The sequence below is a fragment of the Rhinolophus hipposideros genome (genome assembly GCF_964194185.1).
Source record: "Rhinolophus hipposideros genome assembly, chromosome: 24".
NCBI classification, from domain to species: domain Eukaryota; kingdom Metazoa; phylum Chordata; class Mammalia; order Chiroptera; family Rhinolophidae; genus Rhinolophus; species Rhinolophus hipposideros.
In genome coordinates, this window is record NC_138070.1 from 993,000 (window position 1) to 1,277,300 (window position 284,301).

Genomic DNA, 284,301 nt, shown 5'->3' on the forward strand with positions numbered 1-284,301 from the left:
TCTTTCGGCGTGACCGAACTGCCAGGATCACATATCAAAGATGAACACTGCACATTCCCACCCATGCCACTTTTGAGTTCTATTCCTTAACTTTATGTCCCTTAAGGATTGTGTGCATGACTTTATCTCTACTTGATTCACACAAAACCCCGGTGTGGATCCTTAAGGGGAAGGCCTGTTCAGGGTATGGATACATACAAAGCTGCGCCCAGCGCATTTCCAAGGCTGGCTAAATTTGTCATCAAGTTTTCCACGAGATTTAAAAATATATACAATAAGTGTGGAAGCACAAACACAAAAACAAATCACGAAGGGACAAACAGCACGTGCCGCTGACCGGCCAAAGGGGCGTCCAGACGGCAATCCGCGGGGGGAGTCCCGCCCGGCCATCCCAAGGCCCCGCCCCTTCCCTATCAGCCCCGCCCACCCCTCGCCTTCTCGGCCCGGCCCCGCCCCTCCCCAGGCCCCGCCCCTCCCCAGGCCCCGCCCCTCCCCAGGCCCCGCCCCCTGGGTCGCGGTGTTCCCGCAGGAAGGCTCCCGCAGTCTGCGTGGGCCTGGGCGCGGCGCGGGCCGAGCATGCGCAGAGCGCGCGGGCGCGGTTGCCGTGGTAGCGCCGGCCCGAGGGGAGGCGGCGGGCGGGCGCGGCTCGGAGCTGGGCGTCGGGCGGGCTGAGGCAGCGGCGCCGGGCAGGCCTGAGCAGCGGGGCGCGGCGCCCGCCCGCGGGGATGCGGGACCGGCTGCCGGACCTGACGGCGGTGAGCGGCAGGCCGGCGGGTAGCGGTTCAGGCCGGGCGGGGCGGGGCGGGGGAGGGGGCGCGGGGCGCGGGGCAGGGGAGGGGAGGGGCGAGGTGGGCGGGGCCCCCGGGGGGGCGCGGGGGAAGGGGGGGCCCGACCCGCCTGGGGGCCGGGGCGCGGGGGTGGGCGGCGTGCGGCGCGGGGTGGGAGGTGGCGGGGGCTCCGGGCAGGGCCGCCCCCGCCCGCAGCGTGGGGCGCTGTGTCCACGTTTCCTGGACGCTCCGACCCCCGGCGGCCAGGACTGGCTCCAGCGGGGGGAGACTGCGTGTGTGCCGGGGTCGCGGCCAGGGCCCTCCGGGCCTGGACCCCTCCGGGCCTGGACCCCGCCGCCCCGCGCCGCGCCCCGCCCTGGCGTCGCTCCATCACGCGCCCTGCTCGCCGCGAGGGACAGGTGCCGCTGGGGTTGGTCCCACCCACTGGGTGTCCGCTCCCGGAGCAGGGCCAGGCGGCCTTGCTCGCTGTCTCGTCCCCGGGTCTGACCCAGGCCCTGCGCACGGTGGGAGCTCCGTGGACAGCTGTGGAATAATGCTCACGCTGCCGCGTCAAGGTGGCCACCTGCCCGCTGGGCGCTGGGGCTCCCGAGGGAGGCTGGTCCACAGCGGCGCCTCCTGTTTCCCCAGTAAATAGTGTGCTTCCCGAGAACCGGGCCTGCGAGTTTGTGTGCTCTTACCCATCAGCACTCCCCGCGAGTGGAATGTAGGTGCTCAGTGAATAATGCCCACAGGTGACCGTGCACTTCATTTAGTAAGAGAAAAGCGGTTCACTTAGGAGTGGAACAACTTTTGATGCCTTCTGTGTGTGTTAAAGGTGACAGTGCTGAGAATGACGCAGGGACCCTGAACCTATAGTGGATTCTTCTAAAACGTGGAAGAGTTGAAGCATCTTAGAAGGACGACTTTTTCCTTTACACATACAAGTACTAATGAATGCGGAGCGCTGACCTTTTGTTTCCAGCGCACAGATGAAGCCTCTGGTGCTGGGCCCACTGCCCTAAGGCGTCCTTGCATGTAATGAATTAACTTCTCTCCTGGAATGGAGCTGGTTCTGTGCCAGGCGTGGGAGAGTGGTGAGAAGGGTCACTGAAACCCTCATCTGTGTTCTGTGGGTCAGATGAGGAACCTGGCTCAGAAAGGCAATGAGCTCTTTATCCTTAGGTTCATGGAAATGACGCTTTACACTCATTCCGGGAAAAGTTTCTTCATAGTGATGTTTCTTTCCTTCCCTTTTTACTAATGGTCAAGTATGTGGAGCTCTGCACTTCGCACATGAACATCGTGTTACACGTAACCAATTACAGCTGCGTTATCTCACCCTAGAATGTCCGCGCCCCAAGGAGCTCAAAGTTTTGTTAAATGAAGAAATGCTGAATGTTTCTGAACACGAACTGTAACTGTTTCAGCAAAAGGCAGCCGCCTTTATGTGGTATTGGGGACAGTAAGAAAGATTTGTCAGTAGACTATACAAGCAACTCCTTAGTATGATGAGCAAAAACTAAATAAGGCAACTGTTTGTCACTCTGTAAGTTTACGTATATTCCTGCTTACTGCAACCGTGTCAGTAAGAACATGTAACCCTGTTTCGATCTAGAGTTTTAGACCTAGAGGTGACTTTCTCTAGTCCAGTACCATCTACCTCGATGAAGAGAATAAGCAATTGGAGAGCAAATTAGTGGAAGTTTCTACTTCTGGAGTTGTCTAATTTTAAAACTCTCAAAACGTCAATTTTTCTCTGTGTAAAACGGGGATAATAATATCTGTCTTGTCTACTCATAGAGGGAATTGTGAAACACAAAATTATCTCCTGTGTGTGATACTCTGGGAGAGGTAGGAGAGAGAAAATGCTATGTAATTATAAGTGCTATTAATATTTATTCTTTTTTTATGTTTTCAAGAAGTTATAAAAAGCAACCTTCTCTCTAGTATAAAATGTTAAGTTAAAAATTGAATTTGACATATTTGAAGTTTGATAACTTTTAATATTTGAAAACGATCTGAAAATTTTCAGATGTAAGAGTTAAACCCTTTCTTCCCCCCTGGAAATGTGTCCTTTCCAAGTAGCTCTTAGTTGAAATGTCTACTTACAACCATGTTTCTAAATGGCTGGTGGTGTTCTTAGATAAAGTTTAACATTTAATTTCAGTAGTTAAAATGCCTCATCAGCAGTGTCCATACTAACAAAATACTTGCGATGTCTCCCAAAAGTTTCCCTTATCAGCTGTTAATGCTTCCTCCTGAAAAAAAGATTATCACTGGTAACTGTTTGGAATGGACTTAAAAATTAGTTTGTCCAACACAAGTTTTCCCATGCAGATTGGGCCGCTTCTAACCACTGACCTCTCTCTGAGCCACCAGTTTGCGTGGGTGCAGAGACTTTAAGTGACTCTTCAGGCTCTCTGGCTCTGAATCCAGAATGATGTTTCTGGTTGACGGAGAGTCTTGCATGCGGGGTCTCTGCGAGGTGACGTGTGGGTGGAGACACACACCGATGCAGTGGGTGGACAGTCAGGTGGGGCGGGGGCAAAGGAGGCACGATGAGGGGCATGTAGGGTGCCAGCCAATCCAAACGGGATATCTGCGAGATAAGGGCTCCAAATACATCTTGATTACCTTTTTTTTTTTTTTAAAAAAAAGTGTGTGTGTGCAAATGGAGATATTTATTTTAGTGCAAAATAGGGAAACTACAGATTTTAACCGTGGGAACTGTTTGCGGGATAATACACACAGGTAGCTATGTGGTATTCATGAGCACATCTAGAGAAATGAGGTTATTAGTGTTTTGATCCCCGGGTTCAAGGTGATGAATTGCAAATACAGTTTCTTAAAGGGCAGGAGGAACTGCTCAGATATTTTTAAAGCTGCTTTTCAACAGCTCCAATCACGTGTGGAGCAGAGTGTCACGTAGTCAAGGTTCAGGTTCCGATTTATCACGTAAAACATGTTTTCTAAATACGTCGCTGAAACTTAAAATACTAAGAATTTTACAGTATATTTATAGTTTTATAGACACATATCCTTACAGTTTAGAATTCCGTGGTTGATTCATTCAGGCCAGCTTTTTATATTTTGTTTTTTCACCACAGAAACAATTCCAACAGCTGGAAGCTGTACTTTCTCTTAAACTCTAATCAATATAGCCATTTGCACACAAAAGTGTGTCCCCCCCTTTTTTTTTTAAGATAGCAGAGCATCTACATTTACACAGATTAGTACTTCTTGTTTTAGGCTTAAAGTCTGTTCTGAATTTAAGGAATAGAAAACCTGAACGAGAGCCAGTTCATTAAAAGCGTTTCCTCTTTAGCACATTCACTTCCCGACATCGCCTGGGTCTGGTCACACTGTTTGCTGGTCCTGACTGGCCCTCCCTCTCCCGGGCCTTTGCACACACTGCTCTCTGTGTCAAAAACCAGCAGCCATCTCTGTCCCCCTTCCTCTGCCTGCCTCACACCTTCTTTTGGTTTCAGTTCAGACACCGCTGCCAGGAAGTCTTCCTGCCCTTCCCTCCGATGTCCCCAGAAGTGGTCATCGGCCTGTGTCTGAGCACAGATGCCGTCCTGTTCTATCCCTGCACCCTCCCCACACCCTCCACCCTTTCCAGGGCAGCCTGTGCAACCCGTTTGGCTCTGAAGCCTTGGTATTCTGCACAGAGCACTTGCTGGGTGTGTATTGGTGCGTCTCCATTTGAAAATACCTATGGGAGAAAAAGGTGGGTGCCGGTGGAGTCTCTTGTGTTCAAGGCTTTGAGTTGCAAAGGGCAGAAATGAGGTAACACAGAAGAGGGAGCTTCACTGAGAGGCAGATGGGTGCCTCAGAGGGCTGCGTCACCCCCGCCTGTCGCTGCCCTGCGTCTCCTTCCTGTGTGCTCTCCTCTCCACCCTCATCTCTTCATTCATTCGTTCAGCCAATCTTTACTGAAGCTGGGGTCTGCCTGGCATAGTTTTTGGTATCATGCACGGGTTGTGAAAAAACAGACGAAGTCTGTGAGTGGACAGGAGACAGCTCAGCAGTGAGGGGTCCAGTGTCTCTGGAGGGACCTGCCCTGCGGGACGTAATCAGGTGGGAGGCGTGGTGTGGGCTCCCGTGCCACGGCAGCCAGGGCACCGTCTCGGAGCCAGCGTGCGCAGGCCTGAGAAGCGTGCTCTCGGCAGGACAGTCAGTGAAGGCTGGGGGCGCGGGGACGGTGCCACGCAGGACAGGAAGTGAGTGGCACAGGTCTTTAACCCTGTGCTTGAGAGAAAGCGCCCACCGAGCTCGGGGCATTCGGAGTGCAGTAGTGTGTCCGGAGTCTGAGTACCTAGGCCGGTTGGTTTACTGGGGATAACGGAGGCCCAGTAAGAACATGGGACAGTGTCACATTCCACCACCGGGCACGAGGCTACAACTGGTCATACAAAAACGGGAGGAAGGAATGTTACGGTGGGCACCGTAATCACAATCCAGCCAACGTCCGCTTTTACCGACATTTAATCACACGTATTCTTTCCTTTTACGCAAGTGATTTAATTTTGAAAAAGAAATGAGTGTATTCTAGCAGTAAAGGTCCTACGACCACTGCATATGAAGCTCATGTGTTTCCCCACAGTTATTTGCAAGCAAGGTCCTAGTGCATGTGTACGGGGAGGAAAAAGCAGTGTTTAATGGTGCAGCTTCGCAGCTACAATTTGGTGGTAAGGCAGCTTCTGCTGAAGTGTGACCAGTGAGCAGGCGTTCCGGTGACACGTGTCTCTTCTCTGTTCAGGAGTCTGTACACGTGGAAGCTGCCGGCCTTCTCTTCCTGACAATAGTTTTCACCTGGGGAGAGTTGTCTTTTTAGCATAATGCTACTTTTAAGGGGAATTCTGTTAAAATTGGACAGATCGCATGTGGACATGCGAATGTTTCTCTCACAGGCGGACACTTCGTGGCGGGGCCCCCCTGCTGGCAGGAGATGCTGTGCCCTGTGTTGCCGGGTACGGTGGAGTCTGCCACAGACAGCAGCGGCTGTGCAGGCAGGCGTGCCGGCTATGAGCCTCAGTGGCATAACATTGTTTCGCTGGTCATGGTTTTCCTGCTTTTATGAATGGGAAAGCTGAGGGAGTCACTGGGTCTGTTTCCTAACGTCCACTAGTTTTGAGACTTCAGGTAGAAATGAGAAATATAAAGGTTTAAAAATACGAATGAAAAAGAAGACAGTGGAGGAAATATCTTCCCAGTCATCGGCCCTTTGGTGGTGTGCAGGTGAGAAACAGATTCTTTCCAAGCGGGCGAGTGACTGCGGGGAAGGAGCCCGCATGACACGTGGGTCTCAGTGTCAGGAGCAGCCGGGTGTCTTCAGTAACAATTCACCGCCTGCTTCTCGGGTGGCTTCCCGTGTGGCTTGGCTTCCGAGGAGGCGCATGGACTGGCCGAAGTGCCCTGGCTGTGCCTCCCTGTGAAAGTGCCTGAGGAAACACTCAGAGGCTTGTCCCTCCCGCCCGTTTCATAGGCCAGGAGCTGGGGGCACAGAGAAGGCGGTGGGCGCAGGTGAGCTGGGCGCAGGTGAGGTGGGCGCAGGTGAGCTGGGCGCAGGTGAGCTGGGCGCAGGTGAGCTGGGCGCAGGTGAGGTGGGCGCAGGTTGGCTCCGCCCTGTGGAGAAGTGGGATTGATGGGCATGGTCCACTAGGTGTGCACCCATCCTCACTTGGTGTGTTTGTGTCCTAATACTCTGTCGTGTTGCAACAAAGGGCCACCAGCTGGGCGGCTTACCACTGCAGCATCGCATGCTCAGAGGTCTGAAACGGGGTGGGCGGGGCTCCCTGTGAAGCCTGTGGGGACAGACCTTCCTGCCTCCCCTGGCGTCACGTGCCGGCCGTCCGTGCATTCCGTGGCTTGCAGGGGCATCCGTGCTCACTGCCCCTCGGCTCGCACCATCTTGCCCTGTGTGTCCCTGTCTTTTCTTACAAGGGCACGAGCCATGTGGGGTCAGGGGCCCACCCTCCTCCATGACCTCGTCGTAACTAATTATGCTGCACAGACCCCTTTTCCAAATACTGTTCCCATCTGAGGCCTTCAGTGTCTGCTTTCTGGGGACACAAGCCAGCTTGTCCTCTACCAGAGCACAAATGAAACATTCTCAGCGGCAGGGCAGCTTAACTTCACTGCAGGCATCTCTCTTGGCAGAGCAGGGTGGGGCTCGGTGTGCTCAGGGCACGACTGGGAAACCGCACTGCGTGGAGCCCGGCACAGTGAATGGCAGTCTGTGTGAGTGGGTGCACAGCCCCGTGTCTGCCGTTCGCTAGTGACGTCTGATCACCCGAGTGGCACCTTCCTGCTGCTTCCTGGAAAGTGCTTGGCTGTTTGGGCGTGTTGGTTGAGCCTGGTCATACAGTTCTTTACACTCTTCTCATGGACCCTCAGATAAGTGAGCCCATCCTGCTCTTATCTTAGAGACACCCGTCTCTTTCCCTTCACCCTAACTGAGCCATCTTATCTGCGCCCCAAGAGGCCCCAGGCCGAGAGGTGACACGAAACACTTCCTTAGGGTGGTGACACATGGTGCTGGTTTTTAGGCCCAATGCTCTGCCTTGCTGAGGGCCCTGGGGGCTGCAGAGGGAGGGTTTACTGTGCTGTCTTAACACGTTTACTAAATCTGGCAGATTTTTCTTAGCTCAATTATGGTAGAGTTTCCTTCCAAAGTATTCCTGGGCTGCAGATCAGTAAGCTACACTTCAGTCTTTCAGTGGATGAAGGCTCGGTTTTCGTAGGGTTAGGGGAACGTGCAGTCACGAGGTTAGCACTTTGTCCTAAGCTGGTGTGTCCTTGGGCACAGTTGGCACCGGTTCCGACCACTGTACTTTCTGGCAGGGTTTCCTCTCTTCCTCTTGTGCAGTGCTATGGTCCCACTCATGGCCGCTGCAGCACACGTCCTGAACGCACTGCGCATTCAGAAGCCCGGTCCCGGGTGTGGTTGTCCCATCCCCGCCACTTTCGTCCCAACGGTCTTCTCGCTGTGCGGTTCTGTTGCCTGCCTGCAAGGGTGCTTCTTGGGCCAGCAGCCTGACCTGGAACTTGTTGGAGTCCAGCAACATTCTAGGATGTTCAGTAACGCATAGGACGCCCCAGCCAAGACCGGCAAGTCAGAGACCCAGCTTTCTGGGTCCTTCTCAGCTTTGAGAACCGCGGGCCTAGAATGTGTCCTAATTCTTTATTCTTCCACGTGGCTTTGAACTTAGAGTACGTCCGTGGTTTCTGAAATACAGTAACCACTCTGGCTCTTCCCAGTGGTCGTCACGGAAGCTTCCGTCCTGCGTTTCAGTCACTAAGGTCTCCTTGACTGGGTCCTGTGTGGTTAACGTGCTTATTGATGGTTAGCGTGGGCGTGACGGGGGGTCAGTCAGGGAAGAAGGATGAATGCCAGCTGCTAACATGTGAAAGTTCCTTGAAAATTGTTATGTACGCTAGCAAAGTGAACTAGTCGGGTCAGCGTTTCGAATCTTTCTAGAAAATGTGTATTACAGCAGTTTCACTTCTTGAAGGTAAAAGCAGCCTGTGTAACCATGACGTGTGAAAACGAGTGATGCCTCATGGCTGCTGCTGAGAAAGCCAGCTGTTGTCCCCTCCAGGGCGTCTCCCTCCCCTCCTGCCACGTGACCTGCCCTGCTGAGCTGTGGCAGAAGCTCTCACGGTGTGTTCCAGTTTGCTGCTCTAGGGAGCTAAGGTCTTATAGGAACAGAGTGGCCTTTGTCTTTTAATTCACTGTTTGTGCCTACATGAAAAATTTTAAAATCTGAGTTTTCCATTTTCTATTTTCTGTTGTAGTGCAGGAAAAATGATGACGTGGACGCGGCTGTTGCTGTTGAGAAGGACCATTTCATGGATGATTTCTTCCATCAGGTGGGTGAGAGTCGTCTAATGGAACCCAGGCAGACTTTTGTCTGTCAACATAGTTCTATTAGTGTCACTGTATTTGTCAGCCTTAGAATAATACACAAGCTAGTGTTTTTAAACGTAGATGTTTGAAGGATGTATGTTCTCCAGAATGTTTAGTGTCATTAAAAGCTTCGTTAATGTTGACCGTTCTTCGTGGTGGCCGATGTGGGGCGGGGCTGGGTGAGGAGGAAGGCCTGGATGTGGTGGGCAGGGCCCGGGCTGCGCCTAGTGAGGAGGTCTGTGCCCACTGTGGGTGCAGCTTGGCCAGGGTCTGCCCGGTGTGCAGGAGCTGGGTGCCAGCCGATAGCACTTCCTCCCGCAGCTCCCGTCACCGCTACCGGGTCAGCCACGCACGCCCTTTGGTAGCGTCTTAAGAAGGCCTTACCCCAAGACCCGTGGTGTTGTCCAGAGCAAGGGCCTCTGGTCTGTTTGAGGGGGTGTCCAGGGAGCATGCTGAATCGGGTGGCCTGGCACGCTTTTCTCCCACGGGTGGGATGAGTCCCTGAATGCTGACCGCGCGCGTTGGAAAGCTTGCGGTGTCTGTTTTCTGAATCTCAGATTGCATGTTGAATTCTACATCTCCGGCATCACGGAGGTCCTAGGACTCCCTCAGCTCTGACTGCGTGGTGACCTGGGGTCGCACCTCATACCCTGCTCCTTCCCTCGGGCTTCACTCTGGGGCTCTCCTCCCCCTTTGAGGCTGGTTTTAGGTTTATCCTGCGTTTAAATTCTTAAAGCTAAGTAATGGATCAAATTTTGCATAATTTCAGTTTTTGAAATTGAGTCTCAGAACAAGTATTTTGACTTTGTTAAACATGAAGAAAAGAAACGTGTTGAGGATAATTTTTTAGAGTGAAAACTTCATTTGCAGTATTTGTTTTGATTATGTCGAGTTGAGTCTACTAGTTTCGGTTGGCTTAAATCCATCGACAGTCTAAACTAGTCCATCAGTGCAGGAGCGAAAGTATGTAATATGTTAATAAGTCACTTTAAAAGTTATCAGTCTTCCAGATTCAGCCAGAATTCGTTGGCTACCTAGTGTAAACCCAGTCGTTGGGTGTCAAGTATTTATGTGGGTTCCTAATTTTATCTAGTGGAAGAACCGTGAGCTTACATTGTTAGAGACAGGAATGGACTTTCAGGTCCAAAGGAGTTAAGACATGGGATTTCCTGGTGTCACTTTGGGAGAGACTCTCTTTATTGCCTTCAGCTCACCTGCCGACTTCGTGAGTCATTGTTTTCAGATTTCAGCCCCTGTGCCTGGATGCGTAACTCTTCCGTAGCAGTTCTTCATGAAAACATGCCTTATTTTAAAGATTCTCCTAGCGTTAAACGTCACTGTCATATGTGACAGAAGAATTACAGGCAGCAGATCCCTGAACGTCAGTCACTAAGCTGTCCTCTTGGTCACCGAGTGCTAATCCACTGTGGCTGTGAGTGTTTCCGAGACGCGTACAAAAACAGGTGACTCACGTGAGGGCCTTTGAGAGCACCTGAGTCTAACGTTCAGGTTTTCATTTGTAAAACTGGTGCTCTATTTTACAGTTGTTTTTTGTGAAATGACTTCTTAGACAAATAGAGAAGCAAATGATGTTCGTTAGTATAAACTCAGTTTTAGGAAATGGCATTCAGATCTTAAATATCCCACAGGCGATGCAAAAGGCAGGAGTTGTGCACACGCCCTGCATTTGGTTGAAGAACTAAAACGGCGCTCTGAGGGTGGCGAGGGGTCCCCTTTCTGTGAGGGCGATTTGTGGTGGACAGAAGGACTGTGTGGCGTCACTCACAGACCCCACTGTGGTCTGGGTCCTGCCCTCCTGGCACTGGTCGGGAGCCGACCGTTTCCTTTCCTCAGGGGCTGCTCTGGGGCTCCTGCCCTAGAGATTTCAGTGGGGTACACTGCAGAGCTCCCTCAGAGTTCAGACAACGTCCCTTCTACGCCGTGACCGATGTGTAGCAGTGACGTTCCTTCAGAATCAGTACTTTTAAGGTGGCGGATTGAAATGTAGATCTGTGCACTAAAACCAAAATACCATCACTTGTGTTTAAGCCTTCCTGATAAAGTAGCAAAAAATTTAAAAATAATCAGTTTTTATTTTGTGGTGTTTGTACATGATTAACAAAATTAAAAGAGAAGTACGTGAAGTGTAGAAATTGTGTGTAAATGGAAGTAGCAACACCCAAGCCTGATGGAACGGCTGCTCGCTGTTCCATGAAGGCGGGATTCTGTGCTGGGCCGTTCTCGGAAGCTGCGATTTTCACACTCTGGCCTGGGGCTTGGACCAGGGTCCCTGGGGCCCATCCCTCAGGCCGTTCCAAGTTCAGCAAGTCAGAACTGTTTTCACAGAAACACTGAGCTGCGTGGCTTTCCCGCTCGGTCTCTCGTGAATGTGCTGTGGGGGGGCTTTGCAGGGGCTCCGTGAAGGGTGTCACATCACAACACACTGGTCACAGAAGCAGGTGCCGGAAGCGAGCTGCCTGCCATTGAGCCAGAAGTTAGAATTGCAGACAAAGTGTACATCACTGCTCTTATTTTCACTGATATTTTGGGAAAACCTTGGTTTTTTTCCTGTAAGAAAACATTATTTATGTTAACATGTGTTATTAATAGTTCCTGCTGCCGTGGTAACACATTACACAGACACGTTGATTGTGAGCAGTCCCAGAGGTCGGACGTCTGAGGGCCGTGCTGTCCCCTGGAGGCTCCCGGGCGGCATCTGTCCTTCCTTCCAGCTCCCAGAAGCCATGTATCCTTTGCTGGTGGCCACGCTCCCTCGGAAAGCACATGGCTCCAGCCTCTGCTCCAGTCCCACCCTCTTTTTTCTGAACTGGGTCCCTTTGCCTCCCTTCTATAAGGACTGTTGTAGGCACATTGGAGCAACCCAGACACTCCAGGGTAATTTCCCATCTCAAGACCCAGTCTCACCACATCTGCAAAATCCCGTTTGCTCTGGAACGTGACATTCAGAGGTCCCAGGGTCAGGGTGTGGACAGCTGGCACAATGTCCAAGGGGTCTGTAATTTCGATTTTAAGTGAATTAACAGATTTAAGCAATTTCTCCAATAAGGTAATTATAGCGAGCGATAGCCTGCACGAACCAAAGCTCTTTGGGGTCTTTAGTAACTTTTGAGAATTAAAGAGGTCCTGGAACCCCCAAATTGGCGAGCTCTGCTCTGGTCCATAGGGTTTGTAACACTTTAGTCTTATTTCTTGAGTAGGGCATACATTCACATTTAAAAAAAATCAAAATGATGTGAAAAGACACAGGTACGCCCCACCTGTTTCTATCTGCTCTACTTTCTCAGCTCCCACTCAGAGGTGACTGGTTTTCAGTGACTTGTTTAGACAGCCCAGTTTCTTAATGTAAATGTCGGTATCTGGTTATCTTGATCTCTTCTTACATCACTGCTAACGTGCTCTGGACATCCTGCACCCGTGGGGTTTCTCTTGTTTTGAGCTTTACCCTGGAGACCTTTTCATAGCTTACCGTGTTTCCCCAAAAATAAGACCTAGCTGGACCCTCAGCTCTAATGTGTCTTTTAGAGCAAAAATTAATATAAGACCCGGTATTATATTATACCAGGTCTTCTATTATATTAAAATAAGTCCGGGTCTTGTATTAATTTTTGCTCCAAAAGACACTTTAGAGCTGATGGTCTGGCTCTTATTTTCAGGGAAACATGGTATGTCACAGCTGCATTAGGTCCCCTCACGAGGCTGTTCTCTGACCGACCCCGTTCCCTGTTGATGAGCTCTGGGGTTTTCCTGGTCTTTTAAATACAGAGGTTGTGCTTGTTCCTAGGGCTGCGGCAGCCACTCCCCACAAGCTTGGTGGCTTTAGTGGCACAGCTGCCCTCTTCCAGTTCTGGAGGCCAGGAGTCCAGAATGGTTTCTGGGGATGAAACCAAGGTGAGGGCAGGCCATGCGCCCCAGGCCCCAGGAGCCGCTCGCCTGTCCTGCCGGCAGAGCCCTCGGAGGTCACACTGCCTGTTCTGCAGCCACACGTCTGTCTGCTGCTCTCTCATAAGTGACTTGTGATTGTGCGGAGGGTCCCTGCAGAATCGGGATAATCTCCCCACTCAGGAGCCATAGTTTAGTGGCATCTGCAGGGTTTCTTCTGCCGGCCAGGGTAACATGCAGTGTTCCAGAGACTGGGGACCTGGACATTTTGAGGGGCCATTACTCAGCCTGCCCCAGGGATTTATGAAGATAGTGTTATGAGCCCATCCAGACAGGTCTTGCCAGTGAGTACACTGCATTGTGAAGAGAGTACTGAACAGGTTAGAGCATTAGAGGGAAAAGAATGACTCTGAAGCCTTGGCCTTCCCAAGTGTGAATACCTCCCAGATGAGAATATGATTATCAGGATATCCTGCAGGGTGAGTTTACTTCCTCATATGGGAGTACTGCACGAGTACTGCAGGAGTACTGCACGAGTACTGCACGAGTACTGCAGGAGTACTGCACGAGTACTGCACGAGTGCTGCACGAGTACTGGCAGTACTAGGCATACCCTTCCAGTAGGTAACATATCAGTCTTGATTGTAAAAACTTTTACAACCTAATAGGTTTTGCTGGTGAATGCTGATGGTCACTGCTGTTCATAAAGGCAGATGACTTAATGTGGTGCTTTCTCTTTATTTTGTAAATTCAATGATTCCCAATGAGAGATGGGAAAAGGCTTTTGTTCCTTCCTGTGGTAATTATTCACCTATTTCCTTCCTTTATCCTTCCCTTCCTAGGAAATGAAAAGTGGTAGTCAGGTTGGATTTGCCACAACAGGTGACAACTTTTTCTCTTGTTCTCTCTCTCCTAGGTTGAGGAGATTAGAAACAGTGTAGCTAAAATAGCTCAGTATGTTGAAGAAGTAAAGAAAAACCACAGCATCATTCTTTCTGCACCAAACCCAGAAGGAAGTAAGTTGTGTCTGTCTGTCTGTCTGTCTGCCTGCGTGCCTCTCTCCTGCTCTGCTGGTTGCACAGGAGATGGAGCTGGGAGCCTGTCCGACATCCTGGAGCCTGGCATGCCACATGTCGGGGTCTGATGCTGCTGGTGGCATGAGCCAGGCACAGTGTGGTTTTCCCAGGTCCTGCATGAGTCTGGCCTTCAGCCTGGGGAGGACCAGGGATGGTCCTCCATTAGTTTATCCAGATACATACAGGTGAGACCCAATACCATGCACCAGAGCGGCTCTGCGGAATCCGGGCCTATAAGTGACTGGCCCTTAGGGCCATATTATGGCCAGTTGAACAGGAACAACAGGATTTTGTGTTCAGACGAGGGTTCAGAAGGGATCGATTTGGAAAGTGGTACTTGGCAGAGCAGGTTGGAGGTGATGTCTCTCCAGCAAAGGCTTCTGTGTGAGTATGTGTTCTCAGAGTCTGTTGAGGACAGCGCATAACAAGTGCTTTGAAATGAACTGGCATTGGGGTGTTGGTAGTGAGAAGGAGGTGTTTGCTTGATCAGGAGTGATGACGTCTGAAGATGTGAAATGGTTCTGGAGAGGCAGAGACCACAGTGGAGTCCGTACGCCGCGGGGCAGGACCGGTATCTTTGCAGTACCGAATCTCTGAGTCCATGAAATGCTCTGTCCGTCTCCGGTTCAGATTCATTTATAACCCCTCGGAGGCATACTCTCCTACATACTGACAGGATAACTACCTACTTCAGGAAATGTAATGTTGATAAAACACTGTGATCCAATCCATAGCCCTGTCCTTTATGTTTCCCCCTTTCCAGGATCCACTCCAGATACATACTCAAATAACACCTACAACATAAGCCTGACTGTCTCTGTGGTGACCTGAACCTTTTATTCACAGGCAGTGTCCCTCTTGTCACTAGGACTGTCTGGTGCCTTCATGTCACTGTGCCCCTGGGAACAGAGCTCTGCCAGCTTCCTGTGACCGGTGTGGCGTGGTATAGATTTCCCCACCGTTTTCCTTTTAATCTTCCTATGTCCTTATATTTTACATGCTTCTCTTACCTCTTGTAAACAAAATATAGTTGGATTTTGTCTTTTTATTCAGTTTTATCGTTTTTTTGTCTTTAATTAGTGCTTTTAGTCTATTTACTGGAATTATTGATATGTTGGGGCCAACATTCATACCTTGTTTGCTTTTCATTTTTCTTGCTTGTTCTATGTCACTTTTTCTCTTTTCGTGCTTTCTTTTGGATTGGTTTTAAAGAATTGTATCCCCTCTCCCATTGGCTGGCTCACACATGTCCTTTACTGTTGGTTAGTGGTTGGTCCTGTAGATGACAACATGCATTCCAGACCTGGTAGAATCTAATCTGAATGTGTAGTTCTACTTCTGAGTAACGTTAGGACCATGGCAAGCAAACTTGAATTCCATCTCTTCCTAACTTACTTGTTATTCTTATATACGTGTAATAGGTACAATCAATAGGCACCCACATGTTTACCCACAGCAGGGTTCTCCATTTTTCCCTGTGTTTCAGAACTTCCATCTTAGATCATGTTTTTCCTAAAATGCTCTCGTTGTTACTTCTTTTAATAGGGTCATCCTATTGTCTGAAATTGTCCTTATTTGCGTTCTTGAAAGTATAGGAGTATTGCGTTCTTGAGTATAGGAGTATAGTTTGGAAGTTAAAATCTTGGAAATTGAAGATTTTGAAGATGTCTTTCCATTTTTTTTTTTTAAGTCAGTTAATTGTAGCTTTTAAGACATTTGATTTTTGGTCTTTGGGTTTAGCAGTTTGACTTTGCTGTTTCCAGATGTAGTTTTCTTTTTTATTTATTCTGCTTTTTATAAAGCTTCTTGAATCTTTGGACTGATGTTTTTTGGCATTTTGGACAAATCTTGGTCATTTTCTCTTCAGAAATCATCTTTGCTCCATTTTCTGTCATTTCTCTTTGTGAGACTAGAATTACATGTATTTTAGACCTTTTCGTTGTATCTTTTATGTGTCTTGCCTTCTGTTCCCATTATTCTATCTCGTTATATTTTGTTGCAAAAGCTCCTTTCTGATTTATCTTTGGCCCTCTCCTCAGCTAGTGTCTTTCTGGTCGGAATCTCTCTTCACCCATTGAGTTATTTTTAGTTAGAATATTTTTCAGTCCTAGAATTTCATTTGGTTCCTTTTTATATTGTCCTGTTTTCCATCAAAATTCTTAACCTTGTACTTTACCCCTTTGAACGTTGTTTTATAGTCTGTGTGAGATAACTGTGTTAACTGGTGCTCTTCTGGATCTGGTTATGTCGTCTGTTGTGTTTCTTGGGTTTTATTCATTCTTTGTTTGCCTGGTTATTTATGACTGAGTACTGGGCTTTGTATATGAAAACTGGTGATACTAGTTTGAGTCCCAGGATAGTGTTTTCTTTTCTAAGAGGTGATGTTTTAGCATTCTCACAGGTGTCTGGGCGCCGGCAGTCGGGGTCCAGTTTTGGAGAGGAGCAGATCAGAACATGGCTGCCTGTGAGGGCATCACGGCCCTGGGGTCGGCCGTCCTCAGCTCCCCACACCCTCAGCTGCCTCGCTTGGCTCACCCATCCCAGTTTCCTTCTTCTGGATCTTCCTTCCTGCCTTTCTAGCATTATGATGCCTTTAAGCAGATTAAAAAAACAATTTTTGTCCAGCTTTTCTGATTGTTCAGCAAGAGTGTTGATCAGAATTACCTAGTCCACTGGAAAGGGAAGTTCTCAAGGTCCCATTCTTTCCTCAATGATCTGAAATACCACTTTTAGGGTCAAATATGGGAATGTCTTTTATTTCCCTAATGCTTCTGCCCTGCCCTGTGTGCCCACATTAGCAGGAAGTCCAGTGTCTCCGTCTGGAGTGTCCCCCACCCTATTGTGTGGCAGCAGAGGGGCTTTCTTACCCAGAGAGGTGAGTCGTGCTTTGGAATGGCAGCTGAAGAGTGGGACTCTGGTCCTCTAGCAGGCTGTCCTCAGTCGTCCTGGCCCCTCAGCTGCTCTGTGGCTCACGACTGTGCCCAGCGTCACATCCTCAGCTGCCCTCAGGCGCTGGCTTGGCACCGTTTCTCATTCTCACACTCCTGTGCTCGGCTCTTCCTCCAACCAGCAGGCCTCCGGGGACCTGCTTTGATTGTAGTGGAGAGCAGAAAGGAAATCAAACATGCGGGAGACTTTTCTTTTTCCAGAATATGGTTAAAGTGCTGCTTTCCTTTTTCAGGTCTGGGTGTTAGTGGTGGGTTCAGTGAACTGTTTCATCGATTACCTGGTAAAACCAGCTAGGCTCAGGTTTCGGGATCAGCAGAATCACCTGGAGAGCTTGTTGCGTCGGCCTGCGGGGCCCACCCAGCAGTTTCTGTGGAGAAGAGCCAGGTGGGGCCCAAGCACCCCCAACCCCCATGTTGAGGCTGCTGGTCCAGGAAACACCCTTTGCGAACCATTGGCATAACCGATACTTTTTCTTAAGAAACAGACCAAAAGCTGTTCCATTTCAATTTATTGGACATTATTAATGTTGGCTATTACAACTCAGGCGCCTTTTTCTATTTTAAAGAAATAAAAGAAGAACTTGAAGATCTGAACAAAGAAATCAAGAAAACTGCTAACAAAGTTCGCACCAAGTTAAAGTGTGAGTTTAAAGTTTTGGTTATGTTTAGTCACTGATGGTGGGACTATGGTAGTTGTTATTTTCTTTGTTAAGTTTTTATTTTATAGTTTTAAAGTTAGGATTGTGAGCACTTTAAAATAAATTATCTGTATCTATTTGGGATAGTAGGCCTTTGTGTAAGGTAGTTATCCTAGAATTTATAACCACTGGCTCTCAGGGTTGCAGTGAGGGGTAAGTTTTGTGGTTGGTCATCCTTAGTTGGGAGTGAAGCACTAATTCAGTCAGGAAGATTAGGAGCTTGCTCACAAATTGTTAACCCCTTGTAGTGAGGTATTTTTATGACACTTCTGGCTACGTTGCAGATAGGAGAAGGTGAGCAGCCTTTAACATGCACTGCCAGGGTCTTGAACTGCCCTCTCAGTTGGCAGGTCCCTTTGGACGTTACGTACAGTTCAGCTGGGCTTATGGGCTCCCGTTCCCTTCAGCAGCAGTGGCTTCTGAGAGGCTCAGAGCTTCCCTGTGGGACGTAAATGGAGGCTGTATTTTCTTGATGTTGTAGGAAGACACATTGTGTTTAATTTTTGCAAAATAGCATTCCAATCAGGACAGTCTGTGCAGGTCAAGAAGAACTTTACAGTATGGGAAATTTCAGAGCTATCTGGAAGTGGCGCCAGTACTGCCACAGGCCCCGTCCCTGCCCGTCAGCTCCGCGCCTCCCAGCAGCTCCCACCCACCCGGTGACCTCGAAGCCAATCCCAGACATCGATGACTTCGTCAGTGTATATAATACTTTAATGTGTATTTCTAACACGAGGGATTTCGAAATAAAGACCATGCACTGTGCTTGGTTGCTACGTCACTTAAGATTTTTAAAAATCAGATTCTCCTTCCATCTTTCTCCTCACAGCATGTTTTTCTTTTGGTGGAGAAACCAGGACATTTGTCCATTAGGGTTTGCCATACCTCAGGATTTCGCTGATCTCACTTCTATAATGGCATTTAACAGGTTCCATTGTCCTATTTTCTGTAGATTGACAGTTCTCCAAGCTAATCAGATTCAGGTGTTTATTTTTTATTTTAAATGTTAGTATGTAGCATCTGCTTTTATTTTGTGATATTATCAACAATTGACAATGATTACTAAGATCCATACATTGATTAGGAGTTGAAAAGATAGGCAGGAAAAGCATGTTGAGGTTTGGCTTGAAAAACGTCCATTGTTTTGGTGTAAAAGGTAACTCTCCTGTGTTTGTTTCTAGCAATTGAACAAAGCTTTGATCAGGATGAGGGTGGGCACCGAACTTCCGTGGATGTTCGGATACGAAGAACCCAGGTTTGATTATCAGCTTCACCTGGACTGTCGAAGACTAGGTCTCTTCACTTTCCTCTTCCAGCTGCAACATCATTCCATATTTACGGTCACATTAATCCTCACAACAGTTTTGCATAAAAAGAATGTTGTTCTTATAGACTACCTCTCTCTGTTACATGGAGAAAAACATCTTTTCAGCCCATCAACAGAATTCTGTTCTGAAAAGCAGAGAATTATTTGGATCACTGTAGTGTTGACGTGCAGCACTGTGGAATTCAGACTACATAACTGCGCTTGACAAATGGAGATTAGGCGCAGGCTCTGGGGACAGCCTGCGTGGTCACCATGCCTGACCCCGTGGGCTGTGACCTCCCTGATCAGGGCTGTCACGCCTGTAAAATGGGGGATAATGACAGTAGGTAGGGTTATTGTCGAATCAAATAGGATAATGCAGGTACAGCTCTTAGCAGAGATTCTGTTTCAGAGTAAGGTGCTATTATTCTTATCTTCCATTTGAAGGGGTAGCATAATAGTTTGAATTTCCATAATGTGATGTTTTTATATATTTGCTTTCAATAGAAGAAATGAGCATTATGCATTAATTTTTTTCCACGTTAACAGCATTCAGTACTATCTCGAAAGTTTGTGGAAGTTATGACAGAATATAATGAAGCACAGACTCTATTTCGGGAGCGAAGCAAAGGACGTATACAGCGTCAGTTAGAAATAAGTGAGTAAATGAAAATACCGTTTTTCTTAAAAAACATTTTTTTGTCTCAAGGTCTGACATCAAAGTACTGTAACTCAAAACAAGTACATCTCTGTTTTTGCCAATATTGTAAAACTTGAAGCCCTTTCATAGCTTCCTGTTCATTGAATCAACCGAACCTATTGTTTCTTTACACCTTTTAGAAAATTCTGGGTGAGTGGACTTTAAATTGCTTCCTAATTACCGTTACTTTTAGAGTGTTAATCCGATCTGGAAAACTGTGTCATTGTTTCTTCAAGTATGTTCCTGTGTCTCCCAAGCCTTGTGGCCCCACCTTAGGAGATGGTTCTCTGTGTTTCATGGTTCTGGTGAGCAGATACCAAGGACCCTTTTGCTTCTGTCTTTCGGGGCCGTCTGAGGAGCAGTCAGTGCTGCAGATGGAGCTCGCGTCTGCCTCTGGGTGGAAGGCAGTCTGCTTACTCCCCATTATCAAAATCGGGTCCCTCAGCTGTGACACGAACCCACTGCGGGGGCAGCATCTGCAGGCTTGGGGAGCATGGGAACAGCTATGAACGTGAACCCCACTCAGTGACTTGCTCACAACTTTGTGGGGATGTAACTACTGTGTTTCCCCCAAAATAAGACCTCGCCAGACCATCAGCTCTACTGTGTCTTTTGGAGCAAAAATTAATATTAAAAAATAATTTAAAAATTATATTAAATAATTAAAAAATTGTATTAAAATAAGACCAGGTCTTATATAAGACCAGGTTTTATATAATAGAATGTAATATAAGACCCGGTCTTATATAATAGAATATAATTTGGCTCCAGAAGATGCCTTAGAGCTGATGGTCCGGTGAGGTCTTATTTTCAGGGAGACAGGTAACGTACCACGTGGATCATCGTGCACAGTTTAGGGGTGTTTAGTCTGTTAGCACAATCAATTTTAGAACATTTTCATCACTTCGAAAAGAAATCCCTTCTTTACCCATTATCAGTCACTCCCTACTTCCCCGGCCCAAGCCCTAGATAACCACCAACCTACGTTTCACTGTAAACCTGCCCATTTTGGACATTTCATATAGACGGAATTATACCACGTACGGTGTTTTGTGGCTGGCCCTTTCCCCTGACAGCCTGTTGGAGGCCCCGCCTTGCTGTAGCTCCGTGGTGGCCCGCCCCTTTCTGGGGCTGACTGGCGTTCCAGTGTGTGGCTGGGCCACATCTGGGTCCATCATCAGGTGATGGGCCTCTGGGTTGTTTCCCTTTTTTTGGCGATTATGGATAATGCTGCTATGAACATTAACATTAAATATTTTAATTATTATGGCGTTTATTTAATTTTGTCTTTTGTGGCACAAATTGTAAAACATAGTATTATCCATTCAGTTTTTCCAAAAACCTGTTAATATGTTTCATAGAGAGCATTAATACACCTGAGGAAAAATATTAACAAACAAAACATAGAGTATTAAAGATCTGATTTCAATGAGGCCATCTTTATTTATGCCCATTTAACATATGCTGAACTCAGCTCATCCCCTTTTTCCATAAGCCAGAGTTAAACTTTTCGGAAAACTGATATACCAAAAGCATTGTATCGATTTCCTTTTTATAGTTACTTCTCATTCATAGTAGAATCAGATTTTATTATTCAATCCAGTTATAAGGTTTTTCACGAGTGTTTTTCAGTTGTTCCTCCTTCTCAGTCTTATGTTAGTTTTTCTCATCGTTAACACTTGCCTAAGAAAATACATTCGAAAGGTTAGAAAAACATTTTAAAATGTTAGCTTAATTAGATTTTAGTTGCTGACTTATGGTTGAAAGTCATTTTTAAATATTGCCGTCTTCTGAGGAGAGGCCAGATGGCTCAGTTGGTTAGAGCGCGAGCTCTCGACAACAGGGTTGGCGGTTCGATTCCCACGCGGGCCAGGGAGCTGCGCCTCCACAACTAGATTGAAGGACGGCTTGGAGATGGGCCCTGCAGGAACACACTGTTCCCCAACAAAATTAAAAATAAATAAGTAACGAAAAAAATACAGCCACATTCTGAATGGAGTTTTTGTTAACCTTTCAGCTGGAAAAACTACGACTGATGATGAGCTAGAAGCCATGCTGGAAAGTGGGAACCCGTCCATTTTCACTTCAGATGTGAGTGCCCCGCCGGCCCACGGTGGCTGCGTATATATGCACGTAGAGTTTTTCTTAGGCTCCAAGAGCAATCGTGAGTTCATCAGGATTTCTCTTTTGTTTTTGTTTTTCAAAGATTATATCCGATTCACAAATTACTAGACAAGCTCTCAATGAAATTGAGTCACGTCACAAAGACATCATAAAACTGGAGACCAGCATCCGAGAGCTGCATGAAATGTTTATGGACATGGCCATGTTTGTTGAGACTCAGGTGACTAACTGCGAAGAACAGGCATACGTCAAGTTCTGTGATTGAGCCCAGTATCCCTGGGGAAGCCATTATGTTGGACCCAGTCTCCCAGTTCAAAAGTTGGTTGTTATCGTAACGTAAGATTGAAATGCTGGCAACAGCTTAAATTTTCAACAGTAAAGGACGGGTTTAGTGAATTAAATTACGGTGTGTCCATAGGACAGCCTGTTAGGCAACCCGGGGCAGCATAAACTGTTGTTCATGGAGGATTTCTAATGAAATATACAAATGTTGTGCTGCAATTTTAAGACAAGAGGGAGATATAAAACCTTATGTGCACATAGATATATGTATAAATATAAGTATATAACTCGTGTGTATGTGTGTATATACATATGGCATGAACTTGGCTACATAAAACAGTATTCACAAAAGGAGGGAAATATACCAGAGTAATGACAGTGGGACTATGGAAATTCAAATTTTCTTATCTAAAATATATATATATTTTCAAGTTTTCTACAAGGGGCATGTATTATAGTAATAGTTGGAAGAAATGTTTAAAAGAATAGGCCCCAAAGGGGATACAGTCCCCAGCATAAGTACAAGCGTGTACTGATTACATGGTGTCCTCAGTTTGTCCAGTAACACAGCCAGGGAGTGAAGGGGATGTGAGGGGCCCCCCAGGAGAGGACTGAAGAAGTTAGTTTTTAAAAACTATATAAAATTTGGGGTAAAACCCAGGCCGGTGTGTGCCTGTCAGGTGTGTCCCCGTCACTTACTCACGATGCTGAGTAAGGTCCCCCATTGGTCACAGCCTCGCTCACGGGACGCTGAGAACTCAGCTGACCCCGGTGAACTGGGCGCGTTCACACGGGGCCATCGCAGGTGTGTCACGTCCTCACGCCTGTGGGGACTGGCGTCGGGTGTGTTTTGGCAGGACCAGCCCTCTGAAGGCTCAGGTCTGACAGGCTCATTTTCCCGGGTTGCCTGGGTTGTGTACGAAGGACAGGACACCATGGACAGAATTCATTCCCCCCAGCCTCACCGAGCTTTCGAAGAGCAGTTTATTTTGAGGAACTTTATCATAAAAATGTGGGAAAAACAGGTCCTATGCATTTGTTAGGTCCTATGCATTTGTTAGGTCCTATGCATTTGTTAGTGGCGTTTAGATGGGGAGCGGGGGTTTGGGGGGGAACCCACTGCCATTCACGATACAGGAAATGGAGAGTTGGGAGTCTGGTCTACCAGCTGCTGCTTTTCAGGAAGTATTCCAAAGAAAACCAGTGAAACCATAAGAACACTACATTGTTTTTGTAATTACTGAAGATTTTACAGTATTTTAGAGTTCAACGATAATTACTTTAGACCAAATGTATCGCCTTAAGCTCCGTTAGAAAACCTGCTGCGTTCTCAGCCTTGTTTCACTGCCCTCCTAGAAGTCTGTTAGTATTGCACTATGTGCTTCATCTGATCCACGTCTGTGTATCGTTGAAACTTACTAGTGAGGGACCCTGTGAGCGAGGGAGTTAATCATGCGTCCTTCTTCCCTGCTTCACTGTCACTGCTGCAGGCTATGTCTGCGGGGGGACACAAACCAGGTAATACGCTTTCTCCCCGACATTTCACTGGTCACCTCACTTTACATTTTTGCTCATTAATTTAGTCAACTTAGTGTCAAACATAAGCTACTCTTAGTTTACTGCTATTTTAAAGAAATCGCACCAATTTAGCACCCGTTAGAACAGATGCCATTCTTGTGCATTGTATGTCTGTGCGTGTAATAAAGCACTGGCTTCACTGCTGGAGCTGCCTCCCCTCCCCTGTGCTCGTCTTTAAGGAGTTCACGCATGAAAGCACATCTCACAGTCTCCTCCATATGCCTTCATCAGTCTTGTCCATCCCTTTCATTCTTTTTACAATATAAATTAAATTATGAATACTTTGTATTAGAGCATTTGTAATGGTGTCTTTTTGTAAATGTGAACAGCTCGGTATCCATTACGTACACGTTATGTTCATGGGAAAAACTTTCCTGATGCCACATGGCTGCCTTAACAGTCATTTGAAAATGTCTCCTCAGTTTGAAACTTTTGTTTTAAGGGTGAAATGATCAACAACATAGAAAAAAACGTTATGAACGCCGCAGACTACGTCGAACATGCTAAGGAAGAAACGAAGAAAGCTATTAAGTATCAGAGCAAAGCGAGAAGGGTGAGTTGAGTTTTCATGAAATAACGTGCGTTTTTCTGTTTGGTTTCAAGTTGTCCTACATTGATGTTAACCAACTTGAAAGGTATTCCAAGAGATAAAAATTTCTTACTGTTTCATTTTAAAACTGAAATATTCCTTTTGCTGAGAAATTTGAAGCTTGTTAGGTAAGTTGACCATGAGTCTGTCTGTGTCCTAAGTAGTTATAACCCTGTACAACCAAAGGTCAGGCCATTTTCCTTTTCGAGGGTAAGTGGTTCAAATTCTAGAGTTCGCTGTTTGTTGGGTCATTATTTGGAGGGAGATAAAAAAACTAATGGGATTGGAAATTCTCTTAAAATCCATTGATTACACATTTTACGCAATGAACACTGTATTCTCTAGTTAGGTTATTTGCTAATCCTTTGTCTCAGAGGAAAGGAGAATTATTTAAGACTGGACCTAAGGTTTTATGTAACACCCACATTTAAGCGTTGTCAATGGGTTTTAATATCTCTATCTGAATCTTAAGTGTGTCGTGCATGTGAGTGAAAGCTCTTCTAGGAAAACAATGAATTAGAAAATTAAGTTCTGCTCTGGGGCCTGGGGAATCATCGAGCTGTGGCTGCTGTCCCTGCCCATCACTCTGCGGCTTCTGCCTTGGACACGAAGCCCAAACTACTGCTCTCCGAGCTTCACCCTCCTGCCCCCGGAAGATGGCTGTTTGGATGTGCAGGCCTTTCTTACAGGCCGAGGGCTCAGCGCTAGGGAACGCAGGGTTCCATGCCACGCCCACGAGGCCGTGAAAGGAGAGTCTCTAAATGTTTGGGGAAAACGAGGAGTCAAACTGTGTGTAGATTCACCCGTCGTGACTGTCCACGCACATTCTGCGCTCCACTGGCGGCCTGCAGAGCACCTCACTCTGCTTGGTCGTGGGCTCATCTGCTGTGTGAATCGTCTATGAAATGAAAGGCATGGTTTCTCACATCATTCTGTGTCATCATCACGTGGTAATGAGGTAACGAGGTTCACAGGGTAAGTGCTTGTTTAGCCTAGTTCCAGGCACAGGCTGGACCTTCACTTGAGAAATCATGACCTACACAGCCTGCCAGTCCAACGAAAATGTCAATGAAGAGTTCATTGGTTTTCCTGGAATGAGAAAAGATGGTGGAGGATACCTCTTCCTTCTTAACCTGCTGAGGAAGCCTCGCTGTGGAAGATGCTAGGGTCTCTTTATCACCAAGACTGTCAGCTGCTCAGAAATGCGATGCCTATTTCATAAATGATCCCTACCTTTCCTGTCAAATGCCTGGCATCTGAGACCATGCAGCTTAGCGTGTCACTCTGCTTCTCAGGTGCTTGGCTGCTGGCTGGCCCCTCTCCTGGTGTCGTGTTTTTATTGCCAGGGCAGCTGTGTGTGGCTTGAGAGCCAGGTGGCATTCCTGGAGTGACTTATAGGCGATGGCAGGAGGAGTGAGGGCGTTCACTGCCGACAACAAACAAAGAAACAAAGGAGCGGAGGGGCTTTATTAAGAGATGACCACCTTCTTACTTGACCAGGCTGTTACAAAGCTCTACAGACATGAAAAAGGTGTATGTCTCAGTCCATCCGAAATTTATCAAAATAATGTGACCACGCAGCTCTCACACTGATGAAATCGGATATTCTATGAGTTCCATAACACTTCATCTCCAAATAGTCTGATCTTAAAATAAAAATCACTTTTTGAGAACTAAAAATTGTCAGACAGAACTAATCAGATGTCCTGTAACTTAGACTTTAAAATGAATTCTGAAGAATCGTTTATTTTCAATGAATGATGTCTCCCAATGTAGTGATATGAAATTAACCATGATATGATCCGCTTGCTTTTCTTTGACAGAAAAAGTGGATAATTGTTGCTGTGTCGGTGTTTCTGGTTGCTGTAATTGCTCTAATTATTGGTTTATCAGTTGGCAAATGACGACGCGGATAACGTCAGTGTGTGTGCCTGTCTGCCGGCGCGGCAGTAAGTAACTAATCAACTGATCTACTTATTAACACTCTCAATTAGCTAATAGTAGTGCTGCCCAATTCTAATATGCCTGAAAGTAGCAAAGCTTGCTGGGAGTGGTGCAGGCGTTGGCACGGAGCAGTGAGTTGCCCTGCTCGCGGGTTCTGGTCTCCAGCCGGATATGCGCTGAGAACACCCAGGCTGGGTGGTCTTCGTTTTTAAACCAAGGACTTGTTCCCATCAGCTGAAAAGCTTCTAGGTTCACCCAGTACTGGCATGTGAGTATGGCACTCAGCACCGAGCTGGCCTCTGCTTCTCCATCTAGGAAGCCCGTGTCTCTCCTGCTGGCGGCTCTTCATTAAGTGTACTAACCAGAGCACTGAAGATTAACTTGCAGTTAAAAACGAACATTTAATATTTCAATTTATCTCTTAAATTTTAACTTTTAGAAGAATTGCAACAACTGAAGGTTGCTTTGTGAAATATATATTTACTCATCGTTTTATAGTGGAATTAGAAGGAATGGAACTAAAGCGATGAAAAAGTCAGTGAAATTAAACTTTCTCCTGACTTCATTGTTTAAAAATATTCCCTTATTAAAATGAAAACTATTGAGTTAGCATGCCTGTTAATTTTAAACAATTCTGAATATAAAAGGTATTCAATTATTAAACTATCTTTATTTTTGTTCACTATTTGAGTATCACTGTTCTCCAAACCTCCGTAGATTTTGTGTTTTTCCTCTGGCTTTCTTATGCATTTGGAGTCATCCTTCTTATATTAACCCTTTAGTTAGAATGTTCTGGTAAATTTGGACATACCAATTATTTTTCCTAAAATGTTTGTTTGGCCTAATCATTGTGATTAAAACTGTGAAACGTCCCGGGATGTCGCGACTGTGACGAGTCGTCCTTGATGAATTCAATCTTTTATTATGAAGGTGACTTGTGCCTTGACAGACACTTGGCACTTTATGGGGAAAAAAGATACGGTGGAAAGGACCACTTGTGTGGTCGAGGTTCACTGCTGCTTTTCAGTCTAGAAGAGGTACTTCTTAATCTGAGCACCTGTGACACTCAGCGCTCTCAATTAATCGATGAGCAGCTAATGTTCTAACATTCATAAAGCCACAAAATTGCTCTTGAAATTGTTTCAGTAACAAGCCCTGGGATGTTGAGTTTGGTATCGGTCCATTCTTTGGAAGGCAGAAGGAACTCGCAGCACTCCACTTGTATTGGCAGGAAATTTATGCATCTTTCCTAGTGCTTTCTTATTAGTCTTGCCGAAAAGAACAGTATATGTGAGTTTTCTTTACTAATAGAATTGTATTTTAAAGACATTTTCATAATTCTTTCTAAAATATGAAGGTTCTTAACTTTTCTTAGTGGCCATAACATGGTTAGTTGAATGTGGTTACACTAAAGATAAAATCAATCTTTAGCTTGGCCTCAGTGAGATGAGCTGCTTTTTCACGGGTGCTGTTGTTGGTAGTTAATGCAGGCTCCTCTCAGGTGCCTGTCAAGAGAGCAGTGGGCTCTTTCTGGGCCCCAGGCCTGGCTGCTTAAATACGATGCACAAAACAATCCTCATTAATGAAAAAACACAGCGGAGGCACACCAACAATTATTTGTACAAATGCCGTGGTTCGTGTCTTTAATTTTACTTTTGAAAATTTATTCTTTTAGCAAATAGTTCAGCAGAGCCTTCCTATAGGCCGGGCTGCACCCAGGCTCTTTGGGAGGCGACCCCATGACCTTCAGCATGGCTAGGACACCCGGCTTCCTGTGGGCAGTCAGGGTGAGGAAGCTCCTTGCCCATGACTTCTGTATTGTAGGTGGGAGAGCCGGGAGCTGAATGGAAACAGGAGTGACTCCCAGGGTGCTCTAGCAGGGGGCCAGAGCCGTTAGCAGGAGTTTGGGCAAGATGGTTGTTAAGTGTACAGCATTTAGGGTGCACGGAAGCCAGATATGGGGGAGGCACACACGTGCCAAGTACCCTGACGTTGGCACACTCCATGGGGCACTGAGCGTCGGAGCACTCGTCCGTGTAGCTTTCTGGGAGCAGCTGAAGGGCGGGGGTGGGTGGGAAGGAAGTAGGACAGGCCAGTGGGAAAGCTGTCCTAGGAAGGTGCTGGGAAGCGTGTGAAGAGGCCACTGGCAAGGTTGGGACACATGTAACCCTGACAAGTCACGTGGAACTTGAGAGAGAGGTGACACCCAAAGGCAGGGCTCCTTGGGTCCAAGTAAGTGACTGGCAAGTTTGCTGAGGGGCCTGGCCATGCTGTCTTCCTAACCCCCAGTTAATCGAGCTCTTGGCATGTCACGTTAATTCACAGCCGTCCAGTTTCCGCTGCTCTGATGTCTTAGATGGAAGTGTGGCAGACTTTGGTGACTAATTTAAAATGATGAGTCTCTGCTTTTTACAAAGAGAACTGAAGTCTGACAGCGTGGCGTACCTTTCATTGTGTGACACCCTTCCCTCCTCCCACAGATGAGCTTCCTGGACGACACGAGGTTCTTAAGCCAAAGGTTGTTTAGTTTTCAGTGGTGCGAGGATGCTTGTTAATTAGGTAAAATGCTTGTCGCCCTGCTCTGGGCCATGGGCATGACGGAAGCTAGCCCATGGCTTGATGCCTTCTGACACACGTACGTCATAGCCCAGTGTAAAACAATGTGTAGATAAGAGCAAATGAGAAATAAACTCATTTAAAGTTTTAAAACGATACACGTTGCCTCTGAGAAATAGCAGTTTGGAATTTTATTGTGACCCAGAGACGGTGTTCGTGCGGAGACCACCTGGTACCAGCCGGACTTGTCTTTTCCCCCCAGGAGCATCTCAGCGTTGTCTTAGTAACGTTTTCGTTTAATGTACACGTGTCTGTGACTCTGTTTTGCCTTCAGAACTTCCCCTCCCCATCCCTCCCTTTTTTGTGACCGCTGGGGTTCTAGCTTGCTAGCGGACTTGTATTTTAAACTCACACTCCAGGAGAATTTTGTTGGAAAAGCACACTGGTGACTTCTTCCCTTTGACAGCTTGCAGTTAATTAGAGTTTTTCTTTATCTTGCAGAAAATGATGTTCGTTATTATTTGTGTGATTATTTTGCTTGTGGTCCTTGGAATTATCTTGGCAACAACACTGTCATAGCAACCGTAGCCCACGCCCCTGGGAGTGAGACCACATCTGCAGCAGGTCAGCACCCACGAGGGAATCCTCAACGTGTGACATGTGGCACAGAGTGCTGGCTTTTTCGTAGTGAATTCAAGGAGAAAACACAACAGAATGTATTGTTCAGTGAAAAAGCCATAAGCAAAATGGATGTGATGAGTTAACCCAAACATCCTTGGACTCTAAATAACACGTCTCAAAGCTTTAACAATGTGAAACTTGTTTCAATGGCCTTAAAATAAGGAATTTTTGAAAATTTCAATTTTTATATTTCAGTGTTAAAAATATCTATATGTAAAGTTTAATTAGGAATATTTTATGTTACAAAACTATTAGATTTCAGGTCTAGACTTTCTTCCCTGCCCTTTTCCCAGCTAACAAGCTAATTAAGAGACATTTTTGTACTATGTTTAAGTCGTGTTTATTGTTTGCAAAAATAATTTTTATTATCACAGAGCTGTTTTGTAAGATATCTATATTAATTTTAAATGTTTATAAATTAATTGTTTAATATATTAACATCTTAATTTACTGCATTTTTATATATTCAATACCGCCTTTTCAAAGAAATAGGGAGCTTCATGGTATTAGAGCCATCTTGGCACAGTTGTTTACAGAGTTTGCCATTGGCGTGGAAAACGTTAGTTGCAAAGCACCCCAAAAAGCCTTTAAAGTGCCTTCTGTTAGTATGGGTTTATAAGGTTTAAACGCACTTGCTGCCTCCAAAAAAATCTCAAGTTATTCTATGCAGCTCGATTTCTAGCTGTTCCTTTGCCCAGATAATAAATTAGTCACGGCGCTGTAAAGACCATGGTCTCTTCTTTGTTCATCACATAAGGTTTGTGTTTCCCTGTTTACTTTAATAAAGTCTGAATTGAAGATGGTGATAACCGAGATTTCAGATGGTAGTAAACCAAGATTTACTACTTTCTAAACTCAAGGAAATTATTCCCAGACATTAAGTAATTCTTTTAAATTTAAATTGTTGTACAGATCCCTTCAGTGTTCCTGTTAAGCACCTACTATTCTGCTGAACTTTAAAAGTTAATCCCAATGTTTATAGGAATCTATGATAATTAAACATTTTTATCGCTCATTAATGTTTTTTATTACAATAATGTGCTTTAGACTTGTAAAATGCATGAAATCTTGCTAGTGAATGGACATCTATAAGGTAACAACTAATCAAAACTTTAAACGAATGTGAAGGATACCCAAAATATAGTTAACTGTTGTTATTGTGTATGTGGTTGTAGAAGCATGTGACTGCGTTGTAACACGGTTGGGTTTGAAAACTCATGTAGATGTGCTTGATTCCAAACAAGTGTGCATTACAGCAGACAGTTTGGAAGCTGTGTTCCTCATTTAATACGATTATGAATTCCAGTCACTCATAATTCACACATTTAACCGCGGAGCTCCAAGTCTGTGTTTGTGTGTCTTACTTGCTGATCACTGTGCACTCAGTTCCTCTAGGAGATTGTAAAACCTCTCAGTGTCTGTCAGCGGCACATGCTCACGGATTCGTGCTTACGTTGAAGATGTAACTTGTCCTGCAGGATATCTAATTACTTAGAGATCATGCTTGTACCTTGTCCCTTTTCCACACCCACTTGTCTGAGTAATTATGTCACCTGGAGAGGAGCTTTGTGCTGATGGCCTGTCTCCATTGTCCCACTTTCTCTTCAAGTTCGGTCTGTTAATCCTCACCTTTCATGATAATTATTGTATTTCTTCAAGTCATTTTTTCTAGATTTGAAATACTTAGTGAATTTGTGTTTTTATAGGTGAAGTTATGGAAATACTTTTGGATTTCTATTTGGATACTTAAATCATTCCTTAGATAACACATTTATATTTCTAAGTCTCGTACTTATTTGAAATCAGATTTTTAAAAATATTTTACAGGTCCATTTGTTACCTTTTGTTATTTCTACAAATACTTCATGTTTACATTATAAAAAACTCCCCAAGAACCCAAAGAAAAAGTTAACTTTCTGCCTTGTCATTTCTGGAAAGGTATTTGGGGAGGTATTTTATTGCATATCCACTAATAAATTGTTCTACTAAGAAAATTACTTGTGGTCATTATTATGTATAATAATATAATGGAAGTTGATAATTTAAGTATTTTTGATAAATTTTTTGATTGTTTTATTATTATTGAAAGCTTCTGTTGTCCATGTCTCAAGTGTGAGCATTGCACAGACGTAAGGAACCCACCTGAATTCTTGCTGTTTACCACAAATGCGAATTCAAGGAATTTGGGCTGTATCTGTCACTGGCTCATGTCCATTTGACAGATTCTCATTAACACTTGCTAATGGGGAGAGCCCCACCCCATGCTCTTATTTTTTCACTGTGCTTTTCTTAACCTTCTTTCAGAGTTGTCCTTATTAAGTGGAATTTCCTTAATCCATAACCCTCTTACTGCATTTTAAGCATGTTGGAAACTGATGTTCAAAAACCAGAATTAAAAAAAAGAAAATTAAGGTAGTCAAGAGGGTTAGTTCATGGAGATAGAGCCCTGTACATTACTTTGACTTCCCTGTTCTTAGATTTCTTCCACAATGAACTTCCTTTCCAGTTGCAATCTTGAAACATTCAATTATTTAGTTCCTTTGTTTATACTTTTTAAAGAAAACAAAGTTTGTCACCTAAATGTATGTTGTTCCTTCCCCAGCTCAGAGCTTCCAGGGTGACGTGTGAACCGGCTGGCACTGGGCGAGCGCGGGCAGATGGAAGGAAGAGGCAGGTTAACAGGCAGGGGACCTTCCATCCAGGGCTTGTCGCCGCCCGCCCGCCCGCCTGCCAGGATCTTACTGTTTTCGGAGAGGCCTCCGCGGGCTCAGTCAGGCCATGTCCTTGAAAACAGCTCCCACGGGGACACTGAAAGCCCGGGAGGGTGAGGAGCCAGCTTCCGGGTCACCCTCCCTGTGACCTCCTCCCGCACAACATTACGTCCTTGCCCGAGTTTGAAGGTGGTTGAAGGGGAGGCGGAGTCCAGGCGGGAATGTGAGTGGCCGGAGGCTGGAAGGCCGGTGGGGTCCCTGTGGGTCAGGACCGGGCCTGTGGTTCCCGGGGGCCGGGGCCGGGCCTCACGGTTCCCAGGAGTCGGTGCCAGGCCTCACGGTGCCTGAGCCCATGAGTTGATGGGACTAGAGGGGCAGACCTGGGCCAGCCCGGCCGTTTCCTGTCCGCTGAGGCCACACTTGTCACCAGTCCAGACAGGTGTCCGGGAGCCCAGAGCAACCCTAAACCAGAGAGGACGGTGAAGGCCTGGGCTCGGGACGTGCCGCAGAGTGGGGGGTTGGCAGGTCACCAGGTCACCAGGCCGGGCCTGCTGCTCTGTGACCTCGGGCTCTGTCAGCGGGAAGTGCTCACTGATTGGTGCTTACCTTGCGGATATAACTTGTCCTGAATGATATTTAACTACCTAGAGGTGATGCTTGTGTTAATGTACCTTTCGTACATCTACCAGGGGATGCAGCCGTCAGCCGCCCAGGCCCAGCCCCAGCCCTGCAGGGCTTATGGTCTAGAGGAGACGGGCACCAAACAACATCCTCAAGTAAGACGGACGCTGTGCCACGTGTGATAGGGTTTTGGAGAAAAATAAGTCTCAGGCGGATAAGCATTTGTACATCGGGTGGTCAGGGAAGGTCTGACTGCAGGCGGTGACGTCTGAGTGCTGACACGACACAGGTGACAATGTGACCCATTTGGGTTTCTGGGGGAAGAGTCCAGGCTGGGGAAGCAGCGTGAGGTACGAGGACGCTGGTGGCAGGAAGTGGCAAGAAACGTGTGTTAGGACGGGGTGCACGGGCAACCTGGCCACTCAGTGTCTTGTGGGCTTAGATTTTCATGCTGACAAAATGGGAGCCGTGGCAGATGGTGGACAGGTAATCTGTGACTTTTAAGTCTTAGGGGCATCGCCCTGCCTCCTGTGTGGAGAGAGGTCTAAAGGAGGCTGAGGGTAGAAAGAGGAAGACGAGTGAGGAGCTGATTGCCTTGTATAGAATTCAGCAGAAATGTCTTTCAGATCCATGTGCTGTCTTATAGAAAACCCATGTCTAATACAAGCTGTGGTGGAGATCCGTGGATAAATAAAAAGCTTGCGCGGGCCCCAGGCACCGGGAGCGTTGTGGCTCAAGGGCAGCTTGCTTGGGCTTCTGTCTGCGTTTGGGAGGCCAGTGCCCACTGCAGATGGCGGAGTGCGGCCACAGCTGCCTTATTGAAGGGATGTGACTCATGCTTCGTGCACTCCCACTTGCCGCCTGTCAGAACTCTGCCTCGGCAATCGGATTGGGAAGCAGAGCTGTGAGCAGGATATTTTGGGCAGCATCTCAGCAGAGGTGACACCAACCATGCAGACATCCTCGACGCCTGGGAAGTGTCCCCTGCAGAATCTGACTTGACCGCACAAGTTCCCCCACTGGCCCTGGGACAGTGACAGCACGGCAGCCGCCTGAGCCATTTGGCCTGGGCGCAGTCAGTGAAGACGTGAGGGGTCACCAGCCTGCCTCTTGTCCCTCCCACGGAGCTGGGACTGCTTCCTCCACCTCAAAGGAGAATGTGCCTCCCCCTGGTTCCCATTTCATGATGTGGGATAGTCCGGCCATGGGTGGGAGCAGGAAGGAAACGGAGAGGAAGAGAGCCAGTTTCAGCACAGTCTGGGGGTGAAATGGGTGCAGAGCAAACTACAAAAGAGGCCGGGAGGCAATCTGTCTGATTTGAATGTTGAACAAGAGGTGCTAGAAGAGTGTTTTTGTGGGGGGTGGCTGGTGTGGGGAGTTACGGAGTGACAGGTCCCAAAGGACGAAGGGACTCGGGAGGCGAGGAAAGGCGTTCAAAGAAATCGCTTCAACTTCTCTGTAGCTGTAAAACTATTCCAAAGTAAAAAGTACATTAAAAAATGTCGGTATGGGTTATGGACTAGGTACCCTGAAAGCTTTTCTGAGAAGCACAACTAAAGATTGGCATTCGTGAGTGTGTGGTATTTTGTGTGGCTCCCTGTGCAGCCTGGTTCTATGGGGCCCTGGCTTTCACATGGGTTGCACTAAGGTCTTTTAATTCTCCGAACTTGCAGAACAATTATTGTGTCTCTTTTTCTTTACAAGCCTTACCGCATTCTACTTTACATTTGGATTTTGGAAGAAAGTATGAGCAACTCCTGGCTGAATTAGTATATAACCCAAACCACTGGTGACACAGGCAGGGTCCCTGGGGCTTACATCTCGGTCTGCTTTTTGGGCATGTTCCTTCATATTTTTACCTCTTGGAATACCTGGGAGTCCCCGAAAAGGAGCCTGAACCTCTGGGCAGAGTCACGTAATAATTTACGCATCTCTGAGCTACAAAGGAGATTGATAGCCACTGACCTTAAGCAAAGTTCTCCCGGAGCTTCCACGAGACAGGCTGCGTATGTGTTAAGAAGGGCCCCATGCAGTGCCCTCGGGTCCCTCAGCTGGCTGAAAGGCTCCTTCTTTAAAAATCCTGCTTGCCTGCTCGTTTGACATATTTTTGATTAAGGTTAGTGCATCTGTAGGAGAGAAAGAGAGAGAGAGAGAAAGAGAAGGGAGACGTAAGAAAAACAGCCAAATGCAGTGTGTGAATCCTGATTTGAATAAAATCAACTGTAGACATTGTTTTGGGGTAATCAGAAACACTTACATATGGGCGAGGTAAGGAACTAGTGTTCATTTTGTCGAATGTGATAATGGTGTGAGATTATGTTAAGAACAAGTCTGTGTCAGTTGAAGCAAAAAGCACTTAGACACCCCTCTGTCGTCACCTCTTGTAAGAACTGAGGGCTTGTGAACCGATACCTGGGTGGTGCTGTGCCCTACAGGGTGTCAGAGGGAGGGGGCTCTTTGAGGCCCCCTCTTTGAGGTAGGCTATAAGGTAGCCCACCTCTTGCTGTCTTATCATTTCTCTCCCGCTGTGTCCTTAAACATAGGGACTCACACGTGGTCTTCCTCAGCCGGGGAATCCCTGCCTTTGGCACATTGTGGACGTCACATGACATAGCAGTGTCAGGCAGGCAGAGAGGCCGTGGAAGTCAGGGAAAGCGTTCTCTCAGCAGCTTGGAACAGCACCTTTCCCTGCGGGCATTTCCTGTCACACCTGGCCCCGGGACGTGCAGAGCTGGCGTAGAAGGCAGAGACGGGAGCTGAGGCTGATGCGGCCTGGGTTTACTGTGTCTGGCCCATGTGCCCTTTTTTTTCTTTTTTTTTTTTTTAACAGGACTTTATTGGGGAACAGTGTGTCCTTCCAGGACTTTTTCCAAGTCAAGTTGTTGTCCTTTCAGTCTTAGTTGTGGAGGGCGCAGCTCAGCTCCAGGTCCAGTTGCCGTTACTAGTTGCAGGGGGCACAGCCCACCATCCCTTGCGGGAGTCGAGGAATTGAACTGGCAACCTGTGGTTGAGAGCCCACTGGCCCATGTGGGAATCGAATCAGCAGCCTTCGGAGTCAGGAGCACGGAGCTCCAACCGCCTGAGCCACCGGCCCCTCATGCCCTCTTTGAGTGGTTTGGAGCCTACTGTTGTCATGGAAATGAGTATGTGGCCTGAGAATGAAGCACCAGTCATTTGGAACAAGACTTTCCTGTATGACTTTTAAACTACCTTTGGCTGAAGCAAATTGTTAAAACCCGTGTCGTAAATAAACATGGTGAAGAGCAGAGTGTTGGGGTGGAATATCTTCCAGGCTGGCACTAGCTGAAGCTGTCTTGGGCCTCATGGTGGGTCAGGGACAATAGCAGAATGGACAGTTCAGCCGTACGATGGAATTTGGCTGCACTTTATGAGCCGCCGTGTGTGTTTGTTGTGCCAGACACTGGATTTTCGTAAACTTAGTACATGTCTGTTGGAAAAATAAAATAATCAAGGCTTGCATGCAGGCGTCACCAGGTCAGGTGCCTGCTGGTGTCACGGAGACCTACGTAAGTGAGCTGGGGCAGGTGGGCGAAGCAGAGACGGCCTTCGCTCTTAGAGGGAATTGTTATTCCCTTTTTTTGTTTTTTTCCAAATAATGGCTCTTTAGGACTGTTTGCTTCACAATTTTGAAAGACATTCAAGTGTAAGAAATGTTTTATTCCTACTGAATGGTCAGGAAAACAGCCGGCCAAATGACAGTTGCACGGACCCCAGTGGTGGAGAGGCAGCAGGGAGCCGCGTCGATCGTGGGGGCAGCAGAGCACAGCCCGGTCCAAGGAAAGAGCTGCTGCTCAGCTCAGCTGCCTGCTGCCAGCCGGGGTGTCGGCCACAGCTCCCAGCCCCTCCAGGTTTCAGGAGCTGCACCCCTGGGTCTCAGCGTGAGCCTCCCTTGCATTTCAGTGTTGCCACTGACTTAATAAAAACCCCCTCCCTTATGTGGGGACGCGTCCAGAGAACTTAGGGATCTGTCCCTAAGAGGTGGTGGGGGGCGCTGCCGCGGCCATGCAGGCGAGGACGCAGAGAAACGAGGCCACATGCATTGCTGGTGGTGACGTAAAGTGTGCAGCTATTTTGGAAAACAATTTGGCAGTTTCTTCAAAAGGTCAACATAGTTTCGTATGACCCAGCAATTCTATTCCTAGGTATTTACTCAAGAGAAATGAAAATAAACATTCACACACAGACGTGTAGACACATGTTTGTAGTAGCACTGTTGAGAATAGCCCAAAGCAGGAAACACCCAAATCTGCAGGTGAAAGGGTAAACAAAATGTGACACATCCACTCAGTGAAATCCTACCCGGCGGTGGGTCAAGCACCGTGGTTGGTGAACCTCAGAACACCCCATGAAGCAAAGGTAACCAGATACACGAGGTTACTTCTTGCAGGACTTCGTTTCTGTGCCATCTCTAGGGTAGGGACCCCCACAGGGACAGAACGCAGATCAGTGGTTGCCTGAGGCTGGGAACTTCCCGGGCGATGGAAGAAGAGTTTTATAACGGGACTGTGGTCATGGTGGGATAACCATGCCCGGGCGGAAGCCCATCCAACCCTGCCTTTGCAACGGGGGCATTTTGTGGGGTGTAAATTATACCTCAACCAAAGTGCGTTAACAAGTCACGTCCGTCCATGCCCCCCCCCAGTACTCCACGGCCCTGAGGACAGCTCGCCGGACCCCTCCCTCGCCCTGCCCGGGGGTGTCTCATCCTCTGCTCCAGAGCCTGCAGAGCCCGGGGTGCACAGCAGAGGGCGCTCCTTCACAGGCACTGAGCCCAGGCTCAGCCCCACTGCAACCCGCCTGCTTTTTCTCCTTGGCAACTGTTTGCTTAAAAACCTTGGGTGGATAGAATGTGTGTCAATCAAGCCCATTTTCTCACTGACCCGTGTAACCTGGGAAGAGCTGTTTATCATTGCGCCCGAAGGGGCCTCCACTTCAAGCCTCCAGGCCGGCAGTGCACACGGAATCCACACACAACGGCCACCTGTAGGACATCACTGCCTCCGGGACCCCTGCCGTGAGTGCTTTTGTGCAACAGAGACAGCTCAGGCCCCCAGAAGGATCCGAGCCAGCAGGGGACGCCGGTCAGTAGGTGGGATAAACCACGGGGCCTGAGTTTTAACACACCAGGCCTCCTGAGAAGGCCACTCCAGGGAGTTTCCCACAATGCTTAGTGGCTCCCAGTAATCCCCTTGGAAGTGGGGACAAGGGGCTCGGGGGAAGGGATCTGTAAGTGAGCTGAGCGGGAACAAAGGACTCTGTGGTCGGAAGCCCTGTGGGAGTCTGAATCACTTGGAATTCCGAAGATTAAACAAGTTCACCCCCAACCACGTAACTTGCTTCGTCCCCGACAGACAGTTGTCTTGTCCCATGGCACTCGCTCCAGGAACTGAGGTCGGCCAGGTGGTGAAAGTGGACACCGAATCCCTCAGCGGTGTCGTCAAACAGCGGGCTTGGTGCTAGGGGGGCTGAAGTTGGACCGGTTTTAAAAAATCTCATGTACCAAGGAGGAGGAGCGAGTCCAGGGCTGCAGACAGACGGGGCCGCGCTGGGCGTTCTGCTGGCAGGAGAGGGCTGGTGAGGGGCGAGACTGGGGGGAACTGGAGGTTCCTGACAACCGTGATGCCACCGGTTTTGACTGGATGAATTTAAGGTGTGCAGACGTGTCTCGGCGAGGGCTGTCGGTGGCTGTCAAAGACGGAGTGGCCTCACCGAAGGGAGGAGTGCTGAGGCCAGAGGACGGGGTGGGCAGGGCAGAAGTAACGGCTGAAGGGCTGGGACCACACAAAGTTTGGCTGGAGGACCCAAATTTATAAAGGGAAAGAGTGGGGGCAAGCCCCCGGGACACCAGCACTCAAGGAAGACAGATGTAGCCAAAGAGACAGAAATCCCCGTGGTCAGAGTGGAGAAATGAAATCACGTATGAAAAGCAGCCCCCCATCGACAACTTGTATGGCAATTTTCAAGCATAGAAAAATGTGAAAGATTTGTACCATGAACGCAGATATGCCCACCATCTAGGTTCCACAATTAGCCTTTTGCTATATTTGTTTTAGCATAAATTTATCCATCTATCCATCACACTATCCATCTATGAATTCATCTTATTTTTATATCAGAAACTGCTTTTCAAATTCTAAAACACCACACAATGGGGAGTTACCAAATCCATGCTGCCCCAGTGCCACACTGCACTGGGTGAGCTCGAACAGTCTTCCTAATGCCACCATCTCAAGGTCTTTACCCTTTGCTTATTCCCGGCACGGAGAATTTGGGAGGAAGGAGAAGGTACTCAGTAGCTGGCGCTCGACAGTGAGGGTCATGGATTTTCTCCTTGGGCGGAAAGCACAGTGTGAGCCACCTGGCCCCGGTGACGTCCGGGGTCCTTGAAGCAGCTGGTGTTTCTGCAGATTTTGCTTCTGTGTGGGGTTTGGCTTCCTGTGGCTGAACTGGGGAAACGCTGAGCTGGGCAACGACAAGTTACTACCATGGAATGCACCTAAGGCTTTATAAACACCTGCCCTTTCTCCTGCAAAAATCAGCTAATCTCAGGCACATGGGAAACAGTGAAAAAAGGGAGATGCAAGGCAGGCGCAGAAGCTGTGGGTACGAGGTCAGCAGTGGAAAGTTGTGCTAAGAATTTTGTGCAGCCTTATTTTCCGAGAGGAAAAAAGAGTAACCTGGGAGAACTAAAATCAGATGTTGGCCTAGATCCTTCTCTATAAACGTGAATAGTGATAATAGTAACAATAGTAGCAATGATAGGGTTAAGTATACCCCACACCGTATAGTCAGCCGAGCACACCTTGAGCTGAGGCTTGGAACCCAGAGACTCATGGGTTGGGTCTTTCGGAAGGAATGGAATAGATCCCCCCACCCCCCATAAATGAGAATAGATAAATAGAGTCCAGCTAAATTCCCAAAGTGTTCCTTAAATACCTTGGAAATGGTAACGATGATAACAGTAATTCTAATTACCACCTCACTTATCGAACCCTGAAGCACTTGTGCCTCAGGGCCAAGTGCTTGTGCTAAGTGCTTCCTGTTTCACTGCGTTTCAGTACCACAGTGGTCCTAGCAGGCAGATGTGGTATTGACACCTCGTATTACAGACGAGAAACTGAAGCGGTGGAACGACTTTTCGAAGGTTACCTAGAGCTCGCACTTAGTAGACACTTGATATGAGCACAGCATGAGTTAGGAGAAGTTAGCTTCTGCTGCGCTAACATTGAAAATCTCAATGGCTTAGAAATGCTTATTCCTCCATCATGCTGTGTGTCCGTTGCAAGTCTCCGGGGAGACTCGGGGAAATGGGAGCCCATCCCACCTACGCTTCCACGGTTGTGGAGACAAGGAAACGCAATCACGGCGAGCCTGTGGGCTCTTAGAGCCTTTAGCCCGGAGGACACACACACACACACACACACACACACACACACCTACTGGCTCACTGTGCACTGGCCACAGCAAGTCACATGGCTCCGCTGGAGTCAGCTGAGGGGACACAGACGTACACTCTTACCAGAGCCGGCCCGCTCTGTACTCCATTCCGCCACGGCCAGCTCTGTGCCGTGTCTGATACGCGCACTGGGGGCTGTCCGAGGGCTCTGGCCCCGTAACCTATCCAGAGAGATTTCCAGTTGTTTGGGCTTTTTGGAATCATAATATCTTATCCCAAAGGAACACCTTCCAGTGTAGAATTTCTGACCCACAGGAAATAAATTGTGCCAGAGTTTCATCCTGAGTCTGTCACTGGTGTCCCAACCGCACTTCACGGTTCTGCTCCAGAGTCTGCGGCTCCTCCTATTCCAGCCCTGTGTATTCTGGTTGCTATGGTTTCAGGTGGGGCACTGGGCCCTCAGGTCAGCAGGAGGCGCTGCTGGACCTCTCGGGGCGGCGCTGAGTCAGGCCGCAGAGTCTGTCTCTGAGCTGCCCCTCCCTTCTGCATCTGGATGAGTGCATGTCATGGTCACACACAGCTTCTTGGTGGGCATTCCCACTTGCTATTTCCCAGACTCCTGGGCTCATAACGTTCCCGAGCGTGTCCTTACTTCGATCCTGGCAGCTGGCGGGGCCAACAGACCAGGTGGATGAGCAGCCAGCACAGAGAGGAGCTTGTGCCAGGCCGCTCTGCAGCCCCGGCGAGGCGGCTGGGCCACTCATGCTTTATTTATCCAGGTAATGGAACCTGCTAGAGCTTTAGATATACTCGATGCTGGGGCTGTGTCTTAACTATATCTGCAGCACGTTAATAATTGAACGGAATGGGGAAATGTTTGGTTTGGGGGGGCAAGTAGGCGCCATCAGGTTTATGCAGGGGATGTGCCTGACTCAGGATTTAAGAAGTAAGTCCATAGTTTAACTGAAAATTGTCTTCTTGTGGGAGGGAGACCAGGAAGGAACCCTGAGACGAGGTAATGCACAATATTTCATCACAACTGTTCTCTGGAGCCTAAGATAGAAAAAAAAAAGGAGAGAAAAATTATTGTTTTATCAGTTAAAAGTGGGTTTGACAGAAACTATAGAATATACAGCTAACAGTGTCGTAAACACATAAGGCTTAGTTTTTTTCTCACAGAGAAGTTTGAATGTAGGCAGCTGCTGGCCATGGTTCAGTGGCTCAGGGGTGTCGGGGCTGTGATGCTGCTTCTCTTGGCCCTTCCCTCCTGAGTGCAGATGGCTGCCACAGCTCCGGCCATCACATCTGTATTCAGGACAGGAAATAAGAGCATGAGGGATAACACTGACCTCATCGGTTCCTGTTTATGAAGAAAGCAAACACGTTCCCAGAGCTCATCAGACTGGTGCTCACAGCTCACTGGCCAGAATACTGCTCCACGGTCATCTCTCGCTCCCACAGAGCCGGGGACACTGCCACTCTCAATCAATCAGCTCCTGTTTATGTAGAAAAAGGGATGGATGGCTATTGGGAAGGGTCAGCAGCGTGTGCCACACCAGCCAAACCAATCGTGCATGACATCCCGTTTCTCTCCTTCTCTGTCTTAGGAAGATGGCCCGTCCTGTACCTCCTCTGGGAGAAGGACAATGTACTCTGCAAGGCAACATTCCACCGAATTCAAGAGTGCTGAGTTAGATGGAGGAACCCAGCCCTGCAGCAGGTACCCAGGGCTGCCCGACTGGGAGGGCACCCAGAGATCTGTGCACAGGAGATGAAGAAGGGGGGCCTGAGAGCGGCTTGGGTGTCTCAGGATAAATCCTCTCTGTACTCCTGGCCTGTAAATAAATGAATCCCGGAGCGTGAATTACCAGGACTGATTCAAAGCTCTGTCCTTGGGGTGCTTTGCGGATTTTTTTCTAGATTTTTCTACTCTTCTATTTTAGCATTTTAAAAAACTTTTTATTTTGATGTAATTTAACACTTACAGAAAAGCAGCAAGAATAGCATAAAGAACTCTTTTATACCCAGATTCATCAAGTGTTATAGTTTACCCTAATTTATCATTTATCTATATGTTTATGTACCTGTATATCTATGTACCTATATCTATCTATCTATCTATCTATCTATCTATCTATCTATCTATCCCTCCATCTATCTCCTATCCATTCATCCATCCATACACAGAGTGAGGGAGAGAGATTTTCCTCCAGAAGCATCTATTTGAAAGTAAATTGCAGATATATTGTCCCTTTATCCCTAAATATTTCAGTGTGTTTTTCCTAAGAATAAGGACATTCTCTTACACAACCACAGTACAGTGATCAAATATGAAAGTTTAACACTATAAACTTTCATATATAAAACATAAATAAAACACTATAATCTGTTGTCCCCATTCAAATGTCATGGATTGCCCCAATAATGTCCTACATGGAGACTTCTCTCCTGGGCCAGTGTCCAATCCGAGACGCATGCTGCATGCTGTCGTCACGTGACATCTTTTTAGTCTCCTTTAATTCAGAAAGTCCTCCAGCCCCATCTTGTCTTCTGTGACCTTGACATGTGGAAGAGGACAGGCCAGTCACCGTTCAGACTGCCCCTGGGTTTGGGTTTGCCTGATGTTTCCTCGTGATTCAGTTTCGCTGTGAAATCTTGGCGTGACAACTGCCGGAGTGGTGCTGAGTCCTCCCAGGACCCACGTGATTTGGGCTTGTCCTGTTTCTGGGGGCATTACTTTGGCCGCCTTGTGGGGTCGAGTCTGTCAGACAGCAAGTAATTGGTTGGGTGATACTTCGAAGCTATGTAAATATCCTGTTTCTCGTCCATGTATTAGGGTGTATGCCCCATAACCTTTTTTCTCGGTGGGGATATCTAATCAAAACGTTTGGAAACCTTTGACCAGGGAATGGCAAGCTTTTCCTTTAAAGGGTCAGATAGTAAATCCTTTAGGCTCCGCGGCTCGTATGGTCTTTGTTGCAACTCCTCCACTCTGGAAACAGCTATGGGCATGGCAGTGTTCCAATAAATCTTTATTTACAAAGACGAGTGGTGGGCCAGAGGTAGCCCATGGCCCTGCACTTCATATCACGGTCAGCTGATCTACCCTTAACAACCAGGAATTTTCCCTTATGAATGATTTTCCCATTCTGTAGGGTCCCACCTAGAAGCTTTAGGATCTTAATTCTTGGTGCATAGATTTTCAAAAGATGAATCAAATTATGCAGCAGCCTGAGGCTCAATCTGAAAGGCGTTGTGACCTTACCTGTGGTTAGAAGGGCCAGGTCCCCGGGAAACTCAAGAAGAAGGATTAGGGACCATACAGGTGTTGCTTAGGTCTGCACAATTTGAAATTAATCTGTGTTATTTTTGGTGGGGCTTGAACTCTCCCACTTACCACAGGCCTCACTCCTCCCTTTCTTCACCCCCCCTTCCCACATCGATGGGTTCTATTTGACCCTGAAAACACGTTTATCTTCCACCCCTTTGTGAAGTCTTGACAATCAGGGAATCACTTTAGAATTCCTATCTCTTGTAGCCGTGGAATGCTAAATCCCACATGGAAAATTAACCAAATCAGGATGTTTACATTTAGTGCCCCAATTAGCCACAGTCCAGGAAGAGAGCGTCCGTTGTTGTGTCTTGTGGCTGCCCCTGGGGAATCTGAGAGCTTGGAGGGTTGTAGTTATGAACTTAATTGCTTTAGCTCCGTGTGCTTCTGCAGCTCGGTGACATGACCTGAAACAGGTCGGCCAGTTGTGGTCACAGTATTGTACTGGTCATGATTCTGGGGGGTCAGGAGCCCCAGGCTTCTGGGCCCCAGCTACTTGGGGGTGCCACCAGAAAGTCGGCGGCAAGGGGCGTGAGCGTGAGCCATGTCTTGGGAATGGTAGACTTGCGTGTTGGTTGGAGACAATCTGTTGGTTTATTTCTCAGGGAGGAAGGTCTGGAAGATTCCTAGTGTGGGGCTGGCCTGACATGATCCTCGATGGTGAAACCACCGGTTCTGCCGAGAGTGGTGTTTTACTCCTGGTTCTGTCAGTCGGTGAAATCATGTTCAGTGAGAGGCTTGGGCCTGTCCTGGAAGACGTAGTGGGACTCGCTTTGAACCTGTTTACACAGAGGGAAAGTGGAGACCTGCGCGGTCAGCCCCCTCTTGGCTGAAACTGACTTCTAAAAGTTGAAATGGATGCTTTCTGCTCACATTCTGTGGCTCTGAGTTTTGAGTTATTGGAATAATCTAGAAAAAGCTGAGTTGGTTCCATTAAAACACCCAGCCACAGACTCTCTCATGCCAAGGGAATGTTCCTTTTGCAAGGGAGCCGAGAGCCCCAAAAGCGAAGAGAACTTTCCTACGAGGAAGGGTCAGGATGGAATCGGTGTGGTAGAGGCAGGTGGAGCCCATGGTTCACCCATGAGGGAGCGCTCTCCTGGGCGTCCTGGTCCTGCCGTGGCGTCTTCCCTGAGGAAGGGCTTGCTTGGCCTCTCTCCCCGGGACACATCTGGTCTCCTGTCTCTGTTGTGTAATGTGCTGCAGCGATGGTCCGCTTACGTGTTCGGCAGGTAGCACTGAGCTTAGGTCATGTGACTCACACCCTCACGTGCTCGGGGCTCGGCAGGTAAACTGAGTGAGTTAAGCCAGGCAGGTGGGTCTGAGGCAGGTGGGACTCAGGCCAGTGGCCTGAGGAAGGGGACATTCACCCTCAGACTGTAGCCACCTGCGTGAGGTGTGAGGGCCCCTGCCAGGTCACCTCGCTTTACAACAGCGAACACCAACATGTACATGTGCAATCTCCAGGCTTTTAAGTCTCATCTTCAAATTCAATTTAAAAACTGTGGACCGTACACACCTAACTTAGACGTCTGCCCAGTTACAGAGACCATGGCGGATTCTGCCATCATGTCCCCACTAAAAGGTTGGCCAGTGCCCTCCCCACGGGCTGGACACTGGACCCCGTCTCCTGTCATCTACGTTGTCCAAGACTGTTGTCACGTGTCACGTCATCTCGTCCCGTCACGGGCCTGGGAGGCAGCTGGGTGAGCTCAGAATCCTTGTTACAATTTGCAGCATGTCCTGTTTGGGGAACTTCGGGAATTCACCCTGCTATGTATTTGTCTGAATAAACCTCTGTCGTCATCTTTGTCACTTGAAACCAAACAATGCGCACTGGAGACCTACACAGAGTTAAAACAATTGGCAGATGTCAGATAAAACTCCAGATCCGCAGTCTGTCCTGAAGAATCAGAAGACGGCTTTCCCGCTGGCTGACCCTGGGCTGGAGCCCCTCGCAGTGGCCTGTCTGTGTGGCCCATCCCCTCCTGCCCTGCTCCACCCCTGCAGTTACATGCCCGGGGTCCTTGCACAGTGGCTCCAGGGGGCTCGGCCAAGGGAAGGCCTGGCTCAAAGCCTGGAGAGCCGGGGCAGGCAGAAGCCAGCGTGTCCTCCCACTGTCCCGCTGAAAGAAGCCCTGAGGCTGTGGCACCCACTCCTGTGTGGTCGCCCCCTGGGCAGCAGCTCTGTCCCAGGGCCTGCCAAGGCCGCCTCCCCTCTTTGCACCCATCCTTAGTGTGGCAGTGACTTCCTGCCCCCCGCCCGCCCCAGATTCATATATTACGTCCTAACCCCAGTCTCTCAGAACCCTGACCCAGTCTGATGGGGGCCTTATAAGAGGAGAGCAGGACGCAGACAGGCACAGAGGGATGACCACAAGAGGACACGGGAGCTGATGGCCGTCCCCACACCGAGGAGCGAGGCCCCACGAGAAGCAGCCCTGCCTACAGCCTGACCTCGCTCGGACTTCGTGTCTCCAGAACAGTGAGAAATAAATTCTAGTGTCGAAGCCCTCCGGGCTGGGGTACTATGTTATGGCAGCCCAAGCAGGCTAACCCCTCAGCATACCCTGCTTAGCAATGGGTACTAAGCTCCTTTTATTAACTTAGCACCTAACTGTTAACACTACACCTCATGTTTTCTTACCATTTTTGTTACAGTCGAATTAAGTGGAACATGAAATGTTTTTAATACCATGTAAAAGTCAGAAGCTAAGATGTTCCCAGAGGGACACAGGCCCCCGCCTGTGGGTTTGTCTCCTTTGTCACCTGCTTAGGCCCCGCAGGCCTCTGGCTCTGCGAAACCCACTTTAGACTTGGAGCTGTCCTGAGACCATGTGAAAGTCCAGTGCCTTTGCTCGTAGCTGGTTGGGTTTTCTGAGTTGCTGAGTGAACTTACGTTGGTCTTATTGCTGGAACCATCTCTGTACTTGGCAAGACGCATGCCGTTTTAAACTTCCTGTTGGGAGTTCCCGACCAACTAAAGAAAACTCTCACAAAGTCTCTCTCCTACTCCTTGCCCGGGAGCTGTGGGTGAACTAGTCTCAGGTAGTGTGTGTGTGCACACGTGTGTGCAAACAGGAGGCGGGGAGGAGATTCATGGCTGCCCCAGATCGCCTGACGGCCTCTTCCAGGGTCACCAGTACACGGTTTTCTTGGGCTGCAAGCCAGTCTTTCTACAAACGTCTGGAGAACATCCAAATGCTGTAAACAGCTCTCGACTTTTCTTAGACTCAGGAACAACATGCTCTGAGCAGGAGGAAGATCAAACGACAGGCCTTGTCCCTGGGACGGTGGCTTTGAAGTCGTGTCAGCCCGAGTGAAGGCATGCTGGACCCAGGGAGGTGCCAGCACGAGGGCTCCCAGCGTTTCTTTGCTTCTGGTGGAGTTTGACGGCGGTGTCCTGGAAGTGCTCGCCCGCCAGGCCGTGCTGCCTGCCGCCACCCAGGTCACTCTGACGTGGGAGCCCGAGCAGCCGTTCCGGTGGCTTCTACAGACTCCTGCCAGGACAGCTTCTCTCCTGTTGGCTGTTACAGAGCCATGTGAGCTCACTCAGTGGAGACGGAGGATGTGGCCATCCTGTGTGTGTGTGTGTGGGGGGGGCTTCCTGCCAGTCAGGGGGCCCTGTGCACACAGAAGACTCCAGGTGCCCTGCTGGGTACCTCTTGTCACTCAGAGAAAAGAGGAGAGTTCTTGGCCCCTAATAGAAGCCCAGGCCGTGGGCTCCAGCTCCATCGCCCTCTCTGGGAACCTGTACGACTCCTCCCACTGCCAGGGACTTGTCACCCAGGCCTTCCTATCTGTCCCTGCTCCCCTATCACCTTCCCACAGTGGACTTCTGACCACTACAGCCCGCTCACCCCTCTCCATCCCCTTCCTACTGCATCTCCATGGCACCAATGCCCCTTGGTCTCGAGCACTGAGCACAGAAAGTGGGGCCTGGCGCCCAGTGTGCACAGACTGGGTGCTGGTACAGTTGTAGAGCCAGCTGTGCCTTAAACAGAGAGGCCAGGGCTCCGCAGATAAATCCTGAGGGCAAGGCCATAAGGCCTCTGGCTGGGTATTCACTCTGCAGCCCCCACAGCCTGCGCCTGCTCTGCGAATGGCCACCAAGGGGCAGAGTTTCAGCAGCTGAACTCTCTGCAGCTAGGACCTCCTTCTCTCCCTTTCTCTATTCCTCTGTCTCTGTCTTCTTTACTTTCTCTCTGTCTGTCTGTCTGTCTCTCTCCCTCTGTCTGTCTCTCCCTCCCTCACTCTCTGTATCTCTCTGTGTGTCTCTCTCTCCCCTCCCCCGCCATCCTATCTCCTGCTGAGGGTGGAGGAAAGCTCGCCTGTTTCTCCAGGCAGAAGCCACCCAGGTGGGCCTTGTGTGAAGGGCAGGCCTCTCCCCTTAGCTTTTGTGCAGACACACGCATGCCCAAGCTGCCTGAGTTGCCGACGTGAGCCCTGAAGGACGGTTTTTCCACCCCCGGAAGAGCTGCTGGGCCCGAGCCGGTGAGTGGAGCAGCTGCTGTGGCTACAGACAGAACTGGCGGCCGTCTGGGCAAGAGCCCCACCTATGGGGTCACACTCCCATGTGAGTGCCCCGCTTCTGGACAGGGGGGCTCTTCAGTGTCCCAGGCGTGGGGAGTGCCGGGGGCGGGGTTCAGCTCCGAGGTCATTCTCAGCCTTCCTTTAGTTACATAGGAAGCATCATTTTGCTGGATTATCAAGGCTGCTTTTCTGCTTCTCTTTCCATTGCATGGTCTGATGTGTTTATGCGGGATGGGGGTAAATGTGATGCGAACAGTAACAGTGACACACATAAAATCCGGTAAATGTTTTAGACTTTATGCTACTCTGCGTTTCCTCTATCCCTATTCAGTCCAGTAGCCAAAGGAAAACGAGTCTTAATAAAAGTATCTTTTTCAGTATGCCCCATGAGGGTATGTGTGTGTGTATGGTCTTAATATAATATGTATTATATTTATCACATAACATATATTTAATAATAGTGTTTTAAAATATTGATATTTTTTATTTTAAACACAGTAAAACTTACCCTCTTTAGTTTACAGTTCAATGACTTTTGTAAATAGTAGTGGTTTGAGTTAAAAAGTAGTAATATTTCTCCACATGGTAAATTCACACTGTGCCAGAGTAAAAGGGGTGTTTTACTCCCGAACTCTTAGTCCCCAATCCTTCTCAGAAGAGACAACCACTCTTCCATTGTGGGGAGCTGCCGAGCCAGTCTACACGTACTGTAAGTGTTCCTTTTCCGTGTGCGAACAAAAGGTACATCCACACTGTTTCCTTTTTTCACTTAATATGGTTTGGAGATTGCAGTATAGCAACACCTCATTTTCTTTTTTTTTAATTGGACAGTGCTGAGCTGCATATTTACACCCTTTGCCATGTTTTCTGTTGCGTTGTTGGTCTTCTTGATTTGCAAGAGCTCTTTATATATTAAGCAGTTGAGTCTTTAACTTGTCAAGAGGCAGATTTCTCATGAATCCAATGAAGTTTGCGGTTCAGAGACTCTCACTTGTACAAACCATCACAAGACCCTGGAAAGGAGCCCGGCAACGAGTTCACAAAACTCACGTTATTTTAACTACAGTCATTTAAGATGGCTGAATCTTTCTGGTGAGATTTCCCCTCATGCTGGTGTCGTACAGGCCGTGCGCCTTTCTGAGACCTAGCTCAGAGGCAGTTTAGTTAGCATTCCATTTTATCTGGATTTCGCGGGATATGTTAAACGGTTTTCTGTCACTGCGGGGTATAAACGGTCACTCGCCATCATGGTTTGGCATGCTTCCTGTAATACTTCTGCTGTCGTTTATACTGAATTATCTTTTGAGTCTGGGAGGCCAAAACCATGTCACGAGATGAATACCTCTTCTGGTATTTCGCCCTGGAAGCGTGTGGGTCGTGGGTGAGACCCACGTGTGGGGACGAGCGCTGGTCCGTGGACAGTTCTCCCAGTCCTCCAACGTCAGTCCTGAGCACAGATGCTGTTCTCACCAACGCAGGGACGCCGGGAACCTCTCCTGCCTGGATGTCCTCAGCCGTCCCGCAGAAATAACCCACCACAGACTTCCTTTTCCATTTGATGGTGATCAAATCAAATATGTTTATCAGAATGCGATGGCTTGTCAGACACACCTTGGAACCATAGTTCAAACAGCAAAAGTCCATTTGTTGTCATTTTACGTGAAATAGGACTGTTACAGAAAACTTCTCAACTACCAATAATAACTTCAAAAACCAAAATTTGGTCAGTCATGCTAAGGGAAAGAATTTGTCTTTCTAATCTGTCAAAAGCGAATAATGTTACAAAGTCATTGTCATGTAGGGAAGTAGTCAAAGATTATTATTGAGGTGTGCCAGGACGTTAATTAAAGAAATAGAACGCTATTTTTCTGGATTTTGTGATACTTGTGGGGTTTGTCAGCTTTTCAGAGTCTGGAATTTGTTGTGATTTATTTTCTAATTCTTTATAAGTAACCCTACTTGCACCATTTTGTATGAGAGGGTTTGTTTTGTTTTTACTTTTCTTCAACAGGGCTGCCCAGATTGGAGAAGCTCCAGGCCCCACAAGACCTGGACACACACCTGAGTCTGAACCTTGGGTTGTGAGTATTTTATCCCGGTGTGTAAGTCACTTTTCGATTTTATTTATGGCGTTTTTTATTTATGGCACTGTGCAGAAGTTTTAAATGTCCATGTATTCTCCTTTAATCAGCCTCTCCTTTCATCAGCTCTGGTTTTCCTGTCTTGCTCAGAAGGCCCTTCGTGATACCTTCTAGGATGTCTAATTTTCCTTTCTGTGTTTAATACTTGATTCATCTGGAATTGATTTTTGTATCTGAGTATTTTAAAAATTATCCAGTTTGCTGAATGTCCTTTACTGAATAGTGAATCTCTTCTCATTGGTTAAAGTGCCACGTTCTCACATCTCACACGTATCCACGTCCATTCTGTGGATCTCTCTGTTCACACAGCGAGAACAACCAGTTCTATTTATGTGTTTATGATATATTTTAATGTCTGATAAGGCTAGTATCTTTTTCTTACTCTTTTTTAACCCTAAGAAACGTTCAGATTATACTTTTGTGCTAAAATTTAGAATCGGCCTCCATAGATGTAAAATATCCTGCCTTTACATTTATTGCAATCATATTAAATATTAAGGGAATTATAGGGAGAATTTTATAAAGTAAGCATTCCATCCAAGTATAGGGCTTGCTTCTCTCTTTAGTCAATTTTCCTGTTCTGTTCCTCAGTTTTCTTCATGTGTATCTTACACGTTTCTGATTCAAATCATCTGTACGGACGTTTTTCTTTTCGTATGCTGTTAGAAATGGGATGTTTTCCTTTCCATATATTTCCTGACTGCCTGTTCTTCCTGTACAGGAAAGCTATTGATTTTTACATATTATTACATGCAACAATGCACAGGTTATTTTTGCTGGGAACAAAATTAATGTGCTATTCTATTCTATCCCAGAATATATGTAGAATTCTTGTATTCTTATTCCTTTTCCCCGTGTCCAGTCTTACTTGTGGCACTTTCATGGTTCACTAGGGCTTGTCCGGTATCCTGCCCAGATGCCGCCGGCCTTTCAAACCTCCCGCCTCGACTCGCCCACTCCCGGGACAGGGCAGTGCCTGCATTTGTCCCAGTGCTGAGCCTGCAGTGAACCCCAGGCCTCTCATGGCCTCTGAGAAGGCTCAGGCGAGCACACTTGGCCACTGGCCTTGAAACTGGCCTCACGGAGCAGGCTGGGCCCAGGGCCTGCGGGTTCTGAGGCTGTTCTCATGGCCTTTTCTTCTCCTTCTCCTTTTTGTGTGTGGTGAGGTTCACATAACACAATGAACCATTTTAAAGGAACAGTTCCGTGGCATTTGGTGCCTTCACAATCTTGAGGAACATTTATTTATGTTGTGTACCTTTATCTAGTTTCAAAACATGCCCCCAGCCCAAAAGGAGACCCTGTCTGAATTAGTGGTCACTTCCCACCCCGCCCCCAGACCCAGAATCTGTAGCACGAACCCACCTTCCTTTGTGGGTCTGCCTGCTCTGCACGCTTCACGCAAATGGAATCCTGTGTCCTGCAGCCTTCGGCGGCTGTCACTCGGAGTCATGTCTTCAGCGAGTGTCAGTCTCTTTCCTTTGCATGGCTGAGTAGTAGTCCACGCGTGGTGGGTTTCTTTGTCCGTCCGGCATCCGTCTGTGGACCTTGGGCCTGTCCGGCCGTGTCCGCCCGTGGCCATGGTCACTGGTGCTGCTGTGAACATAGTGTGTTTTCTGAGGGCCATTCTCTCCACGGTCTTGTGCCAGCTCCTCTCTCTCCCTCGTCCATCCTCGTGAAGGGGCTGATAGCTCTGTCTGCAGAATGAAAATGGGAGCCATGGGGTGGTGGGCTGCCTACCTCTAACCGAGCACAGACTCTGGCTGGTGAAAGTGTGCTGACTCGTGACTGTGGGGGTGGGGGACTGAGGAGCCCCACCCTGCAGGCTCATTCCAGGCTCTCCATGGTCACAGCGACAGGGCCAGTTCGAGTAGGAAAACCTTTGCTCCACCCCAGAGACCCCTGTGCTGCAGCCGGAGAAGCTGCCCCGGGAAGGAGCTGCCCACTGGGCCCTGAGTTTTAGGCCACTGCGGTCCCCAGTGCGTGCAGACTTTCCGCCCCTGCGGGTCCCTGGACAGCGGTCAGTGGGAGTCGGTGTGTGGGGCTGGGCACAGCGCTTCCCCTTGGAAGGGCTAGATTGCTCTGCATCTTTACACGATGCACTTTCCATCCTGGGGAAGAAAGTATGTGTGAGTGAAGTGCAGGCCCGGAACCTGGCTCTGTCCCCTCCATCTCCTCCCACGTTGCTAGGTACCGGTGGGTCTGTGCCACAGCCTGAACTTCTGGGGGGGGGACGCAACGTTCTATTTCCTCTTCCTTCTGGAACCTTGGGGGACCGGGGAGCTGCCCAGAGGTAAAGACCCCGCGGCTGGCGTCTTTCCACGATCACGTAATTCCTGGCAGTGGTGGGCAGATAGCTCCGGGGCAGGGGCGAGCAGAGGGCGGGTTTTACCTCCTGGGCTGCAAGACCGGCTGCCGGCAGGGGAGATGGCGCGCAGTTACCCACCGAGGGAGCCAGCCACGTGAGCCCTGCTGGGCTGAGGCTGCTCCTCCTCCATTTCGGTCCCAGCTTCAGGCCACAGCTCAAAGAACCTGGCAGTGAGGGGAAAGCCATCTTGTGTGTGTGTGTGTGTGTGTGTGTGTGTGTGTGTGTGTGTGTGTGTTCAAACACTGACGTTTCAGAGGCTCTGCGAACCGCTGCTGGAGGATGACTCCCCCTCCCCCCTCCGGCTCCCGCCCTCCCCACAGCCCCCAGTTTGTAATCTGACACAGTAGACTGCAGTTGTCTCCGCGGGCAGCGTCCCCGAGCCTTGGCTCTGCTGCATCCAAGGTAGGCTGAGATTGTTTTTTTCTCCTAAAAATAGCCTTGCGCGCCCTCACCTTTCCGCACCCCGGCTGCAGCGGCGTTGATCGCAGGGCCATGGCCGGAAACTGCCCTGACAAAGTTTATTTCCAGCGGTTTGAGGGTGCCCTTCAGCAGGGATCCAGGTAACGGGCGGCGGGCCGCAGCTGCGGGTCCTCGTGCAGGCGAGCCGGCCGCGGGGTCCCCAGGCCCTTGGTCCCGCTGATGCTGGACCGCGCTGCTGGGTCCCGTGGACCCCATGGGCCCGTTTCCGAAGGGCAAGGCTGACTGTGAGGCTCTACGGTGGGGTTTCCTCTCCCCTCCCTCCCCAGCTTTGCAGAAATGCCCCTCTGGGCGAAGTTTGGCCGCACCCCAATGCCTTCCCGAGCCCATGATGTGATGTCTGATTGTCTCAGTCTAAGCCTCTCGGGCTCTGGAAGGGGTCTTCCTGTGGGGTGGGGCTGGAGTGGGGGAGGGAATGTGCCCCCCAATCCAAGAGTTGGCTGTTCGTCCACAGCTCCCTGGGCTCAGATGCTCGATGCACTGAGCGCAGAGCCAGCACGTAAAGAATTTGTCAATTCATGTCCCCTAGGCTGACTTGAATAATTTGTTTGTCAAAACAGATGTTCCCGGCAGAATGTGTGTGCGTGCGTGTGCGTGCGTGTGTGCGTGTGTGCCTGTGTACACGCAGCAGGCTATTTGCCCGGCAGACTCTCCCCTGCAAGCTGTATTTGCACCTGGACAAGAGGTGCTTACAGGACCACCTGCCCCCAGGGAAGTTGGCTTTGGGGGAGGCAGGGTGGGGCGAGGGTGTGGCTGGTTCTCCTGAAGCTGAGGCCTCTGTGGAGCAGGTTGTTCCTACCCCAGGGAGCCCACGCTGGCTTTCCCCACCAGTTTCAGGCTGAGGGCTGGGCGGTCGCAGGGTCTACGGATGTTGGGTGAGTTCAGAGGGTGGGGGTTTGGGGGAAGGAGAGGGAGAGTACCAGGTCTAAGCTGGCATTTCCCTGCATGGTCTCCTTTCACTTGAGAGACCCCACCTCATCAAGGGAAGATAAATGGCCCAGATGGGAGCGTGAGCTCACTCTGAAAATGGAAGGTTAGGTGGGAAGAGGGAGGCTGTGGAGGCCTGTGAGACTGTGTCTGGTGGGGGGCGTGGGGCACCCCTCCTCTGTGTCCAGTTTCTGAACTAGGAGTGACCGGGCACCAACAGAGGGGAAGCTCTTCAGGCTCCCGTCTTCTGCACGGGGAGCAGCCTGGGGTCCTCTGGGAAATACCCGCCCCCCTCCCTAGACAGCGGCCCCTCTGCTTTCTCTTGGCTCTGCTGGAATCTCCTGGAATTGGTTTCTGTCCTGGTCCTGGCACCTGGTATTTGGGGTTTCGTATCTCAGAGTGTTGTGTGGGCTCCTGGGACGTGAGTTCCGAGCCTCCAGGTGGGATGGTTGTTACGATCCTGGCTCAGTCTGGGCTCATGGCTTCAGTGTGGGGCTCGTGTGGGAGGAAGGTGGGCGGGGGCCCATCTGCGGTGTGGGGTGACCGGGCTGTGCCCCGGGCCCAAGGCTGCACAGACGGCCATATGGCACTGTACCCAGGGCAGAGAGCAGCGCGTTTTGAGGTTATTTGGAGAAGTGGCTGGCAGCTGATATTACCACCCTCCCCTTCTGAGAAGATGGCAAACTGGGTCAGGGAATGGAAGGCTGGCATTGTCATCAACCCAGGAGGTGTTTGAACTTGAGGGGCTGGCCCCTCCCGCAGCGACAGGCGTCTGTGTTCGGCTCACCCCAGAGCGTGTCTGTGAAGACCTTTGGGGGTGGGCGTGGAAAACCTTCCCCAAGTGAGGCCGTGTGCATACTGGGCTGAGAACTAGCAATTCAGAAACAAGGACAGCGAGCGACCCAAGCCAGTGGCTCCTGCACGGTGGTTTCCAGTGTCACTTGCTGTGCTACATGCGTGGCTGGCAGCTGGGAGAGGACAGCCTGTGGCAATGGGTACGAGCAGAGCCAGAGCCCAGAGGCTCTGTTCACTCCCATTCCCTCCTCTGAATGTTTGGAATAAAGGTTGAAGTTTCCATTGGAGCAGGGTTCTCAAATGTTAGCGGGCACCCGAGTCCCTGGCGGGAAACACGGTCTCTGACGGAGCAGGTCTGTCTGGGGCGCCCAGAGCTCGCATTTCGCAGCTCCCAGAGGTGCTGATGCTGCTACCCAGGGACCCACTGTGAGAACCTCTGGGCGAGCGCAGGACCACAAGGCTCTGAAGTGTCTCTGGGAGGCGCCCTCTGTCCCCTCAGTCGCTGGTTGAGGGTCATACGTGAAGTGTGATGAAAACAGCGCTGGCCTCTCAGCTGGGTCAGTCTCCTGAACGCTCACCCCTCCCTGTGCCAGGAGCCACCTCCAGCATGTTCCCCAGGAGGCCGGCATTTCCCACGTCTGCTGGAGGGTTGGGGTCTGTGTGGGTCTGAGAGCCCCGTGAGGGACTGGCCTGGCTGTCCTGGTCTGTTACAGATGAAACGGAGTGGCCGATACCGACTTCTAGAAAGTTCTGTCTTTGATTTCTCTGGTTCCTTTTGGATTAGATTGTTTTATTCCGTGACCCGTGCTCCCCCAGCTCTGTTTTCAGCTTCCATCCATTTGAAAAGCTATCTGCTCCAGGGCTTGTCTGGGCTGCCTGCTGGGAGCTGCTGCCACTCTTGTTCCTGGTGCCGGGGTGGCTGGGGGGCGGTATTGAGCACATTCCTGTCCCTGCCTGCTGTCATGACTGGTCCCACCTTTCCTTTCTCTCCCCTTCCCTTCCCTCTCTTCCTTTCTCTCTCCCTTTCCTGTGGCCTCTCTTTCTGTACCTCCCCTTCTGTCCCGCCCCCCACGCCCTGTCCTTTCTCCATCATGGGCAACCCCTTCAACATGTTTGCTGTGGAACCTTGAAGTTCAGTGTAGGTAAGATGTTAGTGCTGTTATGTAGGTCGGTGTTCTGATGACCACGAACCCCATTCTTCTCTAGACCTTGTTCTGATGCCGTCTTTTCTCACACGGCCCGTGCTTTACAACCCGTCTTGCCCCCGCGTGCACTTCTGGTTCGTTACTTCTAACTGCGGTATAATATTCCGCCATGTTCATGGACCACGGGGCGCCTGCCCGTTCCCCAGTGAGGGCCCGAGGCTGGCGACACAAACGGTGCTGCGACAGACGTCTTTGCGCGAGTCGCTTGTGGTCCTCTGTGAGACTCGCTCCGGGTGCACCTCAGAAGTGGATCGCTGGGTCTAGGGGCGCGTGTGCGGCAGCTGAGCAAGGTCTTCCAGGGGCACCCCTTTCCCCACGCCCTCACCACCACGGAGCACATCCGACTTTCTAATGTTTGTGAGATCCTCCTGTCCCTGGAGAGCCACACTCCCTTTCTCCCTGAAGACGGTTGAGAGACGGGGTTGCCGGAGCCTGCGGTTCCAAACCAGCAGCTGAGCGGAGGCAGTGTGGAGAAGGGCGGGTCTCCAGCTCCAGGGGACGGGGTTGCGTGTCTTCAGAGGTGGCGAGAGGGAGGCATGTGAGACCTCCCTGCCTGTGTGTCAGGGCCCTGGGTAATGGGCCATCTTGTGAATCAGGGGGGGGCTGCGTTTGGCCCAGTCTCACATCAGCAAAGAGTTTCAAATTAACCCCTGGATTTCGGAAGCTGTGTTCTCAGTCACCAAGACCCACTGAGATGCCTTGAAGAAGGAAACATTTCTCACACAATTATCTGTTACTGTGTCAGTCCTCCCAGGATTCAGCTCCTGGGAGGCAGCGGTTGTGACTTATTTATTTCTGTGTACTCAGCGATGAAGGCAGTGTGTTCACTTATTCATTCAACAAGCATCTGAACACTCACGAAATACTAAGTAGCATTTTAGGTGCTAGGCAGAGAACTGCAATCAAGATAGATGAGGTCCCTGCTTTCCTGGGATTGTGTGTGTGTGTGTGTGTGTGTGTGTGTGTGTTAGACAGCAAGCAGGTGACTACATAACACAAGAGGCGAGCAAACGGAGGGAGTGCCATGCAGAGGATCACGACAGCCTGATGTGAGAGACTGTGAGTAGGTGACCCTGAAGGCTGCATGGAGGAGGCGGCATTGAAGCTGAGCCATGAATGATGAGTAAGGGCCGGCTGTGCAGCCATGAGTGCGAAGGCCCTGAGTGTTTGAAGGAAAGAAGTCGCTCTTATGTTTCAATTCTCGTCGACTGCTGTGCAGGAGGTGCTGATGGGATGTGTGGGTGACGAGGAGCTGGAGTCCCCAACCCTTCACCCGTGCACCCTCAGCGTCAGGCGTGAGCTCCGAGGGGCGTCTGGACAGCAGTGCGTGGGTGCCATTTGTCAGCTCCATCCTAGGCAGTTGGGTGTGGGGGTCCCTCTGTCTGACGTGCACAGGCCCCCATTTCCCTTCTCCCTGCCCCACCGTCCTCCCTACGCCCAGGCAGTGCCACCTGGAGAAAACCTCATTGTCCTGCTTTTGGAATAGAGGCCTTCTGAGTGGGACCTGGACGTGTGCCCACCTAGCAGAGCTGGCCTGGGACTTTGCTAAGATGCCCTCCGAGGGGCTTGCTTGGTGTCAAACCCAGCACGCACTCCGTGATGACAATATTTAGAAGTGGCCCCTGCAGCCGGTCTGAGGAGAGGGTTTCTGCCAGGGTATCGTTCATGGTTACCATTGACCCACTGCTTCTCAGCCCGAGAAACTCTCCCCACCACTCAGATCCAGTTGTGCAGAGGAAATGTGGCAACAGGTCTGCTTGCCCTTGTGTCCCCAGGGAAGCCACCAGCGTCAGGATATGAAGTTCCGACTCGGCTCTTTGAGGAGCTCGTTCCTCTGCAGAGCTGTTTCTGGGGCCCAAGGCTCTCGCTGGGCTGGCTGCCTGGGCGGTGGGGCTGCTGTGCGCATTGGGACGCTGAGGAGCTTGGAGCTGAGCCCCTGGCCTCCGTCCCTGGGCTTGGGGAACATGAGGGGGCTCCTTGGCTGACACCCCAGCTCACAGACAGCCCCGCCCAGCCCCAGCGTGCCTTCTGCGTCTCTAATCTGTTGTTTTTTATTAGATGGCAGCTTTTAGTGTTTATTATCAAAGTAATGACTGTTCATGGTGGGAAAGTTAGATCGAGTATCACAAAAACGGAAAGAAGAAAATACATTATTACTCCTAATCCCATCACCCAGACACAACCATTGTTAATATGGGCATTTTTTTCTCAGATTTTTCTCCATGAGGAATTGTTATGTAGTGAACGCTTTTGAATTGTGTGTTTTTAAAAACAACTTTACATGATAACATTGGCATTTTTCCATGGCATGGGAAATGGCAAAGACGTCCTCTGGAGTGGCTACATGATATTTAAACAAGGCTGACCCCCGGTTTACTGATCCCACATGGCCATTTCATCTGTTTGCATTTTTCCCGTTCCTACACGTAATGGAGGGCTACCCGCTCCAACCTATTGTTTTTCTGGGTAACACACGGGGTTGGCTGTTGGAGGGACGCAGGCTGGGTTTTACAGCAGGTTTCCCACGGCACCGAGTCTCAGTTAGCCATAGAGTTAGGTTACGACACGGTGACGGCCGACTCATTTTCCCTGTAAAACCTCCCCCTGCTCTGAGCATGAGCAGGGCCACCCTCATCCCCCTGGACTTCTCCTGGCCCACCCCTATCCAAACAGCCCCCCAGATCTGTTGGAACTACTTGAATTTGTTCGTGGGCAGGTCCCCAGTGCCCAGTAAGTGGCTGACGTGACACACTCCAGGATGGGCTGGGGGCATCTGTGGCCCCCAGGCTCTGGGCAGTGCCCCAGCCGCCAGCCGTGGGTGCTGTTCCTTCTGTCCAGTTTGGGACCACGTTTGAGGCTGAGAATTAAATAAGGGAACCTGCGTAAACAGCTCTTGAAGCCGCAGAGGCCGCAGTGCGGTCTGCTGGTGGCTGGGCATCACCGGTGCTGTCCCTCTGACCTGCACACCCCTGAGGCTGCGAGACAAGCACTGCTGCTCCTGGGACCCATTTGACAGACGAGGCAGTTGGCGCCAAGAGGTGGAGTGCACCTTCCAAGAACGCACAGCTGGGGAGCGATGGGCCAGATCCCAGCTGGTCGGCCCAGCTCAGACCCGGAGCACCCACTGTGGGTGACAAAGGTGGAGGCGGCCGAGCAGAGCCTGCAGTGCCCAGTGGGACTCACATCTGTTCTGGGTGACAATAAAAGCAAACAAGGTGCCAAGGGGAGCAGCCTGACCTGCCAGGCCGGAGAGGAGACCCTCGGGCAGTGTTCCCAGGGGGCCGGAGGGGCTGAGCTGGGGGGGGTCTCAGCTCAGGCCAAGGGCGCGGCCGTGGCCACAGCGAGAAGAGGTCAGATTGGGATGTGACGGGAACAAGAGGGAACAAATATAGGGTGCAGCTCGACTGCGTCTGGGAAGAAGAAATGCTGGGGGTCGGGGGAGGAGAGACCACATGCAGGGGTACATGTCTGTTTCCAGTGCTGGTTCTCAGGTCTTTTAAAAGAACTGATGCCTATGGAGAAGCAAAGTGTGGTCCATCCGCACGACGGAGTGCCACTCAGCCCTGAAAAGGAACGGCCTTCCGGTACATCCAATGCTGGGGCTGGACCCGGAGACACGGTGTCAGCGAGAGAAGCAACACAGCGGCCGTGCAGTGTGTGGTTTCCCTTATAGGAAATGACCGGAGTGGGCGAGTCCACGGAGAGAGACGGCAGAACACTGGGCGGGCGGGGGGGGCTCGCGGCCCCCTGGCCAGAGGGTGCAGGGTTCTTTCTGAGCGAAGAGTGTTTTGAAGTTGATGTGCTGGGAACATACAAAAACCATTCACTGGATGAACGGAAGATACATGAATCGCATCTCAATACATGTGTTTTAGAAACACTGCTGCCCGCGCCACATCCCAGAGCACCTGCTGTAAGAGCCTGCATGTGCCCTGAAAGCAGGTGCTTTTCAAGGGCTCCCAGGGACGGTGGCCGCTCTGGGCTCCCGGGGACGGTGGCCGCGCTGGGCTCCCGGGGACGGTGGCCGCGCTGGGCTCCAGGATCTGTTCTGTTCCCTCGTTCTCTGTGCAGTGTGTCCCCACTTGCAGGAAACCTGTCCTTCCTCTGTCCCAGATGGTAGGGGCCGACTCCCTTTGTCCCCCTGTGCTTACGGCTTTCCTTGAGGAGCTCACGATTTGCAGGGCGCATGAATCCTTCAGGCCTAGGTGTCTATCTGCTTCCCCAATGCTCCCCTGGAGGACCAGGCTCTGCTAGGTGTGCGGACGGGGCAGGAGGTGTGAGCCAGGCGAGTGCATGTGTGTGGGTGGCGTGTGACCCCACCGGGTCTGTGGCCCCGAGACTGCCTTACTGTCGCCAGCGCAACTTGTTGTAGCCTCTGCTTTCCGCAAGAGCAGACAAGTTAACCTTGTCACTTGAGAATAAATTTGGTTGCTTGGCATTTTCTTGGTTGCTCCGGGTTTCACACAGTGAATTTCTGTTCCGCGGGGGAGAAGGAATGTGAGCGGGGGCAGCTGGGGGGGGGGCAGCTCAGGCAGCACAGGCCAAGTCGAGCCTGAGCAGGACTGACCCACAGGTGCCCTCCCCTGGGTGTCTGAGGTGTGGAAGTTCTGCGTGAGCGTGTCGGCACCGTCCTGCCTCACTGGGGCCTTTGCTGCGTTCTGGATAATTCCTCGGTAATTGTGGTGGTTACTCTGCCTGGAGCCCATCATAATAGCAGTTCTCACCACAGCGAATGATTATCGAGCCGTCCCTACATCCAGGTGTCATATCGGTCACCTCATTTCATCGTCAGAACGGTCCTCTAAGGCGGGCACAGTCATTCTCCATGTCTTGCAGGGGAGGGGACTGAGACCCAGGGAGGGAAGTCACCTGCCCAAGGTCATGGTCCAGTGAACGCTGCAGCCAGGATGCACTGAGCCTCTTTGGACAGAGCTCACGCCCCTGCCGTCACGCCACACAGCCAGAGGAGTACGCTAGCCTGTCCATGTACTTCTCCCCTCCAGGAGCCGTGAGAGAAGTTTGTTCCGTGAGCCGCTTTGTCTGGAATGGCCTCCCAGGTGGCGTTGGCTGTGGTTACAGAGCACAGTCTTGAGCTAAACTGGCTGGTTCTGATCTTGGCTCTGTAATCTCCTAGCTGTGTAACCGCAGTTGCATTTTCTAACCTCTCTGGGCCTCTGTTTCCTCATCTGTAAAATGGGAGAACTGGTCTCTCTCCTCAAAGGATTGTTATGGAATGAGTGAATATATGAAAAGCGCCCAGTGTGTAGTAAGCACTCAGATAATATTAACTCCCTGTTACGGTCACTCAGATGGGAAAGCTGCAGATGGGACATTGTGACAAGTACAGGACAGGAACCATCCCGAGCAGGCCCTGGCAGATCCTGAGGGCTCAGTGCATGCTAACGATTGTTACGACCGCTGTTATCCTTGGACTCCAAACAGACCAGTCATTGAGATGGCAATGCAGCTAGTAGGGTGGTAGCAGTCCCCAGCGGGACACGATCCCATGGACTGTGTGAGTGGAGACCTTCCGTGTCCCTGAGCTGCTGGGGCTGTTCTCTGCACGCTCTGCTTCTGCTCCACCGGCTGACCCCACTGCTCACTCCGCCATCAGCATCAGTGCCCTCATGCTCACAGCAGTAAAATGTCACCTTCTCCCTGCTCCCAGTGACTGGAATATTCAAGCAGCCGGGTTACGTCCTGTGGCAGGTCATTTGCAGAAACAGCCTCGTGGAGCTGTGGCTTGGCTCACGAGTGGCTTCTTTATTACATGCTGGCCACTGCGTTGACCTGGGTGGTGGCTCCTTCAAAGCCCCGGGCTTAGCTCAGGTTAGAGTCAGGCTTAGCGTCCGACTGTCCCCAGCCGTTAGCGAAGGCGCCCATGGCACTGGTCCTGCGGTTTGCTCTGACTCTCATCTCCTGGGCACTGCAGCCCAGAGGTTTTATAGGCACCTCTGCAGTGGTGGTTCTTGTCTGTGAGCAGAGCTGCCTAAAATGTGTGGGAGGGAGACGTGTGCACGAGTGGCAGTGCGAGTCATGTGACCCTGCGCTGGTTGAGAAGCTCCAATGAGACTGGCTCAGGCCTCCCTTTGTCTCAGCTTAGACCACGCGGCCTCCTGCAGCGCGTGTGGCCAGCAGCCGTGCCCTGCTGTCTGGGAGGACAGGGCTTCTGCAGGCTGGTGACCCTGGGCCTCTGGCTCCTCCCGGGCTGCACGGCGAGCTCCAGGCAGAGTGGGGAGGAGAAGCACGGCCGGTACCCGGCACAGACACAGCAGCCAGCACAGTTAAGGCCACCGTGGATTTGTCGTCAGCCAGGGGTGCCCCAGTGACGGGGGGATAGTGACACGGTGGGTGCAGGGCCGGCTATTCCAGGCCCCACCCCAGCTTGATTCTGTGGCCACAATCACGGAAATCACACATGGGGGCACGGAGCCCCCTGCTCCCCAGAAGTAACCGGCTCTGGAGAGCACAGGGTGGCTGCCCCAGAAGCCGGGCGTTCTGGTCTCCATTTTGTATTGATGGGCCACGGGGCTCAGGCGGGGAACTTCATGTCTCTAGACTTGGTCTCCACGCCTCCAAAGTGGGGGTGCTAATGTCACAGCAGCGTTTCCCAAACTTGGGTTCCGCGGGCACCATCTCCTCCTGTGTTCCCGTGTGTGTGTGTGTGTGTGTGTGTGTGTGTGTGTAGTGTGTGGAGTGTGCTCCGGCATTCACCTCACTTGCTCATCTCTTGAGCTGGTTGGATGGTCTCTCCCTTTCCTCTGTAATGCCAGTGTCGTCATTTCTTTTTGCCCTTGTCGTCGGCAACCGTGCTATTACTGACTTAATATCTTTTTCTCAATGAGCTCATTTTCCTTTTTAAAGACATTTATGTAGGCTAAAAATAAACAAATGAAATGTTATGTGATTACCATAAAGGAAATCTTTGTATGCTCTCAGATGAAGTCAGCCTAAAAATGCAGACGATGACGATAAGAGGAGTCTAACCATTCCCAGCGCCCACTGCGCCTGCCTGGGCTGGGGTGAGGTCCGCCCCTTCTGATAGGGGTGGTCAGTGGGCACTGGGACGTGTGAGGACACTCCAGCACCCGTTAAGCCTCCTCCTGGAGGACTCGTGGAAGAGGGCGGAAAGCAGTAATTTCTCACTCGGCGTTAATGTTATTTAATGGCACCCGAATACCAACAATAACAACACACTGTACCAGCCAACGCCAGTGTCAGCTCGGCTCTGGTCCTGCCCCGGGTGAACACTTTGCAGACAGTAGGCCATTGACTCTTCCCAGCAGCCCCTCAGGAGGCTGTAGTGGGCTGTGTGTGGCCCCCACCCCTGGCACTGTGACTGTTAACCTCGTGTGACAAAAGCATGACTATGACCTGGATGGTGAAAGGTAGGGTTAAGGGACGGGTCTTACGAGGTGGCCTTGTCTGACCGAGATGGTGCTGGTGGGCCGCTAATGCAGTCCCAGGTGTACAAGAGCGAGCCAGAGGGCCTGTGACACAGACCCACCGGGGAGGAGGAGGCCACATGGCCATGAGGCGGAGGCTGCAGTGATGGTCCACGAGCCGGGGACCTCCTGGCTCCCCCAGAAGCTGGAAGAAGAGGAAGGGTTCCCCCCTAGGGCCCTGGACATATCAGTTTCAGGTTTGGCAGCCAGATCTGTGAAACAGTGAGTTTCTGTTGTTCTGAGCCACTCAGTTTTGCTGGAAGTTGTTACAGCAGCTACAGGAAACCCCTACTGTCACTGATGTGTAGGCACAGGCCCTGAGACACAGAGAGGTGAAGGAATTAGCCTGAGAGCACACAGCAGGGGGTGGCAAACCAGGGATTTGAACCAGGCGGCCCTCCCTGGAGGCTGGGAGTCTTAGCCGTCCCCCAGCTGCACACACAGGAGCGGCTTGTAATGTAAACACTCTGGAAGGGCAGTGGCTCTCAGGGAAAGTTGGTCCACAGAGCCCAGGGTGGGAGGCAGAATCCCCTGGAGCTCTTTTAGAAGGCTCCTCAGGAAATGGACGCTCCACAGGACAGACGCTGATGGCTGGGTTTAAAAGCTGCCATTTGTGGTACATTTGTTTATTTTTCAAACGAGAGGCTGGGAGCTCCTGTTTCTGAAAGCCTGGGTAGAGGGGGCTTGGCAGTGACCAGGAGTCAGCAGCAGCTTTCTTTTGGCCAAAGCAGCGGTTTCCCTCCCCTCTGCCTCCTCCCTCCCAGCCCGGGTCCTGGTGCAGGGTACCTCCAGGAGGGAGCAGTGGGCATTTCGGGCTCATTGGAGAGGGCGGTATTGAGGAGGACTTCCCACTGTTCCTGCAAACCCCACAAAGGTGATGGGTTGCTTCTCCATCTGTGCACCGAGGGACGCCTGCCTGCTCATCAGCTGTGGGGTCTGGGCCACGATTTCCCTCCTTGCTCCTATGTCGTACCCTCCCTCCCTCTCTGCATTTCCCAGGCTGTTCAATCATGGTTGATATTTTTCTTTCTTCTCTCCTAGGAACCTCCATTTCAAAACAACCACACACAAATCCCCCAAATACTCCACATGTTAAAGTTGCCAAATCTTACTCAAAATGTGAAATAACAATGCCCCTCCCCACCCCTGGCAGAGCCAGCTTGCTTGTAGAAAGCTAATCAGGGGCACGTGAGCGCTAATGCTTCACAATCTCCTGGGGCCTGACCCAGCACCAGGCCCAGCGCCAGGCTGGCCGGCCACAGGGGACAGTCCTGCTCCCAAGCCACAGGGACCAACGGGGGTGGGGTGGCTGGGGAAGAGGATGGTGGGTGGCAAAAGGAATGTTTGCTCCCTGCTTTAAAAAGACATGGATCATTGAAAAACACCGTTCCTGCCTGAATCCTAAGTGTATGTTTCAAACACAGATGTTGGGTGATAATTTTCTTATTAGATACCTGGGCAGCCTGTGTGTAAGTGAAGGGGACCTGGGACACCCTGAGCGGTGAGGGGCCCTGCATGACCAGTAGTGGTGGCTGCAAAGGGCAGACAACGAGGGGGAACAAGTGGCGAGCGCCTGTTCCCGGTTAGCGGGCCACCCCTGCAGCCGTTCTACTCGGCTTCTAGGCAGGCGGTGACCAGCGACCTGCCAGCCTTGCTGGGAAGATCCTGTCGTAATGAGCGTCTCCGGGCGTCTCATGTACATGCTCCTGAAATGAGTGAGTGACGGACTCACAGTCGCATTGACCGGCTAGGACAAAAGGAGAAGTAGACAATCAGGGGGCCAGGTCCACACGTGGCCGGGTCCTCTCCCAGGCTCTGCATTCTTTATTCCACTGAACTTCCACACAACCACGTCAACTCTGGATTTTTGTGGGAGAAAATAGAGTCACCAAGAAATTAACTTGTCCAAAGGCCCATGGTTGGTAGCGGGAAGACCGAGTTCCGTTCCAGATTGTCTGAGTCCAGAGCCTTCTCTCTCTTAACCGATACGCAGGGTTCTCCCTGGAGAGGCCGACAGCCCAAGAGAGGCTCTTGGACTTCCAGGAGGGACAGGAAGGGCACACATTCCCCGCCACCCCCCATTCCTACCTATTTTCTCTCCAACTCCCTGACCACGTACGCAAGTATTTCATTGCTGGTTGTGGTGGCGGCGATTTTGGAATTTACCCAAAACCATTGCGACGGGTTCAGCTGTAGATGGGAGTTTCCTTTCCACTGTACTGCCCACAGTCAACCATCTCAGTCTTACGAGGAGCGGTTGTTCTGTGAACTGGGAGCCATGGGAATTTCTTGTACTGGATGATTGGCTGAAATCAGCTGGGACCCGGGACGGTGTTGTCACGGGACCTCTTCTGTGCTATGTTATTGGGGGGCCTTTGCTTGCGATGCTCCTGACCCCCTTCCAGTACATGTGAAGGTCGTATGCGCGCTTAGCAGGGCCGAGGGCTGTGTGCGGGGCAGAGGTGCCTCAGGTTGGAGAGGTCATGGGCGGGGCAGGGGCGTGGTGCAGCAATCTGTCCCCCCACTTCTTTGATTTTAGGTCAGTTGTCACTAGTTCTGCCCACTGAGCTCAAGGATCCATTATTAAAAGACATACCACGATTTGGAAGAAAAAAATCAGGAAGAAAAACAAATTCTGTCGCTGCCCATCAAATACGAACGCTTTGGGTTTCGGTGCCTGAAGGGATTAGAATAAGCTGACCTGGCACCGCTTCAGAAACCCCGGAACTGTGATGAGCGGCTCACTGAGCCGAGCGCCAGCGCACGACGGCAGGCAGGGCCCGTCCTAGCAGCAGCCCGATGTGAAGTGCGCCCTTCAGTGACCCCTGGGACTCTTCTCCACCCCCCACAGTGAGCTAACGACTTCTTAGCTAGTCTTCCCCTTCTTTGTTCCTTTAAGGGGTGTGTGATGGCCTGAGTTGTGTCCCCAGAATTCCTATGTTGAATTCCTCACTCCTAAGACCTCAGGATGTGACTGTATTTGGAGATGGGTCTTTGAAGAGGTGGTGGAGGTTCGGTGATGTCACTAGGGTGGGCCCTGATCCCATACGCCTGGTGTCCTTATAAGAGGAGATCTGGGCACAGAGACCAGCGATGTGGGAGCCCAGGCACGAGGACACGGGGAGAAGACGGTGCCTGCAAGCCCAGGGCAGAGGCCTAGGAGACACCCCCCTGCTGCCACCTTTGTCTGGACTTCCGGCTTCAGAATGTGGGAAACCCATCTCTGCCATTTCAGCTGCGGGCCTGGGGGGCTTTGTAGTGGCAGCTGAACCAACTACGATGGCTGAAAGTAACACGAGCAGTTAGATGTGTGACGCGTGAAGGGGAAGGTCCCACGCGTTTATTCTTCAAACCACAATGCCTGCCTGGTTGTCCTGTGTCTTTGAAACGCCACGCAGCATCCCCAAGTGGCCCAATGAAAGAGTGTGTCGGGCTCAGGGCTGGAGACGCCTCTCCACCTGCTCGAGTGACTGTTCTGGCGCCTTCTTCTCTGCCTGGGTCCAGCTCGGTTGTTCCTCTGGCAGCTGGACCGTGGTTTCCAGCAGCCATTGTCTCCTTCCCCTTCTTTTGAAATCCCACAGAAGGTTGAATCTGTGTTTTAGGGCTGTCCGATGTTTATTTGTATTCTGGTGACACCCCCGCTCTTGTAGGTCCCTGAAAACTCTTTCCTGGGAGGTGAGGCCACGCCTCACGTTGTTCGCTCCCCACACACAGGTGGGCGCCCACCTGCTGGCTACGCCCTCAGGGTCCTTCAGACCCAGCCTTCCCACGGTCACACTGGTGTCACTGTCTGCACCCTCCTTTCGCTGTCGGCCCGGTGCTGCTTCACCCACCGGCTCGCTCCTGCTCCTCTGCCCAGGAGCGGCTCCCCACCCTCTCCCCCCGAGTCTCTCTCCAGGCCAGTGACGATGACCTTCACCTGAGGAAAATAACTCTCACGGCTGCTCAGAATTTCCCTCAACACTCAGCTCACAGCCCTTTTCAGTGTCCCTTTGTTCTATTTGTAAACCAAGGAGAAAGGCTCAGCATGGTGTTGTGGGCTTTGCGTCATCAATTCTCGGAATCTGTCCTTGTTCTCTAAGTGACGTCGTGCCCCAGGGCCTTTGCACTTGCTCCCCAGCCGGGAAGCTCTTCCCGTAGGCCTGCCACGGCCAGTCCCGTCCTCGTTGGATGTAGTGCATTCGCCACTTCTCCAGAGGGCCTCTGCGACCCCTGGGCACCCCTCCCTCATCACTTGCCCCTGGGTGACTTCCTGTAGAAGAAGCGTCACTCTCTGGAGTCGTGTTCATTAGTTGTCTGGCTTCTTTGCCTCGCCAGTGACAATGTGGGCAGGGCTTTGTCTCACCACACCCCCTGCCTGGCACGCGGTGGGCAGTCGGTACATACTGGGGGAGCAAATGAGTGCAGCTTCCCAGTAAGAGCTGTTTATCCACCGGTGACCACGGAGGAAGCACCTGCTGCCCTCGGGATATGTAACAACCCCCGGGAGCCCAGAACGGCCCTCAGGCAGCAGCAGGGGGTCCTCTGGTCCAGCCCTGGCTCCCCTCAAACCAGCTCAGCCACGGGAACTTGCCTGTTGCTTCCAGGAAGCGAGCTCTCACCCAGGAACCAGAGTAGGAACAGAGCGCATGGAGGCTGTAACTAGAAAGTCAGAATTCAAGCTCGCTCCTGCTGCTCCTGGATGCATGGAGTAGCCTCTCCCTGCTTTTCTACGTTATCGAGTCCACGGTGGCCCCCAGCCCCATCCCTGCTCCTGACTCAGCACAAGTACCTGCTGGGGAGTGACAGCAGCTTCCGTTGTAGCTGACACTCGTGAAGCAGACCTGAGTGGTTTGCTCCTGGTTCCATCAGCTGCGGCTCTGTTCTCCGGTGCATTCTAAGCGTGCACGTAACAAGGCGGAGGGCGGGCCCCGTCGTTCAGCGTGGTCTGTGAGCTGACGCGATGCATGGCTATTCTGACATGAAGGGGACGTCAGCACTGACCCTGTGTATGGGGGGCGAGGCCGTACGGTCCTCTTAGCCTGAGCTGGGCCCTGCCGGGCAGAGTGTCAACCAAGGATGAGTGTCCGAGGCAGGTCAGGGAGGCCTGGCGAGGGCACGGCGACCGGTTAGATCGGCAGCAGCTGCGTCACCAGTGAGGACCCAGGATAATGACTGGACACAGAGCTGCCCCCACTTCTGTGCCAAGAGGGTCCCAGGCCTCACGGAAAGGCCGCCGTTGTGCCCACGACATCGGATGCTGCATTCGTGCCGGGAGTGCCACGCGCCAGACACTGATCGGTGCTGACACCGCTGGGTCCTCGCGCTGGCCCGGGCAGCATTCCCAACCCGGGCACCGAGCTCTCTTTTCATCCATCTGGTCAGAGCTCATTGAGCATGTGCTCCACGCCAGGACCCGCACCAAGAGCGAGCACGAGACGAGACGTGGTCACGTGGCTGCTTCCTTTTCTCTGCACTCTGCACGTCACACGTCAGCAGCTCACCCCACCATCCTGATTGTCACTTGGTGTCTCCTATGTGACAAGCAATGACAATTGCATAGTGTTAGGATGGCAGGGCCTGTCCCAGACCAGGGAATCATAAGTGATTCCACGATGAGGAAAGCGTGTCGAAGCAGCGACACGCTGAGTGGCGTTCGGTATGGAGAGAAGGTTGGAAAGAGAGTTCCAGGCAGGGGGACCAGCATGGGGGGCCGTAAGGGGGCCAGTACGGCCGGAAGGGAAGGGTGACACGGTGAGGCTGCGGATGAGGTCGGGGACAGATGGCAAGCGACAGCGAGGGCTCTGGGTTCTGTGCTCAAGGCAGTGAGAAGCCTTTCAGGAGAACGACACGTTCAGATGTCCGTTTTCCAGGGGACACTGCCTTCTAGGAGCATGAACTTGGGGGCGTGTGTTTGGAGGAGAAAGACTGAGCGGGCCAGCCGTGTAACCCGGGGGAGGCTGTGGGCAGCCACACGGGCATCGGGGCGGAAGGACGCGTGTGGGTTGGAGGGCTGCTGGAAGGTGGACCCGGCTGGACGTGGGAACTGCTTGAATGAAGGGGACAGAGCTGAGTCAGCGTCTGGTCAAGGTTTCGGCTTGGGTGTGGCGCTGTTCCCTCTCCTGGAGGGGCCCTTGCCCTGGGGAGACGGTCTGAGCAGCGGTTGTCAGGGGCGGCCTGCGCACAGTGGGCCTTCTCGCCTCCTGTGGCCCGGGGGTACGAGGCTGCGTGTCAGTCAGGGTTATGCTCAGCTGCAGGTCAGAGAGCGCTACACCAAGGGAAAGGCTTCTAATTTTGGGGCGTAAACAATTTGGCTGGAGGAGATCCAGAGCGTCCCAGCTGTGGTGGCTTCACGGAATCGTTGAGACTCAGGCTCCTGGCTTGAGGCTCTGTCATCTGATGACAATCATCTTTGTCTTCGTGCTCTTACGATGGCGGCTGGAGCGCCGGCCAGTGTGCCTGCATTCCAGGCAGGAAGGAGGGGGAATGGAGGAAGGGCAAGAAAAAGAGAGTGACGCAAATCCCCCCTGTAACAAGCTGCCTTGGGAAGGCCGTTCGCTGACTTCAGCTCCCACCTCATTGGTCAGACCTGCCAGGTGCCCACCCAGCTGCACTAGAGCTGGGAGAGGTGGCTTTTCAGCCGGGCCGTTTCCACCTCCAAGAAGACGAAAGTCGTGTGAGAAAGAAGAGGGTAAAATACGTGCTGGGTTCGCCACAGTGAGCTTCAGGATGCCTGCTCTGCTCACCCCTGGACCTTTATTTCCGGTCCTGCGTCTCTCTTGTGGGGCCAGAAGCGGGTTCTCCATACAATCCTGAGTTTCACTGGCAGTGAGCCTCACGACTTCTACAGGGGCGCATACAGGACAAATAAACACCGCTTTTTGTGGTTGACCTAGTTTCACTGGGGTGACTCTCTCTCACAGGTTGTCATTGTGCTAAAAGTGTGTGTGTGTGTGTGTGTGTGTGTGTGTGTGTGTGTGTGCTCAGACTTTTCCCAATCATCTTTAAAAGGGAAGTACCAGGAAAAGTGCTTCTCAGGAGTGTCATTCTCGTGCCACCTCATCTATTAGCCGCCCTGTTGGCTGGGGGTAAACACGTCGTTACGTGAGCCCCTTAGTGCCCACGCTTCTGTGATTGTGGATTGTTTTAGGAATGGAGTTGCAAGAAGTGGAAAGATGATTTCAGAGATAACCCTCTGCATTTTTCTTCTTTTATTCACTCACTCACTCTCTCAGTGAATCAGAGTCATATGACCACTGCGTGCTGGAAGATACGGTCACAGCACATGAAGCCGACAGGCGAGAGGGGACAGACACGTGTTCTGAGAAGTGCTGCTGCGAGCATGTGGGTCAGCGTGAGGCTTCCGGGAGCAGGTTCCATGTTCAAATCATGTCTTTGCTGCTTGCTCCTGGAGTGACCTTCACTCTCAGCTTCCTTGTCTAAAATGCAGACGACAACAGCTCCTAACTATTAACAGTATATTATTAACAGTATATATTCATAGTGGTTCCTAATTACTAATCGTTCCTAACCGAAGTATGTGCTATCAATCATGAATATCAATATCATATTCCATCTCTTCCCATCCAACCCTTCCCAACCCATCCCATCCCATCCCATTTTAATGGAAAAATGGTGTAAGACCTACTAACTTGACTCCGCTGTCCGTCCTGTCAGGACTGGACGTTCGGACAGTGCTTTCCTAGACTCTCACTCAGCAGTGCTGGGCGAGGTTGGAAATGGGTGGGGTTGGGCATCATGAGAGAGGAAGGAGGCTGCCCGGTCAGGAAGAGGAAAAAGGCTCGCCTGGAAGGAGGCCTCCAGGGTCTTGGTGAGATTTATCTCTGTGCCTTTAATGGTTTTTAATTAAGGCTTAATAAATAAAACAGAGAACAGAGAGCTCATGCAATCATTCTTCATTCTCCATTGCTCAACGGCAGGCAGTTAGAGGCTTGGTGGTAAACAGGCAGTGGGAGGGGCAGGCTGGGGGGAGGGAGGCCTGGCAGCCCGACCAGGGGAGAGCTGGGCGTGTGCGGCAGCCCCGACTGCGCCTGCGGGAACCGTGGGGCCCAAACTCTTCGGGTCCAGATGACGGTCTGTTTCAAGTCCCATTTTATTGGGGACGCCCCTTCTCCCTTCCCGCCTGCCCCACGAGGCTGCAACGTGATAGCTTCCAGCTGTGAACTCTAGTCATGGTCTTGTGGCTCTCAGGTAGTCGCTCCTTCCTTCTGCTTACGTGTCAGGTGTGACGAGAGGGGTGGGTCCCCTCTGCACCCCTGCCCTGCGCGCCCCGCACTGCTCGGCCCTGTATGCCCGCCCAGTCACTTGCTCCTCACAGAAACCCCTGTGTGTGGTTTGTGGGGGACATGGGCCCCAGGGATCTGCCCAGAGCAGTGTGTTGTAGTGGTTTTTCCAAAAATGAAATCTATTGGGGTGACATCGGTTAATGCCGTTACGTAAGTCACAGGTGTAAACAATCTGATACAACGTCCGTGAGCCCAGCACCCGAGGTCGTGGCTCCTTTCGTTGTCACCTGGTGTTTGTGCAGTGCTCAGAGTCCGTCACAATTGTGAGCTTGGTCTGTGGGTTGTCACTGGTGTACTTCAGAGAGTGGAGGGGAAGGGACACGCCAGCACACTGCCTGCGGTTCCAGGTCAGGAAAACTGTTTCGGGTGCTCGGGCCGCCTGCCGCGGGGGTTGCCTGCCTCAGTTCAGGAAGTTTCCACGGTCTAGTTGAGCCACTGGAATTGGACGTGGGGGGAGGCTGGTGCGTGGGGGCCTCCCAGTGGCTCTGACGCCTGTGAGCCCTGAGGGAGGCATCTGGTCCCCATTTTGGGGTCTGTCCTTAGAATGTGGGGTCCCAATGCCCTGGCCTTTGCAGGCCACCTGCCCCTTGGCACCAGTTCCAGGCACGAAGGAAGGCCTTCCCATCCCCCCGCGAGCCCCTCTAACTCAGGGTCCTTGAGGCCAGCCTGCCTGGCATCCTTGGAGGATTCTAAGGGTCACCTGCGGTGAAGGAGGCATGCCTGGAAGCCAGCCCTCCGAGTCACGGACGGGGCCGCTGTCGAGGGAAACACGTTTGTCCCTAAGTATGTCCTGGGCTCCTACTGTGGCCAGGCCCTTCACCACACGCCGGCGACCACAGCCACCAGACAGGTGAGCTTGCATTCTTGAGGACGAGACGGATAGAAGCACTGACCTCGATCCTTCAGACAGGGACACATGCTGTGAAGACCGAGACGTGGGCGTGACCGGCACGGGCTGCAGTGGGGCCTTCAGAGAGTGAGGTCTGGACAGAAAGCAGGGCAGTGGGAGGGCGCCACAGGCACAGATAAGGGGAAGAGTGCTCCAGGTGTTCTAGAATGTTCCATGCGTTCCCTGACATCAGGAGTGAGCTGGATGTGTGAAGACCATGACCCAGTCAGTGACTGGAAGGCAGTCGGGCGGGGAGAGGGGTGTGAGAGGAGGCTGGTGGGTCAGGCCTTTTGGGTCCATGGTACCGAGCATGCGTTCTCTCAAATGGGCAACAGCAGGTGGGGGGACGCCATGAGTGCCCGTTCCCAGTAAGGGCCTGCGTGGTTGCTGGGCATGGACGGTTAGGAGTCTGCCGCAGGAGAACAGGCAGGAGCGCTGGCCAGCCAGGCTGGGAGGGGAGGGACGCTGCTGAGAGGCTGCAAAGCTGGGGGCACTCTCACAGCCTCACAGCTGCCTGACGACTTCCTCAGCATGAATCACGTCACACGCCTGGTCGGAGAGGGAGGGCTTGGACCCTTGGGCTCAGGCCATCGGGTCTCGTGGCAGTGACTTCCTAAAATCCCATTTCACTGTGAGCGCTCTTTTAATTCATTTGTGGACCCGTGTCGGGGCCTGACGCAGGCATTTGTCATGCCTGTGGGGTCTCGTCTCTGCAGCTCGGGCCTGAGGCGTGCCCCATGCTCCGTCACGGAACCCACGCCAGGCAGCTCATGAGCTTGCTTAGTGACGGTGTGTGTTTGTTTCCACATGTGGACATGGGTGCAACATGTCTCTGCACGATGGGCGTTCCTTGATTTGTACCCTTTTTCCTTCTTACCTTCCCATGTTGCCTAAATTATCTTACGGGTAGAAAGCATTGCTTTTAGTTTCTATTTATCTGTTTTGTTCAATGTCCGGTCAGCTGGGAACTTTAGTAGAAGAAACAGACATCAAGTAAAAGGAACACCATAGAGCCTCAGGAACAAGGACCCGCCCCCCATCCCCCCGAACACACATGTTCCTTATGAAAAAAATTACAGACGGAAATGTGCAGTGTGTGTGACCCGAGGAAGGCTGTCGTGATAGTTTCATTTGACGCAGGTGAGAACATTCAAGGATTAGCTGGAAGGAAGGAAGACACGCGGTGTCGTGCTCGGTGGTGGCTTCCCCGGGAAGCTGGTGTCTACCCAGCACACGTGCAGGGCACAGGCGAGTCCTCGCACCTGCTGTGTGTGTGTCATTTATCTGCAAACAGGTTCATAGCCGCTGCCCTCTCTGCTTCTCGCTGCTCTTTCTCCCCCACATCCTGTTCCCCCTCCGGGCCCCAGGCTCCCCACTCCCTCCCGAGCACCCTCCCTTCTCCTCCCCACCGTCTCCAACCATCTGGTTCCCAGCCCCTGGCTGCGAAGCCCCTCGGGTGGCATCCCGCCAGCTGGCAGGTGACACTCTGGCTTGTCGAGTGCTATTGGAAGATGGGGCCCTGGCTCCCGACAGCCCCGAAGTGCCTGGTGATGGGCAAGCTGGCATGCTGAATGCCGGGCTACGGGAGCCCTGGGCTGGGCCAGTGCTGTGCCAGCCATTTGTCCCTCCTCAGAGGCTCCCCTTGGCAGACGCAGCCCGTCTCCTGGCCCAGCGATGGCCTCAGGCTCAGCAGGGACTTAATGTGCAGCCACACCCGGCCTCCTTCCCGCAGCAGGTCTGGCGCCAGGACTGGACGCTCAGTCCCTCGTTCGTTCGCGTTTCCTTCTCAAGTGGGGTGAATGTGCTGCTGGGCTCAGGGTCCTGTGGGTACAGCATTTGTAGTGCCCTGCGCCCTAAAACAGCCCGTGACAGGTATGGGGTGTGTGTGCTGCTCACGCCGACAGGACCATGAGATGCAGGGTGCTGCTTAGCCACTGTGTTGATCTGAGAGACACGAAGAATTTGTGATGGGTGTCAAACGGGAAACAACCTGGGCTTTGGAAGGAGGGACTGGGTTCGGAAGGATTCTTTCCAGGGGCAGCAGCGCGGCCTCGGTAACAGGCAGGCGGGCGGTCTGAGTGCGGGGTCTGCAGGCGTCTCAGGTCGGGCAGCCAGGTTTTCCTTTTATAGGGAGGAGTAAACGAGGCTCGAAAGGGCCGGGCGCGGCCTGTGTGGTGCAGGACAGGGAGCAGCTGAGAGAATGTTGTCCCGAGGCCACCTGTGCCCAGGAGGGCTGTCTGTCTGCTGGCCAGGCTGAGTAGGGCCGCGTCAGGGCCTGGGAGGAGCCGAAGCACTGGCAGTTAGTGGGACGTAGTTAGAGCAATGACACCTCTCCTCACTGCACCCTCAGGTCCAGCTTGAAGTTGGATGTGGGGTACTGATGCCTATTTAGGGTTCACCAAATGGGCTCTCGGCCTCCTCATGCCTCAGATGGAGAGAGGATGGCTGGCCGCTCCTGGGGAACTCGACAGCCAGCCCGGACACGGCTTCTCCAGGTTGGGTCCCCCGCTCCCCTGCCCACAGCACTTCCTGTAGTGGGAACCCGAGCAGGGAACAGTTCTGTGGTTATCCTAACGAATGGCATTCCCCTAGAGAGATGGAGCAGGCACTCTGATTCTTCGATTCCCACGCAGGAGCCGTTCCTTTGAGGGAGCTCACGCTCCTTTTCTGATACAGAAGGTCCTAATTCGAGGGACCTAAGTGAGAAGAAGGAAGTGCCTGGAAACGGCCTCGTAAGGAAGGAAGGCGTGCGGGAAGGGAAAGGGTGGGTGGAGGGAACACAGCCTTGATGTAAGTGCCCTGATAAGGCCTGCAGATAGGTTGTGTTTTCAGTTTTGAATTCGTTGCCAATGCTAAAAACCAGAGCACAAGAAGTTCCCATAGAATTCCAGATTTCTGACGGTGTTCCTGGTAAAACACAGAGGCTCTGGCAACACCGCTGTTTCTGTGCGGCCACAGTCAGCTCTTGGCTTCCCACAGTGCCTCCTGCTCCTTCATCTTCGTTCCGGGCCAACCAGCCACTCCGGCCTCCGTGTCTTTGACCCCAAGCATTGGGTTTGCCGTTAAGCCTCTGGGCTTGGGTTCTTGCTCAGCTGGCGATGCAGCGAAGCCGGGAGCCCTGCGTGTTTCCGTTTCCATTTGCATCTGCACGAGCCTCAGGAGATGCAGAGACGTGGTGCTGCTGGGAAAGGCTGCAGGTGCTTCCTGAGGTGTGAGGTTTGGGCCCTTCGCACTCGCCCCGCCAGGGCGGCCCCTGTGTTTGGCCACCTTCAAACTTGCAGAAGGAAAACGGCTCTTATGTCCATACGCCGTCCTGCCCAGCGAGTGGTCTAGTTGATTTAGTGCGTCTTCGTACTGAGAGAACAGACCTGGCCAGGCGCTCGTGTGTGTCTCTGTCCCCACCTGGGGACAGCGCAGCTCAGCAGAAGTTTGATGCTGTGACTAGCATGACCTTCGCACGCTCGGAGCGTGGATGGATGGACACAGTCTGAACCCTCACTCACCTGTGGAGCTGTAAGTTTCCGTTGGGGGTGGGAGACTGTCATGTGACCCTGAGATCACGTCACATCGCATCTCACATTGTGTCCAAGGACAGAAGCAAAGATACTGGTCCCTTGGCTGGTCTAGCATTTGGTGCATTTGACAATAAGTGGTTGTCCTCTAAGTGGCCGTTTCCCTGGGGACCCGCTCATCTGCCCGCATCTTTATGGTGTCGTCTGTGTGCGGTTAGAGAAGGCCCATCATTCCTTCACGCCCTCATTCATTAAACCAGTGGTTCTCAGCGCGGTGGTTTAGCCCCAGGGGACAGTCGGAATGTCTGGAGCAGTTTTTGGTGGTCACACCTGTGGGGACGGGAGGGCGTGCTCCTGGCACGTAGTGGAAAGAGGCCAGGGATCCCGCTGGACATCCCACAGAGCCCAGGACGGCCCTGGCGATGGACCGTTCCCCAGCCCCTGTGTCAGTAGTACGGAGGCTGACTGTTAAACGAGTCTTCCCCAGTGTGTTGTGCTGTTCTGGGCACTGGGGGCCAGGAGGCGAGTACGATGGACAAGGGCCTGGTGCGCATGGAACTTACGTTCTAGTGGCAGAGGAGGCCGGAGAGCCAGTGTCTTAACCAGGTAACTACAGCTCATGTGACAGGACACGGATCAGGGTACCGAGCTGGGGGCACACTGTGGGTGAGAGCCATTCAGGAACTCCTCCCTGGGAGGAAATCTATCAGTTAGGAACGATGGCACACCAACGAAGAAAATGTGAGGTACCACGGCTTAAACAAAGGGGGTTAACTGCTCACTTAATAAGGAGGCTGGAAGTGGGTAGCTGCTGAGGCTGATTTGGGGCCTCGGTCTCTGCATTTTTCCTCAAGTCACAATATGCCTGTAGATCCAAGCACACATCTCTGCTTGTGGTGGCAGAACGGGAATTGCATTTATGTGTTTATCAGAGATGCAAAAACTTGCGTCTTCTGTCGTCTGCATTTGGACCCGGAGCTTTCCTTAGCTCTTTCACTGTACAGACGAGGAGTCTGCACCTTGGGAGGGAGGGCCGCAGGGCAGGCATGAGGAAATGCTGATGCTTCTGGGCCCTTTCCTACACTGGGGGCCTTAGCGGACATGCAGGATGTGGACCGATGAAGAGGGGAGAGCATCCTGCCTGGGGAACAGCCCGACCAAGGCCTGCGGGAGAGAAGTGGGTGACGAGCCGTGTCGGACAGGTGGAGACGGGGGACGACTGGGAGGCCGCAGGGGGCAGACGTGTCACAGGCGAGAGCTGAAGCATGTTTGCGCGTGTGTGCCTGCCGCTTCCCTTTTACCTCTGAGCAGCTCTCGTTTTTTCAGGGCCCAGGACTGAGCAACAAGCATTCCGTGGCCCCCGGCCCTCCGGCGGGACCCTCCCTAGTCGCCATGCTGACCTCTCCCTGCACAGACGCTCCCTGGGAAGGAGCCGTGGTTACTCCTCATGAAATGGTCCCAGCTTGGCTCCCACGTGGACTCGGAGCGACCATAAGAGGCCATTGAGGCCCTTGCCTATAAATATTTAAACAGCGGTTCAGCTTTCAGACCAAGCGCGTCAGTGGCAAAGACCAAGCTTTCTGACCTTTTGTCAATTTACTTAGTGAAATGTGATTCTCCTGCTCTCCCTTTTTTCTCCCCAAACCGTTGTTGTTTCCTGGTGTTTTCAGAGTTGAAACGGCTGTGTGTTCTCCCAGTGCAGAATGGAGAAGATGCAGTGTCTGTGTCTCTTGTGGAAATGTAAATGCGAGTAGCAGGCTGCCTGTTCTTGCCTGCAGAGCTGGCCTTGTCACTCAGAGCTGCTGTTCCAGAACCAGAGGCACAGGGTCAGCCCGAGGCAGTGGGCAGGGCAGCGTTGTTGAATTTGATGGAGCAGGATTCAGGGACCCTCGAAGTCAGTGTGAGCCCTGTGGTCATGCTGGTTCTCCCTGCGCCCGGGCTGACCTCCCCAGGCTGCCTGCCGCAGGCTCCCGGGTGCTCTGGCCTGCTTCCTGTTCCAAAGCCGCTCTCCTGAGCTGGCGGCTATTAGTGCAGGAGAGGGCGGGGGATGCAGTCAGGTGCCTTGGGGTTCAGCATCACATGGCAAATACTCTGTGCTCCTTAACACATATGTGTTTGAAGTATGGCTCGGCTCAAGCCAGCTAGCTATTCATTCTCTGATTTGGAATATTGTCAGCATAGGCATGTTTACAGCAAGATAAAATATATACCAAAGGGAGATTTACAGAGCAACACACTGGGGACGTCCGATGGGGAAATCATGTGCTCTGTGAGACAGTTAAAGCTATTAGGTGGGACAAGAGGGACTCGTGGACATATTGAAACACTATTTGCACCTGCTGCCCTGCCAAACCCTCTCCACAAGGCTAGTGTGCCCCTGTCCCCTCGGACGAAATCGCACATCTGCCTTTGGACTTTTCTCATCAGTGAACAATCCCTCTTTGTTCCCCGAGCAGCGTCATTTTGATTGTCAGACTATCCAGCCCCACGTCCAGCCTCACTTAACCTTGACCTTTCCCTGTGTCCTGTCCGGGCCTGGTTTGGTTGAGCACCTACAATGTGTGTATAGGGGGTTGCTGCTTCTCTGTTTTCCTGGCTGGCATTTGTCATTATTTGTGTGAATGCTGCTGCTGACTGCATGCTCCTGGAGGGCAGGGCCGTGCGGGCTGGCTGCCGCGACGCCTCGGTGCCTAGCAAAGCAGGCCCTGGTGCCAATACAGGACAGAATACCGGGGCCAATGCCATGCATTCAGCAGCTGAGAATAGAGATGCTCTCCTTCCCAAATTTGATCACTGGCTGTCATAGAAACACGTGAGTGTTATGTATTTAAAAATTGCGGCGGTGGGCTGGGAGGTCAAAGAGAAAAACAAAACTGCAAGACTCTTTAGAAATTAAGGACGACAAGACCCTGTATGCTAAGATCAGCAAGCTTTTTCTGGAAAGGGCCAGGTAGTAAATATGTATGTTCACTTTGAATGCTATCCAGTTGCAATTACTTAACTTTGCGGCAAGACACGAAAGCAGCCACAGATCACATGTCAATAGGTGGGTGTGGCCACGTGCCAACAAAACTTGATTTACAAAAGCTGCTGGAGGATAGTTTCCTGACTCTTGCTACATAGCAATACCCAAGATTATTGCAAAGCTATACTCAGGAGAACAGACTTTTAGATCCTCTTATTTTAAAACCAGTATTACAAATATAAAACAAATTAACCAAAGCATTGAACAGTAGAAACTAGAAGACGACCAACAAAGCAGAAGCAGAAGGAAAGAGTGAATAAAGGGAAAAGGAGAGAATAATGAATTAGGAAACAACAGTAGAACTGGCCAACAACCTTAAGTGTTCATTCTTTCCAAAAATGTTAGAAAATAAAATGTTTTTGCTTTCTAAACATTGTGCGTGTAACAGCAACCTTTCAGAAAGTTGTAACTGCTCAGACACAGGACTGTGTTCAGCCTCTCCCTGGGGAGTACAGCTGGCACTGCTGCTCCTCTTTGAAAGTGCAATCATCCTACAAATGTTTAATTCCAATTTACAGACACGAGACATCAGAAATCCTTTACTTAAGTTTGTCAGAAAGGGCTGGTTCTTTGAAGGGATGAATAAAAAGAAAAAGACTCAGCGAAAGGCTATTTCCAGGTTCCATCCAGGTGAACTTGGGTGTCCTTACCTGGGTCCCCCTCTGAGCTGTTCTGTGGCCTGGGGAGGGCCGTGCCGTGGCTGGGAGAATGCCCAGCCCCAGGCCTGACGGTGGACCATCTGGGTCTGAACTCTGCCTCCTCTTCTTTCTCATGTGACAGTGAATAAGTAACTCAACCACAGTGTCGTTCCCAGTTCCCTCATGTGTAACATGGGACTGACGGTGTTACCTGCTGCATAGGGGCCGGTGAGAACGAAAAGACTGAACGCATTTAATAGGCTCAGAAGTCTGCCTGGTGCCTCCGGGAGACCTCGGTGAAGGCCGCCAGGTTCCTTGTAGCCGTCACCACACTGCCTGTCTTGTCAGGCACACATGTCACTCTGCCACTTCCTGCTTTTACACCTGTCCTTCTGAGCACACGGAGGCCGAGGGCCCCTCAGGCACCCAGCATGGGTGCTTCTCTCACCCTGCCTCCCGGGGAGGTTGGGGGAGGCCCACAGGTGTCAGCGTGGGGCCGTTTGCCTGCAGAGTGAGGCTGAAAAGTGCTGATGTCTACGGGACACAGTCTTTTCTGGAAGCCCCACTGCACGGTGTCACTGTGGGGCTGAGACCTCCTGAGACCTCAGAGGCCAGAACCTCCACCCTCTTCCAGGTGGTGGCTCATCTATACCCTCACAGAAGTTAGCGAGTGCCGGCCTCCTTTCAGTGACGTTTCCAAAACAGGGGTTCTTTTTTCCTTTTTAAAACAAGGGTGTGTAAATTTTTGTTCAAGAAAACGCTGCTTGAAATCTCTTTGATATTTTCCTCCAAGGTCAGGAGGCTTGCACTTATTCCCGGCAATTTCCTTTTAGGGCATAAGCCTACATTGTAAAATATAAATTATGGAAGCAATTGTTTGCTTTGAAGGGAAATAGCTCTTTCCATCGCTTCTTGTTACCTCCTCTTCCCCCCAGAAAATAATGGTGGTTTAAGTAAACAACCCGAAGCTTCCTCACGCAATGAATTGATGAAAGGGGTCTTCTGACGATTAGATTAACTTTGGGCAAAAGATTGAGGTCAGCGTTCGTAGTTGAAAGCGTGGTCTTCAGAATGCTTCCATGTGGGTTTCAGATGCCAAGACAGGCCCACTCTTTGGTCAGCCTGTGTGGCTTCCAGCGGGGACACAGGGACTCGCAGAAAGGGAAGCCCCCTGCCTGCGAGCTGCTGTGAGAGTCTCACCTCAACAGAGGGCCACGTCAGTCAGGTGGAAACAGCACTGACGTCCTGTCAAAAGTGCTTCTATTTGGAGCCCAGACAGGGAACTGAGAGCACTCTGCTGCGGGACACTCCAACCTGCCCCTGGACGTTTTTAAGAATGGAAGTGGCAGCTGCTGTTGGGGGCGTGGGGTTGCAAGTTGCCCAGGCAAACGTATCCCACCCAACTCATCTTGGATATTTGTCGTGTAGAGCTTGAGTCTTATTTTGCTAGGATATTGAGAAAATGTAGTGTAAAGAGGTTTATTGGATTTGGGGGGAATGTTAGATGGTTTTTATTTTCTTCTTCCGGCTTATCTACTTTCTTTTTGTAAACAATGACTACGTGATGTGTGTCATGCTAAAAGATAAGATGATTCCATCACACCCATTCTTATATTTTAAGACAAACGTATTATAAAAGGGGGATTTTGGGGTCAAAAGGTCGACATGTTTTAAGGCATTTGGTGGACAGTGCCAGGCTGCCTTTCCCATTAGCAGTGAACAAAATGTGCTTTTTCTCTTACCTTGAAAGCCTTGAGGAAATTTTTTTCACTTGTTGTTATTTATTATAGAAAAGTTAACAATGAAAATGTGTAAAAACTAAGGAAATAATAATTAGCGATGTATGCTATACGCTCAGTGATACTCGAAGCCGGGATTTTGGTGATGGCTGTTAGTGTGTGTGTCCCCCGAGAAGCACATCGGCTAATGCTGCCCCTTAGGCCAGCAGGTGGGCAGTGTGTGCTCCTGGGAAGCCCTGGATTTCAGTGGATGTTGGCATGTCCTGGCTGGGGTGCCCGGTCCTGCTTGTGACCGAAGAGTGAGGAGAGTGAGTGACCATCAATAGGTCATTTCACCTCGGCGCCTGTTTTTTCATGTTCTTGCATAGATGACCTATAAGGCTCTTCACAGCCGTAGCGTGGTATGATTTTGTGTTTTAAATAAGGTGCCCCCTTTCGTGACAATGTCATGACAATGCTCGTTTCCAGCTCAGACTTGTAACTTCCTCATGGCCATTGCTGTGTGAGTTGCTTCAGCCTTCTCAGATTTCAACTCGGGAGAAACGTGAAGTGTTGCTCGCTGATCGTGGTGGTTTCTTTTTTGCGTGAAAAGCTTGGGAGTACACACAACACTATTCAGGAATGTGAAAGAACTCTGATGGTAGGGCAAGGAGGACCAACATGGGCAGGCTTCGGTTCAGATTTCTGTTGTTTGGGAATCTTTGCGTTAAAAGAAAATGCATCTCAAAGGGGCTTGTGTTAAAAGGGGGTGTGCAGACACAAGGAACTTGAAAGCCAGGCATCAGGAAAGCATCAGGCCCGGGTGGGCCCAGAGACCGTAACGTGCTGAGGTAGGACTGCATTCTCTTCCCGCTCTGTGCTGCCTGTGGGCTAACGCTGGCCCCTCTGGCAGTCGTGAAGGCCTCCTAACATCTCCCCAGGCTCCGTGCTTCTCATCCAGTTCCCAGGAAGAGCATGACTTTCCCAAACTTACAGTTCCCTTTGGACCGGCTTAGGTCACAGGTTCACGGCTGTAGGTAAGAACATGGAATGTGCTGATGGGTTTTCTTAGCCTGTTTGAGCTGCTCTCACAAAATACCACACAGACGGAGTGGCACATAATCAACAGACATGCATTCTCACCGCTCTGGAGGCTGGAATTCCACAATCACGGGGAGTACGTCCACGGGGAAGTAAGTATTCCAGCCTGGCTGATTTCAGGCTCCTGCTGATTTAACGACGGCTCCCCACGTTCCTGAAGGTCTGACCCCTGGGGTGGTGGCCGCTGGCTCAAGCACACTGCTGGGTGTTGCTGTAACTTTGGCTGTGACTGGTTCACTGGCCGTGTGACGGTACCGATGGCCCACAGCGCTCAGAAACCTGAACTAAGTGGGACCTAAAGGTGCTTCGCCTTGGGCCTCCTGTGGCCTTTTCTTCCTAGAGGAGGATGTCAGGGGTGTTTGGGTCTGTCCCCTGGCTTTGCTGGTGTCATTAGCTGGCCATGCCAGCTCTGAAGCATGACTGTTTAGGGCCATCTGCTTTGAAATCTCTTCCCCAATTCCTGTGCTTCGTGCTCAGTTGTTAGGTTTAGACGCAGATGTAGTGCCTTGTGCAAACCCATTTGCGTTTTGTTAACGGCTCCTTACGCTGTTTTAATCCACTCGGTGCACACAGATTCTTTTCAGTGGTTAATCTTCCTAGACTGGATAATGACCAAGGCCACCAGTAGAGCCCGAATCGATGGCAGTTACATCTTAAATGCAGCATGCATCTCAGGGCTGGGTTTTACTACCCTCTTGACCAAGGTTACACACGTGTTTTAATAGATTAAAAGCTAAGAGTGCTGAGAAAGCTAATTTATCCAAGACCCTCGTGAGGAAATGGTGTGTTTCCTCACACCACCTTCTAGGTCTGCTAGTCTCGTAGCAAGGAGGTTTTTGAGCAAATATGAGGCCCTCAACATGTAGACTGCCCTCCGCTTCCTTTCCTTTGTCTTAAAGCAGGAGGTAACACACCCCTCGACCCCACAGTCCAGCTTTTCTAGCAGGGAGAGGTGGAATCTGTAGTCAGGAGGACAGTGTTTTGGGAGAGTGGTTGTGGGCTCTGGTTCCTACCTCAGGGCCTTTGCACATGCTGTGCCCTCTGCCTGGGACTCTCTCCTTCTCCACGTCTCAGCAAGGCCAGCTCCTTCTCAACACTGCAGCTTTCCTTGCAGGACACCTCCTCAGAGAGGCCCACCCTGACCGTACTGGCTGCAACCGCTCCCCGTCAGCCATCCCACTCCTGCTTTCACGCTTTCTGATTCTATTTTCTTCTGAGTGCTTATCGTGAGCTGTAATTGTCTCGTTTGTTGTCTCTTCGTTACTGGAAGGGGCTCCCTTGTGGGGGCCATTGTCTTTATTTCTCTCTTGTTCGTTGGTGTATCTGTGCAGGAGGCTTTCAGTACATTCGAATGGATGAGTGAATGAATGAATGGAGAGCAGAAGTGCCCCACTTCCATCCAGGGTGTCCTGGCGAGCTTTCTTCCCCCATTTGTGGGGTTCAGATTTCTCCTCTGTAAGATGCGGGCCTGCCCTTGACCTAGTGATTCCTGTAGAAACCTGTTTTCTTCCTCCTGCTTTGATAATCCTGGTCTCCCAGAAGGCTTTCTCATTCTGTTGCATTTGCTGCAGATTCTGGGACCATTCCCACTGGGCGCCGTCTCCGGCCTCCAGTCTGCTCCCGTGGCCGCCTGTGCGGCTGGCCTCTTCCTGAAGTCAAGTGCGTGGCCTGTGTGATGGGCCAGGGGAGTGTGAGCACCCCCAGGTCCATGGTGAGCACTGTCCATGTGCTTCGTGTGCTGGAGAGCTCAGGTGGGAGCTTCACTCTAGTGACCCGCGGGTGGCCATTTGGGGGAGGACCTCCTTCTAAGGACTGTTGGCCAGCCCATAGCCCGGACCCTGCAGGTGTTGTCAGAGGCGGAGAATCAGAGGCTCGGAGAATTGGGGATTGTAAGGTGGACCTAGTCCAAGACTCGAACCCAAAGCCAGGGTCAGCTGAGGCATGTAGATGTGGGCAGGCAGGTGACTCATTCTCCAGTGCTCGCCCAGCAGGCTCAGCCCCTTCCCTCCCCAGGAGTCCAGGACCAACACCTTTACAGTTTGTTTTTGTGTCATGCTCCAGTTAGTTCCCAGGCGCTAATGAGGCCTCTTAGCACGCGGCTGATTAGAAGTGTTGATTACCACGTGGGAGAGGGGCAGGGGCTGGAGCCCTCATCCTCCCACAGGCTGGGGTGACGTTAGGCTGCACGTCAGCGAAGTCATCTGTCAAATGGAATCGTCCTCCAGCCCCCGAGTGCGGGTCAGGTGGCGTGATCGGGCTAATTACTTAGCTGCTGTCTCCGAAATGCCAAACAACAGAGTAGGAGTCAGGACTGTTGGAGCCTGCTGTAATCTTGTAATTATGATGTCGTATCCGAGAGTGGCTCAGAAAAAGCCACTGCTGCAGCATGACAGGGACTGGTTATAATTGGTTCAGACGGTGGCAAGACGGAGGCTGTCGCCCCCTCCCCACCGCCTGCCCCCTGCCCCCATGGACAGAAACAGTTCTGAGCACTGGGAGGGCTGCCTGTTGACGTAACTTAGCTCGTCGTCCCATCTGTGCTTTGTAACATTCCTGGCAGTTTTTCTAGTTTGAAAGGTTCCAGTTCAATATTCCCAAAGGTCCACTTAGTAGAGGTTGGTGTTTCTCACATCAAAGAAGAGAATGATTTTAACTTGCAAACCCTGGCATCAGGAGTGGTGACCCTTTCCCCCTTGGTCTGTACCCGTTGTCTGACGAGGGGCTGCTCACTTTTGGGGGGAGGGCCAGCCAGCCCAAGTTCAAGTCCCACCCGGTCATCTCCCGAGCTGTGTGACCGCAAGGTGACGCCTTCCAATGCCTTGGTGTCTTAACCTGTAACACACAGGTCATCACAGAACCTCCCTCAGGGTCTTTCGAGGCTTCGGTGAGACGCTGTACGTGAGAGGCTTGGGCTCCACGAGACCTCGCAATGTTCGCAGCCACTGTTAACACCGGTAATTAACGTGAAAGCAGAACTCCGAGTTCCTGAAATAACCTTATTGTAGAAGAAAACACTACACTGAACTTCGGTTTGAAAACAAAGATGTGATTGGGCTGAAGAGCAGCTCCTCTGTGATAGAGGGTTCCACACACAGCTGTTCCGGGGCTCCCAGCCAGAGCAGAGTTAGTTTTCATGTAAGATGATTAGCTGGTGAAGTTGGTAACCGCGTTTAATGAAATGCATGGTGTTGCGGTGCACGCCGTCCCGGAGGTGGCCCCTTCCTGTCATTCCCGGAGCCTTTTTTCTTGTGCAACAGTGGTCCCTTTGGGTGGCGGTTCCTCCCCATCTTTCTTCGTGGCTGGATTGGCCGAGGTGGAGAGTAACGTAGTGTGGAATCCACTGTGTGCCTGGTGCAGTGTGTGGAAGGTAGACTTAATCATTCAAGGCTTTGGGGACCGTCACAAGGGTGCCCTCAGGGCCATGGGTCCCGGGACAGAGACGGGGTGCTGAGGGTGCCTTGCTCACCGGGCGTTCCACAGTGACCCGGTGTCTTCCGGGCTCACTCATCCCTGGAGAGGCAGCCTGAGCACTCCTGTGGGAGGGCTTATCTCGGCGTTCAGTTTTCCCTTGCTCGTGTTCCGCCTGTCACCTGCGGGCAGGTGTCACTGGGGATAGTTTGGAGCACTTGTGAGCCAGGCCTCATCTGAGGACGGGGTACGGCAGTGAGGTCGTCCCAAGTCTTGCCCTCGGAGAGTGTGCGTCCTGCCTGGGCACGTGGGCAAGAGGGGGAAACACACCCACCCCAGTGGTGCAGCAGCTCGTCATGTGCCAAAGGGCAGCAGTGAACGGGGGGCGGTGCTTTTGGGGTTGCTTTACAAAAGTAATGGGCTTTTAAGAAAAGAGTGCCTTTAGGTTTACGGCCAAGTGGATGCAAATGTGCGGTTGCCCCATTCTCCGTGCCCCTGACCCCCCAGCTCCCGTAACTCACGCCGTGAGTCAGTGTGGCGCACTTGTGACATCAATGCAGTAGGAAGTGCGGGCCGGAGTCTCCGTGGCGGTTCACTGTGGGTGTGGTGCGTTCTCTGGGTTGGACAGGTGTACAAAGATGAGGATCCACCTTTATGGTGTCACCCAGACTGGTTTCACTGCCCTAAACGCCCTCGGAGCTCCACTTCCTCCTCCCACACTCCCCCAGCTCCTGACAACCACTGACCTTTCACTGTCCCCATAGTCCTGCCTTTTCCAGAATGTCATAGAGTTGGAATCACAGTGTGCGGCCTTCTCAGATTGGCTTCTCTCTCTTAGTAACGTGCATTCCAGTTTTCCCCATGTCTCTTCATGACTTGGTAGCTTGTTTTAGCTTAGTGCTGAATGGTATTAATATTCCGTTGTCTGGCCAGCCCACAGTTTGTTTATCCATCACCCATCAGAGGACGCTGTGGCTGCCGGTGAGGGTGCTGTTAGCCGATGCCAGCCCGTGGAGAGTCCCAACAGGCAGCTTCAATGTGTGGGTCCGGGGAGGCCCTGGGGACATCAGGAGGGTGAGGCACTGGGCGTGTCTCTGCGTTTGCACATGACTAACTCACAGGTTGTCACCAAGTATCATCTGTAGCAAATAGATACTGGGTACATCTGTCCCAAGGCAGTGGGGTGGGGCTCGGGGCATAATAACCTGTGTCATTAATTTTGGTTACTACCAAAGCTGATTTTCTCTACTATCCATCCAGGGCCAAAATATTGACCAAATCGACCAACTGACTTTAAGGAAATCTTAATTAAAGTTAATAGAGCTGATATGAGCCAGGTTGTGGCAACTCGCAGTCTTTCTTCCCTTTCTCACGAGCTGTACACTAAGTGATCCCAGGTAGGTCGGAAGGTGGCCGGGCAGACAGCAACAGGACCGTGAACACGGCTTACTCAGGGACATTCCCACTGAGCTGCTGGGGGCCAGACCTTTGCCACCCTGCCATTCGTCAGGACTGGTTCTGCTCAAGTCCTGTGACGCCTCCTCTCCTAGCAGCCAGTGCGGGATGACAATGACAGACCTCCATCTTCATTAATTTCAGGGTTCTTCACATGGGGCCTGAAGCTTCTACTCTGATTATGTCACTCTCATTGCGTTACCCCACAGAACAATTGTGTTGTACTACTTTCGCTTTAGTGGGACCGCTTCTTGAACTCTCTAATTTTATAACGTATTACGCCAAAATATTGTGGTTTCTCCAGTGTAATGTGCCGTTTTAGTCATTCATTCTTTTATTCAACAAGTGCTTTTTGAGCATTTACTATGTTCCAGATACTGGTGGGGAGTAAGATGAACAAGGGCTGTTCTCAGAGGCCGTACTTCTAATGGCACAGCTAAAAATGTTTGTTGGGGGTGGTGGGGAGTAGACGCTGTGTGCTTTAGGTGGTTGGAGACGGCCTCTAACCAGACGGCGAGGTGATGAGGACAGGAAGGCGAGGGCTGGGTGAAGAGGGGAAGAGTCGCTTCAGCAGGACATCTCAGTGAGCCATCCAATGTCTGCATGGAATGGAATTGTTTATTTAAGCCACTGTGGCCGCTTTCCCACTTCTGCTCCCTCAGCCTGGTCGTGGAGTGAGGACACTGTGACCAGAGTTACAGCTGGCACTCCACAGACACAGAGCATGAGTGGGACAGAGACCTGTCATTGTCAGCTGCTGACCCTTGAGGGCTCTTTGTTACTGCGGCGTAACCTGGCCCATCCTGACGGATACGTATTTCAGGGCCACACTGAAGTTGAAGAGGTCACTCCTTTGGTATTTCAACAGCTCTTTGAATAGTTACTGTGGCCGGGCGTTCTGTGGGGGGCTCAGAATGCTGCACAGAGCAGGGTCGGCATGGTCTGGATGCTCATGGAGCTTTCGGTCTTGGGGGACAGGGGTAAGGGGGGCACGGGCCCGCCTGGGAGTGGGTTTCCACAGCCGTCACCAGCATCCTGTGTGGTACGAGCAGAGAACATGGTCTGTGGGCTGCCTTTGGGGTGGGTTGTGCCAAGTGGAGAACAACAGGAAAATCAGGTCAGGATTCACTGGAAATGGCAGTTCTGAGGGCTGAGTCCCAGCTCCGTGGGGAAGGAGGGGCGTAGAGAAGGGGCTCGTAGAGGGCGTGGGAGGGAGGAGGGCTTCATGTGGCTGAAACAGAGAAATCCGGTTTTGAATCCTCAAGGACAAGTGACCAGGAGGCCCGAGCATGGCAGGAACGGAGTGGAGATGGACCTCTTCTAGTATGTTCTCTGGGGACCAGAGGGCTTTGGCTTCACCACCTGATTTGGTTCCTTTCAGCCCTAAGTGTCAGGCCATTCTCTGGATCCTGTGACTTCTTAATTAATGCCATCAGCTGGGGGTGCTGGAGACCCCGCCGCTGACAAGCACGATCCACGTACACCGGTGATGCTGGCTACTTTGTCCTGCAGTTTCCTTGCCGATTCTCAAGAATTTCCATCTTCTCTGTCGCTGGTGCTCACACTTTCTTCAACAAATCAGGGAGCACTTCCTGCCTCCCTGCTTCTTCTCCCAAGGGTATGGTCCTGGCCGTAATTCCCACGAGAATGTGAGTGGGGTGGCGAGATTCAGAGGGCGAGAGCGTGGCTGAGGAAGAGAAGGCCGTGCCTTGTCACGCTGCGCATTGTCCAAACACAGGTTTCGCCAGTGGCTCTGGAGCCGTGTCCCTTATCTGCGTGACTCATGATGACAGCTGTGCCTTGTGCCGAGCAGTTCCCGTTTGGGGATTGAATTACCATCCTATTCAGCTGACACAAAGCAGTTCCTGGCCAGCTGGGGCCGTCCATGAATAAGTAAATAGTCTTCCCGAAGCTCTGCATGGGCCTCGGTGGGGATAGAAGGCTGGTGCTGTGTGAGTGGCCCGGGCTGGCCCGTCTGATCCAGCAGAATGCCCATCCCAGCAGCTTGTAAGTACCCGCCGTGGAGCTGGGGACAGTCTGCCGGGTCAGGGAGGTGTGGCCCAGGCACACAGGCTGGGGAGCCGACCTCTGGGTGCCACTGGCTCGAGGGGGGACCGGGAGACAGCACGCTTTGTTGGGCAGCCGTGGAGTTTGCGAGCGGTCCTGGCGTCACAGCCTTTGGATCTTGGTTGTGCTGCTGTCACTGTGGCTGCCCAGACCAGTGAGCTCAGGAAGGGTCCTTGGCACCGAGGGCCGTTCACGGGTAGGCTGTGCGGAGGGCACTCCCAGTACGAAATTGCTCGGGACGAAAGGCCACAGGTTAACCTGCACGCAGGCAGGGGGTCCAGCCCCGCATTTGTCCTCTGCATTGTACCCCTCGGAAGGCTCTGTCCCAAGTGAAACAATTTGGCCGCGCTCAGTTGGCATCCCAGAAAGAACTGCTGTTAAAAGCAGCACGGCTTCAGAGTCGTGATGTCTCCAGTGGGAGGTTTTACTCTGCGCTTCGTGTTCGATTTGGGGCAGCATTTGCCAATTCTGTAAGCCTGGTCAGTGAGGCCACGTTTAACGTCATAAAGGTTTTCAATGAATAGAAGTAGATGCTGACGATAATTGTAGCATTTTTGTTTCCTCCAAGGCCGATATTGGTGGAGATAATACACGTGACGATGTCAGGAGACTCATGCTGGCTCTAAGACCAGTGGGTTCTTTCTCATTTTGCCTGTGTGGGGAGAATCTCGTAGGAAGTAGTTAGGTGGAGTCTGGTCCTGCCTGATACTGAGTAGCAAGGATTGGCTCTCCCCTCAGGCAGAACAATTAATTTTGTGCGCGGCGATGAACCTGTTTGCAGGGCAGAGCAGGTGGGGAGTGTTATGTGGCTCGGCATTGGATGGCTGCATATAAAATGGACATCAATACATCATTGCTGCCAGATCTGCCCGAACAGCTCCGTGAATTAACCCTTTGTCTGAAGTGATAGCTGAGCCCCACGGTCAGATCTACTGTGGCGTCGTGAGAGTTGGTTAAGCACGTCCCCACAAAGGCCTCGTCTCTCTGGACCCCTTTGGAAGTAGTAATAGTCACCCCGCATGTATAACACCGCATATAGAGTATATAGTATATAACACCCCGCATAGGGAGTAGTTTTCCATGCCTTGTAATCATTAACTAGCTCCCCGGGCAGCCTGGTGGGGTGGAAAGCTCTGAGGTCCGTTTAGCCCCGTCGGTGAGTGGCCAGGGACGGGGCCCAGAGCCCAGGGTGGAAGATGCTTGAAGAAGGACAGACTCAGAGCCAGAAAGACGAGGGGAACACAAGGTGAATTGACTCGTTCTGTGCAGCCAGCAGCGAAATCACTGAATGCATTGAGAGGCTGGGAAGTATGTCCCACCTAAAATGTGTTTCACAGAATAGGGAAATATTTGCATAACTAGTAAGTTATCATGGTTTTCTGTTTTCTTATTTTTACGGCATCCTTAACTGTTTGTCTGAGAGGACAGGATTCCTTAGAAGGACAATGTCAACACACAGGCAGTGCTTCTGCTGGGCTGGCTTCTTCTGGAAGTCTCTTTGCTTCAGTTCACTTTCCATTCGGCCCGCCTGTTGTGTGGAGAGACCTCTCCATGCCTTTCATTGCTTCCAGCAGGCATTCCCACCTGGCTAGCTGGACTGATGGGGTAACGTCAGGATTTTAGGAGGTGTATAGATTAAAAAAATGATGTTATTTGATAGCTGTTTGTTTCATGTAATTTAGAGGAAAGAAGCATATTGAGTAAGTTAGTGTGACCGGATAAGGTTCCCTTTGAAACTTCGGGGAGTTTCCAAAGTACACATAAGCTTGCCTTTTGAGCGCCAACTCTGTTCTTAAGTTTAAAGTACATACACATAATGAAAAACATCAACAGTATGATAAAACCCACCATCTCTTGTCTTCTTTCCATTGTCCCTTGAACCTACCTGTAAGCCTTCTAGTGGTTTCTTCTTTAAGTTACCTCAGTAATCCTAAGCGATATGCCCGCACTGCTCTTTCTGACTTATCAGTGTCCTAAGTCGAGAACAGCCCTTCCTGTTACGTAGATGGGGCTGTCAGGCGGGGCCGTCTGGTACGGGGAGTGCCCACCGGCCTGCGTGTGCATGGCGCCTGGGCAGGGGTCTCTGCTGACCGACTCCTCTGTGTCAGTGGGAGCTTCACTGCGGCGAGCTCCCCCTGCTTCCTTGGGGTCCTGAGCTCTGTCATGAACTGTCTCAGGAAATGAACCCCCATCTCCTGTCTAGACATCTTCCCCTCACATCACCTTTGCACATCGTTCTAAATCTTATTAAAGTCTAGCTTGAATTAAAATTGTGTGCGGAGGCTCTGGCCTCCTGTCAGACTGTGTGTCCTGGAAGGACTCGCTCTCATTTCTGTTTGGCTTCAGCCACTGCCAGGAGCTTCGCAGGACTCAGCAAATGTTTGCTGTATTGAAATAAGTTGGATTTTGGTCCTGCAGACTGTTCCTGAACTCCACGTTTCACGCTGACTCCTGATGTGCTGTTTGCTCTCCCACTAGCCCCTGCTGCCTCCGTGGACACTGGCACTCCGGTGAAACCTCTAGCAGTTCCTCTCACCATCTGATTCTGTGATTCCAGGAGGTTTAACAACATTTCATTAACAATAAGAGAGGAATAAAAGAACTTCTGATATCTTCATTGCTTATGTCAACTTGAAGTTCTCCTGAAATCTGGGAGTTTCTGTCTGTAAATATTTGCTGGCAAGATGGGAATTCCCTGAGAGTTGGCCCCTGCAGCACGCTGCTCCGGGTGATTTCACCTGTAGTAACATGTCTCCGGTGCCCTGGCTGGCAGCCATGTTTATGCCGCTAAGGTTGTGTACAGAGCAAGCTGGGTGTTGACTAGTGGCTGCCGTTCTGTCCCTCGTTCTCATCAGCCAGGCCATTTGCAGACAGACAAAGAGAGATCATTAGCCCTCCAGGCAGTTTCTCCTGGGACATTAAGGGACATGGAATTCTACTCACAGAGTCAGGAGAGCTTTGTGTTGGGTGTGTGTGTGTGTCTGCTTTGTTCTACACCAGGAAGTTTGGTTGAAGGGAAAGAGCCGTCAGGCTGGGACCATGACGTGAGTGACAGCTCTGTCACTCAGCCCCCAGTACTGTGAGCTGGAACATGGTAGCATATTGCCTGATTTTCCCTGTGTCTTAGGTGTGGAGGAAGGTGAGAGGGGCAGAAAAGCCAACTTTACAGGCTGTTCTTTTGTGACCAAAGATCGTATGCTTCCTCCTACAGTTTAGAAACCACCCATCACACCTGAAGCCTGTGGGTCCAGAAGACACATTTGGCAGATCCAACATTTGGCAGACCCACCTGGGAGTTTCCCCTTCCTGTCCTGAGACCAGGAACCCAGCTGTGGAACTTAGGTAAGTTGTTCTTTCTTCCTTCCGTCCATTCCGTCACTGTTTAATGGTCTATTCAAGACGTGTTGCTCAAGTGCCAACTGTATGTCAGTTAGCTGGGGGGACAGCCCGGTGGCCAAAGCAGGTGCTGTCTGTACCCTCCGGGAGACAGCAGTGCTGTGGGGCAAAGCAGAGCAAAGGCCCCGAGGCAGGACGGAGTGTGATGCATGAGAAGTGGTTGTCTGGCCACAGGCGTGGGGCGGGGGGTGGGCTGCTCATGCAGGACCTCACAGGCAGTACTAGCGTCTCGATTTTAAATCTTAAGAGCCAAGGCCAGCCAGTAGTGACAGGTTTTCAGTATGAGAGTGACATGATCAAATTTGCCTTCTGAAATGATCACACCGAATTCTGAGTGGATGGCAGTGAGGAGAACGGGGAGCCACTGTGTCCAGATGAGTGGCAGAGGTGGCTAGGGCAGGGTGTCAGTGACGGAAGAGGGGGCATCGGAGAGATTCCAGAGGAACTGGGGCCGTTGGACCTGTCAGTCATCGTGGGAACTGGGGTGGGAGATGGTGACGAGAGATGACAAGCGTGGCTTTCAGGTTCGGGCGAGGACGATATAGTGCAGGGGGGCGCCAGTACCTGTGACAGGAAAGGTTGAACGAGAATCTGATTTGGGGGAAGATTCTGATTCAGTTTTGCACAGAAACTCTGTTTTGAGAAAAGTGTGTAGGTACAGAGTCCAGGAGAGAAATCCAGGCAGGGCGCTCGCTCATCCCTTTCCGTGGCGTTTGGTCTGAGGCTCCTGTGTGGACGCTGACCCGGTGGGGCGTTCGTTCTCTCAGCCCATGTGATCATGACATGATGGTAGGTAGTAAGGACCATAGCCGCTTCTTTCTGCCTGGCAGGGGGCTGGCCAGGCACTGGTTGCCAGTGAGACATTTAGAGCATGAAGCAGAATGAGAACCAGCTAGACCTTTGGTGCTTCTGTCTGGCCTTGGCATTGGGGGTTGCTCCTGATAGAAAACAAATGGGACTAAGTCTCATACTCCAGTAAGCATACTGGTGGGGTGGTGATCATGGACGTGGTGATGATGGTGCTGCTGATGGTGGTGGTGGTGGTGGTGGTGATGGTGATGATGGTGATGATGGTGATGATGGTGATGGTGGTGGTGATGGTGATGGTGGTGATGGTGATGGTGATGGTGATGATGGTGGTGATGGTGGTGATGGTGATGGTGGTGATGGTGATGGTGATGATGGTGGTGATGGTGATGGTGGTGGGGGTGATGGTGATGGTGATGGTGATGGTGGTGGTGATGGTGGTGATGGTGGTGGTGATGGTGATGGTGATGGTGGTGATGATAGTGATGGTGATGGTGGTGGTGGTGGTGATTATGATGGTGGTGATGGTGGTGATGGTGGTGATGGTGATGGTGATGGTGATGATGGTGGTGATGGTGGTGGTGGTGGTGGTGGTGATGGTGATGATGATGGTGGTGATGATGGTGGTGATGGTGATGGTGATGATGGTGATGATGGTGGTGATGGTGATGGTGGTGGTGGTGATGGTGCTGATGGTGCTGATGGTGATGATGGTGATGGTGGTGATGGTGATGATGGTGATGATGGTGATGGTGATGGTGATGATGGTGGTGATGGTGGTGATGGTGATGGTGGTGGTGGTGATGGTGATGGTGGTGGTGGTGATGGTGATGGTGATGATGGTGGTGATGGTGGTGATGGTGATGATGGTGGTGATGGTGAAGGTGGTGGTGGGTATGGTGATGATGGTGATGGTGGTGATGGTGATGGTGGTGGTGGTGATGGTGATGGTGATGATGGTGGTGATGGTGATGGTGATGATGGTGATGGTGATGGTGGTGGTGGTGATGGTGATGGTGGTGGTGGTGATGGTGATGATGGTGCTGATGGTGATGATGGTGATGATGGTGGTGATGGTGATGATGATGGTGGTGATGGTGGTGGTGATGATGGTGATGGTGATGGTGGTGGTGGTGGTGATTATGGTGGTGGTGATGGTGGTGGTGGTGGTGGTGGTGGTGGTGATGGTGGTGGTGGTGGTGATTATGATGGTGGTGATGGTGATGATGGTGATGGTGGTGGTGATGATGATGGTGGTGATGGTGATGATGATGGGGTTGCTGAGGGTGATGGGAGGAGTGGCCCCAGCGAGTATGTGTTCAGCAGACTGAAATTTACACTCAGTCTTGTGATTTCTGTTTTATGGGTTCATCTTCTTCTATGTGTGAAACTCAGCTCTTTCCAATATAGGATATACATTTGGTAACCATTCGTTTCCCATCATTATAGAGTAAAAAAAAAAAATCATCATTTAATTAGTAAAGGCAGGCTCCTTGCAGGGGGACACGCCTCAAAAATATTCCCAAACCTTTATTTTTGATCATTTTCAACATCACAGTAGCAGTTTCTCCAATGGATGTCATTTATAAGCAGATGTTTATTTGCATGCCCTTATCACGTGTCATGAGGAACGCTTGTGAACTGGATGGATCTCACTGATGATGCTGGTAGTTATTTGCATGTAAGTTTTCCCGGTTCATTCATTCTACACGGCCTGGGGAGACAGAAGGCAACATTCTCTGGTGCTAACAGGCAGGTTATTTCGAGAGCGGGTTATGGATGCTTCTTATTTCCCTTGTTCGGGGGTTGAAAGCTGCTGAGACAAGGGCTAGGCCTGTGTGCGAATCTTTCCTATCTGGAACGCGCTGATCTTTTTTTTTTTTTTTTTGATAGCTTGTTGGCTGCTTGCAATTGCAGATGCTTCTTTAAGTTACTGCATTTGAATTTAGCTCTTGCTCTCACTTTGGAAGGGAGTGGTGGTGTTTGGGTTATTTCACCATGAAGGGAAAGCAATTAGAAAACAGATCCTCACGACCTACAGAAGCGGATCCCATCCAGTGAGTCTCAGACTCAGAGGTGGCTCTCTGAGAGGCCCTTCAGCCTGAAGAAGCTAAAACTGCCTCCAACACAGCCCCACTCATGGTCGCGGAGGTCTGAGCTCGCGGAGGGCAACATTTTACCCCCAGATCTGTAATGACCACTGTTCTCAGTATGGTCGTCTCCATCCAAGCAGTCTCTGGAGCCCTCTGTGCACATACGACAGTGAGCTGTTTATTCACAGAGCTGAGCCAGAGGTGTGTCACGGGCAGCACTTGCTCAGAGGTCGTGGGAACATCTGTAAAGTATTTTGCTCGTCAGACCTCGAGGGCAGCCGACGCTCAGTGACGTCGCGTGTCACAGAGGTGTGTCAGGTTAGCGTGCCCTGGTGGCTTTCCCCTTCCTGACCCCACTGGCTGCTAACCCCACTCACTGTTCACATTTTGGTGTTTCTTCTCAGAATTTCTAGACCTTTCCCGCGTGTGTGCAAACACACGTGCAGCACAGTTTTGCTGTGTTAGGAAACAGAGGCCCCTCCAGAAATGGGGTGTGTGCATGTGTGCGCGTGCACGTGCTCTCTGTGTCCAGGCACATGCAGACCCTGTGCAAGAGCGTTTCAAATTCTTTTTTCATTACTCGGACAGTAAATTGATTTTAGGTTGGTGCAAAAGTAATTGCAGTTTAACATGTTAAAAATAATTGCAATTACTTTTGCACCCACTTAACATATTTGATTTGTAAAACCTCAAGTGTCTTTGAATCTCTTCCCTCCACCAGCTGAGCAGTGCCATGAGTTTGGTCCTTCTGGACCTTTGTCTGCATATTTATGTGGGTGCGTGCACATGCGTGTAGGTAGTCTGACATCCTGACTTAATCCATCATGGGTGCTCAGTCAATATTTGCTGGTGCCAGGAATCATTGGACTGGAAGCAAGGGGACCTCCCAGTATCCGGGTACGTGGGCCACACCATCTGCTCTTTCGGTGCCCTCTTCGATAAGTCGTGTGCCCCCGCCCTGGGGTTGGCAGGCAGGAAGTGTTCACTCAGTGCCCTGAGCTCCTGGCGCTGAGATGCTTACATCCAAGCCGTGAGCAGGCTCGCAGAGGGAGAGAGTTTGTCTTCTCAGTCTCTGTGGGCAATTTTCTGTCAGCCTGCTGAAGGCTTTGCCTTAATCCACCAACCAATCCAGTATTTCCAGAGTGTTCTACAGGTAACAAAAGAGACAGACACAGTCAACAAAACCCAGATATGGTCACGTTTGCTGGAGAAAATTAGAACTATTTGTTAGAAACAGTTATAACGAGCGCTCTAACCAATGGTGTCAGGCTAGTGATATGAGTTTCCTTTCTCAGTTTCTTTATATCCATGGAACACATACACTTATCTAGGAAAAGGGGGAGGTTAGTAGTTGGTACCCAGACGTGACAGAACTGTGATGTCTGGGGAACCCCAGCCCCAGTGACCTCAGGGCTGTGCCCGGTGAGCTGCAGGCGGTGCTGTGGTCTGGGGCCAAACCCTAGACGGTGGTCAGGCCCCTCCCGGGCTCCAGGCTCCCTTCTGGTCAGGGCCTCAGGACACACTGTCCCGGCCGAACGATGTTTGTGCAGAAATGTCTAGTGACAGTGGTCCTTAATGTCATTACCTTTCACGACTAACGTGATTATGTATTTTAAGTTGCCTTTTTTAAAGCAGACAAATCAGGCTGGAACAGGCTCTGTGGGTGCCGACTGCAGGCACGCAGCTGTCAGTGCTGTCCTGGGCTTGTCGGGAAACACACGGGAGCTGGGCAGTTGTCTCTGCTTCAGGCTGGTGCTCAGTGACTCTCGTGTGCGGCCGGCCAGCGTGGAGGCAGGGAGAGGGCCGGTGAGTTTGGCTGCAGCTGCGGAGTGCCGTGAAGCTCCGACCTCAGCACTGCCACGAGGGTCGCGAGAACACCTGCTTCACGTTGGTCTCTGGGCAGAGCCGTTGGCTTTTGCTCCTTTTGTTCTGTGGGGTAGATGCCCGAGGCTGCTGGTACGGCTGTATTCTAGAAAGGTCTTTGGGCTTGGTGCCCTGTGCCAGCATTGTGTCAGGGCTCTCTAGCTTGCCCATAACAGAAAACCAGCTCAAACCGGCTCATGCAGAACTGAGAGGGAGTTCACTGACTGGTGTCGTTGCAGAGTCACTAGCTTCAGGAAGGGCTTGATCCAGGAGCTCAGCCCAGTCACGTTCCTCTGTGTTGGCTTCCGTTTTTGCTGGAGAGCCTTAATCATGCAATTAGAGTTCATGGGCCTGGTGCTGTTTCCCCATTGTCTCGACACACCTACAGTTAGGCTCAACTAAGGCAGGCAGAGCTCTGCACTCTCGCTGCGTGGGCTCCACACCTTTCCCTCATGGAAAGGCGCCACTCGGAGTCTGCACCTCACACTCACCTTTCAGAAGCCCCTCTTCCTGAAGCCTTGTGGTCAGGATCAGGAGTTCTTAGTGTCATCTAAGGTTGTAGCTTCCCAGGAGGCTGGTGTGAAGGGCACACTGAGGGTGCCCCACTGCGAGAGCATTGGCCCCCCTAGAGCACTGTGCGCACCCCCCGCCCCCCATGCGCTGGGCGCTCGCAGGCCTCTCTCCAGCGGACCTCAGGCTGCTGCTCGCAGGGGCCCCGCCTCACTGCACAGCCCCCACTCGCAGGTGTCTCTGTGCTCACTGGCTGCACAGGGTGGCCCACCTGGGTCACTTCGAGGTCTGCTCGGGACTGAATTGTGTCCCCACAAGGGGCTGGAGTCCTAACCCCAGGACCTCAGAAGGTGACTGTATTTGGAGGGAGGGGCTATCTAGAAGCAGTCAAGTTAAACCGAGATCGTTAGGGTGGGTCCTTGTCCAATATGACTGGTGTCCCTACGAAAACGAGGAAATGTGGGTCCAGAGCTGGCCAGGCACCAGGGAGAACGCATGTGCAGCTGGAGGCAGAGATGGGGGGTCGAGGGGGTGACCCACGAGTGGAGGGACGCCAGGGATGGGGCTGCGAGCCGCAGAAGCCGGGGAGGGGCCTGGAATGGCTCCTCTCACGTCCCTTCACAACTGCTGCTGCCGGATCCAGGAGCCCTCCCTCTCCCTTTTCCTGATGAGTCACTGAGTCGTGGGCACACCCCAGTGAGTCGCTGCCGTGAGTGGGGTCATCAGCGCCTGCAGGAGCCTGCTGGGGTGACAGTGCCGGCCCGTGGGGCCCGTGTTCACTCATGGGCACAGAGGCCAATGACAGGGGGCTTTGTGCAGGGCCAGCTCTTTCCCTACGCTGTCCAGTCTGTCACCGTGTCCAGCCAGGGCTTGTCCGTGTCCCCAGTTAGTAACCAGGCAACAGAGCTGGTGCCGCTGGCAGATGCTGTCGTCCAGTTGCCTGTACAGGAGGAAGGCTTTGAATGTGGAGAGATTGATAAGGAACGTCACCACAGGTGGAGCTTAATTTTTAACCTGTGGCCTTGGACTGTGTCTGGTTCCCATGACGACGTGGCTTTGTTAGATTAGGGATGCATGCCATTCAGTCACCAAGGAAAGAAGTGCTCATGCGTTTCCTGGTTCACAGTTAGATGTCCCAGAACCGTGGCGTTCTAAACTCTGCTTGAGTCATTTTCCTCGATTTACTGTAGGCAACTGAGATGCGTGAGCACTGCTCTGTAATCTGGGGGCGTTAGGTTCCTTTGCCTTGGAGGGTCTGTTTCCCCAGGAACTCGGATGCCAATAACGACGCGGTCCCTGCGGGCAGCTTTGCTTCAGCCAGGACGAGATGGGGGAACTGACACTCCTGGTCGTGACCACTGGTTCTGTGACGCGGTTTCCCCGGTGATGGCACTCCACGCCACCCGCAGCCTCGCTTGTCCGTCTGCTGGGGTCTGCATGCGCCCTGGGACCTACCTTCATGAGGGCCCACACGTGGCCTTGTTTGTTCAGCTTCCCAGAGACCTAGGACGTCTCTCTGACAGGAGTAAGCGCTGTGTGGGCTGAATGAAAGACTGCATGAATACATGAGTGAATGAATACTAATCTGCTGGAAAAATACCTTTTTCCCCCCAGTTTTGCCAATTTGGTGCCATAATTTGAAGGTAACTTCCCACAAAGTAATTAAAAAACAAAACAAACAGAAAACATAGAAACTTCATTAACAAGAAGCTGTTAACTTCTGACTTTTAGACAAAGACCTGTCATCTCTGATGAAAGTCTGGGGTGGAGGTTTAACTGCGTGTGAGCGCTCTCTCTCTCTCTTTCTCTCAGGCTCTCTCTCTCTCTCTCTCTCTCTCTCTCTCTCTGTCTCACACACACACACACACACACACACACACACACGCACACACGCACACACGCACACGCCCTCCCTCCCTCTGTTTCCCAAAGGGCCGTGTCTTGCTTTATTAGCAAGATCACTAAACAACTGGATGTGATTGAAACATCGCTTCTCCATCCTTTCGCGAGCAGTCTTCCATTGCTATATGCTGCTGGAGTTTTCAAGGTCATTTACATTACAAAGCTAGAAACCCAGTTGTCATCTCAGCGCTTTGGAAGGAAGCATTTTGCCTGAACTTCTTTCTGCAGTTCCGTCAGCCTCTGGGAAGTTTGTTCAGATGTGGCCACACTTTATGCAAAGCTGCAAAGCCCCCGGAGACAGGAAGTACCAGGTACAAGGGGCTCAAGGGTGTTGAGGTGGTAGAGGGGCGCCTTCCCCGCCGCTGAGCAGATCCCAGCAGGACATTGTAGGGGAGGGGGCGACCTAGGAATGAGGCCCACCGGCTCTGTGTCTTTGCGGAGAGGAGACCATAGGTGGCTCGAGCTGCTGGTCACTGTGCCTGGAAACCTGCCCTGCTCTGGGGAGACCATCGTACCCTCATGAGATCTGTAACTTGGGAAGCCCCTTACCCATCTTAGTTCTGATGCCTTTGTTAGAAGTGATAGAAAGCCCATTCAAATTGGCTTAAATAAGAAAGACTATTTTGGAGGGGCTGAAGGGAGGGAGGCTGAGATGTAATGCATCCGTGAGATCACCGACACATCCAGCTGGTTTCTCTTTCCTTCTGTCTTCTGAAGTGTGGGCTTTGCTCTCAGACTTACTTTCTCAGTATGAGAGTTGCGAGGTGGTAGCTAAAATGGGTTTTTTGTCCCCTCGGAACGTACATTCCAATCCTAACCCCGCGTACCTGTGAGTACACCCGTATTCAAACGGAGTCCTTGCTGACGTAGAGACGTAGAGACGTAGGTTAAGACGGGGTCCTCCTGGGTGGGGGTGGGTCCTAAATGCAGTGCCTGACACCCTGAGGAGAAGCGTGTGAGGACAGACACAGTACCTTTCTCTGTTTGAACGGGTGGTATGGAGAAGGGGGACTTGGGGTTCAGAGGATGGTGTCTTGTTACTGAGCAGGAGACTCTGTCTGACTTAAATAAAGCAGGGTGATTACTGCGGGCAGGGCTTCAGGCATGGCTGGGTCTAGAGGGTGAGGTGAGGTCATCAGGACTTAGTCTCTTTCCGTTTGTCCACCCGCCTTTCTCCTGGGCCAGCTTTATGTCAGAGGCTCTTTCCATGTGGTGGCCAGCAGCTCATGGCGAGCCTTCTCTTCCTAGTAACTTGGGGGGCGGGCAGTGGGGAGAAGAAAGGCTGTTGCTTCTTCCTGGGAGTTGAGCAGACGTCCCCAGATTGTCTCTGATGGGACCAACTCGGCAATCAACCCGAGACATTGTTCCTTGAACAACTATTTGGCTGAGGACAGATGGCACTTTGGTCGGGGATGGGTCATGTGCCCTCTCTGGATTGAACAGGAGAGCAGCCGTTTCCCAGATGGAAGTTGGGGTGCTAGAACGGGAAGGGTGGGGGATGGACGCAGAGCAAAGCACACGCTCGGAGCTGGCTGCCTCGGACAGCCCCCCAGGCCTGCGCCTGCGCCCTCAGAGCGTGTCCGCACAGTAGGCGCCTGTCCTCTGCTCTCAGACACAGCGCCTGGCGTGGGTTCTTGCACAGTTCACAGTGTTTGCGAGTGGACATCCGACTACTTCACTCTCGGCAGCAGAAAGTTTCAATCTGTCTTCTATCTGTCTGTCACCTCCCTCCCTCCCTCCCTCCCTCCCTCCCTCCCTCCCTCCCTCCTTAGATCTATCACTTGGTCTATCATCTACTTTTTACTGGACTGTTTCAAAGTTCCAAATATTGCCCTTCTTCATTACTTCAGCATACATCATCTAAAAATAAAGTGATTTCTTACATAACCGCCGTATCATGAGCAGACCTAAAAATTCATAGTAATTCCACAATATCATCCAATTTGCAGCCCATATTTGACAATCTTCAGTGGTCCCGAGATATTTTTAATACTTTGTTATTTTTATTGAGCCAGGATTCAGCCAAGCTTCACGTGTACATTTACTGCCATGTGTTTTTAGTGTCCTTTAGTTGCAAACACCTTTTCCCCACGTCATTGATTTATTGGCGAGACCAGCTCAAGTGTACATACTGCCCTTTAAAAGCAAGTCAAGCATTACAGAGAAAGCTAAATTCCTCTTTAATTTGTAGAATCTACCTTAATGTCCACCTTTAAACCCATTATATCCTTAGGATATCATGTAGCCTTCCAAGTTTTTAAATATGCTTTGCTTGTGACTCTCTCTCCACCTGTCTCTCTCCTTGGAGAACCCACGGCGTTTTTAATGTAGATTTTTTTTCATAAATATCCACACTGGGCTCACGACCCCATAGCTTGCATTCTGTTTTGGAGGTGTATTTGGGCTGATGGGTTTCCCTTAATTGTTTCCCTGTTGGGTTTTGTCCGTTTTCTGTGATGGACATTGTACTGTCTGCCTCCTTGAGCACGTGAGTGAATCCTGTGAGGTTAGTGGAGAACACGCCCACGGTCAGCGTGTCGCCGCTCTCACTGCCCCCAGCTGGGCGGACCAGCCTGTGCGAGGGGCACGCTGCCCACCTGGCAGTCCTGGGCAGCTTCGGCCTGTCACCTTTGCCCATCTGATAGGAGCTCATGGTTTGGATTTGCAAGTTGTTGACTACTAGAGCAGTCGAACACATTTTCATGCGTTTGTTAGTAATTTAAATTTAACTTTTGCCCATTTATTTCTTTTTAATACGTAAGATTTCCTGGTATATTTGGAATATGAACTGTGGTGTCAATTTTGTTTTTAAAAGTACGAAGTAGCCAAGCGGAGCTGTATTGCTTTGCTGAATAATGCCACCGTGGAAAACCTCACCTTTTTGTTTGCTCCTGCCATCCCTGTGTAAGGTGAATTCTCAAATTCTCATGAGCAGAAAAATATAATTGCAAATAATTCCATTTTTGAGCTGCCAAAGTAATGCTTCTCCATGTGGTAAGAGAACAGCGAATCCTAGAGAAACAGACACAAGCCTTCACATTGTTTATTAAAACATGGTGCGAGGCAGCCTTCCCTTCCCTGACTCTCTATGGCGGTTCCATCTTCACGCACGTCTTTAGGGGCAGTCACCGCACACACTGAAGACGAGGCTCAAAAGTACACGTTCGCCCCAAAAGGCGAAGCAGCACAGGTCAGCGGCAGCCTTTCCGGTGCTGCCTGAGAAGGGGGCGCACGCGGCCCTGGGAGGGGCCCATGAGGCACAGTCCTGTACAAGGCCAGGGTGACCCTGTTGGGGACACGTGCAACCCTCCGCCCCAGCCCTTGGAAGTGCAAGGAAACTCCTCAGCATGGGAGGGTCTCTCAGGGACACAGTCTCATGAGTCCGGAGGGTGTGTGTGGGGTATGAAACCCGAGCCCTGATGCTGGATGTACCTTTGGACCATCCAGGCTGAAATGTTCAGGTCGACCAGGTGGACCTGCTTTCCTCACGTGCAAAGTGGGGACGGTGTGGGGCCTGTGTGAGGCCCGTGTGAGGAGCTGTGGCCATGGGCCGGTGCATGGTCAGCCCTGTACAAATAGTCCTGAAGTCAGGAAAGGGCTCTCTGCAAACTTTCCTCAGCCTGAGGCTGGGGTGGGGGTGGGGGCGGAGTAAACTCACACTTCCTTTAGCTCAGAAGACCGCTGTAAGCCTCTGTGGGGGTCACGTCACAGTCGTTTGCATACGGGAATGTATAGTAGCTGCTCAATTAAATGTCTAACGTGATTAATTAATATGCCTCTCCAGAGAGTGGCTTCCCCGTGGTGGGATCCTGTGCTTCCGTCTTCCTTGTGAGACTCAGTCTGTTGAGCACATCTCTGGAGAAGCAGATCAAGAATGCGCTATAGTTGTGTACGTGTGACGAACCCGGGCTGAATTCGGAGTGAGTGTGGAGATAAGCAGCCTCCTGTGCTGGGGGACAACTGCGTTACAGGGCTCATAAACCTCTCCCCAGACACCGAGGCCTCTGGCCGGGCTGACTCATGCCCGGAGCTCAGCACACTGTCACAACAAAACTCAATCAAGGCCCCAAGCTGGCAGCCAGGCTGGACAGTAAATTAATTTTTAATCCATGGACATGGCTTGCTTTTCAACATGATGGATGTGCCACAAGCCAGCGGCTGCCAATCCAAGAAGCACTAAGAGAAGTAACCACATTTGCGAGCGAGTCTGCTTTCTTCCCTTTGCCGGGTCCTCCCCTGACCCCAGCGCGGGTGGGTGGCCTCGGGGCACTGGGCAGCGGATAGGCTTGTGCATTTCCACTGGAGGGCCAGGCTTCTGGTGACTCGGACTCGCTCTGTGCAGCTGGAGACCTGAATGGCGGCTGGGGTTCTCCTCGCTGCTTCGGTCGCATAGTGAATTGGCCTTGACGTCACGAGTCTGACAGATCCTGATTCCCACACACGCTCGCCCACCAGCAGGTGTGCAGGGCACCTGCCTGGACTGGAGACGGCCTGGCGGAAGCTGTCCGGCTCAGCCCCGCAGGAGTGCTGGGCCTCTCAGCGGGGATTTTGCAGAGACAGTAAGGGACTGTGGGCGCGTGGGCATGGTCAGGAGAACCAGTGAGAGGGGGTGACGCAGCCAGGGCCCAACCTGACGGGAGGAAGCAACTCCTGACCGCTTGGTGGATTCCCGCAGCTGAGGAGACGGCTGGTCCCACAGACACGGTGGCCACACGGGGGGTGGAGGGGTGGGCGGGACCACTGCCAGGACTGCTGAGGCAGTGCGGGCTCAGGGGTGAACTGTTTTCACTGTTTTGCTACTAAAATGGAGGGTGGAGACTGCGATTCTAGCCTTTCTGCATGATTTCTAACATGGCCTTGCTGAAAAGGTGTCAGACAAACCAGAGGTGAAACTCGGGCTCTTCCCAGCAGGAGGTGATCGTCTCCACCAGGAACACAGACCCGTTTCGGTTCCGGAGAAATGCAAGGACCTCGCTTGCAGACTTTGGGCAGATGTGAGCCTTATATTTTTGTAGCCTCAGCTGTTCTCGTCTTTAGCGGCAAGATTTTTGACTTTGTCGGGAGCCCCTATTGTGTGCTTTGTGAGATAGGAGTGTTGGTGGCACTTCCCTGGAATTCTTGTCCTGGCAGGATGAGTGTGCACTCACTGCTGTGGGGCTCTCTGGCCTCTGCCTCCTCACCAGGGACTCTGTCACCAGGCCTCCGGGGAAGGTGGTGGCCAACTGGGCCAATTATGTGAGTTGTCGGGGGCAGGTGGACTTCAGCTTCCGCCACCTTGCAGGGATAATGTCCTTGAAGGTGGGGCTCTATGTCCTGGGTGCTCAGTGACAGGCTGAGGACACATATGGACAGAGCTTTCCACTGGGTCATTCACCGGGCAACCTCCCTTTGCCCACCGACTGGGGTGGGGCCTGCCGAGCTGCTGGAGAAGCTTCTACGTGAACAAGCGCTTCCCGAGTTCCCTGGGAAGACGGGAGGGGAGCTCCCTGGCTTGTGTCGCGTGTCTGCACGCCAGCCCTTCCCAGAAGTTGCGTTGTCAGTCGTGGTTCCCAAACACGTGGGCACCTGCACAAGCGACGCCTGCGTCCCTCCCCTAAGGAGTGTGAGTCAGTTGGTGTGGGGTGCGGCCTGGCCTCTGCAGGTTGGAAACCCCCCGCACTTCCAGGTGCAGGTAAGCCTGGGAGCCACGGCCTGAAGGTGCCTGGGGGTTTCACAGAGCCCTGGCCGGGGAAGGGGCAGCACGGGGCTCTCGGAACAGCCTCGTCCTCCCTCCGAGGAGCAGGGGCCAGCTGGGTATCAGTGCGTGATGCAGGCTGCTTGTTGGAACACGCACGCTTCTGTGTCCTCCCGGAAAACGGGACCAATAATTGGACCTGCCTAGTAGGGTTCTTGTGAGAGGAAGTAGGGAAATATGGACACTGTGGTGCACACGTGACTGTCAGCTATTTCTATGATTTTATAACTATTCCATGTTGTTATTGTCACAATCATCCTCTCAGATCTGCTGCCGTTCGGCAGAGGACATATGTCTAGAAGGACTTGCCATGAGCTGGAGGGTTGGCCCCTGGGGTGCGTGGAGGTTTTCCAGCGTCGGGTCTGGGAAACGCAGCGGGCAGACACTCTGCTCAGAAACCCGGGGATGAGCGTGCAGCTGTGGGGAGGCATGTGCGTGGCCGTGACGCATGGAACTGCTGGAGTGTGGCCCTGGGATCAGTGCCAGCCTGCGACCGGCTGTGCCACTTGGCCAGTCCTCAAGCAGTGGCTCTCCCACCGGAGGGCACGTCACCGCCTGCAGGCCCCGTAGGCTCTGACTCGGGCTTGGGCGTCTGAGTACTTGCCCTTGTACCAGGTCCAGACCACGCCGGCGCCGTGTCCGGGGAACCCCACGTTGAGAAGGGAGGGTTTGGCCTGCTCGTCGAGTCCTTGTTAACAGCCGGGGTCAGCGAGAAAAGCAGCCTGTGCTCACTGCTCAGCACGCTGCCCGGCCTTTGTCCCAGTGCGCGGATGGTTTATCATTATTATAATTACACCGAGGAGTTTGAGACGGCTTCATCTCAAGTCCGTGGTGAAAGCAAGGCTGACGTGCACATGGAAGTGGGCTTGAGCACTGCTAGCTGAGTGCAGTGGCCTGGCAGTTAGGGTCCCTCTCCAGACTTCACACCGAAGTAAGTTCCGCCGGGAGTAAGGGTCTAAAATGGCACTAAAACCTCAACCTGCGAAAAGGCTGGCGGGGTCACTTCTTTTCCTCAGAGGGAAATGGGTGCTGCAGCTTTGTAATGCTGGGCTCAGCGCCATCACCTGGCCCTCTGCAGAGGGAGGGCAGGGGGTGCACAGCGTCCAGCTTCCGGAAGCTTCTGGAGAGGTGAGCGGTAGTCCAGGAGAAGGGCTGCAGCCTGGACAGGTCGCGGAGGGCCGTCGAGGAGTCCTGTGGAGGCGAGCTCAGGGATGGAGGAATCTAAGGAGGCCCGCGGGTTGGTGAGTTTCGGGTAAGTGCAGGGGCGATGGTATTTCAGGTGGGAGCTGCCCCTGCACACGTGGGAAGGCCGGGGGTTGTTCACAGGGGTGTCTGACCCGTCCTGGCTTGCCCGCAACTTTACCAGCCTCAGCACTGAAAGTGTCACACGCAGGGACCGCCTTTGTGAGTCCCGGGCAAAGCAGGATGGTGGGTCACCCTGGTTCACGGGTGGGGGCTCGGCTTGGCTGGAGTGCCTGGTGTTGTCAGGGTGCTGGGTGGTACCGCACCCCCTGTCAGTTGGGTGCTGAGGTCACCAGGAATTCCTGCCTGTGTCGGGGAGCAGGGAGGCACAGGCTCCCGCTGGACAGAGGAGGAGCTTCGTGTGCGGGAGAGAACTCCCTTCGTGCCCAAGTGAGTGGTTTCCATGGGGGGCTGTTTCTTTTCCGAAAGATGAGTCTGTCCGCCTATTGCAGCAGAAAGCAACAGAGAACAGGACAAAGAAGGACGTGCTAGAGAATGGTTGGTGAAGGAGATCACGTGACAGCGCTGGCGTCGGGGCCGTTGCCCTGCCAGCCCTGTCCTGCGAGGGCCTGCGTGTGTCACTGCTGGCTGCCGAGCTGGGGTCTCAGTTACTGGGTAGCAAGTCCGATCTCTGCACAGTCTCCACCTTCTCAGACAGGGCCGAGGACACAAGGCCCGTCTCCCGAGCACTGAAGCCAGGAGCTTGGTACAGCAGCCCGAGGGGATGAATTTCAGATCCCCCCGGGACATGTGGAGGCCAGAGAAGACTTGTAGTCGTGTTTGGGACACCAGCTTAACTGGAGCGTGTACGGACATGTCCTGTGAGCTCCAGCCACTGTGTCGTCACTTTGTTGAGACAGGTGACAGAGCAGTATGGTTATGTCAGGTGACAAAACGAACATGCTTTGGAGTATGTGTCCCGAGTGCTTCAGGTAAATCCCATCCCGTCGTGTTTGGAAGGCTGCCTTCCAGTCTCCTGCAGGCCTTCTGGTCCTGAAAACAAGGTCTCAGGTTGGTGATGACACCTTCGTCCCCTCGCCAACCAGAGCCAGTCCCCTGTAGCTCGCCTGTGACCCATAGGTCTTGGGCGCAGTGACGGGGGCAGACAGTGCGTTTAGCTAAGGTCTGATGATGGCCATTATTTCTTGTGTTTATTTTTACGGTTACAACTGAGAGTAAACCATCCTGTTCTCCATTTCAGTGTAATGATACCAAGTCTCCTTGAAAGTAAGTTTATTTGAGAAAGACTTAAAGTGGATTGATTTAAATTAAAAAATCTTTTCAGATGAACAGTAGACAGCGAGTGGATAAGGCACAGATAGTGGAGGAGAACCCGCCCCCCTGACGGTTGGGAAGCATCGGCGTGGAGCTCAGAGCGTGAGATGGGACCAGAGGCTGGAGGGGGTGTGGAAGGAAGGCTTCCTGGAGGAGGTGGACGTGCCGATTGGACAGGGGTTGTAATGGTGGGCTAGAAAGGACGAGAGACATTGCAGACTGGGGATGGGCGTCAGGGGTTGCAAAGGCTTGGGAACAGAAATGTGCTGGGACGTTCTGAGGACGAGCTCAGGCTGCTGGGAGGAGGGCGGAGGGACGAGCAGGCATGTGTGGGGGGGGGGGAGTGGGCAGCTGCCACCGTCAGGCTTGTGACTACGTGGGGGACATCACTGCCCGACTCTTGTCCATCTTAACTTACAAGTTTCCCTCGGGGCCAAAGCGAGGAATTGTGTAAGGACTTGCAAGTTTGCGTGTTTCCTGGTTGATCATGAAAGTGCTTGTGGTCTTTTAATCCCTACCGTCAGAAGTACTTTTAAGCCACTAAAACACACTTGGGAAGATTGAGCTAATCGATAACAGAAGAACAATTAGCCGCGCTGACACTCTCTACCCGGCCATTTCCTCTTGGTTTCATTGACGCGTGTTTTACGGTCTCAGGGGTTGGAAACTCAGACGCCTACGGGTGGGTCGAGTGATGCACCGAGTGAATCAGGCCAAATGTGAGAACTGGTACAAATGCAGGGCTGCAGGGCGTGGTGGGCAGCCCTCCCTACACCTCTGCGGGCCTGGTGTTGCTACACCCAAAACTGGGGAGCACGTCCAGACGACAGGCACAGTGCGAGACAGTGTGGGCGGGCGGGTGTCCCAGCACAGGAAGGAGAAGCAGAGCTCAGCCCGTCCTGACCAGGGGGACCCAGACGGAGAGGCCAGCTTGGGGCGGAGCCTGCAGTGTCCTCTCCTTCAGCTTTGCATGAGACCTTGCGACAGGGCCTGGCCGCCCTTTACTGCTTTCTGTCCTCACCTCTGCCCCGAGACTCCTGCCTGCCCACTCACCCCCCGCCGCATTGTTAGGCTTTTTGCGACATCTTTGCAGGCACTGCACCTGCCCGAGTGCAGTAGAGACACGCCAGTTTGCAGTCTCTTTCCTGGTGGGATTCATTTAGGACACGCGCGGTTTCCGTTTATGGCCTGCGGTGCCTGCGTCTGCCTCTTGGCTCCGGGCTGCTCCTTGTGCTGCTGGCAGCCTGCCGCTCCTGCTAAAGACCTGCGCGTCCCTCCTGCCCGCGGCTCCCGCCGCCGGCTGTGACTTAACCCCAGGTCGCCTGCTCGGCTTCCAAACAGTGGGCTGCAGGCTCACCCACCACTTGGCCCGGAGACAAGAACGGTTTGGTGGGTTCTCTGCTTCGGGTGGTTGCTTTGGTCCTGGGTATGAGCAGGGTGCACACGGGGACCCTGCTCCCTCTGGAGGACGCAGCTCCCCTGCTCCCACGGCTCAGGACAGGGGTGGCCAGAGCCACATGGTGGGCGGGCTGCTCGGGCTCTGAGGGTCGTGCCATTTGCCAGGACCTCAGACGGGCATGGGAGCCACAGTTCAGAGCAGTTCTCAAACTGTGTGGAGCTGCTGCTTTTATAGGTGACACTGTGTGCTGAACGCGAACCTGCACTTCCTCCTCCCTTCCCTTCTGTTTCCCTGCCTCCCTCCCTTCCTTCCCTTGTTTGTCTTTGCTTTGGTCCTGTGGTTTCAAACTATGCATTAGAAGATGCAGGAGGGCCAAAGAGATGTCCCCTCACCTCCAGGATAAAATGTACAGGTCCCCATTGCCTGCAGGCCCCGTGGACTGTTCCTCCTGGACCTGGCCTGCCCCCCGCCTGCTGTCCCCCCGCCACACGCCCAGGCTGTGCTCCAGCAGGTCAGGCTCTTCTCCACGTCAGTGTCTTTGCAGGTGGGTTTCTTCTGTCTGAAATGCTCTCCCTCCGCACAGCCATGGGGCTTACTCCCCCATTCCCACTCGGTCCTGACTCAGACTCCGGGGGTTCTGGGAAATCATGTCTGGGGAGAAAACCCCTCACAACTCTGCTTGGTAGTGTTTGCCCATTTCCTGCTGTGATACATCCACTGGGATTGTTTCCAAGTTACTGGTGACCCCACCGAGCACAGATCTGGCCAGGGGTGCAGCGCGGCCCCCGGCCTGTGTGGGCTTGGCTCCGGCTCACCACTGCTCGTCCCAGCCTCCCCAGTCCCTTTGCGTCCTCTTCACACTGTTTCCAGCGCCCAGCATGACCTGCACATCACACCGCTTTGCTGTGGGTCTCCCGCCGAGAGAACGGACTCTGTCCACCTTGCTCATTGCTGCCCCCGCTGCCTAGAGCAGCCCTGACTGTCGCAGGCGCCCAACGGCAGGCGTCCCCGGGGCGGCGGATAGCTGTTAGGTGTGCGTGCACACAGTGTGGCATCGTCTGTGGCAGCAGAAGTAACCCTGGGACGTCTGGTACTTCCAGTGACGGGGGCCTTGGCTTTCCCCTGATTGGCATGTCGTGTGCTGGGTAGGGTTTATGCAGCTGAGATCCATTCCTGTGTCGTCTCACGTTGCAGTGAGGGGCATCCCCACTTCAGGGGCTTGCTTCTTGCTCAAGCTGCATATCCCTCCCAGGTTGGCAGGACTCTGGGCTCCCTGTTGTTCCTCAGGGACCCAGGCTGCTTTGGCCACCACCGCTGGCACCAGCCATTAAGTCTTCCTGCCTAGAAAGTGGCACCTGCTGCTTCTGCTCTCAGCTCATTGGTCAGAACTGGTCACATGATCCCGCCCACCCCAGGAGGGCAGGTTGTTCTCGGGAGGAAAATGTGATGGTGCAGGCGGTGTCCTGGGAATAGCGCTGGAGGCCCCGCTGTGGCGGGGCTGCCGTGGCTCCCAGGTGCCTTCTGTGCTGCCCAGGAGGGTCGCACACACCGCCCCGCTGACCCCGTGTGCTTCGGCACAGGCTCGTGCCGCTTATGGAGCCCCTTTCTCTCCTGAACCAGATGCCACCTGCCTGTGTAGCCGAGACCCTCAGTGTGAACTGAGAGGGCCACACGCAGAAAAGCACACTCCCTGTGGAACAGCGCGTGCTGTGTGTCATGCACACACACTTGGAATGTTATTTATGTAAAGACTAAAATGACAGCATAACAGTTTCTTTGAAAGGAAATAGTTTGGTCCCGAATCCCCCCATCTCTCTGGAAGCAGAACAGGACGTGACAGCCACCTGTGTCCCCGTGGTGCCTCTTCCTCTGCCGTGGGCCTGGCTGTTGAGGGGGCTCTGTGAGCTGGCCGTTTATGGTGACGGCTCAAAACGAGCCAGACGGTCACGACGTTTTGCCAGACGTGAAGTGTTATTTGTGGGGCTCAGCCAGCCCCTCGCCTCTGGGTTATGGCCCTGGCCTCTGGGTGAGCAGCCTTGTGTCTTTGCTGGTTTATATACAAATCCGTCCAAGGTCAGGGTCATAAAAACACCACAAAAACGCCTCCCGTACATCAGAGGTGAGGCTGCTGATCGAATAGCTTCTCCTCCCCTCCTGCCCCCTACCCCGAGATAGGTCCTTTATTAAATTGTAAGACATTTAAACATTTTTCTAGGAAATAGATATACTTACCCTTTTGTCAGTTGCCCCTTCATGTCTTTTGCCATCATGTAACCGCACCTCTGCCCTCAGATGCCGCGCAGCGGTGAGTGCTCAGCTGCACGTACGACCCAGGTCAGGGAGCCGTGTGTCAGTGAAACCCTATTGGCCCTTAGTTTGTCCAACAGCTGCCATGGCCAGAGGCTGAAAGGGGCTCATGGAGGTGTTTTCTTGCTCACCTTTCATACGGAATCGGAGTGGTCAGCAGACGCGGTTTCCTCATTTGTCCTCACTGAGGCAGGAGTTCGCAGGGGGAGCCAGTGCAAGGCAGCGGGTAGAAGCCACCTGTCTGGGTTCACGTCCCAGCCTGTGACCTTGGGCAAGCCATTCAACACACGTCACCTCAGTTTTCTTTACACAAAGTGGAGGCAATGGTGGCACCGACGTTATATTCATGGTGAGCCTTGAATGAATTAATATTTATAAAGTGTTCAGAACAGCGCATGGTAAATGAATGTAAACACTCCCATGAATAAAATAAATCTTTAGGAATTCTGTCCAGCAGTGCCCTCGCCGGTGTCTCTCATGTTCAGTTTTACTCTTAAGCCTCAGTAACCCCCTGAATCCTGAGAGCGAGGGTAACCTGGTCACGTAGGGGGCCTGGGTGTTATGTCTGTTTCCACAACCAGAAACATGAGGTTTCTCATTCGCTTACAGTCTTCCCCTCCCAGGGGTTTTTGATCTCAGGAGACTCACTGAAGACACTTGAATGAGGGGACAGAATGGTGGCATTTCTCTGAGCACTTGCCATGGGCCAGGCATCGTGCCAGCATTTAATCTGAAGTGTGTCATTTACGCCCAAGAGCCCTCTGAGGTGCTGAGAACTGAGGAAACCAGGGCTCGCGGGACAGTGACTGACCTGAGACCACACAGGTAGCGAGTGGTGGAACGGGGTTTGGAAGCGGGGTCTGTATCTGCTCCCGGAGTCCCTGTCCTTGGTGATCACATGTATTTCCCCTTTTTGTCTCCATTAAACTCTGCTTCCCAAGGTCAGGGGGTTAACAGACTGTCCCCTGTTCCCAACTGAACTTGGGACACAGCTGGCCCGCAGTAACTGTTTGCTGGGTGTGTCCCTCCCTGGCACGTTCGCTGTGACCTCAGAAGTCTAGAGTCCCTTGGTCCCACACGTTGCCAGTACCCTCAGGTTCCCCCACTGACGGAGGGAACCGAAGTACAGTTTCCTCACAGCTTCCTAACCCTGGGGAGACGTTGGGAAGGACAGATTTCAGCTCAGGTCCCAAAACTACTACTTGGTAACTCTGTGACCCTGGTCAAGTTATCAAACCCCTAACATGCAAATTCCATATATTGAACTTGGGATAATAATAAGATTACTGTAAATGTTAAAGAGAAAATGTGACTGTCACACAGCAGCCAGCACGCAGGCGTTCAGTGAGCATTAAGTGTTATAATACTAGTGTTACTTACAGGCTGTCAGTGACTCTTTGGTGTGGAGAGAGCCAAACATGTGTTGTCCTTTGTTTCTCTGTGTTTCCCCCAAAGCGGAGTTGCTTTGTACCATTGACTGAGCCGTCACTGCTGCTGCAGGATGGAGTGGGGTTGGCCATCTTCTAATCAGCACCTAGGACAGGGCACAGAGGTTCCGCTGAGCTGGGGTCACCGTCACGTTTCTGATCAGTGTCAGCCATCAGGGCCGACGCGCTGATTTGTCTACTGATTTTTATATTAAACTGGCAGAATCAACAAGGTGGTTCGTTATGAAAATGTGACCTTGCTGTATTAATTCCTTGTGTCAGGATAAATGGTGTCGGTTTCCTTATCAGCTCCCCAGCAGCTTTTAAGATGTCGTATTTCAGTAGTGTGGTATTTTGGAAAAGAATGCTTAGTGTACTATTTTTTGAAAATAATGCTCTAATGGCTTAGCCATTACCTTCACTGCTGTTATTATTTCCCATTACATTTTGGACACAAATCTTGTCCTAACTTTGGAAAGAAGAGATAATTTGTGTCAGCAGTAGCTTTGCTTATGTGAACGCCACAAAGAATGTATTTTTAACTGAGCCTGTGTGCACTACCCGCTCCTCGCCCCCCAGCCAGCCGAGTGTTTCAGATGCGTGAGTTCTCCACTGAAGCACACAGGTCGGTTGGTGGTGTTTCATTTATTATGCGAGAAGCGCTCTTACTGATTTCATGCCACTGCCACGCATAGCAGCGTGCCATGGACACGCCGTGTAGGTATAGAAGCCGCGGTCAGCACAGCAGCCCTTGTCCCGTTCAACCTGTGTCTCGGAAACGCCTTTCACGGCGGTTTAAGGGTTCACGCAGTTCATGTGGTATCGAAATGACTGGGTGCACTTCTGTCAGTTGGAACCTTTTCTTTTAAGCTTGTAATTTATAGTTTGCTGCTAACATTAAGTGAAACTGCTAGTGCCTTTGGTATGTGGAAGTTTTAATGGATGAATAAAATCCTATCAGATAAGTGGATTTTGTGGGGAAGAATTGCCTGTAAGTGGGAATCTTACTTGAAGCGTGTCCCAGGTCTTTGCAACCCTGGTGACCCATTGCAGTGCTCACATGTGCAGTCCCTGCTCGGTTTTCTCTGGTTCCCATCTTCCCGTACCATATTGATGAACTCCCTTTTGTCAGGAATACATATTTCTGTGAATTGGACATGGACAGCTGATCACTGAGCCTGCCTTCTGTTGTTCACTGTTGGACGGACTAGCAGCCCTTGCCAAAGCAATAAAAGAAGAAAAAACAAACACCAAAACAAAATTATCGTTGTTCGCATTGTATCAGTTTTTAAATGACAAACGAAGAAAAACTTGTTTATTTTTGTATTTAACACGTCTCGTGTAATAACTGAGTGCCTGTGGACATGTTACACGCATGAACACGGGCAGGAGAGACGAAGTGGGAAATGTATGAATTAAATCCTGGGAAACAACTTGTACAGTTCCTGGGAGATGACACAGTTACATGAATTTTCTTCCTGGCGCTCACGTCCCTCCCTGGTCTGATCGCAGCCCATTGGCACTCGTCGCTACACGGGCATTGTGTGAGGTGGCAGCTGAGGCAGCAGACTCAGCCCTTTCTCTTCCTTTGCTCTAAGTGTAGTCATGGCGACACTTTTTCTAAGGAGTGTTGGGATTACTTTGCCAGTGTGTGCTGTCTTGTCTCGTCATTGTAGTTCCCACGCTACTTTAGCAACTATTGTCATGTCGGCCGCCAGGGTGGGCATTGGGCCAGCTGTCTGTGTGCTGGAGGGCATTTTTATTTGGGCTTCAAGATGCTCACTGTTGGTTCAGCTCCACAGAAAAAGACAAAATATCCACCAGCCTAGGTCACACATTTGAATTGGCCTGTCCTCCCCCAGGGGAGATCATCTGAATAAAATGCACTCTGTCGGCATTTCTTACGTGTTTCCTATAACTGACTAATTAGGGGGAAGTGAAATTATTAGCACAAGGTGTGGACCTTTTCTCAGAGATGCTTTTGCAGAATCATTGGCACCCAGTCAGTTTTGCAAAAGTCCTCTGAGAAATACCTCACCACACGGCTGCCCACCACGAGCGACACCTCGAGGGGTCTCACCTGATTGAACGAAGCCCAAGTGGCAAGATGGATGTGAGCCTTCCCAGGAGAGATCAGACCGAGATGGACTCTTAGGGCGTGTTCACGGAAATAACAGGAGGGTCATTGAAAACGCTCTGTATCTAATGGACAGGGAGACACCAATCTTAGCCTCGGCTATGGACTTGCGATGAAAGGCATTGAAATAAGATCCATAACAAACCAGCCACTGCATTTTGTGTACAGAGATAGGACTTGGAGATGACACCAGAAGGTGGAAGACCAGAAATTATAGCGACGGGAAGGTCGCTGCAGCTCACTCTGTCATTCGCATCCTTCGTGTTCCAGAATCATGTCTATGACTCATATCCAAGTTTTTATTTTTGTAACACAAGTGAAACATGGCTTCCTCGTCTTCTGTTATTTCTGTTCACGCTTTCAGTGAGGGTGGTTTTTGGATAGTGGCCCATGAGCAGCGCAAGTTGCTCTGCTAAAGCAGCTGCTACACCGGGAGGGAGGTCTGGGCATCATAACAGCAGGATAAAGGCGGAGGAAGGAGACCTAAGACAGGGATTAGGTCCTGGCGGAAACTTCCTTCTTAGAAATGTAAATGGGGATTTCTTAAACATGGTGAGTTTCTCTACTCCATCCTTGCTGCGGAGGAAAACAGAGGAATGCTTGGGAGCAGGAGGCAGCTTCCTGTGCTCACGCTGTCCCCGCAGATGCCCGGCATCAGGAGAGTGACTGAGGGCCAGCTGGGAACAGCTAAGGGTGCGGCCGTGTCCTGCATCCTCCCCGTTTGGGGATGACGCGAGAGTCATCAGGCCGTCATCCCGCCCCTGTCCCCGGGAGCTCTGTCCTCTCCCAGACCCCATTGCTAGGCCACAGTTTCTTCTGCTGGATTTATTTATTATGTCCTTGGCCCCCAAGTGGGAGCTGTTGGAAATCCCTTTCTGCAGCCACTATTAGCGTGTAGACCTTCGATGAACACTTCATAAGTCTGCTGACAGTTACGAAATATCATGATGAGAAAACAGTCTGCCTGTGGTCTCTGTTACACCTGAAGTTTATATTAATAAGTCAAGGGTGGGGCTTTCCGAACAGTCCACACAACTGTGGTCAAGGGATGGTTTCCCCGTTATTTGGCTAGAAAACCAACTGTAATAAGTGATACTAAAGAAAGTCAAGGCTTGGAGATTTCTTTACATAAGCACATACACATGCTTAAGAATGTCTTTTTATTGTCTCCTAAAGAGGCTTAGCTGTCCTGAGGTTTGCTGTACAAGAGGAAAACAGACAGAATCATCTCCATGCACAGAATGGAGTACGGAAGACACAAAAAGAACACGATAGAAAATAACGCAGGCACGAGAAACAGATTCCATTCTCCCAGTGTCTCGTGGTCACAACACGAGGACTAGAACAGCACCTGTGATGACAAGTAACAGCTGCCCTTCTCGTCACCCTCGGGGCCGGGGAGCCACAGGGGGTGGGTGGGCCGTGGCGAATCCCAGTGTGGTCCCCATCTTACGGGGCGGCCTCCTTAGCCGCAGGGCGGTCACTCCGCAGCCACAGCACTTGCAATTTTCAGGACTTCAGATGTTTTTGCATGAATTGTTTTGATTTTGAAGCATTGGAAAATAATTCAAATGAGAAAAACAAATTTAAAAAACGCTGCGTGGACTCGGATCTCCACAGGCTGTATTCAGCGGATGGACGGTTCATTACCAGCCTTCCTGTCGACACAGTAAGTTAGTTGTGCCCCAGAGGAGGTTGCCAGGGCCAGAATAATGAGGTGACCCTGGTTCCTCAGTGTTCAGCTGAAGAAAGCAAGTCGACAGGAAGGAAGGAGGAGTGCTCAGTGGTGTCCTCCAAGGGGACATGGGTCTGTCCCAGGAGGAGGGTGTGTCAGTGAAGGCCCATTGCTTGTGTGATTCTAATGTATCTCTTTACGTAAACTTGGTTACGTTTTTTCCTACCGAGATGCTGCTGAGAACGGAACTAAGTCCTTTTGGATAAACCCCAAATCCTGTGGGTTTTGTGTTTTCACAATATCCTAGACTAGGGAAGAAGGATGAAGGCACAGAATATGGTACTTTTAACACCTGTAAAAAAGTTGATGTGGACATTCTCGCACGCATGCACTGGTGACAAGGTGACATCACGAAGGTTGCGGAAACAGAGACGGGCCATGGGCGCCTTAGGTTAAAGGAAGACACTTTCCTAGGGGGCTGCAGAATGGTCTTCGTTTCCTCCCACCGATGTGATGTTTTATGGGTGTTCCTCGGAGGGGGTGTGGTCTGTGACACCTTGTCCTTGGCCTTCTGGCCTCCAGAACTGTCAGAGGATAAACTTCTGTTGTTTTAAGCTCCTGGTTTGTGGTCCTTGTTCTGGCCGCTGGATTAATGTAGTGGGGTGCCGCTCTCCAGCCTCTTGGGCTTCCCGGGGCTGGGCCGGCTTCCCCTCCTGGGGCCTGCAGGTCCCCCTGGGTATCAGGCGCAGGGGGTTTCTCTCAGGACACCGATGACATGCTGTTGCAAAGCTAGGAGAACACAAAGGGGAGTTGACGTAGCACATGGATTAGTGACAGTAGGAAGCGGCCGCCAGTCCTGGGACTAGCGGAAATAAGGGAGGAGGTGGGGTCCCTGGAACGCAGGAGTGTGGGTGGAGGAGGGGCCGCCTTATCATTTGTCCCTAGAAAATGGGGTGCTGTCATGCTGGGACTGCCAGAGTGGCACAGTGGAGCCAGAGCTCAGCTTTGTAGGGAATGTTGTCTGTACAGCTGGGAGCGCCCAAGGACACTGGACGTGGGTGGCGCTGCCCTTTGCCGCTGCTGTAGCCAGGGGGACGTGGAGGCCAGAAGCAGAAGGAGACCCCGGCCTTGCTCCCACCTCCTGCCAGGGCCTCCACCAGCCAGGAGTCTGAGAAACGCATGTCCACCTTCAGCCAGAGCCTCAGCCTCACACACAAGAGACCTGAAGAGCACACGTGGGTGCAGAGGCCGTGCGAGGCCAGTCAGCACGTGTTCTCATCGGTCTCCCAGCCCGAGAGGTTGTGTGGGCGGTTTCACGTGGGCAGGAGCCCAGCCCCCACTAGTCGGGCGCTGTCCCGCCGGCCTGGGAGGGGTCCGCAGATTCATGAGCAACAACAGCCGTGCAGACCGTGCTTTGCTGGGTTCCGGGCACCCTTATAATCAGTTTTACTCCATTACAACAGAAAGGCGATCTTTCCCATTTGCAATTTACAAACACCTGTTGGAAACCTGGGGTGTCCTTGGATGAAATTCCTTGTCTCTGAGATCCAATAGCGTTAGCCACGTTGGGTTATGTCCTGGAGTCGCAGGGAAGCTCCTGGGAGCTCCCCCGGCGCTGGGCTCTGGCTCTGCTCGGTCCTGCGTCTGCCTGCCTGCGGGGACTGGCCCTTCCTTCCGTCACACAGGCTCCTCCGGATAAGAATGGAATTGTTCTTTTATAATTCTTTGCAGCTCTGGAGGCCGGGAACTCTCCCCCATCCTTCACCCTCTTTTCTCAAAATCAATTTGCTGCTTTTTCGTCTGCAACAGGATTATGTGTATTTGCAAAAGCTTGGATTAAACTGATAGATACTCTGTGATAAAAGTTCCTCTGAGGGTCTGAGTGTGGAGAGTTGACGGCGTTGGTTTGAAGTGGAGCGTGCCTATCTTGGACTTGAGAAGCTGCTTCACAGAGAAGGCACGTGAGCTGGTGTCCCCCTGCCTGTCCTCTCACCGTCACCCCGCTCTCCTCCGCCCGCCCGCTGCCCAGCCCCTCCCTGTCCTGCCACAGCCAGTGTCCCCGGCCGGCCTCATCATCACGGTGACCCTGTAAGCCGTGTGCTGGATCCTGCCCCTCTCATGCTCTCACCCTTCACTGCTGTCCGTCAGCCTTGGAGTAAAACCCAGTCCCCGCCGTAGCCCACGTCTGGCTGCCTCTCCCACCGTCCTATCTGTCCCACTGTGCTCCATTCCAGCTGTCCCCTCCACCCGGAGTGTCCTTCCACGACATGTCCACGTGGTTTGCTGTCTCCCTTCATTCAGTTCTCTGCTTAGACATCACCTTGTCAGAGACACCCCCCCACCTCGTTTTCTAGAAAGTTCTATATCCGTTTCCTGCTTTGCTTCTCTGCATAACATCCACTGAAACTATTTCGTATGAAACGGCATCATATGAGGCAGTGTCAGTGAGTGCTATTAGAGAAATGAAGAAGGAAACAAATAATATGCAAGTCATATATAATACGTGTAGTAGAATATACTCGCATATCTGGGTATAGTAGGATATGTCTATATGTCCTCCCAGAGCTCTATAATGATCGGGAACTTTGTAAATGAATCAGCAGGTCTGTATTCCGATGAAACTTTAGTTACAAGAACAGGAGGCAGGCTGGATTTGGCTCGTGGGCCGTGGTTTGCAGACACCTGCTCTAGAAAGCTGCAGAAGCACAGGCCTGGCCTGCAGTGTTGTTGTCACCCTGCCCAGCTCCCTAGCGCCTCCCTGGGGACCGCAGCTACTCAGTGGCAGCCCCCACACCAGCCTATGGCAGCAGGAGGTGGGAAGAGTGGGAGGGAGCAGCAGCAGGTTTGTTACGCCCACGTGGAGCGCGAGCCAGGAGAGCACGTGCAGTCAGTTGGGAAGCAGACTCCTGGGTCCCCTGCCCGGCCCGGCCCAGGTGTGGCAGGTGCGTGATGCATGTGGCTCACTGTTGATGGGAATCCTGGGACTCCCCCGGGCTCCGTTCGGAAGCGCGCTTGCTTTCCGTAGCTCAGAGGTTCAAACGCTGCAGGGTGTAGACCCTGCCTGGCGGGTGGGCGACCCCGAGCGGGAGCCTTCACACAGTAGGTGCTCAGGCCTGTCTTCTGCATGGGGGGGTGGGAGCAGGGCATGGCCTGCACGGATGAAGTCCTGGGCCTGGAGGGCCCCTGACGTGAGGAAGGGCAGTTAGGACCCGCGACAGAAGGCAGGGGTGCTTACGGGTAACTGCCCAATGTACACGTAGACCCCAGGCTACCACACTTCTGGAGTTTTCACCAGAAAGTGCAGACCCTCTTTTTCATATTAAATTTCCCATTTTTAAAAGTCAGTAACTACTTATGTACCTTGGGGCCACATGGCACATCCAGTGACGTGCGCTGTTGTGAATTGTCTCCCTCATGCGCGACTGCAAAATACACAAAGCCTTTGTTTCTACGGGGAAGGATTCCACAGCTGCGTGTTTTACTGTAGACGGCTTTGGAGTCCGTGAGCCTGTGTGAATGAAAATGGAAGCAGATCATGTGTTGGCAGTTCCACCTGGAGGAACAGACGAGAGGGAGCCCACTAGTGACCAGCGAGGCTCCTGCCTGAGCAAGAGGGTGTGAAACGGCTGGCTTAGTTCTGAGCACCGCACTGGCCCCGGCTCAGTCCTGCCTGGACAGAGGGGCACGCTCGCTTCCTGCCACCAGAAGTGATGGTGTGCGCTGCGTCCCGGGGACAGGACAGCGTTTCCCTTTGTCATTGAGGTGTCCGTGGGTCCAGCCCGGGGAGGAGAGAAACTTCCATTGATTTCCTTTCTGATGTGTACGGGTCTTTGGCAGACGCTGGTTGTTCCATCTTCCTGATGACCCGCGGCATGTGTGTCGTGATGCCTGTTTCTTCAGGTAGAGGAAGTGGGATGTAGAGAGGTTAAAGCATCTGCTGAGAGTCACACAGCTAGCCGGTGGGAGCTGGGGGCCCCCAAGGTCAGGTGGCACCCGCGTTCTCTGAATCGTCATCAGCCTCGTACTTTGGACGTGAGACGACCGTGTCTACACCCTGCAGTGCCCGTGGATTCATGACAAGTACGATCCACTCACATGACGGAGCTTCGGAGGCAGAAGGTGACCCTGGGGGGCGCAGCTGTAAGGGAAGTCATGGCCTTACATCTGCGCAGAGAGGATCCCGCTGGACTGGCCCCGGCGTTTGCAAACGCACGGCCCCCTTGCCACGTGTCTAACCAGAGCTGGGAATTTTTGCCTGAGTGGCGTTGTTGTCCTGTTTCAGGACACCACATGGCCTCTAGTCACCCGCCTCCGTCTGCCCGGCCTGCGGGGCGCCTCGGTCTCTCCGAGTGTGTTGTAACCTGACCATTTGGAAGAGGCCTGCTGTGTGCGTGACGGCTCCCAGCCTGGCCTTGTCCCATGTCTCTCACGCCTAGACTGAGGTTGCAGCTTTGGGGGAAGAAGACCACAGAGATGGAGCAGCCTTCTTGTCGCGTCCTGGCCAGGGGCACGTGACGCCACCATGGTTTGTCTCTGCTGACGTTGATCATGACCAGGGGGGTGGCCAGGCATCTCCACTGCAACGTCACTGTCCTCTGTCAGACTCTCGTCTCCGGAGCAAGTCGCTCACTCCAGCCCAGCCGCCCTCAGGCGGGGAATGGAGCTCTCTCATTTACATGAACTTAAGTTTAGAATTTCACGGCCGATGTGGCTGGTGGCGAATGCACTGCACAGCGCAGACCGGGAAGAATTTTCACGTTAGGGCTCCGGTCTCAGGGGTGGGCAGTGGGACTGGTCACTGCCGCAGCCAGCCAACCGTGAGCACCCCAAACAAACGAAGGTGCAGATGCTGTCCTGTCATCGGAGGGGGAGTTTTTGCAGCCTGACTCTGCCTCGTCGGGCCAGTTTGTAGAAGCCCCGTTTTCATTTGCTCGTGTAATTCATAGTTTCCAGGATCAAGAATTTGAAATGTGGCGCAGGAGAGCCCCTGGGTTGGAAGGAGAGAGCAGGAGTCTGCAGCGCTGAACGAGGCCGCGGCGTTTTCTAACAAGATGATAAATCATCTCGTGAACGCGCACGTGTGTTGACAGACACTTAAGTTGTTGTTGTTGCTGCTGTTTGTAGAAGGGTCCCGGGCGGCTCACTCTTCACGCTGACAGTTGTACCTGAGAACTTTCCCTTCGCACGTTCACAGCTGGCAAGCTCGGAGCTTCTGCGGGGTGCCCTGTCAGGGGTGACAAAACTCTAGGTGACTTCCTGCTATGAGTTTTCCTGCGTAGTGTTCCCTCGTCCCACCATTATTCTTGACGCCTTATTGCACAGATATTCTCACTGCAGGCATCCCTGGTGCTTTGGGGCGGAGGTGGGCTGTAGCTTACAAGTTGTCATTCACTGCACGTGGTACACAGCCTGTGGCAGGCTCACGTGATGCAGAAATTCAGTTCTAAAGTCAGCAGTTGTGCCGAAATCACAGATAGGAGAGGGGGACCCTGGCAGTCCCTTGGCAGGAGCCACACTGGACATACACCTCACAAGTGTCAGCGTTTCCCTCTGGCTCTGGGGAAGGTTGCCACCACCGATTGACGGACGTGCTGTGGTCGTTTGCATCTGGGGGACCAGTTGTCCCAAGTGGCACTCAGTGAGGGGCGGGGCTTTCCACAGGACAGGTTCATGGAGACAGGCCTGGGGCATTGTGTCTCTCTTCCCTGACAGCACTTCCGGCTCCGTTGCTGGAGGGCTGGGCAGCATCTTTAGTTTCTTTTTAGTTGAGGCGAAATTCATATAATGTGAAATGAGCCTTTTCACAGAGCACCATTCAGTGTAACCGCCACCGCTGTCTAGTTCCCAGACACTCTCATCCCCCAAGGGGAACCCTGTCCCCGGCAGCGGGCACTCCCCAGCCCCCTGCAGCAGGCACTCCCCTGTCCCCGGCAGCAGGCACTCCCCAGCCCCCGGCAGCAGGCACTCCCCTGTCCCTGGCAGCAGGCACTCCCCAGCCCCCGGCAGCAGGCACTCCCCTGTCCCCTGCAGCGGGCACTCCCCAACCCCCTGCAGCAGGCACTCCCCTGTCCCCTGCAGCGGGCACTCCCCAACCCCCGGCAGCAGACACTCCCCTGTCCCCCGCAGCAGGCACTCCCCAACCCCCTGCAGCAGGCACTCCCCTGTCCCTGGCAGCAGGCACTCCCCAGCCCCCGGCAGCAGGCACTCCCCTGTCCCTGGCAGCAGGCACTCCCCAGCCTCCGGCAGCAGGCACTCCCCTGTCCCCTGCAGCAGGCACTCCCCTGTCCCTGGCAGCGGGCACCCCCCTGTCCCCGGCAGCGGGCACCCCCCTGTCCCCGGCAGCGGGCACTCCCCTGTCCCCAGCACTGCCCGCTGCTTCCTGCCGTGGATGTGCCTATTTTCGATGCTTTGTGTCCTGTCTGTAGTCTGTGGCCTTTGTGCCTGGCCTCTGTGACTCAAAATCCTCCACGTTGCAGCGAGTGTCAGCGCTCCACTCCTGTCTGTGGCTCAGCGATGCCCCACTGTGTGCGAGGACCACACCGCGTGTTTGTCTGTCATCAGATGACAGACACCTGGGCTGCTTGCCGCGTTAGCTGTCGTGAACGTGCTGCTGCGGGCCGTCAGGTACCAGTATCTGTTGGCACACCTGGTTTCAGTCCTTTCGGGGTGCAGCTCGGAGTGGGGTTGCTGCGTCACATGGTGACTGGTGACCTTTGCTGAGGAGCCTCCCACTTGTCCTCAGGGGCTGCACCAGCAGGGTCCAGGGTGCCAATTTGCCTCCCCCTCAGCCCGGGCGTCATGGCTGTTCTCTCCTCCCCCTCCGGGCCGCCCCTCGTCACGCCTGTTCTCCTGGGATCAGCTCCACTGGCTCTGGGGCGCAGCCTGTGTTCTGTGACGGGTGGGGGGGCCCGGCATAAAGTTCACTGCTTATTTCCCTGCAGTAGGACGGAGCTTACGTTGCAGGCACATGTGAGCTGGTGAAATTCATTTAGTGAGAGGAGCGTTGTGTACGGTGCACACGTTTCTCTGGGTCATGAGTTTGCAGAACCTGCTTGGTGTGGTACATTTCCCCCCTGGAGCTTGTCTCTCACCTGTGCTACAAGAGAGGCTTTTACACAGCACAGTGTGCACCCCTGGAATTGCCTTGTTGGCGTGTACGTTGCCTGAGTATCCAGCAGACCGGGAGGAGCACGAATGCATCGGCGTTAAGTGAAATGCAAGCGCACAGCGTTTCCCGACCAGGAGAGGGCGTAGAGGGCGGGTTATGTCTCACTGCCAGAAACCTAGAGCGACACGGGCAAGCACAGCAGGCCCTCGATTTGCGTGACAGCTGCTCAGAGCCACACTGCCCTTCACAGTATGCAAAGTGCGGTTGTGGAATTACCTCGTTTAGACTGCTGAGGGTGCTCAGGAGGCTGGATAATGTGCCCCAGATCCCACTGCGTAAATGGCAGGCGCAGGCCGCAGACCCAGGCTCTCCGGTCGCAGTGATTTCTCCATACGTACCCTAGGACTTTGCCTGTGGTCCTGGGCCTGCACCACAGGGGAGGAGCAGGGCTTCACACGTGTCAGGACCCTGCACAGGGCACAGGCGTCAGGCCTTTCCTGGGGCTCCCCCCGAGGCTCCCCATTCCTTCCTCCCCTCACTCCCCCACCCTCCCTGCCCATACCTTTACCCGAGGACCACTTAGGAAGCCTTTTCAGAAAGAACAATGTTATCAAACACATAGCAGTGCTGACAAATTATTTTTATTGTGTTGTTATCATTGATAATAATTACATGATTCCTAAATAATGTGACCACACTGGACTTGCATATTACAGCCACATAGTCTACATTATGTTTGTACATAGTATGATTACGTATTTATAATTCACAGTGTAATTACAAGGGCCCAGTGATAAAACTGGTCTACAACATTTTTACGTCTTTTCTAAACCATAAAGCCAAAATGAGTGAACAGATTAGAGAGGGAACATGTGTGAGGCCAATAAAGTTCAAAACTCAAACTTAACGGTAATTTACAGTCCGATGATATTATTTTAAAGCAAGTTTTCCTTTGTAATACCGACTGTGCCCCTGGCAGCTGGCAAGGTGCCTCGCGTTCCTACACTGATGTCATGAGGTGCCTGCAAACCCTTCGCTCCATGAGCACGCGGAGCCCGGCTCCCGGTTCCCACATGCACCGTGTCTGTTGGCCTTTGTTAGTTTTCATTCACACAGGGCGGTCAGGACGGCCATTCTCCTTCCTCCCAGGACAGCCCCATTGCTGTGGCTGGAGCACCAGCACCTGCCCCTCGGGGGCCCGTGCCGTCTGCCACGCCGTGAGGCGTGGGAGTGGGCACTCTTACCACCATTTACAGGGTGTCCAGTGAGCCCAGCACCCACCACAGACACACTCGGAGGGTTTTTACTGAAATGACGAGAAGTGAAGTCAGGAGAGAGTGTTTTCCTCCTCTGAGGCCCCAGTGTCCTCTAGGGAAGTGGCGTCTTAGCCGCGAGTGTTCCTGATGCGGGGACGGGTGGCCCTCCTTGACTAGGCTGGGAGCTCCCTGGGGAACGTTGGGGGGCCCTCCGGCCTCATCTCGCTGTTCTAGGCGCAGCAGTGTCTTAGCTCCTGCTGCCGTAACAGGAGGCCACAGCCTGGGCGCTTACGCAAGGAAACCTGTTTCCCCACTTCTGGAAGCCGGAGTTCAAGGTGCCGTCAGGCTGGTGTCTGGTGAGGCCTCCCTCCCCGGCTTGCAGACGGCCACCTTCTCACTGTGTCCTCACGTGGCCTGTTCTCTGTGCGCGGACTGGGCTCTGCTGCCTCTTCTCATGAGGACACCAGCCCTGCTGGGTTGGGACACCACCTCTATGACCTCATTTGACCCTAATCACCTCCCTAATGGCCCCGTCTCCAAGTGTAGTCCTGGTGGGGGGTCAGGGCTTTAACAGACAAGCTTTGGGGGGAGATGGCTAAGGCCGTAGCAGGCAGGTGGCCACAGCGGAGTTAGGTCCAAGTGGACACATTGATCTCTGGAAAGCCCTCCTCGCCCCTCTCTCTCCCTGCACAGGGCCCCACGGTTTCCTGTGCCCCCACATGGCCTGGACTGCGGCCCTTTTATGAGGTGCCCCAGTTTTAAGCCAGTTCATCTTGTGGACGTGTTTGCTATGGGAGGCAGTACATGCCATGGGTCTATTTCAGGTAAAAACCCCGCGTTCAGGTTCCTGAGGGCCTAGCCCAGCTGGGGTACTGGGCTCCCTTCCTACTCGGCACCACTCGGCCGGACGGGCTGCAGCTGCCCATCGTGGGGCGCTTGGCAGGTTCCCGTCGCGCTAGCGCATTCTGTCTGGACGAGCTCGCCTTAGTCACCTGCTGTTCCCTGAGGCGTTTGAATTTCCAGCTCCTGCCCCAGCCCCTGTCCTCTTCCCTTGCTCTGATCAGAATGTACTTCTTGCCCATAAGTCTGCTGATCAGGAGATGGAACCGCAGAGGAGGCCGTCTTGCTCGACTGTCTTCGTGCAGATGAGTGGAGTCTCCCTGTACTTGCTGGAGCTGCCCCTGGGGGGTGGGTGGGGTCCGGGATGCAGGTGCCGGCTGGTCGGCTGCGGGGCTGGTCCTCACCTCCGGAGGCTGCTCTCTAGGTGGTCGTTGTGGGTGGCCGTGTTTGCAGACAGTTACGTCAGGGAACTGGGTTCTCACAGGGAGCTGCCAGCTCGGGACGCGTCCACTGGGAAAACCCTAAACCCTTTTTGTGTGGCTTTAAAAGTAAAGCCTCAAAACTTTAAATGTAAAGACTCAAACATGAGACTCAAAGCTGTTTCCTCTGAAACGCCCCAGGAGCCCACGGACAGCGCAGCTGCTCCTGTCGTCGTTGTTATTTCAGGCCCGGAGGACTCAGCTAGCGGGTGTTTCCACGCAGCGTCCTGTGAGGTGTGAGTCACTGGCTCCCCCGCTCCCGGCCGTGGGCGTGTGTCGTCAGACCTGATTCCTGGGCACTATGTGGTCAGTGTCAGCAGGGACGCCAGAGGTGTCAGCACCACTGCAGCACGGAGCCGTGTGTGCTCCTGCGAGCCAAGGCACGTGCGGCCGGCCGCCCGCACCCCCAGCCCTGCTATAACAGGCCTGTCAGATTGTATCAAAGCCTCCGTCCTCCTCCTCCTCCTGTGAACTGTCACGGTGGTGCCGCCCGCGCCTGTTGGGAGATTCTCATTTTGTCGTGTTGCAACTGCCAGCCCACGTCTTTGGGGGCCTGTGGTCTCCAGCATGCGGTCGGTCCATGAGGTGGCCTGTGTTTGGCTTGGCGACGTTCCTTTAGTGCTGCTGATGAATCCAGGAAGGCTCGATTCAGCTGGAGCGGGGACAGCGCCCCTGGGTGGGCTGCTCCGGCCCATGTGGCGGCAGCGATGCGTGCGTCCAGGGTAAGTCCCCCCGCTCGTCTGCGGCTCGTTAGCGCAGCAGCACGAGTGAGCAGAGGCATCCTCGGAAGTTTCCTGAAGGACACGCACGTCAGAGTGGCCTCCATGCCTGTTACCAAAGGGACGGGGGCCACAGTCCGTCACTGCGGCTGCACCACGGCTGGGCTTTTTCAGGGGTAACACCACGTGTGGACAAAGGGAGCTGCTCATGTCTGCATGGGCTGGGGGGGCGCACATGGGCATGGTCACTCCTCTCAGGCGTTTCTGGGCGTCCGTGCTGATGAGTGGGTTCGTTTCTGTATCAGCCTGGGCGCCCGCTCAGGTGTGTTGTGGCTCTTGGAGCATTGGGGGGAGGGTCTGGGGGTGGTTTTGGCTTCCAGCTAGCTCTTAGTGTGACTGGCCTCTCGCAGTGGGGAGACCGTGTAGCTAGGAGACCTTGGGCTGAGTGGGGGGAACTGCGCTGGGGAGACGTGCGGGTGTTGCTCTTTCTGCGGTGACGTCATGGGTCAGTTTCCGGACTGGGTTTGGATCCTGAGCTTTTTCCTTGAAACTGTTGATTCCATCAGGTTAAGCAGCTGACCTCGGGTCGGTGAGATGGAATGTCACTAAAACAGATAAAGCTGAGGTTTCTGCCACCACTACACAGTTGGATGAGGGAGCCAACCCCGTTTCTCTTCCCAATGTCCCTTTCTTACAAGCCACTCTTCTAAGTGAGGTGCAAGGAGCGCTGATGGCATGAGCCGCGTGGTCGTTGGTGGCAGAAGTTGGGAGCTGTGGGCAGTGCGAGTGGTGGCTTCAGTAGGCGAGGGCCCAGCGTTGGTTTCGTGGCCGTGTGTGGAAATGTGCCGTGCACCACTTGTGCCCCAGCATTCAGTCCTCCTAGGCTTTCATTTCATTTTGGAGCTGGATAGACCTTTACAGATACTCCCTGTGTGTGTGTGTTTGTGGGGAAGGGGGTGGGTCCAAGCTTGACTTACCTTCAACTGGTGAACAGTTCTGTTGTCTCTATAGGGTACAGACACGTGATACAGGTAAGGTTGCCATGTAGCAGATGTGGTTATCTGCGGGGCTCCTCAATGCGTGCTTATTATGTATCTTATAATACCTTAGACCGTCACTGTAAAGGACCGTTACTCCCATTTTGTTATACCCTTAGGTCATCACTGTAAAGTACCGTTACTCCCGTTTTATGATACCCTTAGACCATCACTGTAAAGTACCGTTACTCCCATTTATGATGTCCTTAGATCATCATTGTACAGTATCATTACTACCACTGTATAAAATAAAACTACAGCTCTGAAAGGAGAAGGAAAGCGATCCCACAGCACAGGGCTTGTGAATTGCAGTCACGCCCCACCAGGTCTTATTTCAGCTCAGACTCTTAACCGCCATGCTTGACTGGGACTCGGAGAGCTGGGGTCATCTCACAACGCCCTTTCCTCTGTCCTAGGAGGATGGACAGGAGTGTGCCACCCAGGGAACACATCGCCTGACACCCCAGTATGCAGCTCTTCCCACAAGGGCCCAGCAACTGGACAAGGTAACTTAGAACCATTGACCAGCCACTGGGGGCAGGGAGGGCGGGGAGGGGCCATGTGAGCAGCAGCTGTGCTCCTGGGGGATGGCAAGCAGGCTTCTGGGGAGACATCGGCACCCCACGTTCACAGCAGTTTTGCAGTAAGCAAAAGGTGGGGGCTACCAGTGTCCCCCAGTGACGAGCAGATAACCACAATGTGGTCAGTCCCTGCGAGGGAGCTGTGGTCAGCCTAGGAAAGCAGGAAATGCTGACATGTGCTGCACCGTGGATGAACCCTGAGAACGTCACGCGAGTGAAGCAAACCAGTCACCATAGAACAAATACCGTGTGGTTCCGCTTCCATCAGGGACCAGAACTGTCAGATTCATGGAGTAGACGAGACAGGAGACGGAGGTGCCAGGGGCTGCGGAGGGCAGGGGGAGCGAGTAGCCAATGGGGCAGAGGGTCAGCTGGGGAAGGTGACAGTTCTAGGGATGGTGCTGGGGATGGTCACGCAGCACGTGAGTGCCTGGTGCCACTGGACTGGACACTTAAAATGGTTAAGAGGGGAAGTTTCATGTTATGTATATTTCAGCACATTTTTAAAAAAGATGTGTTTTTGGTACATCCCCAATCTGCATTCAGTGCCCTTTCCCCTATGTTCCCGTCAGCCCCCATGCTCTCCTGCCGTTTCTTTGCAGACCTGCTGTCAGAAAAGGCTCTGGCACTCATTCACACTGAGGAGGGAGCACGGGATGAAGCCAGGAGCATTTTTATTTGAACAGAAACGAAAATGGAGAATGAAGGTGGTGTTCCAGGCGTGAGATGTGGGAGCTGGAAGCAGGGGGTGTCGAGCGGGTGGCCTCTTCTCCCATCACTCCTGTTGCTCCTGAGCGGGGCTCCCATCCCTGACAGGTGGCTCCAGCTTCGCGAGGGCAGAGAGGGCACAGAGCCAGCCCCCGCGTGGCAGGGTTGGTCAGTCCAGGGCGTCACGGCCCTCAGGCCTCACCGGGCGCCTGGCCCCTTTCCCGGACCTGGGAGCTGGCTGTGCTGATGGGAGCACAAAAATCCTAGGGTTGTCACAAAATCCCACGTGAATGTTTCCCTTCACATGGGGAGCTCTCCTGCCATCTCCTCACCTGGCCTTTCAAACCGTCTACAGGCCCAGTAACGGAGCCGCCTCCCCGTAGCTCTGTGGGTAGGTGAGGGCGTGGGTGACTCACCAGCAGACCAGAGTAGAGCAGTTTTCAGAGAGGCTGGAGACGGGCAGGGCCACGCAGCTCTGTCCTGCTCCTCTGCTGTCTTTGTCACTTTGTGGGACAGTCACTGTGGGAAACACAGAAAGACCACCTTGGGGCTGGGCTCCCTGTGTCCCAAGGTAACGAGGGGCTCTAGAAGGGGCAGGAGGGTTTGTGAGTGCTGCCAATGAGAGCATTTGATTAAATTCAGCACAGCCCCAGCTTCCTGGGGCCTGTCCATGGGACCTATGGAAACACAGGGGACCCTTGCGGTTCCCAGGAGACGGCTGGGAATTCCCTGATGCTAGCTTCGCAGAATTAATGATCAGCACTGTTAATTACGGATATAGGAGAGGTGTTGCCGGGCTCCGTCCCAAAGCCTGCCCAGAATCCACTGCCTCCTAGCTGCGAAGTCAGAGATGGGGCCGTCTGGTATTGGGTGGGACCCGGGTGGCTGGCAGCCTGCGGAAGGAAACAGGTGCTGGGATGCAGGACACGTGCACAGGGTTCCCAGTGCCCGTCTAGCCCACACACCCAACTTTTTATGGATTTCAGAAAAATAATTCGAATTTCTTACTCGCCTGGTTCAAAAGGGCCTATTCCACCCCCCAAAACAGGGCTCCTCTAACAGGTCAGAGTTTGAGGAATTTCTCACTGAGCTAACAGTTGACAAGTGTTAGAAGCTGCTTTCCCACCTGGCGCCACTGTTGCTGCTGCCAAAACCTGTATTTTGACACAGAAATGAGTCGAGTGGCTGGTGCCCCCGCTTGTTAATACACTGCTGTGTCTGTGCGGTGACAAAATCTTGGGCAGCATGCAGTACCTGGTGGCACCCTGAGTTCCGGAGCCAGGTCCTGGTTGCTCGTGAAACCTGTGCCCTGTGAGCCTGTGACCTATGAGCTCTCACTTGCTGGCCAGAACTCGGCGTCCAGTGACTAACAACCGCTGTGAACAGCGGTCACGCAACTCACTAGCTGTTCATCTCTCTTCTCTATCTTATTAATGAGAAAACTGTGGGTGTCTGCAAGAGTGACACACGGGGACACGTGGGATTTGTGGGGCTAAGTATCGTTGGCTGGAAGGCAGGGCCCACACCCAGGGGCCACACCTGAAAATCGTTGTCTAGTTCTCCTTAGTCACCAACCAAAATCTTGTAAGAATGAACCATTCTTAATGCTCCACCACATCACGACAAAGGTGGAGCTTTCTGGTTCATTTTTCCTTTCTGGAGGGGGTCGTTTATCTGTCTTAGTGAAAATCCCTCACATCTTTCTGCTATTCTGAGGCCTTTTCTCCTTTATAGCACAATGATCTGGCTTGTTCCCAGGAGAATTTTCTAGTGCATGTGCCTCTGTGACAGGGACGTGGGTTGCTCTCTGGGAGCGTTCTCTGTTCGTGAAACTGACCAGTGTGGAGCTCCGACAGCGGGCAGCAGGGGGACCAGGGGACTTGTAAGCCAGTGGGTCGTCCCCCTAGGCTCCTGGCACCATCAAGGCTGGCAAGGCCAGGGGGGCAGTGGAGCGAAGGCCCGAGACGCCAGCCCCACTTCAGCCCATGTGACGGGTACTGAGAGTTTTACCTGGTGGCATCAGTCCTGTTTCTCGTCGGATCAGCTGCTACCAGATCAGAGAGGGCGCCTTCCTCTGGGTCTGTCAGCTGCGCAGAGCAGGGACGTGAGCTCGGTGATGTAAACACCAGCGGCGTTATTGTTCTCATGTGACAAGACGTCCGATGCTCAGGGCAGAGGCACCTGCTGGAGCCACACTCACAAGATCGGGGGTGGAGGTGGGTGGGCACGTGCCGGCACTGGGAACAGTGCGAGCAAAGGCCCTGGGGTGGCAATGAGCTTGGTTTGTTTAAGGGACAAGAGGAAGACCACGGTGGCCCAAGCATGGGGACTGGTGACAGCGTAGCAGGCCACCTCGGACAGTTTGTGGGGCCAGATGCTGCAGACCCTTGCAGGCTAAGGCAGGAGTGCAGTGTACTCTCATTTCCGTGGACGCCACAGGAGGTTTCAGTCAGGGAGCAGCACGATCTGACTTCCATCTCAGAAAGCTGCTGCTGGCTGCTTTGTGCCCAGTATGTGGGGCTTTCGGACTCTGCTCCCGAGCTGCCTTTTCTTGACTAGATAGAACGTGAGCAGTGACGGCTCCCAGCAAACTGCTACCCTTGGTGTGGAAGTTCAAGTGTGAGTGCAGTTTCGTTCAAATAGGTCACGTCATTTTCACCTGGAGCATTTGATTTGTGTCCAGGATCACATCACGCTGGAGCACAGTGGCATTAAGGTATTTCTGCAGATCAGGCCTCTGTGACCTTACCAGCAGCCTCCCCATGACCCTGTCCTGCTTAGAAGGCCAGGTGGGTGCCTTCCCTCCTTTCGGTGCCACAGAAATTGTCAGGTTCAACTAACACTCTGGACGTAAAGTGTCTCACACAGAAAGGACTTCTGTAGCTGAAAAACATGACTTTGGGACCATCTGTTATGGAAGCATAAGTCATGTAACTTGGAGAGGAGGCAAAGAAATGAGACGTCTGTGGTTGGGCCAACGTGTGCTGCACAATGGAAAGGAACGGGGAACAGACCCCAGTACCTTCTCTCCATGGCGTGCCCTTCTCTGTCCCAAAGATGCCACAGGAGAGACTGAGAGTGGCAAGTGCTAAACGTGGTCCTGGGGCCTGCAGTCTGGGAATGGACGTGCTTTTCGAGGTGACTGGAGCAGCCATCATGCTAGACCATGTGGAGCCTTGTCACCACTTTTATCCAGTTTTAAGACAGGTGCAATTTTTAGCCAAAAGAATTAGAATTAGTGTAAGCCATCAAAGGGAATCTGCTGGCCCCACTGAATGGATGGCAAATGTCAGCTTCAGGCACAGCTTGATCTGGGTGCTCAAATGAGGTCCTCAGGGTCTTGCTTCTCCCTTTGCGTCTCGCGGCTGTTTTCAGACAGGTCATTCCCTCATGGTGGCAAGTGGCGCTGCACCTCCCGCCTTCTGTCCTCAGCTTTCCAAGTCCAGTGGGCAAAAGAGAGAGTCTGCCCAGGCGCCTCCACAAGTTGTTCCAATACCTCATTCTTTGTGGATGCGATCAAGTCACGTGGCCCTCCCCAGCCAATCTCTATCAGGGGATGGGGTTACACCGACTGGCCAGGCTGGGCCACACTCCCAGTCCTGAGCCAATCACTGTGGCTGTGGGCGGGATGAAGAGGGAGCCCGTGTGCTGATTGCCAGCCCTTGGTCACATGCTAGCTGGGGACACGTGCCCACGGCTGCGCTCCCGCGTGGTGTGAACAGTCCTCTCATCCTTCCTACTTGTAGGTGAAAGCAGAGTGTGCTCGGCTCAGCCACGCGATCACCACAGTGACCAGAGAACGCGATTCGGCCGTGAAGGATAGACACCAGCTCCAAGCCAAGCTGGAGAGCCTGGAAGAGGTCCTCAAGGTAGGGGGGCAGCCAGTCCCGCTCCCCGGGGTCCACCAGAGGGAGGGGCTGTGGGTGCAGGAGCAGGAAGGGGGTCGCAACTGTTTTCCAAGCCGCCATCCAAATTCAGGACTTTGGGGGCTGTTTCTATCCTCTTTATGGTTTAAAAAGCCATAAATAACAAAATTCGAATGTTTCTGGAAGCGGTCCGAAAAGCCAGTTACTCATTTGCATTTCTTAGGACGTTAAACACAGCAGTGCTCTGGAGGGAGGCAGAGCTTTGGAAGTCTGCGACCAGAGGCGTTTTCCAAACCGCAGGCCTCTGTTCCTCACATATTCGATGAGCTTTGTTACGAAGAGACGAGCTAAGTCAGAAAACCACTGTCTCAGGGAGCAGGAATGGGGTGCTGCTCATGCAGTTCTGATGGGCCGGGGTGGCCTTCAGTATTTAATGGGGCTCATTTGCTGCTGGTCTCACTGAGGTAAGCTGAATGGATTCTCTGACGTTCCCCTCCTTTTCTTCCGCCCTCCCCCTCCACCCCCACTCCAGTTCAAGCCGTTGTCTCTCAGTCTAGTTGTGGAGGACACAGCTCCCTGGCCCACGCTGGTGTGATGAGCCTTGTGCTCCCCCGGCTGAGGCAGTGGTTGCGCTCTTGCTGGCTGCTGCTGCTCACGGTGGCCACCAGCCGCTCCTGGCAGCTCCCGGCAGCCCAGCTCCAGGGAGAGCCGCTGTTCACAATCTCAGCTGTAGAGGGTGCAGCTCACTGGCCCGTGTGGGAATCGAACCAGCAACCGCGGCCTTAGGGGCCCGGCGCTCCAACCACCCAAGCCACTAGGCCGGCCCTTTTTTTTTTTTTTTTAATGTTTCGGGTTGTCAGAGTGGGGAAACGTTTTAAAACGTGACGCAGTAAAGTAGTAACACCTGCAGTGCCACCGTCTGTACCTACACCACTGGGTCGTTGCGTTTAGGCATGGAGCAGGGAGCCCTGCTGCCCACGGGCCCTCCTTCATCACAGGTGACTGTGGCTCTGTCCGTGACATGTGGGGGCACTGCGGGGGCTCTGAAGGGAAGCACTTCCGTGGGGGGGGGCACTGGTTGAGCGGGAAATGGGGGACTGCTGCAGGGACGGGGCTTCTTTGGGGCGTGCGGAACGTGTGATGGTCGCACAGCCTGTGAGGAGGCCCAAAGCACCGGGCTGTACACGGGAAGAGAGTGAGTTTCATGGAGTGGGAATTGTGTCTCAAGTTAAAAACAAAGACGCCCTGTTCTCATGCTGGCCCCACGTGGGCGCCACGTGTGTCGTGTGGGTCGCCCCTCAGGGGTCTGTGTTCCTGCCTCGTGCGTGATCAGAGCAGTCTCCCTGCCGCCGCGGTGGGTGAAGGGCCCTGTGTTCTGACGGGCACTGGGGGCCCTGCCTCCCTCCTGTGGGAGCTCGGGGCCTTGCGCATGGAGACGTGCAGGCTCACGTCCAGGCCCGGCCCATGATGCCCTGCAAACAGTCCTCGCCTCAGCTGCCCCGCCGTCCAGGGTGGACGCACCAGGGGTGTCAGGTGCCCTGAGGGGGACACACAGGGGAGGACGCCTCTGCCGGACCCGGTGAGCTTGGGGACTTTGGGACAGGGGCTCCCAGGGCCTGGCAGCTGCACTGTGGTCTGGGAGGGGAGAGCTGTGATCTGGGTGGGCACAGCCCTTGTGCCCGTGGAACGGTGGTCCTGGTGGCAGGACCTTCGCTGAGTGGGCGTGTCTGTCAGCAGGAGGGCAGCAGGGACAGGTGGAGTTGGCAGCGAGGGCCCCGTGGGGACAAGTGACAGTGTTATGGGGCCAGGGTGCTGGCAGGTGCCGCCCCTTGGTCTCCAGCTGGCACCACACTCTTTTGTCCTGTTGGTCACCTGGCACCCAGAGCTGTGCTGTTGAGCTCGCACTCAGACCCCCCCCCCGCCCTCCCCCGTGCTCCACAGGCCCCCGTTCACTGCCCGCGGGGCAGCCTGAGTCCTCAGCTGGCCGTGGGGGCTGCACTGCCTGGTCTGCCAGGACCTCACTGCCTGGCACCCGGGCCTGCTGGGAAGCCTGGAGCTGCGCCCAAGGGAATTTTGCTCTATGGAAAGGGAGGCAAGAAAGAAGTGGAGACACGATGAGATTTGGCCTTTCCACGGGTCGCTGTGCTGCAGTGGAAGGAAAGCGAATGTCCTGCAAATCTGCAAAAGCCTGTGAGAGCTGCCTGTTTCCACACAGGGTTCCAAGAGCAGGGCTGACAGTGGGGTGATGAGCCTCCCACGGCAGTGAGGTGGGGGTCCCCGCGCTCTTGGATGGAACCTGCCAAACTTTGTTGTGTCAAAGCAGCGCCCTCAGCGTGGTGGTTGTGTGTTTAATAAGCGTTGCCGGACTGGAAAGCACACTGATTTTCATGCTCTCCTTCTGGTAGTTCTGTCGCAGTAACAAAAGGGCCATTTCAAAATTAGCCTTTTTTTTTTTTTCCCCTGAGCCAGTGGTGACGAGAAGGGAGGAGGTGGGTGCTGGGCCGGGCTGAGATGCAGCTGCTTGATTCGAAAACCCCGTCCTTTCCGTAAACTTGAGTAAAACCATGGCATCTGCAGAAGTTGCCTGGCCTGCACTGAGTGTGACGTGCCGTGTCTTGTGATCGGTGTGATCTGAACTGGAACCCGAACCAGTTTCTATCACCCCCGTTTGCTGAGAACCAAGGAGAAGTCCCCCAGGCTCGAGGGCCGTCCAGGAGCATGCCGGGTGGTGGAGGTGGTGCAGGGCTCCTGTCTCAGCACACCTGACGCCAGACCTGGGCGGTGGCCCCGCGCCCGACCCCAGCCTTCATCTGGGGGAAGCAGAGGCTGCCCTGGTTTGGGGCGGGGCCTGTGATGAGGTCACAGAACCGCACAGAACCGCACCGGCACTGGGTTTACTGAACTGCGAATGGAAGCTATTTTTTCCTTCAGAATATGGAAGCATTTAGTGAAACAGACAAGACTGAAATTGGGGCTGTTTTCTAAGACAATCCAGCTAGAATCGTACTGAAACTGGTGAGAACCCCCGCCCCCTGAACCAAACCAATAATATTTAACCTGATTTGACTCCCTCCTGATTTTTATACTTTGAAAACGAATAATTGATGAATTCATCATGTATGTGTATGTTTCTATTTCTTTCCAGGGACATGGTCAAATTATCAAAATCGTTACATCTAATAACATGCTCAAATAATGTGAATGGAAATAGAAAATTTAGATATAGAGAAAAGAGCACTCAGGTGCCAGCTGGGAGTTTAGACAGTTACTCTAAGCTTCTAATTTGGCCCGTACTTCCTGGCAGCCTGGATATAAAAGGAAATGTGAGCTGTTACATAACTGTCACTCCCGCGGCGGGAGACCAAGTTCCCCAGGAGAACAAAGCAGACACACTGAACCTGGTTTTCACTTGGAAAGTTACGTCCGAGGCTGCAGATTCATCCAGGGGAGGTTACCTTCAGGAACAGCTTCTTAGCCATCGAGGGGCCGTTTTCCCCAGCTCTCTTGCTTCGGGGGCCAGCTTTGGGAGGAACTGCTAAAGCCAGATTGCACCACACACACGAGCAACCCTAGAGGGCTTCTTTTCCGTGCGAGTTGAAGGATACAAAGAGGACTGTTCCTGGGCCTTTGGAATTTAAAATTCCAAGCGATGAAGAGCCCTGGGGTCTGAAGACAGTGAGATGGCTGAGGGGCTCCCCGGCGCATGCCCACCTTGTCCGGTGGGAGCCAGCGTCCTCACCAAGGCAAACGGGCGCATCGTGCCTGTCAGCGGGGTGCACAGTTAGGAGGCTCACGAGATGCGTATCGCCTGATGTTCATTCACTCACTCACTCATTCACCAGTGCTGGCTGAGCACCGACTGTGAGCCAGGCCCCGTTCTAGGCGCCAGGGATACAGCAGTCAGCAAAATAGAGCCGGTCATCCCCGTGGGAGAGAGTCAGTGAGAAGGACGTAACATCAGGCAGTGCTAGTGCTTGGAGAAAATATTAGGATGAAGCAGGAAGAAGGGATATAGTGACACTTCGGAAGAGTCATGACTCAGACATACCCACTTGAGCAGAGACAGGGCTTCTGAGAGAAGTGGAAGGGGGCCCTGCCAGGATTTGGGGAGGAGCGCTCCAGGGGGTGGAAAGGGCAGGGGGCCCAGTGGGTGGCTGGGCAACGGCGGGGAAGGGGAGGGAGGTGGAAAATGAAACCTAGATTGGGGCCAGGTCAGGCAGGGTCTCACAGGCTGTAGTAGAATTCCAGACGTTGTAAGAGTCGGCAGACACTCTTCCTCAGTTACCAATTGTCACGAAGCAGCTGCATAACAAACGAGCCAGAACCCTTCTCATCGCTCACGAGCATGGTTGGCTAACTGGTGCTCGTCGTGTTGGCTGGACTTGGCCGAACTTCTGGGCTGGCACGATGGGCTGGCTCCTGGCTGGTGTCGCGTGGTGTGGGCCCAGGTGACTGGCTTTGCTCCTTGCTGTTCCGCCCTCCCGCAGGCTAACCACAGCTCTAGCCATGGCGTGACAGGCCAGGAGAGAGCAGACGCATGTGACACCTCATAAGGAGTAGGCCGGGGGCCACAAGTCCCATCCATCACATGCCGTCGGCTCAGGGGATGGAGAGTGGGGGCCACCCAGCTCTCTGCACAGGCACGTGGACACGGGCGCTGCTGAGGGTTGGGCTGTAGCGTGCGGCCAGGGTCCCCCAGGCACTGCTGGGCGGGTGAGCTGACGAATCGCACCTGCGTTTTGTGGCTGGAGAGCCACTGCTGTGGCCACACAGAGAAGAAAGGTGAGAGCGGAGCAGACACACGGGGGGGCCAGGAGTGATGGCTGCAGCCCATCTGGCTGTGGGCGGGGGCCGCGGTGGGAGCAGAGGGGAGAGAGGGGCAGGTGCGGGCGCGTTTTCAGAGTAGAATCCCTAGGATTTGCTGATGGAGTGGGCGTGGGTGTGACAGACAGGACGAGTCAGGGGTGACGCCGAGAGTTGGGGTGGAAATTTGGGTGAGTGATGGGGCTGTTTGCTGGGATGGGGTCATTCGGGACGGGCAGTTGGGCTCAGGGAGTCACCTGTGACCACAGAGTCCTCGGTCCTCACTCTGGGGACCTCCCTGCAGTCATCAGGAAGGTGGCCTCGGTCCTCAGACGACACATAAGGTAGACGTGATTCATGTGGTTAAAGTGTGACCGGTGCTCAGCTGTGGTCACGGCATCTGGTCATTTGGACGTCTGGTGGTCACAGGTGGCTGAGTTGTGTTACCTCATACCTGACGCTGTCCTTGGAGTCATAAAGCAACTGGGGGCAGCGGGCTGTGACGTGGTGTGAACAAAGCATGCGTGTCCCTGGTGACATGGTGTCCTTACAGCCGGGAGCTGTGCCAGCGGGCGTCCGTGTCTGTCCGAACTAGTAGTCAGTCCAGTGGTCCTGTTCACACGTGGGCATTTTTGTTTCCAAATGTCACGGATGTGCCACCTGCCTTCAGACTGATGGTTCAGTTTAGCTAATGACAGTGTGCTTTTCTCTAATGGTCTGTCAGTGGTTCCGTGAAGCACAAGCCCACGACACATGGTTCTTTCCAGAGGCCTTCTTCACTGTATTGGGGGGTTGCTACATAACTTTGTACTGGAACACCCAGAAAAGTAAGACCATCTGTGCTGATTTTGGAGGAGATGGGCTTCCACTGGCCTTGGACCCTGGCTTCCTGACACCTTCCGAGGCCTAGGTAATGGCCCAGATGAAAACCCCTGTGAACTCACACCCAAGGACACTTTCATTCATTCAGCAGATACTTACTGAGCTCCTGACGTGTGCCAACACTCTCTGGTGCTGCTGACCTGAATTCCTGTCCCTGATTCTGGCAGTGAAACCAATTGATGAATGTGCCAGGCGGTGACCAGTGCAGGGCAATGAGGTGGTGGCGTAAAACCGCTCTTACATTCAGTGGGTGGGGACGGCCTCCTTGGCGGGGAGCCATTTCAGAGGCAGCAATGTGTGTTGGGGGAGGGAGGCAGGGAGGGAGCCGTACAGAAATCGGCTCCAGCAGAGGGAACAGCGAGTTCAGAGGCCTGAGGCAGAGGGCTGTGCGGGCACATTGGGAGCGGTGGGTGGCCAGAGCCGCAGGACAGACGGAAGACGAGGTCGGGGAGACACAGAGGAGCCAGGGGCCCGAGGTCGCCAGGCCAAGTCTCCTGCTCGCCTGCCGCCCTGGCCTCCCGTCAGCCTTCCGTGGGCCTTTGTACGGCTCTGTCGGGGTTGCTTTGTCCTGGTCACCCTCCAGGAGACGGAGCGCAGTGTAGGCAGGTGCTGTGTCCTGCCTACTGTGACCTGCTTGCCAGTATGTCCCCAGTGCCCAGCTGGTATAGAGAAACCACACAGTAAATGTGTGTGGGCTGAAAAGGTGAGTGACAGACATGGGGTAGTGAGTCTGCTCAGTGAACCTGTCACTTCTACGTTCCATCCTTCCAATAGCCAAGCGCGTGAGGCCACCAGCGAGGGCTACGTAAGGCTGTCCCCTAGAGCCCAGTTGGCACTCAGCGGCCTCAGTCACCTTCGTAAAACAGAAGTGGAGTCACGGCCCTATGCTGCCTACACCCACCAGCGGCCTTTGCTCGCAGACATTGACTGATGTCCTCTCTACAGGACGCTGCACCCCCCCCCGCCTCCCCGTCCTTTAGCCCTGACCCCTGCCACGCCCCTGGCACCCCTGGCCCAGCTGCACGGGCCTTCCCTGTGTCTCCAGAACACACCGCACTTGTTGCCACCCCAGGGCCTTTGCACCTGTCAGGCGGTCTCCCTCAGTCTGTATTTCTGGCTCCTGGTCAGTTAAGGTTTGGTGTCATGTCACTTCCTTTCCTGACCTTTTTATCAGAAGGAGCCACCTTCCTGCCAGTTGCTATCATATCGCTTCTTCTAATTTCTTCAAAGAAAACTTACCCTGCTTGTTTTACCTCAGTTGTTTGCTCGTGTATTATTTTCCCCTTCCAAGATGTCATGTCCGCAAGAGCGACTGTGTGTTTTAGTGCCGAGGACAGTCTGGCACGTGGCAGGCCCCGAGGAACAGTGATGGCTTCACTGCCTGGGTGAGCTAACAAGTGAGGGCTCAGCAACCACAGCCTGCATGAGGCGCGACTGAGGCACGAACAAGTGAGTGAGAGGCTGCATGATTGCTGCGTGGCCTGTCCCTGCAGACACACTCTGCCATCTGCAGAATGAGCCACAAGCAGTGGAAAGCCTGTGGACCCGGGGGCTTGTCTGGAAGGATGGCTTCTGGGGCTGGCAGAAATTCCGCAGACGTGCAGCCACACATCAAGTGTCTTGACTTTCTGGCAAAGACTGAGTCTCCAAGGGGACAGACTGCTGGAGGGGACGTGCTTTCCAGCATGTACGGGGTCCCGGCTGGCGACTGTGGGACGAGCACGTCCCGCACCGAGCCCCGCTCCGCCCAGCCCCCCAGTCCTGCCGTCTTGGCACAGGGTCTGACCTGCTGACCCAACGGAGCGAAACGTTTTCCTTCCAGCTTCTCCACTTGAGCATCTTGCAGAAAAGCTGGGAGTGCTCTTCTTACGACCTGAGTTTCCCCTTGCTGGTGTTCAGGGCCCTCTGGGTCTCAGCACCTTGCAGCTCCCGTGGACAGGAAACGGCCCTTGGGGTGAGCAGCCCGCCTGCCCCGTGTGTCTTCTTGCTCAGTGATCCTGTCTGTCAGACGGAACAGACAACTGTCTTTCTCTGAGGGCAGGACGGGAGCCTGGAGGGGAGACGGCTCAGCCCCCGTGTTGGGTTTCTCTGCCCAGCAGTCAGGGGCCAAGTGGGAGACACATCCTCCCCCGTAAGGGTGACATGATTCCGTTTGCTCTGTGTCACACCTGAGCTTTCCCAGGAAGCGGCATTGTGACGTTTATGGGCTACTTACGCGCTTGACTTAATGTCAACATCCCGCTATAAATAGTGCTGTTTGAAGTATAAATGCTGCCCCGGGCAGAGCCTTTTAGCGGGTGTGTTCGCTGTGCGGTGTAATCGTCAGTGTTGTTCAGATGTGAAGTGTCCCCGTGGAACATGGCCTGTGTTCCCGGGCCAGGGAAGACGTTTGTAAAAGGAAGTGGGGTCCCATATTAGAATGTGGGGCCAGGCGGTGTTGGGGCGCCAGGCAGGCCTCTACTCTCAGACCCCTGGCCCCTCGTGCGACCAGGGAGCACCAGAATCATGGTGGCTCGTGGAGGCTGTGAGGGCCAAGGCCTCCCAGGGGCAGGCCGGGCAGGAGCGGGCAGAGGTCACGGAGCAGGGACCCTTGTGTCACGTGCCTCTGAGAGACTGGCCCTTGACGTGGACAGAGGGGCCTGCTTGGTCATCTTGGCAGGAGGATTTTGGCTGCTGGGGCGGGGGAGTCACTGAAAACGGCCACGTAGACGGAATGGGAGTGGGACGTGATGGGGAGTGCAGACCCCCTGTGAGCCCTGTGTGGAGGGAGGAAGCCGCGGCGGGGGCAGCTGAGGTCTAGTCCCCTCGGCATTAGCCCCGGACACTCTCCCTTGAGGGCATGTATTTTCGCACATTTATGCTTTGCTGGCAACTACTTCATGTGGACTCGGTTCATTAAGCTGAGAGATGTAAACGCCGTTTCCGTTTGTCTCCGTCCGTCTGCTCCATGAGCCGACCTGTCCTTTCATCTCTAAGGAACAAGCTCACAGACGTGTCACCGTGTGTCCTCAGGGACCCCACAGCCGGCAGCTGCAAGCCTGGAGTGACTGCGTGTTCACTCGGTGTTTCTAATGGGCTCCTGGAAGGAAGAGGGTCTCCTCCTGCCACTGCTGACTTCCTTCCGGAGCCAAATAAGGACCATGAGGCCGCAGCTGGCATTGCCCCTTCCACAGTGAGCAGAGACACGAGAACGAGCTGCCACAAAGCACTCAGACAGCTGTGCAATTGTTCGCCCAGACCAGGAGGGCTGCCCGCCTCTCCCTGGTCGTGTTTTATGGTGGGTGCAGTGGCTAAGGGGCCGCAGCCAGGAGGGCTCAGTGGGTAGGCGTGCACTGGCTCGCTCGTGTGCCATGCTGGGATGGCTTCCAGGCTCTGCTGCATGGCACGGTGTGGCCGGAAGCCAGTCGCTCAGCTCCCGTCTGCTAGGAACAGTGAGCGCGCATCGGCTCATCGTGAGACGAGGAGTGCCCACCACGTGGCACATGCTCCCCTTCTTCTGTGCTGCCATCACCTTACCAGTGCCATCGTCCTAGTCACTCACTGTCAGGCTGGCAGAGTCCCTGGTCACCACATACGTTCTGTGCCCTGGGTTTAGTACTAGAGCAGCATTACATGAGACTGGATTACAGGGCATGGTGCTCCATGGTCCCATGTCACATGACACTGTATTATGTAAAACTATTACATGACACTATTATGTGACACGTGGCACTGTATTACGTGACACTCTTACGTGATACTTACGTGTCACTCTTATGTGACACTATTACGTGACACTGCATTATTATGTGACACGGTATTGCGTGACACTGCACAAGGTCAACGGGAAGGGGTTTTCTTATATTCAGAGTAACGGGTAAGACGGCATTCAGTAGATGCCAGGCACTATTCTGACTCATGTGATATTGAAAACATTTTTATGAAGCAGGTGTCAATTAACAATTAACATTGGTTATTTGTTAATTAAACTCAGGGTTGACCTCTACCCTGGCACGGAAGACAGACAGCTGTCCTGAGGAGAGCACAGCCGGGGGTGCCCCCAGCTGCCCAGCAAACGGGCCTGGCTGACAGGCCCTGGGGGGTCTGTGTGGAGGGAGAGCGACGGCAGGCGCTGGGCGCCCTGGTCGCCAGCGTGACACGAGAACGCAGCGCCGAGCCTACATTCGGCCGCTCCATCAGGAGCCTCAGATCTGAATTTGCGCGGCCACGTACCAGCTGTGTGCCGAGCGAGGCCACCTCCTCTGTGCTTCAGTCCCCTTCTCTGTAGAATGGGGCTTGTTAGAGTACCTGCGTCCTATGACTATGTAAGGATTATAGTAATTGAATAGCACTCAGAAGTTTGGGACAACCCACTACAGAGGGAAAGATCAATAAACCTTGGCTGTTGTTTGCATGGGACCAGGGACAAAACGGAGAGAAGAGAGACAGAAGTTTTTAAAATGAGGAAAAAGAGCAGTTCACCCTTGCATGGGAACCTCTGGTTCTGCTCAAATGCTCACTGCGTTTAAAACATAACAAGAGCAGGAGGTGGGAGCCTTGTTACTGCCAGGGTTTTCCCGGTTTGCCCCACCGCCCTCAGGAAGAGCCCGGGGAAGCAGAGCGGGCAGCGTGCACGGCACAGACAGAGCCCCCTGCACGGCCGCCTGATCCCACCCTGTTCCCCCACAGCACATGCGAGAGGCTGCTGACCGGCGGCAGCAGCTGGAATTGGAGCATGAGCAAGCCCTGGCTGTTCTCCACGCAAAGCAGCAGGAGATCGACCTTCTGCAGAAGGTAAGGGGCAGCACCGCCTGGGTAGCGCGGGGCAGAGGGAGGAGGCGGGCGCTCGGCTGTGGGTGCGGGCTGGCTGCGCCCCCACCTTGTCACAGGCCCCGGAGTGTGTCCCTCCTCCCTGGCCTGCAAAGACTCGGGTGCTCTGTTTCCCCGTGCTCTCTAGTTTCTCCCAAGCTGCCTCGTGTTCATGTTTATGCTACAAAAGCAAATGGAGGCTGTAACAGTCACTGCTGGCGAGACTGCAGGGCAAAGGCACCCCTGGGGACTGCCGCTGGGCGCGAACTGCTTCAGCTTTGGGGCCAGCCACCTCACAGGGGCAGCTGAAATTAAAAACACGCGTATAGTCGGACCCTGCAACTTTCCTCCCTGGAAATATGCCTGCAAGAAACACAGTTCAAAAGGATTTTGGCTTTTTTGCAGTACTGTTGTGTGGGTGGGAGACGGGGAACTGGATTACATGCGGTGCCCATCCAAGGGCACGGTTGTGTCGGCCGTGGTCTATGTACAGTGCAGACCAGTCTGACATCAGTAAAAGGAATAATTTTGGTTTATATCTGTTACCTCGGCAAATTACGTGATGTTATTAAGGGTAATATTTATAGCATCTCATTAACGGGGGGAGGGAACAAAAAGGAGAAAGAAAAAAGTAAGAGAGAGGAGAGGACGCGGGCAGAAGAGAAAGCAGAGGGAGGGGGAGTGGAGGAGGCAGAGGCCCTGAGCAGTGGGACCCTGTCCCCAGAGCACCTGTGCTGATGGGACGGGGCTGACAGTAGCGCCCCCGTTGCCCCATCTTTAGAAGCCGTGGTCCTCCTGTGTCTCAGGTGTGTAAGAGGTTTTGGAGCCGGGGGACTTGGGGCCCTTGTGTGTCAGTCTCATCTCGCTTTCTTTCAGTAGCCTGGTGCCCACCCCGCCCTGAGGGCAGCGGCCCTTGCAGCCAGAGCGCGTCATGGTGGGGCAGGCGTAGGGCAGAGGGATGGAAGCAGACGCCCTGGGGGTTCCTAGCTGCTGGGGCGTGGGGCAGCCGGCCACTCCTCCACCCAGCAGCCTGTCCAGGCCTCTGGTCTCAGAATGAAGGGTGTAGGCTGACTCTGCCAACCCTGCTGGCGAGCGGCCTGGCGGGGCCTTTGGTCGCCAGCGTTTATTAGCAGAGCTGGTGCCTCAGGTGGGTGCTTCAGATGCCGTTTCTCTACTCATTGATCGAGATCTCTTATTAAGTGGAGATTTCATTACGCCAGTGCTGATAGGGACTGTCACAGCCTTATTACCTGTCATAACAAGGTGGCCCGCGCACGGAGAGGCAGTATTTCATTAGATGCTATCAGCAAGGGCGCTCCAGACAGCATTGTTGCTCTGCCCCCTCCCGCGGGGCTCGGGACCTTCCGGAGACTGGGACGTGGCGGTGTGCTCCTGCGCCCATTCCCGGCAGCCCTGGCAGCCGTGTCCCCAGGCTGTGTGCCTGCGACGGTGATAAGCCTGAGGAACAGCGCCCGTCCAGCAAGGCAATGGGCGGTTTTTCTCCGCAGAGCCTGTGGCACCGGGGAAGCTCACGGGAGCCACCCCACTCTTTAGCTCCCATGTTCTCGTCTGCACACCGTCCAGTCGCCGTTGCTCCTTTTCCCTCTGCTTTCGTCATTGTCTCTCTTTTGGACACACAGATGCTTCATCAGTGGGGAGCAGAGGAAGAGAAACTGACGAAATACACGTGTCAATTTTGTAATTTCTCAGAGCTCTGAGTTTTAAAACAAGTGTTAGGAGAGAAAGGTGGGACCTTGAGCGAAGCCAGGGCGGTGAATTCTTTCCAGAGTTCCTGTTTCCATTTGATTCACAGCGGGGAAGGGAATTGTGCCACACTGGCTGACTGCATCCTTCCTTCCTTCCTTCCTTCCTTCCTTCCTTCCTTCCTTCCTTCCTTCCTTCCTTCCTTCCTTCCTTCCTTCCTTCCTTCCTTCCTTCTGTAAATGTTGGCCGTCACTGCTCAGCCGTCGTTCTGGAAACTGGGAACACAGGGCGGGTAGGATGGGGCTCCTGCCCCCACAGAGTGCGTGTGAATAGGGAGGTGACGAATGAAAATGCTCAGAAGGCAGCAAACAGAAGAGAGTGGCAGATGGAAGGGGCCACGCGTTCAGACGGGCTGCGGGGTACATGTGAGAGAGATGGCCCTGCCCACTCATGTCCACACAGGAAGCGGCTCGAGTGCCTAGGAAGAGGAGGCCGTGGCCAGGACGCGGGCGGGGTGCGTCCACAGGCTGGTGGGGCCACACCCCGGACGCTGGATTGGCTGTAGGAAGGAGCTTGATTTTGTTCCAAGGGAAACGGGACCATTAGACGGTCAAGCAGGGGATACGGGTCTGAGTCACATCCTTTAAAAACCATGATGGGTGTTGTTTTGTAGAAGGGCAGGGAGGCTGGTTGGCACCACGACCAGGAAGCCTGGTACCTTGACTGGGCTGGTGACAGATGGAAGGAGGCGGACACTTTTCAGTAAGAGTCAGGAGGAAGAGTGAATCAGGTTTGCTCCTGGGTGGGTCGGAGGGCCGTGGGGCGGGCACGCAAGCGAAAGAGAAACCAAGGGTGACAGGCTCCCAGTTTGGTGCAGACCTGTCGGGAAGGGCAGTGGCCGCACAGCGGACTTCCTTCTGCGTCGACCGAAAGCCAGTCACAGATGGATTGAGACGGACACCTGTGAAACGGACATTGTTCTGTTCTGGAACTTGAAAGGGAAGTTTAAAAAATCATTGACAGCCATGACTATAAGCAAGTTATTCCCACAGGGGTCGGTCAGGTCCCACTGCTTTGTTTCTACACAACAAAAACCCAAACTGAGTATTCAGATCTGGAGAGTTTTGCAAGACCCGAAACACACGGCTTCTTTCAAATCTGCTGCTCAGTGGAGTCTGATTATTGGCGAAATTTTCAGAAGCGGAAGGAAAGGCTCCAGGTTATAAATGAAGGAGAGACACTGTCCTACTTCTAGGTCTTTGAGCATCCCAGTGTTTTCATTGGATGAGAAAAACGGTGGGTGGGGCGTTTTCTTTTCCATGAACATCGCAGGGCAGGGCGGACGCTGTTGACAACCTACAGGGAGTGGGACGGGACATGAAGATGTATTTTTCCTGCCCTGGGCTGTCCCTGCCCCGGAACACGGCAGCACCTACAGACTGGTCCCCTCGGGTGTCAGCTTCACCCCGACCCGGACGCCCTGCATGAGTGTGAGGGACCCGGCACCCAGCCCGGGCCCAGCGTTTCCATCCCTGCAGGCTCAGCGCCCGCGGCTCCATTCAGTGGTGGGAGAAGGCGTGCAGTAACGTGCCAGTGGAGACAGCTGTGAGCAAATGAATGAATGATCAGAGCGCCACAGGCAGGTCTCGGGGAATCAAGGTGCAGTAAGGCCATCCGGCCAACCCTGAGCTCCGTGAAGGCGAGCTACATAGGTAAATAAGAGGCACCCAAGCGGAGCCCAGTCCCACCTGCTGGGCCACGCCACCTGGCTTGGCCCGGGGGACACGTGCTTGCTTCATGGAGCTCAGGGAGCCACGCGCTCAGTCCTCACTTTCATTCATTCAGCAAACACTTGTTGAGCAGCACAGGTCAGCAGCATTTCAGGGCCTCGTGACGCAGCAGTGGGGAATGACAAGGCTAAAGCCACATTGGATGTTCATTCCAAGTGTCGTGATCGGGGCCCAGGACCTGGAATGCGTCTGTCGCCTCCTATCAGCCCCCACCTCTGCCTCCTCCTGTCTCCAGTTGTCCCCCCCATATGTGCTGCAGCTACACCCATACCTCTCCCTGTGGGGTCTTCGCCCAGAATACCTGGTCCCCAGGGAGGGGCAGAGCCTTGCCTGGCCTCCCTGCCATTCATCTCCTCACTGAGTGATGTCCCTGCCCGTTGATTGCTTTGTCTGTCTCCAGAGTGAGTGTCCCCGCTCCTAGAACAGTGCCTGGCAGACGGTGAGGGAAGGACTGGGTGGGCGCGTGCCCGGAGCCCAGGGAGCGTCACCCACTGCTGCAGTTGACGGCATGACTGGTGAGAGATTTGGAGCAGGGCTCAGTCACTCTCTGTTCAGTGCACGAGTGGACGGACGGGCCAGCCCTCTGCTTGACCTTCGGGTGCTGGTGCAATTCCAGGGGAGGCAGCTGAGCTTCCCTCCCTGCTGTAGCGCCCCGGCCTGACTCCCACAGCCCGGTGCCCAGGGCCCAGCGGCTCTGGGTGCTGCAGAGTGTCACTGTCTGGTGCAGGCGATGTCCTTGCCTCACGATAATCCAGGGCTGTGGGCAGGGGTTTTCCCTAGTTAAAATGCACACACAGACCTGCCCGATGTCGTCATTGAACATTCCTCCCGCGTGTGAGGATGGCTTTCTGTGTGAAGGTCGTTACTGAACTCGCTGCCACCATGATCAGCACTCGGCCTCACCTCAGGTGCTCGCCTTGAGTTGTTGGGCGTAGATGGCAGGGGCACCGCGGGGCACCCGCTGCCCGTTCAGTCTTAGATGGCGGTACGTGTTCACTGGCTTCCTTGCTTACTGGAACGCAGGGCCCCAGGCCTGAGGGTCCTGACGGCCCTCCGCCTGCCCCCACGCAGCCTTCTGACTTCTCCGTGGAGCTTAGCTACAGCCCAGGAATGGCGCCCTCTGCGCCCCACCAGCCTCTGCCTTCCCAGCCCAAGCTCCCGGCGCTGGGTGGCTGCTTTGTACCCGCCTGTCAGGCAGGGGCGACAGGACACCCACTGTCACTCCTGTGCACGTCTGCTCCCCCAAACACTGTGCGTGGGCTCCCCAGCCCTGGCCGTCTGCTCCCCTGGATGCCGGCCTCTTCTGAGCCTGCCTGAGGGTCACATCCCTCTCGTTCACTGTGTGGAGGGAAACCGTGCCTGGATGAAGGCCGCAGCTTCCCCACGAGCGGGGAGCGGGCAGGGGCCCCGAAACGAGCCTCGCTGAAGCTGCTGCTGAGACTTCGCAAGAATTCAGTGCTGCCAGTTTTCACTGTTAATTTTAACCATCTATTCTGGTCGCCCAAATGGCCCAGCTTGCGAGGAGCTACGAACATGCACTCCTGACTGTTGCTGGAAGCCGGAAGCTAAGTTGTCACTGCCAACTTGGCGGAGTTTTAACAGCCACTATGAAGCTTTTCGTTGTGTTTTTTCCATCCTGCCATTTTAAAACTCTCTTTGACTCAACTGGCTCAGTGGTGATGGTATTTATAAAACCCGAATGTGTTCTTTGGTGGTTTGCCATTTCCCCCTGTTTTGTCATGTATTGTCGTTCCTGTTTTTGGTTTGAAAGGAACAGTTTTCAGCGGTCGAAGATTGAGCTGAATTCCAGCACGGTGTAATTAATTGGTTGTGCTCTCGTCACTTCCCAGCTCTTAAAATCCTCATTCTCACATCCCCATGTGAGACTGGGAGGCAGACGAGTGAATGCGGCAGCAGTCTTGGGCCACTTTCCACTTTTCTGCGCTGGGGAAGCCAAGCTTTCCCACCCACGGAAGTTTGCGACTGAGAAATGGACGCTGTTAGGATGGCGCCCACGGGCTGTTCTCCAGGCGCCTCCAGAACTGATGATTCTTTTTTAAAAATTAAATTTATTGGGGTGACATTGGTTAATAGTCATGTAAGTTTCAAGTGTACGTTTCTGTAATAGTCAGCAGCTGTTACTGCACTGTGTGCTCACCACCCAAAGTCTCGTCTCCTTCCGTCACCTCGTAGTTGCCCCCTTTCACCCTCTTCACGCTCCCTCCACCCCCTTCCCCTCTGGTGACCACCATTCTGTGTCTGGGAGTTTGTTCTGCTTGTTTATTCATCTGTTGCCTCCTGTTTTATGTCCCACATATGAGTGAAATCCTATGGTTCTTGTCCTTTTCCCTGTGACTTATTTCACTGAGCACCATACTCTCATGGTCCAGCCACGTTGCCCCAAAAGGCAGCACTCCATCCTTTGTGTGGCTGAGTCCTGTCCCGTGGGAGGTACCACGTCTTCTTTATCCCACCGTCCCTCTAAGGACACTGAGCTTGTCTCCACGTCTTGGCCACCGTGAGTAAAGCTGCAGTGAACGTAGGGCTGCATGTGTCGTTACGAGTGTTTGCGAACGCTTCGGGTACAGACCCAGAAGCGGGGCCGCTGGGGCACGTGGTTGGTCTGCAGAGCAGAATTCGGACCGAGAATCGGCCTGACAGGGGCTTCCTGTGGGTGCTCCTATGGGTATCTAAGGGGCAGCGGCCCCATCGAGTCAGGGCACAGCCCTCGGTAGAAACTGGTGTCTCTGCTCCACTCCACTGGGAATGTCTGTGAGGCCACGGGAGCAGTGTGACAGACGCGTCAGCGTGGTGACCTGCTGCGGGCTTTCTGCCCCAGCCCGGGACACAGCCTCAGAGTCATGTTGAAGTGCAGCGTGCCCAACCTTAAATGGGAAGCGTCACGTTCTTAAACAGTTGCTGATTGTGTTCGCTAGGACTCTTGCTTCCAACTGACAGAAAACCCTCGACAGTCCTTGTTTTCATTCAGCAAACACTTTCAGTTTTACACGTGACTGGAAACTGGCTTCAGATTCGGCTAGATCCAGGACCCAAGCCGTCTGGCTTCAGGCACAGCCCCATCTAGTGCCCCTCAGGGACCGTCACACCTTAGTTACTCTCCCACCTCTGCTCTGCTCTGCACTGGCTTCGTTTTTGGTTTCCACGCCAAGGACCCCAGCTGCTCCAGCCCTGCCCCTCATGGTGGCAAGATAGCTGCAGCTGCTCCAAAGTCTCATCCACTCAGGCTGACACCCGCTAGGCAAGGCGCCTTCCTCTATTCTAGAATTCCCAGGCAGTCCCTTCGGTCTCCTTCGGCTGTCCACCCACTCGTGAGCCAGTCACTAGAGGACCCAGTATAGGGAGGGCTGGATCCCAGCAAATTCAGGGCCTCCTCCCAGGAGAAGAGGACACAGGTGGGCAAACGCAGCAGACCTTCGCTGCGGTCCCAGTGCTGGAACCTCGGGGTCTGCGGGCCGAGAGTAATAATGCTACATGTCAGCGATGTAGGAATTCTGCATTTGGCCCAGGCAGTAACCATCGGACACATTTCTTTAATGAAACTTGTAAAATTTCTTATTCGCTGGAGCAGATGGTTTTGCTTCAAGTAATTTGAAGAGGGCGGCCCCCTGCTGCCGGCTGAGCTACTGAGAGCCAGTGAGCGGCTCAGGACCCCCGTCACAGCCTCTCCTTCAGGCCTGACCTTCAGCTCTTTGGGAGTCACGTCCACGTGACTGTGTTGTTTCCTGAGCAGTTAAGGACATTTGGGGGAATGGGGGTGCTTCCTGAGGCTTCAGGAAGGGCTATCCTGCTGTTCTGGGTTCAGCCACCTTGTGTGTGTGACCAGAGCTCAGGAAAAGAATCAGGGCCTCCCCGCTGACCCCAAGCGGCATCCTGGCAGCCTGCCCTTGCTCTGCAGGTCAGGGTGCATGCCCCCATTTCTACACAGCCAAACCCAACCGAAATCCACTCCATCTTGCCCAAAGGGCAGAAAATGAGAACTGACTTAGACTCTTAGAATTTGGGCCATTTTAGCGGGATAAAAGTCAACATCCCATTCCTGATAATTTAGACATTAATCCCATTTTCCCCTTTAAATGCTCACTTTTCTCTTTTTATCATCAAAAAGGCTCAGGTTGAAGCTAAGAAGGAACATGAAGGTGCCGTGCAGCTGCTAGAGGTAAGTCCATGAGGCCTGTGGGCACTCTGTGGGGCGTCTGAGGGCGGAGGTGGCGGCCTTAGGCCGAGTGGAGCAACAGCGAATGTTCCCGAGTGCCTGTGGGGTACTGGCCACTAGTGCTGTTCACCCTCCTATGTCGTCAGCCCATCAGCCTGCAACAGGCGCTGGTATGGTTCCCATTCTACACGCCAGGAAATGAGGCACAGAGAGGACAAGCTGTTTTCCCTTGGCCACACAGCCAGCGTCAGGGCCGTGGGTTTCAGTCGAGTCTTCTGGCCTCTGCTGCGCCTCTCTCATGGCAAACAAGGAGGATGGGCCTCGCATGGGAATGCCTCTGCCCCCTGAAAACAGAGGTCACGCCGTTGCTGAGCCCTTAGTTACCGTAGTTACAGGCACAGCTGCAGGTGTGGCTGCAGGAGCCTGGCTGGCCCTCCTCCCCTGGTTTGTCTCATCAAGAAAGGGCAACAGGGCTTTTCCTGGGCCTGCCATCTCCTGATGGGGGACGTCTGCCTGTCCCCAGATGGGGGACCTCTTCCTGTCCCCAGGGAGCTAGCTACCACTTAAGACAGAATATATGCGTCTCTTAACATCGCCTTTTAAAATCGATTCCTCCCCCAGGAAGAGGTTCCATGTAGATTCAAATTGATTTTTTGGAACCGTCCATTAGCTAATGAATATCTGTAGGGGTGAGTGAGATAAATAGCAGTTGGAAAACATAACCTGGGAAGGCGGCAGCAGACCTCCGATTGGCCACACGTCCCTGATGAAGGACTGGTCCCCTGGCCCAGGGCGCCCGCTGCGCTTTGATTTGCATCGTCTCCTGGGGGCAAATACAGCTTCTTTTTGCCATTTGCTGGGAGCCCATTGATGTGATGGTCTGTGTTGTTTTAATTCGCCTTCTGAGCTGCTGCTGTGACAGTCCTGCTGAGGCCCAGTCACCCTGGCTGGTGGCAGTGCATGCCTGACATGTGGTAACGGCCGCAGCACGCTCTGGTGTGAAAAGGGGCAGGCAGTGCGGTGTCTGAGAACGGTGTCCTCTTTTATTCGCACGTCTTTCTGCGGCTGTGTCTGTGGCTTCGCCCAGAGCACCTTGGACAGCATGCAGGTATTTGAAGGCAGTGCTCTGCCCGTGTGCCCGGGGGGCTTTTCCGTGTGTCCTGTAAATGGAGCAGCCTTGCTCCCTGGGCCTGCTCAACCCCCTCTTCCAACACTGGGGTGGAGGGGGGCTGAGTAGCTTCTTGGGGAGCCCCTCGAGGGGACAGGCTTTCGTCTGGACTGTGGGACACTGGCCTCTGGTCTCTGAAGTGTTGAGCAGGCCCAGTGCACCTGGTTTCCCATTTCCTGCTACGGCTGTAACTTTCAGGCTGGGAGAAGAGCCCCGTGAACTCGGATGACCGTGGGGAGAGGCTGGGGGCACTGGGCCAGTCACGTGATTGACAGCCCTCCTGAGAGCCCAGAAGGGGGTCGGTCATCAGACTTCAGACCTGACGCCTGAACGTTGCAGGTGTGAATCTGTGTCTGTGTACAAGAGAGGTGTCATGGGGGACCCGTGTCTGCTCTTCTGTGTCTGGGCTACAGAAGCAGCACGTGTCACCTTTGCTTACGGGCCATTGGCCAGAGCTGGGGACACAGCCCGACTTCAGTGGGGGAGAAGCAGGGAAGGACAGGCTCCCTGGGCGCAGGAGGAGAAGCCACTGGGGTGGCCCCATGGCACTGTGTCTGCCACACTGAGTTCTGGGACGCTCAAGTGTGGCAATGTTAGCCACGATGGGAATCTGGGCAGTGAACAGATGAGGATTATCCCTCATGTTTTGAATCCTGTGTCACTTAGTGTTGTCCTTCAGGGACTGTGGTGGGCTCAGCGTCTCTGCCCCCACCCCTGTGAGAAGCCTTAGCTTCCCGAACCCACGAGTCCCCGCGGGGACAGGAGGGGGGTGGCTGGGGACAAGGAAACATGCGTGCTCCCACGTTTGGGAGTTCAGCTGTCCCAGGACAAACTGACTCCTTCTTTGTCCCCACTGCCTCCCCTTGTCTATCTCAGTTGCACCGGAGGGCAGCAGATAGCCAGCAGGCAGCTCAGGGGTCCTGAGGTCCCATCGTGGCTGTGCACACTGTACCCGTATGACAAACACACATCTGTGCCGAGACGGGAACGCGCTAATGACTCAGACCCATCAGCTTCTAATTCACAGGGGTTCAGTTGGATGCTTAATGAACGCGTTCATCATATGAACCAAAGCAAACATTTAAGACTCTTGTGTTTTAATAGTGCTGAAGCTGTTCAGATCACAGAATGCAAAATATTCATTAGCTGGAAATCTCCATTTCCCGCATTCTCCCCTTGGTCACTACGTGTTACATTTCAGTGTCCAGATTGCATGTCCTGCAAAGGTCCTAACTCGGAGCCTGTTCCGATGAGCTGGTGCGGCTTTTCTGTGGACAGTGTTATAATTGCAGGCATAGCTGGAGCAGGGACGAGTGTGACCCAGGCAGTGAAACATGCTCCTTCATTGGGGATCATCCTGAAAAATGTTGAGGGAGCCTCTCTGTCTCTGAAGATAAAAGCAGGGTGTTCTGGTGGACTCAAAGGTACTGTCCCACTTTGCTGAAAACGGAAGCCCCGTCAACCATGTGTGGCAGCAGGGGGTGACTGAGGGACAGGGCCCGTACTTCGGCAGTTTCCCTGCGGGCATTCTGCCCACAGAGGGCAGGAGGTCTCAGCTTCCACTGATGGAGCCGCTCCCACGCCTGGGGTCTGGAAGGCACACTGTACCCATTGCACAGACGAGAGGACCGAGGCTCACTGAGCTGATGCGAGTTGCCTTCAGGCTCCTGAGTGAGTGAGGGGGCCTCAGCTCAAGCCTGGAGTCAGAGACCTGGGTCTGTCCTGCCCCCAGGGGGTGTGTGACCTTGGCCTTCAGTCTGTCTTGGCCTCATGTCTCTCGTAGTACACCGAGCTCATGCCAGCTTAGCCCCACGGAGCCTCTGACCATCGGTGACCATGCACAGGAAGCCCCCGGCAGGGCTCAGCGCGTAGTAGGGGCTCAGCAAATGATAGACAGCACCACAGCCCTGGCTTGCACGTAAAGGCAGCTTGCTGCTGTGCAGGGGGAGACTGGGTTTGCCGTTCTGCTGTGATTATTCACAGTGTTCCTTCCCGCACGCTGTCCTGGCTGGGACACTGGTCTCAGCGCATGGCACTCACTCGCCGGCCGCCCTTCGTGAAGCCGGAAGTCTGAGGAACCCGGGCGTGCTGCCCGGCACGTGTCTGGATACATTCGCTTCCGTTTTTATAAAGACCCGCGTCCAAATCGGCAGGTCTCTGCTGTTTGTCCAAGTTGTAGGTCACTTGCCTGATGACTGCGCCGTCGGCCCCCGAGCGGTCAGAACGCAGTACTTCTGCCTTCACGCGGGGACAAGAGGGGCAACGGCTGGAGGCCTGAAGGCGCTGGGCCAGCTCACACGGGCCTGGTTCCGCCTGCCTGCCTGGCCACCCAGCCGGGAGGGCCGGGACACTGAGGTCCAAACCTTCGGCTGCTGCATTCTTTATGCACTACTTAGTGGCACTTCCTTCTGCTCGTGACTCAGGGGCCATTAGACACCCCAGCTGCCGGGCTGGGCATCACGGTGCAGCCTGCACCAATGTCAGCCAGGCCGAGAGGCTGTGCCCAGACGCCCTGGAGAGGAAACGCACAGGAGTCCCAGGAGCTCCCCAAGGGGGGTGCTCACCTGTGCCAGGGCCTGTGGGGCTCTGGGTCCCCGGGCCCCACCCAGCTCCTTGCTGCTCTGACCATTTCCCCCCTGAAACGAGTGTGAAGAGCATTTGGAAGCTGCCTTAAAGCCGCCTCCTCTGATACGTGGAGACGCACCTGACTGGAGACAGGTGCAAACAAGTAGGTGTGAAGGCCGACTCGGATTGTTTTTGGCAGAAATTTGAGGTGGGAGAGGCTTGGCCTCTCCCCTATGACAAGATAATAACGGAATTGCCCCACACGTGTGGACAGGTGTGCAGCCAACAGCGGTGGACACACGGCAGAGAACAACGTGTGTGTCTGCGCTGTGGGGAGTGCCCACCCCCAGCTCCCATGGAAGGCTTTCCCGACGGGGAATGTCAGCTTGCAGGGCCTGGCTGTGGTGGCCTCGGGCACCAGGAACCGTGGAGTCAGTGTCGGGACACAGGGCCTTTCAGGGACCCAGTGTGCTGCTGTCCAAGAGCAGCTGGGGGCAGCGCTGAGGTGTCTGAGACAGTCGCTGCGTCTTGAATTCCTGCAGTTTCTCCAGTGAATGCCTGTTTCTCCCACTCATCACGCCGAGGGAAAAGCCGGTAATTTCACCAGTTGTTTCCTCGTGCCGGCCCTACTGATGAGCAAGCTGGGGCACCAACGAGACGCAGGCGGCAGATGTCTGTGGGGCGGCTGCGGGGGAGCGAAGCCGCCCTGACGTCTGCACTGCCCATCCTGGGGTCAGGCCCTCGGTCACGGCACCTCAGTGCCCCCCCACTGAGTCCACTCCTTGGGACACGCACTCTTCAGCCAGAAAGATCGTAAATTGTCGCTCCCAGCGCCCTGAGCTCAGGCGCTCTGGGCGTCATCCCGTGTGCCAGGACTTGTGGGTACCGCTGGAGGCCACTGCCAGCGCCAGGAGGCCTGGTGCCCGGGTACCAGCCACGTGTCCACCTAGAGCAGAGTCAGCACGGCGGCCACTGGCCGTGTCCATGTCTTTATAGCCCTTGTCAGCCGCGCTGTGGACAAGCCTTTGAAACACCAGCGATGAAAGACGGGGAGATTGTACATTGAAGTGAAGATTCAGTGCTTCTCTTGGAAGACGGGACGTTTGGCTCATGGTGGGTCTGGACGCCGGGATCACCGTGACCCAGTTCCTCTGGGTTTGCCCTGCTCCCTTCTCTCGTTGGCACTCTCCACCAGCCCCCGTGGATGTCCAGTTTACACCGATGGTCTGATGTCAGTCACCTCAGAACCAACAGTCCCTTGTACGGGCATATCCTGGCCCAGCTGCCGGGGAGTGTGTCACCGGTGCCATCAGAAGGGGACCCCTGAACAGAGACGCCCCGGGAAGGAGTGCCCAAGAGAGCGCTCAGGGAGCTCGGGGCCTGGGCCCTGCCAGCAGTGGGTGCCCAGGAGACAGCGTGCGTGGTGGCTCATGATAGGTCCTGCGTCCTGCCACCCTGCATGACCTCTGGCTCCCTGGTTATGGCTGAGGTCCCACAGGGCTGGCCAGGAGCACGCAGTCTGCCCGCATCCCCCCATAGGTCACGTCCTGGGCCCATCCCGTGGGCCTCTGTCGTACATGTGCGTAGGAGCTCAGGAAGACCCTTCATCTGGCGTGATGTCTCCACACACCCGCCGTTCATGCCCTGTCTCCATGCTTCTCACCACATCTGCATGCCACCAACATTATTTTCTCACGTTTTCTTTAAAACTGTTCCTTTTTGCAAACTTTCCATTGAAGCAATTTTAGGCTCACAAGAAGCTTCCAAATAGCAGCTTTCTCCATGCTGTCCTTCCTCAGCCCCCAAGGACGCGGCTCGTCTGACTCCCCAGGGCACTGTCCAAACCAGGGTGTTGGCGTTGGCACCGTGCCGCTGGCCCAACTGCAGCCCTTGCTTGGATCTCCTGGTTCTCGCACTTCCTCGTTTTCCCTGTGTGACCTGCTTACACGTATAGAGTCACGTAACACGGGTGGGTCGTCACCCCAGAGACACTCCCCCTGGGCCCCCCGGCGTCAGCACACCCCCCAGCAGCCCAGAACCCTGACAGCCTGTGAGCTGTTCCCCGTCACGGTACTTGTGTCGCTTTGAGAATGTTACGTAAGTGAGGAGTCTTTCGTGCACATGGCATCCAGTCTCTGATGTGCCAGCTACGTCTTCCTAACGCAGGTGGAATGAAGCCAGACCACGTGACTGGTGCTGCTGACCACGCACACACCACCTGGGCAACCGGCTGAGCTCAGGGCTCCTCTGATGCCGGGCCGTTGGTGACTGTCCCATCTGAGGACCTTGCCTGCCCTCCAAGGGCCCACAACGCTGGCCAGGACCACACAGTAAGGGCTGGGTGGGGACACCCTGCTCTGGGGTCAGAGCTGCTTCCCGGACCCTGCACGTCCCCGATGGGGCATGGAAGTGGGAGGCGCCCTGACGCTGTCCCTACTTGCGTCTCCCTCGTGGAGACAGCCATCGCAGCCAAGCTCATTCAGCTTTTTTAAAAGAAGAATCCTGCTGAGTTTTTAATGAATCGAAGAACTTAATCGTAGGTTTGGGATTTGTTAGGTTTATTTTTAGAAACCTGTGATCTCAGACATAAATAGCACTTGCTTCTGGATGAAGGAGCTGGGAAGCTTACTGCCGATGCTGGGACAGGATGGGGACGAGTGACACTGCTGGCCCTTCAATCAGGCTGAGGGTCAGTCTGTCACCATCCTCGTGGCCCCTGCTTTCCCACGCAAACCCTGTGAAACCAGACGTGCTGAGCGCCAGCTGGTACCAAGCTCTCTTCCAAGCGCTGGGGACACAGCAGGAAGGAGGTGACAAAAGTCCCTGCCCTCTCGTAGCTGCCATTTCAGTGGGAGGAGCCAGACAACGCCCAGCATCAGCAGCACAGTGGATGGCGTTCTCCGTGCAGCAGGGTGTAAGGAGCCTGGGCCACGCAGGGACGTCCATGCACATGTAACAGGCGCTGCCACAGGGAAGTTGATGCCTGCAAATCGGGGTCCCTGTTTCCACTGGTCCAGCAAGCATTTACCGAGCACCTACTCTGTGCCAATTCTGTGCAGAGCCCCGAGGACATCTCAGGGAGCCAGCAAGCAAAGGCTGGGTGCTTACTATGTGGTCATGGAGACAGACGAGAAGCAGTTGGGGAGCTAGTGAAACGTGGGGGGTGGTGGGCGCCATGAAGAGAACACTGTAGGGTGAGGGGTTGGAGCAGACGCTCCATGGGCCCGTCCGTGATGTGGGCACCCAGCGGGGCACACAGCCTGTTTCTGCACCGACAGGACGTGTGGGCCATGAGTGTCAGGGACAGGCAGTGACTGGCTCAGGCCATCTCGGGGAGACTGGGTGCAGGCAGCCTGGGCCCAGGCTGGGCAGGACCCACAGGACGCAGGCGGGAGCTGCGGGCGGCCCTTGCCTGACTGATGTGTGCCCCCGAGACATCGCCAGGTGTCTGCAGGGTCACCGGCGGCTGCCAACCCTGCAGGGAGAATTGCCCTTCATTGCTAAAGCTGTGTTCTCTGAGGTTTGGCAGCACCCTGGGCGGGCGTCCCCAGGAGAACAGCATATCGGTGGGTTAGCAGCTGGGCTGTCCCCAAGTCTGGGCTGTGTCACCGCCTCACACGCCAGATTTCAAACAGCCATGGTGAGGCATGCCAACCACAAAGTGCCCAGGCAGCACAGCCCGCACCGTGTGGCTTGGCTGGGGTCGGAGTGTTCGCAGGATTTCTTGGCACCTGTGGCCCCCACGTTCGCCCTGGAAGGGAACTTGGCCAGAGGCCAGGCTGCGTGGGACGCTTGGTTTCATGAGACTGTTCCCACGTGCAGGGAGGAGGCAGCCCAGCACACGCATGCACACGCCTGCACACCCACACACCGCACACACACCACACACACCACACTGACATGCACGCAGACGCCGCATGGTCACCTACAGGTGTGCCCACCTCCCGGCACCCGCTGACCAGCCATGTGTGCCCCTCTGCAGTGCAAGGTGCGGGAGCTGGAGGAGAAGTGCCGGGCGCAGAGCGAACAGTTCCGCCTGCTGTCGCGGGACCTGCACAAGTTCCGGCAGCACGCGGCTCAGGTCGACCTGCTGGGTGGCAGCCCCGGGGCCTCCACGGACGTCCCCTCAACCCCCAGCAAGCCTTTGCCACAGCTCGTGAACGGAATAGCGCCCTCCATCGGCACAGGTGAGTGCCTGGGCCCTTCCAGCCTGGGCCGGGTGGAGAGGGGTTGGCCGGCGACCCCTGCCCTCACCAGGCGTGCACATCTGGCGTCTGGGAAGCCGCCAGGGCGCCATCGAGCGCACCAGGCGTGTCGCTCCGTTCTGAGCCCTGCACAGGTGTCAGCAGGTGTGATCCTGGCGGCATATGTGCCTGACAGCTCAGTGCCGTCGTGAGCCCCATTCCACAGACGGGCAAGGCCGAGGCCCTGGTGGGGGCCACAGCCACTGCTGTGCTGGGGCCCGCCAGCCGCATCTGTGCTCCAGCTGCTCCCCCTGCTGCACCCCAGCAGCCTCCTGATGGCATGGGGACGTGCCCGGAGCTGTGTGTCCAGCAAGGCGGGGAAGAGTAACACCCGTCCGTCACGTCCGTACTTGGACGGCAGAGTGGGGAATATTTAACTTTGTGCATCGTCGGGGCTGGTTTGTCTTCGCTCGGGCAAAATGGTGACAGCGGCATTTAATGAACCCTCCTTGACGGTGTCCAGGGTAGACACAGGAAAAGCCCTGATCGGTCAGGGACCTCTCTCTACTGACAGTTCACCCTGCAGCACAGGCTGAACAGGTCACGGTTACGTCCACCTGTCCAAAGCATTGGCAGTGTCGGGGCGAAGAGCGTCAGCACCCCCTTGGGAATTCCATGAGCGACAGAACTTGCAGGTTTCTCCCTGTTCTTATCATTCCTGCTCACGCATGAGATAGAATGCAAGGGGCTGTAAAAACAGGACAGAGGGAAGGGGGTCTGAACGTCCCCCAACCCATGTTCTGAGCATGTGTGGCTGACGTTAACCCGAGGGCCAGGCCGTGTGCAGCCCCCTCAGTGGGTGAAGGAACAAGTGTTCAGATGGATGACTGGGTAGCCCCCCTCAGACAGATGTGACAAGGGGGGGACAGGGTGACAAGGCAGAAAGTGACCCGGGGCCACTTAGTGGGGTGGTCAGGGGAGGCCACTTCCCAGGAAGGGACGTTTGAGGCCCGGACGCTGTAGGATAAGAAGGGGTGAGGCAATCGCAGTTCTTACCAGGTGGAAAAAGATTTTTTGGTTGAGGGGTCATGTAAGGATGGCCAGCACGTGATTTTCAGGGTCCTCAAGCCCTCGAGCCTGTTCAGTGATTCTCAGGACCCAGTCCGTGCTCGTGGCTGAGATCTGTGACAGCGGCAGGGCACTGGGCCACGGTCGGGTCAGTAGGGAAAGAGACGGGGCATCTGCGGGACCCCCATGCAGGTGTCCTGTGGGCGTGCCCTCCCAGGAGGCCCCACAGAGCGCCCCCCATGCGGCAGACGGCTGCTGCCCAGGGAGCCCCTTAGACACCAGTGCCCAGGCTTTCACTGGGGCTGCTCACATGGGCGCCTCTGCCTGGCAGACACCAGCATCCCCGATGCCGAAGGCAGGCGGCTGCCGGACTTACAGCACGTGGCCCACGCACGTGGTTACAGGAAGCAGCTCGTTGCTTAGGGAGCCCTTCACTTCAGTGCACGGAGCCATGTGGAAGCTGACACCAGGCCCTTCTAAGAACAGCAGGCCAGGCCTGGTGTGGGGAGTCTTCTGCACAGCACGCATGTGCGTTATCCCGGCAAAAGCTCATGCGTCTGTGGGAGGGAATCGGTATCAAGACAGATCCAGGAGGGCCGGCGGGTGGCTCAGGCGGTTAGAGCTCCGTGCTCCTAACTCCGAAGGCTGCCGGTTCATTCCCACATGGGCCAGTGGGCTCTCAACCACAAGGTTGCCAGTTCAATTCCTCGACTCCCGCAAGGGATGGTGGGCTGTGCCCCCTGCAACTAGAAAATGGCAACTGGACCTGGAGCTGAGCTGCACCCTCCACAACTAAGACTGAAAGGACAACAACTTGACTTGGAAAAAGTCCTGGAAGTACACACTGTTCCCCAATAAAGTCCTGTTTCCCTTCCCCAATAAAATCTTTTTTTAAAAAAAAAAGACATCCGGGAAAAGGGATCTGAGTCACGACGATGGGAAATGGACCCCAAGAACAAAACACGCAAAAACCAGAGCAACACCACGTTTCCACCAAGCTCCCCGTGCAGAACCCCCATCAGAGATGCTGGCCTTTTGGAGGAGCCCCACCCCAGCCGGCCCAGCTCGTTTAATAAACTTTTACCCAAGTGGCCCCATTGGCAGGCCTGTGCACTCTGGGTATCAGCCTCGCCCCATCCTTGCTGTGCCAGTGTCTCGAGTCAGGGCAGAGGAAGAAGCGTGCTGGTGCCAGACCCCCTTGAAACCCCAAACCCTCCCCGAGGTCCCTCCTTGGCCACGGAAGGCAGAGCCCCTGGAAGGGCAAGCAGCGTGGGAACTCAGCTGCTGAGCAGGCTCCCCTCTTTGCTCAGAGGGTCTGAGCAGGAAGGTGGAGGTGGAGAGGACGGCAGCGCCAGCATGGGAGCCTAGAAGGACCTGGGCTGGAGGGACCTGGTCCCTCAGACTCCGCCTGCCTGGGCCGGCTGCACCCAGAGGTAGGGGAGCACCAGGAAGGGCCGAGGTGAGCCCCCGAGGGACTCCCGTCTGACAACAGGCCCGGGACCCTAGTGAGGGAGGTGTTGGGAAGGGGCGTGCCACCCTGGCCGCCCTGCCAAGCACTGGAGCAGGCAGAGTCATTGACGGCTGTGCGGCCATATTTCCCGGAAAATGCATACCTTGAGGCGATGGAATCACAGAGGAGAGCCATGGCCACACGTGGGCCAGCGCCAGTCTGACAGGCTCTCCCAGGACACAGTGGTGGGCAGAATCCCTCATACTTTCAAAGTTGTCTTTCCCTAGAGACTGGAGTTTTTTAAGAGAAATGTGACCGAGGCATGTCACATTTCCTATGTCATGTCACGCTGTTGGTGAGGTCACCCCAGCTGTTGGCTATGCCACATGTCAGTCAGCATGGCCCAGGTTCTGCCACAGTGACCCACGTCCCCAAACATCAGGGGCTGGAAACCGTGCGTCTTAACTTTGCTCCATGAACTTCTCAGGCTGCTCAGGGAGCTGGCTCCATGTTGCCTTCTGCCCGGGAATGCTAGAACACAGCCTCCTCTGTCTAGAACATTCCATCGCAGGGAAAGGAAACAGCACATTACACACCGGCTCAAAGAAGGCACCTGCCCTAAGCAGGACATGCCACTTCCACTCATGGGTCGTTGGCCTGGAGAAGCCGTGGGTCGCGGTGACGGCCTGTCTTGCCTGGAGCAGCAATGCTGGTCTGTGGCCAGACCCTGCACGCAGCGGTTCTCTGAGGCCTCAGGATGGCTCGTTCAGGGTATTTCCTGTGTTCCCGCTGGAATCTGCAGCTGGAGCTGTGAGCACTGGGGGCACCGGGCCATGAAGAGCACGGCCCCTGCTCTCCAGCACCTGACTTCCGAGCAGGGGCCCATGTCGTGTCACCAGCAATCCTCTGTTACAGTGATGCTTCTAGCGGGTCTCTTAGGCGGGCAGGCGCCTGGGGGTCTGTGGGGCAACTGCTGTGGCAGCCTTTGCCGGGACACTTGTCACATCATTTTGAGTCACTTTGCTGATTTGGGCTCAGCAGGTCACATGACGGGGCAGCTGTACTGAGAGACCCGGGCAGAGCGTTCAGTCTGCTGGGCAGCCGAGAAGTCGGGGAACGAGGAAGCACCTGCTTCTGTATTTCCTATCGGGATCCTTAGAAACAAATGCTGGACTTGAACCTGACCGTCCAGGCCGGCACTGGCCTCAGTGCTCCGTTCTCCGCCCGTGTGACCAGGACACGGCTTGGCAGCCATCTGGAGCCCCGTGAAGACAGCACGGGCAGAGCGACTTTGGTCCTTGCAAGTCTCTCGTCAAAAACACCCTTAGCCATAAATCTGGCCCCTTGGACACGTTGTGTATCAGTTAGGACCTTTTGGGCCACCCTCAGCTGGTGTGAGCATCAGGGCTTGTCGTTGGCGTAGACGAAGAGCCAGGAGGTCTAGCTTCGGGGCAGCTGGCTTCAGGGGCTCCAGTCTCGTCAGCAGGACCCCGTCCTCTGTGTCCGTGTCAGGGTGCCTTGTTCCACGAGCGGGCTCCCTTCTCGGGCACACTCCCCCTGGGGACAGCAGGGCTGCAGCCGCGCCGAGCCTCATGTCCTCAGTGTGAAGCCAGGGGCCCAGGCTCTGTGCCTGACTCCCACTGAATTCTCTCTGATTGACCTTCCCACATCGTGGGCAGCACTGCCATCAGCACCAAGCCACTGTCACGCCCAGGAGTAGACTCGGCCAGACGGCTGGCGGGGTGGGTGTGTGCCCTGAGCGTGGGCGCTGGGTGGGTCCCCAAAAGAACATCTGAGGCTGGTGCCAAAAATGGGGAGAGGCACCAGGAAGGCAGGTGATTGGTGTGCTGTCATTTCATCTGCCGCCTTTTCCTATGGTCGCAATGTCGTGGCCAGGTCAGGAGAGCTCCGTAGGAAGCCGCACTGCAATTGGTGAATACATCCGGTCCCTGCCACTCCCTGGTGACAAGCCAGAGCCTCTGTCCCTCAAACCCACCTATCTGTCGAGATCCGGAAGCGTAAGATGCAGATTTGAGCTGGAGGTGAGTGCTGCCTGCAGGCCCAGCTGGCCCGCCTGGGCCGTCTGCCCTCCCCCAGCCCTCCGCCCCCGCCCCCTCCTGTGAGGCCCTCTGCCAGTCTTCACTGACCACCTACTGTGTGCCAGGATGTGAGGGTCATGTGGACAGAGGGGTTCCTTGCTCTCCTGGAGATGGCATTCTCCTGGGGGAGACAGCCGTAAACCAGCCAACATTTTAAAAAATCAGGTAACACGAGTGTGTGAATACAGTGTAGCAAGCCCACGACCCCGAGTGCTGAGATAGGTGGTAGGGGGCCATCCTCAGATGGCTGTGCTGAAGGAGCCTGGAAGAGGCCCCCTGGCTGTCGTGAGCTGGCCGTGGGGAGACGAGTCGGGCGCTAGGCCATGGCAGCTCTGTGTTTGTTGTCCTGTGTCCCGTGGGGACCCCTGAAGGGTCTACGAGGGGGTGACCTGGCCTAACTCCAGTTTGTGAAGACACTCTGTGAAGTGCACAGAGTGGAACGAGGAGGGATGGGCATGGATGGGCTCACTGTACCCCTCTCGGGCGAGCAGGCTTCACCCCTCCAGCCCCAGTGGCCAGCGTGGGACCGCGCCCTCCCCTCCGCCCTAAGATGGCTGCCCCATCCTCGCGCTCTGCACTCAGACAGCAGAGGAGGAGGCTGAGGTGTCGGGAGGAAAGAACAGTCTCCCCGCATGTCTGTCCCGGAGCCCGGGCACCACTGGACGCGGGAGCTCTGTGGGCATGTCTGTCCCCCCACCCCTGACGGAGCCCGTGAGGACAGACGGCTCAAACCGGGGTCGGCCTGTGTCGTCCAGGACCCTTGCAGATCCTGGTTCTCAGTCTCCCAGGCCTGGGTCCTCACCCCGAGTCCAGTTTATAAAAACATCCACACGAGGGCCACTTTAGCCCTGGGCATCTCACAGGAGCTCTGCCGTCTGAGGCCACCTGTGTGTTTCCCGCACAAAACGTCTGGCCTCCAGCTTCATACCTGAATGTCATTTGTGTCTTTACTAGATGGACAATGAACGGGACTCCAACACCTCCAAGCAGAGGTGCTCGGGGAAGGTGCACCTGTGTGTCGCCCGCTACAGGTGAGAGCCATGCTGTGTGCACCGCTGAGAGCCGTGAGCGCGGGGACCCTGGGGCAGACGAGGTGATGGGTCTGGGACATCTGTAAGCTGCAGACTTCCCTTCCCAGGCACGAGGAGAAGGTGGTTCAGCCACGCTTTGGGGGATGACACGGTTTGTCCGTGTTGATAGAAAGAGTTTGGAGAGTGTTTGTTTCCTAGAATTATCACAGACTTGGTGGCTGAAAACAACAGGAATTTATTCTCCTGGCTCTGGAGGCCGAAAGGCGGAAATGGAGGTGTCAGCAGGGCAACACCCCCTGAGGCCTGTGGGGGCCCCTTCCTGCCTCCCCCAGCTTCTCGGGGCCCCAGGGGTCCCTGGCTTGTAGGCAGATCACTCCAACCTCTGCCTGCGTCATCACGTGCTCATCTGGCGCCAAGATGCCAAATGCGCAGCGCGGTTTCGGAATGCTCGTTTGGTGTTAATCCTTGAGGCTGCCTGAATTTTCCGCGTACAGAGGGCTGACTCAGCGCTGAGCCCTCATGCAGGACTGCAATTTCTCAGTAACAGCGGCAAGCGGCGCGTGACAGCCCGGCACCTGGGAGGGACGGGCGAGGGTCGGCCTGTGTCCTGTGCGACCACTGAGCGAGTTTTCTTTCTCCCTCCAGTTACAACCCTTTCGACGGGCCGAATGAGAACCCAGAGGCCGAGCTGCCCCTCACGGCGGGGAAATACCTCTACGTGTATGGAGACATGGATGACGATGGTTTCTATGAAGGTCTGTTAGGACGTGGCGGCGGTCGGCACCCAGGCTGGTCCACCCCCAGACGGGCCAGGTCCCCACATACTCCTGGCTGCCCCGGCCTCTGCTCTGACTTCATGCTGTCCAGTTACCAGCTTTCCCCTTTTGATGACTGAGGGGTGTTTCCTAGCGTGACACTCAGTGGAGATGCTCTATTTGTGTTCATCTTCAGAGCTCCCCAGGCAGCTGCTGCAGACACAGGGGCCAAAGGACCCTCTCGTCTCCACAGGGTCTCTCCCTCCTGCCTCTTACTGCCCAACACTTGGGGGGGCTCCCCTTGGTATTCTCTAATGAAATGTCGGCAAGCCCGCTCCTGGGCCTGTTACAGGGGCTGTACTGGGAGCAGTTCCCGGCCTCCTGGGTCCCCCCAAGCAAGCCCTCTGTGCAGGCTCCTCCACGAGTGGGAGATGGCCCATTCCCGCTGGTGCTGGCAGGTGACCCACGCTGTGGAGGCCTTGAAGCCCCTGCAGATACTTGTCAGTTCTCCGGGCCTCCGCCTGGAGCAGGCTTGTGAGCCCCTTGAATAGAGAGAACACATAGAAGTTAGACCATTTCCCGAAACACCAAGAAGTCCGCTGTGACCACCTTTAGCCACAAGAGCTACTGGGTGGTGCATTTTTCCTCCCAACTTACAGGTGGTTGTGGCACCAAGTTAATAGTCACTGTTCCACCCCAAATGGACACATTGGGGATTTCATGAAGATGAGACAGCGCTTTGCGGGGGGCAGGGGGGTCAAGTCCCCTTTATTTCTTCTGTGTGATCCCTCAATCAAAAATAAGAGTAACGTGTTTGTTTTCAGCCTCCCAAATCCTGTTTTATGCATTTGTTCGTCCTCGTACCGACTGTGCCAGGCGTCACTCTGTGACTGCTCAGTAGTGAGCAGCAAAGGTCCTGTCCTCACCGAGTGTTGTCCCCATTGGAGCTGGGAGTCAGCATATGGACGAAGGGAAATGAGCTGGGTGGGTTCAGGTTGTCACAGGCACTATGGAGGAACCAGGCTGACGGATGGGGGCGTTAAGCAGGTGGCGGGACGGGGGAGAGGGGTATCAGTGGCCCGGGCTTTCAAGGAGGTGACGTTGAGCAGATTCCTGTGCAGAGATGAGGAATCCACTGCCTTCGTGTCACTTGCCCTGTGGCCCTGTGGGGGGAGGTGCCAAGTACCCTGCAGGACCTCGGGGCCCTATGTGATGACAACTCTGTCCTGGTGCCCAACAGGCGAGCTGCTGGATGGGCAGAGGGGTCTGGTGCCCTCCAACTTTGTGGATTTTGTTCAAGACAATGAGGCTCGCTTCAGCACGCTGGGGCCTGAACAGGATCGGAGCTTCATCAACCGTCCCAGCATCGGCCTGGAGGGGGAGAACATTCTGGACCTGCAATCCCCGCCTCGCCTGGATGCCGGCGTCACTGACAACGGTGTGGGGACGCTGGACGTGAACATGGATGACATTGGAGAAGATGTCGTGCCTTATCCTAGGAAAATCACCCTCATCAAACAACTTGCCAAAAGTGTCATTGTGGGCTGGGAACCGCCGGTGGTGCCGCCGGGCTGGGGGGCTGTGAGCAGCTACACCGTGCTCGTGGACCAGGAGCCACGCCGCAGCCTCACGCCGGCTGGCAGGACCAAGGCGCTCGTGGAGAAGCTCAACATGGCGGCCCGCACCTACCGCGTGTCCGTGCAGTGCGTCACGAGCAGGGGCAGCTCAGACCAGCTGCAGTGCACGCTGCTGGTGGGCAAGGATGTGGTGGTGGCCCCTTCGCACCTGAGGGTGGACAGCATCACACAGACCTCCGCCCAGCTGTCCTGGATGCCCAGCAACAGTAATTACAGCCACGTGGTCTTCCTGGACGAGCAGGAGCTGGATGTGGTGCAGGCCGCCAGCTACAAGTACCAGCTGTGGGACCTCAGGCCCAACACGGCCCACAAGGTGAAGGTCCTGGCCAGGCCCCACCAGGTGCCGTGGCAGCTTCCCCTGGAGCAGAGGGAGAAGAAGGAGGCCGTCGTAGAGTTCTCTACACTGCCTGCAGGTGAGCCCGTCCCTCTGCGGTCCCCGGGGGATACCAGCTGTCACCCCCTACATGACATGGAGACGGGTGGTGGGAAGGAGCCGAAGGGCAGAGCTGTTCAGCCAACATTCTCCTGGAAAATCCCTTAAATTGCTCTTGAAGCATGGAATATAGGTGTGTGTGTGTGTGTGTGTGTGTGCACATGTATGCATGTATGCGTGTGTATATGCACATATGTGCACGTGCATGCATGTTTGTATTTGTGTGTGCTTTGTGTTTTGTGTATGTGTGTACATGTGTGTATGCACACATGTGGTGGGTGTAGTTTTATGTATATGCACGTGTGTGCACATAAGTGTATGCATGTATGTGTATGTGTGGTGTAAATATACATGTGTGCGTGTATGTGTACATGTACGTGTGTGCATGTGTGGTTGTGTGCAGTGTGTGTATATGCATGAGTGTATATGAATGTGTACATGTGTGTGTGTATGAGACAGAGGGAAGACTGTGTGTAGGGGCCATGGTGTTGGAGATACTTCTTTTAACACCTGCATGAGCAAGAGGTTGGTCCCCCAAAAGATGGGAGGAATGAGACCGTCCTCAGGGCCGGGAGAGTCACATCGTCCCGGTGACACTGCCTCCCAGACATGCGGAGTGGACAGTGAACCAGGCACCCACATCCTCCCGCTTTCCCTTGTGGTGGAAATGGCACCCGGGAGGGACGTGGGCAGATGCTGTGCTGGGTCCTGGGCCCTCTCCTGTGCAGCCCGGCCCTCGCGTCCCCAGCTGTTCCAGGAGAGGGGTGGGCTCCCCTGCCCTTCCCACACACCCACCCCTGGGAGTTGCGAACACGTGGGTGACATGGCCAAGCCAGCGGGTCTGCTCGTTCTCCGACTTATCCAGACCCTGGTGCTGCTGAGTTAACGGGCAGCGGCCATCTCGGCCTCCAGGTCCGTGCTGCTGTTTGGGGTGTGGACAGGCTGCCTCCCGCGTGCCAGGCTGGGAGCCCGAGCTCCTGGGAGGGACAGCCGGCTGGGCGTTGTGCAGAAGCATCTGTGGGCACCATCTGCTGGCCCCGGCCCTTCTCAGTGCTGTGTTGGTCACAGCGGCCTGGCACTGTCCTCGGTCAGCCCCGCCCAAGCAGTTTTACTGACAGCCCAGTTGCCGTCCAGCACGACTCTGCCCAAAGCCCTCCATTGAACGCGTTGGTTTTCCGGGGCTCCACAGACTTGCTTTCCATCTTGCCGTGTGCCTGGTGCCTGCGGGGTACACACTCGCCTGCAGGCTGACGCACGAAGCAGCAGCGTCACGAGCGGGGCCCAGACCCAGCCCTACAAGGGAGTGTGCCTGCGTGGGGACTGGTTTATGAAGGGTCAGTTCAGTCCCCTCGTATGATGGCCTGATGTCCTCCTGCCTGTCGATGGGATAACCTGAACATGGGGTAACGGGCCCCTCTTTTCATGGATGCCTACTCTGGGGTCCTGTGATCAGAAACACCAGCATGGGGAGCCTTGGGGACCAGAGGAGAGGTGAGGGGCACGTGCGTTGGACAGCTGGGCAAGGCTCCCACTGACACCTCTGGGAGGACAGGAATGGGCACCCAGGACCAGCTGCTGAACACGTGGCGTGTCCCCATGGGAGATTCCCCGTTATGGGGTGTCCTAGCCCATCCAGGCTGCTAGGACAGATGACCACGGCCTGAGCGGCTTTCAGGGCAAATGTTGATTTCTCACCGTCTGGAGGCTGGAAGGCCAAGGTCCAGGCGCTGGCAGACGGGGTGTCTGGTGAGGACCTTCCGAGTCCACTGTTGGCCGACCCTTTTCTCGCTGTGTCCTCACTGGTGGAAGGGGCAAGAGAGCTCTCTGGGGTCCCTTTAGAAGGGCACTGACCCCACTCCTGGGGCTCCCCCTATGACCACATCACCTCCCAAAGGCCCCACCTCCTAGTACCATAACTTCAGGGGTAGGATTTCAGCATATGAATTTGGGAGACACAGACATTCAGACCACAGCAGACCATTTTTATCTCCTGTCCAGAAGGGGAGGGTTTTGACCAGGATGTGAGATGACGGGAGTGGGAGGTGTGGGGAAGCGTCCCCTTTGGGAGGACCCCTGCCCCCGCCGTGTGATGGGCCGCCTCCTGGAGCAATGTCAGGTGTGGCCTCTGCTCAGTGCCCCGCGTGGCCAATGTCAGAGCGCTCCCGTTGCCCTGTTGCTGTCTCAGGGCCCATGTGGCCAGAGAGGCTGGAGGTGACAGGCCTGCAGCCACTCGAGTCTCTCTTCACCCACAGACCCTGGTGGGTCTCTACTGTGGTTTCACTTTATGTAGAAAGAGGTGGCGAGAAACCTGAGGCTGGGCGGTCCTGCCCTTTGTCCTTGAGAACAGTGAGGCGACGTGTCACACGTGTCACGGGTTGAGGGCCCAGCCGTCTGGCGTCTGTGTGGTTTCTCTCCTGAGCCAGGCCGACAGATTTTCAGCTGAGGTGTAACTGGCACACACTGCAGTCTTCGTGTTCGGGGAGGCCTTGTCACAGCATGTGACTGTCCTGTCTTTGCAAACGGGTCACAGGCAAGTGCTGGTGTGGGTCCTGCCGGCGCTGGTGGACGCTAGTGGCTGAGTGACGTCCTTGGAGCCTTGATGTCCTCATGTGCAGTCAGGATGTTGAAGTCATAGGACAGGGTGTTGGTGTGAGCAGGAGCGTGGGTGGAGCATGGGGACTCCCACGTGGCTGTCCCCTCCTGCCTCAGGGGCCATGGCTTGGGGACTTGGACAGTCTGAGGGTGTGACATCACGGCCTGCCTCCTTTCCAGAGTGCTGTGGGCTCACACACAGGAGGAGGTGGGGCTTGTGTCCCAGGCCTAGAGGACGGGACCCCCCCCCGGGCACAGTGCAGGACAGGAAGCCCTGCCACCTCCAGGAGTCACCTGGGTCACGGCCACAGGCCTGACACCAGTTGCTGGAATAGCCGCTCCAGGCAGTTCCGACTCAGCCAGCAAAGGACACGTGCCAGCAGGTGCTGACGGGAGGTCTGGTGTGGAGCTGGACTGCCAGGTTCAGGTGGCCCCAGCAGGGCCCCAGTCTGTCCCGGAGGCGGGCACAAGGGGACGGAGAGGACAGAGAGGGCGTCCTCAGCCAGACCTGGGTCCCCTTGGCCCACTTTAAAGCTGTCATGGGGCTGACTGGCCATGCCTGACTCCCAGGGGGGCCTGGAGATGGGCCCAGGGAGCTGTGTCGTCACACAGAGAGCCAGGGAACAGGTGGTCCCAGAGGGGTGACAGAAGTGGGGTTGGAGCAGCTCAATGGGGTGTCCTTAGCCCCCCGCCCAGGCCCCTGCTTCGCTTTCACACCTCCTAGTCTCAGAGATCCTTGCCCTGTCAACTTCTTTTGTGCTCATATTTTGTTGTATTTCCGGTAAAGTTGAGTTGACATACAATATCATACGGGTTTCAGTGCAACGTGATTCAACACTGAGACGCCTTACGACGTGATGAGCCAAGAAATCAGGAGCCGTCTGTCACCGCACGCTTGTTACGGTGCTGCTTGTACATTACGTCCCCGGGGTTTCCTTATTTTATCACTGGGAGTTTGTGCCTCTAATGAATGACCCCTTCCAGGTGAGACCTGCTGAGCGTAGTAACCGCTCACCTGCCCAGGGCCAGGCCCTGAAGGCTCCTCTGCCCTCTGTCCCCAGGTCCTCCGGCTTCCCCACAGGACGTCACCATCCAAGCTGGGCCCACCCCAGCGATGGTCCACGTCTCCTGGAAGCCGCCCGCCCTGACCACTACCGGGCTGTCCAACGGAGCCACCGTGACGGGCTATGGCGTGTACGCCAAGGGGCAACGGGTGAGTACAGACTGTGCAGCGTGCGCCCCGCCCCGCCCAGGGTGCCGGACCGCCTGTGAGCAGCTTTCTCTGTGGCAGGTGGCTGAGGTCATTGCCCCCACGGCGGACGGCACAGCCGTGGAGGTCGTGCGGCTACGGAGCCTGGACGCCAAGGGTGTGACCGTGCGGACCCTCTCTGCACAGGGCGAGTCCGCGGACTCGGCCATCGCTGCCATTCCCCCCGACCTCCTGGTGCCTCCAGCCCCTCCGAGAACGCCCACCCCGAAGCCATTAGCAAGTGCCGGAGTCCCTGATACCAAAGATGACCAGCTGGGTCCCCACGTCCGAGTGGACGAGGCCTGGGAGCAGAGCCGGGCGCCGGCCCCCGCCCACGGGCACATGTTGGCGCCGCCCGGCCTGGGCCCCGGGAGGCGCTCGCCGTCGCCCAGCCGCGTCCTCCCTCAGCCACAGGGGGCCCCGGTGTCCACCTCTGTCGCCAAGGCCATGGCCCGGGAAGCTGCCCAGAGAGTGGCCGAGAGCAGCAGGGTGAGTAGGCTGGTGCCCGCGTGGGGGTGGGGCCTTCCATCAGCCCCGCGAGCCTGTGTGTGCTGTGCACGCAGCATGTGTGGCGTGTTTCTCCCCCAGCCCACTCCTTGGGTGGGGTTTTAGGCCTGATCCCGATGGAACCAAAATGCGTTTCCATTTTGCGAACATAGACCCATCACCAGGGGAAATGGTTATGTGCCAGCCTCGCTAGGAAGCGCTGGGACCAGTGACTCGGCAGGCTTTGGTCTGTCCCAGGGTCTGGAGGTGACTCCTGGAAGTCGGCTTGGGGAACTATCTACTTGAATGGGGCACACCTGGGCCTGCTCACCCCGTGTTTCTGTGTGTGTGTGTGTGTGTGTGTGTACACAGATACACACACCAGACAGCAGACATACATAGATATATTCCCACGCCTCTTCCTGGGAATGGCCGTCGGACAGGGAGTGTGTGCGTTGTGGTGGGGCCACACCCCGGTACAACGTACAATGAGAAGTGGAAGCTTCAGCAACACCTAGGAGACGGGGCGCCATCCAGGCCTCCGGGTCCTCTGCCAGGACCTGGCACTGAGCTGCATGGTGCCCCCCTGCCTGGGAGCACCTGTCGCGAGGGGGCAGCGGCTGCCAGCGGCCCTCCCTGCACTGCCTGCCAGCCTGTAGGGGCTCCCCTGGACGGAGGCCCCTGGCAGTGCCGTCTCTGATGCCGCTGCGGGAGACCCCCACTTCCTGAGCATGCAGGTGCTGGGCACTGGGTCTGGAGACCCCGGAGATCACAGCCCCAGAGGCCACACCAGGGCACTGGGGGGCAGGAAGGCGGCCATGGGTGCGTCTCGGATTCTTGAAACCTGGAAACTGGGTGTTTCTGTGAAACCTCTCAATTTGTTCACTACTGGCCTCTGATGCTTAAAAAGTAGTTAAACACCAGCCTATGGCCTCTGACTAAAGGAAAAGCTTCCGAATGTGCACGTTTTTTCACGGGCCACACCCTGCGCTCTGATGTCGCACATCCCGGAAGCCCCGGCCCAGCCAGCCATCGCAGCTGGGAGCTTGTGGCAAAGCTTCGTGGGCAGGAAGGGCTGGTGGGTGATGCTGTCCCCTGCAACCCTAAGACCCCCAGACAGGACCCCGAGAATCAGCCCAGGAACTCCTGGGGCTACTGGCTCTCAGCCAGCGACCCTTTCAGGTATGGAGAGAAAACAAACATCTGAGATCCTTTTCCAAGAAACTGCTAAGTGATCACATTAAGAGCCAGGCTTCTACTCGCAGCCAAATCAAGAACTAGTTTTATGAGCGTGGGTGGGGCGGGGGAGGGGGAGAGGAGCTGGCCTGGGTCACAACCCGGGCCAGCATGGTGGGACCCTTCACGCAGTGGCTCTGAGAAGAGCTGCGGGGTTGGGCAAAGGAAAGGCTGGAACTCGGAAGACATGGGAGCCTGGGGGCCTCCTCCCCTCTGCAGCCCCGCTCAAGCCCGTCTGCCCGCCCCTCCCCACGGCCTCCATTCAGCCCTGTCTTTCCTTTTTCCTTCCAAGTTAGAGACAAGGAGCGTCTTCCTGGAGAGGGGCGGGCAGTACGCAAACTCCGACGAGGAGGATGGCTACGAGTCCCCTGACATCACGCGGAGGGGCACGTCGGTGGACGAATTCCTGAAAGGTTCCGAGCTTGGCAAGCCGGTGAGTGCTAGGCGTGGAGCCCACGGCAGCGCCACACGAGTCTCTGGGCCCGTGAGAACGCAGGAGCGGTCCCAGGCCACGTGACAGTCACAGTGGATTGGAGAAGTTCAGATTTAACGCTGCCACTGCATTTGTGGCCTCACTTGGGGACATTTCAGAAGTGTGAATACGAGGCCCCCGCCCTCCTGATTGCCCTGTGCTTGTACTGCCTGGTCATGGGGTGATCCTGGGGGCCAGGCTCCCCTCGGGGAACCACCTGGTCTCTGCTGAGGCAAAACCTACCATCTGTTTATTCACTTCCATCAACTGGGCAGATGTTTATTGGACATCTGTGTGCTGGGCCTCATGGGAGATTCAGAAATGGAATGGTGAACACCCTGCTCTCAGAGCGACAAAACGTCAATGCTTCCCCTCTAGGCTGGTAAGCCACACGTCCACCCCGTGTGACTGTCTTGTTTCTGACCACGCACCTTCTAATGGAAGTGTCCATGAATGGTCAAGATTAGTACTGGACAACAGGTGGGGTGGGGCCTGCACAGTCCTGAAATCATGGAGTGTCAGCCCTTGAAGACACCCTGTACTCTCGACACATGTTCCTATGGCTACACAGTGCCAGGACCTCCATAAGAAAGGGGTGTCACCGCCCGGCTCCGCACTACCAGCCGTAGCCCTGTACCATGTCACCCAGCTCCCGGAAGCGTCAGGTTCTTTATCTGCAAGATTGAAATAATTCTATTTGCATTAATTTTATCACAAGAAACGGAATGCCCAACTAACAATGACAAAGATAAAGATGTTTAATTGCCCCACCTCACAGGAAGTCTCAGGTAGGAGGTTGCGAGGCTCATTCACCTGCTCAGTTGTGTCCAGGTTCTGAGCCTTCCATTTTTTTGGCCTTTCTCTCACGGTCACAAAGTGGCTGCCATAGCTCCATTCATCACACCTCATAAGACAGCATCCCAAGAAGGAAGGGAAGGATGGATGAGGAAAGGAGGCGGCTTTCTCCTCAGGCACGTCCCTCTTCCTTTTCCAGCACCTCCATCACACTCCCCATTACGTCTCAGTGGGCAGGCCAGGGTCACGTGCCTACCCCTTCATAGGATTCCTACGAGTGGCTCATCGGTGACGTATCTGGCAAACCACAGCCACCTCCTTCCATCCCCCGAGTTTATCGCTAACTCATCCCAGGATTTGAAGCGGGTGAGACTGTTCTCATGTAGGGACTTCTTCCCATGTGCCTTGGAAGACCTCACTGAAACCAGCCTGGTCTCTGTTCGTTCATTTACAACCCATTGGCTTTATGTCTTCTACTTGGGGCTGATTGAAAGAATTAGGGCTGGAGCAGCGCAGAAGCTGCCACAGAAACTGTTCTGGCTGAGAACATTCCAGGCCACCTCTCGTGGGCACGGTTCAGGAGGAACCTTCCGGAACCTTCCTACTTGAGTGCTCACGCAGCCCCCTGCTGCCCAGGCCGTGAATTTGGTGTGCCTTGAAGTGCTCATGCATCTTTCTCAAGGGCAGTGGTTGAAACAAGTACTTTGAATCAATGTCTCCAGATACTGCTGAGCACATTTGTGGCCCCGCAGGATAACTGTCAAACAGACGCAGCAGCCCTCGAGCTGGTCGGGGCGTGCGGATGCACTTTTGCTGGTTTCCTTGTTTTGCTTTAACCACTAGAGATCCTGAATGGTGGGTACTGTTGCCTGGGGGGCCTGGCACCGTCACAGCGGCCCCCTGCAGGGCTGTCTGTGTTTCAGTTTGCACGGTACCACTGCCGGTCTCAATTTCAAAGGAGGCTTTTCTGGTAAAGCTCTTACTCTGTCCCCAGCCTCGGCTCTGTCACAGTCTCCATCTGGTGCTGGTGACGAAGCTGGGCATGGGAGGAGAACAGCTCACGAACGGCCCATAGCCTGCCCAGCATGTGTGTGTGTGTTTTAGACCATGTGGTGTTCTTTAAGATCCTAAATGCCTTACAAGCTGCATAGACACCCACTTGCCCAGCACCCACCACTCTGTTGGGTGGCCCTAGGTCTGACGTATGTATTTCTGTGCCCCTCACCATATGGCCACCTGAGTGTGCAACCCCTGGCCTGAGCCTTGGTCCAGCCACTAAGTCGGAGAAACTGATGGCACCCAGAGGAATGGCGTTTTCCCAGCCCTGGTGGTGTCTCCTGCCTGCAGCCCAAGGGTCCCTGCGCCTGTCCCCGTCTGGGGTCAGAGGTGGGGGACGCGGCCTGGTCCTCCCTCTGCCCCATCTCCTCACCTCAGGAGTGGGCGTCACACACAGACACCGCTGTATCTGTGAGCTCATGAGACAGCAGACAGGAAGGAAGGGCGACAGCGAGAGCCTCATGGGGGCTCACAGCGTTGACGTGTTGCTCAGCTATGTCCCCTTCCTGTCCCCAGCCACACTGTTGCCATGGAGACGAGTATCACACGGAGAGCAGCCGGGGGTCCGACCTCTCGGACATCATGGAAGAGGATGAGGAGGAGCTGTACTCAGAGATGCAGCTGGAGGAGGGGGGCAGGCGGCGGCCCAGCGGCACGTCCCACAATGCCCTCAAGGTCAGTGGCTGGGACACCAGCTCCCTCAGTTGTGCTGTCCCTTTGCTGGGGCTGTGGAAGGTGGCTCCAGAGGGCTGCGCGCCCTGCCCCTGGGAGCCCACGGATTTGGATCAGCTGTTTTCTCACCATTGAATTTGTATCCGGAATTCTGTCCTTCTGGTCCCTTCTCTTTGCCAAAAAGTCTGGGTGAAGGAGTTTGGGGGAACCCATTTGGCACCCTCCTGGGGGCACCCAACTCTGCACCAGTAGTAGAACTGGGACGAATTGAGCAATGGAGTCTCCCTCACTCCACACCCAGAGACTCAGCAGCTAGGAGAGTAGGACCCAGCCTGAGTCAGAGCTGCGGGTCCCCCATGTGGGGCTGGCTGGGGGTGCTTGTGCAAAGGTCCCACAGGAGGAAGGCAGTGAGGTGGCCCTGCCCTGCTGGAGGGCACAAGGGAGGAGCAGGACAGAGGGCCAGGGTGGGGGCAGCTGAGGCCAGGGGATGGCTGCGCGTGGAGGGCAGCCATGCTGGGAGCCCCTGCTCAGACTCCTCCCACCAGAGCCCGCTGTGCCCCACATCTCCACCTGCGATGTGGGAGGTCACAACAGGAAACGGGCCCAGTCTGAGGCTGGTGCTTGGTGTGCGTCCTCTGTCCCTGTCCCTGTCCCTGTCCCACCCCTGCTGCTGCTGGCTCCCTGGCTCAGGCATTCACGCGCTCCACTGGCAGCAGAACTGGTCGCCTCTGTGTGCCCAGCACTACGCTTGGCTGGGGGCGCGAGGATGGACGTGGCCCACGCTCCAGCCCTTCCCAACCTTGTGGGGGGAGGTAGACAAAAGGGTGGACGCCGTAAGACCTTTGTGGGGTTTCCAAATGGAGAGGCTATGGAGAGGAGACTCGTACTGGGTGTGGAGCGCCGACCACGACATTTCTCTAGGAACCTAGGGTCATGCATTTGGAATGGAGGACAGAAGGCAACACCCAAATCTGGCTGCCAGCCCAGCGCCTGCGCGCGTAGAAAGACTGACTGAGGGCCTCCCGCGAAATCCCCGGCCGCAGAGCATGCCAGGTCCCTGTGCAAACCCCGCACGGCTCCCTGCCCCCACCAGCTCCCAGACTCACCCCGTCCGCCCAGCAGGACTCAGTGGCCTGTCCTGATGGAGGCAGTTGCCCCTCCACCTGGGGAGTCCAGTCTGATCTCCCAGGACTTCCCTTGTGCTCATAGCTGGGCTGTTCTTTCCTGCTCTCCACCATGTCTCCTTTTGGTGGAAGAAGCTCCTGAGCTGGTACTTCCTGGGAAGCGTTGAGCAAAGAAATGAAAGGTCACCTTCTCTCCCGGGTAGGAACCCAGAGGGCAAGCAGGGTCATCACAAAACCCTATGGCCATGTCCCACACACAAGCACAGCCCCCACCCCCTGGGCGATCACAGCTGGCAGGAAGTGGTGAGGACGTGGCAGGAAGTGGGGCCGCTGACATGGCAGGAAGTGGTGAGGACGTGGCAGGAAGTGGTGAGGACGTGGCAGGAAGTGGTGAGGACGTGGCAGGAAGTGGTGAGGACGTGGCAGGAAGTGGGGCCGCTGACATGGCAGGAAGTGGTGAGGACGTGGCAGGAAGTGGGGCCGCTGACATGGCAGGAAGTGGTGAGGACGTGGCAGGAAGTGGTGAGGACGTGGCAGGAAGTGTTGAGGACGTGGCAGGAAGTGTTGAGGACGTGGCAGAAGTGGTGAGGACGTGGCAGGAAGTGGTGAGGACGTGGCAGGAAGTGGTGAGGACGTGGCAGGAAGTGGTGAGGACGTGGCAGGAAGTGGTGAGGACGTGGCAGGAAGTGGTGAGGACGTGGCAGGAAGCGGTGAGGACGTGGCAGGAAGCGGTGAGGACGTGGCAGGAAGCGGTGAGGACGTGGCAGGAAGCGGTGAGGACGTGGCAGGAAGCGGTGAGGACGTGGCAGGAAGCGGTGAGGACGTGGCAGGAAGTGGTGAGGACGTGGCAGGAAGTTGTGAGGACGTGGCAGGAAGCGGTGAGGACGTGGCAGGAAGCGGTGAGGACGTGGCAAAAAGTGGTGAGGACGTGGCAGGAAGTGGGGCCGCTGACATGGCAGGAAGTGGTGAGGACGTGGCAGGAAGTGGGGCCGCTGACATGGCAGGAAGTGGTGAGGACGTGGCAGGAAGTGGTGAGGACGTGGCAGGAAGTGGTGAGGACGTGGCAGGAAGTGGTGAGGACGTGGCAGGAAGTGTTGAGGACGTGGCAGAAGTGGTGAGGACGTGGCAGGAAGTGTTGAGGACGTGGCAGGAAGTGGTGAGGACGTGGCAGGAAGTGGTGAGGACGTGGCAGGAAGTGGTGAGGACGTGGCAGGAAGTGGTGAGGACGTGGCAGGAAGTGGTGAGGACGTGGCAGGAAGTGGTGAGGACGTGGCAGGAAGTGGTGAGGACGTGGCAGGAAGTGGTGAGGACGTGGCAGGAAGTGGTGAGGACGTGGCAGGAAGCGGTGAGGACGTGGCAGGAAGCGGTGAGGACGTGGCAGGAAGCGGTGAGGACGTGGCAGGAAGTGGTGAGGACGTGGCAGGAAGCGGTGAGGACGTGGCAGGAAGCGGTGAGGACGTGGCAAAAAGTGGTGAGGACGTGGCAGGAAGTGGGGCCGCTGACATGGCAGGAAGTGGTGAGGATGTGGCAGGAAGTGGGGCCGCTGACATGGCAGGAAGTGGTGAGGACGTGGCAGGAAGTGGTGAGGACGTGGCAGGAAGTGTTGAGGACGTGGCAGGAAGTGTTGAGGACGTGGCAGGAAGTTGTGAGGACGTGGCAGGAAGTGTTGAGGACGTGGCAGGAAGTTGTGGGGACGTGGCAGGAAGTGTTGAGGACGTGGCAGGAAGTGGTGAGGATGTGGCAGGAAGTGTTGACGTGGCAGGAAGTGGTGAGGACGTGGCAGGAAGTGTTGAGGACGTGGCAGGAAGTGGTGAGGACGTGGCAGGAAGTGGTGAGGACGTGGCAGGAAGTGGTGAGGACGTGGCAAAAAGTGGTGAGGACGTGGCAGGAAGCGGTGAGGATGTGGCAGGAAGTGTTGAGGACGTGGCAGGAAGTGTTGAGGACGTGGCAGGAAGTGTTGAGGACGTGGCAGGAAGCGGTGAGGACGTGGCAGGAAGTGGTGAGGACGTGGCAAAAAGTGGTGAGGACGTGGTAGGAAGTGGTGAGGACGTGGCAGGAAGCGGTGAGGACGTGGCAGGAAGCGGTGAGGACGTGGCAGGAAGCGGTGAGGACGTGGCAGGAAGCGGTGAGGACGTGGCAGGAAGCGGTGAGGACGTGGCAGGAAGCGGGGCCAATCACAGTTGCTGGCTCACTTTAGTTTGTCCACAGTGTTCTTACGTTTTTTTAAAAATCAGGGGATTTCAGAGGCTGATCTGGACACCGGCTTCGCTCGGAATTCCCAGACGGTTTGGGAGCTGGCGCAGCGGGCTTACATCCCACCTGGCCACAGTGAGCTGCAGCTGAGCCTGTTTCCTGGCGGGAAGGGCCCAGTTGCTCTGCACGTTCCCAGCCTGGCCCTGGAAACCGCCCGCCTAGGTCCCTGCCTGCACCCATTTCTTCTTTGCCCTGAGAACGTCCCTCCGTTGCTAGCGGGATAGCCGTCGTTCTCAGCCAGCTGCGTACAGGTTTATCACTGTCCTCACCTGGCACTCAGTGGGTTCCACGCACGTGGCAGACCCACTAGGTAAACTGCCACAGTCCCTGTGCTCATGGAGCCCACAGGTTGGTGGGGGGCGGGCAGGCAGGACACGGTTGAACAAGCACCTGGGGAGGTGATGGGAGGAAAGGCTGGGACACGCCTGGCCTGGAGAATCGGCCCCGCGGATGCCTTCAGCGGGAGTGGTGGCTGAGCTGAGGGACGAGCTCAGGCAAGGACGTGCCCACACGCAGTGCACATTGCTTGCCGCTCACTAGGCATCTCCTGGCTGTGCCAGTTGCATGCCGGCCCCAGGGCCCAGGACAGGGCTCTCCACTGGGGCCTTGCAGTCAAGGAGGGTCAGGCAGACCCCAGGCCCTTGCGAACACTGACAGCATGACTGGAGCAGGCACTGGTCCCTGAGTGAGCACACCATGCTGAGTGACAAGGCCCAGGTTTCAAACACTTACATTTTAGCCCAGGAGGAAGGAGACAGGGAGCAGAACGGGCAAGGTTTCAGCGAAGTACTAGAAAGAGAATGGAAGTGGCAGTAACTGTTCTGTGACTCGTCTCCGGTCACATCGGCACCCAGTGGCAGCTGTTCTCTGAGATTCCGGGTGCAGCCCATGGGCAGTGGGGATCAGATCCCCTGGTGCTCTGGGCACAGCCGTGTCACAGGACCAAGCGCCTGGTCCCTGCCTCTGTGGGGCCAGGCTGCCTCCTCTCCTTGGTTTAGCTACGTGGCTTGGTCCCACGAGCACTGGCGTCTGAGGGCAGCTCCTTGCGTGCTCCGCCCGGCTCCGTCCCTCGGCCAGTTCCTTCGTCACCTGCAGCCCAACCTCAGCATGCCATCTGCCCGTCCCGGTAGCAGCGTGCCCCGTCCCCACCACCTCCGAGACTAATGCTGTGTGTTTTCTTTCCCTCCCCACCCACCTCACGCTTGCTCACACACTCCCGGTACCTGGTTGTCGCTCTCCTCCCGTAGGAGTGCTATAAGAATAGGACCCCCGGAGCTTTCCTGGAGCCGCCTGAGGGCCCCCCCCAGCACAGCACGAGACTGTTCAGTATCCCGGAAGTAGCAGAGGAGGAAGCGGAGCACTGCGAGTCCGCGCACAGACAGGGCTTAGGGCACCCCTGCAGGCCCAGGGGCCAGGGCTCCCGGTTCCCCGCCAAACCCAGGGGCCCCGCGGCCAGCACCCACGCCGAGGACTTCCTGCTCGAAGACAGAGGCTGTCGCTTCGGCCGCTCGGCCACCAGGAGCCCCGACAGCGGCCTGGACTGTGGCAGTGAAGAGGAGGAGCTGCGGTTCAGCTTCCGGAGCTCGGCCGCCCAGAGCAGCCCAGGCCCCGGGCCCTGCCCCTGTCGCAGTCTGAGGCCCCTGCTGGCCCGGCGGCGGACGCTGACCCGGCAGAGCAGCATCGAAGAGGACTTTGGGGAGCAGGTGGACCCCAGTCACGTCGTCAGGAGCGACGATGCCCCCCGGAGCCCGGAGAGCTCTGCCCCCAGGAAGTATGGCTGGGACGAGCCCGCGGGTCCGGAGGACTTCCGGGAGGCCTGGAAGAAAAGCACAAAAACGCCCGACAGTAGGGCACCTGCCCAACACGCACAGGCATTTCCCCGCGTGGCAGAAGGCCCTTTGGTGTGTGACGTGAACCCCTCACGCCTGCTTGCCACACCAATCCGTTTCCATCCCTCATTTTGTGTGCTTATTTTGGGTGCCGTTCCTGGGGACTGCTGGCTCTCTTTAGTTTCCATGCAGCTTTGATTTTCTGGGTCCCATTGCCTCCTAACCTTTGGCCATGCTGGGGAATTCTTTACTTTGCTGTAGAACAGTGACCACCCCCACCTCCCAATCAGCGATGGTTACGGCTCTGTGATTAAAGGACAACTGAATCTAAATTTTAATTAAGGGTTAGCTGAACTGTGATCGTCCAAAAGTTTGGCAACACATACGTTTCAAAACGACCCGTGGGGCTGACTGGTGACTACTGGTACTATATATAGAAGGTTCTCTCCTCGTTGTGGCTTTGGTTTTTGTTGTTGTTGTTTTTGGCCTTCATTCATAATTGAAAAAAAATGGAGAACAATTATTGAAGAGATCCATTTTTGCATACTGTTTCATTTTTTTTTCTTCATCCAGTTTTCAGAATGAGTTTTTCATCACCGCCTCTAGACACCACCCCCCCTTGCCTGTCTTCCAGGCACGTTACTGGTTTCAGGAGGACGCACTCACTCAAGGCTTCATTCATGTCTTTATTGCGTCCTCTTTCCAGAACATTCGCTGCTGTCACGCTGACCTCTTCACTGCACACACAGCAGCGGCTGAGCCCTGCAGTCTGTGGTCTGTCCACAGGGGGCGCCGCTCCTGCACCACCTGTAACGAGCCTTCCTCTTCCCTGGGTCCCTACAACCTCCAGACTCAGATTAGTTCCCAGTGAGCTGGAGGTTGTGCTTTATTCTCTTAGTGCCAGGTAGAGGCGTGCGTCATACAGACACATTCAGGTTAGCCCTGCACGTGACGTGTCTTCAGGTTAGGGTCGGGACGTTGCCTTGAGTTTCAGACACACAGAAACTTCTGTCTTTGAGTGTTTGGTAACCTCACACACAACTCTGTATCAGCGGGACGTGGCAATGAGGTGTTTGCCCACTTTTGTGATCGTGGGAGGACGAGCTCTGTGGAGACCAGGTCAGGGGCACACGGTCAGAGGCACCAGCGGGCTAATGAGTGACATTGAAGCCATTCTCACTTTGGGTCGGAATATCCGGCTTCTGCCGCAGTGGCAGTGACACAGCTGCCTCCTGAGGAATTCTCTTGCCCCCACCCCCACCCCTGTGTCGAAAGGCAACTTTGCTGGGGTGCTGGGTGAGCAGGCTTCCTCCCCAGGTCATTCAGCTAACCTTTCAGTTAAAAGCTAAGTTTAGTTGCCTTTAGAGCTTCTGCTTGTAAGTTGACTTGATTTGGCTAACTTAATTCTCTCGTTCCCACGGCTGGCAAGACTCACGACTTTGTTGTTTTGTCGTTAGATTTTAGGAAACCCAGCGTCTGCAGGACGGGCGGACAGGACAGACCACGCGGGCCGGCGCTTTCCCCACGGCAGTGCTGGCACTCAGAGGTCCCGGCCGATGAGGGTCCCGGCCATCGGTTAGTGGGCCTGCTTGATGGCTTTCTCTTTCTTTCAACCACAGAGCACATGGCTGCGTAGTTCTCAGGCTACACATTTACAAAACTTAGTGGGAATAGCATTTTCATCGAAATACAGGAAACCCTCAGTTATGTACAGCAAAAAGATGGCAGAAGCAGCACAAGGTGAATAAAACCTATCTGTGAGTGTTCTCAGAATACCATGCTGACTTTTTACGTCAGTCTTCTCCCTGGCCGCTGGCTCCTGGAGAGGCTGAGCCCCGCACAGCTGGAGAACGTGTGCGCCTCCTCCCGTCCTGTGTCACGCGCTCACGCGATGCCCTGCGACGCGATGCGATGCGTGTGGTCAGAGCAGTAGCAGGTTGGTGGCCAGACTCCATACGGCTCCCTGAGCTCCAAGCACAGAGAGTTGTCTGTGTACACGGGACACTTGGGCAACCGGGCCTAAAGGTTACAGAAGGCTCGAGGCCCGAGTGTCCCGAGGTGCGTGCTGCCCATCTGTCTGGTCACCTGCTCGCTCCTGCGTCGTCACCTGGCCTTCTCTTTCCTTTCATTACGTTTGGGGGCGGGGGCTTTAGCCGGCGGGCGTGCTGTCACTTTAGTCATTCTAACCAACCCACTAAGAGGGGTGTGGCTGAAGTTCAGAGCTGTTCCTGGAATGAATCAGGCAAAGCAAGCTCGAAAGTGTTATGCACAGGATAATGGAGCCTGGTGACCAGCAGCAACTAACTAGCCTTTCGTCTCACACACACACACACACACACACACACACACACATACACACACACGTGCGCGCGCACACATGCACACACACGCCCCGGCAACAAAGCAGGAAGCGAGAAATGTTATGTTAACCCCTTAACAACAACACAAAGCCTCTAAACAACGCAACTCACAAAAGTACTGAATAAATCCATGAGACTGGCTTTCATTTACCTGCCTTCTCATCATGTAGCAACGTGAGAAGCCACATGAAAAGCACAGTGAAGACCACACAACTTACCTGGCGTGCACCTGACCCTGTCAGATTTCAGAAGAATGACACGTGCTCAGCAACCACCACCAAGGACCCAGCCAGTAACCCCAGGGGGAGCAGGCCAGGGACTCTTTCCCTCTAGCTCTGTTTCCTTGTACAAATATTAGGAATTACTATTTTAGAAATCTCCTGCACTCCAAAAGAATCTGTTTTCTTTTTCAGAGGAACTTAAGTCTGTACACTGTGTACTTCCCAAATATACTTTAATAAGTGATGCATTCACAATAATAAAAATATTATAATTTCAATATTTTTAAGTTCTCAGTTTCCTAAATTAAAAAAATGTCCTTTCTGATTAAAAAAAAAAGTTATAGAGATAGCTCCATGTCTAATAAATTCTAAATCATATAATGAGTGCGAGGGAACTCCTAAGATGATGGGTGTCTCCTAAGGACACATAATTGGGTCTGGTTTCCTCCTATATACGTTTTGCTCTGTGTGTTTATCTAGTTATTTACCTGTCGGACGAAAGGCCTGAGGATACAATGCTCTAAAAATGAACTACACATTCCAGAGGCTCCCATTCTCACTACTGGACTGTGACAATCTCTATTTTGTCCCGTTCCCCCGGGGCACTTGGCCACAGAGCAAGGAAATGCCACATGCCTTTCTATGTCCAGAGAGGAAAACCTGAGAACAAATCAATGGATAAATGCAGCCTGGCCCTTGGAAAAGGTGACGTCTTTTCCCTGGGTTTTCCTGCAAGAAGAAAATGGAAAGCTGTGAAGTCTGTTTAATAGCTGATGTCCCTTTTCTCTGTAGTTGTTACAGTGGACAGTCATGGTGAAGTGTTGGTTTCGGTCAGGTAGTCAGGAAATGCGACAGCATGGAAGACAACACGAGGCAGACGGCGGGGGGCCACGAGCCTGTCCCACTATGAACAGGACCCAAATGTGGGGGAAGAAATGAATGAGGCCCGATGTTTAAAAGATTTGTTCCCTCGCAGAAGTCAAATTATTGACATTTTTAGATTTTCTAGGCATCCTAAAAAAGATCCTAAATTTAAATAATGTAAATAGTTCGCTGCATTTAAAAAAATTAACCTTTCCTGCAATTTATGTGCTTTTTATTTTTCAACTAAATGTTTCTGCGGGTGAGAGAAGTGGAGTGGCTTGGTTTTCTCCATCAGCTCTCTGTCTTTCCACACTCCAGTCATCTCATCCCATCCTCTCATCCCACTGCCTGTGCTCCTTGTGCTGGTGACAAAAATTTTGAGCGGCTGCTGTCTCTGGTGATGAGCTTTTCTCATTTGCTTCCCCTGAGCAGAGCAGTGTTCTCTGTGGGATGACAATGCATCTTCTCTGTGCCACCCCCCCACACACACACCATCACATGCATAATGGTATATGATGACACGTGCTTATCTGTACTGATACCTAACAGTGCATATGCACATATATCATGATTTCAAGAAGAATAATTTTGAGAAGCTGGATGATAGGTGGAGTTGAAACTCACCTCTGCCAGGAAGTCATTAATTCACACTAATGAAGAAAGAATGCACTTGTCATGGAAATACCTAGAGCTGAGTGAAGAATGTAGTCATTGTCACACTGACTGACACACAAACACACTTAAGCCTGAGGTGCGTTGGCTCACCTGGCATGGGGACATGGCGGTACATGGCCCCCTAACGGCCTGTCTGGTGTGGCCTCCGGGCGAACCCCGCCATGCCCCCGGGCGCTCAGGGCTGCCGTCCCTGAGGCCACTTAGTCCTTCCTCTGTCTTCACGCGCTGAGTTTTATGACAGGCGTTTGCTGCTCAAAGCCACCCTGATGAGAGGGTTCGTGTCTGCGTACAAACTCAGCTGCAAGTTTCTGGAAGAGACTCAAGTGTTGCGGAGGCTTCCTCCTCCCACAGCCCTGTTCACGGAACGACGTGATTGTCTATGCTGAACGGGCTCTGCAGGAATGACCTAGCACTGTGTCCTTTGTCCCATGCTCCCAGATGAGTACGGCCGAGACAGGTTGTCCCCAGATTTCTACGAAGAGTCGGAGACTGACCCCAGTGCCGAGGAGCCCGTGGCCCGGGTCTTCGTGGCCCTGTTTGATTATGACCCTCTCAGCATGTCCCCGAATCCCGACGCTGCAGAACAGGAGCTGCCCTTTAAAGAGGGGCAGATCATCAAGGTGAGGGCTAGAGGGGCTGGGGGGGGCCGCTGGGGGCCAGGGTCCTCAGCACAGCAGCCTCTGATGGGTGGTGCGGGAGGGCCTGGGAGATGAGGGTCAGGCTGGCGCCCGGGAGGAGGCGGGACCGGGCCGGATCCCATCTTGGAGTAGCCCGAAGGCCGGGGATAGCTGGCGCTGGGCAGCCGTGAGAGCGCAGCTGTCCTGTCCCACAGTGAGTGCCTGTAAAGGACACGGGTGCTCTCGAGGTTGGTCCTGCAGGGTCCCTTGCTCAGTCAAGAGCTCTAACTTCAGAACGCCCGGTGCGGGGCACTGTCTCCCTATGGAGGAGCATGCAGTGGGCACCCCCGGGGAACGGAGTCTCGGTACCAACACCTGGAACTGTGCGAGTTCAGTCACGCGCCCAGCAAAGCACGGCTACCACCTTGGCCGGCAGCCAGATGTGATGGGAGGCCCAGCGTTGTCGGAACCTGGGGGAGGCTGGCGGCGAGGGCATGTGCACATCTATAGTGATGTCCAGGTGACCGATGGCATTGAGGCACAGTCCCCACTAGCTAAGGCTCGCCGTGAGCAGAGCTGCTGTATTTCTGACGCAGCCAGTCACAGGCCCCACCTTCTTTCTGCGGCTCTAGGTTTATGGTGACAAAGATGCGGACGGCTTCTACCGCGGGGAGACCTGTGCCCGGCTCGGCCTCATCCCCTGTAACATGGTCTCTGAGATCCAAGCCGCCGACGACGAGATGATGGAACAGCTGCTCAGACAGGGCTTCCTCCCTCTCAGCACACCTGTGGAGAAAATAGGTAATAGACGGCCTCTGCTCTCCCTGAACCTGACACCTGCTCTCTGGTGGTTTGGGACTGAACGTCCACGTCCCCCAAATACATGTGCTGAGATCCTACCCCCCAAGGTGATGGTTTGGAGGGACCTTTACGAGGCAATGGGGTCAGTGTCCTGATGAAAGGGGTCCCCCTCGCCCCTTCCACCACGTGAGAGCGCAGGGAGAAGCCCCCATCTGGGACCAGAAGCAGGTCCTCACTGGACACGCAGTCTTTCAACAGTGTCACATGTACGACCTTTCGTTCTTCCCACGTGCAAGGAACGACTACTCGCTCCAAAGGTCTCTGCTTTTTCTGAATCTCGGGAGACAGATCATTTTCATGTCACTCATATGTAAGGTTTAAATGCTGGCAAACATTAGATTCACTTCTAAATCAGACTTCACAACAAAATGCAGTGGTTCAGAGGATGCATAATTTGAAGGATAATCACAAAAAGTAAATGTTTCAGCCTTTTTCATAGTAATGGGCTCATTGTCTCAAGTTAAAGCCCACATCTGACAGCTGAGGGTTCACGTGAATCCTTTGCCCACACGTAGTCCCAAACCCTTTGCGGTTGCTCTCCTTGCCTGACGTCCCCCGTGGCTTGCAGGGAGGGGCGGTGTGACCACAGCCCCGGGCGCCTGGAAGCAGTCTGCTAAGAAACAGTCCCTGGAGGGACACTACCAAGTGGATTAGCTGTCCCTCTATTCTAGTGCAGCTTTCTAAATGGGCTTCGTCCAGGGGGCCACTGGAGACATCTCCTTGCCCTTCTGCTACCGGGAAGCGTCACGCTCGGGGCTCAGAGAGTGGAGCTGCCCCCCCAAAGCCTGGAGTAGGGCACCACGTCTGCCCCCACCACTCCTGAGCCTCGTGCTCGAGCGCCTGATGAGCACAGTGGGGAGAGAGGAATAAGCAGTATACACAGCGGAAAGGAAGAAACGAAACTTCCTCTGTTCACAGACGACTCTACTTAGAAAGTCTCAAAGGCTCTATAAAAAGGTTCCTAGAACTAACGAGAGTTTAGTGAGGTCCGTGGACGCAAAACCAAGGTCTCCCCATGTGTTAGCAACGAAAGCTTGAAACTCAAATTGGTATCATCTCCAATAACGACAACACATGAATAACCTGGGCTTAAATTTAACAAAATATGGGAGGATTTGTATGCTGAAAAGTACAAAACAGCGATGTGGTCCATCTCAGAATTCCTAAATAAACAGAGATCTTATGTTCCTGGATTTACTGTTTTTGTGAAGATGTCAGATGCCCCAAACTGGCGTGGAGAGGGACGCAGACCCAGAGGTAGTCGGAGCAGGAGGCCAAGTCTGAGTCCACGTGACGAGGCAGACGAGCGAGAACCGCAACGATCTTTAAAGAACAAAACCTGGTTGTGAGACTTCCTATCACTTCATCCTAAGGGAAGCAAGACAGGTGGGATTGGGAAAAGGACCAGCACACAGTCAGTGGGACAGAATGGCCTCCGGAAACAGACCAACGCTTCTCAGCCAACGGATTTCAACAAGATAAGCAGGCAATTCAGTGGGAGGCCAGCAGCAGCTGCTGACAACCAGATGCCAGGAAGGGATCTCAGGCCATCCTCAGACCATATGAAAAAAATTAACTCAAAATGGAACAGTGTCTTTAATATAAAAAGGAAGACTATGAAACTTCTAGAAGAAAACATAGGCGAAAACTTTGTGATGGTCAGACAGCGGTTTCTTTGCTAAGACACTAAAACCATGAGGCATAAATGGAAAAACGACTGATGTTGGATTTCATCCAAATGAAATAGTCCTGAGCTTAGAGAGAGACCATGAAGAGCATGAAAGGAGAGCCACAGGCACGAAGGTCTGCCAGTAACGCAGCTGAGGAGGAACTTGTATCTGGAAGACACAGAGAGCCTTCTCCCAGCCACAGGAAATGGAACCACCGCGGACCCGGGTGGGCAGGAGGCCGGGGGCTCCTTCACCACGGAAGACGTGTGAACGGTAAAGAAGCATCCAGAAGACCCTTCACCTCCTCAGCGAGACACAGATAAAACTGACGGAGACCCACACACACCCAGCTGGGCGGGTTCTTAGGAAGCGAAACACCCAGCACTGCCCACAGTCCCGGGGACAGAGCTTCACACAGAACGCCATCCGTGCGTGATTACGGGAGCCTGACCCACAGGAGTCGCTGGTAACAGGTGCAGCTCCTGCCGTTTGCCTGGTGACGCAGGAAACCAGCGGGGCGTCCGGATGGCGGCATTCTCCTCACCGGGGAAGACAGCGTGAACGCTGACAGACCCACGGCACCAACGGGCTCAGACGCATCCTCTGAAGGAGAGAAGCCAGCCTCTCAATTCTGCCTTCTGCCCGACTCCACTGAGACCATGTTCCGGAAAAGACCAAAGTACGGGGACAGCAGACAACTCAGGGGTTGCCGGAGGGGACAGTGATGGAGCGTGGCGGCACTGGGGGGCGACGGAACTCGCCGATTGTCGTGCTGGTTCTGTGACCGGGTGAGCTGATCAGACCGCACAGAAGGGCACGTCAGGAGAAGTGGACTTGGTTGTATAACAGAGAGAACGTGTGCGTGGTCACTGCCCCCTTCCAGAAGTCAGACTCGTCCCGTCCTGGGACACGAGCGCGCTCAGGGCATTGTAGTAACCGTCCGGGGAAAGTCTGCGGAGTGTCAGGGCGGCCTGCCTGGGCCTGGAGGTGTGCTGCTTATTCCTTTTAAATTTTCCCTGGGGGATATTGGGGAGCAGTGTGCTTTCCCAGGACCCATCAGCTCCACGTCAAGTCATTGTTTTCAGTCTAGTTGTGGGGGGCGCAGCTCACTGGCCCCTGTGGGAATCAAACCGCTGTTATGAGCTCTGCGCTCTGACCACTGAGCCAGCTGGCCGCCCTCTGCTTATTCTAAATTAGGGCAAAACGCCCTGGACACGTGGGCCCAGGCTGAGTGCTGTCGCCAGAGCCTGAGCATGGGAACTGGGAGGGGGGTGTCTGGTCCCAGCGCCCACGTAGCAAGGGAGGGGCCCGCTGCCTTTGCGGTGACCTCATGATGGCTCTCTCGTCCCGTGGTGTGAGCAGAGAGGACCAGGAGCAGTGGCCGGCAGCCGTCGGTGTGCACGCGCAGGATGGTGGCGCTGTACGACTACGATCCGAGAGAGAGCTCACCCAACATCGACGTCCAGGTACCGCCGGCCGCCAGCGCTCTGCGGACACGGCCACACCCTGAGCCTTGTCCCTGACGCTCCTCACACACGCTTCAGCCACTTGACCCAGCCTCTCAGCCTTCTCGGGGACGGGCGTAGGGGGGCTTGAGGGCCAGTAAATGGCCGGCAGACGCTAGGGGCAGCCTGCGGACGTGCTCCGGGCACAGCGGGCACAGCGGCCCAGGGTCCCCATGGTGGTGGCCCAATAGCGTCACCCTGAAGAGAGGACTAAAAGCCCACCGCCAGGGTGACAGGCAAAACAGGCAGCCCCCGTGCTGCAGGCGGGTGGGGAGATGGGGCTGCGTGCCTGTGCCACACCTGCCAGGGCTCCGTATCCTCGCCCCGGGGACGCTGGGAAGCTGTGCCTTCGGGAATGAAAGATGGGTTTGCACCCATGTGGCCACTTTCTTAGCGCGCAGGGTGGCCCCAGGTGGCGGTGCCCAGTGTCCCTCTGAGCCAACAGGTGAGCGGCGCCCGGCCCCCAGAGTCCTGTACTGGTTGGCCCCGTGCAGGACCCGCTGGCCCCAGACATGCATTTCCTGCCCTTGTGTTCGTTCATTTTTAGAGATCAAACCGCACTTTTTTGCACCCTCTGCTATATTTATCTGCCTGTATTGAGCCTGGAGCCGCCCATAGTGGGCACATAAATAGACGTTTAATAAATGAACAAAGACGTGTACGCTCAGTGAGAGGAGGCCTTTACACTGCGGGCCGTGTGCCTCGGGTTCCAGGTTTGGAAGCCCACGCGAGACCTGGCAGTGGTCTGGAGTCCGGCTGAGACGCAGCCACGGCGCCTTTTTAAGGGTTGGCCTTATTTTGATTTGTGGCTACTTTCAAAAGGCTATGAATAGAGGCTCTCATTAGCATTGTAGCTTTCTTCCTAATTTACCTGAAAGTCAATACCAAAACAATAAGAAAAAAGGAGAAATGGTTAGAGAAATCATGATTTTTAAACAAATACAACTGCTTTGTAAGGGAGAGAACCATTAACTGTGTTTCATCCACAGGCTGAACTGACATTTTGTACGGGAGATATTATAACTGTCTTTGGTGAAATCGATGAAGATGGATTTTATTATGTAAGTTTTTGAAACATCAAGAAGCACCCTTTTATTCATTTTGTATGTTTGGTTTTGCTCGTCTGCTCTTTCTTTGGGGTGTATCCCCAGGAGGGGGCTGCTGGGCTACATGGTTGTCCCATGTTTAGTTTTGTGAGGACCCGCCACGCTGCTTCTGTGGCGGCCGCACCGTTTCACTCGCCCAAGTGTGCCAATCTGTCCACGTCTTCACCCACGCTGTTCTGTCACTTCCTACATTGTGTTTTTGGCAGTAGCCATCCCACGGGAGGTGAGGTGGTGTCTTGTGGCCGTACATTGCGTTGCCCTGAGGGGCAGACATGGTTGGGCACGTTCTTGTGCGCCTGGTGGCCATGGTGGCCTCTCTGGGGAAATGGCCTATTTGAGTTCTTTGCCCGTTTTCTCTCGAGTTGAGGGAGTCCTTTCATGGCCTGGACGTTGCCCCGTGTCCGACCTCCCCTTCCATAGGCTCCTTTCCCTGTTGACCCCTGGGTGCGTTTTTTACTGGGACCTGGGAGGCAGCCTTTCATGCTGTCATCTCTTGACCTGTGAACACAGGACTCCCGTGCTGTCTGGGGTTGATTTGGACTTGGGTCTGTGCACTTGAGGGGCAGGTTAGCATTGGGGGTGGGGAAGAAAGGGCACCGTGGATGTGACTTGCTCAGTCAGGTGTCCAGTGGGCAGCTGGACCTATGGCTCATGTCACAGATATGCAAATGAGTAGAAAGGTCTGGAAGGAGCTGTACCAGTCTGAAGCAGTCGTCTCTGAGGAGGGGTCAACAGAGACTTCATTGTCCCCATGTCGTTCAGTGCTCAGCGAGGGTGGGATCCTGTGTGAGGTGAGGGGCGGGGCCGGGCAGGCCTCTGGGTGTGGCGGCTGTTGGGCCCCCACCTCGGGATGCACTCAGTCTCGGCTCCCAGGGCTGAGGGCTCTACACGAGCCCATCCCGGGGAGGGTTCCTACATGTGCCTGGTGCTAAGAATCGCCAAGTCCCCAGACAGGCCAGCTCAGGGGAGGCCCGGGTCCCCGCGCTCTGAGCAGGTCACCGAGGGTTTCCCACGATCAGGGCAGTCTGGAAACCCTGCAGTCCCTTCAATCCAACTGCTCTGCAACCAGAACAAACCACCATGCATCTCCACTCTGAGCCATGTTCCTTTACTTAAAGCAAGAAGTGGGGTTTTAGAAATACAGAGTAAATCACTCTCCTGCCTCCTGCCTGTGTTTTTAGGGCGAGCTTAATGGGCAGAAAGGCCTCGTACCCTCCAACTTCCTAGAAGAAGTGCCTGATGACGTTGAAGTCTACCTTTCTGACGCCCCGTCCCACTGCTCACAAGACACGCCGATGCGTTCCAAGGCTAAAAGGGTAAGCAGCCACCCTCAGCGCGTTTAACCCCCCCACTTGGCTACCGGCGGTCTCCTACAGTGTTTGCGCTGTTATTTTTCTATCTTGGACCGAAAAACACATACCCGACATTTTTTTCTCTGCCCTTCCATGGGGCCTGTGCCTAAAAATTCGTAATTCTAAACCTTAGTTTATTTCACAAAACGTGACCCTTTCCATTCTAATCAGCCCGCCTTTACTGGTAAGCAAAGGGACCCCAGCCCACCTGGTAGAGGCACATTCCAGTCTGGCGGAGAGGGGAGGGGCGTGGCCAGCCCTTAGGTTCCAGGCAGGAGGGCGATTCGCCCCGTGGAGGGTTCAGTGCTCTTACTAGAGACCAGAGAACCCCTCAGACGTACTGGAGGAGGAGGTTACATTCGCTTAGTGTCTCATTTTTATTTTATTTCATCCAGTTTTATATATTCTATTTTTATATATTTTTTTTTATTTCTTTGCTCATCTGCTTGGAGACAGAAGAAGAGTGTTCATTTCACACCTTAATCAGGCAGTGTACCTTCACGTAAGTGAGCAACCGAAGATACCTATAAAGATACCACCTTAAGCTACCTTAGTGGGCTAATGCGGTAGACTTACGTTCTCTGTGGGGCTGAAAAAAGGAAAAGAAATATGTCTCAAAAAAGCATTGCACCTAAAGAATCAGGATAGCACTTGGTCTGTTGTAAAGCAACTGAGTGTGTAGTGCAATGAATCGTTTCTCCCAGTCCTGTCCTCTGCAGTGAGAACATTTGAAAGGCCAGCACTGGGGACATATTTCTGACCAGGCTAATTGTGTGTTTACACAGTCTCCCAGGTCTACTCGTGCTTGAAGCTGCATGTTGCATTGTTAGCCCCTCCTGGAAAAAGCACAACCCAATCAAAATGTTTACTGTAGTCAATTACTTTGCAAAGCATAACTCGAGGTCAGGCCGAGGAGCGTGACCACGAGGTGACAAGCTGGCTCTGAGCACTGCCCGTGCTGGTGTGACAACCGCACGTGTTTTTCTGCAGCAGCCGAGCCTGTCTCACGAGGGCGCTCAGCATGTCCTCGAAGCACCAGGAGTGTTGTGAGCACAGATGCTGGTGGAGCTGGGCGTGCTGGCCTGCCCGTGCTGTACCAGGTTCTGGAACACGCAGCTCAAACCATCGCATTAGACGGAGTAGCTGGTATCTTCAGGTGGCTTTGGGTGCTTGACAGGTGTTTCCATTAGAGTCGGACCTTGATTTCAAGTCCAAGCCCCTTGCTTCTGTCATTTGCCTGCTGGTAATGAACACTCATGGGGAGTGCAGGTAGGCGGGGGGTACGGCCCTGGGCACTGCTGGGGAGGCATGGCTCTCTGCCGGGACACACACGTGCTCACTGGGGACACAAGTCCCACCTCAGTCACGGGGGAGTCTTGGCGGCAGCCACTAAGGGCCTTGACGCTTCCTTTGATTGTAATTAAGGTTCATTTTAGTTCTTTTTTTTTTCTTTCAACCGGTGTGCCATCTCCAATGTTTCTAAACCAGGAATACGCTCGACCACAGCAGGGTTCACAGACCCGAGTAGTTTTCAGAGACGACAAAATCCCCTTTAAGAACGTTCGTTCGCTTTTAAGATTTCTGATGGGTACTCGGCCAATTTTTCTATCGACCTAATTTAAAGTCACGTCCCCCACCCTGCTTTGGGTCTGAGTTGACCAAGTCAGTGGTTACCTAGCTTGTCCTGCCAAAGCACTGGCCAGCCCCTCCCCTGAGGACACAGACCTGGCAAAGCCAGACCCTCTCCCTCAGAGGCGCTGGCATGTTAGCACTTGGAAGAAGGAACGACCACCCTTACCTTTCCTGGCGGGCCACGGGCATGCGGTGTTACCAAGTGGATTGGTGTTGCTGGCGCTCACGCACTCAATAAACTGTCACAATGTACGTCCCAGGTCCCTCCTGAGGGTGCAGGTACAGCAAGGACAGCGCCATCCCCCACAGCCCACCTCCATTCGGGGTCACCTGCGTCACCTATGGGTACTGGTAGTCCTGGGAGAGGCAGGGAAGTCTCCTCGAAAAAGAAAAAGGGGCTGCTTTTCAGAGGCAAGAGACTCCTGCAAAAGCTGGGGGCAGCGAAGTGATTCATGCGCCTCCAACAACTTCCGCATCTGTCGTTGTCTTTAGTTCCAAACTAGGGCTTTCACGACGCAAGGACTTCCTAAAACCCATGTCCCCTGACACAGCAGAGAAGTGCTCTCTCTGCACCATCGCTTTACCCCACCTGCCAGGGCAGGGCGGCTGGCGCTCTTGCCCGGCCTGAGCCGTCCTCGTCATGCTGAGGTCTGTCGGCAGGTTGGCTCTCACAAACAAACAGGGGGCCAGTCACTCCTGGCGGCTCACCCCTACCTGTGATTCCAGTCTCTGCATTTGTCATCTGCCCTTAAAAGAATGGTTTCAGCCTTGTCCCTGTGCAAATGCTTCCCTCGTAATGCATAACTCACTCACCTCTGGTCTTGAAATTCCTAGTCGAACGGCCTTGGTGGGATTCTGCCTTATAAATGCACAGTGAGCTGTACGGTCTAATAAAGGCTTCAGTGTCTACGTGTGTGTGCGTTTAGTGTGCTCCATGCTCTCACACAGGGCTCAAACCGACCAGCACACGCTGAGTCTTAAGGTCCTGGTTTGACGTCCTTCACAGCCAGCCAGGCAGTACAGAACGTTTACTTACTCAAACCAGTCGAAACAGACGAGAGAAAGTAACCTGGTTTGGTAAATCCCACCCCTCCAACCTGCCAGAGAGCTAGTGACACTCCTTGCTGAGTGCTGCGTTTTGTGGCATGTGGATTTCTGTTCCTTTCATTACCTGTCAAAATGCCATAACAAATACTCAACAGTGAGTAGCACACAGGAAAAACAATCCCCAAGCATAAGTCCCACCACACAGCCCACACCGAGGCCCGACGGCTCCTTACCCCCCGTCGCAGGCACTGGAACAAAAGACTTACAGGGTCGCTGGGTGATGACGATTTTGTAATTCTTGTCCACTTGTAAACTTTTTATTCTTTATACACACTTTCCAGACTGCCTTTCTTTTGTAATTTATGGAAGGTTTATAAATGAATGACGAAGCTTCCCCACTTGTTTTCAACCACTAGGTTGTAAATTGTACTATAATAGTGTGTGGTAGCTCTATTAAAGGAGATTCCTCGATGTGTGGCTAAGAGCTGTGTGGGTGTGTGCATGTGTACAGTTAGTGTAAAACCTTTTATACAAATAAACTTGTTATTTTGTACAGAGCCACCTGCGCTGTCTTTGTGTCACACCTTTGTCAGGGCAGCACCTTGACCCCTGCTCCTGTCTATACAGGACAAGCCTGCGGCCCCGCCTGTTCTGGCAGCACTTTCTTCTAAAACAGTTCTGGCCTGTGTTGTGGGAGTCATTCACAAAATGCTGTCACTGGCATTGCGGGTGCCAACCCCCTCAGTGGCCAAAAACCAGGTAATGAGCATTGAGTCAGCATTTCTTGTGCACGAGAAACACTCCTGTGCAAGCAAGACTTTGAAAGTGAATGCAAACCATTTGTGGTGTCCCTTTGGCAACATGACAATTCAAATGGTCTGAACAGAGCTAAGCCAATGAAATGCAGCAGATGTGAGCCATCTCCCCAAACGCGAGGACTTTTCCTACAGTCCTTAATTATTTTAAAATTCTCTAAATAACAGGGTTTGTTCTATTAAGAGGTAAAACCAGCGTGCTTATGGCAAGATGAAAATATAATTCAAGTGCAAAGCTATGGAACTATCACAGCTGCTCCCTGATGTCATTCATGCTTGGAGAGGTTGTCACCTGCTGCACTTACACAGGAAGTGATGACAGAGACGCTCACTTCCACGAGGGACCTGAAACTAGACCCGGACAAGCAGGGTGGGGGGCGGCAGCCAGGGCTCGGGGAGGGCAGATGATAGGCAAAGGGTACAAAGTCCGAGGCATGCAGGGGAACAAATTCTGCAGCGTAAATGTAATGTAAAAGCAAAACAAAACAACAAGAAAAACAAATGCCAGATTAAATGGAATGTTTTAAATTGTTTAAAAATTCCTGTTTATAAGAAATTCTGATGTAAGAAATTAAAGTCTACACAATAGCCTGAATATACTTGACGCCACCACACACTTAAAAGTGGCTGAAATAGTAAATTTTATGTTACATACACTTTATCATAATAAAAAATAAGCTTATGACAATTTCTTTAAAAAAAAATCAGCAGACGTAGTAGGGACTAATGTTTCTGTAAATTTTTTGAAAACATTTACAAATTTCCCAACAAAACACAACGCAGTAACAAGCTGGACTCAGCTTTGGTGAATACCACTAAACACGCAAGGAATATACAATGCCAACTATATATAAATTCTTCCAGAAAAGAGAAGAAAAAGGCCCAAACTTAGGAGGTCAGCACTATCCTGACACCAAAACCAGTCAGACATCACAGGAAAACAGCAGAGCAATAGCATCATGAACAGAAAGTTTTTAAAAATCGTTCAAATATTAGCAGATTTAAGCCAGCAATATATATAGAAGAGGACACACAAGGCCCAACTATGGTTCATTCCAGGAATGAAGGTTGGTTTAACATTCTGAAAAGAAAAAAAAAACCAATGTATTTTACTGTACTAACAGAACAAGTGAGCAAAGAGCTGATCATTTCAATAGATGCAGAAAAAGCACTGGACAAAACTCAACGCCTGTTCAGGAAACCAGGAAAAGAAAGGAAGTCAGCTCCGCCTGGCAGAGTTAACCGCCATCACCACCCTTCGCGGTGCCGACCAGCCACCAGCCATTCCCCTTCCCTCAGAAACAGCATAGGGTGTCCTGGAGCTGGGTTCCGAGCCAGCGCGATAAGGAGAGAAAAGGAAAAGAAAAGCTAGAGCCTTGGGAAAGGAAGACATGACGTGACTATGGAAAAGGCTCAGGGATCCCTGCTATTCGAGCTGCTTGTGGCTGTGGCAAGGTGGCAAGGTGACAAGGTACAAGGTCAGCAAGCAACAACCAGCTGTATTTCTATAAGCCAGCAAGAACAATTAGGAACAAAATACAGCTCTATGTGACATAATGACAAAATGAAAATAGGTAATTAGTTACGTTAGCATCCAAACCACGAAACGGACAAATTTAACAAGACCTGTCTAAGACCTGTTCACTGAGAACATGGTAACCGCTGAGCGATCTAGCTAACTAGATCAGGCGTGTCTGAGTTTCTCAGACTCATCCATTGGATTCGCTTACATGTAAATTACACCTCAGTGAAGTCCGTTCCAAACAGTAGGAAGCAGTGGCCTGTAAGCGGGGTGAGAGGGAACGAGATGGGCGCTCACAGGCCCCTGCTGTGTGGAAAGAGGCATCTCCACCACCGCCCCAAGCTTGCGCCCTGGCCGATGGGAAAGGAGTCCATTGTGAGAGCTGCAGGGGCCCAGGACCCGCCCTGTGGGCCGTGCCTTCCTGCGGGGCCGTCTCCAGGCCGGGACCAGGAGCACAGGGCCTGCCCTGCCACCCTGAGACCCTGAGGCCGGGACTGCCCCTCCTCAGCGCTTTCCTGCCAGCCCGGGGCACAGCCGTGCACTGGACGCAGGCCTGGTGGGCGGGGAGCTCAGGCAGGGACAGGCCGGGCTGGAATGATGGTTTAAGGGAAGAGAAACAAGTGCAGCTGCAGGGGCCATGGGGCCCAAGAGGCTTTTGGGTTTTCAGATGGAAATAGAACAGCAGGCCCGCAGGCTGCTGGGGACGAACCCGGTGCCAGATAGTGAGCGGTGTGGTCCTAGAGCCACGTCCGGACAGGCGTCCTGTGCGGGGGCCACAGCACTGGGGGGGGGGGCGGGACATGGCCACGTCTCAGCCAACACCAGCAGGGTTCTGGGCCGCCGCGAGGGGGCGATAGGGAAGCTGGGGGCCAGATGGGCCTGCGGGCAGCACCCCGACTGTGCGTGAGTCCAGCGTGTGGCAGTGAGGCCTGGGACAGGCAAGCAGGTGGCCTGCACCGGCCCAGTGTGACTGCGGTGCTTTAGATGGGATTTGGGACAAAGTGCCCCGGATGGCGTGAGCGAGGCCAGAGCCAGAATCCTCATGGAGGAATGTGAGGCCGGTGTTCAGGACGACAGGAGGGAGGGGACCGGGTGCTGTGTGGGGTCAGCCGTGTGTTGGGCGGGCGGAGGGTGGGGAGGGGGTCTGGAAGTGTCATTGCAGAACCAGGAAGACACCTGCCCCACCTCAGACCCGGAGGACGAGGTGTGGGAGACGGGGGCCACTCGAAAGCAGAAGTGTCCCGGGAGAAAGCCAGCGTGCTAAAGCAAGCAGGTACGGGACCCGTCAAACAAGGGGTCGCTGATGCATGACCTTGGGTTCCAGAAGACACCGGTAAGTGTTGGGTAGAGCGGGTGTCAGGGCAGCCGAGGGGCATGGGGATAGGTGTGAACGATGAGGGTGCCATGGAGCCCTGCACTGTGGTAAGTCCGCCGGGTCCAGGGGCAGGCACGGGGGGTGGGGGGAGAGACGCCCGCCCGCAGTCAGGCCTCCTGCATGGGGGCCCACACAGCACAGGGGGCCTTTTCTTGTCCTCAGGAAGCAGCGGGACGGGGCGGGTGTGCTCGCTCTCTGAAAAGGTCCCTCACAGAGCTCTGCTGTCCTTGTCCCATCGTCAGCCATGCTGACGTGCCTTTAACAAGCAGAGCAACGTCCACTGGGGGCGCCATGCGCTGTAACACCCTGTCTTCCTTGGGGACCAATTCTTACCAACTCCCTGACGGGCCCCCCCTTACCCAACACCCCCTGGTGCCGTGCGTGGCAGGCCCCCCGACCAGGGCCGCGGGCCGTGGGTTCAGGACCTGCAGAAGACAGTGGGGTCTTGCCACAAGCACCGCTCCCTCCACTGGGGAGGCTGGGACGTGAACCTCGGTCCTCTGACCAGCCTGTCCCCCCAGGGCGCGTGATTAAAACCTAAGCAGAGGAAGACGGATCCTGTGTCAGTCACTCTGTCACTTCATCTACTTGAGGCCACGTGCCTGTGCACCTGCATTTGCCCAAGTGCCGGGCCAACTACCTGTGCTGGGCGATAGCTCACCTGGCCTCCTCTCGGTCGCCGTCGTGGGTCTGGCAGGAGCCCAGCAGTCTGGGATGTGTGCCAGGCTCCACCGGGGCCCTGCGGCCTAGGCTAAGTGACACAGCCGGTCACACCCCTCTTGGCGGAACGTGACCTGAACAGGCATTGTGTTCCTTGGGACCAGTCTGATACAGGGCGTGTATCGACTACTGCCGCTTTCCCAGAATTACCACAATTACCAACTTGGTGGTTTGATGACATTAAAGCCTTTCAACTAGAAGGGATCATTTACAATGTGCTAAGAACGAGGCTTTAACGACCCAAGTTACTGACTAGCCATGCAACTGCGTGACTACAAATCACTGCCCGAATCGCCCAGACTGATTCCCCCAGCACTGCGGCCCTTTCCTCTAGTGTGTCTTTCCTGGCATTCTTCTGGAACTTCAGTCCTCTGTGTTCCTTTTCTTCTGATCTTTAGAAATCAAACAGGTTTAGAAACAGCTAATGCCAAGAGCCGGGTTAACAACAGTTAGGAGCTTCAAGAACTGAAAGGAAACAAACGGTTTTCATTCATAATGCGTGAGGAAGGCTGGACCTACAGGCATTAATTCTGCCTGACCGAGTACAATATAAGAGCAGCTTAGCGCTCCTGTGCTTGTGTGCCCTCCGCAGAGTTTCCACTCGTTCCTCAGGAGCGACATTTAAGGGAGTTCTCATGACACAATTACTCATCAACTTGAAGCCTACTCTGCGAAATGTCCTGAAAAGTCCTACCAGCATGTTGCTGTGAATTCATTCCAATGACCAGCTTCACAACAGCACCGCCTGCCCAGCCTGCGTCTCCTTACAGCTCCGGGACCCAGTCTCAGACTTCTAACACTGCACACGGGAGTGCTACTCGGACACGTCTACTCGGACATGAGCGTCAAACATGGTGCCAATTCAGCTGTGAGCCCTTTTGACTGAGTGTGTGCTCCCACAGTGTAAAAAACACATAAATGGAGAAAAACGCATATGCTGTCAGCAAAAGCAAAAACTACACTGTCATTCAAGTAAAGTGACAGTCACTTCAATTTTATTTGATAACAAATAGAACGATTCCCAGTTGAAAAACAAAATAAATAGTAATGTTAATATAGGCTACTGGCCTCTTGTTAACAAGTCTTAAAATGTTTCTTTGGACAGAAATTTAAAACTTTTCAACTACCTTTTGTTAACCCCCATACCACTTAGCCCCAAAGTGAAAAACTGAGCATACTTCTCCCTGGTCCCTACGCCGTCTATCGGTTCTTTAATGGTGGCTTTTGTCTTTAAAATAGGAGCTATGAGATACCCAAATAAAACCCAAGCTCACAACTGGACCAAGCCTCCCACTTTATGGGTTTTCTCCTTTAAATTCAAAAGAAATACTTCAAAAGGTTAATATAGGTTCACAAGTAGGTCTCACTCATGAAAGGATTTTTCAAGTAAATCCCCGCTTTTCAAATAGCTTAACAGAGTCTGTTTAGAACAAAGAATCTTACCCATATTTTCCAACAAAAACAAAAAAATCTTCACAGTGTATTTATGAGAAGCAAACAAGATAAAATATAAAATCTTAAATTTTACCTATAAAATAAGTTAATAGCAGTATTACATTTCCTAATTCCCTTCCCCAGTTTCATTTAGAAAGGTAATGTTAAAAAAATAAGCTTGAAAAAAAAATCCCAAAGTTATACTTTCAAAAAGCAAAGCGGCCCTCCCTCTGGCCCCCGCCGCAGGTCACAGGTAGTACAGACGGTTGGAGAGGGACAGGTTCGGCTCCCTGTGGATGCTCTGGCCCACCAGGAAAGCCAGCTTGTGCGCATACTGGCACGGAGCAGGCACACGAATGACTCCCTTTAGTGGAAGAAAACAAGGTTCTGTTACTCGACGTCTCCTTTTCTCTAAAGCTCGGTATTAACTACAGAAGCCTCTGGAAACACCGCAATTCCATCTGTAAAGTGACTCATGATGTATAAGGATACTCACTGGCCAATTATAATAGACGTGACAGAGCTTGTACGTTAGCCTCTGGATGTGGTCTGGCTTCAGGCCACTGCTGTCGTAGATGACGTTATAGTGGGTGGGAGAGACACTGCCACTTCTCACTGCCTGGCTCACGATAAAAAAGTCATACCTGGAATTACAGAGCAAAGCCAGACGGCAAACTCGTGAGGCCTACCTCTGTGAACGCTGGAAGCAAGACGAAGCAAGTTTCTGACACCGCAAAGGTCTCGGGGACTAACGTGACCTAACTCCTCAGGACAGTGCTCCCGTGGGGTCCAGAGATGCACCGTGACCCACTCAGGGCGGTGCGCGTGTGAAAGCTGCTTTCACGTCAGTACTCGTCACGGAGCCTATGGCATTCCAGACACGTGACAGGCTGCTCCGTACACGCACCACCTGTCCCAACTCCCACGTGCACAGCCAGGGAGGTGCTGAGCACCCAGAGGCCCCGAGCCCCCGGGGGGACTGGCAGAGGCCCAGCCCTGGCACGGCCCTCCCCAAGCACACTTGTGCCACAGGACCGTCGCCCGGCCAGCTGTTCCCACTGCTACTTAACTAATTGTAACCGTTACGGATTTAGAACAAATCCGAGAGGCAGAGAACATGACAGAATGTAAGGAGAAGTAGCACAGGGCTCAAATGGCAAAACAAACACCAGGGAGCCTGACTACGGAGCTACTAAATGTCACTTGGTAGCCAGGAGACACGAGGCAGAGGGCTGGCATGGGGGCCGGGGACGGTGGGGGCTCACTGTGCCCGGGCTGCCCGCTGCACTGGAGGCGGATAGAGACCCATCTGAGCGCAGCACGTGCAGGCTTCACAGGAAACATTAAGTGACTCGCCGGACCGACATTCCAAGCGCTGGCCACGTGAGGGCCTGGCTTCTCCAGGTGCCCGAAGAGCCCCAGCAGCCGGCACGTTCCGCAGCGTCCGGGACAGAAGGCATTCCTACACTGCCTCATTTGACTCGGTCTGAGCCGCCTGTGGGAGCTGACTATGCCCTCAGGCCAGGGTCGCGCGCTTGCTGGAGGAAGTGCCCCCACGAGGCGCTGCCCGGGCCGTCTGTTCCGTCAGTCAGAAGCTCTGCCGTGACTAACAACTGCCTGAGAAAAAGACACACATGCAAGGCAGTGCACCCCAGAATATGTATTTCACCCACCGTCACACAGCTAAGTGGAACCAAAATCGGTATTATCATTGGTCTCTAAAACAAGTGTGGGGAGGGCTCATTCCCCAGGCCCCCCAGTAAAAGTGCCCCCCACACACTCTGCAGGTGGACGGCACTGCCTCCTGATGAAAGGGGCCTGTGTGGAAAGCTTCCCTCCCAACCACACCCCCAGAGAGTGGAAATCATCCTGACGCTCGCTCTCAGGAGGAGGGCATGAACATGACCACTAGTGCCCACCACACTGGTGCCCACGAGTGTGCCCCAATGTCCCAGTGGGTTATTTTCTCCTAGCAGACTGGAGCTCCAAGTTACAGAAAAGGCTTTGTTTAATCAGAAGCCACTTTTCTCAGCAGACGAAGCTTTCTGACCTTTGGAGAACTAAGTGTGTTACTGATCTAAAAATTCTGATTAGAAAACAAGAATCTGTGGACAACGTTACACATGTAGAAAAACCAGCAAGTACATGCAGGGTTGAGCCGCAGCTCTTCACCTGTGTGTGGATAATTAATGCCACACACCCACAGCCTGCCCCCGTGAAACACCGCCCAGGGAACGAGCTCATGGAGCATGGCTTTGTCATCATCTATAGGTCTCACTGGCTGAAGACTGCAGTACTTACAAGAAACAGCTCAGAACACAGTCCCCATGCTGAGCTGATGGGTACGGGCCATGCAGAGCCAGAGAAGCACCTTCGGCCAATCAGGACTTACCATTCTGGCCGGGTCACCTCCACATCAATGACTGTGCCCGGAAGTGGGTTCTGAAGTCTTCCTCCAGACTGAGCAAAAAACCTGGCATTCACACGTTTCTTCACCACGATCACTGTTAGTCTTGGGCTTAAAGAGGAGGAGGAATGTTACATTCAGTCATCTTATTTTCATGTGATAAACCATTCTGGCTGTATATGAGGCTGACAATGAAGGTCGCGAATTCATTCTACAAAAGGTGCTCCATACCTCATTGCTGAATATCACTACAGTCACTTTCAAAGTTCTCCCCTGGGAAGCTATGCACCGACCTCAGTGCCTAGTCCACCCTTTAAAGCAATTTTGGAACTCTTTTTCTGGAATGGCCATCAGAGCTGTCATCATATTACCCTTGATGTCCTGAATGTCATCAAAATGTCTTCCTTTCAATATTTCCTTTATCTTTGGGTAAAGAAAGGAGTCATTGGGGGTCAGATCAGGTGAGTAGGGAGGGTGTTCCAATACAGCTGTTTGTTTACTGGCTAAAAACTCCCTCACAGACAGCGCCGTGTAAGCTGGTGCATTGTCGTGATGCAAGAGCCATGAATTGTTGGCGAAAAGTTTGGTCGTCTAACTTTTTCACGCAGCCTTTTCAGCACTTCCAAATAGTAAACTTGGTTAACTGTGTGTCCAGTTGGTACAAATTCATAATGAATAATCCCTCTGATGTCAAAAAAGGTGAGCAACATGGTTGCAGCAAGTTCGTGAACTTAAGTGTCAGACCTCGTGTACTCCATTTAAAAAGAAACCCCCCCCCCCACCTCCTCGACACATCAGCTCCAGGCTGTGAGGGAAGCCCCATGACTTGTAAGGCCCTGGACTAAAGCACGAGGAATAGCTGTGGGTGGGAAACAGCGGTCTGTGCACGTGCCGTGACACAGGCCACGCAGACGTGCTCAGCAGACGGGACATTCTGTGTCTGTCACATGGAGATTTAAGCCCGGCCCGTCTGCAAAGTGCACAGTGCGAAACACGTCAGTGCGCATTTCCTACTGTGTGGAGAAGGAGGTATTACTTGGAAACCATTGCTAGGAAGGCCCCTTCGAGTGGTCTCCACGTCCGACTTCCAGCCTCTCGGTTACTGGTTCACAGTGCATGGGGGGGGTCACCGCTCACTCACCCCGCAGCCCCCACACGTCAGCCGCCAATCCTTACGTCAAGTCCTCAGTTGGCTTCCCTGAGTCCAGACTAAACAGTCCCCTAGTGAACGTGCAGCGTCCCTGTGCTGTCCCTGCGGCTCTCGAGGGCGGTGTGCAGTCGGCCTGAGTAATGTCCACACACTTTTCTAGCCACATCTCACAGTTGAATTCAGACCCAGCGTGTGGACCGTCAGAGGGGGAAAGGAGGCACACGGTGCTGGCACGCGCTGACCACATGGTGACTATCATGCTGCGTCCTCGGCCGGTCCTGTGCCCTCCCCACTCGGGGGCTTGTTCTGCGAGCACAAACCCACTCTCCACGCACAGCGTGGAGCGGGCAGGCCATGCACAGTGTGCTGTCCACACACGCGGTCAGACAAGGCCCAAATGGGAGAGGCCCAGCTGTGCTCCCTCACGGGACTGGCGCGCAGCACGGGACAGGGAGGTGTTTCACCTAAACAAACTGCAGAGCGCGACAGTAGCAGACAGTTAAAAAGACTAGCAAGCAGCAGTGCTTTCTAGAACCTTCTCTGCTCCCCACCCCACACACACACACACACACACACACACCTGCCGTGGACAGATACTGAAGTCAGAGGAGAATGTGAAACAACGCAGTCATGAGAAAATACAGTGTTAAAGGAGTTTTAGGGGTAGGAGAGAACGCTAACCTTCATTTCCAAAATACTAAAAACGGCTACTAGCAGTTTTTGGGTTACTAGCATTTTAACCCAAAACACAATTACTTCAAGAGGTGACACCCCTGACTTGCTCTGAGAATTTGCCAGCGTCATAATGGCGCTGTTGGGGACGAGCAGGGCCAATGCTTAGACCAGGTCTCCAGCAGGGAGCCCAGAGCAGACCAGCCTGGAGCCCGTTCTCAGTGCTCAGCCACAGGCCACAGAAACCACGCTGGGCCCGGATGGGTGCAGCTTTCCAAGCCCCCATGTCTCCAGTGGGGCCAAGTGTGCCGCGAAGGTCTGGCAGAAGCACCAGCGCTGAAGTGTGCATGGGCAGGCATGCACCAGCCAGCCTGGCGGCTTCCTGTGTGTCCTTGGGAACCAGCCCAGCAGCCCTCACGGGCCAGGCGCTGAGCTCTTGGTACCACAGTCCTGGACCTCCACCCACGCCCACCGGGGCGAGAGAACCAGCGCACGTTAAGCAGTGTCACTTATGGAATCAGCTAGCGTGAGGTGGGAGGCATTTGGCTGCCCAAAGGCAGGGCCAGTGACGTCTGGGGGAGAGCACAGGAGACAGAAACCTGCATGGGTTTCGAAGGAGGCCTTGCTGTGCGCAGCGGCTCCCCAGGGGATGTGTACCCCCACCTTCCCCATGGAGGAGGACAGGCCCAGTCGCATGCGCAGAGCAGTGAAGCCAGTGCCCACTGTGCCGAGGACGAGGACGGTAAGACGACTGGGACGGCCTGACTCAGCAGCCCTGTGCCCACAGGGCCCACAGGCAGGGCCTCAGGGCCTGCACTCCAGGCGGCGGTAAGCGAGGGCCGCAGGGGGACGCCCACAGCCTCGCCTGCACCATGACCCCACTTCCCGCACCCAGCAGGTCAGCTTCTGGCTCTCCTCCTCCTCGACACTGAGCCAGCACTGGGGGTGGCCCTGCGGACCCAGCGCCCGGGCCGTGCCACTCACCTGTAGCCCCTGCCCATGGACTTGAGGCAGTCCAGGAACTGTGGTACCTCGTAGCTGACCAGCGTCTTCAGCTGCCCGTCACCCACACCGTCCCGGTACACGATGATACGGCTGGGCATGTAGGTATTACAGCTGTTCCAGGCTCGCAGGGCCGCTGCGAGGGGGCGGGACATGGGCTGGCACACATACACCACACACCACCCACGGCAGACACCCCTCCCTACAGCTGACCCCTCCCCGCCCACGGCTGACCCCCCCGCCGCCCACCACACACGGCCGACCCCCCCAGCCCACCGCCCACGGCTGACACCCCCCCCACACCGCCCATGGCTAACACCTCCCCGCCCACCGCCCACTGCCCACAGCTGACACACCCGCACACCACACACTGCCCACAGTGCCCCCACCACAATCTGGGCACACCTTCCACTAACAGTTGCAGCACCAGAGCGCAAGCGCAGGACACTAACCTTGCAGGCAGACCTTGAGCCCGTCCACCAGCTCCTGTCCTCTGTCTTGAAACACACAGCGAGAGAACCAGCTACTCAGAGAGAAAACACAGCTGCGGTGAGAATGCCCGTCTAGCCATCCTGCCTTTGGATTACTCCATAATTCTCTCACTCTTAGTAATGAATGACCTTTGACCTCCCTAAGATACCTGCTAATATCTCCAAATACTTTCTGAGCCCAAACAGAAGGGAGAAGATGCAGTAAATCCTTTATAAACTCCACAAACTCAGTTTCTTTTATTATAAATCAATGTTATTGTTCCACTACTGAGGAGAAAATAAAATGTAAGCCGTGCCACCCACAGTGCCACCTGGGCTCCCATATCCACAACACAGAAGCACACTCTGCTGCCAAAGCCCTGAGAAGCCATGTGTCACACATTTCACTCTCCTAAAGGATAAAAAGCCTGGAAATATGCCCATTAGTGATGCCAACACATCGATATACCTCCAATTTTCATTCTCCCCTATTCTTGACAATTCTCTTAGTTCTAATCAAGACACTAAAAAATAATTTCACTGTGTTGAAATAGAAGTGACTAGGTAAACGGAAGTGGGTTTTCTAAAATAAAGTCAATGTGAAAACTTGAAATTACATTTCAATCATCAATAAAATGTATTAAACAAAGAAGCTTCTAGAGAAGGTCATATTTAACAAGATGTGCCCCCACCCACCCATGGAATACAAATAATAGTAAAATAACCTGAAATAGAGAGACAGTAAAGAAAGGGAATATTGGGAAGAGCTAATAATCAGTTTTCTTTCCTACACTTTGGGCTGGATCCAATGTCAGAGAAATCAGCAGGTTGAAAATAAGGAATCAGCACAGTGCTGGTACCTCCCGGCCCCCAGACACCAGCCCCTGGACTCTGCCCGGCTGCCATGTTTAGCACTTGTGTCACTCACCGGGTCATCCCTTCATTGATGCTTGCAACAAACCCTGCGATGGACCTCCGGCCGGCTGTGGTGTCGTGGTAACAGTCAATCCCGACAATCATGGCCAGCTTCAGCTGTCACAACAGTGCTGGGTGTCAGCGACAGCACTATGCCGCCGGCAGAGTGCACAGTCAACCCGCTTTGCTTAAACCACTGAAACATACCCCCCAATTAGCTGGCACTCACAGGCATGTCCACCCTCCAGAGCTCCCCGCCCATCTTGCAGTTCATTTGCAGGGCGATCTTCGTGGCGATGGCCATGACCGTCTGCTGTTTGCCTAGGGTTCGGGCCACCACACACTGACTGGGGGTGGGGCAGTCGGTACATAAGTACTTTTTAATAGCATCATATTTGTCTTTCCGATTACTCGACAACAGACAGACGACCTGAAAACAAACAAGGAATTAGGAAACTGATGATTAAGTTCAAGGAAGACAAAGGAAACCAGACCCACCCGCTGTGAGATGTAAATGACGAACACAGTCATTTATTTTACTACTTGTGTCCGCCATACAGCGAGTGTGACATGAGCTTTTAGATACTGCTTATCACATTCAGCTCAGTGATTGATGCTAACAAAGAAATCGTGGTAAGCAAACCACCTAAAACGGAATACCAGGAAAACTAGGGGACTTAAATATGCTCTAGTACCAGGTGGGTACTAAACTTTGAAGGCTCTGGCTTGAGAATCTGATCAAATTGAAATGTCCCAGGACGTCCATGGACAATTTGGGAAACAAAGTGGCATGCCACTTCTAAATACAGCCCTGCCTGAAATGGGGAGGTGTTGGTCCACAGGCACAAATTCCAGGCATAAGCTGAGTAAGTTGTGGGCGTCTCACCGCCAGCATGGTAGTCAGTCACCAATCCTGTGGAATGTACTGGTACTGAGAGCTGCTGAAGAGCGGCTGGAATGTTCTACACACACACACACACACAGCTCTATGTCAGGTGAAGGAGGTGTTAGTTGATGCTGTTGTGGCCATCAGTTTACAATAAATACACATATCAAATCAACAGTTCGCAATAGATACATGTATCAAATCATCAGTTCCCAATAGATACGTGTATCAAATCAACAGTTCGCAATAGATACGTGTATCAAATCAACAGTTCGCAATAGATATGTGTATCAAATCAACAGTTCGCAATAGATACATGTATCAAATCAACAGTTCGCAATAGATACATGTATTAAATCATCAGTTCGCAATAGGTACATGTATCAAATCAACAGTTCACAATAGATAATGTGTACCAAATCATCATACAAGTTACAGTCAATTACATCTCAGTAAAGCAGGAGAACAAACTGACCCATGCACTGCTGCCCAAATCCTGGACCTCCAAGTTTAGGAACGTTCCAGACTCTCACTGCTGTGTTCTCCAGTTTATTCCCAGATTACTGTCTTCCTTCTCTACAGCCCCCAACCAATTAGTCTTCCCGTCCTGGGTGTCTCCTTTATTCCTGACAATGTGCAGTGACCTGCCTTGGCGTGTGCATACGAGATGAAGGGCTAAAACAGCTACTACATGAAGCCAGTTCATTTCGGAGTTAAAGTACCACGCAAACCTTATCGTGAGAGCTGTTGCCTCTCACTTACACTGCATGCTGGATAACAGCGCTGATGTTTACATTTGGGCCTTTCTGTTTCCCCCATCTTCTAGAAGAATTAAAGCCATTGAGTCCAAATAAATTTAAGGCGGCTTTGTTTTCCTGTCCCTTCCCCACCTTCGCAGTGCACAAGCTCCACGGCACACAACTAGAGCCGGCAAGAACATAGCTACTGTATGAAGTAAATATATTCTGTGGCCAGCTGTGAACTAATTATAATATTTGGAAAATGAACTCAAGTTCTGAGATTTACAGATGCCCCTTTTAAATCAAGCCTTCCAGGACCACCGCCTGTGGGTCAATTAGCTACTTACTATCTGGGTATCTGATGTAACCTTCTGCTGTAAGACTCTTAAATAGGCTTCGGTTCTATCATCCACTTCGATCCTAGCATGGAAATATGCAATCCACAGTCAGAGAACGGGGCGACAAATGCACCGTCTGTTAAAAAGCCCCTGCAGGCTGTGGTGCAGACAGCACTTCCAGGTGAGATGTGACACAGACACCCAGAGTAGCCCCTGGGACGGCGCTGTCTGTCCCACAGGAGAGCAGGACCTTGAGAAGCCCTGCCAGCTCTCCCGCGCTTTCCCAGTTACTGAAATCCGTCTGTGTCCACGCCAGGTGGAGCTGTACCACACCCTGAAGATAATCGAGTTTTTAGTTCTCTTATCACTCCTGAGTCCCCACACCCTCCAAATGACTGCTCATTATCGGGGAGAAGTGACGTGGCAAACTCACATGATGGCCTTTTTCATCTGTATGCCCATGGCTGGCGTCACTTTAAACAGGCTCTGGATCAGTGAGTTGGCCGCTTCATAGTTTCTCCGAGTGTAGACCAGCAGCCAGTTGTCAAGTGGCTTCACACTAATCAGTGGTGCCCCTCTTGTCTCCTTCGACCAATCTGCAAACTGGGGGTTGTAATCAAACTGCAAGAAAGTTAGACACAGTTCCGTGTGCGTTCCCATGAGAAAGCCAAAGCGTCGTCAGTAAGGCCCCCCCTGACATGGGGGACCTCAGTGGGCCCCTCTGACACTGGGGCTGCAGTGACGGGCAGAGTGCCCTCGGAGGGAGAAAGAGACAAAGTGTGTGCAGAGGAGGATGGCACTCACGTCTACTGCGGCCACCCAAGTGGCTGCTGACACCAGGGACCCCTGAGTGCTGTAGCTGCATTCTCCTTCATCTCTTCCAGAATCTTATGAAGACAGGTATTACTTTCCTCATGACAAAGGTACAAGAAGGTTCGGCTTTGAAAGGGAAGCGGCTTGACTAAACGGGGAAAGCTGGGACAGCCGGGCAGAAGGTGACATAGCATCAGGGCCCAGCGACCTAGGGACACGCATTGTGGAGGGAACTGTGGTGCTTCTTACATGTCCTCCTACCTCCCGACAGCCCTCAGACGGGCGTACGTTTTTATTATTTCTACCCGGGATAAGAAAAGAACTGCAGGTAAACAGCCCGCCTGCACAGCAAGGCCACTACTGAGGACACTCAGCAGCAGGCGGGGGGGGGGGGGGGGGGGGGCGCCCCGTGAAGCAGCTTCAGGCACCTTTAGAACAGCCGCGTTCCTTTTCTGAAGGTAAAATAGAAAAGGCACCACACTGTTTAACATATGTCCTAACAAACAAATTGTCCAGGCAAAAAGGAAGCCAAAGAACGTGTTTCCCACATAAAAGGTCACTGTGGCGGCAGACAAAAGAGCAGCCCGATGAGGCAGAATCCCCGGCTACACCTGAAGCCGCTCAGGTTACTGAAGACATTTATGCCACCATTTTGCTGCAGATGATTAATTCTGTGGCCCCCCGCCCGCTCCCTGGGGCAGTCCCCCCCCCCCCCCCCCCCCCCCCCCCCCCCCCCGCCCCCATGCCTTTTGCTGGCAGATGGCCGAGGAGGAGGGGAGAACGGGAGCTGAGAGCTGTGCTGGCCTGGCGAGGGCGCTCTGCTCGCTTTCTGGGGGTCTGACCCGAATCCCACAGGACTGGCAACTTTACAAAGGGCCTTACTGTTTTTCCACCTTGGTGAATCTTTTCTGCTTGCAAGATTCTTCCTGAGAAGGACAGCAAGTTGGAGTCGAAGCTCAGACCCCAGTCCCGAAGCTCCCTCTGCACGTTGTCGTCTCTGTGAACATGTTCAGCAGGCGCCACACGTGAGCAGACAGCACAGGGGCCTGCACAGTGTCCGCCCCGGCTGCAGCAAACTCCCGTGTCCCTCGGGCCCGAGTCCCGGGACCACTCTGGGGACCCCGGGCACAGCCCCTTTCTGTCACCCCATCTATGTTCCCCTCACGACAGCCTTTCATTTAAAATGCTGATGCCCAAGCTATCTCTTCCTCATGTTATAAGTGACAGAAAATCGATTTGCCCCCAAACATTTCACTTTCGTTTTGTTACCTTTTTCTACAAGAAGAATCAAAGGCCTGGCTGCCAAGGCTCAGGGTCCTATTCTCTGGCACACGGCAGCCTCATGGGGACAGAAGGAAGCACCGCGCCCCCACACATGCCCCCGCCGCGCCCGCGCCACACAGCTGAGCCCACTCACCTATGGATGTAGTCGATGAGCCGGCCCACCTCGCGCTGCCGCTGCTCGGGGGTCAGCCGCGTGTGGGCCGCCAGGTCCTTCATCACATTGAAATCGTTCCGCATTTTGTCCGTGAGCCCTTTAAGGAAAGCGTTTCAAGGTGTCTGTTGAAGGGAACACTCTGTGAGTGACGTGTGGGCTGGTGACAGAGAAAGGATTCCAGCTCTGAGGGTTTTGGGGGGCGGAGGGCGGCTGTCAAGCAGCTTCCAGCGCCTGCTGAGACGGAGCGGCGGGCGGCCCGTCGGGTGCCTACCTGTGAGGTAGCAGAGCTCCGGGATGAGCATGGCCGGGCCGGGCAGGCTGCCCCCGGGGCCCCTCCTCCGCTTGGGCTGACTCACCAGCACCGGCTGTTTCAGGTCGGTGATTTCCTGGTTATATTGCTGTTCGAGAGGAGAAAGGCGTCACTGTTGACAGTAAATGCCTTTGGTAACACGTCCGTGGGCAGAACGGTCAGTTGCGTCAATTCCGACTGATGTTATGGAGAGCAAGGCTGGCTTCACAAATGCAGTGTGAACCCCACTAGAGCAGGTGGCGAGTTATGCGCCTTCCTGAGCCCCTTTCCTAGAAACTCCGACGGCCAAGGTCAGTAAGGCTCTAAGTTTTGACTGTTCGTCACAGTTCTGTTCGCTTCATTTTTTTGATTTCTTGATTCATAAGAAGGAGCCTGTGTAACTCAGGTCTTCACCACGGCGGGATTCCTCTGCACCCACTGGCATCACAGTGAGAACCAGCTGTGAGGGTCTCTGTTCTAAGAATAAATGTGGGAAGGGCGGTTTGCATGCATGCGGCAGTTTTCAGCAGGAAGCTTTTACAGAGTGACACACTAAAGGTGAATTTCGGTTTCAGAGTATTAAGATTCCCCATCTTAAGGTTCCCACGTGCCACCGTTGTCTAAGGCAAGTTTGCACACTTTGTAAAAACACAGCAAACGCCGATGCCCGTGACTTGCTGTGCGCATGAGACGCTCTCTGGCCTGCGCTCAGCTCTGCAGTTGTAGAGCCGTCACCGGCTTCTCGAGCTCGTGGCCCTGAGGGTCTTTAAGACCCTCATTCTGATCCGCCCCTGCGTCCCCAAGTGACATCCTGATTCACTTGCTCTTTTTCCTTAAAAACATCACGTCTCCACTAAACACACAAGAGAGTAGTATCATCACGGCCATCTCCTCTGTCCAGTCCTTATTCCTGGTATCTGACAAGCTCCTGCCCACTCCGCTGCCTGAATCCAGAGACCATGAATTCCAGCCTGTTCTGGACTTTGTCCTGTATTGAACTCTTTTCCAGACATCCAGGAAAAACGTTAATTTTCTTATTTTAGACGAGAAAATATGTCAAACTCTTGTATTCAACCTATTTTCTTGAATGGGGGCCCCACAGTCACCCTCCTTCACACATTTATTTGGGCGCCAACACACACAGAGTGATTGCAGAACTGCTCTGACTCTCGCTGTCTTCCCCCAAAGGAATTTAAATGCTTAGCTCGATTACAGAACGTTGGGACCCCCTTTCTAGCCTCTTAGGGCCCAAACAAAAGCCTGCCAATCCTTTGAACACCTTCCTGTGTCTGAGAACCAGCAGTTTCACTTTTGCTTAATGTTACTGTCAGACCTTTTTCTTTTAAAACTGACCGCCCACGACCTTCCCTTCCCTCAAGTCTCCTGCTCTGTTTCCCAGCTCTTATCTTTATAAAATCCATGCCGTCACTTATGACTACAACTGCACTTACTGGGAAGTCCTCAGAATGCCTTGATTCTTTCAAATATTTCACCCCACCCCCTTTCCATTAATCACATCTGCTAGACACTTCATCTGCCCTGGCAGTGAGCGAAGTCGTCCCTTCAGAAATAATCTGAGCTGACATCTAAGAGCAAGAGTGAAGCATGCAGGGTTTCTGGCAGAGGGCGCCCGCGATTAGCTAAGGTGGGGGCAGAGGGCAGGGGCCTGACGGGGACGAACAAGCAGGCAGGCCACTCACTCAGCATGTCGGTGGACAAAGACCCATGTGCATAAACAAGTCAACAGAGCAACGCAGAGCCTCTCGACTTCTTTAGGTAGAAGAAAGTAACATTGGATTTGTGTGAGTTTGAAAATGGATCAGAAGGCGGGAGAGATGAAAAAAACTGAGGGACTAGTTGGATAGGTGAGAGCAATGGGGCCTCCCCCTCAGAAGAGAAGGATGGAGGTCTTTCAGACAGAAGGCGGCCTGGCAGGATTGGACAGTCACACAGGGTCCGGTAGACGGATGTGGGGGCCGAGGGTTCAGTGACCTGTCATTCACCCGTTCACTCGCTCCACGGCCTGCGTGCCTGCTTGAGGCACAGGAGGGGTACACTACAGACCCCGATTCTGTACAGGCTGTACCCTGACTGAGCCAGAGCCTGGTCAGAAAGATGACATGGCCAGTGTGGGTCACCTGGGCAGCATCTTCGTGCCACCCAGAATCAGGGCGCAGTTGAGCCTACACACGCCAGGCTGCAGCCAGGAATCTGGAATCGTCAGATATTCAACGTAAAGAGACGAGACACCAGCGAGTGAACACGTAGGGAGTCACAGCGGGCGGCCGGGCTGGGCCTGAGGCGGGACCTGGACGCTTGTCAGCACTTAAAAGGCCGCTCGCAGAAGCCACACTGGGAGGTCAGACTCAGTCCTAGTCACAGGGAGACCGCCCCGACCCTGTTCAGGTTTAAACCAAACTTTCACCCGTGTCCTGGGTTGATATTCACCACCCCTCCCACCCGACAGCGATTATTGAAATAAACCACAGAAAAAACACTAAGACTCAGTCCTCACAGTAACTTGACATGCGGAAGGAGGAGGTTAGATGCAGCTGGGATCCTCAAGGAGGAAAGAGGCGGAAACAGCAGCCGAGAAACTGAGCTAAGCTGACCCCTCGTCTACCTTCATCTTGCCCAGAATAAGATCAGTTCTTAACGCGACTTCGCAAAGTCGCCCACTAGTGTCCGTAGTGGCCCCTGGTGTTTGTCTCAGAGCAGATCAGGTCACAGCATTTACCCCTCAAGGGTCACTAAGTCACTAGTCAGATGTACACTTTTGAGACAAAATGTGAACATATAATAACTCATTCATCCAGCTTTTTAGACAAAGGAAATGATCTACAGAAAATAGAAAAAATGAGATAAATTTTAGCACTTCAAAGATAAGTTTTAAGATTTTCATTGCTATGTTTTCTAGAAATACTTTGCTTGCACTTTTAACCGAGTTATCAAATGGAATCCGACCTTCTAAGGACTCAGGGCCCAGATCTGCTCACCTCCGAACGCTACAACGCCAGCCTGTGTCCCTACATAAACACTTGTTTTCTTCCAGTCAGACATTGCTTTTCTTGCCCTCACTTGCCTGTCTGTTTTTCAGTGTAGTGATCACTGAGCCAAAGGCTAGATGAATCTGTATAAAACCCGTGTGAGAAGATGAGCTCGTGTCGCCCGTAGGGAACAAGCCTGTCTGCACGGTCAGCGTGTCAAACAAGTTCCAACTTAGCCCCCACACGGACGGGGCACGACTCGTGCTGGGGATTCGGAGAGCTTTACCTCACACCCAGGTGAGGTGAAAAAGCGCCTTCGAATAAGGGGAGGGCTGGGCAACCTGCAGTGCTTACCACCTAGCACCCTCCCGTTCGTCCTCCACAAGCTGAACTTCAGATGTAACCTTTAGTTCTGCGAACGAGGAAGCAGGAGAGGGAGCTTCTCATCGGCTCGGGAGCTAAAATGAACTGTGCCTGGTGGACGTGTTTCCACACGGCTGTATAACACATGGCGTTAGGACCTCCCCGATCCCCCCAGCCGGCCCAAGCTCTCCACACCGGGCCGAAAGCCGCGCTGGCTTCCCGTCTCACCTTCTGGTAGTACTCCAGGAAGCTGACCTCCGAGCCGTCTGCCTTCTTGAACGTGCTCTTTGGGTTCTGGTCCCAATCGATGTCATCCACTCGATAGGTTTTGTTGTTATACCTGTGGGACAATAGCATGCAGTGGTGTTTGGTTAAGATGGGCAGAAATATCGCACAGGAAGACTACCTAGACAGTATGTACTCTCTAGAAAATGAAATTTCAAAGCACTTAGGAATATGCAATGTTATGGAAAGAAAAACGGAAAAGAATTTCTTAAAGACTATGCTGGATGGACGGGGAAGTGACTAAATTACTATTAGAAAGTAAAAGGAAAACTAGAAAGGAAAGAAGTCATTAGGTATTTGTTCTTTTCCCCGAAAGCTTCATCTTGAGAGCTCACAAACATCGCTCCACTTTCCTGCCATTCCCACCCCTCCACTGGAAATGGTACCCTCTCCTAACTTTGTAGGACTAGAAAGCCAGTCTTAAGACTTACAGAGTGATGCGTTTGCATTTTAAAAAGAAGTCTTACTTGGTAAGAACAATTAAACCAATGAGCTCTTTAGAAACTTGCTCCTGGAACTTGTGCTCTTCGGTCTGATGGTACAGGTTGAACATGAGGTCTAACACAGTGTCGCTGCGGAGGACCTTGTGGCTGACGTCGGTGCAGAGCATGATGTTGTTCTCATACTGCAGGATGGACGTGGTGAAGCCCGGCCAGATCACCAACCTGTGGGGGGGGGGGCACCTCAGGAGCGGCCGCGTGTCTTACACATATCAAGTCGTTTTTCACCTTTATGAATTGGGTCTAAAGTACAACAGTTCTGATTGAGTCAATTTACTTCTTTCTAGGTTTTACGTGGTTCCAGAGGAAGACCTGTCTATTAGAGATTTTCAACAATGAATGTTCTTTTATAACAACTGGGTAAGTCCAATTTTAAATGAAAAGACTAACTTTATTAAAGGGAGGGGGAAAAGGAACATAAAGTTAGTGCTAAGTTTCTGAGAGTAGGCGTGTTCTTCACACAAGTTCAAATAGCGCCTGAAGATCAAAGGGACCCTGGCCCAAGATTTGAGAACGTTACCGATCGAACTGCAAGCACCTGGCATTACTGTGCTACACCTACGCCACGTGGGCTGCACTCTTACCCACTAGTAACTCTGAAGCAACCCCAGTTGGCGGGTGAATTTTACTACCTCAGAGCAAACAGACTTAGAGTTAGGCACGTCTCTCTGCTCTCCTGTGATTTTCACAGATCCGAGGATTCGAGGATGTCTCTATTATCCACGCCAGGTTAAATGTCCACTGAATGGCATGGGCACCATTCACAGCCACAGTGGGAAATTGGGTCATTTCAAATTCGAACATCATTTTCCAAACCTAAGGAATAGAAACTCTCCACTTCATACAAACCTATGATTCGGAATGTCAATTGGGTCACTCGGATTATAATAATTCCTGCCAATTTGTTGCAAATTCATGATCTTCAGAAGCCTAGGAATTGAAAGGTCAGAACAGAGAAGTGAATACTGATCAGTGTGTCCCGGCTGCGACCACAGTGGCATGTGTTTACTACAGGGGCTGGCTGGCTGGCGGGACCCCGTGGACCGGATCCAGCCAACCTGCCGTTTTGTGTTGGGCCGAGGGGCTACGAATGGCTTTTTATGTTTTTAAAGGTTGGAAAAAACCCAAAGATTAATGATGTGAAAGGTCAGTGTCCACCAGCAAAGTTTTACTGGAAGATAGCAGTGGCCTTTCATTTACAAACGCTCTGTGGCTGAGACAGAGAGTGTAGGACCTGTGAGCCTAAAGTGCTCACTGTCTGCCCCCTGCAGAAGTCTGCCAACCCCTCATTAAGAGAAAAATCAGCCTACTTATTAAATTCAAAACAGGTACCCACCAAAATGAACATCCTGGCATCAGTGACAGGCATCTTATGACCAATTTCAAGAGGTAAATTACAAACCCCAGTATTGTGCCTCATTTCTCAGGCAAATTTCCCACGTTGCTTCTTGCAGTGGGGAAAGCTTCGCAGGACATGGATCCTTAGTTTAGATTTGGGAAATATGGTATCTACATTGAAAGCAAGTGACAGAGCATGCAGTGTGTCCTGGGATGAAACAAGTCCACCTGAACACACCTCCAGCTGCCCTGCTGCCTGGACAGTCTCCAGCGTGGGGGGGAAGGAACACAGTGAGTGATGAGCTTCTGAGAATGGGAGTGTTCTGAACACAGGCTCCAACAGCACTCGCCAAAGCAAATGGCAGCACAGAGAGGGAGTTAGGCACACGCACGCTTGCCTGCAGTGACATTACCAGCGCACCAGGCTCTGAACGGCTGCTGTTCAGAGTGACCCAGTGACCCTCACAAACCACTGTGAAGTTGAGTACACAAGTATTCACTGTATAGTTCTTTCAACTTTGCTCTATGTTTAAAGTTTTCTTAATAAAATGTTAAAAAACGCTAACATACCTCCTGAAAATAATATTATAGAACTGCAAACAGGTCGGTGACGTCGGGGGCAGCTCATTCGTTAGCGTGATCGTTATCTTCACGTGCTCTCCGTTTCGGGTCTGACTGAAAACTTCAGTGACCTGAGGCCAGAGAGGTGGAAAAGCGAACTTTGAATTGTTAAAAGAAAACTAATCATATAACGCCTGTTTAATGAGGCAACAATGAGACGTACAGACAAGTTTTAAAGTGGAGACAAAGGATGGCTACGAGAGAAGCGTGGGTAAGTGCCCGTACTGTGATTGAACTGTAATCACTAAGTTACTCAGGATGTAAGTTTGCCACAACAATGCCACGAGGCCTTTGGGTTTCGTCCACAGGCTATCCCGAGGGTTGCTCCAAGAGCTACCTTAGATTGTGGCGGTCTGCTGCGAAGTGGAAATCCCCCACCTCCCTCTCCCATCCCGACCGACATCTGAAATAACCTTGTGCTGGAGTCTTTTAGGTAAAAATAATATTGTTCCATCAAAAGCATGACACCTTCCAATCAAATCTTCGTGCTGGAAAAGAAGAGCTGAGCGGAGCCTCCTGGCTTCCATGAGAGGGTTGTAGTCGACGTGGTACTGATACAACGCCCACTGGGGCCGGGACGTCAGCCGGAAGTGGTTTGTGCTTAGCCTCACTATAATACCTGAAGAACCTGTGGAAACAAGTCACACTCACTTAGCAAATTCCCAAGTTTGTCCTTCTGGGAAATCATTCCTACGTGACAAGGTGGATGCACTTCTGTAAGCCAAGGACAGAACAGCAGACACCACGGATGTTCTCAGACATCCGACTGTGGGGGCCCCTCCCCATCTGGGGAAACCCCTAAAAGCACACATTTAGAAATAAATCCTCCTTTGACCAAGTAATTTACAACTGAACCAGCTAGATCTCTTTATGGCAGAAAGTTTTAAAAGAAAGAAGTGATCGATGTACTATTTAATAAAAAACCTTTCGGTGCCTCTGAAGACACCTGCAACCTACTTCCTCAAAGCCAAAGGGGAGAAAGGACCATGCAGCACCCAGGACCACACGTGCCCTTTCTCTCTGCAATGCAGCAGACAAGACAGCACCTAAGACAAAGCACTTCCATGCATTGTCCTGAGGACCTGGGAAGTGCACAGAACTGCGTTACGAATGAACCGAACAGGGGCTAACATATGATGGAAGGAGAACTGACTCTGGGTGGTGAACACACAGTGGGATTTATAGATGAGGTAATACAGAATTGTGCACCTGAAATCTATGCAACTAACAACTGTCACCCCAATAAACTTTAATTTTAAGAAAAAGTGACCTTACCTGTTTTTGACTCTTTAACATGGTCCAGGTTCTGTCTTGTATTTACACCGAGGTCGTGGAAGTCTCGACGACGACCTCCTCTCTCTGCCAATGATAGCTCCTGAAATCCAGCAGAAATCTGGACTTCTTAGAAAAAGAAGAGAGAATTTATACACCCCAGTAAAACGGAACAGGAAATAAAGAACAAAGAGCCCAGCTCTCTTCCGCCCACAAGCAGCAGAACTCGCTCAGAACTGCTGATTTCGTCAGAGAAGTAACAGAGGCTTAAACACACTGGCAGTGCCAGCCACACCGTGGAAGCCCCTTAAAGAACCTTCGTGTTCTTTACCTATAGAATTGAGGATCATGAACTTCACAGGAACGCAGTGAGTGTCTACGAGACATCACGTATAAAGCACTTTAAAGGGGCTGCTGAACACGCTGGTTCCTGGACCTCGGGACTTTCAGGGGCTCAGCTGAAAGGTCCTTTAAACATGTGACCGTTCCTATCAGTCGCTCTCAGTGAACTTCTCTCCCCAGCACGTTCGGTTTCTACCACGATGGCCCTGACTGAGAACCCCAACACAGGTCAGGCATTCTGCACCCTACCTGACAGCAACAGCAGGTCGTAAAGGTTTGAGCTTTCCCCTGAAAAAAATCTGAATTTTTCTTTAAAAAATTCAGTTCTGGATGCAAAAACCTGATTGCAAGTTTCTGAATATAAACAATGGTGAGGTCTGTTCCCCTCTCTACCTACACGTGCAATACTGCGATTATTATCTTTAGTCAAAGCTTGATTGACTGTCAATCTCTAGATGACAGATTTGAGAACGTATGGAACTGGAAGCCTTGCTAATTCCCTTCCATGCAGGTGCCATCACCTTTATTAAAGGCACAGATCACACTGGAGGCCGCTCTACCCTTTGGCGTGTCCACCCCCTTCACAGAATGAAAACCAAAGTCCCAAACGTCGCTTCATTAACCACCCATCTGTTCAATGTGTCGTTTTTACTTCTAACACCTAGTTGTTACCGGAACTTCTCCTGTGATGAGCAGCTCAGTCCCGTTCTTACGAACGTGGTGAGAAGTGGTAGCTCGGCCTCTCACTTACGACCCAGGCAGGACTGACTCCTCACGAGGACCCTTACTTGGGAAGGTAGAGCACCTTTCTACAGATGCTGAACAGCATTCCTGAGTAACTTAAAACGAGTTAGCAGAGAGCAGCATGGAGAGTGCTTGAGAAACCCGATTTAAGGACTTGCCACAATATCATTTACATGCAAGGCTGCACCCATAAGGAAATGTTTGAAAACATCTTCAGCTCATCATTTTATACAAAGTTTTAATTCAAGTGAATTTTTGCTGAATATTTTGAACGCAGCTAAATGATTAAAACGTTTGAAGCTTCCAAAGAACTGAGGCACCAAGATTAGAGAAAGTGATTGAGTAAAATCCTTTAAGAGATTAATGCCCATAAATGAATTCTCATCAGGCACTGGAAAAATAAGCACTTTGTACCCAAAAAGTAACACATGTAATTGGCTACATCAAGTAACAAATGCAAGACCCTTTGTCTTCTAACCAACTCTTCAGATGAAGCACTATCAACGTATGTATTTTTCCTCAAAACCTTTTACACAGGAAATATACACATGCACCTACATTTATTAAAAATACAAAGAGAATGCTGTTTTACAGGTTGTTTTCAACCGACACAGCCCGGTTGGGTTTCTCCGTCCTTGAAAATAGCTCAATGGTGCTGTGGTTACGGGCAGTCTTGGCTCTTACTCGGCACGTGTTTCCAGTGTTTTGGTACCGCATGTTGTATACAGTTCACACGTGTACACAGTCACATACTCCTTATCCAGGACATTCCCGTGAGCAGTGCCACTGCAGAGGCTCACATCACAACCTGCCACCCAAAGTTAGTGCCACCATACAACCCACGGGAGCACAGGTTCCACTTTTACAGTTGCCACCACTGGCAACAAACAAAATGGAGAAGAGACAGGTCAATGAGTGCCAGTGTCTTTGGCATTTCTTTAATGACCAGGCTGAGCGTTTTCATCGGCTTCTGTATTTTCAGTGCACTGCCCTTTCATCACTCTCCCGCCTGCCCAGGATGACGGATTTGTAAGAATGCTCTGTGTATCAGAGAACATTCCAGTAAGTGTCCGGCTTGTCTTCTGATACTGACAGAATATGTCACATCACTTTACACCACTTCAAGATTTTAGATCCATCTGTGGTTTTTCTAATGTTTATGGATTTCATTGGTTATGACTAAGTATTTGGAGTACATGGGACTTTAATGCAAGAGATAAAATAGGGAACAGCTTTGTTTTCTAGTTATCCACGTGCCTCGACACTATTTGACCAGCCACCTCCAAGGCCCTCCTCACAGATTAAAAGCCAATGTTCCTACATTATTAGTTCCCCGTGTGTATATGGCCCTGTTATTTCGTATACAAAAATAAGACAACTTAATAGCCTTAGAGGAATCTTGTATCATGCATCCACACAATTCATTTTTGGCAACAATGCAGCAAAAAGGCACCGTGTTTGGAATCGGAGCTGGTGTTCTGACCCCTCCGGCTATCACAGCTCTGACCTCAGTTTTCACATCTGAGAAGCAGGATGACCCACTACAACTCATGTGAAGTGTATTTTATAAACCAAAGCTACAAATGTTAAACCTGCTCCAGCTTCTGATAGCACCAAAGATGCCGAGAGAATGTTCTAAAATGGTTTATTAATGAAGAAGTGAATTTACAATTCGTTTAGAATTGAGTTGCCTTGTAATCCTTGGGCCTGTCACACACAAGCTCTTTCCATTTCTAGGGAAAGAAGAAAGCATGTGGCACCCCACTGGGTAGCAGCTACACAGTGTGAGATCGTTATACTGGACAGTTTATTTAGTGTGTACACTGGTTACCGTTTCACGTCCAACAGGACACCCCCCCACACACACGGTCTTCTCACTCTCCCCTCACCTTGTGACTTGGCTGTTGCTCCCACTGGTCCTCGCAGTCGTCCACGGCCAACCAGCTCCCCCTCTAGGGGCTGCTGAGGTCTCGGCTGAGCGTAACCAGGCTGCTGATTCTGCAGTTATCCGCAAATAAAGAACATTCTTATTATATCAAGACTCACAGATATGAAATAATGAGTCTCAAACAAACCTAAGGCATCCAACCAAAGCTGGTCTAAGCCGTTCATCAAGTGTTTTACTACAGACGTGCCTTCACAAAGGGTCACCACCGAGAGTCACGAGCCCATTTCTAGCACCTGCGGGATGTGGGCCGCACTCGTCCTTGTAGCGTTCCTCTCTCCTCCCTCACCTTGGCCCTGACAGGCCAGCCAAGCCCAAGCCAGGTTTGCCAAGAGCTTTCCAGGACCCAGGCGGAAATGGTGGCTGACTCACCAAAGTAGTGCCCACGTGCTGCGCCGTCTCCTGACCACGGGCCCTTCCTCTGGCTCGCGCTCTGGCCCGCCCAGTCATTGTGTTCTTGCTTGCAAGGAAACAAACGTGAGGACAGCACTCAGTGTACACACTTACGTCTGACTGTTTCTACAAGGCACCTGTAAACTGATTTGCTCAGGAAGTCTGAAACAGCTCCTGGGTGATTTCCTCCCCTAACCTCTCTAACCCAGTTTCTTAAGGCACAAATGCCCCGCCTTCAACAAACTTCAGTGCTGACTGCACTGGGCGCTGGGCCAGCAGGGAGGGCACAAGTGGAAGACTGATTTTAATAACTGTTTCATTGTTCAGTTGATGTAGTGAAAACAGCAGGAGAAACTTGAGACTGAGGATGCCGGGCACTACTTTTCTTATGGAAGCTGCTGTGAAACAGCACGGGGCGAGCTTCACGCCAGGCCCTCGGGGTAACCCTTCTGCGTATAAGCTGCCTCCTCCTGGATCTTCCCACAATTCCATGTGGAGCTTAAAGTGAATGTACCCAGACCAGTGTCTGTCCTATCACATCACTTATGTCCCATAGTCTCATTCTTGGTCGCTGAAGAAAAATGACTGAGTCATTTCTCTCGAAACTACTCCTTTACTGCTCCTCCCTCATGTGACCCAACCACTGTCTCCATTTCTGCAACACCACCATGCTACTAAGTACCCACGGTGAGCCAGGACCTGTGTCAGGCATCGGCTATGCTACTGTGTATAAAAGGTCCCTGCGCACTCCCCGTCCCCAGGCAGAAAGCAGTACCACCAGGTTGTAAGTGTCAGACTGCCCAAATCCCACTCCTTCCTGGACCCTGGGACTTGTGTCTTCTTTTGTGGAATGCAGTTACAATAACCCACCGCACAGGTCAATTGTGAAGCTCAACGAGAACACACACAAAGCACTTACAAAGTACCTGGCACACAGAAAGTACCCAACAAATATTAGCCTAGTGGAAAAGGCAGATCCAATTGTCACTATAAAATTTTAAGATCTTAATGAAGGAAATAAGCAACATGTTGTCACAAAAAAGAAAGTGGGAACTAATTTACATGCCGAAGAGGCCTGCCTCCAATGAAGCTACCATTTAAACTGAGATGGAGGAGTGCTGGGACCTGGGAGGCAGGCAGGTGGTACCAGTCTTCAGACAAGAGGAAAGCCTCCGGCAGGCTGAGCGCCCGGCTTGTCTGGAGAACAGGAAGACGCCCAGTGCGACTGCAGTGGAGTGACTGAGAGCCCACGAACTGAGGGGGCTGTGGGTCAGTCCACACAAGGCCTCAGTGACAGAAGCAGGGCCTGGAACTCGATGTTCCAACGTGATGAGAGCCCCCTGAGGGTTCCAAGGTGGAGCAGGTTATGGACATCAAACACCACTGTGCTTTAAGTCAGATCATCCATTTTTCTGTCAACAGCCCCTAAAAGTCTGTTCCATGACCAACCATCCTCCTAGAAAGACAAGTCCAATGACGGTCTCCAAGCTTCAAGGCCTCTGTGACTTCCTAGCACGCTGCACGGGATGAAAAGCGAACACACTGGCTCGGCTAAGTGGAGCAAACCGTTACAAGCGCACTCCGGCTCAGCAATGCCCGAAGTAGGCTGCACGATACAAGCTGTGGGGACGCCAGCCTATGACGATGAACTTGACGCCACTTCAGACCCTCGTCTCCCGCCATGCCAATTGGGACAGTGGCTGGAGGGACACAAGGCACGCCTCACACACTGGTGTGCCCGGCACACGTGGACACGAGCAAGGCCAGCAGGCGCCCCCGTCGCCCGCCCCGCGCGTGTCCAGCGCGTGTCCAGCGCGTGTCCGCTGCGGACGCGCCCGCCTCCCGCCCCCCCAGGCCCGGCCGGGGCCTCCTTCCTCCGCGTCCTGCAAAGCCTGTGCCGGCTGCGCCGCGCGGTGGGGTCCCCGCACCCGTCCTGCAGGCCCGGGAGAGGCCGGGCAGCCCTGGGACGGTCCCTCGTCGGCCGGCAGTCGCGACAGCTGGACGGCCGTGCCCCCGGGGGACACCGTGCGCCCAGCGCGGTGCTTCTGTGTGGCCCCGACGGGCACTTGCGCGGAACGCGCTGGACACGCAGCGAGACGGCCCAGCCCCGCGTGAGCGAGGCTCCGGGGGACGCGGCCGGTCGCCACGTGCAGGACCGGGCTCTGCCCACGGCGCCGGGCGCTGCCCTCGCCCTTCACGGGGGCCCAGGCCGGACGGCCCGTCACGGCCCGAGGGGACACCCCGCGGCCCGCGCACGGCTCGCCCAGCCCGCCCCCCGTGGGCCGCGGTCGCGGGTGGACACGGCGCCGCGGAGCCCCGCGCGCCCCGGGGCTGCGGCCTCACCAGGCCCGCAGGCTGGAGCCGAGCTCGGCCTCCGCGCAGCTCCCCGCCGCCGCCGCACTAACAGCCCCGCCGCCGCCGCGCCAACCGTCACCCTCCGATCCCTCCGCGCCGGGACTTCGCGCCCCGACGCTGGCGCCCAGGGACCGCCCCTCTCGTCCCCGCAGAGCCACGCCGCTCGCTGTCACGTCGCCGTCAGCGGTGGGCTCCCACTCGCGGGCGATCGCGGGGCGCCGGCGGAAGTGGGCGCGGTCCTCTTTTTCTGCGCGGATGCACACGGACGTCGATGGAGGGAAACACGTCGTGCACGTGACGCGGCTAACGGTGCGGCGGGCGGCGCGCGCTGCGCCCTGATTGGCTGCTGCGCCACAGCGGTTTTCGAAGGGGCGGAGATGGAGGCGGGGCCTGCCGAGCCCCGCCCAGACTGGGCCACGCCCTGCGCGCTGTGGCCCCGGCCCGGCCCGGCCACGTGTTGTCCCGGGAGCGTGATCACGCGAGGGCTAGGATTGCGGCGGGCACTCGCGGCTGGAGCGCACGGTCATTAAACTTTGAAATTGTGACCAGGTGCGCTTTGACCGCTGTGCTGTAAAAAAAGTGGACTTAATCTTGGGGGGGGGGACCACTAAATGTAGAAGTTCTTTCACTCAGGAGATGAGATTTGAATTTTGCCCCCCCCCCGAAAAACTTTGCATTGCAAGGCCAGGATGCCAGGCGGCTGCGTACCTACACATTTACCTTCCCAAATCCACAAACTTGGCTGGTGAGTGCATGCATATCGTCGCGCAAGAAAACGATTCCAAACCTTTATCTGCACTGCGCCCCCCCCCCCCGGAGGTCCTGACTCAGCTGGCGTGGGAGGCGGGACGCGCTGATTCGCACCGCTAACAGTTTTCAGGTGATACTGGTGCAGATGCTCCAGGGGCCATGTTGACAGGAGTCACCGAGCTCGGTGCTGGCGTGAACTAAATGGGAGTTTATTTCCTCACGGGGCAAAATGAACACAAAACTAATGTAAAATACAACAGAATTATTTGTCAGCTGAAAAGGGGGGCTGACCGTAACTAATTATGCAACCGGTGAAACCCAGTGATAACTCAATAGCTTTTTTATAACAAAGTGTAGGGGGTTAGTGGCTGCATGGTTGCCTCTAGGGACTTGTTTTAAAGCTGCATTTATATCGCAAGTGAAGAATGTATGCGTTAGGGAAGGTAGGGAGGCTGGAGAGGGAGGAAGAAGTCTCCCTAAGCCAGCTCCCCAAGTCCTACAGTCTTGTCTGTGGCGGGCGAAGGAGCAGGCTACATTTCAGTGTTTCCCACAATTACCTTGATTGTAAAAATCCACTGGGTCCTTGCAATTTCTGAAAAACGCATTGCCAGATGATGCTGATTCAGTAGGTTGGGGATGGGAGGAGGAATTTTCTTTTAACAAGAGATGCCAAGTGATTCTTTTTTATTCCCCCCTTCTCCCGCATTCCCCCCACTCAGGTTCAAGACGTTGTTTCTCAGTCAAGTTGTGTAGGACACAGCTCCCTAGCCCACGCTGGTGTGATGAGCCTTGCACATGGAGGAATCGAACCGGTGACCTCGGCGTTAGGAGCATGACGCTCCAACCACCTGGCAGGCCCACCAACTGATTCTCATGCTCAGAGAAATTTGAGGCAAGATCTGACGTCATGCACAGGTAAAGAATTTATGAGAAAAGGGAAAACTTGAAGATGGGAGTTATTTAGGACCAAAAAAATGGCCTCACAAAGGTTTGCCCTTTTTAAAAAGTAAAAGGCACAATTTGGAATACAATACGAACTTGAACCTTTCCAGAAAAGATTGAATATGTTGGTGGAAAAGATGTCCTGCGATGTGCCCAGCAGATGGCACAACAAAACAAGAAATAGATCTTTGGCAGCCTCAACCGCAGGGGAGAAAAATACCAAGAAAGAACGTTAGAGGGTAGAAGTAACAGTTCTCCCTCTGTGTTTATTTTTCTCTACATGCCTCACCTTGTAATTGCTAAAGATACAACGCTTTTGTGAAACGTCCCAGGAGTGTCTTGGGGTGTGTGATGTGTGAAATCTTGGTTTCTAAAGACATAAAACGTTGTAATACAGCAAGATGTAGGTACCCTCATTCTTCTGATGGTGCAAACATTACTTCTCACAAAGCTCACCTAGAATTTAAAAAGAAAAGCCACAGAGAGAAATTGGGGGAACATTGTTAAGAGTTTCTATATGGACAGTGGGACCAGGACGCTAGTGGCTTCAGTTACTGGAAGCAACAATGTATGTGACTCTGGAAACTGAACAATGAATGGGTGCAGATTATCCTTCCATCAGTGGATCCTGAGGGGGCCAGTCGGTCACTGAAGGGGAGCAGAGTGCTTGGAGGGAGGGGCGGTTGGGAGACACCCCATGGAAGGGCACTGCGGGAAGAATGGGATCTGCAGGGAGTGGTGGGGACAGCATGGCTGAAGGGCTGTGGTCAGAGCCGGTGGGGTGTTCAGGAACTACCAGTGCTTTGGTACAGCAGGAGTGACGGGGACATGCAGGCAGTGGCAGGCGATGACATTGACGGGACAGACCAGGTTGTAGAAGTTGAGTGACAATAAACCCACACATCAGACCGCAGAATGCACCCCTCTGGGAGATGTGCATAAAATACACTCTTTCTTGTTGCTGATGGAAGCCCCAGGCACCAATGGGGATGCAGTCAGAGCTGGCTGGTCACCAAAGAGGGGTAGACGCAGGGACTGTGACAAACAGTGTCTCCAGCGCCTACCTGAGTCCCTGACTCTGGGTTCTAGCCCGTCCTTACCCAGAGGAATAAGGTCCAGATTTGCTGGGTCTCACATTATTTCATTGTGACTATTTGTTTCATGGTGGTGGAATCCATATAACATAAATGCAGAATTCAGTTAGGGACACATCCAGTTGGGACAAATATGCAGCCTGCCTTGGTATCTGTCCAGGGTAAGTATTTCGAGGGAAACAAGTGCTCTAAAATAAGTGTTCTTCTTGTATGTGTCCATCGATCATTGATCTCTATTCTAAACAAAGCTGAACGTCCCCGAAATCTGTGTTACTTTCTACGTTAGTAGAAATTGTCACGAAGCTTCTGCATTGGTATTGTGGAAAGGATGTACGTGAGAGAGTACCTTGAAAAATATCATTCAGAAAAAGGTTCATGTTATTCTGGTGACAATAATAAAACCACGTGCATGTGATTAGATTTGTTGGTGGAAGTTTCAATTTCTCCTTATGTTGAATAACACAGTTACTCTGGCTTCCTAACTAGAACTCGCCTGAAATATACCTCTTTTGGAAATTGCTGAGCATCTGAACTGATTGGTAGCAGACGTACAAATGATTTGGATTGTGTGTCAACCTGTATTATTACTTAGGTATTCGTGCCTTTGAAACTTCATCCATCTTTACTTCAATTCTTTACAGTCAGAGAGCAAAGATCAAACACTTGGAGTCTTTTGCTACAAAATGACTAGAAGTTATACTGAGCCCTGCCACATGGTGTGTCACTGGGATATTACGAGCACGTGCCTGCGGTCGGAGTCTTCTTCCTGCTCTGATCGGTAGGATGATGGAGAAACATGCGGAAAACGTGACTTGGAGACACCAGGTACAGTGCGAGGGGCAGGCTGGCCCTTTGCATGACAGACCTCGCAGTGGTGACGTGAGGTCAGTCGTTCGTCCCCTCTTGAAATCCGGCAGCTCTGGTTCCCTCCCGGCGTGGAAACACACACTCACGTGAGTGTGTGCTGTTCTCCACTCACTATCGGGAGGCTCTTGATCCGGCGCTGGGGCTGGACCCTGCTGGGGACTAGACTGACCACACTGGGGACTTTTGTCGCTGAGCCCCAGCCAGACCCAGGGACACCATTAGCCGGGCTGTGTGGGAGGGGCAGTGGGAGGTGGCACGGAAGGGCTGTGCAGGCGCGTTTGCGTGGGACAACACAGTGGGCACCAGTCGTCTGTTCATTCAGGCTGGCTTGAGTGAGGGCTGGTCGGTCAGGGAGGCTGGCTGAACCCCCCTCACCCCCAAACCCCTACCACTTGCTGCTGCTGCTAGTATCTCACAGAAATAGTGGTTCGTTTAATGTCCGTTGAATGAATAAATGCTGAAATACACGTCTATGGCTGTGTGACCGTGAACAAGGGAGGTGGTCCATCAACCTGAGTTACCAGTAGATAAAGTTACAGCTACTTGGTTTCATGTCTTTTAATGGACACAGGACCTTATTCAGTTGATAGGAGAGAATGCATGGGAAAATGTGGTTGTGTTAAATTTTGTTGACGAGAACCAGGGATCACGACGTCTTAATTGGTTGTAGTTTACCTTTGTGCTCCAAGGGGTGTTTCTGACACAAAGCACTGTGTGAGTGAGATTGCAGGGACCGATGTAACCTGCTTAGGAGAGAAAACTGTCCCCAAACAGATGGCACGTTACATTGCATGTCAACTGTTCACAGTACGTCACCTGCATCTGTTTCAGTCGGATAAACTCATCATTGGTAGTTATCCTTGGTGCCCAAGCCCTGATGGCACTAGGGAATTTAATCACACACGTAAAGAACAATTAAAACAAATTCTTCAAGAACTTTTACCAAAAAAAAAGAAAAGTAAGAAGAAACATTTCCCAATTTTTTTCTGAGGCCAGTATAAGACTGATAGCAAGACCCATCAAAGCCATCACAAGAAAAGAAAATGACAGGCCAATATTCTATATGAATATGGGTGCAAAAATCTTCAACAAAAATACCAACAAACCGAATCTCAGGCACCTAAAAAAAGATGACACACCACGACCAAGTGGGATTTATCCCAGAAAGCCAGGTGAACTTAACATCCTCAAATCAATGAATGTGGTACACCATGCCCATAGATTAAAGGACCCATCATAATAGATGCAGAAAATGCATTTGACAAAATGCAGTATCTTTTCATGATCAAACATGCAACAAAGTAGCAACAGAAGGGGTACTTCTTCAATCTGATGAAGGCAACCTATGAAAACCCCCAGCTGATCTGATATTTCCTGGTGAAGGGCTGAGGGCCCCCTTTGTAAGATCAGGAATGAGGCAGGGATGTCTGCTCTTACCAGTTCTGTTCAGAAGTGTGTCAGAGGGTGTAGCTAGAGTAATTACACAAGAAAATGAAACAAAACAGGTCCAGAATGGAAAGAAAGTAGTAAAACTATCTCTATTGCAGATGATAGAATCATGTTTCTGAGAAGGGAATGGTATCTAGATTATGAAGAACTTCTACAACTCAATAATAAAATAACAAGCCGCTTAGAAGGGGGCCAAGGATCTGAACAGAGAAAGAAGATACAGAGATGGCCAATAAGCGTACGAAGAGACGCTCAGTGCCATCAGTTGTCCAGGAAATTCAACTCAAAACCACAATGACATCCCACGGGGACAAGGACAGTAAGAAAGCCACGTGTTTAACGAGGACATGGGGAAAGCAGCCCCCTCATACACTGCTGATGGGAATATACAGGGTACAGCTGCTTTGGGAAAGAGTCTGGAAGTTTCTCAATAGCTTAGCCATAGAGGTACCATGTGGCCCAGCAATTCCACTCCTAGATTTGCACCCAAGAGAAATGGAAACATATCCACACAACAATCTGTGCAGGAATCTGCATAACAGCATTACTCGCAATACTCAAAAAGTGGAAACACCCCAAACACCCGTCCCCAGATGCACAGAGAAACGCAATGTGGTCTGTCCACATGAGGGGACGTGACACAGAATGAAGCACTGGCACGTGCTCCATCCTTGATGTGGGACAGGAGGTGCAAACACAATGCTCAGTGAGAGCATCACGAGGGCCCAGGTAGCATGCGACCTCAGCCGTGTGAAATGTCAGGATGGGCACGTCTACAGGGACAGAAAGGAGGTGCCACTGCATGAGACTTGCAGGGCGCAGTGAAACGGGGAGCGAGCATTATGTGCACGGGGCTCCTTCTGCGGGTGGTGAAAGTGTTCCGAAATGGTGGTGCTGCCCACGCCAGTCTGCGGGTGTACTAAAACCATTGAGTCGTGCACTAAATGGGGCGGTTCTGTGACTCCAGCAACCCTGTGTAGGAGAGGAAGGAGATGACGTAGAGAGGCGCTTGGCACCCTGGCTGGCACTCTCCACACTCTCACTAAAGGGTAGCCGTGATCATGAGGCACCACCACCACCGTTAACCTCCAGCAAAAGCCCTATTTGATCGATGATGCAAGTTTGGAGGAAACCGACATTTTTATAAAATGCAATTTTTCCATCCAGAAGAAGGGTATGTCACTCAGTCATGGGTTCGCCTTGTGTTCACTGAGGTCCTACAGGTGTGATCGTGTCGCTGCTCGTCTGGAAATCCTCCAGCGTGGTCAGCTGTCACCCACACGGCCAGGCCCAGTGTCTACTGTCATCAGCTGCAGCCTCAAAGATGCCTCCATCGTTTTCATCCTCGCTGCCATCGTGCTATATAGTTTTTATTGGATGTCTAAGCGGTTTAATAACATTATTCATTTAGTCCTCACCACCCTGCAAGGTAAACACTGTTCCGATCCCTCCTTTGCAGGTGAAGAAAATGAGTCTGGCGGACGTTCACGTAATGTGTCTGCAGATTCAGCAGTTGGCAGATTCCAGGCCCCGGGCTCTGCGGGCCCACAGGTCGTGCTTCTAGCTGGCGAGCAAGGCAGCCTTTAGAGTCTGCACATGTGTTTGCATTTACCTGCTCACATTAATACACACAGACTTCAATCCACAGTAAGTCAAGACATTACAGCCACGTCCACACACTTCTTGATGTAACAGTTGACTGCTGTGATGGTCTGTGTGAGGCTATGTACAAGGAAAAGATAGTTACAGATTCATATAATGTTAACTGAGGTCGCTTGAGGGCTCCTTGCTTTCTAGGACAAAAGGCTGGATAGGGGGTTTGGGACAGTGTTTTTTTTAAAAAAGGCAGAGAACACTTTTGATGTGTGTGAGGCCATCATGAAGAAAACATATCACTACATGAAAATGGAAGTTAATAACATGAGTTTTGGAGATACCTGTCCGATTTTTACCACACTTACACACACAGCTCCTGATAGCGTCTTTGAGTGTTTCCAAACCCACCTCGTTCGTTCTCATCTTGATTCTTCTCTTTCTTTCCTACACACATCCCTTTTGTTCCTCAAGGAGATTTGCGTAGTAAATGAAGGAAATGATTCCTAAACACTAAATTGATTAGGAATCATTTCCTAACACTAAACAGTTAAGAATTAGATCACTGACAGTTTTGTTTGAATTTGACTTTATTAATTCGCCCTAAAGATAAGTGAGTGTGACTCAGCCTCTAACTAAAAAGTATAAAGAACACGTGTTATTAAAAGGGAGGCTAAGTGGAAACACCAGAAATGACTGTTACCGGGAGGATATTTGAATACAGTATGGGTTGTAGGGTAGTCATCTATAGAGCCGTTACAAAATTGTGCGCAGGTCTATGTCTCTTGGCAGCAAAAAGAGTGCACCATTCGTGGTTCCTGGTAAAAGCCACTTGCCAACTAGCCGGAGTAACTTGACCTCCATTTAGTAGACGTTTCCTCCCTGCCCCCCTTCTGCTGCTTCTCTGCTCCTTTCCTCTCTCCTTTTTCTCTCCTGTGCTCTTTCCCTCCACATATTTACACCTATATCCTGTGTGTGTGAGGACGTGTGTGAGTGTGTGTATGTGTGAGTGACTGTGTGGCGTGTGTGTGGGGGAGGTATGTGTGTGTGTGTGTGGCATGTGCGGTGTGTGTGTGAGACGTATGTGAGACATGTGCTTGTGTGTGTCTGTGTGTGAGTGTGAGTATGTCAGTGTGAGTGTGTGTGAGTGTGTCAGTGTGAGTGTGTGTGTCAGTGTGTCAGTGTGAGTGTGAGTGTGTCAGTGTGAGTGTGTGGGTGTCCTGCGCCTGGTGTACAGATCTGGAAAGATCAACACTCTGGATAGCGGCAGTAGTCATCATTTTTATTTCTACCGTATGCATTTTTGTATCATTGGAGTTTTGGTGGACCTACATTCTTTTCAAAATAATAAAAACAGCAGCTTATTTCCATTAAAAAACCGTCAGACAACATATGCGATTGACGTGGGTTGGCCCTGGCCGATCAAAGGTTTCCCTTGTGTTTTAGTTCTCGTCGTAAAGGCCAGGAACTGGTGCCACAAAATCAAAAGCTCGGTGGCCCTTTGAAAGGATGACATTTAGCATGTCGGCACTGGGCTCAGGAAGAGGTTATGGAACTTTTCAGCCATAATTTTTATTGCTCCAATATCAATATAGATGAATATTTCATCAAAACAGAGCGCAGTTATGCGAGACGTGCTCTCGCCTGATTAGCCCGCTCTTGCCCTGGGCACTTTCCCCACAGTGGGGAACTTTATTATGTGGCAGCCTGCCGCTCTCTCCTGGGGTCAGGGGGTTAAAGCTACAGGAATATGATTTCAGGATCATCTGAGCTCAGCTTGGTCAGAAAGATAAACAGAGGGGCTATCAAAGCCTTTGCACAATATTATTTAAATGCACCGCCATGGGAGTGTGGCGAGAGCATCAGGACCAACCAGTTTAATCAGAACCAAACCTGTGAATACCAGTATCCCTTTCATGGAACATTAAGGATTTTAAACGCACCCCCACCCCCAACCTTCCATAGTTACGTTTACAGATATGAGTTATTTTTAGTTTGCATTTGTTCAGTGTTGTCTTCTGGCCACACCCCAATCCATTCACCACTACAGATGAAAACAAATGTCCGTGGCTGTTGCTCTTTGTCACAGCGCTGGGGCAAACAGTGACAGCTCCAAATTTTCCTTGAGGGAATTAGGGATGGCCATGCATTTTGGGGGCAGTGAGACTGCCTCCATACATAACAAGCAGGCGAGGGGCGCCCGGGTGGCTCAGTTGGTTGGAGCACAGGCTCTGAACAGGATTGCTGGTTCAATTCCCACATGGGCCAGTGAGCTGCTCCCTCCACAACTAGATTGAAGACAACAAGCTGCTGCTGAGCTTTCAGAGGGGCAGCCGGATGGCTCAGCTGGTTAGAGCACGAGCTCTCAACAACAAGGTTGCCGGTTCAATTCCCACATGGGATGGGGGGCTGCGCCCCCTGCAACTAAAGACTGAAAAACAGCGACTGGACTTGGAGCTGAGCTGCGCCCTCCACAACTAGACTGAAGGACAACTTGGAGCTGATGGGCCCTGGAGAAGCACACTGTGCCCCAATATTCCACAATAAAATTTATTTATTTTTTTAAAAAGATAGAGTCTGTTCTCCACTATTTTAAAAAAAATAAATAACAAGCAGGCCCATTTTACTTCAATTTTATACTCATTTGGGGTGACTTCGACGAGAACTAAACCCTACCTCCATCGCCAAGCCAGTTGTCTTCTTAGCACCTTTGCCATCTGTGTGACATGAACACACATCTTTTTATGGGACCTGGCTGGTTCCAAAGAGACCCGCCGTCAGTGCTGGGGGCAGGGGAAAGGGGGATTGGGGGGCAGGCGGGCAGGAAGGGCGGGGGGCTGGGGGGCAGGATGCGTGCACAGCTTGGTATTGAGGGGCCTGGTCTGGTGATGGTCAGAAACAAAGTCGTTTTGAAGCTAACAGTTCCAGAAAAGGTTGTGACATGCCATTTTGTATAAAATTCTCCCCCCAAATCCACATTTCACAGTTCCTGGTCCTATGTGAGGAGAAGCAGCCCATGCTTATTTGGGAAGGTTCAGCTTTGAGCTTTGTTTTCTGATAACCTGTGTGTGTGCATGTGTGTGTGTATGCGTGTGAGTGTCTGTGAGTATGCGTGTGTGTGCGTGTTTACTTTTTCTCCGTTTGGCTCCCTTCCCCATCATCTCTAGTCGTTGCAATAAACCATTTCCCTTACATGCCGTCTCTAAATGGAAACAGAACAAAGAAAACAGGACAGGAGAAATCAGGGAATTTTCCAAAGCCACGTTTGATGTACAAGTACAAACAGGAAAGAGAGGCCTGGGGAGGCCGGAATCGCTTGGCAGACAGCTGTGAATGCATGTTGTCGGTAGCTCTCAGGAGAGAGTGCTCGGTGAACTTGCAGAGGGAGAATATGCAGGAGAGCCCAGGTTGTGAGAAAACGCTGCCTCTCCCTCCCCGCTCTAAGTTACATGTGTAACGAGCAGAATCGAGTGAGTCTCTGACCTGCTCAGCGTTCCCAGGAGAAGTGAGCTCAGACAGAGGAACGGACTTTTGAAAGAGTCTGAGCGCTGCCTCTCCATCTGGTTTTCAAGATGTGCAGACTTACTAACTGGATCAGGCCGAAGGCCCCCCAAGCTGCTCAGGGTCGGGTGGGCAGTAATTTTGGGTGCCAGTGTCTTCATAGGCTCCCAAATGGAGCAGTATCTTGACACAGCCTGGTCCTACGTAAGCAAAGCCAGACGTGTAACCAGGCCAGGCTGGCACTCGGGTGTCAGCTGTTACGTGGAAGACCCATGACACTGTCACTCGATTTTTATGGGGCTGGATGTTGTGTTAAATATGTTCTAGAAGATCCTGAACAAGAAACAAACATTTCCGGCAAAAGCAAATGGTGTAAAAATGAGAGGGGATAAGGAACGGGACGGGAGAGCACTCTCATGACACTCTTGGACCTGAACTTCCTGCCTCTTTCCAGGATGCACTTGAAACGAGTGTCCTTACTCCCTGACTGACAGATGGAAAACCAGAGCGCGTTATTATGTTTCTTCTAGGAGGGCGTGATTCTGTGAGTCTCCGCTCCTCTCCAGAACTCCTAAGGTGACTTCGACCTCAGTGACGATCGATCTTTAGCAGCCGTGTATTGACTAATGAATGAAAAGAAGAAAACCCACACACATACAACAAAACACTGGGTAAATCTGGAACGTGGCAAACCAAATGAAGACCACAGTGGATTCAATTTTGCAAAACAAGGTTAGGCGCTCCTGGCATGAAATACGTTTTTTCAAGTTAAGTACTTGACAAGATGGGTAATAAGTGCCACTTCTCTCCTGCGTCATTATATTTTAAGTCATTTCATTCCCGGAGGAGCACACAGGGTGAGTTGTGTCATTACCTTAGGTATTCCTTAAGTGTCAGATTTTTAAGTGCCGTGGCTTAACCTTTTTAATGCTGTGGGACTTTGTTCCCAGCCAGTGAAGTCCTTTTTCTTTGCTCTCTTTTTTCTTCTCCTTCGCAGGCAGCTGCTGGCCTGGAGCCCTTCTCATAAAGAGCAGGAAGAACCTGAAGCCACAGGCAGGATTAAAGGGCTGATCGAAACCTTAGATCTCAGCTTTAAAGTTGTAATGTACAGTGAATTTGGTTATATGGAAAAGGAAACAGTAATTGTTGAAGTATGTTTTCTTAAGCTACAGAATCATTTCTGAAATGCCTGCCTTTAATCCGCAGACCAGCTCGTGGTTGAGAAAATACCATCTCAAAGCTCAGGATGAATCTGAGCACCTGAACCGTTGGCTCTTGGAGCTACATTTTTGTCTTTTTTTTTTTTTGTCAAAAAATAAAAGGGTGACTGGCATTGGAGGATAAGGTTTGACAGGCTGCTTTTTCTGGCTACTGTCATTCTGGTGCTGTGATTTTGGGCTGCTGGGATCGTTCAGTTCCCCATGCTTCTTACTTAAAACTTGAGACAGCGCCCTGGTTTTTCAAAAAGGCATCTGTGAGTTCCCTGGGGTTAGACAAGGAATCCATGTGACTGTTTGGAGTGGAGGCAGCAGGATTTGTCATCAGTAATCAAGACAGATGGTCTCCCACCGCCACCTTTCATGCCCCATCCCCGCCACCAAGTTAACAGATCACGTGACAGGAAGGGGGTTTCAGGACCCCCCCGAGGTCTGGATTTGAATTCTGTCTTTGCTGCTTCCCAGATCTGAGCCCTCAAGTGGTTTATTCAACGTTCCAAGCCTTGATTTGCTGCTTGGGAATATTGGATTCCTAAGGCGACCCTTGATACCTGAAGTACATATATGACACACAGTCTGCACCTGGTGTGAGCTCTGCCCTGTTGGTCTTGACATTGTCTCAGCATCTCAGCGTGACCCACAGGGTGCTGGGGTCTCTGGAGACGTGCAAAGCAAAAGCTGCAGAGCAGTCTCCCTGCAATCAGCAGGGAGGGGCACTGTGTTGTCTACTTCCAATGTGCAACTGATGGCTACTTTTCTAAAATGCGATACAAACAGACTCCCAGGAAAGTGAAATGAAATCAAAGATGTACGATCTACAAGTTCAATTTTAAAAACGAGAGTCGACAAACAGCACCATCTAGTTGCAATGGTGCTTACTCCCAATTCCTGTACCCATCTCTGGCCAGCAAACACCTGGGTGCTGCCGGCACCCAGGAAGCCGACCCACAGGGGTTACTCCTACTCTTCCACAAACCAGGAGACAGGCAGAGAGGTCATGTAATTTGCCCTCGGTCGTGTAGCAAGTGATCAGGCCAGGGTTCATGCTCAGGCAGCTGGAACTCACGACTGCACACTAAGCACAGAGTAGGATGCTGCTGAGGGGCCAGAGCAATGGTGGCAGAGGGGTGGGGAAGAAGGAATGAAAGGAGGTCCCTGTGGAGTTCCAATCTCCAAACTCGAAAACTCATTGGTTTATACACATGCAAAACGATGAAGTGCATCCCCATTAGTCATACAAATCAGCCTGACCCTGATTCCCAAACGAACAGTTCAAGAAAGAAAACAGAGATGATTCCCCTTTACAATGAGCAATCTCTACATCCTACACAAAATGCCAGAAAATCAGGTTCAGCACTATGCTGGAGGACAATGCACCCTGGCCAATTAGGGCTTCTTTTGATAAGGCGAGGATAGCTTATTTTGAAACTCGCCTTATTTTGAAACTCATTGATGGGATTCATCACATGAAATCGTGACAGAAGGAAAAGCACTGGTAAAAGCTGGGGAGGCATTTGCTGAGACACAAAGCAAGCGAGGACCAGAAGGACACATCCTCGGCGTGACAACCCACCTGCACCTCACACCAACACCAACTCCGTCCTCACAGTGAGAAGTAGAGGCATTGACGTCAGGGTCGGAATCAAAGGTCTCAAATGTTCAGTACTCACGTTGAGGAACGTGTTAGGTAAGTCAAGAAGACAAGAGATAGAAAGTGGAGATACAAACAGCAAAAAAGGAAGAGACTAAAATAAATAAAAAATCTGAGAGAAGAAACCCTAAAACGTTGCCAATGGCTATAAAAATAGATGGAGAGAAATATATATTCTTGGACAACAGTACTGAGTATTGCAAAGGCATCTTTTTTTTTTTTAATAAGGAAAATATTTAATTCAATTCCAGTGGTTTGGATTTGGGGACTAGATGAAAATGAGTCTCACCTGCACAGAGAAGAGTAATCGTGCCACCCAGGTGTGCCAGGTAGCTGCTGACACTCAGCTACACACCCAGAACACAGAATCCTTGGACCCTGGCTCCGCCCGGCACTCACCTCCCGCAGGCGCTCGGCATGGATGCTGTGGGCTCCAGGTTCCTGTCTGACTGAAAGAGAATTAAAAATACGTGTCCACTTACAAACTTGTACCAAATAGCCAAAGAGTGGAAACAACCCAAATGTTCATCAGTGGACAAATGAATAAAAAATAAATGGTATGTCTACAAAAATGGATTATTATTCAGCCATCAAAAGAAAGGAATTGCTGCAACATGGGTGAGCCTTGAAAATATTCCGCTCAGTGAAAGCAGCCCTACGCAAAAGGCCGCTTACTGTAGGATTCCATCTGCGTGAAGTGTCTCAATAGGCACATCCATGAAATCAGAAAATAAGCTGATGGACACCTAGGTCTGGGAAGGGCCGGGAGCGGCAGTGGTGCCTAATGGATACATGGATTCTTTCTGTGCTGATGAAAACCTTCTAAGATTAGGCATTGGAGATGGTTGCACAATCACGTGACTATACGAAACCCCGCTGAACTGTAAACTTTCAAAGCATGGATTTTACTGCGTGAGAGGGATTGCTCGATAAATTTATTTTAAAAGTTCCATGTCTTTGAAAATAATATATTTTCTTGTGAGCTTGCCAAGATCTTTGTAAAAAAATATATATATTTTAATAAAACCATTTTGAGGTCTTGACATTTCTCATGCGAATCAACCCATATTATTGTCACATTGCCATGCAATTTATATTCTTCTAAGCAGATCACCGGTGTTTTTTTTCCTGTGGGGTGTCCCCAGCAGGGGTGGGGGCTCTGTTTTGCACTATGGTCAAATTTCTTCCTGTTACATTTACAGAAACATAACAAATTCTTTTTAAATCGATGATATTGTCACACTGGTCTTTGTTTCCTATCCTCTTTTCAACACACCCTGGTATCTCAACTTTTTGAAAAATCACCTCTCAGCAAAGACAGAAAGCATTTTTGTTTGTAAACGTCAACGGCTCCTTTTTAAAATGTTTATGCTCCTCTTACCTTTAACTCCTCTTTAATACCCCTGGTTCAGGATGAATCAATCGGCACAATGTGATCTATAACGTCACTTTGCATAATAAGTATTTGATTTCTGAGGCTCTGTAGAAAGGGACAGAATGTTTGTCACCATAGATACCTATTTGTCAAAGGAACATAAATAAAAGTAAAAACTGCGTGCTCTATAAATGACTTTTCCAGTCATTACTGACTGGAAAGAAATTGCCGTGATAGGATTTTGTTTTCTCAAGCCTAGAATATTTAAAGCTCCACGTCACAATGGAGTTTCATTTATAAGGATACTTAAATGTGAAAATATCCGTGGGTGGTTTTAGGGGGAAAGATGTATATTCCTAAACCCCTGACATTGCATTGTAGCCGGCATTCAGCTTTGCCGGTGGCACGCGGAAGCCGGACTGTGTGGCTGTGGGACCCTGACTGATGCTCTGCAGTCCCTTGTTCCTGAAGCAGGTGCTATGTGGGACCGTCCCGTCTGGCTCCACCTTAACGATGGGCTTTATTCCAGTAAAAGGACGTGTCTTCCACGCTCCCTTCACTAAGTTCCACTCTCCTTGTGATGCTGGTCATTGTGATCACGTCATTTACAGTCCAACTTGGGACCTTTGGAGAATGGGGGTTGTCCCCAGTGACACCGGGATGGTTCCGGGCACACGGGAAGGATGCCATCCCAGGCCTGGGGGCGCCTCCCTATGAGAAGCACCGTCCTGTGTCAGGTCAGCTGACAGGCGCTCAGCGTGATGCTAACTCCTGGAAGATGTTGTATTTCCTCTACTTCCCGTGACAACTTGCTCATCTCTCCCTAAGGTGAGGACGCCTCAGGTAACTGTCTGCAGAAGGCCCCCCAGCCACGCCCCCCACACTCCGATCCCCTCCTCATTGGCCTCTGCTCTCTCTCCTGTGTAACCATCCTTCTCCTCAGGGTCACCCAAAGTTGAGGCTCCTCACGGCTTGGACCTAGACCACCACACCCCACGTTCCCACCTCACCCATCCCCATGGCTCCACCTACATGGATACCTGACCCACTCGCGTCTCTGGTCTGCACCTCTCCTCTGCTGGCCAGGTCACCAAATGTCTGTCTGCTTCCTGATGTCTCTTTTGTGATGACTCGAGGGCATCTCAGGTCCCCTGTGTTCAAAACTGAACTCACAGTGTCCCCGCTATCTCAGAAAGTGACACCACGCCCTCAGCCCTTGTATGACGGGGAAGGTTGGCAGCGTGGGTGCCAGCTTGTCACTCTCCCCTCATGGCCACGTTCTCCCTACACAACCTCTCAACTGTCTTTTACATTCAACCACGTGGTTTTCAGAGTGACAAGCAAAGGCAAGACATCCAAGCTGCAGTGGGTTTGGAACCAGGAAGGAGCCTTGGGGGTGGGGGAGGGCACGGGGGATGGCAAGGGGAGGGAGACCTGGCAGGGCTTGTGGGTTTGACGCTGAGGGAGAGCAAGGACAGGGAGGACGGCTGTGTGGAGACGAGAGAGTGCGGGGGCGGCGCTGGAGGAGGGACGCCAGGCAGCCGGGAGTCGAGCTGGCTCAGACCAGTGTCTGGCGTGCTCATAAATCCCTCGTGCTGATTCCACGCCAGTTTCCCACCGTGAGTCTTACGTCGCGACTTTGTATTCATTCTTGGTGGCCGCTGGTCCCCACACAGCATGTAACACAACAGCCACTCAACACGCGTGTCTTGGGTGTTCTCTCTGTACCAGACTCTCTGTCATCACCGGGTGTGTCGGGGTCTTCGGCGTTCGGGAGGGAGAGAGCTCAGCCTGCTGCCGAGTCTCTTGACACCAGTGACCCAGAACTCGCCCCATGTCTCATCTCCTTCATCTAGACACGCAGCTTACACATGCATCTGGACAGGAAGACACAGAGTCTGTTCCCAGTTACTTAGCAGAAAGGGACCAAGGTCCCGATCTGTTGATGCCCTGCCTCCCACTCTAGGAAAATCCACCCATGAGAGGGACACGAGGTGGAAGTGCCCAGAAAGGTCTTACCTGGGGGGGGGGTGTCTCTCCTAATAAATGGTGGGAAAAGTGGATGCCGGCTCTGCCCTGACAGAGCCTACCATCTAGTGGGAATACAGACACCCGTGCAACAATCACACACACATACACACATGCATAGAAACACACACACACACATGTCACCACATACTGTGACAGGTGATGTAAAGGGGAACATAGAGGATTGAGAATGAAAGTGATAAAGGCCCAGCCAGCCCCGGGGGACCTGGGGTGCTTTCACAGGGACGTGCTGGCTGCCCTGTGAGCCACGTGTCAGGAACCGATCAGAAATTAATTTCCTGGGTTGCGATCAGCACTTTTTATAGGAAACAAGTAAAGCAGAATAGAAATGATCAGGTTCCTGTCAGAGTGCGATATCTCTGTAAATGCTATAAAGTGGTGATTAAATGCTTTTCTGACTGCAGCCCGTGAGCAGGAACGTTTGGAAAATGCAGATTTAAAGGATGAGTGAGAGTGGCCTCAGGGAGATTGGCAGAAGCAGGACAGGGGGCCCTGGCCGAGGGCACCACGTGTGTGACAGGGGACATGCCACAGTCCACTGAGGAGCTGGAAGGCAGCCAGCGAGGCCAGAGTGGCAGGAGCTCTGGGCCGCACAGTACAGAGGTGACATTCAGGACGTGGGGACAATCAGGTGTGTAGCGGGGACAAGCCTGCTGGGAAGACAGGAGGTGGGGGGCAGCAAAGCCATGGGTGGACGGTCAGGGCCTCCAGTCTGGCGACCTGAGAGCTGCTCACTGAGTCAGTGTCACTCCCACACACACGCCAGAAGAAGCCATGAACGAGAGCGTGTGACACATTTCATAGGGTTTGGGTGCTGGTGACCCACTCCCTCAGAGCAATGAACTGGGTCCTCAGGCCCAAATTCCCGGTGCACAGATTCCATGAAATGCTTACTTTACCTGTTGGGGCATCTCAGTGACTGCTTTATCCAGGGTTCGATTATTTGACCTATGCAAACACCCCCTGCCCATTTTGGGGGGTACAGATGCTAATTAAGAACTAAGTCTGATGGTTAGAGTTCAAAAACCCCCTCCTGGTTCTTCCTTTCAAGTACGTCTCACATTTAGTCCTGAAGTAGTCACATCACTGCCCTTTGTGGTGGCCACACAGCAATGGAGGTGACAACAACGTGATTCAGTCCTTAGTGTCTCACCGATTCTAAGGCACAGTTTTCGTCTCTGAAATCAACATCAGCGTTGCTCTCCATGGTCTCAGACTTGCCGTGGGCCCAGCAGCAGTTGTGACAGAGTTGTCACCATTGCCTGTCCTGGCTCCAACTTAGTCACAGCTGTTCATCTTTTCACTGCTTCGTTGACTTATGCGTGTTGTCAGCACATTGGGTTTTGTGGTTGTTGAAAGGTTGTAGAAAAACTACGCTAGGATTTGGTTTTGGAACATGGGCCTTGATAGGCTATCACAAAGACAAATGTTGGTCTTACAGGAAGGACTCCAGCTCCACATAGTTTTCTCCCAACGCAACATCCAAGCACTTGAAGGGGTGAAGGAAGAAGACACCCACAGAAGGGTGGAGCTCACACATGGGCAAAGGGCCAGTTAGTCTCCACATGCCACGTGACGCAACCAGTGGCCGAGGGGATCGTCACGCCTCTCCAAGAGATGAAGGACACTTCACAGCCAGGAGGAAGGGGATGAGACAACCACGCCCTGTGTCACCTGCGATTATCGTTAAGATTATTTGTCACACTTTATTTGGCAGGAATTTTCTTTCTTAGTTGCTCTCTAACAAACCAACATCAAACTTTACTGGGGTGAAATATGACCCATCGTTATTTTCATCACATAACGAGAAGTGAAAAGATAGGAAAGCTGGGCTGATACAGCAGCTCCATGACGTCACCAGTATCTGAGCCTCCTCCCGGCGTCCTGCCCCGTCACCCTTAGTGACTGACTTCCATCAACATGGTGGCAAGATGGCTGCCAGCGCCCGCACTTCCTGTGTTTCAGACAGGAAGAAGAAAGAAGACTCCAGACAAGCGCTAAAGTGAGAAACTGAGCGTTTCTGGCAGTATTGTCTCTATGACCTTTAAAAACGTTTTAAAAGCACTGTTGAGCAATTTCAGGAACTAAAAGGTAGGTGACTCTAGTGGTTGCGTGACACAGGTTGTGAGACTGTTCAGAGTCTCAGACACAGCAGGACTCAGCTTATTCACTTGGGGAATGTAGAAGGACGTCTGTGTGAATTTACAGCAGGCACAGGAGCCATCAGATAATTGGAGAAATAGCCCCCGGTCATTCCACACTAACCACGGTCCCTGAATGACCCAGGCACACTGTCCTTGGGGCGCTGCACTGTCGGGATGATGGCAAAAAGCAGCAGTGAGGGGACCGCAGGAGGGATCCTCGAGTGCCAGCCGTCTGGGCCTGTGAACGACGGGGAGGTGAAAGGGCAGCCTGCAGCTGGACAGGAAATGTCTTTCTCTTCCCCTCGTCCTGCTTCCAGGGCTGAATAGCTGAATACACGGGGCGGGAAGGGGGGGGCGGGGGGTGTTGGTGGCAGGGGCAGATTCCCACAAAGCCAGGTGCACTGCTGAAACTAGCAGAGACGCAGGCCTGCGGGCGTGGGGAAACCACTGTGTGACACTGTGACAATTCCCGGTACCTGTGTTTCTCCCACTTGATAGATGAGGAAACTGAGGCCTAGAAATACTGTATAGGAAGCTCAAGAACATGTGGGTGTATGTCAGAGCAGAATTTTGACCCAGGCTGCGTATAATATGTAATGATAGAGTTATGTTATTGTATTATGATCGAATCTATTATTATGTATGGTATAGGTTAATGCTACACTGCATGACATACAACCTAGAGTTTGTAGACTCTGTAACTTGTGCATATGATTTTCAAATAATTATAAATTATTGTTACTAGTTTCAGTGAATTTTAAATATATTTCATTTTATGAAGAAAATTTAACTGATTAACAAAAGTCTAAGCACGTGAAAACCAATGAAATTGAAAACATATCAGACGTCATCTCTATCTCTTTGTAAGACTCGAGACTTAGGATCAGTCGTGATCAAAGGGTTTTAAATGCTTTCCATTACATGCGCCCCATGAATATGGCTTTTAAAATAGTCCTATTCACACACACAAGATGCGACTTAACTAAATTTCCTTACTACCCATCCTGAAAGATTCGTAGAACACAGTTATCTCCAAGAGAGAGACAAATCCAGAAACAATGAGGGGAGAGTTCATTGTTTACCTTAAAAAGTTTGGTTTGTCTTAATCGAGACACACGTGCTGCTTTACAAGTCACCCACTGAAGAAGACACACACCTGCCCTGCTTTGCTTTTTCTAATTTACCTTCGTGGTAACCTTCCAGAGGTTGTGAGTTTCAGTGGACACAACATCCTTTGGTAAGGAAAACGCTGCACACTGGTTTGGGGTAAGATAGGAATAAGCTAATAAGTCACATTCTGGGGCAGAATGCATGCAAGGGTGGCAGGAGTCCACATCTTTTGTCCTGAGTGGTGCGAAGTGGTGACCCAGGGCGCGGGGCCATAAGAAACCCCGCCCACCTGCCCTGGCACCGGCCTTGCGACTCCAGTCTGTCTGACCCTCCCTTTCGCTGGGCTGTCTGACATAGGCCTCCTTTTCTTACTGCTAAGAATTTTTTATCTAGGAGTGTGTTTGAAAGCGCTTCAGAACAGGGTGGGGAATCACCGTGTCTCTCATGAGATGTATGGCTTTGTTAACCCCCCTCCCGAGAGGACAGTCCCCTCAGTACCTGGCGGGCAGCCGGTGACTCTTCACGCTCCACAATGACCTCATAGGTTCCCAGCAGCTATTACAGCGCGGGCAGGGTTCTGGTCCCAACTCAGCTATTGATAGCAAAGTTGAGGGAGGAAGGAAAGTAGTCATTCGTTTTGTCCTTAATGGGGCACTCTCCAGGAAGGAGATGTTGAACTTTTTTTCTAGACAGCTGGACTTAAAGGAGCTCTATATAGTGCCCCAAAGTTGACATGAAGTGTGTTTTTGAGAAATCATCTCAACATTAAAAAAAAAAGACTTCCCAAAATGCATTTGGGCGTTTTTAGATCACACTGCTGAGGTTATAATGAGTGACGAAGGGAACTTGCTCCATTCCACAAGCTCTCGTGGTGTTTGAGCCAGGGGAAATGGAAAGACGAGGGGCCTGAGTCTTTACCCGCAAGATTTTACTATAAAATGTTTCAAACCTATGGAAAAGCGGGAAGAATCTTAGAGAGAACGCCATGGCTCACTCCCTGGACTCTCCATCTCTGGGCTTTCTATCCCTCTGTCTGTCCAGCCCTCTGCCCACCCGCCAATCCATCTTCATTTTGTGAAGCCACGGGCCTCCCTGGAACTGCCAGCTGCCCCCTCCCTCTCAGGGAGGGCACTTGCCGATACATCTCCTTGGGGCCTGTTTAAGTAGCATAAAGGGGCCAGACGTCCCAGCGGCTGGAAGACGGTGATTTTGCTTTCCCATTACTGGCTGGCGGCTGTCCCCTGTCTTGATGCCTACCATTGCATCGTAAAGGCTCCTTCACCAAGCTCTGGACCCCACTAACATTAATGCCACATAGATCTTATCTTCCAGCCAGAAGCAAGCCAGGCATGCCCTGGGGCAGACTCGAACATAGTTCTAGACGCTCGAAGCTTTGTAAAAAGGGGGTCTCTTCTGTGTCCATATGATGCACTTAAATGCACAAACCTCGAGCACTCAACTCATTGAAATGTTATGTCTGCACGCATTCAGATAGCCACCGCCCCACCAGGTAGCATCTCCAACACACAGGGGGTCCCTTGGGCCCCATCCCACAAGGGGAATCACTAACCTGACTTCTGAAAGCCTGGATTCGTTCTGCCTGCCCTCCAACAGCACATAAGTGGATCCAAACGTCACACACCTTTTGTGTCTGGTGTCGGCACTGTTGAGTGAATCCATGTTGAGGCGCTTGTTCCTTTAAGTAAGGAAACATTAAACCATAAAATAAGCACGGGAAGACCCACGGAATTCTGACTTGTCCGTGATGTCCACGTGGACACCTTCTGTCTTTTCTGACCCTGTCCACCAAGGTAACGGGGAAAGACACTGCCACTGCAGGGGTGGGGCTGGAAGGTGTGGGGAAACGCCAGTAGCATTTCTCTAAATTTTATGCTCATTTCCTGTCTTGTGTTCTTATGTGGCTAGTGACTCAGGAAATTTCCCAGTCGACATCGTAGGTGTGACTATTGGATGGGACTGAGGGCTTCCAAGTGGTGGGAGAGGCAGGGCCCAGACCCCGGTGTCCGTCTTTTCTCTTTAGCCTCCCAGCACAGCACACAGCAAACGTCGGGCCTTGCAGCACCCCCTCTGTTAGGATGACTGTGAAGTCTGCTGGGAATGTCATTAGGCTCACGTGATGGGGAGGAAAGCCAAGAGTGTAGCTCTGCCTGGTGCTGGAGCCTATCACACTGCAGCCAAGCAGTGGGTCTGCCCAGACGCGGTACCGACACGACTGTCCAAGCCTTGGGGTCCCGCCCGAAGCGCAGCCATGCCTGGACTGTCCAGTGGCATTCTGGTTCCCACTTTATACCAGAGGCTCATTTAATCGACGCCTAGAGGAAACAGGACAGGGTACAGGAAATCTGGACGAGGAATCTCAAGCCTTCTGATTCCAGTCCTCCCAATCCGTGACTATGTCTGGGAGCGACCTGGGCGTTGAACACCAGTTTAAAAGCAGAAAGACATACGGTAAACAACCCCCTGCGTATTGTGTGCTATTCAAAACAAAAGTGCCAGGAGGTGGGAGGTCTGGGTATTAAAACTTGATCTAGTGTGTTGTACATTCCAGGAACCCCTCCCGTGGCTGGGAGACGGTGAGAAACTTTGTAAAGAGGGTTGGGGAGGAGGGTATAAGGAGGCTCATAAAGGGAAGTGGAGCCCTCTGCCGCAGAGCAGTAGCTGTGAGAAGGGGCTCCCCCCTGCCGGGGAGCTGATGAATAATCCTGCGGTCTCAAGCTGGGCCAGGCTGCAGCTGGGAGAAGAGCTAACTGCCATCAGGGGCTGCGACTCAGCCATTCTAAACGCAAATGAGGGGCCCTTTCCACCCAGTCCTGAAGGGGGAGGATTAGAGAGGGGAGTTCAAAGCCCAGAAATGGCTCATTGGGGCTTTTTTTTTTTCCTAACCTCCCCCACACACACACACCCTTTATTTTTTAAAGGGGCCAGAAATATGGTCGGTTATTATCTCAAGTCATTGCGACAAAGAATTTTGAAATTAAAAGATAAGTGCACTGAGGAAGCTCAGTAATTTTCATAAAAGAAGACTTAAAACAGATGTGCCCTCTTTCATCGAAGCAGGCTTGAAAAAATAGCAATGCATTTTTAACATAGCAGGGGGAGAATCACACGGCTTGGCATGTGTCTCGCGAGCACCAGTGTGTGTGAGCAGGGGCGGGTTTGGAGAGAGAGGCCACCGGAAAACTTCCTCTCCCGGGCCCTGGGCTAGGTGGCCGTCTGTGCACCAGACCTTTTGCTAACTAGATCATTTAATTTTTTTGAAATTGTTAAATAATCCGCCATTCAGCATGTGTTGATGTCATACAAACCACAGACCGTATCTGGAAGGAAAGCCAAGATTTTGTCAACAATTTTACCCTTTTCCTCCTCTTATCACGAGATGGATTTTTCCATGTTTGCTTTTCGGCGGTTGACACAAAACACATTCACGTTTAAAGAATGTTTGTTTTTAATTTCAGACTTGTTGAAACGTTCATCGTTCGGCCTTGGCCCCGATTCGTTTATTCACCAGAATGACTGTAGTTTGGTGTCAGTTCTTTTACCAAAGCGTCTTTCTGCTCTCACTTATCCCCTCCATGGCTGCTTTTGGTAATTCTAAATGGAAATGGAAGAGATTAATCTGTGATTTTGTAAGGAGAGGAACCTACACTTGTGCTTTTAACTAGAAACAGAGGTCAACATTTAAACACGTTTAGAAATTACCAAGCCACAGCGATGGCTGGATTCTCCATCATCCTTTTGCCTGCAAAACATTGTGAGCTTAGAAACAGTTTCCCAAGTGATGGGGTCCCTGGTGACCCCCAGGAAGCGGGCACATGCCCAAGTCAGTCCCTTGGCTCGGTAAATATCTATTGATTTGTGTTGACTGGATGCTTTTACAATCACTCCATTTTCTCTTTTAATTTAGAAATGGAGTGCTCCACATCAATGAGAAATTACAGAACCTCTTAGGTCCCTCTAAGCCACCTATTCTGTTCACCTTGTCACCCAGACTTCACCTAAAACCAGTCTAAAGAAATGGTGACGGCCACAGGGATTTGAGCCTTACCTGGGGTGTTTCAGATTTGGTTCCATTTTTGGTTTGTGTGTATTACTACTTGGGCATTTCAATTTTTCCTTTCTATCCTTTATTTGAACATTTAAGTGACTAATTTTCAGTAGATAATACATGAACAAGATAGCAAATTCAAAAGTTGAGTACCAAGTGCGAAGGAAGGTGCAGTTTCACCCCAGCCAGTAACCTCACTGAGGGACCCCACTCTGACCAGTGTCGCCTGTGTCTTTCCAGAGATCACCTTTGTCCACAGGAGAGCTGTCTGTCTGTCTGTCTGTCTGCACATAGCCTCTTTAAATGTCACTCCAACAGCATCACGCTGAAGCACATCTTCACTTAATATTGCCCTCTATTCTTTCTTAAGCCATATTGGAAATTTGGATTTTTGGAAATTGTTTCAAACATTTAAAAACATCATGTAGACAGTAGAGGAATGGACGCTTACAATAAAAAATGTGAACGAAATATACGGTATGAACAGTGCATGCCCATCCTCACTCGCCTCTTTCTCCTCTGCCCACCTCACCCTCATCCCAGGTTTCCTCCCAGAGACAATGACTGTTAACGCTTATTACCTATGTGTCTCTATGCTTTTTGCTGTCTGTTTATCTAGATATATGTAAAGACATCCAGGAAGAGACAGTGTGTGTGGCTTCTGTTTTTCTCATGTAACCGTCTGTACGAGACCTGTCCTTGGGGCACAGAGGGGCTCGAGCTCCATCTGGAGTAAGAGTCTACACCTCCCTGCACCATCCATATCCGACCATCGGAAAACCCGGCTGCCTCTTCACTGTAGCTCCAGAATCTGACCCCTTCTTCAGTGCTGCCACTCCAGCCCGAGCACCACCATCTTTCACCTCAATTGTTGCCACAGTCGGCTGGCCGTGACACCAGACACCCTCCTTCCTTCCCCCTTGTGCAACTCTGGCAGCATCCTGAGACCCTGACCGTTGTCAGTTTAAGAGGAGAAACCACCATATAAATGATGGTGGGGGGCGAGGGGGAAACATTGGGATCCCAGCTGATATCTGACACCATTTTCCCCCCAAACTGCTTTTTAAGTCACCTGGAATAGTCTTCTGTGCTCACGGCATCCTAGCTGATGTGACGAGATCTAAAAGTCATCTGAAACTATTATTATATGTTCCATATGCTATAAAACTTAATCAATGCACTCATAAGGAAATATGTAAGAACAGCAATGAAATTATCCACATCTTTGACCTAAATATCTTACTCTGTGGACTGTAACCCAGGAAATCCCTCATCTAAAAACACTTTACCAGAATATTTGTAGCTTGAGTATTTATAATGGTGAGGCATTGGAAAGACTTCAATGTCTAGGCACTGGACAAGGAAAACTGTGGCTTATCAGTGTGATCGAATATAAGTCCTCAGATTATCAAGTACAGCAGCAACATTGATACAGGGGAACATTGCATAAAAATAACATAAGGAAAATAGCAGAAAAATTATGTCTATGTTCTTATAACGCTAGCAAGAAAGGCGCATAAAGAGAATTACATAAAGTTGGCATTTATTAAAATATTTTCTACAAATATTCTGCAAGCAATTGTATATTAAAATTCTCATTAAAGTGAAAAAATCTTGATCAGAGTCAAAGGAATAAAGTATTCTCCTTGTTTATTTTTACATTCATTGCTTTTTGGTGAAATATTTACACATAACAGTCTTTTACAGTGGGAAGCTATTAATAATAAATCTTCTTTGGCTGCCTCAAATAAGTACTGACTGCAGGGTGAAGTGTGTAGTCAAACTGCCTGGGCTTAAACCCCTCACTGACAGTTATTGGTGTGTGACCCTGGACAGGTCACTCAAACTCCCTGTAAAATGGAGATGATGATGATAGAAATAATGATAGTGATGAGGATGGTGATGATAGTGATGGTGAAGATAAGGATGATGGTGATGATGGTGGTGATGATGGTGATGATGGTGATGGAGATGATGATGGTGGTGATGGTGGTGATGATGGTGGTGATGATGGTGGTGGTGATGGTGGTGATGATGATGGTGATGGTGGTGATGATGGTGATGGTGGTGATGATGGTGATGGTGGTGGTGATGGTGATGGTTATGATGGTGATGATGGTGATGATGATGGTGGTGATGGTGATGGAGATGATGATGGTGGTGATGGTGGTGATGATGGTGATGATGATGATGATGATGATGGTGGTGGTGATGATGGTGATGGAGATGACGGTGATGGTGATAGAGATGATGATGGCAGTTGTGGTGATGATGATTATGATGGTGAACACCTAGTAAAGTAGCTCCAAGCATTAAAAGAGTTTGCAAATATAAAATCACTTGGAACAATGCCTTGTACCCAAAAGCTCTAGAAATGCATTTATTTTATTGCATGTGAGTAATGAATAACTTAAGTCATTAATGGTTAAACATCTTAATTCTGGCAGGCTTTTACTTTCATCTAAATAACTATTTTTATAAGACAATGGACTTCATAAATCAAGGCAAGCATGTGACATAACAGACATGAAAAGAAAAGTGAAAAAACCAGCATTTGGTTCCAGCTCTTAGTAGCTGTCTGACCTCTAGCAAGAAAATGAGTATTTTTGAACCTCAGTTTTCTTATCTGTAAATAATAATAATCTCTGTCTAATTCCATGACTCTGAGGATGAAATGAGATAATAGCAATAAAAGTCTCAACAACTATAGAGCCTTCTACATGGGTAAAGTGTTATTGCAATTAGTGCAGAAAAGTTACTCAAGTTTTGTGCTGAGCCAGTTCTACATGACTCCTAGATACCCCTTTCTGGCCAATGGAAGGTGTGCAAAGTAAAACCACCACTTCTGGGCATGGCCCATGTAGCCCCCAGGAGGTCTTCAGACTGGATCTCCCCCTGCTGCCTGACATATCCAAGGAGATAGGGGTGCTGTTGGACTCAAGGAGCAGCCCTGAGGACAGCTGCCAGGAGCAGTGCCCACCCAGGCCTGGGGCAGGGACTCCCACGGATGGGAACTAAGCGTGTGTTGTGTGAAGCCGCTGAGGTTTTGCACTGCTTGTTATAGCATCGGTCTATCCTGATGCATACAAGTAATGAGAAGTCTGTAGTATATGCACAAATTACACAATGGGAACATTTTTTCACTTCCCTTTGCCAAGAAGAAAATGAGCTGCATGTATGTGGTCTTCACATTTCACATAGATGATATTTTTTAAGACCATGAAAGCTGTACTGATAAAAATAGTAATTCCTAATAGGTATTGTAAATTTAGAGGGATAAGTGGACAAAAAAGGTCAATTTACATTTATTTTCTGTAAATCTCTTTTCACTTGTGGGTTTTCCCGATGTCCTAGCTGAGGACGCATTTTTACGTTTATGATCCAAAACTCTTAGAAATTTAAACCAGTCGGTAGGCTCGGTCGATGCTTGTGATTCTGATTCTCAATTCTTACCTTATAATTTAGAAACGACTTCAGTGATCAGACATTAGTTGCTAGTTAAGCTGGTTAGTCACTTGATGAGTTGGGTAGTTGGTGGATGAACTGGTTAGGCTCGGACTGAGTTGGGGGCCATCCACAAGGCGGATTAATTCTGTGCTCTGGCTTTTATGGCCAGCAGGGTTTTGAGCAAGGCTTATTTGTTGAGTGCTCTGGCCATCCAGCAGTGGTGTGTGTGTGTGTGTGTGTGTGTGTGTGTGTGTGTGTTCATGCGTGGGCACACACATCTTGTGAACATAAGAGTTAATGGAATCCACTCCAGCTTCCGTTTCAGGCAGGGTAAGAACACGTGACCTTTACATTTCATGCACTTGACCCAAAATGGCACCTTTAAAAACTCCAATTATCAACTGTCTGCAGCAACAAAGAGAATATTGTTAGAAATAGCTTTAAATAGATTAGAGTGATAAGTATAACACACGTCTACAAAAGTGTATAAAAATAAAGTTTTTACCAAAAAAAAAAATCTCAAGCATGACTTTGAAAAGAAATCAAAAAGTATATACCAGAAATCTCCCAATTCAATTACGCATTTCATTATTGATAGGAAGCCCATGCTGGGTGAGTGAGAATGGGTATCATTTGAGTAACAAAGTTCACAGACATTTTGAATGTCCAATTTCCCTTTTGGGATAATGGCAGGCATTAAGAAACTGGACCCTGACTGAGCATGATGGTTGAAGAGGGGAACCTGGACCAGGTTATGCCAATAATTGCCAGCCCCCCAGGATTCTGGCTCAGAAATTTTTGTGTGCTCTCAGGAGACAAAGATGAGTGATCTTCAAAGGCGCTGGAGCGCAGCAGGGCTGTCATAAGCCTGAAGTTACAACTTCGACATGCCATAGAAAATATCATCGGTACCTCTCCAGTGCAGCGCCTGCAGTAATTAAAAACTCGATCCCTGCTGCTTTATCATCTCATTAGCAATGGGGGCACCAGACTTTTATCCTTGTTTGTCAGGAATCAAACATACCAGAAGAACTCTGATTATAAATTGATGAAAGTAAAGTTAAACTTTTAAATAAGAGAAGTGACTGTTCCCAATGTTTTTCCAAAGCTGATTAAAGAGATCCATTTTTTTTTTTCTATAAAAATAATATCTCCGTCCAGCCTGGGATTGTAGAGGTCATTGCTAGGATGGCTTTGTGCCGCGCATTTTGGAAAGGGGTTTGCTTTGCGAGCGGTCCTGATGGAAAATACACATCAATCCTCACAGACGTCCCGAAAGCACCGATACAAAAGGGGTCCTGCTTTTCATGGCTTTTGATGAGGTTGAAACACCTTCTACCCCCTCAGTGCTGTGTGTTCTTATGTCTTTGAGGGAGGGTGGCTGGCCTCGTCGTTTAAAAAGCCAGGCAAGCTTTCTGTTTATTTTAATAACTTGTCTTTGTAAGTGAGGACAGGTGAAGGACCTGGGGCCACTCTGAGGCAGCCAATTTCTCTGATGTTTGTTTCCAAAATAGAACATTTCCTTCAGTAGCCACGCTGTTTTCTTCAGGTCCAAAGACCTGTACAGCTCTCCCTGATCTGTGGGACTCCTGCTGAATTCTAACCTCTGCTCCAGACAAGAGGGGATTTCGGACTTAAAGAAAGAACAGCTTACAGTACACTCATTTTTTTTTTTACTTAATGGATTTAACTTAAATTAAATACTAATTAATCAATCATCTTTGCATTCAAAGTGTGCTTATAGCCATGCTTTCTGCCAGGTGCCGGGGATCTGAAAACAAAATTGATCTCCCGTTCCCCAGCAACTTTAAAACTTTCTTCTCTCCACAGTCAAAATAGCTTAAGAGGTGAAAAAAAAAGGGGGGAATGAAAGCTGGATATTCCTAACCCCAGTGCTATTGGGCAGGGTCGCTCTCGGTGCCAGGGGCTGTCCTGTGGTTTTAGCGTGTTGAGCCGGGTACCCCTGGCCTGCACAGATCAGATGCCAGTAGCTGCCCATCTCCAGTGTGACAGGCAAAAAATGTCTCCAGTACGTTGCTGAATGTCACTGGAGGAAGATCGACCCCAGCTGAGAAGCACTGTAGCAACGTACATATGGCAGGTTGTCACTCGTGTCACACACACACACACACACACACACACACACACATGCGCGCGTGCACACACGATGGTGAATGAATGGCCCATCCTGGAAAGGGTTGCAAATTCTCTTTTGGTGCAAAGTAGTTTCCTCTCCTGGGTGGGGAGGAGATGGCGGAAAGTGATCTATTTTTCCTTGTCAGCCCTTTCACACCTTTTTAATGCTCTGCCCTGTACATTGTTACGTCTTCTAAGCAGCAAACCAACAAAAGAGTAAATAATACAAGCCCAGAGCTTTCCCAAAGGTAAATAAGTGGGGAGCTAAACTAACTAGCACCCAAACAAGAGGGGGTGTAAGTAAAGATATTGTGTTCAGGCTCCCAAGTTCTCTATTTATAACCTCATGAATTAACTGCAAGGGGGTAAACACACAGCTGATGAGAATTATTCCAGTAGAAACAAGAGGGTGTGCTCCTAGGGTGGGACCGAGGTGGGTGTTGCTAGTTTATTTTATCACGATAAGCCACACCCATAGAGCATGTGTCCTTTTTCATTCCGCCTGCAAACAAAGCATCTTTGGGGCTTCAAAAGCCCTATGAAGTCATTTCCCATTTTACCGGGGAGAAGTTGAGATGCAAGAGACTTACTTGGAAGCAGCTGGGTTTGTCCTCATTTTATGGGTTGGCATCTACAAGGCTAGTGTTTGCTGTGACGGCAAAAGCTGCCCACGCCCCTTCCCCAGGAAGGTGGTGTGGGCCACTCTGGAGGGCTGTCGCGGTCCTGCTCCCGTCACCAGTCTGGAAAGCCACCTACTGCACAAAACCATCCTGTGGACGTGGGTGGGTTTGGTTTGGGGTAAGCTATGGCAGTATTACAAGGATCTGAGTTGTACAGCATGTCACCTGGGTGTCAGCCTGCGATAGTGAGCGCAGCTGGGAACCAGGAGGTGGGAACCTGGCTTTGTCACTCACGGTGACCCAGTTGCACGACCTCGGCAGACATATGTTCCCACAGCTACGCGGACTCATGTCTAAAGTGAAGAGGTTGAACCAGACGACTCCCTACAAGCTGTCCAAAGCTCACAGTCTCACAGTTCTTAAGGAACCTTCTTAAATGAAGGTTTCAATAAGTGTGTGTGGGTGGGGGAGAGGTTATTCTTCTCGAAGCTAACTTGGAAAACAGCTTCTTAAATTGATCACATTATTTAAACTGCGTTACTATCCTGAAAACGCTTTGTTCCTTAGGCTCTCCTCCAGAGCGTAAGTCAGACCCCGAGTGTTAAATTCTCATCAGATGCCTGCATAACATGAAGATTAGAAATAGCAACTGTCATGAATAACAGAATCAGGATCAAAATACTCTGAGTCCACGCAACTTAGCAGAGATTGTTATGCTCAGATCTGCCGTCACGAGGCTGACCCAGGCACACCTAAGAATCACGCACTGCGCAGAGTCACGCAATAAAAACCGTACAGCTTGTGAGAAAAACGGGGTGGGGCCCAGTACTCACAAGCGTGTCAGGGACACCGAAAAAAAGGTAGGAACCTGGTAACAATGCGAGCGTGGTTTTACATGTTAGGTGGTTAAGAAGCATGCCCATGCAACAGTGAATGTGGGAACTGGCAAACGCCCTGCCGGTGGCTTGTGGCAGTGGGATCAGGACTGGGCCCGGTCACTTCTTGTCGAGGGGTGTAAAGTGTCATCCGAAATCAGAAGGAAAGTGTTACGATGCAGGGCGCCTGGTGCGCTTCCTACATCCTCAGCACGCTGAGTAGCAGGTCCATGTTCAAGGTGCGTGTGTGGGCAGTGAGCATGTATGCGCATGTGTGAGCACGTGTGTGCATGTGTGTGCACATGTGTGTGAGCACATGTGTGCATGTGTGCATTGTGTGCTCTGTTTCCTGCTTGACTCAGTTGATGTGCTTCTCCGTATTCATGTAGCTTCTCTTGCAGCCGAAGTCGTCCATGAGCAAATGTGAATTTTGTGTTGTGCTCACATTGCCCCCCAATGCAGCAGTCACGTTGGAACAAATTTGTATTTTGGAAACACGCCTCGTAGCAGAATTGTGTGACGGCCTACACATGGGAGAGAAAACAGAAGGATAAGGACAGCTGCATTTGCATCGGGCTTACTGTGCGCCGGGCAAGGACGTCCATGTGTTAGCTGTGTCCTATCTTAACAACTTCCGTGAGGTAGGTGTAGTGTTATGATGCATTTCACAGCTGACGAGACGCGGGCCTAGAGAGGGTGCTCAGCATCAGAGCACTGGTGGACCAGATGTGACCTTGACGTCAGGCCTGTCCCTCCAAAGTCTGAGCTCTGCTGCTGGCAGGAGGGGCACGTATGCACAGGCTCAGGGGCTGCGCCGTGCCAACGCTGAATTTCACGGGCAGCAGCCCTGTGTTGTCACCGTAACAACGCAGAAAGCTACAGCATCTCAGTGGCCTTAATAGAACTTCAACATAAAGGAAAAAAAGAAGTGATAAGCCCTGTCAGCTTTGCTGAGGACACACCATCCTGGAATATTCTATCCTGTCCTGGGCACCGCACTCCGAGGGGAGGGGTATAAGTAACCTGTATTTGAGGGGCTATAAAAAACCCATGGCCAAAGGAAAGTAAGCAAGATGGTGAAGGAACATAAGCTGTGTCAGACGAGAAGCTGTGGAGACACTTCTCTTCTCTTAGAAGAGAAACATACAAGGTTGGGGTGAGAGTCCCCCTGAAAGGTTTCAAAGTTTAGGGCTTGTCAAGACTGTTAGTTTCTTTTTCATTTTTCCTGTATGGGCCATGGAGTAGAACAGGTGAGTGAGCTAATGGTTGAAATTTGTGGAGCTCCGTTCTAGACCCTTACGTGTATTATCCAGATCGCTGTTAGCAACGGCGCCATGATGCTGGTTCTGGAATTCATCCCCATTATACAGGTGAAGAAACCGAGGCCACTGAGATCAGCGGCTTTGCCCAAGTCACATGAGCAGGGCTCTGAGCCCAGGAAGTCTTTCTTCAAAATTTCTACTCATAATTTCCAAGCAGAAGAAACTTGCAGGCAGACCAATTTGGACTCTATAACGGGGAACTTTCGGAAGTCAGAAGTGCTCCAGCATAGACCAGACTGCTTCTGGAAATGCTGAACACCTAGTCACCAGAGTTCTCAGGCGGAGGTTGAGCGATCCCTCGATGGACACACATAAAGGGTAGATGAGAACAGGTCGGAGAAGGTTAGTTTGAAAGATGTCTTACAAAACTTGCTTGCAGTGGTTCTCACAGGGAGTAGACAAAGCACGTTTCTAACAAAATACAATTTAAAAAAACCCAAATGGCAACCCCAGCATGTTAATGGGTTCGTTGTCAGGCATTTCTGGGTAAGGTTTTGTAGTGACTTGATCTGAACGAGTAACAATGAGTTTCCATTTTAAGAGGTGTCCGTTCATTCAGAGGGGAGCTTTGCAAAGTAGGGATCTCATCTAATGTGCAGTGAATCGGAAACGCATGTGGAAAACATCTTTGCCCTGTGGAATCTTGCGGATAGAAGTTGAAAGGCGTACAGTCCCTCCCAACTTAAAATGAAATAAAATAGAAACAGTGCAAGAAAACAACACTCCTGCACAGTCTCTCTGCTGCCCTGGCAGTTAACTCCTTGAAGAAGCTGTGTGGTCCCCACATCCCCACTGGCTCCCTCCCCATTCGCCCCCATGTTCCCGCTTCCTCCCCAGCCATCCTCTGCCTGTCGTTACTGATGCCAGCTCAGCGCCTGTTCCTTCTGACCCCTCTCTAGTGTTGGGTGCACCTCCACTTTCTAGGGTCCCCGTTTCCTGCTTTTGGATTAGCATCACACCCCCTCTGTCTCCTTCCAATCTCTCTGGTCACCCTTTCCTCGTTTCTCTTGCTCACTCTTTTTGTTTTTGCCCACCTGCTAACAGTCGTCCATCTTCATGGCCGGGTCACTGTGGTCTTGTCCCATCGTATACGCTCCCATCTCAGTGTCTCTTGAGCATTCTTCTTCTGCCAGTCCTTAAAGATGGGGTGCCAAAGGGTGCTCTGTTGTTCTAGCGAATGGAGCAATCCCGTGCCTTCCCCTGACACCAGACACCCCCCATCTGGGGATAACTCTCCATTCCCTGACTTGGATGTCTCTGAGCTACAGAGCCATGTGTCCAGCTGAGGCCTGTACGTCTCCTCTGAGGGATTTCCGGATATCTTAACTCGACCAACCCAAGACGGAACTCAGCATGTCCCTGCCAGCCCTCTGGCCCTGTGGTCCTCCCTTGGTTCCCCCCCAAATCTGAGTCTTTTTCCACTCTTCCCCTTCCCCTGCGCTCTCTGACCCAGCATCTGGTTCTGTCCACTCTGCCACCCAATTACCTGTCACGCCAACACTCATGGCCACTGTCCAGTTCAGGACATCCTGGTGCTTTGTCACCTGTCCCCAGCTTGTCTCTGCAGCATCAGCCCGGGCTCTGGACTCCAGCCACACGGAACTTTCCCGGGTCCCTGGAACTGGCCCTTCTCTCTCCCCCTCCCCCACCTCCCCACTTGCTGTTTCCTGTGACCAGGGCAGTGAAAGTAACTTTCACTTTTCCTTTGGATGATTCATATTTATTCTTCAGGAATTGGTTTACATGTCATTTCTGTAGCAAATCTTCCCAGTATCCCAATCGACGTGCCCTTTCATACCCTGCGCTTTCCCCCCAAAAAGGCAATTTAATTCAGGACTCTCGTGTCCCTTATGCCTGTTTATTGAGTTGTGTGTGCCTTTCGGTTGTTAATTTCCTAAGAACAGAGACAGTATTTTTGTTGACACGTAGTGGAGTCTTGTAAGCGTTTGTTGACTGAATATGAAAAGATTGGGACTCCTCACAGCCATTTGGCAGCAGCACCTTTCTCCCACCGCTGCTGCCTGTGCTGACACATGCAAGGACCGCAGAAGCCAACATGTTCTGCATTAAAGCAGTCCTCACAATGATACATTTGCCACGTTTCTTATAAACTTGGTCTTAGATTTGGAAGGTGTTTCTGGTTCACTCACTTTGCACTTTAGATTTGTTCTTAGGGAGCAGGTAACAAGACTTCATGATGGCGTGTTCATTGATGAATTCTTAAAAAGTGTCACAGCCCAGAGAGCTTGCTTTCTAAAACCATTAGTCAACTGAGTTTATTCCAAGCTTAACAAAGGGGGAAAATCAATTTATAATTACAAAGGACCCACTCTTCAATCTTAAACACTTCCTTTGAAGCTTTAGGTTTTGACCAAAAACTATTTTGCAGACGTTCACAATCATAAAGATATGCAACTAACATTAAGACAGGTGGACCGTTTTGGCAGTTTGGTCAGTGGGTTGTGTATACTGTCTGTTCACCTGTCGGGAACACCGGTGAGATAAATCCTTCAGTCGGGGGAGAGCTTTCCAGGTCACCGTGGCTTGTCAGGTGGCACAGCCGCCAACACAGAGCCAGGGCCTAACCACAGAGCCCGGCCACTCCCACCAATTAGCTCTGTTTTCAGTGTCAACAGCACCACCTTGAAGAAAAATGCAGCCTCCCGAAGCGCAAGACCCCCAGCCCCCAGGCAGGTGGGACGCTGGGCTTCGTCACTCTGCCCGAAAAGCGGTGGGACTTTCCCCTGTCTTTCTCTCAGTCTGCGCCTCGCAAATTGCCACCGGGAGCCCAGATGTGGAGTCAGGACGAGGCCTGACCCTCCAGAGGCGGAAAGCAGAGAAAGAAGGAGGACGCCGGTGCCTCTCCGCGCTCCTTCCTGCTGTGCGCGCGTGTGTCTGCACGCGCGTCCGCGTGTGCGGTGGGGGTGCGGACCGTGACCGTCTACCACCGGCTCGCGTGGGCAGAGCCGGGCTCTGAAGGCCGGTGCACGCAGCACAACCCGTCCCGACCGTGGCGGGCCCCGCCCCACGCGCGAGTGGCGGCCCCGCGCCGTCTCTGCCGGAAGGGAGGCCGGGTCCTGCCCCGCGAGCGCCCGCGGCCGCGACGCAACCAGCCGTCGCCTGCGCCTTTGAAGCCGGCGGGGGGCAACGCGCTCGTGGCGGCGGAAGAATGATACTTTAAGCGCTTTCTTTTCATCCCTTTAACTTAATGAAAGATTAATGGCCGTGTTATTTTTGCTTCTGCTCCCTCTCTCCGCGTCGGCTCCCGCCCCGCACCCCGCGGGAGTGCAGACCCCGCCCGCCGCGCTTTCCCGCGCGGGGCCCCGAGCGCGCAGTGCGGGGCGCGGCCGCGGGGGGCGCACGGGCGGGGACCCCGGGCGGCAGGGGGCGCCCCGCTCCGGGGGGGCCGGCACGCGTGGCGGGGCGCAGGCCGTGCCCTGCGGGCGGTGGTGTCCCGGGCGCCGCCGCGGGCAGCTCAGGCCCGACGCCCGTCTCGGAGGCCGAGCGGCAGGAAGGCGCTTCTACAGGCGGGAGGGTCCCTGCTGCGCCCCCCCCCCCCCCGGCCCCCTCCCTCTGTCCTCGCGCTACTTCGGGGCAAGGCCGCCCACCAGTGCGCGCCAAGCACGCGCTGTCGTGCCCGACACCCACCCGAGCTCACCCACTCACCCTTGTGCAGCAAGACCTGTGGTTTCAGGGAAACTGGGAACTCCCCACGCAGCACGCCGCTCGTGTCGGTGTCCATTTCCACCCACGGTGCGGCTCATCTGCCGCCTGGAGGACAGTCGCAGGCTCAGCGCCTCCCGGCGTCTCTGCTGCCTCCCTCCCCGCCAGGTGACACGGGCCCTGCGTGCGGTTCCCGCTCCCCGGACCTGCGCGGGCACCCACGTCTCACCGGGATCTTCTGCAGCTTTCCCAGAAGCCCCCAAAACCTCTTTGAGGGCTGAGCCACTCGAGCCAGAGCGTGGTAAATGCTCGTCTAATGTATAAGGTGCGCGAATGGGAGGGGGAGACCCTGCATGTCCTCTGCTGACCATCAGCACAGGCCACGATTTCCTTCTCCGTGAGTACGGGCATTGCGCACGTAATTATAATTTTGTACATATAGAAAGTTTCCTGAAACACCCTGTTTCCCCACATTCTAGCTACACCGATGACTCTCACGTTTTGGTCAATTCTTTGTATTAAAAAAAAAATTCTCCTTTCAGTGAAAATCGAGAATCCTTTGGGTCCTGTGATCCTTTGGCCTGGGTTGTCCAGACCCCTGTTACTGTTTTACAGCTGATCTACCTGTTAGTGATTCTGAGACCAGAGAGACTTGGGGTGTACACTGCTGAGAGAGACTGCCCCCAAGACCAGGGCTGATGTCTTGTTTCCAACCCAAATGGCCATTTTCTATAAGTGCTTCAACCTGCTTTTGAAAGAATGGAGTAAAGGCAGAGAGTCTGCTGGATGACACCAAATATACCCCGTTCTTCTAACGACTCAACATGATTTCAGCTCAGAAATCATGGTTGTCCGATACTGTGAAAATTAAACAGAAATTTTATGCCGTTGCACCAAGCAGCCTGCTTAATCAATCAGGCATGAAAAGGAATAATTTATTATGGCTTGTGGATTCCGACAGCCCTAAATAGATGTCCTTTCTCTTCTTCCAATGAAAGAGCAGAATTTTCTTTTTACCTTCAAGACGCGGGCGTTCAGCATAATGTCTCTGTGTGTTGAACTTGACCACGAAGGACACAGAGATTAGAGTTTACGTCACACGCATTTTAGAATTGTAATCCACAAGTAATGTTTCTCATGCATTCTCCCAGGGCAAGAGAGATGGAAGAGGTTGTTCTGGGATCTCCGTTCAGATCGATGTTTGCCTTCTCACATACTGAATCAGCTGGGATTCTGGGGTGCCAAGCCTATTTTCCTCAGATTCTGTGAGAATGTGGCTCGCAAAGGTTTTGCCAGTTGTGCCATGCCGTGAATACAGTCAGATGGCATCTCGACGACTCCTCTGTCGGCGAACGTGTCTTTTGGTGTTTGCCCCCGACGTGCCAGTGAGTGGAGACACTCGTGCAGTGGGACAGTCAGGCTTTTCTTCAACCACCTGAGATTCTGCTAATTCTCAGCGTGGGACGGTGCCAGTCCGTTCATACTGGCTCTTGAGAGCTGCTTGTCACGTTTCAAGAACTTGGCAAGCCAGTTGTTCAACATCACCATTATTATAAACAGGATCTTTACAATCGTTGTCTAATGTCTCATATTCACCAGTAGCTCCACCCACCAAACAGAACCAGAGCCCTGGCACCCACCCACCCCCTGCCTTCACCTCACTGCCTCCCTGACACGCTGACATTTTCTGGGTCATCGTGCAACTGCCGTCACCCTCCTCAGCCACCACGTCCTGGTGGCGTGCGGGCCACTGATCCATCTCTGACCCAATTCACCCAATCTGTGCTCTCATGTTCAGGTGTTTCTGGAAACTTTTCTTCTCCTAACAACATCTTTCTTGTTTTCCCTAGACCTTAAGTTTTAAAAATATTTGTAATTATACTTTTTCCATCATCTCTGGGAACGTGGAGCAAGCAGGGGGGGCAGGTGTTAACATCTCTTTCGATCGAACATCCTTTTAAAATGCATTTTGCTTGTGTTTAAAGATTTAAGTAACTAATGCCTCGGCTTATTTCTCATCAAGAGCCTTGGGAAATAGGTATCCTAATCCCTATTTGAGAGACAAGGGAATTAAAGCCCAGAAACATTACCTGACTTCTGGAACGGTACCCCTCTTGGTGAGGAGAAAAGGTAGGACTGGAAATCAGGTGTCTGGTGCAACCCACGTCCTGCCCTCTCTGCCCCGAGCGGCGGCTCCTAGTTCTCCGCCTCCCCTCCCACTCGTCCCATCCCTTCTTCTCGCCTCCTCCTCCCACCATCCTCTTGTCCTTCGAGTCTTCACCCCTGAGGAATCTCCAAGTCCCTCGGGAGCAGTGACTGGGTCCCTCCCGTGGCACTGAGGGCCAAGCCCGCTTGACGCCACGTGTGTGGGTCTGTCCAATGCTTGTTGGGGTCTCCTGGCTTTAAGTGTCCTGCGAACAGGCTCGTCCTGTTCACTCACGTTTCCCACGGTGTTCTGGGCGTCCAGTAAGTCCTTATTAGATAAACAAGCTAGTGCATAGTAGATGTTTCCAAGTGAATGCTGCAGGGTGCAATAATGAGGGTGTCTCTTCAAGATAGAAGGTGGGAAAAAAGCCTGGGTTAGAACCTGGACTTTCACGCGCACTTAAAACATGCACTTAACCCCGCTGGGACAATAAATTGCCCTGAGAGGATGATTTAACGCTCTCCACAGGTATCTTTTGGTTTCATTGAGCACAGTTAAAAATCACCTTGCTCGATGTCAACTACCTGGCACGACGAAGCCTCTTTCTGCGCATTTTTTAAAATAAAAATCTACTGCCTACGTTCCGTTTTTCTACATCATTTTCTTATCCTAAAGAATGTCTGACAGCTGCCTAGGTTCAAACTAAGGTAGCTCATGACTTTCTTAATTAGCTCATTCAGAAATGTTCACAAACAGGTGCCTTCTGCAACCTCACCCTACACACGTTGACCCCACCCTTCACACTGACGCTTTTCATCTGTTCAACGAGTAATAAAGGCTGGCTTGACCCCAACCACGCTTTACACTAAAAGACATGCAGACATGATCCACTGTTGCCCTCAGTTATTTTGAGTCAAGGGTGCTGCTTTACGTAGCTCTGTGTCCCCGGGGACAGGTAGCGAATGCCAGTTGATGAATAATGGAACGTTAGGGTGGGGTGGACCAGATTTCTCCACTGCAAAGCTACTGCTTTTCCCTTTGTGAGTGAGAAGCATTCTATGGGGAGATACTTCGAGATTAGGTAAATATCTTGTTCCTCATTAAGCCTTCACCCACTAATGTTACCATCCATTGATGATTCTTGTCTGGAACAATTCGTACTGTAGTGTTTGCCAAATGGTGGGTTTTGCCCATTTCTTTTAAATATGACTATACATTTTTTTGAAAATCACACTTGAATGGCTCCAGTATTTTCCCTTTCTGGCTGTCTGATCTTGTGCATGTTCTTTTATTCCCTGGACTTTATTTCCCTTATCTGTACGTTGGGAATCATAATAGTAATTGACTTACAAGGGTTGTTTGAAAATTAAATTAAATAATGTGTAGAAAGCTCTCAAAAACAGTGTGTGATATGCAGTAAACAGTCCTTCAAGGTTGGTTATTATTGTTACATTATATTTATTAATCTCGCTTAACACGCATGGGCTCTGAGAACAGAATTCAACTTTAGAGGATTCTGTATATTTAGAAGATTTTGCCATACAGTCTTGAAATGGGCAGGACGATTTTCTCACAAAGGCAGAGAATGTTAACCCACGCCTGGGAGCGGGAAGCCGTTCCGGAAAGAAGTTCTGTATCACTGGGGAGGCTGAGGGGCTCCCGCTCACACTGCTCCCAGCTCCTTGAAGCAAACAGCTGTGGGCCTGGCTGAGGGACCCCACTTGTTTTTTCTGTTACTATAAGAGATGTGCTAGAAATTACCCCTGTGGAATTACTCTGTGGAACTAAGGATTGGACCATGGGACATGGTCTCTTGAGGAATGAGTGTCCTGAGGAATGTTGTCATCTGCGTACATCATGTCTGCGTCTGAACCGGAGTGTGTTACTGGACAGGCCGTGTACGTGTATGCTAAGGCATGGTGTCGCCAAAGGGAAAATGCTGGTGCGTAACGTGTATACGAGGGAGGCACACGGCTCTCAGTGGCTCGTCGCCGAGGCTTCTCTTCCAGCTCACTGTGGCCAAAACATCACTGTGCTGTGTTGCAAATGTATCCACCCACGCCCAGCAGCCCTGGGGTCTGTGGGCCACCATGGCCTTGGGGTGCTGCTCTCTTTAGGAGAGAGACCGGGAAGAGTGGACCGTGAGCTATGAGTAACACTTGGTTCTAATCCTGTGTGTCAGCTGGGCAAGGTGACCTTGTGGAGGACCGCCCTGCTCAGCCTTTTGTGTATAACGTGGGACGATAATTGGGGCTGAACAGTGCCCACCCCCACCAATTCATATCTACCCGGAATCTTATTTGCAAGGAGGGTCTTAGCACGTGTAATCAGGTTAAAATGAGCTCATGGTGGATTTAGGTGGACCTCCTTCAGTGCCTGATGTCTCTACACTGAGAGGGAAACTGGGGCCCCGAGGTGCCCAGGGAGAAGTCATGGGGAAACAAAGGCAGAGATTGGAGTGAGTCGCCTACAGGTCAACACTATTCTTGATGAAACTGGGAATATTTTTCCTCAGTTTCCATGAGGAAGCAACCCTGCTGGCACCTTGGTTTTGGACTTCTGGCTCCAGAACTGGGAGAGAGTGAATTTCCACTGTTTAAGCCACCCAACCTGTGGCACTTCTGTAAGGAAGACCTGAGAAATGCAGACAATCCTACCTACCCAGCACATGGCATCCTTGCGAGGATTCATTCAAATATCACGAACAAAACCCCTGGATGGTGGTGCTTATGTGGGGCCAGGGTTAAGACGTGAAGCCCAGAGGCAGAGTCGGGGTCCCCCTCAACACCTGGGGAACTTTGGGGAACCTACCTCTTCTGCATCTCAGATCCCTTTGCTGAGACAGGAAGCGATGTCAGGAGGAGGTGATGTGGGCAGGGTGAGCCATGCCCAGCACAAAGGAGGCACCTGATAAGTCATAGCTGCTGTTGACATTATTATTGATGGAAAGAATCCCGTGTAGCTGATGTCGGGGACAATGAAAGGGGTCACCCTGTGGTCTTTAATGTGCACGAAGAAGTACCCTGCTCTGTGTACCAGCACCAGGAGATTGTGTGGGTAACTGGGTCAGTAGACCCAGGGACAGTAAATGACACAAAGGATGGAAAAGAGAGAGGGGGATGGCTGCCCCGTGACCACAGCAATTAGCAGCGCACAGCGAAAAACGTGTGATCCTGTCCAAATGGGCGACGCTATTCCCCTGGCAAGACCAGGTCTCAGTCAAGATGAAAGAAAACATCTTAGGTCCTCAAGACTGGAAAGGGCCGCTTCTAAAGTTAATTTAACCCACACACGGGAGGAGGGTCTGAAATCAGCATGACTGGGTCCCCCTTTGAGACGTGAAGGAGTGTGTGTGGCACAGGGTGTGTGCATTTCTTTGCACATCGGTGAACCCAGGAGTGTTCAAAATCCTGTGCTCTCAAAATCCTGCAAAAGCTGTTTCCTTCCAAATGATCAAAACCAGCTCCTTGGACGAACCCGCTGGCATCTGCCGGAGGCCCCTCTGCGAGCATCCACACAGAGATGGAGCTTTTCAACCAGAAATTTAGGTGGGTGAGGCTTTGCTTTCTAATCAGGTACATAAAACACATACAAAGCCCCACCTAAAGTTCTCCTTGAAAAATCAGTGAATGGATCGTGATCAAAGCGTTTGCATTTTCCAGTTTCCCCAAATAACACTATTCTTGATGATACATTAAAAGAAGACAGAACGTAAAGAAGAACACTTCTTTATTTGGGTTTTTGGTGCCCTGCGGTGCTAAACACAAAAGTCCATTGAATGCATCATTTCTTTCTTCTTTCATCCCAAGAAAAGAAACTTCTAATCTGTCACTATTACCATACCGTGTTTATGAACCCAATTTATACATTATAACTTGCCCCACTCATTCCTTCATTCGGTAAATAGTTCTGTGCACCTGCTGTGTACCAGGCCCTGAGGACCCAACAGCGTGCTCACAGTGTTAGATGCGGTAACGCTGTGGGCAGAACAAAGCAGTGAAGGAAGGTGGGGAGGGCTGGGGTTACGGGCGTTATTTTGGACAGCATTCCCCAAAGAGGTCTCACCGGGAAGGTGACATTTGAGGAGAGTGACAAGCCAGGGGGCTCTTGGAGGGAAGAACGTTTATTCCAGGTTGAGGGAATAGCATGTTCAAAGGCCCCGAGGCCAGGCAGACATGGCCTGTTGAGGAAGTGTGGAAATTGGAGCAGGATACACAAAGAGGAAGGGAGCAGATGAGGCCCAAGAGGAAAGAGGACGGACCCCAGAGGGTCTCAGACACCCACCGAGGAGTTTGGCTCTCGCTCTGAGCGAGGTGGGAAATGACCACAAGGGTTGAAGGAGAGAAGCGACGGGATGACTTTGGTTTTTATAAGGTTACTCTGGATGCCCTATGGGCAACATGCTGAGTGAGAGCAGAAGCAGTGGAACCAGTTAGGAAGCTGCTGTAATAACTCACGTGAGAGATAAAGGGAGTCTGGGCCTGTGGGAGGCAGGGGAGGTGAGCAGTATCAGATTCTGTCATTTCAGATAGATGGATAGGCAGACAGAAAGATAGATGAGGTGATAGATGATAGATAGATAGATAGACAGACAGACAGACAGACAGACAGACAGATAGATAGATAGATAGATAGATAGATATCGTGTTTCCCTGAGAATAAGACCTACCCCGAAAATGAGCCCCAGTTAAGATCGTCAGCCAGCCAGACACATTTAGTACATTATGATGATGTTCCAGAAGAAGATGACATGACGGTATTTGAATAAATGTAGATTGTTATACAGGAAAAAGTAAGACATCCCCTGAAAATACACCCTAATGTGTCTTTTGGAGCAAAAATTAATATAAGACCCGGTCTTATTTTGGGGGAAACACAGTAGATGATAGATATAGATAATAGATAGATAGATAGATAGATAGATAGATATAGTATAGATATATTCAATATCTATATATCTATATTGATGTGGAGTATGGCTGAGTCCTTTGCAACTGGTAAAAAATCTATATATTTATAGCTATATGTATGTCTATATATTTTTTACATGCAATATTATTTTATATTAATTTCAGGAGTACAGCATAGTGGTTAGACATTTGTATAATTTAAGAAATGATCCCCCTGACTCATCTAGTACCCACCTGGCACTACACATAGTTATTACCATATCATTGACTATATTCCCTGTGCTTTACACCCCATGACTGTTTTGTAACTACCAATTTGTACTTCTCAATCCTTTCACCTTTTTCACCCTGTCCCCCAACCCCTCCCATCTATCACCCTAACAAATTTAGTACCTGTCTTACCCCACACAGTTATTACAATATTTCTGACTATAATCTTTATGCTATACTCTACATCCCCATGACTACTTTGTAAAACTAATTTGTACTTCTTAACCTCTTCCCATTTTTTTACCAACCCCCCAACCCCCTCTCACATCTGGCAACCATCAAAATGTTCTCTGTATCTATGAGTTTATTTCTGTTTTGTTTGTTTATTTTGTTCTTTAAATTCCACATATAAGCAAAATCACACTGCATCTGTCTTTCTCTGTCTGACTTACTCCACTCAGCACAATACTCTCCAGGTCCATCATGCCACTGCAGATGGCAAGGACCCATTCCCTTCCCTGGCCGAGCAATATTCCATCGTATATAACGTACCATCTCTTCTTTATCCATTCTTCCATCAACAGACTGCCACCAGGCTGCCTCCACTTCTTGGCCACTGTAAACAATGCTGCAGTGGACATATAGGTGCTCATGTCCCCTTGAAGTGGTGTTTGGGATTCTTCAGATAATTATCCAGAAGCAGGATGACTGGGTCCTTCTTTGTCATTTGTTACATAGCTTTGTTTTAAAGTCTATTTTGTCTGGTGTAAGCTGCACCAGATTTTGTTTGTTTGTTTCCATTTTTATAAAATAACTTTTTCCATCCCTTTACTTTCCATCTATGTGTGTCTTTCGATCTAAAGTGAGTCTCTTGTAGGCAGCATGTGTAAGGGTCTTGTTTCCTTATCCATTCAGCCCTGTATGTCTTTTGAGTGGAGCATTTAATCCATCTACATTGAAAGTAATTGTTGATAGATATGTAGCTATTACCATTCTATGATTCATAATTTTGATCTTTTTTTCTATCTTAAAGAAACCCTCTAACAATCCTTATAACACTGGTTTGGTGGTGATGAACTCCTTTAACGTTTTATTGTCTGGGAAGCTCTTTATATGACAATCTTGCTGTGTAGAGTAATCCTGGTTTTAGGCCACGCTGTGAACCGAGGACAGCTGTCACCAGCACCAGGCCTGGGGTAACTCCACAAAAAGCGAGGACACCCCGAGGCCTGCTGCCACTTGCTGGCTCCCCTAAGGTTCAGCCATGATAAAGTCTCATGTGGTACAAGAGTTGAGTGAGGCAGGGTCTCAGGGAATCACTAGAGTGTGGAGAGTTGTGGTCACCAGGTTAATGTAGACTCTGGTTTGGTGTCAGTGCAACTCAGCCTGGAGCAACTCAGCAAAAGTCTCAGAGCTCACTGAGGCCAGCCACCAACTGCCTGGGGCCCGGGCACTCAATAGTTTCCCAAGAAAGAGTGCAATGCAGGTGAGGCTGGCTGTTTAGGAGAAAGTGCCTCCAACATCGAGGGAGTTGGATGGGGTGGGTCTCAGTGAGTCAGCGGGGCGAAGCCCTGGAGCTCTCCAGACCAATCAGATTCAGGTTTGGCCGTAAGCGTAGGGGTGGGGTGGGGCTCAACACAGGAAAGATGGCGCTCACTGCCAGCTGTAGGAAGAAAGACTTCCCCACAGGGAAATGCCAGCTGTCTTCCAGCCCTTGCCTGAAATCCACACACCTCCGTCTCTCCCCGCATGTCTCTGATGCCCCCCAACTCACCGTCCCTCGCTGGAGCCCAAGGTCAGTGCCTGTGAGCGAGTGGGTCTGTTTGTGGGCCATTTAAGAGGACGCCTGGGTTTCCCTCCGCCTTCCTTCCCACCCGGTCCCTCAGAATCCCCACTGTTTTTCACAGCCAGATGTTGTGGGGGCTCCTCTTCCTGGCACCAGTGCTCTGGGTTGGGGAGCGTGGTGGGGTTCGTCGCTCATTCAGCGGGAACCTCCTCGGCCAAGGTTCTCAGCCACCACACGCAGCTGTGGGGCCTGTTCTGTGTCTCCACCCCTCCTACTGGTCTTGATGTGGCTTCTTATTTATATTCTTTGTTATAAAGTTTCTGTTCAGCCAGACTTCAGCTGGTTCCCCAGGTCGATTGTTCTGTAATTTAGTTGCAATTTTAATGTGTTCGTGAAGGAAGCAGGCATAGAGTTTATCTACTCTGCCATCTTGGAGCTCTTACTTTCTATATATAATTTTTTACCAGCTGCTGAGGATTCAGTTAGCCACACTCTTCATTCATGGCTCGTGGATATCATCGGTCACTGCTTTAGTTTCATGTGGCTGCTATAACAAATGACCACAAGCTTAGTGATAATTAAAACAATACAAATTGGCCCTCTTACAGTGCTGGAGGCCTGAAGTCTGACATGTGAGTCACGGGGCTACTTGCAGCCTTTTACCCTCACCTCCCGCACGGAGGCTGCTCCTCTCAAGGTCCCTGGGGGCCTCACATGCTAAATCAGTGGCCGAGTCTCAGTCTTCCCTCTTTTTGACCTCTCAGCAGTATGTGACACCAATCCCCTAAAACATCATTTTCCCTGGGCTTCCAGGAAACTACTCTGCTTTCTCCCCCGCCTCTCTAGCTGCTGTGTCACTGTATGTGGCCAGACCCTCTCTCCCTCTGGACCAGTAAACCTTGGAGCACCCAGAGCCTGGACCCTGACCTCATTCCCACCTCCAGTTCAGTCTGGGTGGTCCCGTCCAGTCTCATGGCACTAATTGTCGTCCCTTTGATAATCGCTCCAAGCTGACAGTATCAGCCTCAGGCTTATGATAGAGCGATCACATATGCAGTTGACATCTTCACAGGCATGTCCAACAGGTATGAAGAGTAACGGGCTCAAGCATGAATAAAAGCAGGAAATTGGAGACAACCAATATAGACAGCCATTTCTAGGAGCTTGACTGGAAAGGCAAAGAGAGAAATGGGAAAGTAGCTGGAAGGTCCAAGGAAGTTTATTTCTTTAAGATTAGATACAGTCACATCTGTGGGCTGATGGGAAAGACGGAGAAGAAAAGGAAAGGTGGGTGAATCAGAAGAGAAAGAGGAGACTGGCAGGAAGTCTTCAATTGGACATAGGAGGACATATTGGTTGCTTCACGGGATGTGGGCCACCCAAGCTTAGTAATAGGGGAGAAAGCAGAGTATATGGCACATAGGCAGGTAAAACTTTATAATTTAAAATAACGTATTATTTTCTTATTCTTCTGGACTCTATATCTGGTCAAAAATCAGTTTTTTTTTTTTCTTTTGCACAGAGCTTGACATGAGGCCTTCTTAAACCATGCAGGTAAAATGGTAACACTTGAAATGATGAAAAGTTATTAAATACAGAAGTTCAAAGCAACGCGATGTTATTTTCTTAACCTCTGAGTGTCACAAAAATTAAGAACTTTGATAAAACCCTGGGACCTTTGATGGTGTGGGAAAGTGACTAGCATATGAGGGTGGTAGACGGTGACTCAATGCCACGTATTTTGCAGGGTAATTTGATGATATCTACCAAGCATTTAAATGCATGTATCTCTTGACCTACCCTAGCATTTCCACAGTTAGATGTATCCTTTGGATAAATTGCACAAGTTTACAAAGCTCTAAGTACAAAATAATTTATTTGTCAGTGCAAGTATCCGGAAATACCTAGGTGTGCATTGGTTTCGGACCCGGTCAACTGTTATGGAAGGGAGGTCCTTGCTTCCTGAATATCTCCGTTCCCAGAGATGGGTGACTGGTGCAGAAAGCAAACATCGGAAATATTGACCAGTGAACCCACCACTTACAAAATGAATTTCTCCTCAAACACCCAGCCTGTGTGAGGCTGCAGCCTGTCCTCACTCATGGGATTGAGTCTCTGTCTTTGTTGAAAATGTCTGTGATGCCATGCAAATACCAAGCAGATGAACCGAAAGTGAAGTGAGAAATTGTGCCAAAGGCACAGGGTTTCATGAAGTCAGCATGAGTGATGGGCACCTCTGTTCCTTTCTTACTGAGAGCTTTCAGAGGGGGCTGAGGTGAACTTGGCGAAGTTAACCATTGAAGGAGAGAGGAGGGACCTGGAAGATGGCATGATGAGCAACTCAGAAGAGAATGACTTCAACATCAAAGGCTCCGGAGAAGCCCTTGGGAAGGGAGACGAGCGACACGCTTCTGTAAATGTGCGCCTTCTCAGCAGCCCGCTGTGTAAGTCAAACCTCAGGAGCAGCGTGTCATGTCCTGCTGACGTACGGTTCTGTGCGAAACTTCTTCCTAGAGCAACGGACACTTGGTTCATGGTTCTGTGCGAAACTTCTTCCTAGAGCAACTGGACACTTGGTTCATTTTGTTTCCTCTCAGTTTTCATCCGTAATTGCAACTGTAACTGATGTTTTGTTAGACTAGAAAATGAACTCACTTGGATAGATTTTGGTTTCATGTTTCAAATTTTTTCCTCTATGAGCTGTAAAATTTGAGGCTTAGTTTTTAGGGGGTTCGCTTTGAGTGGCTTTTTGTTCCAGTCCTAATTAATGCCTGATAACAAGCAGCTGCGTGTGTAACCACCCAGGGGAAGAGTGTTGGTACAGGAGGTAGCTGGGCAGGAGGCACGTCACAGAGAGATGCATGTAGGGTGTGATTCCATGTTGTGTTTCTAAAGACAGCGTGTATATCTCCTACTCCCTCCTGCGTTGCATAGGACATTTCTGGAAGGTTATGAAACAATCTGTTCGGAGGAGTTGCCTTGGGGAAGAGAAATCAAGGCAGAAGGGTGAGCCCTGGTCAGGCAGGTGACCTTCCCTCTTGACACTCGATTTGGGCTGACCCCTAGGTTTTTATGGGAATTTGGGGGGCAGGGATAGAAATGCTATACAAATAGGAACGTTTTGATGAAATATAAACTATGGCCAGACTGTAGGCAGAGACTGGAAGGATCCTACCTGGTTCCTGGCGTTTTTCAGGTGAGGCCCCAGGGCTGTCACAAGACACTTGTCCTTTTGTGTCCCTCCCAGGAATGGATTGCAATTAACAAGATATCATAACAGGGATATGACCTGGCTGAAGGGTGTCCTGACATGAGAAGCCCGTCTCCTCACCACGGTCTTTCTGCCTCCCCTTCACCTGCCCTATTTAGATTTCCCCAGGATGTAATAGGTGTTTGTCTCTGGCCGTTGGTCCCATCTGCTTTCCCAGTGGAAAAGAGTCGAAGCTAGAAATGTCCATCCTGTAAAACTGCTGAACGGTTGTCTTCTACCTCCCTTCTGTCTGTGGCTTGGTGGGGATGTTCTGCTCGTCTTACTCACTTTTCACCCTCTCTCCTCTTTTTATGGATGCTGAGTCTTCCTTGTACTTTTCCAGGAGCTGCTAAACACTAAAACCTGTAGGTGAGTGGACTTTACCTTGCAATGTGGTACCTTTTTCTAGACACCGCAGCTGTGAAGGTATGCCGTGTTAAAGAAGGAAGGCCTCACAGCCACAACTGCATTAGAGGAAGCTGTGACCCTGAACTAGAAAGGGGGTGGGGGTGGGGCATGCATGTGTCCCTCTCATTGTGGACTCTTAGCAACATTTTATGAGCAAAGTTAATGGAGGAAGCAAAATGTCTAATGAATAATAAAGTTGGACCATATGCCTTTTTTAAAGAGAGAGAGAGAGAGAAATGCATACTTTGTTAACACGACCACAATCCAATTAATGATGAAAGCATTTCAGCCTTGTTCCAGAACGTGGGGGAAGATGTCTCAGACCTGTCTCTATTACCTCTTAGGGGACCTGAAAGGAAATCCCTACTCCAAAATATTTTCCAAATTAAAGTGTCTAACAAGCAGTCCTGTCAACAAATGCCTTTTCTTTTTCCTGAGTTTAGTGTTGGCGTGTTTTCAGAAGTGGAATTTTTTAGTTACATCTGTAAAGAGCCGAAACACCCCAGGGCAGTAGGCCCTCACAGTGCCGCCCATTTTCTTTAATCCTGTTTTCTCCAAAGAGTTCTTAACAGATATTTCCCCAAATGTGGAGGTGAAACGGACCCCAGGGGAAATAATACCCATTCCCATCTTCTGAGCAAGAACCCACACAGTTCATCCTAAAGATGGATTCATAAGGCATGATTTCTCTGCATGTTTCTGGCTGACAGCTTCCGGTTTGTACAAATTCCCCACCCACAAAATCCATAATTTCTTCTTTGTCCTTCACAAGAGAAATAGAGGTCATCAAGCCAAAATGGCCCCCGACTCCCCATCCTCTGGTTGTAAACAAATCTACAGTGGGTGGGATCTACCTCTTCTTTGGAGAAAATGAAAATTCTTCCTTCCCCGTGTTATCTTCCCACTGGTGTGGGTGAAGTTTATTCCCTTCCTCATTTATGGACACTTTTTTCCCTGCAGGCAGCAAACACACCGCCATGACCCCTCAACTAAATCAATTCTTCCTTCACCCTCCACCGAGAACAGCCTGAACGCCTTTTCTCCTGGCCTCTCCTCATCCCTCGACGAGCCTGAATTCCATCGCCGAAGTTCTCTAACAAAAGGGAAGTTTGGAATCAAGGCCGGCATGGACCTTGCAGTGATTAAATGCTCCGTTTAACTTCAGTTCTCGACCTACTGGGTTTTGAGAGCTGTTGACCCTGCCAACTGGTCCCCTCTTGCATGTCCTCCTTTCTTTGATTTCTAGAGGACCCTCCTGCCCACCGAGCTGCTGCCTCTCTGTTCCTTTTGTCCCCAGATGCCGCTGCCCTGAGTCCCAGTCTTGGTCCCCTGCTTCTCCTCTGCAGACAGTTCCTGAGGGTCCCATCCACTCCTGCAGTTTCCACCACACACTGAGCTCTGCCTCTGTTGCTCCAGCCCAAACCTTTCTCCTGAGTGGATCGATGGCTCATGTCCCAAGTGCTTCTTGAATATCACCTTCTAAATAGTCGCCTCAAAGGTAACAAATCTACAATTAAATTCCCAATCTCATGACCCAAGCCTGGCTCTTCTCCGGACCATTCTCAACATCAATGGCTTCCCAACCCTATCCAATTTGATGTCATGTCTTGTCTCTTTGACTTCTTGAATGTAGACCATTCTCTTGCCTGGACAAGCATAACAGCCCTTCCTCTAACTCCCAGGTCATAATTCATTATCCCTCCAGCTCATCTTTTGTTCCAAGAACGTACATCAGAACCACTGGGGAGCTTTTCCAAAGAATATTTACCAAGCGTTGGCAAATGCATCATCTCATTTAACGCTGGAAACAAACCCTCAAGGTCAGTACTCTTGTGTAGTCTCATTTTACAGCTAGGCACTGGAAATGCCCCATTAACACTCATAGCATTCATTCATTGTCATTCATTTACATCTATTTAGACTTCTAGTCCCAAAGCTGTTTATATATTGATTTAAATAAAGAGTTCTTCTTTTAGTAAATGTAGCCACTTAAATTTTACATCTGTACTTGATATTAACAGCCCTTTCTCTGTACATCAGGGAACCAGGCTCATCAAATATGCTGATGCAATAATAATGTCTGATTAAGATACAACACCTTAAATAAATAAATTGTCCTAAGACTAGAGATACTGCAGCCCGGCAGTTAATTATTCTCTGCTACTGGGGGTTTTCACCAGAATGATCTTCCACACACACACACACCTGTCACCTCTCACCGCTTCAAAACTTACAGCTCTATTCATTCTACATTACTTCACTTAGATTTCCTTTTTTCTTCATCTTCATTTACAAAATTATCTATTTTTAAATACGTTCCAAGGGCATTGTCTCATGATACACAACGGAGAATCACAGGATTTTTTAAAATTTTAATGCAGCTTTAAAGTTTGTGGAATAAATTTCAGTGTGTTTGCTCGTTACATGGATTTTTTTTCTTTTTAATGTAAACTGTTAACTTTTTATTGAATATGGTGTAATACACAGTATAGAACATATACAGAAAATCACATAAAGAAAAGGTATAGCTTCATAATATACTATAGCAGAAACATTTGTCTCTACCACCCAGGTCTGGCAATAGAACTTTGTCAGCCCCCATCCCCTACGCCCCGCCCCCTGGGCCCCGCCCATCCCCAGAGGCTCTCCATAGGTGCTGGCCTCACTCCATTCTGGAAATCACCACCATCCTGATCTTAGGATAGTCCCTTCCTGACTTCCTTTTATAGTTTTAGTAGTTTCGTAGTTTGGTTTTGTCCATTCTAATATGTCTAAGTCTTTTTAAAACTATAGATCCCTCCTTCTTCCCTTTTTTCTTTTCTATGTAATTTATTTGTTGGAAAAAATGCAGGTCCTTTGACGTGGTGTGTTGCCACGGGTTGGGGTTTTCCTGCAAGCACCCCCCATGCTGTGATCTAACGTGTCCCTCTGTTCTTTGTATTTCCTGTAAATTAAGAGTTGGATAAAGAGACTTAATCATGGTCAGGTTCTTTTTTTTTTCCTGGTAAAACTACCTCTTAAGTGGGGTGGGGAGGGTTATCCATCACGAAAATGGGATAATTGCTTGTCTGCCTTTTTTGTGATGTTAGCAGACATGGATCCTCAATGCATAGAACTGTTAACTTCTTAGAAGTAGCAAGTGACATGATAATTCTATCAAGTTTTCTCTGCTTATTAGCCGGAATAATTTCACAAAGAGGCAGTGTCTCTCCTCTGTCATGGGGTTACCCAGTGATGTTACTTCTGATAGGAGTGTTCATTCAGTACCTCTCTTTCTCTACCAGTTTTACCAGTTTTCCAAATAATGTGTTAGTTCAACATTGAAAAGCAACCTGTTTTTGTTGCACCCTCATGCGGGCATGGATTGAAGCATGCTTAATGGGTTTTAGTTTGTTGCAGTTATTTTTCTTCCTGGTGTTCAAATTCTCTCATCTTTGGTTAGTGGGGGGCCTCTCCAAGTTGGCTTTTGAGGTTTTGCACTTGACTCTGGAGGTCTCGGGGGCCTTCACTGCTGTACACTCCGGGGAGGAAGTGGGGAAAGGTTAACAGATACGGATACAGACATGGATATGGTTGCGAGTTCAGACACAGACACAGACATGGGTACAGATTCAGGGGCAAGTACAGGTACGGGCACTGACAAAGGTACTGACGCGCCCTGTTTCCCCGGAAATAGGCCTGGCTGGACCATTAGCTCTAATGCGTCTTTTGGAGCAAAAATTAATATAAGACCCGGTATTATATTATATTATATTATATTATATTATATTATATTATATTATATTATATTATATTATAAAAACCCAGTCTTATTTTATAGTAAAATAATTTTTTTATAAAATAATAATCTTATAATAATTTTTGCTCCAAAAGACGCATTAGAGCTGATTTTCCGGCTAGGTCTTATTTTGGGGGAAACACGGTAGACATAAAAAATGGTTCTGTAGGTTCTTTGAGGGAGTCCATCAGCAATGTGCCATTTAGCTGGAGATGAAGGAAGGTCGTTTGAGGACGTGCTATTGTAGGAGAAACTGAATTACCCAGGATAAGAAGGATTTCTGGGGGAGCATTGGAGGCTGCTGTTGGGAAAAAAAGAGTAACTAGAAAACAACGATTTTCTAAAATCAAAATTTAAGCAGCAGAAAGGCTGGGAGATAAAACCACGGAAAGGCCAAGCATGCAGGGTGAAAGGCCGAGTGACGGAAAATATGAACTTGACGTTGGCCCTCTCCTCCCTTGAGGCGCGCAGGGACATGACCTGAGTCGTGTTCTTTTCTCAGCAGGTCCAGTCTCACTGCACCATTGAGCTCTGCGGTGAATAGCATCAGGCAGTCACAATACTCTTTAACACTCTTTACGGATGTTCCAGCTTCAGAATTCTCTGCTATAGAAAGCAAGGCAAGCAGTGACAGAACAGAGTGTCCCGGGATCAAGTAGAAGGACGCGTCCCCAAAGCTGGTGTGCCCTGAGCTGTCTGTGTACTTACCACACATTCTTAGCACAGAAGACTTCTGTTCCTTCTCTTCAAACCAGGTGAGAATTAGCACAAAAGATGATCCATGTAAGTGCCACATTGATGTTTTGTGCAATTTTCCTTCTGGGAAATACTCGAGGACCCTTCTCCAAAAGATGGACTTGTTCTATTGAGGTGACAAAGCTCAGCTTTTGAAATCCTCCCTTTCATGTAGGGACATGTTAAAGTGGGGTAACCAACCTAGCGCCTGCCTGGAAGCTGTCTGATGACACCAGAAGTATTTCGCATGTACACAAGAAGCGATTGGCTCTCACCTGGAGCATTTCGCCGACAGCTTCTTTTCACCATCACAGAGTTGCTTTTGTATTAGTTTTGTAGAAATGGCTCTTGCGCCCAGAGGTAAAGACAAAATGTCTTTTTTGGAGGCTGCCCACAAAAGTTATCTTTTAGGCGACAGGTGCGTTGGGGGTCCCCATTCTGCATGGTGTGCTACTATGTTTATCACGGAAATCTGCCTGTTGTCCTCACATTTTCCCAAAGGATGTGTCTGAGGCTCAGAACTGAGCCCCCCACCCTCCCACTCTGAATGCTTGCTGTCTGGGATCTGGACCCGGCCTTCTGCGCCCCTCCTTGCCAGGTGGATGGGCAGCATCTTCTTATACTTCGCCAAGGAAAGGGGCGTGGTGTGAATTCACAGGACAAATCCCAGTGCAGGGAGGTCAGCAGACCTCTTGGGGGCACAGCCGACATTTCAAGGTAACTGTGTCTGATGGCTCAGGGAGACAGAAGATAATCATTGGTGTAATCCAGCTTTCCAAAAAAAAAAAAAAAAAAAGAAGCAGCTTTATTAGCCCCAGGATTTCGTTCCCTGTGTTTGAACACAGAGAGGTGAGTTGTCATTCTTTAATTTATTTCAAGGCGCACAGAACAGGCTCCGTGTGCTGGACAATTGTTCTTGTGCCTTTCATATTTCTAAACCTCAGGATTTAGATCTCAATCTTAAAAGCCCGGCAGACTTCAGCCAGGGCATCCGCCCTCCGCTGAAACACAATGCAGAGTTTCTAAAATAATTGTGTAGCTGTGGCCATTTTTTCTCCCTGAAGCGTTTGCCACGTGAAGAGCATCCTTTGAAGTGAGGAGCTATGAAGATGGCAGGGGGCAAAGGTGAGAAGAGCATTACAAAAGTTTACATTACCAGCAGAGGGTGGGTTTCGGACGTAGGGCCAAGTCTATTGATATTCAGCGCTTTGACCCGCTAACAATAAGCACTGTCCTGGGTCACCCTGCCATGGTACATCCCTGGAGCATGTGGCAGTGCCGAGACAGACTTACCCGTTTCGTTTGCTTTGCAGGGGAGTCAGCGGGGCTTGGGCCAGGTGGTCACCCGTTGTTCCTGAGGTGGGAATGGGGTGAGGGGTGCACCGGTCGGTCGGGGGCGGCTGGTAAAGCAGTTCCTGCCCACCCCACATCCCACGTGGCAATTGGTCTTAAGATAATTTGTCTGGAGATTTGCAGTATGATGGGTGTTTTTTCAAAACCTCCTGCCAGAAAAGAAAGGAGAAAATTAATAGCGTATCCTGAAGCTGGGATTTTAAAGGGCACAGACAGGGGAAGGCAACACCCTGCTGTTGCTATTTCTTTCTTTGTGTTAAAAAAAAAAAAAAAAATGCCTCTCCTGACTTTGAAAGTAGCTACTGCTTTTTTTTAAAGGGGAAAAAAAAAATGAAAGCCCTACCAACCATTTCTTTCTGACAATGGAGGCCCTTTTCCCCTGTTACTCAACTCATTTTGAATACGGTTCTCCCGGGTGCACAGAAGCCATCCCACCACGGACTATTTTTATTATACCAAATCTAAGCCACAGCACAGCAGAGGGGATGGGTACGGATGAATGCTGGAGGAAGGGGAGGCGGCCATCACCTCGTTTATCCCCAAGGGCGGCCCTAGGCTCGCAATTCCACGTGCTTTGCTCTTCAGCACGACCTGGGCAAGACCCCACTTCTGAAATACCCTCAAGACCTGTGTGTGCGGACCGTTTTGTTGTCTGTCACTTCCACAGGCAGAGAAGGGAGCCTAGGTGGACCCCAGGGCTTCTCCACGGCCTTCCACGAAGTGCACACACACTGGAAGCTTCCTGAAGGAGGTCGCCTCCTTCATTTGTCCTGCCCTGTGGTCTACCAGTTCTCCCTGCGGCTGGGGCTTGTCTCCACTGCACAGGGAAGGTGAGGGTTCAAAGGAGAAGAGGTCCTGGGTTGCACTCATTCCCTGACTGCCTTTATCGGAACAAGGACCATATTTTTGTTACTCTGCATGTATTATTAAATATGTGAATATATTTCCTTTTTCGTGTGGCAGGTCAGACAGCTGTGTGGCGGAGGGCACTGCTGGGCTCTGAACACGGCCCATTGCACAAGGCCGCGTGGGCTGGTCACGCACAACCCCAGAGGGCGCTGTTCCCACCAGGTGGGCACCGTCCTGGATGAGGTGCCTTCTCCTGAGAGGTGAAGCGTCTCCCTCTTTCTGGGTGTGGCCAGACCATCCACGTTCTAAGCTGGCCAGCCTTCTCTTGTCACACTGGCCTGACTTTCTCGAAAGGGCAGTGACGAGATACACCTTCAGCAGGTGGGTGTGATGGCAAACGTTTGCTCAGGCAGGTCCCACACCATCCTGAGTCGCCCAGGACACGCACACACAGGGACGCAGGGAACAGGCGGCCCCGCAGCCCTGTCCCGTGACTCTCACCCCAGCCCGCCTGCCGTCTCGTCCAGCCCGCGCCGCGCACTTGAGGGTGGTCCCCGAAAGAGTGGGAATCCTGTGTGCGGGTGGCTCTTGTTCCCATGGACTGCGGAAAGTCTTTATCGAGGGGAATGAAGTGACAGGAAGAGAGGCCACGCCCACATGGCTGCTGGTCACACACTCCAGAAGGCCCCCAGATCCAACGGCCCCCAGACCCTCAGGTCGCAGGCGGGAGCTGGTGAAACGACCACAGTGATTGCGGAGGGCGGAGCGGTGCTCCTGTCCTTCCTCATGCACGTCTGTGCACGCACACACACTCACACACGCACACATACACACGAGTACACACGCACACACACGGTGTTATACATACTCTTACACACGTGCACACATACACATCACAATCACTGTCTATACACGCTCTGTCACACACATGTACACACATACATAGGTGGCAACACACGTGTGTACACACTCATACACACACTCATGCGTGCAGACACTCCCTCATTCCTACGCACACCCTACCCTTGGCCCCCTTCCTCCCCAGGACAACCTCCCACGTCTCCATGTAAGAGGTCTTCCTCCCACCCAGGCTCTTCTGGGGAGTGTGACCTCTCAGGGGGAGAGTTAACGGCCAGAGATGTGACAGGCACAGTTGTTGCTTTGTTCACGACTTCATTTGGGGACTCGGTAACCGATCCTCTGGTCGGATTGCAGGCAAATGAACCGTGGCTCTGCCTGGAGGCCCGAGGATGGACATATGACCTCTGCAGGGAGCTCCGAGCTGCCCTCTTACACGAGCCTGTGTATTTTTTTAAACAAAACAAAACCCCATCAGGGCTGAATAGCTGAAGAGCAGTTTAATCAATTATTAAATCGAGGAAAGTCTTTCAACTAACTCACAATTTCCTTAGCAGCCAACATTTTTCGTTTTGAAATCAGGATGGAAGAGAAGGAAAGCTTCCGTTTTCTTCTTTCTTGCATCAGGATTTTTAGAAACACCATTTAGAAGCGATGGAGCCCTTTCAGCTGGGTCACACCAGTGGTGTCTTACGGGAGGGAACGAGCACCGACCTCCGTCTGGGTGTCTCCAGCCGCTGGCCTCTGCCCAGAACTTCTCCTGTGTGCTTTCTAATGTCTCCTCGTTGAGAGGAATGGTGCCATGTCTGCTCTGTGGTGTCCCTGGCACCCCAGCTGAGCAGGAGTCATTGTCCCCACTCTGTATGGCTTTGATACGGTTCCAAGGGCCGTCTTGGGCAACAGCCACACAACCTTTGTTCTGCCGAGGTTACTGTCCTCCTCAGGAAATGAGAAAAGATGGAGGACAGCCACAGCAGCCAGGGCTTGGGGAGACACCTACAAGTGCTAACCTTTAAAAACCACAAATCCTCCAGCTAAAGGAGACACGTCAGGAAGACGAGGGGTGAGCTGCAGGCTTTGCCATAGGTTCTTTGCCAAAGAACAAAGAACAAAGTTGAACAGGGTGTAAATGTATGGGATTAGTTCACATAACCCAACGTGTGGGGGCTTCAGTGCTCTGAGCTGGACACAGGGTGGTGGGGCCACTGGATGGCTTAATTCGGGGGCTTCTGTCTTCTCTGATGGCTGCCTTTCCCCCTCGAGTGCATGCAGGTAGGTTTACACAGCAGGACTTGTGAAGTACGGGGGGGACCGAGCTTGTCCTACTGGCGAGACAAGGAGCTGGACCTTGTTGGGCGCTTGGCTGAGCTGGTGTCCTGGGCTGAGTTGTGCTCCCCCCGCCCCTGCAGATGAACTTGTTGGGGTCCCAACTCCCAGCACCTCCGAAGGTAGCCATATTTGGAACAAGGTCTTTCTGAGGTGATTAAGGTACAAGAGGGCCCAGACTGGGGTCCTAAAGAGCAGGGAGACAGACAGACGGACGTGTGCACAGAGAGACAACCATGTGAAGAGACAGCAGGACACGGCCGTCAGCACGCCGTGGACAGAAGCCTCAGAGGACACCAGCCCTGCCCACACCTGGGTCTTGGACATCCAGCCTCCAGAACTGGGAGAAGAGAAATCATCTGAGCCCCCAGTCTGTGGTGTTTTGTTATGTCAGCCTGAGCCGACAAACACAGCAGGTGACTAGAAGAATTTAACTTTAAATTCACATGTATTTCCACTTTAAATAATATAAAGCATCTTTCATCCCCAAAATCCTCGTGGGAACTTTCTAACTTTGGCTGTAAAATAATTGCCTGTAAACTCTATGTGACAATTCAAAGCAACTCCTGAAATGCCAGCAAAAGAAATGGATGAGCAAATGGTGTCAGAGGCCAACGGACCACGGCTGGAAGCGTCCCCTTTCCCTATTTTAGAGAGCTGGTGGGGCAGGAGCAAGAATGGTGAAGATAAACCACGAGCAGTTAAAGTGCTCTGTGATTTGTGTCTTGGGAGCACGTTTGGGTTTGTGATTTAAGAACAAACTCGCTTCCCTGGGTCACCCCATCCGTCTTGATTTGGAAATATTTCCCATGTAAATTTTATTTGTGTTCTTGCTGCCTGAAAACCCACTTGTTCCTTCCCTCTGATTCCTGATTCTGCCACAGGCACCGTTAGAATTAGAGCACTGATAAGGAAAAAAAAGAAAAAAGAAAAAGGAAAAAACTGGGCCAGGAATTAAATTAATGCTTTTAGACAAATATCCGTTCCATCTCCAA

At 52.2% G+C, this 284,301-nt stretch overlaps 3 protein-coding genes across 16 annotated transcripts; 2 read left to right on the forward strand and 1 right to left on the reverse strand.

Moving 5' to 3' along the window:
* The first annotated feature begins 602 nt into the window (after positions 1-602).
* Positions 603-31,118, forward strand: STX2 (syntaxin 2). 3 transcript variants are annotated; one of them, XM_081036535.1, is made up of 11 exons: positions 603-755; positions 8,568-8,642; positions 13,496-13,595; positions 17,170-17,244; positions 18,483-18,556; positions 19,157-19,265; positions 21,325-21,398; positions 21,514-21,651; positions 23,734-23,844; positions 25,704-25,829; positions 28,882-31,118. In XM_081036535.1, the coding sequence occupies exons 1-10, from the start codon at positions 726-728 to the stop codon at positions 25,782-25,784; spliced, it is 867 nt and encodes a 288-aa protein (XP_080892661.1). In that variant the 5' UTR covers positions 603-725; the 3' UTR covers positions 25,785-25,829; positions 28,882-31,118. The 3 variants fall into 3 exon arrangements, with proteins under 3 accessions (XP_080892661.1, XP_080892662.1, XP_080892663.1); XM_081036536.1 differs by lacking the exon at positions 25,704-25,829 and having other exon boundaries at positions 28,882-31,048; XM_081036537.1 differs by lacking the exons at positions 25,704-25,829; positions 28,882-31,118 and adding an exon at positions 23,204-23,231.
* A 20,863-nt stretch (positions 31,119-51,981) lies between these two features.
* RIMBP2 (RIMS binding protein 2) lies at positions 51,982-196,256 on the forward strand. 12 transcript variants are annotated; one of them, XM_081036378.1, is made up of 23 exons: positions 51,982-52,107; positions 92,341-92,471; positions 128,752-128,841; positions 133,371-133,493; positions 143,844-143,948; positions 151,584-151,634; positions 159,347-159,551; positions 163,963-164,108; positions 165,120-165,196; positions 165,842-165,951; positions 167,192-168,001; positions 171,675-171,826; positions 171,905-172,351; positions 173,877-174,017; positions 176,424-176,582; positions 181,204-181,857; positions 183,243-183,360; positions 186,344-186,525; positions 187,155-187,323; positions 190,416-190,519; positions 191,548-191,619; positions 192,846-192,980; positions 194,909-196,256. In XM_081036378.1, exons 5-23 carry the CDS (start codon positions 143,847-143,849, stop codon positions 195,095-195,097), a joined length of 4,023 nt encoding a protein of 1,340 aa, XP_080892504.1. In that variant the 5' UTR covers positions 51,982-52,107; positions 92,341-92,471; positions 128,752-128,841; positions 133,371-133,493; positions 143,844-143,846; the 3' UTR covers positions 195,098-196,256. The 12 variants fall into 12 exon arrangements, with proteins under 12 accessions (XP_080892504.1, XP_080892501.1, XP_080892494.1 ...); XM_081036375.1 differs by lacking the exon at positions 51,982-52,107 and adding an exon at positions 52,283-52,584; XM_081036376.1 differs by lacking the exon at positions 51,982-52,107 and adding an exon at positions 53,400-53,534.
* Positions 196,257-201,106: 4,850 nt separating this feature from the next.
* On the reverse strand, positions 201,107-223,528 carry PIWIL1 (piwi like RNA-mediated gene silencing 1; the record flags this gene model as incomplete). Its single annotated transcript, XM_081036606.1, has 20 exons — positions 201,107-201,925; positions 202,058-202,205; positions 203,954-204,079; positions 206,775-206,928; positions 207,245-207,315; positions 208,191-208,294; positions 208,407-208,607; positions 210,151-210,223; positions 210,575-210,762; positions 211,837-211,951; positions 212,372-212,489; positions 212,664-212,790; positions 216,260-216,371; positions 216,784-216,981; positions 217,666-217,746; positions 218,725-218,846; positions 219,189-219,403; positions 220,051-220,176; positions 223,023-223,131; positions 223,451-223,528. The coding sequence occupies 20 exons, from the start codon at positions 223,526-223,528 to the stop codon at positions 201,809-201,811; spliced, it is 2,583 nt and encodes an 860-aa protein (XP_080892732.1). The 3' UTR covers positions 201,107-201,808.
* Between the last annotated feature and the right edge of the window lie 60,773 nt (positions 223,529-284,301).

What these genes read in the sequence shown, in the direction of transcription:
- RIMBP2 (XM_081036367.1), top strand. An exon ending in AGATCGACCTTCTGCAGAAG is followed by an intron (nt 143,949 to 151,583) that starts GTAAGGGGCAGC and finishes ATCATCAAAAAG; the next exon opens with GCTCAGGTTGAAGCTAAGAA. An exon ending in GTGCCGTGCAGCTGCTAGAG is followed by an intron (nt 151,635 to 159,346) that starts GTAAGTCCATGA and finishes GCCCCTCTGCAG; the next exon opens with TGCAAGGTGCGGGAGCTGGA.
- STX2 (XM_081036535.1), top strand. Translation starts at nt 726, where the DNA reads ATGCGGGACCGGCTGCCGGACCTGACGGCG. An exon ending in ACAGCGTCAGTTAGAAATAA is followed by an intron (nt 19,266 to 21,324) that starts GTGAGTAAATGA and finishes TTAACCTTTCAG; the next exon opens with CTGGAAAAACTACGACTGAT. An exon ending in CCATGTTTGTTGAGACTCAG is followed by an intron (nt 21,652 to 23,733) that starts GTGACTAACTGC and finishes TTTTGTTTTAAG; the next exon opens with GGTGAAATGATCAACAACAT.